The following is a 243,793-nucleotide window of genomic DNA, read 5'->3' on the forward strand; positions in this document are numbered from 1 at the left end:
GGACCTTACTAGAACAATTTGTTTGTAACCATTGCACAGAGCAGTACAACCAGTTGTTGTCAGGTTCATTCATAAGAATAATAAGTACAATCTTTACTTATGTGACATTCCTTAAAGGAGAAGGAAAGGTAAAAACTAAGTAAGCTTTATCAGAAAGGTCTATGTAAATACAGCCATAAGCACTCACAGAAACACTGCACTGAGTTCTCTGTCAAAAGAAACAGGATTTCTTTTTGTTCTTCTCTTTGTTTTCCTATGCCAGTGTGTGTGTAGTTCTCTCCCCTCTCTAGCTCCCCCCTCCCCCCCTTAGGAATTTGCCAATCAGCTTCCTCATAGTCTTACTAACTGAGCATGTACACCAGTCTTGGTCTTGGTGCAGGAGCGTGGCATTATGGGAATTTTCTTTACAGAGCTCAGCGTTTTTTTTTTCCTATGAGGCTTCTGATCATCTAAATGGGAGAAATATGGGGAGACTTAAGGGCACTATTGAGACAACTGAAGGTATGCCTGCAGCTTGAGATTAACTCTTTACTAGCCTTTCCTTCTCCTTTAAATAATTCAGGTTTCCAGGTGTCCATGCTTCTCTGCAATTACCATCAGCCTGGACCTGCAGTTCATTTCAGGGCTCTTTTATCTCAGGGCTCCCCAACCATTTTTTACTCATGAACTAGAATCAGATGTAAACAGTGTCGGTGAGCCACACAAGCATGAAAAAAAGCTCCTTGGGGATGCCAAATAAGGACTGCGATTGGCTATTTGGTAGCCCATGAGGGCTGCTGACCTGCAGGAGGCTCTGCTTGGAGTAAAACTGTATCTCTGTGCTTCCAAAAATTGTCTACAAGCCAGAGATTTAAAAATGGGCACCTACTTTGAGGCCATTGGGAGCATAAGGGGGTGGTGAGCGACCAATTGCTTATGAGTCACTGGTTGGGGATCACTCTGAGTCCACTGGGAGCACCATCATAGGAGGTGGTGAGCAATATATTGCTCACGAGCCATTGGTTGGGGATCAATGCTTTAGCTTGTCACATACACAACTGACTTGTGCCAAGTAAGGATTGTATTCCAGAAATGATGCCCTTCCAACACTATTGCAGGTGGAAAGCATGTGGTGCAACTTGTGTGTGTTTTACAAGATTTGTATGTGTATTGGTGCTTTGTGTTTAGTTGTGCAAGTGTAAGGAGTTGCAAGATTAAATTCTGAGTAGACAGAGCAGATGCTACAATTATAGCTATACAGTAGGCATCATGTCAGTAAATGGGGTCCTTAGGACATCTGCAATGACATCCTAGAAGACCATGCATGGATGTGGTCTAAGAAACAGTTGATTAGCTGAATATTTGAAGAAATCTTTGTTGCATAGATGATCCATACTGGACTATTCATAAGAAAGAGTATCTCTGCTGCCACAACTTGTGTGCCTTAGCCTTATGGCTAACAGCCTATATCATAGGGTTTAAGGGAGCTTAACATGTGTAAACATACAGCACGCCATGTTAACATGCAAGAAAGACTTGCTTCACTGGGCAATATAGACACCTCTATGAGGCAGACAGCTGAATTGTTGGCTGATATTCACAACAATCTCGATAAGGATATTGATTGAGGCATTCATGGGTTCTATCTCAAAACAGGCACCATGGTTACTGTCCAAGTGACTTGCTGCACCTTGTATACATCCAGAATAGATTTTAAATCTCATTGGGGGATATTTAAGCTGTTAACCGATTTTGATACCATTTTCTCTTCATAGTTTATGATTTTTAAAGATAAGAATGGGGTGTTGTCTAGCAGCATACAACATTACTGCTGTCCAAGCCATTAACCTAGGAAAATAAACCCTGGCAGAACAGGTAAGCAAGTATTATATCTAAATATGTATATATATAATGCATCTATAGTGCAGAACTTCTTGACTCAAACTGAGCCATAAAAACACACCGCTTATATGTAAGAATAGTATAACATTTGCCGTTGAAGATGCTTTATATGCATAATTGTTAGCAATTAAATAAAATGTCCCCTCCGTGCACAAAAATACTCAAGTTCCCTAAGGGACAGAGCTAGTGACAATGTCATCTGCTTTCATGCCGCTATTAAGAACACTAAAATAAACCGCTTTGCTTGAAGTCTATGAATGCGCAGCAGGGTAAAATACAAGATATGCTTGAGGATCTATAGGTAAAATTGATTTTATGTCTAATATAGATTGCTCAGCTGTTGATGCAGAGAATCAATAGGAACTGTTTTCTCTCCGACTCCTTGAGGCTTTAAACTACGATTGCACAGGAGAGAGAGGGACAGAGACACGGTATAACCTGTAGTCTGTTTTCTGCCAGGCAGACTGCTAATGGGGTGGGACGCAGAAAAAATATCAGTGGAAATATATATAATACTGGTTAAATGTGAGAAAGAGATGTTATGCTTCAAAAGCAGAAATGGGTGACTATATAATTATAATTATTGCCATTTCTCACTTGGAGTTGTTGATTTATTCTGTTTGGCAGTGATATAGGACTTTAATACAGTGATTTATTGTCTTGATTTAGTTGATCAAAACAGGGACAGTGCCAGTTATAATGCTAGGCACAATGCTCTGGGCTATAGATGTGTTCCCATAGGCCCAGGTGCAACAGTGGGTGTCACATGTACAACTCCCCAGGCAGTTCTATGGCAACATACGTTTTGCTGTAAATCGCATTCAGCTAATTAAAAAAACTTTTATAAAACAAAGTAGAAACAGATCATGTTTTGTTTTTACTTTATATTCTCCACAATTAGCTGTCTGGGTTAATAATGAGCTCTGTATAAACATTACCCTCCTTTCAACCTTCTGTTGTAGCTGTTTTGTCTTGCAGATAAGATGGAGTCTATTAGGCAGGGGTTTATCTGTACACTTGTAATGTAATTATCTACCTTGCGAAAACCAGGAAGTTGGAAACGGGCGGTAATGTCAGTTTCCATCTTTTCCCTTGCTCAGATTTAAAAATAACAACAACCATAGATTTATCGAGATTAAAACAACTGGCAAAAAAAAAAGTTTGTTCAATAGAAGGACTATTCATTGCACTTATGTTCAGCAAGGGATAATAATGCCCTTTTACAAACAAGTCATATATATGCTTGAAAAATTTTAATCACCATATTTGAAATAAGCTCAAGCTATTTTAACAGCAATGTTTGGTATACTGCCCATGTCACTAGGGTCTTTCAAGTCCAGGCTAATCAGGCACTGAACTGGCACTGTAATCCATCAAGCCAATTAAAACCAAATCTTTCCAGCCTGATAAATATGTATGTAAGTAATACTGGCGATTGTCTTTTACACATCTGAAGGGGAAAATCCCACTCCCCTCCCAAAATATACAGTTGTTTATCATTACTTGTCCGGCTCTACCGACCCCATTGTAGTCAGTGTGTGCCTTGGAAAATATCCACAAGTTATTTAATACCAAGTATTTAAAGGAATATTGTACATGGGAAAACATGTTTTTTTCAAAACGCATCAGTTAATAGAGCTCAAGAGAAATCCTGCATTGAAATCAAATTTTTAACATTTTTTTTATATTTAATTTTGAAATTTTACATGGGGCTAGCCATATTATTCATTTCCCAGGGTGTTACAGTCATGTGACCAAAATTGTCTATTTCCCAAATAAATGTGGCTGGGCAACATGCTAAAATTGCACCCAGGGCTGGAACTAGGTGTAGGCAAAAGAGGCACCTGCTTAGGGCGCAACAATGGGGGGGTGCCAAGCAAGTACCTTTCCTGCCTAACCCTAATAAGTGTTGTCTTCTCCCTGCAGCTTGTCTAGAGCAGCAAACCACTCTCCCCCTGTGCAATGTCTTTGCGCGACCATCCCTGCACCACTTCCCAAACACGCGCACATGTGGGGAGATTAGGGTGCAGGAGTGAGGTGGCCGGCCAGGTTGCCTAGGGTGCCCAGTCACTTGGCCCGTCCCTGAATGTGTTGCCCTAGGTCAGGGTGTTTGTGGCCTTTCCACAAATCTAGGCCTCAGTAGGAGAAACAATAGGTTACCTGAAAGCAGTTCTAATGTATAGCGTTGGCTGCTTGTGTGGACATTGTGGTTATGGGCATTCCTATAGTTTTGCCACTTGTTTTTTTCATTATTCTGTTCCTGTATTACTTCCTGTCTAAGTGCAAGTACGGGGTAGGCCTGTCTTACCTGCCATGTACCAGAAGCTATTGTGCTTCACCCATACTAACACAACAGAATCAGTGTTTATCAGTTTATCACACTGATCATCCCCACTATGAGGAAATACCTTTGCTCTGGGGCACTGATGTGTTCCCAAAGTCCCAGGTAGTGATTGTGGTTCTTGTTCCCTAGTCTATAAAGGGGAGGGAGCACATGGTTTTGGAGAGGGGGTAACTGTCCTGGGGAGTCTGAGAAAAAAGTTTTCACTAAGAAGATTTTCCCTAAGGTAACCCATGTCTTAGTGGTATTGGGTATAAGATAGTGGTAATATAACACCAATTAAAGAACTCTCCATGAGTGTAAGACAGACAGGGCTAGTTAGTAAGCAGATTTGTTCTCCAACAAGGAGCTTAGTGCAGGGTAGTTCCTAAGGTGACCTGGATGTTGGGGTCGCTGACCCAAACAACCAAAAAAACTGAATGACTATAAGAGTTTATTTTTATTGTTATTATTAGTTGTATTATTTTGAATTGATTTTCTTTATTTTTATGGGGGTTTTATTGCACCAACTGATGCAGATCATTTGATGTTAATGACTGTTGTCCTAGTTAAATAGAACTAGTTTCATGAAGCCTAAAAGAAGAAGTTAAAGCAATAGCGCATACGTGCAGATTCATAATATTACTAGAATCCTAGAAAGCCGACAAATATGCCTAATGCATATGATAGCTTGTGAAATCGTACATGATCCTCAGGCTGCTCAACTCTACCAGCAGATCCAAGGAATATACTTGAGCGATTCAAGTCCCAGGAGTTTTAGCTTGTACATTTTGTGTTCTTGCCCCCAGAAATGTTTTATGATCAGATTTTCTAGGTAAGATTTTTTTTTTACAATTTCATGGGAACTTCTCTCTCCACCAAACCAGATATTTCCCAGATGTGAAAATGAAAAGGACACAGCTAAACTTGTCATCAAGGAGAAACTGAACATAGGATTCATCCGTAACTTAAATCTTCATAGGTTAAGGCATAAATTAGTTAGTGATTTAAAGATTTTATGCAACATTTTCAGCACATTCCAATAGCAAGCAGACCATAAAAATAAATAAATAAAATAACTTCCTTTAAAAGACACCATATTCCCATCTGACGTTTTGATATTTTTATTAAAAATATAAATTAACAAGGCATATAGAATAGCTCAACTTTGTGATATTCAGGCTTTTTTTTTTTTGCTTTGTAACAGGAGGAGATGCACTTTACAAGTCTCTAAGGATACCAGCTAAGCAAAAGAGTTTAGCATTTTTATAGAACTGCAACATTGTGTAACAATGAAGAGCACAATTTTCCATGTATGGCCACCACCAACTGTATATTTCTTTCTATAAATTCTAACAGCAGTAGGTTGTTCGCTTTATTATACTATAATAGTAAATTTCTGCCAAGTGCTAGTAAATAAACTCCAGCTTTACAGTAGGGGGTGCATTATTCCTTTTTCTAAATTATGTGTGTGTATATTATATACACACACACACACTATGGGGCCCATTTATTAAAGTACGGTTAAATAAGAATGAGAACATTTTTTATTTTTTCTAATTTTTAGAACTTTTCATACTGACCAACTTTTACATATACAGGTATGGGATCCCTTATTCCCTCATCCGGAAACCCGTTATCCGGAAAGCTCCGAATTATGGAATGCCTGTCTCCCAGAGACTCCATTTTAATCAAATAATTCAGAATTTTTAAACTGATTTTAAAATCCCAAATTGTTTGAGAATTCTAAAATGAATCCAACCATCTTCATGAGTTGAGGGATCTGGCAAAGGCTTGGGGCTAAGGAATCCTCCTTGCAGTTTTTAGTGAGATACAACTAGGGGGATTACCAAAGGGTGATCTTATACACAAACGCAGCAGGCTGTCTGGGCTGAGAAACTCTGGTCTGGAATTCCTCCCTTCAGTTTCCAGCTATCTACCTCTAGTCAATCACATAGCAAGGAATAGCTAGGGGTGCAAACCATAGCAGCTTAAGAGAAAGGCAAAGCGTATAAATGAGCTACAGAGTAAAGAATGGAGGTGAGGAGAGCACCTAAAATACCGGGAGAAAAATGTAGAGAGTAAAAGAGAGAATGGGATAAAAAAAAAAAAAGTAAAGAAAGGGTGGAAGTGAATGGAGCAGTATAAGAACAAAGAGGTTTAGGAAGACAGAAGAGAAAAAGGAATGAATAGAAATGGACTGAGCAGGACACAAGCATTTAAAATCAGGAAAGGAAAGATGGAGTTATATTTCTTGGGGCAAAATCAACCATAATAACTACTCACGTGTAATGTCTAACAAATATATAAAGAGGTAAGCTGTGCACCAAACTAGTAAATTAATAGGCAAAATATCTATTATAAAACAAGATTGTATTTGCTTTTATAGATTCATATGTAGGGTTAAATTCTGTAGCAGTTGGTGTTTGAGTTTGCCTTGTATTTATTATAGAAATGGAAGTGCCATATTGCTTGTTCTGGCAGAGGCATCTTATGTGTATAGGTTCCCCATGGGCTGTCATGGCTGTGTGAGAATGGAGACTTGTGTGTTTAATGCTAAAATAAAACTAAACCTGCTGTTTTCTGATCCCCCTATTTCACTAGTCAGTGTTATTTACCCAGGGCTATAATCATTTCTAATTGGTATTCACAAATCTTGTACTTACTGCATCCGGCTGGAAAGGTGGTTGGGCTCTTTTTTCTTCCAGTTCCACCCAGTTGATGGATTTATAGACTGGGTGGCACTGGATGTTTCCTTGAGCACCAATCCCTTGTTCTGGATTTTCTTCAAGGAGGTAAAGGATCAGAGGACACATTTTAATACCGCAGATTTTATACTTACTAACCTACCTACCAACAGGTTAGATATTCACATTTCTAATGGGTTTCCTGAAAATAACATGAGAACAGTCATTCAGTCTGGGACAGGCTTTTTAGTGCATTCTAGAACTTGTCTTCTGGTGTATTGCCTGTCAGCCCTACAATTAACAATGAAGCTGATGGAAACACAAAACAAATGCTTTAAAATGGCAAATGATAAACTATGGATTTTGATTGCATTTTTAATTCAAGGTATATTTACTGTGCTGATGTTGTTGCATAGCCAAAAGGGGATGCACAGGTGATAAACTCTGATATAAACATATTTGTGTTACAATACTCTTCCTCCTCTCCCTCTGATACATCACAATGTTCCAAGTTGCTTGCTGATTGGCTGATTGCTGCTACTAACCGGCCTAAGTCCCATCTTTCCCCCCTACAGTCTATATTAAATACTGCTGCCAGAATTCTCCTCCTCTCATCCAGGAGAGTTCAGGCCCTTCCCCTGCTAAAGGCCTTATCGTGGCTTCCTATTAAACAAAGAATATCTTACAAACTCCTTCTCTTAACCTTCAAAGCCCTCCATTCCCCTGCCCCTCACTACATCTCTTCCCTTGTGTCTCTGTACGTTCCTGGCCGACTCCTTCGTTCCTCGCAGAGCAACCATTTGGTTGCATCCCCCACTACTACTGCTGTTTCCCGCCTTAAACCTTTCTGCCCCTTACATTTGGAATGCCCTCCCTGATTTCCTCCAGAGAGAATCCTCCCTCAGTCTTTTTAAAACCAAACTTAAAGACTACCTTTTGGAGCACTCGCCCAGCACCTGATCTGGGAACTAGCACTTATATTGTAATGTCACCCACTGTGACCTACAGCACTTATATTTGCCTATTTGTGTCTGTAAGTTACCCTCCCATATAGATTGTAAGCTCTACAGGGCAATGATTGCCGTCCTCTTGTTTCTTTGACTCTTAACTTATTGCAGCTGTACCTTGTATTTATCTGTATTTATTGTTATACTTTGTATTTATCTATTATTTTAATAACACCCTTTTTGTATTAATGTATTATACTGTACAGCGCTGATAAAGATATACGTACATACATACATTGGTTCCTTTTGGCAAATGCTGTTGAAATTATGGGTATGTAGTTGGATTGCTTATGAAAGCACAGAGCTAATAGAAGCACCACTACTTCACATCAAGTTAAAGGAGAAGGAAAGTCATTTTGGCATTTTACTGCCAATAGATTTGCCACATTAGTGCCACCTAGAACAATATATTTATTCTGCAGAAACCATTACCATACCTGAGTAATCCGCTTTAGACGCTTTCTCCTTTTGCTTAAGATAGCAGCTGCCATTTTAAGCAGCTTCCTTCTTGCAGTCTCTAGCCCTTATAGCTGAGATCACACATCCCTAAAATAAAATATAACTTAAACCAATTTCCATTTCTAATAAATATATATTGTAAAGTTGCTTATAGATCAGTTGCTTTTAATAGAATTCTGCTGTGGGGGGCAGTGGTCCAGCAACATCAAGGCTGGATTTTTGCTTCATAAAACTGTTCCCCAGCTTTCCAGGGCCAGTGGCCAAATGAATGGGAGGGTAGCCCTTACTGTGCACTTCCTTTTCTTTGCTCCTACAGATGAGGCTGGAAACATGTAACACAGTTTTAGCACCAATCATCTATACAGCAATTTGCCCTGCATTCTGTTGAGACCCCAATATACAACTTCAGTCCTCTGCAAGAGCCTCTTTCCATCCTCACTTCCAAACTGCACCAGCCATGTACCCCAATACAGCCCAGTTTCCTGGATTTTATGATAAAAGGCAGAGTAACAAAGCAAGGTTGGCAGCCACCAACTCTGGAAGAGATATTGTTTCCTTATGAAAGAACACAAAAATTACAACAACTTGTCAAGGACATGTCTAAGGAAAGAATCCAGACTGGGCAATAACTAACTCGGGGGCTCAGTCCTTGTGGTCTGTCCGCAGGTTAAATTTTATACTTTTTAACTAAAAATGTTCAAATTGCAGGTTGTCATGGTAATTAATAATAAGGAATTAATTATTACTGGTATTTTCTGAAAAATGCAAACTTGGGTTGCCAACCACTGAATACCAATCTTTATATACAATACGCAATATTTTAATTTAAAATACCTTTTTAACTCTTGCTATGCTGTATATGCATAACTATTTTCCTTTTCAACTGCAAAATATGCTTGCCACTTAATAGAGACAGGAAATCATACTGTATGCTGCGGCTTTCTCTTTATTATCTTACATACTGGTCGCTTCTAATATAACACTGCAGTCAAACTTCAGAACAGAGTCGTGTTGCTGTATCATTCATTTAGCAATGGGAACTAGGTAAATGCAAAAAGAAGTCTGAGAGGGGGACAGAAGTATTTATTAAGACAAGTATTGGAATGGAGTACAGGCCAAGCTTACTGAGATGGAGTGTATAGCACTGTATATGTATATATAGCACTGGAGGTATAGTATGTGGGCAGCAGAAGCTACAGTATGCTGGGTAATTACCTGTAATTGGCCAAAGAAAGGCAGAATGTGGAAAACAATGGTCCGCCCAACTGAAGATGGAGGCAGCAAGAAGAAAACAAGGTACATATGCACATGCAGAGGATCCAGTGGGAATGGGATTGTGGGCCCTGGGTATCGGCACATCCAGCATTGCCCCAGCAGGAGCTACTCTCTTCATGCTCCACATTAGCAATTTACTTTTATGGCATCCACAGGTTTTAGCTGGTTGAGCTTAAAAAAAAAAAATTTTTTTGCAATTTTGTTTTGATAAAATCTCAAAAAGTTGTGCTGAAAAAGATCAATGGCATTTTTCACGTTTTGAGTATCCACCGTATGTAATAAAAGACAATACATTTGCCCAGGTGCAGTAACCCATAGCAACAAATAAGATGTTTGCTTTTAAACAGGTGACCTGTAAATTCTACCTGCTGATTGATTGAGATCGGTTACTACACCTGGGCAAACTTAGTGTCTTTTATTACATCACCCTCCGTAAATACTGATACATTTACTAGGTGAAATTTTCCTGAATTGCAGAAAAAAAATCTCAATCTTGAATTTTAATACTTTTTCTATTTGGTCACTAGATATGTCCTGACTAAAAGCACAGATCTTGGTTCTCGGTGTTGACTTACGGTTATCTATTGTTATAAAACTGATGACTGATGTCATAGATGGTAGGTGTGGGATTGTATACTCCCCTTAAGCACAATTTGTGTATTGAGCAAATGCCCTGGGAAATGATATTCAAATGTTGACTGTGCAAAGATACCAATCCAGAACTGAAGGATCTTGACCATGAAAGCCCCACCCTGGCTCTGCCCTATTCCAACCCGGCTGCACTGAGTTATGGGTTACTGAGATTTTCAGGGAGGGGCCTCCAGTAGATTGGATAGTAATGACGAATGGCTGCCACGTGGCAGAAGAAGTACATTACATTTAACAAGAGTATAGGGGACACACGCAGGCTTTAAAGGGTTCTTTATCAATGTTCTTTTTAAGAAGAAAATACAGTTCTTACAACAGTCGGACATAAATAACATTAGGGATTATTACACATTTTTCAAAAACACAATAAAAACATTACACCAGCAATAAAATACACAACTTTGTAAAATTATTCCAAATTCATCACACACACATATATACGACTACAGCTTATGGAAAGTCAAACAGGACTGGTTTTAGGTATTTGGCTGGGCCCCCTCTATCCAAAGTCTAAGAGGGTCCCCTTTCCCAGTAAATGTCTGTAATAAAATAACTCACATATAATCACAATGATCAATTGATATTGTTGGAGGGGCTGTACAACTGAGATGTACAAAATGGTCAAATATGACACTTTCAGGACCAAGTGGCACCTGTGGCATATGTGCAATATTTTGCCCACTCCAAGTCCATTGTGTGCTGGATATGTAATACCGACTGTACATTCTGCAGAGAAATCTCTGCCACTTCTGATACGAAAGAAATGTCTCTGCACAATGACGTACAATGGCAAAGCCCCCCCTTTGTATTTATATAAATTACGCCCAACCTGTGGCCTTCCAGTTGTTTTCAACAGCAACTCCCAATAACCCACTGTGCTGGCAGTTGTATGTCAACAATTGAAGGGACACAGGGTGGATACCTCTGATTTACAGTTTTTCCCCCAGGGTAAAAAGAAGTGGACAATTCTTTCATAGGGCACAATAACATTCATTCTGTTGTGTAAGTCATACAATAATCTAGACAGCATAACATTTTTACTCACAATAATGGTGCCAATAAGAATAAGAAATGCAAAATGTGTTTAATGGCGCCATCTTGTGGGAAAGCAGAATATCATTTCTTCGAGCCAGTGATATTTTTGACAGAGACTAATGGAGACGTGAGTTTGGCACAGAGACAAGCACAGAATCTACTTCACAAGTCAGGAGAATATTAAAAACAAAAGAAAAAACACTATATTTTAGGGGAAAAAAAGGTTATTTTGTTTTTTTTTTTTATAAAAAGTGTCTGTGGGAGTGAATACAAAATGTCATCTGCTGCAGGATGTCCTTCCAAGAACAGGGACTAATATTACAAATTTAGTAAATGATGTAACTTATTCTGGGAATCAGAATATAATGTGACCAGACAGGTATTTAACCCCTGTACTTAGCGCTCCTATGGGAGGGTTTCTTTCTCCCAAACACATTATAATATAGAAGCTTTCAGCCACTGCAACACCAGCATGAGTCAGGCTGCAGCCAGTGTATCCCCACTTTTAGATTGTAAGCTCTAATAAGCACAAATCTATTTATCTCACACATATTTATGTTGTGCAGTGCTGCAGAATAAGTTGGCAATTACAATAATGCAAGGCTGTAATTCCCAACAACCCCATGGCTGGCATGCAGCACCCATGCTCATAAATAACCAAAAAAGCGGGTTCAGCGACCCTTGGGGCGTTGAAAAATGTAGGGGTCTTAATAGGGGTCATGGCTGATTCACAATTTCCATAAATATAAATAAAAAGATCATGTTCCAAAAGGTTTTGGCGATGACCCTAAAGTTCTTGATGTGGGGGCCCAGTAACCCTGAAAAACCCTAATTGCAGGGCATATGCTATGTGATAGGAGTTTCAGAAGTGAAATCATTTTTGGCAAGTAAGGGATCGCCTAGGCAGTGTTCTCATTCATACAGCGCCACCTATGTACCTAACTTGGTACACGTTTATAAGATTAACAGTGTATAAAGATTCAGCAATACATAGAGCACTGCAAACAGTAGTAGCAACAACAGGTACAATCTGGTAAAAAACTGATAAAATCCTAGATATAAATTTGCCTAAACATTAATCTCATTGCATCAAGCTGCTGTGTGCCTTCCCAAATAAATCGGCAACATGAACCAAAAGTTACAGCCCCTCTGTACATTGACCTAACTGGGCTGGACGTTTCTGTGTGTACAACCCTGTATATTGCAGCTACCATCTCTGGCACATAGGCACATCCAGAGCACAGGGAAGGCCACTACACAAAGGCCTATACGAAAAGTGGAAGAAAGTGGCGACAAACATTTTTACTGGATAAGGCATTTGCACTAAAACTAAGATAAATACATTTAAATATGGATAAATATTAATTAAAATCAAAAGAAAGTTTCCACCAATATATTGTGCATATATAAAAGAGAGGGTTAGTTATCAGAGAAATAACTTCAATAATTTAAAGCTTGGATTTGAGACACATATTGAACGTTAGGATGGCGGGTCCCTATCTGATACATAGAGCCTGTTCCATCCTGATGTCAAATAAGTGTTTGGTATTAGGAGGAGCACAAAAGTCACCTTGAAAGAGGATTTTATAGCTGAACTGGAGGTAAATACGGGGCAGAACAGTAGATCGGTAAGGTGCTCTATTGAACACAGATTACAGGTTGAATGTCCCAGGTAGGGAAACCAGGGAGCACCATGATAAAGTTAATAAGGCCAGTGTTCTGTAGTGACTTCACTTTACAAAAGGGCTGATGTAAAGCATCATATAGTAGTATAACCCTTAGATATTGGGCACAAATAGTGTCTAGTGATGACACTGATAATGCAGAAGAGAATAGGGTTGCAAGCTTGGGATGGAAAGACTTTAATATCTGTCTTTGACACGATGGGCTGCCCAGATGGACTGTAGGCAGACAGGATACTGATTGGGTGGAATTTGTAACATTATTTTTCCATGTGTGTTGGCCATTGACTGTTTGCAAACATTCCACTTGTGGGTTTTTCATTATCCTTTTAATGATACTGGTTTTTATGGCTTTAATAAAACTTACTTTTTTGGCACCTTATGCATGTTGTAGTTTCATTTTGAGTGTCCCACTTTGGTCACCCTTCTATTTTTATGGGTAATCAATATTTTAGTCATTTCTGGTCCCCTGGGTAGGCTTTTTACTATTGTCAGTAATATACTGAGCTTTAAACAACAGTTATTCAAGAAAGGATTTCATGGAGATATTTGCTAATCTAGACAGGACTGAAAGTTTAAGGCTCAGAAGAACATTTGTATAATCTGCTTAGAGTCCATAGGTGAATCCAAAGGATAAGAGGGATTGCTCAATGCAAAATATATTGAGAAATAGATCGGGAATATTGCTGATCTTGGCTAGGGAATAGAACATCAGTATCAGAGAAAGCATGATGAATATGATGGTAAGGAAGAACTTGGGCTGTTAAGAGATCAAAGGGCATATTTATATTCTAGATTTATATTCTAATACACCACCTTTTTAGGAGGAGTGTGGGGCATCTTGTGTGCACAAAGCTATTTCTTCTCTCCATGGTTCCATTAATATATCTGAATGGGAGCGGTCATATTACTCAGTACATGCAATCTCCATAGACACCAGCAGCATAAGCACCATCTCTGTGATAGCTCAAGGTACTGCTGCTCTTTCATTAGCAGAGAAATCCTTATCTAAAGGCAACACCACTATTCCCAGTGATATTGAACTTATAAATGGAAATATGTTGAGGAAGAATATTGCGTACACAGCTTTACCCCATTACTTTACCGCCTATGTAAGAGATAATACATGGAAGATAAACTCTATTCACTTAAGACAAATACGGCTGAGACCACAGAGGATGCTGCTTGAGATTGCAAAAACCTGTTATTTATGCTCAGAATAGCAAGGTTTACATGATTTGCCTATTTTGCTTCTGAAGCATAAGGTGGCTCTTTCATGGTAAAGCTGCTAATGACACACTCTTATCACAAAACTCTTCACAAATAATCATCAGGATAGACAGAAGCAGGCCTGAGAGGTTTGCACAGTACATAAACCATATTATTACTGAAACTGGACATTTAAATACACACACTGACTGGAGACAGGAGCAGTGCAACAAGCAAGTAATGCAACAACTCTGAAGGAAAACTTCTAGGCATGTGCAAAAGATTTGCTGTGAAAGCAAATAAACAAAGCTTACAGCTATGTGTGTCTCAAACAGATTTTTGGGGGTATTACTGATCTGCATTCCAGTACCCCTAGTTCCTGTATCATTAACACCTAGAAGGTTAGTTCAGGGGTAAAGTGATTCAAGGGATAATGTACCCTAGTGTGTATCAGCTTTACATGATATTTCTTAAATTAACACTGGGATCATAAAGAGCATGCAGTTTGTAAAGTGCAAAAAGAATCACTGCAATTCACCAAATTTGTACCAATCTTTACATCTTTCCCAGAATTCCAGCTGGTTACACACACTGTTTTGTATGATTTCAGTATGGGTATGCCCCCAGGCGATCTTGGCAAATATCTTTGTACCACGGATATTGGCTGATTATTGATTGGGCAAGTTTAAAAAATGTCCATGCATGGCGCATTAATAAATGGGGCAACGAAACAACAGAACGGTGTCTATTACTGTGCATGGCGCCTCGAATAGTATCTGACTGTTCAGCCACCACCAATCAATCAACTACATTAGAAAATAAGTCTGTTTATGGCCACTTGCAAATGCAAACTACTTTAAATGTAGGCACTACAACAGACCAAAGGCTGTAAATGATAAATGATTCCCATAGGGGTGTGAGGGCATAGTTTAGTTTGTACACTGAACATTCGTTCTTTGAATTACTCAACGAGTGGGAGCTTTCGGTGAGCATTTACATCAAAATCAGAAATAAATGGCCACTGAAGTGTATAATAAGTCTATGATATGTCAAAGAATTTCAAGGCTATCTTTTGTGTTGATATTGAGAGACAATATGTTACATGCATACAATAAGCTATGCTCTTATATTGTCCATCTGATATACAATAAATGAACAATGAACCCAGTTTGTACAGAGGGTAACACTTACCTCTCAGCTTTGATACTTAAGTGCCAATTGCTTAATACAGACAGGAGTGCACAGATAGGCACCATACTTCTGAGACCGAATATCCATCCAGTCTCATACCCTGGGCTTCATTATCTTATGCAAAAAAGGACAATACTAATAAACACTCCAAAAGTAAACACTTTTTCCCAATAATACAGTGTAAATATTGCAAGTATTGCCAGTAGAAACATTGATATAAAATAAGGCACAACATGACTTCTTTGGCTGTAGTTTTTCAGTACATGATAAGTATTAGATTTTGGTCCTTATAAATCCCAATTTACACACAATGTAAAGCGGTTGCTCCAAGTATACAAGACTGGACACTTATGTTCAGATAGGGTGATCCAGTTCTTCGTTGGTTGGGGTACATATTCAACAGAGCCAAGTCTACCTTTCCAACATGCAGCTAGGATTGCAGAAACACTCATTTCATATCTTGTCCTCTGCATCTTGGTTTTGTGCTGGGATTCCAAGCAGGGCCAATCGGACATTTGTCCGATTGCAAATATCAACTCAATGAGAATGGTGCCAATGATTCAGTTTGGTCTAAAAGTGCTTCTTTTTTCACTTCTGGATGTGATCTTAGATGGACAGAACATAGCAACCTGCAATTCTGCAATAAAGTGCAATCTCCCACGTCTTGCATCTCAACGCTATAAGGTGAGATGATGCAGTTAAACATAGCTCTTATTTTGCAACTGAAGAACATAGAGATGGATAAGCCAATGCTTGGTTGAGCCTTGTACACATTAAAGAAGTTTGACATTCCATAGAGCAATCTTAAGTGCACAAATGAGAGGCGTCCTCTAAGGTAAGGGGTATGCTCTCACGGTTTCAGTATCTACTACAAGTGCACTTGGAACCTTGTTGCATTGTGTTTTAGTTTGGTTCTTCTTAATGTCTCACTGCAAACATGAATGGATCCAGGATGGATGTAGCAATGTGGAAAATGGGCTAGCACTTCCATGGCTTCTTGTCCACCCCTTTGTTCTCAGGAATGTGTTTGTATCGGCATTTATCTCCAAAGCTGCAGCCACTGGATCTCCAGTAATAGCATTCACTTACTTTACTTGTCCCTTTCCTCTTGGAACTGTAGGACAGGAAAGATGCAGCATTATACTAAATAGGGAGAGGGCTGGTTTAAGTTACCTAGCACCATTACACTTATTGCTCCTGTATAGCAAACAACTAACATCACTTACATTAAATCCAAAAGAAATTCCTAAAATATAGATGAAGACGTGGAATATATAACTAACTGGTGTTGTTTGTTGTAAATCTCGTTGTTACTATGTGACAATGACAATAAAGATATATTCTATTCTATTCTATTCTAAATTGCACCATCACTCATAGATTTTTATGTTCATTTTCTTACCTGTAGTAAATTACTTGCCGCACTCAATTTTCAAACCAGCCAGATATTGGTTGAGCAGGCCAATACATTGCCAACTCAGTCTGGAGGGACAGAGTTGGCAGCTTTTATTGGTGAATGGTGTCCATTAAACAGCCAATGATCTGCTGGTTTGACATCACAGTGTAATTAGGAGTTATTCATGGACCCAGTGCAGTGTGAAAAGTGCAATTTTCAGTGGAAATCTCCATGTTTTTTTAAGCTCAATGAGGTGTTTTTTCCCCCACAATTTCAGCCACACTCATCCGCTGCAATAGTGCAGCTGTGTCTTTGTTTTTCGGCGACATAGCTGCAGGTTATGGCTAACATTTTCAAAATCATGATTGTGTCACTTGCTAACATGAAAATGGCATTAGTGTGTTCCCCGGTGTCAATGAGCGCACTTGAACACAATTCAGAAGTAATAGGAAAGACAAAAACGGTGCTCAATGCAACAATATGATGCAAGAATCCTTAATTAATAATCAGAAGGCACAATATTTTGCAGCTGCATTTGTAAATGAGCCCGATTCTATGATAAATGACTGGCAACAGAATGGAGCACCATGGGTTAAACTAGTGTTACACTGTTCTTTAACAGAATGGGCACATTACCCGCTGTAACACTTCTCAAGGCTGCTGTGGGCTTAACAGGATATTCAGCAGCAGTGGCACACTCACCTTATCAAGCCTGATTCTGAAGTGCTCACAGCAGGGGGTCGGTAAGGCTTGTCTGGGTATCGAATCAATAATTTTGTGTTCTCTATCTCCTTGCCCTGTTGGATTAGGGAAAGATTTACAATCAGAGATGCTGAGCCGTTGTTACAAATAGATCTAATAATGCACCACTGAGAGATCACATCCATTATAACCTAGCAAAGAGCTTCTATACTGACATACAGATGCTGGACTTGGCACTCTGTAAAATAGAAGATACAGGTATGAAAACGGAAAGGAGATGTATTTTTATGACTGTAGTAATTGAAAGTTAGTAGTGGCTTATTTTTAGTTTATTTTGCATGACTGCTTTTCTTCCCAGAACAGTCCTTCTCTGAGTATCTGACATCTATGCAGGTTGGTGGAAGCTGTCATAATGCTGGAACCACCATAATTCCTAGTGGTATTAGAAGGTTAACGTTATCTGCTACTAGCTATTAATTAGCATTACTCCAATGCCCAATCTCCAACTCTAGACATAGCGCCACTGGGGACTTTCCAGACTTACTTCTTTATGGAGGTGCAAGGGTTCAGCAATCCTCTATTGAAAATCATTCTGACTGCAGTAATCAACATTCCTTTTATTTCCATGTATTGCTTCTGTGGATAGTACCAACTCCTCCCCAAATAGGTTTGTTTTAGAGCATTTTAAGGCAATTAAAGAACAGATTATCTTTATCTTTGTGCTTAAATAAAAGGAGCAAAATGTGCAGAAGCAAGGAATTGAAAATTCAGGGTTGTGAATCTAGTTTGCAGATTGCTATTAAAGTTGTTTCTTCAAACATGTGGAGTGATGGTTCTGCACCAGATTTATCCACCCCCAGACATCTCTCCCATTGCGACCACATCTGGAAAGCCAAATACCACTTTTCCACATAGACAATGTATTACAATGTATTACATAGATCCAAGTGCTCCGTGCATGAAGAAGCTCTCACAAACGCTACTCATCAGACAAAACATTTGGGTGGCTCCGCATTTAAAAGACAAATTATACATCATTCACATCTAAGGTCCATATTATATACACACACTGTGGTCAATATTATCAGAAGTTGGTTAACCTGTCTGTAGATTATTGGAGTGTGGGAGAAAACCATAGTACCTAGAGCAAACCCACACAAGCAGGGAGAGAACATACATATACTTAATGTTAGTGTCCCTTTATTAGAGATTAGATTTCAACTCCCACTATCCCACTGGTATCCTAATAATTATTGAGAGGGCTCTTCTGCCTGTTCCTACACCAACAGTTGGTAGCACCTACCTGCAGAGCATCCAGGGCTTTGGCAGCAGCAGCAACACACTTAAAGTTCACAAATGCACAAAACCGTTCACCAAGAAGTCGAATACTGTGAATTTCTCCATAACTAAACAGAGAAAGAGGGTAGAAAGCATAGAAAAGGTCAGGGTCTGATCATTATATTGCCAGCTCCATAGAAGCATTTTTTTGTAACCAGCATCTGTTTCGTTGTTTTTTTAAACAATTCATTACCTGAGCAGTATTCCGCTGCTCACTCTTGCAGAGAAGGACTTCTAAGTAACTAGTGCTAATTTCATGGCTAATTATGTGAGGGGAGCAGATTTAATAACGATATAGCTATTCCACTAAAGATGTCAGGTATTCTTCTAGAGCCTCTGTGCACCATTCACACCGCACAAGCATTAATCATGCCTAGTGACATGCCAGCTGATCAGTGGCCATACCTGTGGGTACATGTGCCAATACATATACCCCTATAAACCATATCTAAGTCACATGCTATGTCATAGTGAGGCTCTTGCTATTCACCAATCAAAGCATCTAAACATTAATAATCCTTGAGAAATGTCCCAAAGTGTGGCTAAAACACTGACATGGATCACAGAAAAAGTGCTGAACCTTCAGTTATATTTTAAACCCATACTGTGAGGCATCTTGATAAACGTCAAAGTAAGTGACTGAAATGCTGATTTCACCAAAATAAAGGGATTTTTTAAGCAAGACATGTGAATGCTGAGTTTAACTGGAATAAAGAAATAAAATGGCACTTATTCCGACAAGTGAGCACATACCTTATATTTGTATAACTTAAGCCCTAGTGAACATTCAGATATATGCATGTACATCATGTTTATTTTGTATAATATTTAAAATCTAAATATACATAAAAATCCTGTGTGTGAGCTAGTACTGCATTGATGCTGAGTGGCTGCACTCAGACAGAGACAGAGAAATATGTTGCCTTTTAAATGAGAAACCTCTGAAATGTAACTAGAGAAAGCATTATCCTCCGTGCTGGAGAATGTGCTCCCATACAGAATAAAGCTAATCTATCCCCTGACTGCAGTATGGAATTCTCTCACTTTATTGCAACTCCAATACATATTGCTCCATTTATAGCCCAGAAGAATTGGTCTGTGCATTTCTTACTTTTTTTAAACTATAATTTATATATCAGATACAGTGTGATGCTCACAGCAGACTGGCGGGATGGTGCTTCAGATAATAATAATAACCCAGTGAGAGGCAAACAGCACTGATAGAGGGAATGATATTCGGCAATATGTCTGCCTGGCAGCTGAGGTCACTGGAACTGTCGGAAGAAGGGCAAAACTTTAAAGGGGACATGGGATATTTTTTAAAGTTACTCTCATGTGACAATGATAAATAATATGTTGGTACCTGATTTTAACCTTAAAATGATGCCTTTACTGGAGCTTCTCATAGATCCCCCTCCTTTTGTGAAGTGGTTATGTCTCTGCCATAACATGGGGGGAATATAAACTGTGAATAAACTGTGTCTCTGTATGAGCTTGTCTTTCCAATGACTATTTATTGCAGATTCCTTCTTGCCTTCTTATGGCTACTGCCTTATTTCCTCCTGGTCACACCCAAACAATTTAGACCGCACACCCAAGCCTTTCCAATGTGAGAATAGTATTACATTTTTGTAATTTCTTGCTCTGAACAGGTCAAAATTTGAAAATGAAATGAAAGTCATCAAACAAACCAGCAATCAACTAAAAAGTGCTCTGTATAAATAAATCCCTACCTTGCCCCAGCTACAGCTTAGCTCATTATATTGGAGCTTCTCAGCAGGTTGCTGGTTTGTTTAAATTTGCTCTTTGGGATCAGGAAGGAGATTGTGGCTTAAGTTTCATTTTGAAATGTTGCCCTTTTTAGAGCAAGAAATACCAAAAACCATAGAGCTTTCCTAATTAAAACAATAGACAAAACCTACATTCAGCACAAGCCTTATTCACACAACCAATGCTGAACAAGGGGGAGTTACTGTCACTTTAAGATAGCTGGGCTCAGAATAGCTATTGGAAATCCACTTTTCAGTGGTGCCCAGAACAAAAGTAAAATTTAAGGCCCCCCAACTGGTTGCATGGGCCCCTATAACACTTGATGGCTGCCCTTGGTGGGTTGATAAAGAGAATAAAAAGTCAAACAATGGTACAATGGTTCTTTGTTAGCAGGAAGTGCTGGAGGAAGTTTAACCTTATGAATTTAATGACCAGTAACATAAATTATATATAAATATATTACCCAGCTTACATACAAAGCCAAAACCCAGTAAGGTTTCCCGTTGATAAATAATGTCTCAGAATGCATTAACACCATAAATACAGATGGAGCTATCGGTACTTAAAATAAATATACAACTCATGCATAGGAAATGAATGGAGCTTGCAGCAGAAAAGCACAATCTTCTCTCTATGAACTTTATAATGCCAGTTCATCTGCATGTATATATACTGACAAAGGAACTTATATACCTACAAATGAATCTGAAAAGAGACCAAAAACAGCTCTAGCTCCTTTTACACATGGGTACATGCCCCCTCTTTCACCTGTAATATATACCAGCAAATGATATATTTCTGCAACTTTTTTACTAAATATATAATGCATGCAAATCCTCTTTTGAGATTTACCTTTTAAAGAGGTCTCTCAGCTGCTTCTCTGTTATCTGATCAGTGATGTTTCCCACCCACAAGGAAGCGCTCTGCGTTCTGCACAAGGAAATAAAATCCGAATTAACATCATGCTGATCATCCTTCTGTTTGTGGCACCCCATGCCCGAAGTGGGAAATTGGTTCTGTACTAAGTCCAAAGCCCCTGTGCAAGTTTGTAGTGACTTGCCTTGTACTTGGTGTATTGAGTATTAAGTCCATCTGCGTTTTCTTTTGCTTGTTTGTTTGTTCTAAAGAAAGTCAATATTCAGTGTACTATACATCTCAAATTCACAGGGGAGTAAAGAGGAGCTGAGCACAGCGATTACATCTCAAGTTCCCCAAACTTTAAAGTACTTGATAGTTTATCAACAAGGTTTATCTTTTATTTTTTTTACATAGCCAAAGTTTATAGCCATTATTATTGTCTTATATTCTACAGAAATAAAAGAAACAAGCCACTAAATTACCACAAATACATGATCAGGGCTTATTGCTATTTACTGGGGCTGAAACTGTCCACACATGGTCTAGGGATAGGAAAGGACACTCGGTCTGCCCAGTTTTCCATTTTGCCAAGGACATTGGGTCATATATACTGTACATACAATCATTTCATATAAAGCTCATTCAGAAATTGATCACACTGTATTCAAAGCCTATATGCATGTGTTGCCAACACACAGTAAACTATTAATATTTAAAGGGGAAGTAAACAAGTTTAACGCTATTTTATTCTGTGTTTTCCAGAGAAGTTAGTCTGTTCAGTTTCAGTAGATAAGCAGGTGTCAGAATATCCACATAGGAAAGTCTTAATGTTGGTGGTTTGATCTCAGAATTAATAAAACTCTTAGGCATATGGCATTTTAGGCCCTTATATCTGCCTATGAAAGATAACTCCACAAACGTCCCTTTGCCCTCAAGGGCATGTGACCTAGGGTAATTCTTGAGCATTTTGATCCAGGCGCGTAACTACTAGGAGCGCAGGGGGTGTGATTGCACCTGGACCCCTGACCCCTAGTGGCGCACCAGAGGCCATATTGCATAAGAGAGAAAATTTGCATCTAGGGAGGGAAAATGTTAAAAACTGTAGTCCAGCAATAGCTGAAGAACCATTTGTTGGGTATTCCTGTTGCCACAACTGTGTCCCTAGGATGCATTTTAAATGCTTTTAGCATGTACAGCCAATGGCTTTAATTAGTAATACATGCACATTATACTTACTCAGATAGATCACTTAAGCAGAAAGCCTCTTCTTCCACTGAGTCCTCTAAGGCCACATTCAGATTGCTGTCTAAGGCTATCCCATAAGACAAACCAAACAAAACATTGTTAATACAACTATACCCATCAAATCACTGCTACAACATGATAAAACAACCAACTGTGTCTATACCACCACTCAGGCACCTTCCATGTTACTTGTGATGATGCCTCTAAAAAGAAGGGCCTGCTAAAATGAATTTGGTTTATAAGTGTTTTGCTCTGTATTATTTTCCCACATCCTATTGTGTCAGTTGCTGTAACCATAAGCTTACCGTGAGCAGAGATGGGAGCTTCCAAAACTGCAGCCACAGATTTAAATTCTTTGAGTAAGTTAATACTTTGTTCCTTGGTAAAACCTTGTTCCTGACAAAGAAAACACAACACAAATCGGGGCTAAGATATTTAGCAAATGATAAAACCAAATTGCATGTAATTAAGTAATTGTTGATGATTCCTTACTCTATTTGAGCCTCGGCTGATTTGTTAGTCCATAGCCACCCACTGATTGCAGCTTCCAGGCCACATTTAGGGCTCTGGCACACGGGGAGATTAGTCGCCCGCGACAAATCTCCCTGGTCGCGGGCGACTAATCTCCCCGAATTGCCATCCCGGGATGGCACATGCTGCACAGGCGATTTCGGCAAATCGGCGAAGTTGCCTCGCGAGGCATTTTCGGAGATTTGCCGAAATCGCGCCGCCGTGTGTGCCATCCCACCAGCGACTTACATTTTCACCGGTGGGATGGCAACTCGGGGAGATTAGTCGCCCGCGAACAGGGAGATTTGTCGCGGGCGACTAATCTCCCTGTGTGCCAGAGCCCTTAATAGTACATTGTACATTGGAACATGGCTGGCTGCCCACACTGCACAACAGCGATATACACAAGATATAGGACAACTGCCTGCATTTGTTACATTTCCTTAATATGAGGACATTAACCAATGCATCTGATTTTTTTAAGGAACAAAAAATTCTTTTTATATGTTTCTGCAGAGAAAATGATGTCCATTTCCAGGTTACATTAATGTTATGGGGCTCATTTGCTAAGGAAGATGTCAAATTTCAGTTAGCCACAGCAACTATAGTAGTTCTGTTTAGTCTACTACAAATTAAATTATAAAATGCCTTTTACCCAATTATTATAACAAGGTACCGGTCCCGGATGAGGAAAAACAGACAGCACGAGGCTATAAATGTGATTCAACTATATTCAACTCATTTTGCAAACAGAACCACATCAAAGCACATCAGGAGTTTGCAAAAAGCACGAGAATGACTTAAAAAAAAGGTCTTGTGGTCAGATGAGATCGAGATAGAGCTTTATGCCGAAGTTCAAAGCAATATATGTGGCACAAATTCAACACTGCACACATCTTAAAAACCACTATATCTACATTTGTGTATGTACGGTAGAGGTAGCATTATGCTGTGGGGCTTTTTATCAGCAGGGACGGCCATCTTGTTCACAAACAGAATGAAAGAAAGGATTGGCAAAATACAGGTACCTGTTCGAGTCTGCTCCCAAAACTTGGGAGAAATACTATCTTTCCATGTTCTAGAGTCTTGCATTATGTCAGGTTCCTGTGGGTTCCCTTGCAATACCTGCAAAGAGATTGGGTCTCTGACAGAAAGTCCCCTTTTTCTGACTGTGCAAGCAGTCTGTGGGTATCCTGCCTGTGTACCCGCTATGGTACGGGAGTGATATCTCCCACCTTCCTTTGAGGATGTGTTAAGTTTTTTCCTCTTACCCTTCTGATCTGGCTCTGGAGGGATATCATTTCCAGTTACACAGGTCCTGGGTTGGAAGGTAACTTACTTATTTACTTCCTGGTCGGGTAGTGGGTCTGAGTAGGGGGACATTTTGGGTGGCAGGTGCGGGTAAGGTTGCAGGTGAGGGCCGGGCACGGGTCTGCCTAATCAGACCCGTGCAGGACTATGTTCCCTATGTTAGGCCAAAGTAACATTGGCCTCAACAACAAAAAGTGAATGCATAAAAATGGCCCAGTTTAAGCCCTGATCCCAATCAGATAAAGTAGGGGTGCACAAGCATCCTCTGACTAATCTGAACAATTTATACCAACATCTTATTTAACTCTGTTAAAATAAAGAGTTGTTTACCTGAAATCATTTTGGTATGATGTAGAGCAGTGAACCCCAACCAGTGCCTAGAGAATTAGTTGGGGATCCCTAACCTTTTGCATGTCCAGTGACCTCAAAGCTGGTACTTATTTTGAATTCTTCTTTGAAGGCATTTGGGTTGCATAAAAAACAGATGTACTGACAAACAGAGCCTCCTGTAGGCTGCCAGTTCACAAAGGCCATATTTGGCACCCCAGGAATTTTGTTTATGCTTGTGCTGCTCCCAAACTATTTTTACACATGAATGTAGAACATGGGTAAAAATGATGGGGGCCTCTGTTGTACAGAGTGATATTCTGAGAAAATTTTCAGTTGGTCTTCTTTTTTTATTTGTGGTTTTTAAATTATTTAATTTGTTTAGCAGCTCTCCAGTTTAGAATTTCTCAGCTATCTGGTTGCTAGGGTCCAAAATACCTTAACAAACAATCAATCAATCAAAGGCAATGGTTTGAATGAGTAACTAGAACATGAATAGGAGTGGGTCTGAATAGAAAAATAGAAAACAATAAAATTGAAGCCTTACAAAGCAGAAGTTTTTTGCCTACCCAAATAGTTCCTTCCCTAGCTCCTAGATTAAGATGCATGTTGACCATTCTCTGCACTGTTTTGAGAGTCTCTGCTGTAAATCTACTTAGCGTAAATAGCCATAGCGGAAAGAAATGGAAAGTATTACATTTATTATATTTTTAAACTTCTTTTTAAAAATGCAACTGGGTGGTATGTGTGTGTCGAGGTAGGGGCTTAGTATTACAAACCAAAGCCTTTTTAAGTTTCAAATGGTTACCATGAGCCTCATTACTTGACAGGTCTGTATCTCTCGCGAAGCCTCCTCGCAATTTTGATCCAACTGGAGGACCATTTTAAAAGCCTCTTCTGCCTCCACAATCCTCTGCAACAGAAAAAAGAAGCATTCTTTATAGCAGTGATCCCCAACCTGTGGCTCGGGGGCAACATGCTGCTCTCCCAGTGGCTCCAGAGCAGGTGCTTATTTTTAAATTCCTGGCTTGGGGGCAAGTTTTGCTTGCATACAAACCAAGTATAATGCCAAACAGAGCCTTCTGTAGGCTGCCAGCCATATAGTGGCTATTAAGTCTTATTTGCACCCCCAGGAACCTTATTCATGCTTGTGTTGCTCACTAACACTTTTTCCATTTGAACATGGCTCACGGGTATAAAAGGTTGGGGATCCCTGCTTTATAGGATGAGTAAGCCTTTTATTTTAAAACTACTCTAAACCCCACAGAAAACATAAATTTCTCCCTGCATGCAGATTTAATTGGATCCTATATGACAAGTACCTGAACAGCAGTTCTTGTAGTTATTCCTTGTCAACCATGATGCCCCGCCCCCTTTTGCTTTCTGAGCACTCCTTCTCTCTCTGATTATGAAGACCTCAAAGAGGTGCCTACTGGGCATGCTCACTGTCTCTGCTCCAATTAATCAGTCATGCTCAGTAGGCACCTCTTTGAGGTCATAATAGTCAGAGGAGTGCTCAAAAATCAAAAAGGGGAGGAACTTCATACTGGACAAGGAAGTAACTAAAAGAATATGAATTAAAGGAGAAAAGGTATGTTATTCTGGGTGTTTTATAGAGTAATTTTAAAGATTTTTAAAAAGGTTTACTTATTCTTTATAGCAAGAGATACCCTGCAACCTGCACATTAAAGCACACAGAGACCACACATGGCGTAAAAGGGCATTATTGTATTTGTACAGGCTCTGACAGATGCCATGCTTGTTCCCGTACTGAACAACTTTTTTGGAACAAGGATTCAAACTTTCTAACACTTCCTCTGGCTGCCAAATATTTCCTCTCTGCTGCTCTCTCCTTCACTCCTCCCATGTGTGCCACCAGCAGTTTGGCAGCGATTAACTACAGAAAAGTTGTCAAAGAGAAGGTAGAATGCGTCTTTAAACATTTTTTCTCCTTTTCAAGCACTTTAGCAGGCGCTTATTGCCAAATAAAACATGCCATTTTTCACAGCTTGTTAAGATTATTTTAAGAGCAGAACCAGAACTAGCTTTTCAACTGTCGGTGTGCTGCAGACCCTTAACTGTAGAAAAACACTAATAGTCGCACTTTAGGAACAGTGGGAGCGCTGGCCCCACTGCTTTATTTTTATTTCATCTGTAGTTCTCCCATGTAATAAGCAAAATGTTGCTTGTCAGTAATTATATTTCAGAAAAAGGTCTTAAAAGTTTAAACTTTGTCACACAATAGGTTAGCATTTATTAGGCACTATAATTTGTCTAGGACATACAAATATTACAGAAGGTTCCACCCTCAAAAATATGCAAAGTCTGCTCTGCAAATTCTAGGCTCTCGCCAAGGGGAACATGCACTTGTTCACTTCTGTCTGTAGCCTGAATGCTGTAACCAATTATTGGGGATATTTAGCCCTCATTTACACTACAAGATTTGGTTGCAGCAAAATAAACCACTGCAGTCTGTTGGATCGCATAGAAGAGCTGCTACTGTAGTTATTCCCACTACTCCCTCTGCCACAGTCACTAAACTTGTGTATTACATGGGCGGTGGCTTTGAGTCGCATTTAGTAGCCATAGTTTTCTGTGCAAGAAGCACCAGATAGACTATACAGGTACTACAGGCCAACCTTTGTGCTGTATAGCCAAGCAAAGCAATGAGCCAACATTCCTATAGTTGGCCATGTCAGTAATATTGTGGAACTTGAACATGAACAGTGAATGTAGTGCTTAGGCTTCTTTTCGTATAGTTCTTCCTATTATGGATATTAAAAAACACTACAGGTATGGGACATGTTATCCAGAATGCTCGGGACCTGGGGTTTTCTGCATAAGGGATTTTTCCATAATTCGGATCTCCATAATTTAAGTATGCTAAAACATTTAAATACTGAATAAACCCAATAGGATTGTTTTGCCTGCAATAAGGATTAATTATATTTTTTTCTTGCCATCCCACTGGCAAAAATGTAAATCTCAAGGCAACTTTAGGAAACCATAGCGAAGCATATGTCATCCCAACAGCAGTTTACATTCTTGCCGATGGGATGACATTGCGGGGAGATTAGTCGCCCGCTGCAACGAAGATTTGTTGCGGAGTGACCAATCTCCCCGTCTGCCACTACCCTTAAGGTGCCCATACACCTTAAGATCCGCTCGTTTGGCGATGTTGCCAAGCGAGCGGATCTTCTCCCGATATCCCCCACCTACGGGTGGGCGATATCGGGAGAATCCAGGCCCTGGGGCCAAACAATCGAATTATAATGATGGGCATAGGCAAAGTCAGTCCAGGGACCACATCAATGAGCCGATGCGGTCCCCTAATCTGACTAGATTTTCTAACCTGCCCGATCGAGATCTGGCCGATTTCAGGCCAGATATCGGTCGGGCAGGCCCGTCGGTAGTCCCCATACATGGGCCAATTAGCTGCAGAATCGGTCTAAGGGACCGGCAGCTAGAATCAGCCCATGTATGGGGACCTTTAGGGCTCTGGCACACGGGGAGATTAGTCGCCTGCGACAAATCTCCCTGTTCGCGGGCGACTAATCTCCCCGAGTTGCCATCCCACCGGCGAAAATGTAAGTCGCCGGTGGAATGGGACACGATGCGCAGGCGATTTCGGCAAATCGCCGAAGTTGCCTCGCGAGACATTTTCGGCGATTTGCCGAAATCCTGCCACCGCGTGTGCCATCCCACCGGCGACTTACATTTTCGCCGGTGGGATGGCAACGGATGGAAACTCGGGGAGATTAGTCGCCCGCGAACAGGGAGATTTGTCGCGGGATCCCCTAAGGGCTCTGGCACACGGGGGAAATTAGTCGCCCGCGATTAACTCCCTGTTCGCGGGCGACTAATCTCCCCGAGTTGCCTACCCCTGCCATCCCGCCGGCGACAAGTAGCTGCTACTAGTATCTCTGAGTGTCTTCACCCTAAGGGCTCTGGCACACGGGGGAGATTAGTCGCCCGCGATTAACTCCCTGTTCGCGGGCGACTAATCTCCCCCGTGTGCCAGAGCCCTTAGGGTGAAGACACTCAGAGATACTAGTAGCAGCTACTTGTCGTGGCTACTTAAAGAGACAATGCTGATTATTTAATGATAATTGTCTCTGTGTGTTTTAGCAAATTCTCAGTACTGTCTATGGCAGGGTATTTTCTGGGGTTAAGTAGCCTTGAAAAAGTAGCTGTTTGTAGTAACCCAGTGTGTCTTCACCCTTAATCTTGCCTATGATGTTACTGTTTCCCAGACATACTGGCCACAAGTATCCATATTGGTTCCTACAGCCCTCTGATTCAATAATCTCCTTATATATATATATATATATATATATATATATATATATATATATATATATATATATATATATAGATAGAGGGGAAAAGTACAAGGGAACAGTCAAGCAGTCAGCTGATCAGATGTCCCAACTTGCCTATGTTTTCTCAAAAAGGAAATGATAAAATGATGCCAGCTTTGAAATTCCCCAGTTTTTAACAGAATGCTGAAGGGAAGCTGGGGGTATAAGTGGCCCTGGGCAGAATAAAAAAAAAAAAAAAAATGAGGAAACAACCAAGATTAGGAAACATCTTACAATTATTTTATAATACATGAAGTTTCTTGCTACATCCTATGAACTACTGTATAAAGCCTTTAAAAACTGGAGTTTCAATTTTTTTAAAAAAATAGCTCTCACATTACCAATGGTGATCATTTAACATTGTCAGTGAGTTACAGTCAGTCCTACTTATATTTCTCAATGATTAACACCTGTATGAAGTCAGTGCTTCTCTGCTGCCAAGATAAAGCAGGGAGCCGGAATATTATCTTACATTAAAGCATATTTACTGCCTCTGGAAATACAGTCCTATATAGGCACTGATGTCACAGCAGCCTGCCAGTCTCCCCTGTGCATTAATAAAGCTGTGTAGGATGTCTATCAGTTATTTATAGAATTGTTGACATTTATGCCTCGCATTCAGAAGCGATCATGTAATCAAAACTGTGCATAATGATATCTCCCTGCACAGAGTCTCGCAGATAAAGCCTCTGCCCAATTTGCTACCCCCTGCTATTTATGTCACAGGCAGTAACAGCAATTTGTCAATGATTTGTGCATAAAGGGGATTGCAGAGCTGTCAGCTCATGTACCACACACTTGCATTGGGTAACACATGCCTCACAGGTGGCAAAGCTACATAAAGAGAACATCAGCTCAAATCTAACCTCTCGTTCGCTTCACTGAAATCGCATGTATTATTTATCAGCTTTAGAGCATTTCACAGTTAACTGCCAAAAACGTCTGGGCACATAATCCTTCAAGAGATGGATTTATGCACTTTATTCAGTACAAGTTGTTGAATTGTCATCTCCCATTATCTGTGTTCTTTTTTTTCCAATTTTCTCCCCCTTGTTCAATAAGATATTGTATAAAATATCAAGTGTGTGAACAAACAGGGAGCAGTTACAATAAGAACGATCTATTTAATCACTCATAGGTTTCCAGCCCTAAAACCCCTTCCATTGTAGCAACATTTAATACTCAGCATTCAATGGCCTCCTTCTTGAAAGTTAAATGTGTTACAATTTTTTTTCACCCAGTATATCATAACTTATTAGGGCATTTCTTCTCTGTGTTTTTGAATGTACCCATATAGAAGTATCAGCAGGTAGTATCTGCTGTTAGAAAACAATCATCCAATTGGTTGCTATGGATTTTAACTGCATTAAAAACACCTTTTTTGTTTGCATCCAAATGCTGCCTGTTGATCAGCTGCCAAGGATACTGAACCTAAAGCAAAAACTGCAGCTGTTATTACATTACCCCCACTGCGCTGTGGTGGGAGGAATTCCCAGTGCAACAATGATTTCAAATAGGCATAATTAAGTCTCCGTTAGACCCCCAGGCTACCCCTCTGATCCTGCAGTGACAAGCCACACAGTATTAGTGTAGAATTGTCCTAGTCTTCTATTTAGTTTACTTAGTCATGATTCATGTGATAGAATCCATCTCCTTTTCAACTATGACATAAATAACCCACCACCTCAAGGATTAATGCTATTGCTGGCATAAATCATTGTACTCGAGTAAAGAGACCCTAAACTGACAGTTAATTTATTAAGGCTCTAATACATGATCATTACTTAATCAGCCTTGACACAAATTTCTATTCTATAAATTCACCTAGGGAGAAGATCCTACATGTTAAAAAACAGCCAAACTGGCCTTTAAATTGTCCTGTTCAGACTCTGGGCAGCCAGTTTCTGGGCAGAAACTAGAGGGCCAGGCCCGTAGTTCGCCTGATGATTGCATTAAACTGACCGAATTAGTAAAAATCATGTTCCTTGAAGATTATAGGGCTCATTTATGTCCACAAGCGCAGCTGCGGTCTCCACACTTTCCCTGCAGTCAGTTGCGGGTAAGTATAGAGGTACTTGCGTCAAAATGTGCTCCCTGTAGCTCCTTGTAGTTGTGCTTAGCACCACTTAGTCCTTCCTGCCTTCTGAATCAAGAGCTACTATGCATATTGAAGGGGAACTGTGGAGCTACTGCCTGCTCAAGAGGTGGCGGTAGCTCCCGGTTGCCCTGCATCAAGAGGCGCTTAACTTGGAAGGCAGGAAGGACGGAGAGGCGCCGGGAGCAGCTATACAGACGTGCAAGAAGCACATTTTGACGTAAGTGCCTTAAATAAAAGTGGTTTTACATGCAACTGACAGTGGGAAATTGTGGATACTGCAACTGCACTTGTGGGTGTAACAGAGCCTTATTAAACCTCAGCAAATTACATGCAGAAATAAGGCTGATGCCACACGTGGCGTTTTTATGCTGCGTATTTTCTCAGCCTAAAAATGCCGCACAAGCCACACAGCCCCTGACTATGGCGTTTTTCAGCCTAGTACTGGTGACGTAGCAAATCCCGTTTCCATGGTGCTAATAGTGCGAAATAGTAAAAAACGCTGCGTATTTCCACTAGGTCTGGCAGCTGCCTTTGTGTATACATAGGAATAGCTTGCTGTGCAAATACTGGAGTATTTCGGCAAACACTTGAAAAATCCGTGCTAAGGCGTTTTCTAGCGTATTTACGCTTTGTGTGGTTTGCTTCGAGTCTTTTCAAGTTATTTCTATGGATGATATTGTGCGTTTTTCAGCCGCCGAGAGAATTAGAAAATACGCAGCATAAAAACGCCACGTGTGGCATCAGCCTAATGGATTGCATACATTCATCACAAAACTCTAATAAGACCATTAGCTTAGTAATGTTTAAAAAAAAAAAAATCCAGAACTTTAAAGTCACATGACTCGATGGATCCCTACTGAGGAACAATGATCTGTGCAAATGCTTTGCAATAGTGTTTTTATTTTTTCGCTGTTAATTTGTGTGCAGGGACAGATTCATCCATCTTAATTTCTGCCCTGTTTTTCCTTCATAGAGAAATGTGTCAAAAAACTCAACAAACACAGCTGCCATGTATTTGTGCCAAATTGGATCAATGTAGGTGTTTAGGTCTCTCCTTGACATTTTGCTCTGATAATAAAGATACTGACATACCTATTAGGACCCTTGTTTTTCTCTCTATCTTAGGAGAACCATGTAACAATCAAATGATGTCCAAGTCCTTTAGACTCCCTTAGTGACCTACTTCTGCTACTGTGAAAAAAGCATTAATAGAGATAGAGAAAGGGATCTTACACTGCAGCCTCTCAAAGCTCTTCCTTTTCTGAAATAGCCTTTAGGGCAGTCAGGGGATAGTTCGATAGAAACTTCAGCGTCCATGAGTGCCTCAGGATAAAGCTTTAACTGCTCGTAGCAGTAAGAACGGTTCCCAAAATATCTGCCAAAAGGGAAAATAATCACAAAGATTAATACATTAAAATGCTTTTTTTTTCTCAAAACAAAGGCTTTAATGTGTTAGAGAGAGGGAGAAAGGCATGGCTGCCATCGGAGATCATTCTGCATTTGACTGAACTGTGTAGGGAGGATTTCCGCAGCACAGAACAGCCAAAATAGAAATGTGATTTTTGTGGGTGGATTCGTGCCAGTCAGTATGGCGTATCCAGGAGATGCTTTGTATGCATAACTGCCGCAGCTCAGCCTACAGAGGGGCTATTTGCCAATTAATATATACAGATCATTTACCTGCACATGCCAGCCAAGGGAAAACACATGGTCTTCTTATTAGTGCTTATCTTCTCCATTCATTACACAGTAAATAATACCAAAGCAGTGTCCACAAAACATGTCATTTCTGCATATATGCAATTATGCATGCTAGTGAAGCTGCCATTTTACTCCCTCAGAAAAGGCATTCTTGATAGGCTTCAGTACAACCAAACTTATTTTTTTGTGCCCACTATAGATGCTATCTACTGAAAGATGTAAATAATTACTCAAGAGGGCTCAGTTATAAATTCTATTTGCAAAGCTCTGAAACGCATGGGCTGCAACTGAATGCATGGGTTAATGAGAACCCTGAAACTACTGCCAGCCTTGTAAGTCCAGAGTTCACCAAGTGATTTGCATCAATAGATGCAACCAAATTGCTCCAAGTGAACTAAACTCTAATATTGCACCCTGGGAAGTGGATATGAAAAGCTTTGCTTGCACTACCGCTTCCTCCTGTTGTATTATCCACTACTGCTGGTTTTCATGGGTGTATCAGCCCAATAATCACTCCTTCTACAGGACAAACTAGTGACTGACTAAACACAATTCTTGGTGGTGTGGGCTCTGACGTTGGTACATACTGTATACTCTGCAGATATTAACAGAACCATGCAATATATTTAACTGCTAAGTTTCATTTTCATAACTGCTTTGGAGAAAACATCTGTAGATAAAAGCAGTATGAGTGTTCCACCTCATAACTGTGCAAGTGCAAACTTACACAGAATTAATGTTTCTTGTAAAATCTTCTTACAAATATAATTGGTTAACAACTGTTCATATTGATTTGCCATTTCTATGCATGCCTTTTAACCTAAATTTACATCTACTCAGCAAATGTAATTTAATCCTCAGTGATTCAGAGTACTAGTAATGCAAATGAACTTTTCTATGCTCTGGAATTGTAGGCTCAGTGGGTGAAAAAACAAACATACCTGTAATCCTCTGGATCTAACCCGATGGCCTCACTAAACAGTTCTACTGCTTTGGTATAGTTTCCTTCTTGCACATAATTAATACCAAGTTCTAAAAAAAAATAACATAATAAAGGGGAATTAAAGATCAGCCATTACATAAGCTAATGTATATAGACAACAGAAAAACCTGGCCCCAAACATTCCCTAGTCTTGGCAGGTTACAGAGCAACTGAATGTATAGCTAATTAATTCTAGTCTAGTCAGTCTAGGCCATGGGCCTCTTTATCAGCTGACCTGTGTTATTAAAAAAAAAAAGTTTGATCCAGAAAGGATTTTGACTGATTAATTGGGTGGCTTTGGGTCATACATAGACCACTAAAAGCCAATATGTGACCTACAAAAGTCATTTAATGCTTACAAAATATCAGGAGACAGTGGTTTATGATCAATATTGTGTGCCTTTGCCCAGCAATAATAAGTTGCTTGGTAAATACTTAGCTCCCTGTATATACATTACTTTCCAGTAAGCAAGGAGCACGTTAAAACTTCAAGAGCTGATGTGCTAAGAAAGGGGCTGAATGCCCCCACCCCCCTTCAACATAGTAACCAATAAGACCTTTGCAATCATTTTCTACAGTGGCTTGCAAAAGTATTCGGCCCCCTTGAACTTTTCCACATTTTGTCACATTACAGCCACAAACATGAATCAATTTTATTGGAATTCCACGTGAAAGACCAATACAAAGTGGTGTACACGTGAGAAGTGGAATGAAAATCATACATGATTCCAAACATTTTTTACAAATAAATAACTGCAAAGTGGGGTGTGCGTAATTATTCAGCCCCCTTTGGTCTGAGTGCAGTCAGTTGCCCATAGACATTGCCTGATGAGTGCTAATGACTAAATAGAGTGCACCTGTGTGTAATCTAATGTCAGTACAAATACAGCTGCTCTGTGACGGCCTCAGAGGTTGTCTAAGAGAATATTGGGAGCAACAACACCATGAAGTCCAAAGAACACACCAGACAGGTCAGGGATAAAGTTATTGAGAAATTTAAAGCAGGCTTAGGCTACAAAAAGATTTCCAAAGCCTTGAACATCCCACGGAGCACTGTTCAAGCGATCATTTAGAAATGGAAGGAGTATGGCACAACTGTAAACCTACCAAGACAAGGCCGTCCACCTAAACTCACAGGCCGAACAAGGAGAGCGCTGATCAGAAATGCAGCCAAGAGGCCCATGGTGACTCTGGGGGAGCTGCAGAGATCTACAGCTCAGGTGGGGGAATCTGTCCATAGCACAACTATTAGTCGTGCACTGCACAAAGTTGGCCTTTATGGAAGAGTGGCAAGAAGAAAGCCATTGTTAACAGAAAACCATAAGAAGTCCCATTAGCAGTTTGCCACAAGCCATGTGGGGGACACAGCAAACATGTGGAAGAAGGTGCTCTGGTCAGATGAGACCAAAATGGAACTTTTTGGCCAAAATGCAAAACGCTATGTGTGGCGGAAAACTAACACTGCACATCACTCTGAACACACCATCCCCACTGTCACATATGGTGGTGGCAGCATCATGCTCTGGGGGGGCTTCTCTTCAGCAGGGACAGGGAAGCTGGTCAGAGTTGATGGGAAGATGGATGGAGCCAAATACAGGGCAATCTTGGAAGAAAACCTCTTGGAGTCTGCAAAAGACTTGAGACTGGGGCGGAGGTTCACCTTCCAGCAGGACAACGACCCTAAACATAAAGCCAGGGCAACAACGGAATGGTTTAAAACAAAACTTATCCATGTGTTAGAATGGCCCAGTCACAGTCCAGATCTAAATCCAATCGAGAATCTGTGGCAAGATCTGAAAACTGCTGTTCACAAACGCTGTCCATCTAATCTGACTGAGCTGGAGCTGTTTTGCAAAGAAGAATGGGCAAGGATTTCAGTCTGTAGATGTGCAAAGCTGGTAGAGACATACCCTAAAAGACTGGCAGCTGGAATTGCAGCAAAAGGTGGTTCTACAAAGTATTGACTCAGGGGGCTGAATAATTACGCACACCCCACTTTGCAGTTATTTATTTGTAAAAAATGTTTGGAATCATGTATGATTTTCGTTCCACTTCTCAGGTGTACACCACTTTGTATTGGTCTTTCACGTGGAATTCCAATAAAATTGATTCATGTTTGTGGCTGTAATGTGACAAAATGTGGAAAAGTTCAAGGGGGCCGAATACTTTTGCAAGCCACTGTAACTTGTAGTTAGTGTGGTTGCTATTGACAACTGCACTAGTGCAGTTTAAAATTTATGTTAGTAAATGGGCTCACTTGAGACCTCAGCATTGGCTAACCTTACTACCCAGCCCTGGGCATCATTTAAGCTCACAAATGCATGAATAGCTTATAACTTGGAAGATATCCATAACATAAGGTCTCACTTAGCATATCATGTCTCTTTTTACCACAGGAAAAACAGCATTGAACCTAGTGTAGTACAAAGTAATACCACAGACAGGAAACATGTCTTCTTGGGCTAACAGGATACAATACAGGTATGGGACCCATTATCCAGAATGCACGGGGACCTGGGGTTTTCCGGATAAGGGGTCTTTCCATAATTCAGATCTCCTACCTAAAGTCTGCTAAAAACATTATTTAAACAGTAATTAAACCCAATAGGATTTTTTTTTGCTCTAATAAGGATTATATCTTAATTGGGATCAAGTACAAGGTACTGTTTTATTATTACAGAGAAAAAAGGAAATCATTTTTAAAAATGTGAATAATTTGATTAAAATAGAGTCTATGGGAGATGGCCTTTCTGTAATTTGGAACTTTCTGGATAATGGGTTTCCAGATAAGGGGTCCGATATCTGTACTTTACAGATAAAGACACACTTTCATGAATGTTCTTCCAGGAAGAGTTACAGCTAACAGTAGGTGCCGTCTTCCTCAGGTAGATAAATGGGAAAAAAACCATACAGTATGTGATTGGCTGCTATGAGGTCCTAGACCTGCAAGTTCTTTTTGTGCTATGAACCACTTGCACGTGACTCCTATCACACTGAATAGCATCATCTCGGTTTCTAACAGCAGGGAACCAGCCAGGCAGCAAAGCAGACATAGAGCTTCTCACTGTATCTTTAATAGGGAAATCAGACTGAAGTTTTTTAGTATCTCACTAAGAACAGACTCCATCTTAGTTATTGATGAGGGCACCATAAATCCTGTAAATGGAAATATAACAGACAACAGTCATCTATTTTAGTTGGTTATATTGGGTGCAGGAAAGCATTTTGTTCCTTCCCCAGAGAAGCATGGCTGTTCATCTTAATCGAATGGCACATGTGCAACCTATTGCGGACTGGACACATCTATCTTAAGCACTTGGCTGACCGCTTGGGTCCTTGTGTGTTTCCCAATGCGTTAGGCAGCAAGTTGACTATGACTGGATTATATCTGTATTAAGCACAAGGCCAAGTGCTTGGAAAAAAAGATGACTGGTATCTTTAAGTCATTAGGCACAGTGTGAAGTGTCATGGGCAAAGAAACTTTTATGCAGATGGGAGTTCAAAAGAAGCAGATGGTAATTCAAGGCCAAAAAAGAGCGCAGCTCTAGGTAATTTACCGTAAAAGGAACATTTTCATTGTGTAGATACCCATGCAAAGAAACTTACGTTTGTCTCACACACTCACACATATATATATATATATATATATATATATATACACAGGGTTTATTTTATGTTTAATGCAGGGTTTCCAGTTTACAAAGATTACTAACTTTTTCCACAAATAAATGTGAGGCAAACAGGCCTGGACTGGCAATTTGTGTATTCTGTCAAAGACCAAAGGGGCAGTCACTATTTACTGAAGGAAATAATGTCTATAACCACTGGAGATCTGGTCTGTGGCAAAAAACACATTATGTAGGAGTCTGCATAATTTTGTACCGCTCCTAAAATTGCTTTATGTGCCATGTCCCTGAAAGGGATAGTATACCTGATTTTTCAAACTTTTTTTTTTGTTAGTTGTTACTCTAAAGAGAGCAAACTCAGACAGAGCAATGTCAAACATTGCTCTTTGGGACCAAAGCCCTCTGTATAGTGAAACTCATCCCTTTCCCAAGCTACAGCATGTTATCTATTTAGATAAAGAGCAGCTCATTATAAAGAAGTAGTGTAGTTTGGCAGTTTTAGGGCTCTGGTACACGGGGAGATTAGTCGCCCGCGGCAAAACTCCCTGCTCGCGGGCGACTAATCTCCCCGAGTTGCCTTCCCTCTGCCATCCCACCGGCGAACATGTAAGTCGCCGGCGGGATGGCAGACGCGGCGAGGCGATTTCGGGAAATCGCCGAAAGAGCCTCGCGAGTCTTTTTCGGCGATTTGCGCGAAATCGCGCCGCCGCGTCTGCCATCCCGCCGACGACTTACATGTTCGCCGGTGGGATGGCAGAGGGAAGGCAACTCGGGGAGATTAGTCGCCCGCGAGCAGGGAGTTTTGCCGCGGGCGACTAATCTCCCCGTGTACCAGAGCCCTAATAGGTTGTTACGAGCTCTGCAATGCTGGCACTGTTTGAGTGGTCAGAGACTGCACGGAATGTAAGAACTGATCCACATACAGTATACGACCTATGGTATAAAAAGAATCGGAATGCTTAAGGAATACTTGCCTTCTGGAATACTATTAATAGAAGTGTATACCAGTTCCATATATAGAACTCCAGGAGTTGGTGAGTAAGCTGCGGCCATTGCTTTTGCCATGGGACTGGTTTGAGTATAACCACAGTATGTCAATAACACCATGGCAAGGAATGTGTTAATTCATTGTGTATCTATGTGTACACACAACTATACTTTAATCAGCAATAACCATACGACATAGGGTCCATTAATATATGTATGTTGGCAGCCACAGTGCATCAATATTACAGTATGAAATACAGTTATGGTGCATCAGTAATGATATGTCATTAAATACATTTGCACCGGTAACAGAACGGCATGAGATAAGTTATAATGTGTGTGTTAGCAGCCACAGCACATCAATATTACAGCATCAAATATGTTAATGGTGGATCAATAACAATCACTGTCACCAATAACATAATGGCATGAGATACATACATGTTCCAATTTGAATTTTTTTCACGATATGAGTTTTTTTGCTCTAAAAAAAAACTTGAATTTGAAGTATTGGTATTTAAGTGCAAAAAAACCCCAAAACTTGGAAGTTTATGTATAAGTCAGCGGGAGTTGTCCTAGGCAAACTCAAGCCATATTTTCAATACAAGTTTGTAAACAAGTTAGAGGTATCCATGTTTTTTTAGTTGAATGAGTTTTCCTTATTAATAAATAAGCAAGCATTCGAAATGCGAGCTTATTCTAATTAATAAAAAAAATGTCAAAATTCACAAGCTCGAAGCTTGATAAATAAGCCCATTAATGTGCAGTCAGTTATGATAGCGTTTTGACAGTGAATAATTCAAATGATATAAAAGCAGAGATATTCATAGAACTAGCACTGTGGCTCAGGTGCTAGATTTGATTCTGACTAGTGATGAGCGAATCTGCCCCAAAACGTGTTTGTTGCTCGCATCTTTTTTAACGCAACTTTTTACGGAAGGTACGCACAACAATTTGCCAATGGCGAAATGCGGAAATTCGCTGCAAATCCATGCCTGACCAGTGCACTGCGGAAGGCGTTTGCATGTCTTAAGTCCAAAATCACACCAACAGGATAAGGGGGTTTTGTTAACTGACTGTGGCGCATATGTGTTGTGTGAATTCAACAGTGAAATAGATGTAAAGAACAACATAACTTTTTTGATGCTATATAAAGGAAATAAAATACTGTATAAGCCCATCGGAATACAAGCCGAGGTACCTAATTTTACCAAAGAAAACTGGAATAATGTATTGACTCGAGTATAAGCCTAGGGTGGTAGTGAGTTTTTTTGTTCTATACCGTACTGAATGTGTATAACTTTAAATTATGGTAATTAATAATAATTAACAGTATTCACGTGTATTAGCAATGCTGATCACATGATATGGATATACCTGATCTGCATTGCTAATACTGGTAAATACTGTACTTAGAAAACCAATAAAGGCATATTTCAAATAAATACTGTACTTAGTACTGTACTAATTATAGGTAATTATTGACTGACGTTAAACACACATGATATGTGTTTAACTTCAATCAATTATGATTAACTATAATTAGCACATTTTGGGTGCTGAAAAACTCTGCTTATACTCGAGTATATACGGTACTTGAAAAACAAAAATCGTTCACTGTAGTTAAAGGGGCAGCATCCTCTTTGTTTAACATGAGTGCAATAATTAGTGCTTGTTGAAAAATCTCTATTATTTCTAGAATAATTTCTATTATTTCGTGATCCAGAACAGGAAAACTGAAGCTACTCCATGTTTGGTCCTGTGAGGGACATAATTACCAATATACAGCCTTTAACCCTTCTCCCTTTGTTGAGACGTTAGGAGGATTGCATTGTGAAAGGGGTTTATGTGTGCACTGGGAATCTAATTATCTACCTCCCAAGTACCAAACATGGAGTAGCTTCCATTTCCCTGTTTAGCTCAAGACAAAACCAGAGATTTATTACGTTTAGCACAAGCCCTATTCATTGAACTCATGTAGAACAAGGCTATATGCAGACCTTTTTTAAAGGAGAAAGAAAGGTAAAAACTAAGTAAGCTTTATCAGAAAGGTCTATGTAAATACAGCCATTAGCACTCACAGAAACGCTACACTGACTTCTCTGTCCAAAGATTTGTTGTGTCTGTAATTCATGTGCCAGAGACACACAGCTCTCGGCTCTCTACCCCCCCCTGCTTCCCCCTCCCTCAAGAATGCTAAGAACTCACTCCCCCTCCTTAGGAATGTGGATCTGAGCCAATCAGCAGGAACCTTCCTCATAGTCTTACAAACTGAGCATGTACACTGGTCTGGGTCTCGGTGCAGGAGTGAGGCATTATGGGAACTTTCTTTACACAGCTCAGCATTTTTTTCTTCCTGTTTGGCTTCTGATCATCTGAACAGTTGAAATATGGGGAGACTTAAGGGCACTATTGAGAGAACTGAAGGTATGCCTGCAGCTTGAGATTAACTCTTTATTAGCCTTTCCTTCTCCTTCCGTCACTTGGGGTTAGGTACCCCCAAGTGACTTTAATCGCTTACCTTGTACCCTGGGCTGGTGCCCCTGTTAGGAGAAAACAGCACCAGCCCAGGGTACTAGTAGCGAGCACTTCCTCCTTCCTGCTTCGTTTTGCCATGACCCCACAACTGGCGCATGCGCAGTACAGTGAAAAGCCGACTCCTCTGTTAAAGCTCGGCTTTTCACTCTACTGCGCATGCGTGCGCACGGAAGCAGGAAACGCTGCAGTAAAAGGTAACATTTTGGCACCCCAAAGTGACTTGGCCTTTCCTTGTCCTTTAAGAACTAAACTTCTTTAGTTCAGTGTTACAGACTTTTTTGTTTAGGAACAAACAGGTACTTTTTTATTTTGGGGTCCTTAATCCTATCAAAACAGTATTACCAAAGTGTAACAAGACATGTTTTTTTTTTAGGGTGAAAGATTGTAACTAACAATGAAACTCCCCAGCTCTTGCTTCCTTTGTTTGCTCCTACATACACATACAGGGATCTGGCTTCACTACTGTCCTTTCAGTAAGAAATGCAGGTATCAAATACTCTTCTCATACACATGAATGGTATATGACCTGTGCATGACAGACCCTTCTGCTGGCAGGCAGGTACCAGCCATTAATGGGAAACAGTAAGTTCTTGTTATCAACAGCATTGTGCATGCCGCCCATTCCCTTACATTATGGAGTTCAAACAAACATAATTTCATAAAGCAATCAAGGACAAACTAACTTGTTTTGTGTTTTATTATGTCCTTTAAATAAAATGCAAATGTAATTTACAAAAGTTAAAACTGGAGGAATCTTTATCTAAATGTCGGCAGCAGAATAAAAAATGACTAAGTAGTTAATTGGAATGCTTGCAGCTAAAATGTCACCTTTATTAACCGACGACTCGCTGAAACTCATGTTTGTTTAAAATGTAATTGTCTCTTTCATTCCCTGCCCTGTGTTCCATACCTTTTAGAGCTAATGCACACTGCTGTCGGCTATGTACTCATGATCAAGTAGTACTTCCCTGCCTCAGTGTTCATGAATTTTTCACTATGAGTACACACAATTACACACACATATTGCTGGACATACTGTTGTTGTGGTTAGCACTATACAATGTTGGGATGGCACATGTATGTATTCATTCATAAATACAGTTCATCATTCACTTTGGTCTCTAAACCAGTGCAACATACAGTCTAAGGTCCCTAATACATTCATAAAATAACACTAATGCCAATTAACTTACTGCACATGGGAGGAACCCCACAGAGACAAAGAGTGAACATACAAAACACCTTCAGTTAGTGACCAAGTTGGAATCAAACTCAGGACACGGCAAGGTCTGATCCACTGAGCAGCCCCGGTGAAATGTTGCTTTCTCCAAGTCACCACATTATGATTATTTATAATACTTTTATTGATCTCCATTTTGCATGAGGGAGACAAAGGATATATGGTCAGCAACTCTGCGTACATAGCTACATACAATGGTGGTAAAAAGTAAATGCAATTTTAGCATTTTTAGTATATTTTTTTTACTTTTACCAAGTCACCAAAATTGTGTAAGTTGCTACCCTTGGATCCCAGGCCAATGCTCCTCTTCCCTGAAAACCGCACCATATAGTCTCTTCTATAGGCTCACCACACTCCTGTCTTGGATCAGTTGCTCAATGGTTCCTTAAGGTGTTCATGCACACTACACTTGGTTGCCATGCATCCCTTTCAGTTGTTTGGGACAAGCTCATGTTCTGTACAGTAAAATGGGTAGCTTCATCCTACTAAGCATGTGCTGGTCCTAAATCATCACAAAGAACAGTGATCCCCATCCAGTGGCTATGGGGCAACATGTTGCTCACCAACCCTTTGGATGCTGCTCTCTGTGCCCCCAAACCGGGTAGTTATTTTTGAATTCCTGACTTGGTGGCAAGTTTTGGTTGAGTAAAAACAAGATTTACTACCAAATAAAGCCCCCTGTAAGCTGATAGTGTGCATAGAGGCTGACTAATAGCCAACCTTAGCCCTTATTTGGCACCTCCATGAACTTTTATGATGCTTGTGTTGCTCTCCTAGTCTCACGAGTAAGAAAGGTTGGGGATCCCTGACAAAGAACCATCTGAAAGATATACCCTGTCAGCATCTACACTGAAGATTTAAAGCCAGTTGAACAAAGGACGCCCTATCTCAGTTAGTGAGGCTTATTTTTTCCCCGGAGACCAAGAACATTATGGAGAATCTGAGAAACCTCCATGTTCAACTGTGTGACTGCAGACCCAGCAGTATAAAGCTACTATCTTTAAGAGCTAAAACAGAGAATCAAAGACCACTCAAAGTACATTTAATTTCATGTTTCCCTTTAAATCAATATATATTTAACCGAATACAATAGAGGTATTTTTCATTATTTAGTTTTTTGCTTAACATCTAGATTAAACTGTATGTACTAATAGTAAAATGTTTTCCTAAAGGACCCCGGCGTAAAAGACAAGATCGTATTTGGAACTGTATAAGCAAGCATTCCATTAATATTTCATTCATTGAAAAGACTATAAAAAATGACTGCATCTCATGTACTCTGTCCCAGACCAATTATCGGCATTCTATTGTGATTGCTCTCCATTCTGCCTTCCAGAAATAGGCAGGTTTAAGGTATCTGGTGGGACTGGCAGAAGGTACATATGACTCTTGAGCACATTACAAGTTCTATTAAATTCTGTTCTGCAGAAATGAGTATAAATGAGTGTTTGGTACAGTTTATTAGATATCAAATTAGAAAATGTAACAGAAAAAAAATGATATTTAATCGTTTTGTATTATGCGGGCATGTGAATGGTTTTTTCATCACAATGGAAAAGAAAGAACAGTTTGTACTTAATTAAAAATAAAAAAAAATAGAACAGATCAGATCAAGCAGGTTAAAGATGCTTAGCAATTTGTTAAAGAAACGGTTACACCAAAAAATGAATATGTACAAAAGTAATTAAATTATAATGTACTGTTGCCGTGCACTGGTAAAAGTTGTTGTGTGTGTTTGCTTCAGAAAGACTACTATAGTTTATATAATTATCCTGCTGTGTAGCCACAGGGGCACTCACATTCAAATGATAAAATAGAGAAGAGGCACAGGTTCCATAGCAGATAACAGGTAAGCTCTGCAAAACACTATTGTATTCTACAGAGCTTATCTGTTATCTGCTATGGAACCTATGTCATTTAGGGCGATGGCACATGGGGAGATTTGACACCTGCAGTTAAATCTGGGCTACAAATCTTCCCTTGCGAGGAAACTTCATAAAACGAGATGTCCGTATGTTTTCCCACTGATTCACTTTATTGCTGGTGGGAAAGCATTCTGGGAAGATTTGTCACCCAAGGTAGCCCACATTTACCTTCAGGCAACAAGTCTCCCCATGAGTCATCACCCTTAGCCCTATTATAATTTGAATAGCTACACAGCAGCTTATTTATATAAACTATAGTAGGGTTTCTATAAAAAACACACAATTCTTACCAATACAGTGCAACAGTAGATTATATTTTAATTACTTTGATACAATTTAATATTTTGGTGTTACTGTTCCTTTAAAGGAAAAATAAAGTCAAAGTCACTTGGGGGTGCCAAAATGTTAGGCACCCCCAAGTGACTTTGACCGCCTACCTTTTACCCCGGGCTGGTGCCCCTGTGAGGAAGGAACAGCACCAGCCCGGGGTAGCTGCCGGCGCTTCCTTTTCCTGATTCGCTGCGCGCGCATGCGCAGTAGAGTGAAAAGCCGAACTTAAATGTTAAAGTCGGCTTTTCACTCTACTGCGCATGCGCCCACCGCTGGCACTCAGGAAAAGGAAGCCAGGAAGACGGAAGCGCTGCGCTCCAGGTGCCCCGGGCTGGTGCTGTTTTCTCCTAACAGGGGCACCAGCCCGGGGTACGAGGTAAGCGGTTAAAGTCACTTGGGGGTGCCTAACATTTTGGCACCCCCAAGTGACTTTGACTTTCGTTTCCCTTTAATGTTACAGAACAAGAGAAGGGGCAAGAAGCATGGGACACAGACAGGAAGGTGGGGTACAGGTATGGGACCCTTTATCCAGAATGCTCGGGACCTGGGATTTTTCGGATAAGGGGTCTTTCCGTAATTCGGAAAAATTATAAAACCAGTAATTAAGCCCAATAGGATTAATTATATCTTTGCTGGAATCAAGTACAAGGTTCTGTTTTATTATTATAGAGAAAAAGGAAACCATTTTTAAAAATGTGAATTATTTGATTAAAATGGAGTTTATGGGAGATGGCCTTTCCGTAACTCGGAACTTTCTGGATAATGGGTTTCTGGATAAGGGGTCTGATACCTGTATTAAATTCGGGATATTCTTCCTGAATAACTCCAGCTGCTGTAAGAATACGTCTCTTTATAAGAACAGCTAAAGAACTGTTATGCAATATAAATTGTTAAACTACATCTTGTTTCTCCCCAAGGGAAGTCATCCATGCTGACAGCTAATGTCCTTTTCTGTACTACTCTGGATACATACACAAGAGCAAATAGACAGGCTTTTTAACTCTTTATACAATCACTACACAATTTACATGAATGACATCAGTAACTGTGTGCCAGAACTACATATTCTAGATGAGAACAAGATGTCTATTCCTTATATATTTTCCGACTATTATAGAGTTTGATGTTCACTTTCAAAAAAAAAAAATAGCACCTTTTAAAAGAAATCCAAGCAATCCTGAAAATTGGTTTTAAAAGTCAGTGACCATAAGACACGCAGTGTACTTCATTTTCTATTTATTTGAATGGGAAACACACCACGTGTGAATAATGGTGGGGATATGAGTAAGGAGTTGACTGGCAACTTGCCCCCACTTGTCCCACAGCCCAGTCACCTGCCATAGGCAGCTTATTTTCCATTCAAATTAATAAAAAACATCTTCAGGTACAAAATATCGTATGAGTTCAGTGGTTTTCCCTGAGAAGATCTCAGTGGTCAAAATGTACATAGATCAAAATCCAGTTCTACAGATTAAAACCCAGGTAAGGTTTTTAAATCCACTTTCTGAGGTTTACTTACCAGCAAGTTGCCTTCCCCTTTGGATAGAAGAGTTCAAGCAGTCACCCTGTGATAGGAAAGAAACCCATCAGTGTGTGAGCCAGACTTATTATTCAGTTATTACTACATATCCAGTTTCATAAAGATACCACATTGCTTTTCACTTTTGAAAAAAGGACACTGGGATGAATTTATTTTTTACTTTGCAAAGAAAATTCTTTTTAGAAACCAGCTTCTGGATAGTTTGTGCACCCTCGCTGACACTGCTACATGAGGCATCAAAGGAGTTTGCCAGAGGAGAGACATGATTTATCTGATCAGAGAGCTTTGTATTTTAGGCAGTTTTTTTTAGACTAGACAGATCATTTATGGATACTAAACTTGTGACCCAACCAACAAAGAACAACGTGTACTCCGTATTGTTATTGCCAGCATTTCTGCCTCAGTTTTGCCAGCTTAGCTTAAAGGGTTGCAATCATCAACATTATTACTAGATGTTTTTGTGCTTTGTTACATTGTATTTATTACAATTCCTATCTTTAGACATACAGTATATTGATTAGTTTTATATATTGAAAACTATAGTTCTGTTCAGCCTTCATGAGTAGGGTATCCTCCATTTAAAGGTTACTGCTTGGTTACGCCAAGCAACCATGCTAAAATTCTGCACAACAATTTTGCACTGTTTCGCCGGAATATGCAGTCCCAGTTTCTACCTATCTTGGCATTGTAACAATATGGTAACTTAAAACACAATAATAACAGTTGAATTATGCAGATAAAAGAAATAAAGCTCTGAATAGCACAAGCAGAGTGTCATGGCACACCTGCGCCAATGCGGATATTTAGCTTGGGATAGCTTTAAAGCAAACAAATGTAGGTCTCTATAAAAATATATTGCATAAACAAGCTCATATGTAAAACCCTGCTTCGTCTAAATAAACCATTTTCATAAAAATATACTTTTTTAGTAGTATGTGATATTGGGTAATCCTAAATAGAAAATTGCCATTTTTAGAATTAAGGGCCACCCCCTGGGATCATAGGATTCACAGTGCACACAAACAAGCCAAGGCACACATACATGCTAGGCCTCATCAGCCAATTAATAGACAGAGTTCTGCCTTTTGCTTCCACACTACTTCCTGTTACAGTTAGAGCTGCATTATTTCTGGTCATGTGATCTCTGAGGGAGCACCCAGCCCATCACTAAATGGCGGTTCAAGGGAAAGGATGTAAAAGGGCAATATTCACTTACATATATTTATATTCCAGTTTGGCAAGATTCTTTAATAGGATACTTAACATAATATAAACTAATATAAATCTGTTGGCTAAATATTCATTCTGGGGGTTTAGTTTTCCTTTAAGGACCTTTAAAACAAACCCCCATTAAGATGCTGCATGGACTGAGGATCAGGCAACCTGTCTATGGAAGTTTGGCATGGTATCTGACTGATAAGCCCTCAAGCTATCCAACATGTGATATTACAGAAGGTCTCTTAGGTATCTGAATGATTAAACCATTTTAGCATGTCTGCCTGTCACGTTCACCTCAGATACACTTGTTTAGTCCACCGGCCATGCAAATGAGTTTATAGTACTTGGCTACCCATGTGAACAGTGTCAGACTGTTCAGCCGATAGTCCGATAACTGCCCATGTATGGCTGCCTCTAACCACAGCGATAAATCTGCAGACAATTTTGATCAGTCTGTTGCAGTTAAAATAGTAAAAATAAAATAGCTGAATTATTGCTATGAGACAATGCTTTTGGCAAATTTGCACCAAGTTAGAGCTTTGCATTCTGCCCTTTTGCCTTGACTGATGTTTTGCAGATTTGTGCATTTGGCATCATAATAAAGGCTGCTTCTTACTTCTGTTTTAACTGAAAGCTCAAAAGTACCTCTCGAATCTTCCCTTCATTCTCCTTGTTACTATTGTGCTTCTTGTCTGCTTTGTTCCTTGTCTTGGGCCTTAGGTGACTGGCAGCGTTGGCGACAAACGCACTATTAACATCCCACTCCGGCTCCTGGAGAGAACAGCGCAAGCCTCAGGGTTACTGATACATGGGCATGTCAGTGCACTGGTTAGAGAAGAGTAGGAGCACATTTACAATGCAGAAAGCAGTTTGGGGGTAAGATTGTGAAGTATGTTATCTGCCCCCTATGAATAAAGAGGGCTACTTTCTTCCTAGCAAATTAAATAAGAGACCTAAGAATCTATGGCACAAACCTAGCAAGAAAGACCTTTCACCACAAAAAACAGGTGCCTATTGTTATCATTATATTATATATAATTTAACTACAAAAGAGCACAGCAAAACCATTTAATCAATCCCAAAAGGTATATTAACATTAACCAAGTAATATTTGAAATTATTTTTTCCCTATTGAGATGCATTTCCCACTACTTGTTGATTCTACTTCAACACAATCCACCGCTGACAATGATGATGATCAGTGCCCAACTAATTTTAAGATGCTTACTCCAGTATAGTAAAAAAAAGTTATTAAAATAAGAGTTTAAATATCAATAAAGAACTTGAAATTGAAAGCAAATAGTCCTACTATTAATTTAATTTGCTAGCTATTTCAGCCAGTCATGTCTGAGACATTCTAGACATAAATATAGCAGTAAAACATGAAATATGAGGGTATATGTGAAATTTACACTGGCTGAATACCCACTTCTGAACTCAGGCACACAATAGATGTACTGTACACATGCTTACATTAGGCCTATTCAGTAGCGAACATGGATACAATGATTTGTAGGAAAGGATAAAGCTCTAAACAATGAGGCCCTTTCATGAGATTAACACACATTTTCAAAACATTTTTTATTTTAACAGAAAAAATATGAATTGCTCATTTATACTGGAAGTGACCTTTGGAACCAGTCCCCTCAAGATCTGCTGGAAATGAATGATAAGGCATTAGTTATCATTTACTACCCTTACTGACTGTGCAGGCGTTATGTGAATCTTTCTCCAGCTGAAGCCCCTTGGAGAGCTGAATCTATCTCCATTTGATGCCCCTTGCATAGTAGAATATAATGGTGAAGGTTATCTTCTCTGGATACGTGTGCTTTAACATAGGTGTGGTAGCGGTCATACTGTTTTTATTGACTTGACTATTGAGGCAGCATTCATGCAACAGTCGAGCAAAAAGAACAACAAAATATGGCAGCTCCAACTACTATAAAAAAGGAAATAAGCAGATGTATGAAGGGGACCTCTCACCCTAAGAAATAATTTCAATTCCTTTTCTATCATGTTAGTTGAGCAAAATAAATTTTACTTACACTATCTAAATCATTTAATTTTTTCCCCTTCAGTCTTGGAATTTACAGTCACAGCCAGCAGGCAAGCGCCATTTTGTGTATTTAGGCAAGCTTAGTATCACCCCAAAATCTTATGCATTTGCCATCTAAGTGATAACTAGAAAGTGCTGAAAGGAAAGTTAAAGTAATTGTAATTAAAATTCTGAGCTGTCAATCATTTATTGCCTGCCCTGCCTCCAGGTATGGATGATTTAATTAACAAAAGAATTTGGATTTTATGTTTTGGATTTATGTTTGGATTTTATGTTTTTTTAAAGTGTGGGTGACAGGTCCCCTTTAAAACTTTATGAGAGGTGCATGGCCTGTGGCACCTGGGAAAAAACAAAACATGCATGTTCTCTCTTTATACTCTCTATGGTGCGTCACTGCCACTGACTTAATATGTATTAGGAAAGCAGTGAGTCTCCTGTGCCCCAGAGTCAGTACACACATCAGTATCCCAGATGTGCTGGTTAATAAGGACAGTATGAAATTTTTAGTACCTGTTCGTTCTCTTCCAGATGCTTTTTCTTCTCAAGTTTTTTTCGCTCTCGTTGCCTCTGATAATAGAATAATATTAAAGATCAAAGTTCAGAGTTAGTAAAGCACTGAATAAAGTGTGTTTATAACATAAATCAAAGTTCTAATCAGGAAAAAATATATTGTGTATTGCCACTTGCTTCAACTTGGCATTCAGCGGCTGGCTAAGGTACAGTGCCCTGTACTATACAATGATATTAAATAAAATAAAAGCAATCACAGCAAAGTTAAAAATAAAAATCAATCTGGGAGCTACAAGAAGCAAGAAAGAGCATACCTAGCTTTCTGTCATCAAAAAGCTAAATGTGTAAGAGAGTGCATGCAGTATATCAGGTCTGGACACTTGTGTACAAATAAACAAACAAACATAGTAACATAAGGACAGCTGAGGCAATGAGCAGCAGGCAAAAATCAATGGCAAGGGCCACTGGTAATACAGCACAGAAGCATGGTATGAGAGAAAGGTTTAATGGGAAAGATGTAACCAAGCGAAAGCTGAAATTGAAAAATGAAAAAAATCTTAGACAAGCAGCTCTGTAATCTTTTTTAAACATATATACAACCCATTAAAGTGTCACTTCCCTGTACACTAACACAAGACATACAAAAGAACACTGTACAAATTTCCACTCAGTTGACATTATTTTAATAAAAAATGCTTGACACATAGCAGAATTCAAGTGTTTTGGAAGAGGCATTTGTGTATTAAAGGAGAACTAAAGCTTAACTAAAGAAGTAGGCTAGAAATGTTGTATATTAATACCAGCCCAAGGCAACCACAACCCCTTAGCAGGGAAGATCTGTGCCTCCAAAGATGCCCCAGTAGCCCCCCATCTTCTTTTCTGCTGATTACCTACAAATGCTCTGTGCCGCTGGCACTTACCTGAGCTTAGGGGCCCACTCACAATAAACTGTATATATAGAATATAAATGTAATGATGTAAGGATGATTAGTAACTCATTCGGGTTCACATTACATGGCAGCCCTAGAACCAGTGCAACTAGAATCAGAATTTAATGTAGCAGACATGTAGCAACAGTTTAAATGACAGGAAACCTCATTTTCTGCTTGATATTTTGCAATGATCCCTAAGCTCAGCTTCTCAACAGCTGCCCAGCGCGCAGAACAGAATGCAGAATGGGGAGCTTCTATGGAAACTTTGAAGGCCTGGATCATTACTGTTATAGAGATGATGAGCCTTTAGGCTGGTGCAATGAGTTTTGTATATAAACTATGGCATTTCTAGCCACATTTAGCTCTCCTTTAAATGGCCATTTCTAGCAATATCTGGTTCATACCCATAATGAATAATTAATACTAGAATGGTACTAAATGGGTATAAACCACTATGCATTACTGTAGAGACTGTTAGAAAACAATGAAAAATATCTTTCAGCTGATTCTGGCAATGGTAACGGAGCTAAGTCAACCTGTCTGTGGCCAAATTGTTCTCCTGAGCACTGAAAAACTATCCAAAATGCATCTAAACAGAATGTTTGTAAGGGAGTAGTAAAGTGCTTCCTAGATTTTTACTAACAGTTTTTTCCATTGGCAAGAGCAGGCAGACCTAAAGTGAACGCAACATCTGAAGACCAATATTATCCAGATCACTTCATTACAATACACAACATCATCTGCACCCAAGATTCAAAGTCAGAAAATAAAAAATGCCCTACTCCTGTTAGTAAGTGTACTGTAAAATGTACAATTAACTTTACAGTAGAAAGAAAATGAAAAAATGGGGTGTTCATAGGAAAGCCTATTAACCACTTCTTTGACAACAACAAGTGAAAACATTTAACATGGGGCAAACAACCCTGAAAAGTTAAAAAAAAAAAAGACTGTCACCAGTATCGGGGCAACGGCTGGGTGCTGACAAAAGTAATGCATCAAACTCAACAGTAGAAAGCACTCACAGCTATAGCATCAATCAAGTCAGTGATTTATTTCAGCATACCATCTACGCCTTTCGATCACCACAGGATCGTCATCAGGATGGATGATGGCGATCCTGTGGTGATCGAAACGTGTAGATGGTATGCTGAAATAAATCACTGACTTGATTGATGCTATAGCTGTGAGTGCTTTCTACTGTTGAGTTTGATATATATATATATATATATATATATATATATATATATATATATATATATATATATATATAATTACCAGTATAAAATGGCATATCTTCAAGGGAGATGCTCACATTGTACTCCCTGCTTACAAGGAGCGGACACTATGAAAAGTAGCTAGAACATTAAAGCTGAAGTCTCAATAAACAACAGGTATTGGATCAGTTGTCTAGAATCATGTTATCCAAAAGCTCTGAGATACGTAAGGCCATCTCCCATAGATTCCATTTTAATCAAATAATTCTAAGTTTTCTTTTTCCCTGTAATAATAAACCAGTACCTTGTACTTGACCCCAACTAATATATAATTAATCCTTATTGGAGGCAAAACAATCTTACTGGGTTTGATTAATGTTTAAATGACTTAGCAGAATTCAGGTATGAAGATACAAATTACGGAAAGATCCCTTATCCGGAAAAACTCAGGACCCAAGCATTCTGACTTGTTCTTGCTACATTTTATGACCCTATATATGTCTTTATAAAAGTCACTTAAATGCAAAGTTATTCTGAAAATTGAGAAATAGTTGTAGTTACAGTTGTATTCTTTATAGTTCTGTGTATGGGTGCATTCTCTCTTGTAATGCATAAATAGTAAATAAACAAAATAAATATTAATAAGAATCTATGTGACCTTTATATGACAAGTATAGTGGATGCGTCTCCTTTAGCTTTGATTCTCATATGATTCCTGCATCATAGATATATTCAGCATTTGTCCTTCTAGCTCTTATTTTGAGGTGACAATCCATCATAGATATTCATCATGCATCCCTCCAGCTCTGATTCTGAACTAACTTCTTAGATTAGCAGATATTTGGTATGAATGCCTCTAGCTGAGGTTCTGAGGTGACTCCTTATATCACAAACATTCAACCTGAGGTCTTGTAGCTGCAGCTCATTTACAAGAAAGACCCTTCGGCTTTTAGGCCAGTAAGTTATAGCTGTAGATCTGTAACATGTGGAGAACTGAAAGGTGGGATAAAGTTTTAATTGTAATAGTCGATGCATTATTCTTGTAACAAATGAAATTATAATAATGCTTTGGATTTCGTGTGATTTTGGCATCTGGAGTATAATGAAGATTGCAATTTGAACATCTGCATTTTGCCATATGCACTTATGGGGGTATATTTTCAACCTAAAACTTGCGTTTTATACTAGATAATACAGTATAAAAATCCATGGCCTGCATAAAAGTAACTGAACTCCTTAGTGACTTTGACTGGTAATAGCCTTATATTTTATATTAAAGGGTACTTTATACACTATAAACTGTGCTTAGTGATGTCACCAGTTATAATTAGTGCTTAGTGAAGTAGGGACGTCTATGGAGAAGAATAATGTAGTCATTGCTGTAAGAGTTCCATGACCTGTATAAAAGGTCTATATCAGGGATCCCCAACCAGTGGCTCGGGGGCAACATGTTGCTCACCAACCTTTTGGATATTGCTCCCAGTGGCCTCAAAGCAGGTGCTTATTTTTGAATTTCTTATTAGGAGGCAAGTTTTGGCTGCATAAAAACCCAGTGTAATTGCTAAAGGAAGCCTTCTATAGGCTACCAGTCCACATAGGGGCTATCAAATAGCCAATTATAGCTCTCATTGGCACCCCCAGGAATCTTTTTCATGCTTGTGTTGCTCCCCAAAACTTTTTCCATTTAAATGTGGCTCATGGGTATAAAAGGTTTGGGATCCTTGGTCAGGGAACTCCTCAGTGAGTTATAAAATCCTTATAAAATCCCTTATTCTCCACATACCTCTTTATTTCAGATCATTAATAATAACAATAATCATTGTTCTATAATTTAACCCCAAATACATTAAATTGGCAATAAGTGTCCCATAGCACAAAGTCTTGGAAGAGCACTGATACAGAGAAATTCAAAAAAGAAAAATCAGCAAAGAATCACAAGAAGATACAATGTTATTGGCTGTTTGTGTACTAGTCTGTGTGATTTTACAACAGCGAGACAAATTCTATTGAGCCCATTATAGCATAAGCTGAATATACAAGACAAGACAATGGTCCATTTGTACTTGTAAGGCAGCTTTGGAGAAGAAAAGAGCAGCCAACTCCTCCACTTGGGTATGGACTAATTAAAACATGAAAGGTATGTATATTTACTGTTAGCGGCAGCAAAGATCCATTGTGTGCTGTAGCAAAGTGTTTAATAGGATGTTTTCATGTTTAATGAGAAATTGGAATTCACAAGATACAGTGGAAATATGACGCCCTACCTTCTTTTTGGCTCTGCGCTTTTCCGCTTTTTGTTTGGACTGGCTGTCTTCTGACAAAAAGTCATCTGAATGTAATTCTTCCTCCTTCAGGCATATAAACATATAAAAAAATAACATTTTTATTTTTTTGTTTTTGCAAAGCTCAAAGATGCAAGGGAGGACACAAGTCTCTCTCTGTGCTCTACAAATGCCGCCGGCTGTGAACTGTCAGTCATCCCTAATCAGCAAAGGTCCAGTTCCTTAGCATTTTTGTCGTGTTTCAAAGTATTAAAATAAAAATACCTCATGTATCGAACGTGTAATCTACATGAATTGTACTTTTTTTATTAGTGATGCCGTTACACCGTTATTACAATGGCTGCCCCTCTGCAGCTTTGTTCTGCTCAGTTCTTGCACCGGGACGGATTACCATACCTGAAGATTGAGGTCCTTTCGGTGCATTATCTCATTTCTACAGCCACGGATGCCTGCAGCGGTTTCAAAGTCCATTGCATTCTCTGATGTCTCAAGGTGATGCTGTGCGGAAACAAAAGTTTGCTTTCTCAGTCTGGGAGAAAATGACTTAAGTCAACAGAGATCCAGGCGGTGAACTCTCCTATGCTTCATTATGGCTATGAAATGTAATAAATTATGAACTACTTACCCGGAACTGAAGCATCTGTTGGCTTTGGGCACCAAATTAGTCTATTCGCAACTGCTCTGGGTTCATTTAACAAAATGGAATACTAAGCAAAACTATTATAAAGGAACTTTAAAGAAAAACTAAAACTGTAAAGTGACATATTGGTTAATTACATTAAAGGCAGACAATCTGCAATTGGCCTTCATTGTGTTTTTAAATTATTTACATTTTTATCCAGCAGCACTCCAGTTTGGTATTTCAACTGGTAGCTCTTTGCTGTGTCTCAATTTACCCTAGCAACTATCTAGTGGTTTGAATAAAAGACTGGAAGATGAATAGGAGAGGGTGTGAATAGAAAGTAAAGTAAAAAAAAAAAAAAGTAACAATAAAAATTCCAGCCACAGTGATATCGAGCCTAAAGCAGGGTTTGTACCAATGTCATGTGGGACATCATCTATGCCGCACATGGGGTAGGCTGGGTGAAGTTTGAACATCCCCTTCAGCCCATTCAATCCCCATGCTGCTTTCCCGGGACCTTAACTTCAGTGACAAATGAGCTTACAGAAAGCCATGTAGTGGGAAACAACACGCAGGCACCTGCCCTCCCTGACAGCAGAGGGGGCAGCTAATCCATGTAAGTGCACCATGGCTGGTCACCCCTTAAAACCCCAAAACCCCACAGGGCCTGAGATAACTGTCCCCTCTGATGTCAGGCCTGCTCGTGCTTGCTCGCCCTGCCCCCTTTGTGACATCAGAGTTGGGGCGGGGTAGATGCCTTGCTGGGTCCATTTGGGTGGGTGCAGGTTAGGGTCAGGTTGACCCGCACATTACTAATAGGCACCACACAAAAGAGTTGGGACAAAATGTCATAATATATACAATTGCAATATAGTTGGTCTGTTCTCATTTTGTACTGGAGGCATTGGCAGGTCCAGACTTATTCGCAGAGTGAACATATCTGCCCTGCTGTTTATATATGGCATAACTGCAAATAGCAAATATTTCTGTGCACACTTTGAGTCCGAGTTACGTCACAACTTTGGTGGCTGAAAAAAATATTTTCTAAACTGATTTTGCCAATTTATATCACGCACAGAGGGCATGCTCACGCAAACTGCAATCTCATTTGCAAATGGCACAAAATGGGGAGTGGGAACAGTTGTTGGGAGAGGTAATAGAAATACCTTCCTGTGGGGTGACTTTAGCACACTGATCCATACTCCAGCCTTACTCACAGGACACGGATGCCTTTCCAGTTTAGTAAGACTGCAGGAGGTGCAAGTGATTGAACAGTGAGAATGTTAGGGGGACCGTCAATTAAACAAGGTGTTACGCCCTTGGTTGCCAAAAGCTTTGTGTACTATTCTGGAGCTGCAACTGAGACCTGCAGCCCTTAACTACAAAAATGAAGTGACCAGAACCTTAGTGATTACAAGGGAATATTGAATACACTGGAGTACAGTACACTGGAGAGAACCTTGGCTTGCATGGTTCATGTTAAAGCTCATTATCTGGGATACAACTGCAGAGACTGAAATTGTACTTGTACAATAGGTGTTGCTCATTGCTAGTACACAATGAACAGTACAAACTGAGTGCAAACAGCATAATTTTTCATAATAACAAAAATGAGCTCACCTTGCCTGTGTGAGAATGATAGGGATCTATTATATTATTATCTCTAAGGGCAGCTCCACACATGGGGTGACTTACAAATTATCCAGCTGATCAGCCCATAAACCAAATGATGTAATGCTGTATGACTTATATTTTAAAATATGAGCACACATAACTTCACAAATGTGGCACAAATGTATTCTATTGTCTCATTACAATTCTACCTCCTGTTTTGACATTTAAGTAAATAAAAAAATAATAATTCAGATCCGTAGCCCCATTAAAGAAAATATTTTTGGTACGACTTAACCACTTACTGCCTACCTCCCAGAAATACTGATTTAGTGGGGGGCAGTCTTGAATCAAGGACCCCAAAATGGTTTGGATCTTGCCAGGTAATACTGTCTATTGTGTTAATTTACGACTGCAAGTGCATTAAGCAAAGTGGAATATTGAGCGCAATTGCCAATTCCCTCCCAGAATTTCTGAGGTCACCTTTACTCTATTCTTTAGGCACAAGTACTCTGTGCTCATTGACTTGGGATGCTAAGGAACCTTAAAGCTACTGCATGGTCTGGAGGTGGCGGTGTCTTCAGGGTTCTCCTGCACTTTATCGGAACGGAAGGCAGGAAGGATTTGGCAGTGCCAAGCACATCTATACAAAAGTACAAAGAATGCATCTTGATGCCAATACCTTTAATCAATAGGGTTTTACGCACAAACTCTGCGCTGCTGTAACTGTGCTTGCAGTTGTAAATGATATATGAATGTGAACACCATGGGATAGGTTTATGTTGTCACGCTTTTTAATGTTTAAATGTTGGGTGGTGTAGGCACTTGTCCCATGTGACATGAGCTAAAAGAACTCTTTGCATGCTGACATGAAACTTGGTAGATAAATGTGTGGAGTAGAAATCTGCTTGGATATGCTGGTTACTTACTGGAATACAATATTGTACAGGTATTGGACCCCTTATACGGAAACCCGGTATCCAGAAAGTTCCAAATTACGGAAAGGCAATTTCCCATTAGACTCCATTATAATCAAATAATTCACATTTTTAAAAATGGTTTCCTTTTTCTCTGTAATAATAAAACAGTACCTTGTACTTGATCCCAACTAACATATAATTAATCCTTATTAGAGCCAAAACAATCCTATTGGGTTTAAATACTGTTTAAATATTTTTTTTAGTAGACTTAAGGTAGGCGATCCAAATTATGGAAAGACCCCTTATCTGGAAAACCCCAGGTCCCGAGCATTCTGGATAATGGGTCCCATACCTGTACAAGTACATACCTCCCAAAGATGGACAAAAGGAAATTTTTTGATCATGGTTATTTTTGCAACCACATCCCCTAAATACCACTCCCATTTTACAAAATTTGGCAGGTTTTTAAAGTTTGAACACATTTATTGGGGTTTGGGGTCTTGTTTTATGTTTTATGACAGTTTTGCGGTAAAAAAAGGTGAAAATTCCCTTAAGGCTCCAAGTCTCCGTTCCCCCAAGAGAGTTACAATTGTATCTAAGTGCAGGTGTTGAGTATTCTGGGCTCTCTGTCAAAGGATACTTATTTAATTAAGTTTAACAAACTTTGTGGGAAATGAGGGACTTTTCAATAAGAATCTGGGCTTTTAAAATCGTGACTGCCCTGCGAAAATCGGGACAGTTGGGATGTATGAGAGTATGATATACCCACTTTTACATTGTCCACTGCACTGCTGTGGCCAATTTCCCAGATAGGCAGTGCCAAATAAAGAGGCAAGTAAGAACAAACAGACTCTTCCATTCTCAGTTAGAGCACCAGTGCCTTGGGATTTCAGTGAATTACCTTGCACCATCTGCTAAACCCCGGGGCAAGGAGCAAATAACAATGCTACGAGCCATAGACAGTAAGTAGAGGGCTCAACTGCATCTTGTTCCTGTTGCCACTGCCTAGCTTGTTTGTCCAATAGGACTCTGGCCCGGATTTGTGGAGAGGCCACAAAGGCCCGAGCCTAGGGCGGCAGAAATTTAGGGGTGGCATGCCACTCCACAGCAACAGAATTTTTCAATTTTGCTCCCATACGGAGCAATGGGGACCTCTCCATTTGGGGGGGTGTTCGCATGCTCGCACATGCGCGCTGGGAAGGGGGGGGGGGGCGACCAACAGGGGCGGCCTCGGGGCGCCCAGAAGACAAATCCGATGCTATGGGGACTCCTACTTACTACCCCCCAACACAAGCATATACAAAACTGCCAAATGCAGACAGTGCTGTATTCATGGGAGAAGCGCAGTTTGCTCTCAATTATAGCACTTTGCACCCTGCCTCACACTTAGTAAATAAGGCACAGTGGAGTTTTACTAATGGAGTTTCTAAGCTTACATAAAAATCCGTACTGATTGCTAGATCACTAAAAGGCCCAGTATTCCTTTAGGCTAAAGTTCCATGTTGCGTAGAATCCAGTAGCAGACCCTACACAAAATGTGACTTTGCCCTTAAGCCTTCATAATCTGTGGCTGCATGCTGGAGCAACAATGATAAGAAATGTATGTCCTCAGGCAAGATGCTGAGTATTGTAGTTTAGATCAGATCGGTATATGTGTTTAGTATTCTGCAGCCTTTCAAATAAATGTATTTGCCTGTCAGTAGAATCAATGGAGTTGTAATTCACTAAAGCTGCAATTGTGGCATATTCCCATTAAAATGAAGTTTATAACATACTAACATGGACTGAACACAAACTCATGGCTTATCCCATCCCCTGGAAATTTTACACACATATACTTATGAATTATAATATCTTTGTGAAGTCTCATTATGTGCTAGTATAAATATGAAAACTCTCCTATTCAACATTCATTGCATAATGCAGCAGTTAAATGCCATGTGTCCCTTTCAGTCACAGTTGCAAAGAGGTTAATATGGCCACACAGCAGTTTAATAGTTTTTGTATGCATATTGTAATTATAAGCCAGCTTTAAGTTCTGTTTCGGCACTTAAAGAGCTGAGTGTTCTCCCCCACCCCCAGGATTTACTCTGCTAGTGAAGAACTTCTCTTTTCAGAACCTCACTTACACTAACCCTGGGGAGAAAGCATTTTTTCCAGCACCCCCTCATTTCCTCCTACACCTATAGCTTTCAACCAACTGTATAAGCAAGCATAGTAGTAAATAAGCCCATAGATCATTGCTGCGTATCCAAGGGATATCAGCAATGCAAAATGTGTTGGTGTTCAGCAGTATAGTTCCACCTATAACACCTGGATACATACTGTATATTAATCTATAAGATAAATACAGTATAAACCCAATTCTACATCTGCCACAGAACTGCGTCAAATTCTGGGAAGCATAAAATTCAGGAATGGAAAAATGCAGCTTGCTGTGTGGTACGGTGTCAATTTTGGGAAAACTTAATAATCCAGGGATGATTTGATTATCAAAGCTAATTGTAGCATATTTAAAAAGAATACACATATTTAACAGGTGCCTCAGTAGTAGCAAGTAGGGTCACCATTAGTAATGATGGGAAAACACATTACAGGTATCAGACCTCTTATGCAGAAACCCATTATCCAGAAAGGCCATCTCCCATGACATGAGCTAAAGAACTCTTTGCATGCTGACATGAAACTTGGTAGATAAATGTGTGGAGTAGAAATCTGCTTGGATATTCTGGTTACTTACTGGAATACAATATTGTACAGGTATTGGACCCCTTATCCGGAAACCCGTTATCCAGAAAGTTCCAAATTACGGAAAGGCCATTTCCCATTAGACTCCATTTTAATCAAATAATTCACATTTTCAAAAATGGTTTCCTTTTTCTCTGTAATAATAAAACAGTACATTGTACTTGATCCCAACTAAGATATAATCAATCCTTATTGGAGCCAAAACAACCCTACTGGGTTTAATTACTGTTTAAATAATTTTTTTGCCAGACTTAAGGTAATAGATTCCAATTACAGAAAGATCCCTTACCTGGAAAACCCCAGGCCCCAAGCATTCTGGATAATGGGTCCAATACCTGTACCAACCAATCTGCAGTTAGTTTAGACCAGTCACCCCCCCCCCCCCCCCCTACCTATTAGGGGAGACCTGGGCCTGCCAAAATACACCTCTCACCACCAACCAATTTGGTTACCTGGGACACCCTAACTATATGCCAAAATCACAACAATAGCAAATCGAAGAATCAACACTTGCCCCAAACAGGCAATTGCTGCAGGTATTAATAATATGGCACTGTTCAGACTGGTAAAATAGCAGCTAGTCTGCAACTTGGCAACACTTATGTAAACCAGTGAGCCGAACCCTAGTTAGTAAGCATGCCTGATCCTCATACAGCCGACAGACAGAAATGCAGGGAAAGGCTATTAAGTTAACATTTCCATTATTAAATTTTCACAATGGCCCTTAATTGAAAGGTAGTTCATACTTCCAATGCTGCCACCTTATCTTACTTATCGTACTGTAAAACAAAAACACAAAAGCAAAAAAGTGAAATTAGCAGCATAAGTGCTGATTTGTTATTTACTGATAACAAATAACTGACCATTTCCAGCGGCAATTTAAACAAAACACAATAAAACAAAAAATAGCTTATTTTTAGGTCTCTGCTGCTATGGTCTAGACGCAAAGCAAAACAAATACAATACCTCCACCTCTGAAGTTCTATAAAGAAATCTGTACACAGGTATGAGACTTGTTATCCAGACTTGTTTTCCACTTCTTTATTTTACTAAATCCTGGGTTGCTTTGTCTGTGTGTTTTTTGTCATTGTCCATCTGTATCATGAAATGCCGCTCAATCAATTTGACTGCATTTAGCTGGATTTGAGCAGACAGTATGTCTCTGAACACCTCAGAATTTATTCGGCTGCTTTTAATAAAGTGATATTTTTAGAAGTCATTTATTAAAAAAAAAAAAAAGCCAGGCCACGTGGAGGAAAACAGAGGGGCTCAATTAAGACACTGGTCTTTTTTCAACCCTATGTAACTATGTAACTAAGAGACCTCATTATTACTTTTTAAACTAAATATGACTATTTTCACAGTGCAAATCACAGAGGGAAACAATATAATGATCCATTAACCTTTTTTTGATAATCATATAAAATAAATATGGGTTGAAAAAAAATTAAAAACAGATTTTACATAATACCTAATTTTTTACATTTTATACATACACACACACACACACCAGTATACAGTATCTCTGGTATCAGCACAGCAATTAACACCAAATAAATTCAAGGAATCCCATCTATTGAGATACAAATGAGAATCTCAGATTATTCTGCAAAATATTTCAGCAATCCAGTCAGCATAAAAGCATATGATTATATTTGTGTATTTTAAGATAGTTCAGCAGTTCAGTTCAGCTGATTTACAAATGTTTGCATGTAACTGCAGCTGTCAATTGCAACCAATCAGGTGTTTGTTTTCATTTTGCAACTTGCAGCAGACTGCTCTAAACTAACTGCAGATTGGTTGGTACAGGTATGGGACCGGTTATCCAGAATGCCCGGGACATGGGGTTTTCCGGATAAGGGATCTTTCCGTAATATGGATCTCCATAACTTAAGGCTGCTAAAAATCATTTAAATATTGAATAAAACCAATAGGTTTGTTTTGCCTCCAATACGGATTAATTATATCTTAGTTGGGATCAAGTACAAGGTACTTTTTTATTATCATAGGAAAAAAGGAAATCATTTTTAAAAATTAAAATTATTTGCTTATAATGGAGTCTATGATAGATGGCCTTTCTGTAATTCGGAACTTTCTGGATAATGGGATCCCATACCTATACTAGCAATTAAGCACCTATGTTAGAAAATCAGCCCCTGCAAGTAAAGGTGATGCATTATGGGCAAGGAATATTTGGTATAAGGTTGCTCCAAAATGTATTTATTGATAGGTTTCTGGCTCATAAAACTTAACACTAAAAAAAAAAAAAAATCATAAAAATAATTTTCCTATTTTAGATTAAAATGTGATCTTAAACATTACTGCTTCTTAAGGTGCAGCACTGGGGAAACAAACATTTATTTACTGAGACACTGGAAAAATGTTCATCATCACCATGATAAGAGTGAGAAGTGGGAATAAGAAGGCAGCAGACCGTGCAACAATTTGTTTGCCAACTTCCATTTACAGCTGAGCTACGGCATCCCGGTGATATCATGTTTGTCAGCTGTTTGTGTGGCCAGATACTCATGCCAGATATGAGAATATGTGTGTGTGTGTGTGAGTGCCCCATATGTTGCAATGAATAGACATAGTACTCTAGCATACAATATAAGCAGGGTGCCCAAATTCCTGCTCACTTTATAGCCAAAGTTCCCAATAAACAAGAGAACAATTACCCTTCTATTAATCTATTATTTGAAATGCTTGGAAGCCAGAGTTTTCCAGATATGGGGGTTCATCCATAATTAGGATCATCATACTTGGGTCTACTAAAAACATTAAATAAACCCAATAGGATTGCTTTGTCACCAATCTGGATTCAGGCAGCTTAGTTACCATCAAGTACAAGGAAATCATTAATAATGAATTATTTGCCTGGAAGATCACCTACTTGTAATTTGGAGCTGTCTGGATATTGGGTTTCCGGATAAGAGATCCCATACCTATACAGTCAGTAGGCTTATTAGATTTAAAAGAGTAGCAGAAGTGATTTAAATAATTTAGGGCAGTGCTGTCCAACTGGCAGCATATGCCCCCACCTGTCTGGCTGCTGTGGCTGCTTACCTTTGTGTAAGCATTAAATGGTATCAGTACTGAGATTAACTGGCCTCCTGCCTTGTTCACACCTCAGATTCAGGCTGTAATCCCCCTGTATTGTATTGTTTAAACATGTAATTCCCTGTACTGTTCACACCTTTTAATCTCTGCATTGTTCACACTTTAGGCTCAGGCTGTAATCACCCACATTATTCACCTCTTCACATCTCAGACAGACTGTAGGAATCCTACAAGTCAGATGATGTTCTTTGTTCCTGCATCTACATCAGTTAACTTATTTCAAGGAGAGAGAAAAAAATTCAGACACCATCAGATTTTTATATCAGTCCCATTATTTTTTAACCCATCCTACTACATCTGTCTCCCATGTAGTTTAGCTCTAAATCTCAATTTAAGTAGTGTATAACCCATTTAAAATGTAAACGCTACTCAAGTAGCTTTGCATTGCATTCATCGGGCTGCAGCAACTGTCACTTTTTGTCACTTTGACCTTAGCTATGTGTATCATAATGCTTTATTTTCAGTTGTTAATATAAGGAAACTAGAAAAACAAGAGAAACAGGGGGCACTATGGCACAAAAGCAGAATTTCAAATAGAAAGCATTACAGAAGAGGCTGGGGTTGGCTGCAGCAAGCAAGGGAAGAAAATACCTTTTGCACCCATCACTTCCTAGTAATGTGGCTGCAGATTTGTAACAGGAAGGGATAAGGGCAAAGAAATGCTTCCCCGGATAACTATAAACACATAACATTACAGTTCCCCGTTTTTTCAAAAGCACACAGCTCTTTCCGTATTCATAACTGTTACCACTTTATCTTCAGTAGAAAAAGTCTCCATGTATTTTATAATAGCTCTGTCTCTAAAAACATTTTTTTGATTCATTAGTCAACAGATATGTCCCAGTGCCAAAGAGCCATTATTTGCTAACAAATGTTTATGGAAGCTTGTAATTAGAGTAAACACTTAAAGCAGGTTATTGAGAGAATCACAGTCCTATTTTCTAGCTAATTAAAGGGGCATAATGAACCAAAATGGATTATTAATATGTGTTATAAAATACTGTGATAATGCTGGAAGCCGCAGCTCAGTGACTTCATTGGAAAATCTGAGAAATAAGTTCACAAATGGCCAATAAAAAGCAATGAATCTTTTATCTCCTAAAACGTTAGATAATGTATAAGCCATTACAGAGTGCCGAACTTGTCTCGTGCAGTGGGTCTATCATCTGTTCTATGCTCAAATTCTATTTTATCATTGATAAAGCGTTATGCAGTCATAACCTCCCAAATTCATCCCAGGTCTGCCTAAGCCACACCCGCTTATACCCATTATTGACGCACCCAAAACTCACCCACTTGCACCCAGTTATATCTCCCAGTTTCAGAACCCAGGGCAGTATATTAAAACTGATGAAATTAACAAATTGAACTCCCATGGCCTTCAGCTTGGGCTCTCCATACATTGGTTTCACCTGCCCGCAACCACTTATGAGGTAGTAAGCCCCACAATTTGGCTACTTGAGTTGTAGAAGAAAAGCAACATTACAGCATTACAGAAAAAGCAACAGTAATACCAGAATTTTATAAAAAAAAAAAAAACCTTTGCACCTTGTGAAACAAGTAGAGCAAAAAAAAAAGTGCATTAGTATAAAAAAAAGTGCATAAGTGTGCACATGAGCCTGTTATTAGCCCTTCATGCCCCAGGTTCTCTCTCCTTGCATATCATCATATATATGATCATTCTTATTTTCAAAAAATGAATAACAAATAAATAACAATTATGTTTGTTTAGATTAAAAAAGGGAAGAAAATAGAAAATACAGTGAACTGGGAGAACTGCTTAGACACTCACCACCAAGTAATCTGGCCTTCAGTTCAGGGACATTTCAGCTCCCACTTGGAGTCTGGCAGGTTCCTAATCAAAACAAAGAGCTCTGGCCATTCCTACTGCTGCCGCAATGCCTGTTTTGAAGCAGGAAACTTCATAGTTAGAGCACTGCATACCATGGAAACATATTAGAGAAATACCAATAAGTCTATAAAATGCAAAAAGGCTAAAACAGACAATTCATACTTTTTATGCACAAAGCAGCTTTTCCAAGATTTCCAGCATCAGTGTGGGTGGCCACTCAACACAATGGACAATACATATTGGCAAACAGGGCACAATTTGCAGCACAACTTTCTGTTTGTGGGGAACGGCACTCAATTCACCTGATGCAAGTTACGGTAGTTGTATGTAGACACAACCCAATAAGGAAACTTTATATTACAAGGAGCTCAATGCAGATGTTAGTTCCAGTGTTCCCCAGTGCCTGTTGAGAAATGTAGGGAGCATATATACGGCAAGGTGCAACTGCACTAAGACTTCCCTGCACTAAGAATCCCTCTGTCATTTCTAATATCATAATATTCTAATATCTTTAAGTTCAGCAGAGATTACAAATGTTGCCCACACACACACAAACACACACACACTAGTCTCCATAGATCAATTAAATATGTCAATAAGCATACTCTATAGGCCAGGGGCATCCAAAAGGCAGATTGATGCCTCCACATCATCTGCTCGTAGATCACAACCAAGCATCCACACACATTACTCTTCTGTCCAATTGTTATTCACATCTTAACAATTGCTTGAGAAACAGAGAGAGAAAATATAGCTGCATTTAAAGGAATAATAAAGCCCCTTACTGGGCATTCTCTGTACCCCTTCCTAAGATGGAGGGGTGTTCTCTTATCTGCAATTTTACAACCTGTATTAGCATGAGATAGCAGCCACCAACTCCTTTTCAGTTACAGCAAATGGACAAGTTTATGGGGTCCCTAGCGGTGTAGTTTCAAAGGGAGGGCTTGGTAAGGAAGGGGGTAGACTAATTAAAAAACAGGCTTTAGCTCTTTGCAGGTTCTATGGCAGTGGTAGACCCCTACGCGATAACTTTATGTAAAGGAGACACTATGGGCCTGATTCACTAAAGTGCGATAAAAATTATTGCACGCTTTTTTGCGGTAAAAAGATGCGATAATTTGCGCGCAATTCACCATAGTATTATCGCGTGCGATAAATCGCCATTTTGGCATGCGGTATTTCTCGCGCTAGTTTTACCGCATTCGTTATTTTCCGCGCTGAAAAGAATACAATCGCATGATTCACTATAACTTTTGCGCGCTAAATATCACATTCGGCTATGCGAAAATTAACTCCTACTACAGGCAGGCGATAATTATAGAAAAGTACAGTAAATGAGTTTTTTGACTTTGCAGTGCTATTTATTCAAGTCTGTGTTTCCCCTAGAGTGACGCAGCCGCCAGTTTGCAGCGAAATGTTCATTTTTAATACAGTAATTTTCCGCAAGTATTGGCGTGTATGGCTAACATGGCGTGCGTTCATTTGCGCGACTATTTATATTTGGCTACAAGTGATGAAATGTTTCACCAGGCATGGATTCGCAGCGAATTTTTGGACGTGCGTTGAATTTTTTTGCGGCGGATTTTTTCATGCGTTTCGCAAAACAATCCGCCAATGGCAAAACGCATGCAAAAATTCGCCACGCAAAAATTCAACGCACATCCAAAAATGTATACAAGCGTCAAAAAATAATAGTCACGGGCAACAATTTTTTTACCCGCACAACATTTTTGCTGTTTAGTGGATCTTTCGAAAGATTTGCTAATTTTTCACTAAAGAAACCAGAACCCATTTGCTCATCACTAGTGGCTACTATTTATAAGCATCTACTATTTATATGATACCATTTATATGCTACCATTTATATGTGGCTAATATTTATATACACCATTTATATGTGGCGACAATTTTTATACACTATTTCTAAGCTACCATTCATATGCGGCGACTATTTGCGTGCGTAATTTAGCGCATGTACTGCCAAATACCGCATTGAAATAGTCTTCGCGAGTTAAATAGCGCATGCAATATTGCGCGTAAAAAAGCGCAAGTATGCTTATAGTGAATCATGCGAAAAATCGCCAAAATTAAGACGCGGTAAAATTTATAGCGCACGCTAAAAATAGCGCACATTTTATCGCACTTTAGTGAATCAGGCCCTAAATCGCTAAAGAGTGGGCACCCTGGGTATATGTTTATACCCCCACAAAATCAATGCAAGATCTTTTATGCAACAATTTGCTCCAAATCAAATTCAATATCTTGTTACATTTCAAATTAGGTAGCTGCCTTTAATGAATAAAAACAGAAAAAAAAAGAAAAAACCTGCAAGATTTGAGAAACAGAAACCTCAGAATAAATGCAACACTGTCACTAAAGTAATGTACCTTTATTAGACAGGCGGCGAGGCTGGGAGCGGGTGAATCAGCAGGCACTTACATATAAATAGCTGCACTTCGGTGGAGATCATACAAGCAGGACTAGCAACATTATCACAGCGCATTATAACAAACAGTCTGTTTAGCAGGCACAGCCTTTCTACTGATGAAATTATCTAATAAGGAAGGTTGCAGCTAAAACAGAGTTTGCAGAAATAATTCTCTTTGGAAGTGCAGCAGAATTGTTTCTTTTCCTTTTGTAAGGCTGATTGCTAGTGTATATTGTATATAAGGAATATCTGTGGTAAATCAGAAGAATATTGGTACAGCTATACAATAATTAGTAGGGGCTGATTTATCAAAGTCCGAATTTCGGACTTTTAAAAGTACGTTTAGGAAAAATTTGTATCAAATACGAAAATTTCTGATTTGCATTAATTGCGCGAAAAATTGAATCGTGGTCGTATGAAAATTTAGTGGTACGATCCGAAAGTTCCGAAATTTTCGTATCAGAACGATCGCAAACATCGCGAAAAACTTTCTGACTTTGAACCTTCAGTGCATGATTTTGGAAGCCTCCCATAGGACTCAATGGCACTCTGCAGCTCCAAACTGGCCCAAGGAAAGTCTCCCATAGGGCTCAATGGCACTCTGCAGCTCCAACCTGGCCCAAGGAAAGTCTCCCATAGGGCTCAATGGCACTCTGCAGCTCCAACCTGGCAAGGAAAGTCTCCCATAGGGCTCAATGGCACTCTGCAGCTCCAACCCGGCCCAAGGAAAGTCTCCCATAGGGCTCAATGGCACTCTGCAGCTCCAACCCGGCCCAAGGAAAGTCTCCCATAGGGCTCAATAGCACTCTGCAGCTCCAACCCGGCCCAAGGAAAGTCTCCCATAGGGCTCAATGGCACTCTGCAGCTCCAACCTGGCCCAAGGAAAGTCTCCCATAGGAATCAATGGCACTCTGCAGCTCCAACCCGGCCCAAGGAAAGTCACAATACCGAAACTTGAATTAATTCCGAAACTTTTGTATTCGTGCAACAAATACGATTTTGTCGTACAAACTGTTGCAAAGTACGAAACAGTTGAGGAAATTAACAAAAAAATCACAGAAAATGCGCACAGTTCTAAAACTTAGAAAAAATACGAATTTTTAGCATTCAGACACAATCGTACTTTAATGAATAGACCCCTTAGTGTTACTGTGGGTGTCAACTGCTGTCACTTTGTGTGCACTGTTACAGGGAGCAGCATTTGTAAAGCAAAACCCTCATGCGCACCAAGGGAAGGAGGAGAAGGAGAGTTTTAGTTGGGATTAGGGACTTTGGTACTGCTATATACAATTCCCTAAAACAGATACAGAGAGATTAGAGCAAGACTGTCCAACTGGTGGGACATTGCCCAACACTTGTTAACGGTTCAAATTACATATTTATATATCTTTATAATTTAATATGTTACATGACCCTCGAACATACAGTACAGGTATTAGATCTTATATTGAATCTAATATTTATATTGAAACCAGATATCTACAAATCTCTGAATTACAAAAAGACCACCTACCACAGAATTCATTTTAAGGAAATAATCTTTTCTTTTATGTCTTCTAATTATTCCCTTTTTGTATTTCCATTTCTGAATAATAAAACGGTACTCTCTACAGTGAATAAATGACCCACTATATAACAGCACTGGCTTAAGAGGGCTATACACGAGCCGGCAGCAGCTTATTGGTCTGTGTATGGGCCACTCTGACCAATATCTGCCCAAAAATCAGGTAGATATTGACCAGTCAAGTTAAAAAAAAATCGTGCCATTGTGATCTTATCATTTGGGAAGTGGGCCAAACTAGCCCAAACTCAAGGTGGGCATATCAGGAATAGATTCTCTCACTTGCTGCCCTTAAACGAGCAGAACATTTAATGTATGGCCAGCTTCAGACTATGGTTATGGTATCTAAAAGCCAAAAACAGCTACTTTTTAGGAGATCACTTGCTAGAAAGCCCTACCTGTAGTGCAAGCACAGCGCTCTAGAAGCTTCTGCACTAAAGCACACTATTTAAGTATAATTTGGTGCTAACTCTTAAATATTTCAGCAAGTTTCAAATAACACAGAATTTTGCCAAATCAAAAATGTTTTCAGTTCCACGTGAGGTGGGAAGCATGCCAACCAGACATAGGGTTAACACTTTCATCTTAGTGAGATGGCCATTTTGGGAAGCAGGTACATATATGCCCATGTCTTAGCAACTTTGCTACCTGCTGCAAAATGTTGCTTCTGGTTGTGCCAGGTATTATTACACTGGAATTCTGGGAAACTGTTGTAAAAATCATTGAAAATGATGCAGATTTTTGCACATTGCAATAATTCAGTAAATATATAATAATAACCTTAAAATAGTAGCAACTGCTGGAACTGACACTTTGCAAAGGAAGCATAATAAGTTGCATATAAAGTCGAAATGGAGCTTGCTAAGTATTCATCTAAGTCAGTGATCGTGTTGCTCACCAAGCCCTTGGATGTTGCTCTCAGTGCCCCCAAACCAGGTAGTTATTTTTGAATTCCTGACTTGGTGGCAAGTTTTGGTTGAATAAAAACAAGATTTCCTACCAAATAAAGCCTCCTGTAAGCTGATAGTGTGCATAGAGGCTGCCTAATAGCCAATCACAGCCCTTATTTGGCACCTCCATGAACTATTATGGTGCTTGTGTTGCTCTCCAAATCTTTTTACATTTGACTGTGGCTAACAAGTTAGAAAGAATGGGGCCCCCTGATCTAAGGATATGAAATATGCTGGATCAGACCAAAAATGCAGCAGGCAATTAAAGATCCCAATGACAGGCCATGTAAGAAAAACAGCAGAGTTTATTAAACAAATATAAGACTAAAAACAGCCTTATGCGTTTTGTGTGCCAGGGAACTCAATCATAGCCTATATTTAAGTGCCCTGGTGCACAAAACAAATAAGGATGTTTTTACACAAATACGATGATCCATCTTCTAACAACAGAATGTGATATAGGTCAGTGTTTGAAAATAAAACAAATTACCACTTAAGTTGACCTTAAAGTGGAAATGTACCTATTGTTCAACACAAGTTTAATAAATAGGGTTTGTACTCAACAAGCTTTTTGCCTACTTATTAAATCACAAAAAAATATTTCTTTTTTCATTTCTTCTGCTTAACTGTGCAGACAGCAAATGCAAAATTAATATATGTGGTCCTTGTGAGTTAGATAACTACATTACCAGTACAGGTATGGGACCTCTTATCCAGAATGCTCGGGACCTGGGGTTTTCTGGATAAGGGATCTTTCCGTAATTTGGATTTCCATAACTAAATTTGTTAAAAATCATTTAAAAATCGAATAAACCCTATAGGATTGTTTTGCCTCCAGTAAGGATTAATTATATCTTAGTTGGGATCAAGTACAATGTTATGTTTTATTATTATAGAGAAAAAGGAAATCATTTCTAAAAATTAGAATTATTTGCTTATAATGGAGCCTATGGGAGATGGCCTTTCCGTAATTCGGAACTTTCTGGATAAGGGGTCCCATACGTGTATACAACCCCTCCCTTCTCCTTTGTTGCGTCTGTTTTGTTAGCAGAAGTCCATTGCACAAGGGGATTATATGTACACTGGAAATCTAATTGTCCTTGACTGACAGAATTTTTGACTCACCTGTTGGAAAATACAAGTAATAGAAAAAACAGAGGAAATTACCTAGCAGCCAATCATTTTTTAAATAGGTGACTAATAAATGATTTCTGCTAATAGGTTGCTATGGCCGACTAGACCAGGAGCACCATTTATTGCATTATTCTGAGAGTTTAAGTTGAGCAACAGCTTCAGAGTCTCTCAGTGCTGATCCCAGCCCTCGGCCTAATGCTATTTCTTTCTCATGCTGCTGTAACCTGCCAGGCAATAAAGTTACTTGTGTGAACTGAACCTTAAGGCCATCAGTAATGGCAGGAATCTTTAGAAATCAGGTTTGGAATGGAATGATTGTTTTTCCACATTTAAAAAAAGGAAAATATTTTGCAGTGGAAAACATATACATATTTTTCCTTCCCTTTCAGAACCACAAATTCAACACAGGAGATTTGACTCGAAAAATAAAGTTTCTCCCATGGAAGACTGTACTAAATGCAATTACAGGAGGGAATCAAATAAACAGTTGTTCAGTATATTAAGTAAAAACCACATTTGCTTGGTACATTTCCTGGCAATATCCTGTCTCTTGCTTCAACCACTTTAATAATAGTAAGTCAACGCCTGTGTGTGATGTGGATTTTACCATGAAAAAGCAAATATATTGTAAATAAACAGCAAGCAGTTTGCACACATGACAAAAGCACAGACAATAATTGCAGTTATTACCACTAATTACAGCAGTTTGTGATATATCTGGCACCCCTGCGCTCACATATCATCCTCCTGCCCCATCATAAAGACACTGTACCTCCAGGGTACAGACCCCAGCAACCAAAAAGCAGATTAATCTGAAGGCAGCCATTATGAACCAAAATTTCCTGTAAATTTAAATTGCTGCTAAAAAACACAGCCTTGTGTATATATATATATCTCTATTCCAATGACGGCACTCACCAATCGCAAACCACGCGCCAGGTGCTCACCAAAAATATTCATATATATATATATATATATATATATATATATATATATATATATATATATATATATATATATATATATATATATATATATAGATAGATAGAGAGAGAGAGAGAGAGAGAGAGAGAGAGAGAATGATTTATACCTTTATACTAGCTCAGGGTATTCAAAGGATAATCTGATGTAGATGAAGAGAAGAGCAAGTTTATAAATGCAATTACACCATATAATGCCATTTATTTTAATGTGGCTCTTATTGCTGCGCGATAAAGACTTCCTTCCATGATCATTTTTAAAACCAGTAGTTATCTATAGGCAGAATGATGGAATGCTTCAAAAATACAGAATGTTACAAATCTATTTTGTTAAATGTATGCACAAAGCGACAGGATTTTCCCCATAATTTCTTTAGGCAAACCATAAGGTAGCCTAGAATGGAGATTTCAAGCTGTTAAGGACCCAAAAAAAGTGTTACCAAACTACAAATACATCAGCATCAGATTATGGGAGTTGTAGTTCAGCAACAGATTCCAGATCTGTACTGACCAACTTTTGCCATGTAATGAGGCATTTATTATTACTATTATTCTTCTAGCAAAGCAGAGAAACCAGCACCAAAAAATCCAGAGTGCTATACAATCTATAAGTGTGTACAAGGAACAAATGGATTGCCTATTCAGGGCTATAACAGAAACCCACTTGACAAAAGTTGAGGGACCCCTAAAACCCCCTCTCCCAAATCCCTGTTCAACTGTGATGCTCTACTGACCTGGCGTGAGAATGGACCAAATTTATTTGTGAAGATGTTGCACAAATAAATCTCTGCTATAAAAACAACCATGTGGATGTAAACAACTGCCCGTGGTCCTCCACTTGGTCAGCCCTGATCTAGAAAAAAACCTTAAAATATGAAGGATCTGTGCTGTTCAATTGCCCATCATGCTAGCCAATCATAAATCATTTTATTTTTTGTATTTTTTTTATACAGCTCATTTATGAACACAGTAAATTAAGTGCACTTTTTTTTTTGAAAATTTCAGCCCTACGCCTCGTGTGGCATCAGCCTTAGGGGGTCTTTCCATAACTCAGATCTCCTACCTTAAGTCTGCTAAAAAAAAATATGTTTACAGTAATTAAACCCAATAGGATTGTTTTGCCTCCAATAAGGGTTAATTATATATTAGTTGGAATCAAGTACAAGGTACAATTTTATTATTACAGAAAAAAAGGAAACCATTTTTAAAAATGTGAATTATTTGATTACAACGGAGTCTATGGGAGATGGCCTTTCCGTAATTCGGAACTTTCTGGATAATGGATTTCCGGATAAGGAGTCCAATACCTATATACCAGCCTTCAGGTTGGTAGTAGGTGGTAATGTCACATAGGACGGGGTGATGACCTCACAGGGAGGGGAAATTGGCAAGGCGCAGGCCATAATCATAAGGGGTAATCTGGCCGAGGAGAGGGATTTATAGTGCATTCCGGCCTTAGCTAGTAATTTACCGGCCGTGTTGTAACCCTAGTAGCACCTACTGTCACCACAAGAATTCTGGTTATACCACTGCAGGCATGGTGGGTACATTATTAGTCCTGGCAAGTACACACAAGTGCAATAAGCATGTAAGGGAGGAAGTACTCTATGAAGAGAGTTAATGCAGTTGCATTAGTAAATGAGCCCACTAGAGTTCCTGCAACAGGAGCTGCCAATCTAACATGTCTAACAACTTAGGTCACATCATGTATCTCTTAAATTACTCCACTATAAAAAAAAAACTACTTTTTCTGAATCCCAAATATGTGACCTTTAGAAACAAAGAAAATGAAGGAATTTAAATTTTTTGTGCGTTTACCACACTTTTCTAGGGTGTAAAGTGGGTGTCAATTTACCCTTTTCTGCATCCAAAGCAGTTATCCAGTTTCTGCTCGAAATAATAATGTGCATATAATTTATTCATATCTTAAATACTGTAGTTAACAGGTTAAATCATGGATGCGCAGCAAGCAGCCCATCCAGAACTACAGCTCCCATGATTGCTAACAGTCTTCAGAATGCAGTGGGCTGCTAGGAAGTCACCGTTTTGGACTTCAGTGGGTAAGTGTACTAATAACAAATCAAAAATAGAAATACTTTATTCTCAAACACGCACTGAAGCTTGCCATACTTGCCAGTCAGATTTCCCTGATATATGATTTTCCCCAAACCAAACACTTAATTTCACAAACCAAACATTTGATTGGCAAGCTGGACCTTTAAATGCCAGGCACTTTCACTTGTTTGCCTTTAATTAACATTTAGTATGATGTAGAGAGAGATATTCTGAAAATGCAGTTGGTCTTCATTTTTTATGTGTGGTTTTTAAACTATTTAGCTTTTTGTTGAACAACTATCCTTTTTGGAATTTTAGCAGCTATTTGGTTGCTAGGGTTCAAATTACCGTAGTTACCAAGAAGTAGTGTGAGTAGAACACTGGATTATGAATACGGGAGGTCTGAATAGAAAGAGAAGTAATAAAATAACACAATTGTAGCCTCAAAGACCAATAATATTTTGGCTTTCAGAGTCAGTAACCCCTATTTAAAAGCTGGAGAGAGTTGGAGGAAGAAGACAAATCATTTTTCTATAAAAAATGAATGCCAATTGAAAAGTTGCTAAGAACTGATCATTCTATGACATGCTAAAAGTTCATTTGAAGGTGAATTACCCCTTTAATCAGGCAGGGTGTTAATAAGAGATTGAAAAACTGCTCCTTAAATACACTTTACTCAAATTTTGCTGGACTGCAATTCCACCAGTTTTTAACATACCAGTATTCCAAAGCATTAAGTGTGTGGAGAGTTGTAGTCCAGCAACATCAGGACTGCATTTTTAAATCTCTCAACAAAATGTTTCTTCAGATTTCCAGGGGTCAGTGAGTCAACAAATGCAAGAGAGAGAATATCTAATCTGCTCCATATTTTTCATTCCTGCAGTAGTAGTTGGATTAAGTGCATCTTTTATGCACGGAACAATAAGTCCTTCATCACCATGTGTTATTACAGTGTAAATTTATGATATCTGCAGTTGTCTTTTAAAGATAATAGCAAGATGACTGACAATGTGGTTTTGCAATTCAGGTTTTGCCTTGTTAAATATCTTTTTGTTCTGGATATAATTTTGGGTGGCCTACTTAAGAGAACTAAGGGGCACCGTGGGGTTTTGATTCCCTTTAATGTAACAAACAAACAAACAAACAAACAAAACTACTTATTTTATTAGTAATGTGCAATTATCTTGAGAATCAGTATCCTTTTCTCTTGGACCTCAGATTTAAAGCATAAAACACATAGCAGCGTTTAGGTATGCAGACAAGACATTGTTCCTACTACCTACCTACATACAATAATACAGTGACTGTCCCTCCAGACTGGGTTAGAAGCTTATTGGCCTATGTGTGGGCCTTCCTGAACCCCTCCGCTAACAATGTCTGGCAGACAATTTTCCATGTATCTATCAAACAAGTTAAAATCAGACAGATGAAGACTGCATTGGTGAGCTAATGGGTGTGCATGGCCTACATCCAATCCCATTGCACTGGAGGCCAATACGGCAGATCCACTTTTTTGGCAACATCCCTAAAAAGACTGAAATTAGTGTTTATGCCTAGCTAAACTTTCCCTTTATCCTGGATATTTTAAAAGGGAGAGATAAGAAATCTGGATTTTTGTCCCCCAGTAAAGGCAATGTAATGCACTGCCTTATGTGCACACAAGGAAGAAATTACAAAAATACAAAAAGTACCGGTAAGCATTTTCACACTGAAATCGCCCCCCCCCCGTTTGTGAAATGAGATTCCTTCCCGTGCATACTAAAGATGGGCAGAAGGAAGCAGATTGTCGTAGAAAATTCCAAGTCTGATCCTGGGTTTAAGCTCGTCATGCACAAGATCTATGGGATAATCTGGGGCCTTGGCCATACTACCTGCCCTATGCTGTACACCTTGCACTGGATTTTTCAGTTGGCATATGGTGTACAGCACAGCCATTTCCCTGAACAGAAAAACTGTCTAAATAAGCAAAAAAGTGGATCTTTACTCTTTTGGTAACCCATGTGCCGTGTCTGGCTGATAACAGGAGCCCGTGGAGATGCATTGGTAGAAAACCACATTAGTGGGGCAGTCTTCGCCCCAGTCGGATTTTCAAATGTGTCCAAATAGAAAATCAGGCCAAATTGTGTCCAGATACCAGTTGGGGAGCCCACAGGTTGAAAATATGCTCGGAGCGTTCGTGTCTTAATAAATCTCCCCCTAAGGGCTCTGGCACACGGGGGAGATTAGTCGCCCGCGACAAAACTCCCTATTCGCGGGCGACTAATCTCCCCGAGTTGCCTACCCCTGCCATCCCACCGGCGACGCGGCGGCGCGATTTCGCGCAAATCTCCGAAAAAGACTTGCGAGTCTTTTCCGGCGATTTCCTGAAATCGCCCCGCCGCGTGTGCCATCCCGCCGGCGACTTACATGTTCGCCGGTGGGATGGCAGGGGTAGGCAACTCGGGGAGATTAATCGCCTGCGAATAGGGAGTTTTGTCGCGGGCGACTAATCTCCCCCGTGTGCCAGAGCCTTACGACTTACATTCTAATGATGGATGGAATATATATATGTATATAAGCATAAATTACAGCAATAAAGGCACAGTGTATAGTAAAACAGTATTCCTGACAAGACTTTTCATGGTATGCAAATCATTTAAACAGGGCCATCAATCAAAGTTCTGTCAGGAATTACTTGTGTTAAATGATACTGGGTCACTTTTCTTTGGATGTCTGACCAGCATCTAATGGGTCAAATACCTTTATGTACATTTGAATCAGATTAACAAAGATTTTGCTATACTGCTGCTATGCTCAGTTTGCACAGTCTTTGTTTGCAAACATCTTAGTGCTACTGGGAGTGTTGGGGTCATCCATGCCCAGCAGAAAAATGCACAATAATGTAGTGTTTAATAACACAGAGGTGAAGGGGAACCTATAACAGACTACTGATGCTGTAATGTACGGCTGCATATGCACCTACATAGATATAAAAGTGGTCATTTATAAAACTGGATGACAGGGCTTGCCCCCCTTAGAGCTCATTCATAAAGAATTTATTCCCCCGGTCTCATCGTGGTCTGCATGGTGTGCCAACAAAGAAATATTTAGGACAAAGTATAGAGTGCAGAACTATGTGGTGCAGGCCCCGTTGCCACCTGTGTCCCTACTTGTGGACGAGATTCAATTCAAGGAGAAAAAACTTCTCTAATTCATTTCCAGTTTTTCCCATAGACTTAAATTAAGTTTTCACTTGATAAAACGTGAGATACGTTATTCTAAGTTGAATTGCATCTCAACTTGAATCTTGTCCAGTAGTTTTAACATAATAAACTTTTTTCTCACTGAATTGAATCTGGCTCATAATGTCCATCATTTTTAGCAACTTTTAGATTGGTCTTTATTTGTTATTGTTTTTGAATATTTGCCTTTCACTTCTGCCTCTGTCTTGCAATTTAATATGCTATTTAGTCTTTAGGACACACTAAAAGGTGGCCACACACGTGGCGATTTGCGATCTTTCGTGCGACCATCCGCCACTAACCTTCAGGGCTGAAACGGCAGATAAGGAGGTAGAAACAATAGGATTTCTACCTCCTTCTGCCGATTCAGCCCTGAAGGCAGATTTTGATCAGGCGCCTTCTATTGCGCCCGATCAAAATCTTTTAACCTGGCCGATCGGCGAGTCGACCGATACCAGCAGCCTCCTTCGATATCGGTCGACTCGCCGACTTGCCATACATGCACCAAATATCGTACGAAACGGGGTTTCGTACGATATTATCGGTGCGTGTATGGCCAGCTTTAACCCCGAGCGGCTAATAAATGCTCTGTGAGAGTACAAATTTGTTGTGGTTACTTTTGCTACTTACCTTTCTGCGCAGACAAGCTCCTGTTCATATTTCAGGCCACTGCCTGGTTGCTAGGGTCAGTTAGACCCTAGCAAACAGAGATCTGCAAGAACTGGAAACTGGCTACTAAATAAAAATTGCTAAATAAAGACAAACAAATTGTCTCATAATATCAATATTCTCTACATCAAAGTTAAAGGTAACCTAACCCTTTGATTCTGTTTGGCCCAGGGCACTTGGGTGTTTCACTGATAGACTATAATGATCAAAATGTCTCCACTACCTCCATTTAATGAGAAGGGGAAATACATTGGCTCATATGATAGACTCTAGGGGGCTGATTTACTAACCCACGAACGGGTCAAAATGAGTCCGATTGCGTTTTTTTCGTAAAGATCGGTATTTTGCGATTTTTTCGTATGTTTTGCGATTTTTTCGTATGTTTTGCGATTTTTTCGGCGTCTTTACGAATTTTTCGTTACCAATACGATTTTTGCGTAAAAACGCGAGTTTTTCGTAGCCTTTACGAAAGTTGCGTAAAATCTTGCGATTTTTCCGTAGCGTTAAAACTTACGCGAAAAGTTGCGCCTTTTTCGTAGCGTTAAAACTTAAAAGGTGCGAAGTTTCGCGTAAGTTTTAACGCTACGAAAAAAGTGCAACTTTTTGCGCAAGTTTTAACGCTACGGAAAAATCGCAAGATTTTACGCAACTTTCGTAAAGGCTACGAAAAATTCGCGTTTTTACGCAAAAATCGTATTGGTAACGAAAAATTCGTAAAGACGCCGAAAAAAACGCAAAACATACGAAAAAGTCGCAAAATGTTCGTTTTCAAGTCGGAACTTTTCCAATTCGGGTCGGATTCGTGGGTTAGTAAATCAGCCCCTAGGTCTGTGGGTATTACACAGAGATAAAACTGTAATATTCCTCCCAGCACTAGGGTTCACCATGGGCAGTGCATGCACTATAAAGTAAATGGCACGCCACTATCTACCGGCACACCACCTCTGTGCCATAGGCATTATACGCTGACAATCACTATTTCAAAGAAAAGTGTCTAAATTTCATTTTGCCAAAAGCTACAAACATATCTACACTAATATCAACATACACTGGGGCTTTAGTTATAGTGTCTATTTCCTTTAGTGACAGGGAAAACATAAAATATCAACTTTCCCGCAGCACTATCATGTGGCATATTTATAAACATTAAGGCTAGGGACACATGGAGCAGATTCTCAGCCTTCGGAAAAACAAAGGCTAAGAATCTACCCCAATGCTTTAAAGCAGGGATCCCCAACCTGTTATACCCCTGAGCCACATTCAAATGGAAAAAGTGTCAGGAGCAACACAAGCATGGAAAAAGTTCCTGGGACTGCAAATAAGAGTTATAATTAGCTATTTGGTAGCCCTTATGTGGACTGGCAGCCTTTAGAAAGCTGTGTTTGGCTTTACACTGGGTTTTATGCAACCAACACTTGTCTCCAAGCCAGAAATTCAAAAATGAGCACCTACTTTGAGGCCACTGGGAGCAACATCCAAAGGGTTGGCGAGGAACATGTTGCTCATGAACCACTGGTTGGGGATCACTGCTTTAAAGACAGGGAAAGGTAAAAATCACTGGGGGGGCCAAATGTTAGACACCCCGCAGTGATTGTAATCACTTTCCTATTACCCCGGGCCTGTGCCCAAGGGAGCGATCCTCTTCCTTCTTCAGTTTTCACCACACTAGGCATGCGCAGTAGGATGAAAAGCCTAAGAGGATCCCTCCCTCGCAGTTAATGGCACCCCCAGTAAAATTTACCTTTCCTTCTCCTTTGCAAATCTGAAAGTTGTGCCTGCACCCAGAAGCACTGCTTTGGCCCAGGTGCAGGCACATACAACGCTGAATCAATACTTATCCGCAGGCCGAGAATCTGCCCTGTGTAGCATTAGCCTAAACCCTAATAACAGCTACTGTTAATATGTATTTAGTACTGTAATGCTGATGTTCATAGCAACACCTTGTTTTCTAACGGTCAGGAAACCAACGGCGCCTAAAACTGTACCTAGTTATGGTTGACAGCCACTTGCTGTTTGCTCTTCCACGCCTTTAAATATATCCTATTAGTAGTTGTTTGTTCAGCAGAATAGCCACACCTTGAAGTTATTTAATGCAAGTAGGGCATCTTATGTGACAAAAATTTCACTTCTTCAGAGTCTGCAATAAAGGGTCCTATGGCCACCATGAACTTTCTAGAGCAGCGGTTCTCAACCTGTGGCTCGGGACCCCTTTGGCTCTTTCACAGGGGTCACCTAAGACCATCGGAAAACACATATTTCCAATGGTCTTAGGAACCGAGACACCGCTCCTCTATTGGGGGTCACCACAACATGAGGAACTGTATTAAAGGGTCGCGGCATTAGGAAGGTTGAGAACCACTGCTCTAGAGGCTAGAAAGTGGAAGGTGCAGCCATGACATACCACAAAAAAAAAAACTAAAAACAATTGTAGACTGATCAAAGTAAACATTGCAGCACTATAGAGATGACTACAGACTGAAACAAGTTGTTTCTGGGACAATGAGCATACCCTGAAGCACAACTATTTGCCATAATAGTCTACAGGAAGGGCACTCCCTACCCACACACTTAAGGATGATGGCACGTGCTATGTTGCCTGTGTTTAATCGCCTCCAGTGTGGGCAACAAAATATCAGAAAATACCTTCACATTGGTGTCACTGACAATCACAAGTGGTAAAACAGTTCAACTGCGCAACAGGCAGAAAATGCAGGATCAGGTAAAAGTTTTTAATTCAACGATTTACACTGACACTAGTATAAAGGATTTTTAGATGTTTTGTCACCTCCGCTGAAGGAGATGAAAAAAGCACTGAAATGTAACGTGTCATCACTCTAAAGGGGGGGCTTACCATTAAGTTAACTTTTAGGAGGTTATTGAATGAATGGCTAATTCTAAACAACCTTTCAATTGGTCTTCATTGTTTTATTTTTTTTGTAGTTTCTAAATTAAATGACTTCTTCTCCTGACTTTCCAGCTTTCAATTGGGGGAAAAAACTATTGCTCTGTGGGGCTCCAGTTTTATTATTATTGTTACTTTTCATTACTAGTCGGGTCCTCTTCTATTCATATTTCAGTCTCTCATGTAAACCAAGCTAAGGAAATGTTTGCCCTACAATCAGCTAGCTGCTGAAATACCAAACTACAGAGCTGCTGAACAAAAAGTGAAATAATTAAAAAAACAACTAATAAAATGAAGACCAATTGCAAACTGTCTCAGAATAACAATCACTACATCATACTAAAAGTTGACTTAAAATAGTGATAAGGCATTAGTGCAAGGGCACTGCCCCTAAAAGTTAACACAATTGTGAACTAGCTATTTAAGACCTGCTTGATGGTGACTTTTTGGGAGCATATATAATGACGTTTTCAGTAAGGGGTCTCACTGCATACACTGCGTATGGGTGCAATCTATAAAATACGCAATATGTGTTTACAATGCCGAGCAAGTTGCTAAATACTTATTACAGTCCCCTATTAGAAATACATTGGCTCACATTAGGTATTTGGCGTGTATATCGAGGCACGCCTACATAACATATTTGTGAATGTTACATGTAAATACATTCAAGCAATTTTGTGTCACTGCTTCCTTTAGGGCTTGTTTTCTTGGCTCAAAATGACCCTAAAGTAGCTGATGAAGAGGATATTGTTTGCAGAGATACAAATGTGACTGTGGCACTATGTACTCTTCTGCAAGGCCAATGTTTATATTAGAATAACGTTAATGCAGTTATGTTTGTTTAATTCTATTAACTCACGAATGTCCTGTTACATACTGAAGTTCACAAGGGCTGCATTGGGGCATTATATATTACAAATGGGACATTTAAAAAGGACTTGTCACCCACACATAAAAAAACAGATTAAAAAAAAAGCCAAAACCATTTTTTTTCCTCTTTTTTCTATTAAAACCTACATTCCAGTTATAAATGTTTTTAAAAAGCTGAGCTGTCAATAATATATTGGCTGCCCCTCAGGAAATTACTTTTACTTTCCATTCAGCACTTCGATGTCATTGCATTTCTATAAAGGAGTGGTTCATCTTCAGGTTAACTTTTAGTATGTAACAGAAGAATGTTTGAAATTCTTAGCAACTTTTTAATTGGTCTTCATTTTGTATTTTGTATTTTTTATATAGTTTTTGAAGTATTTTCCTTTCTCTTCTGTCTGGAAAAAAATGATAGCTCTGTTAGGATACAATTTTATTGTTACTTTTTATTAACTATCTTTTTATTCACGTTCTCTCCTGCTCATATTCCAGTCTCTCTTTCAAACCATTGCCTGGTTGCTATTGGACCCTAGCAACCAGATAGCTGCTGAAATTCCAAACTGGAGAGCTGCTGCACAAAAAGCTAAATGATTCAAAAACTGCAAACAATAAAAAATGAAGACCAACTGTAAATTGTCTCCGAACTGCACTCTAAAAGGGTAATTTTAAAAATAACGGCGCAGTGTGCATTGAGTCAGGAGGTTTAGAGTGGTGTGGGTGCGGTAGGAGAGACTGTTTATGCCCCTCAGAAGATTTTTTTTTTTGCAGGGGGACCCAGTGTGACCAAGTTACACCACTGAAACTGTACATGGTCACAGGTATCAGATACCAGATTGTGGAGCATAAACAAGATTTTGGGATAATGATAGAGGGAAACAAGATTTATATTTATAATGTAGTATAAGTAAAGTTTATTTTGTGCAACAAACATGATATAAAAGGATTTGGAATTATTTCTTAGGGCAGTCGGAGAGATTTGCCAACTTCGGGATACTTCGGCAAACTGTCGCTACGTGTATGCCATCCCACCAACGATTTACATTCTTGCCGGTGGGATGGCATTGCGGGGAGATTAGTCGCCCGCAGTAACTAAGATTTGTCACGGGGTGACTAATCTCCCCATCTGCCACTGCCCTTAGGGTGAAGACACATTGAGCTACTAGTAGCAGCTACTTGTCGTGGCTACTAAAATAGACAATGCTGATCATTTACTGATAACTCTCTCTATGTGTGTTTTAGAAGAGGCAGTTCTCAGTATTGTCTATGGTAGGGTATTTTCTTGAGTTTAGTAGCCGTGAAAAAATTAGCTGCTACTAGTGGCAGCAATGCCATCCCACCGGCAAGAATGTAAATCGCCGGTGGGATGGCATACGTGTTGCTACGATTTGCCAAAGTCACCTGAAGTTTCCTCTAAAGGCAACTTTGGGCGACTTCGGCAAATCGTAGCGACGCGTATGCCATCCCACTGGTGCTTTACATTCTTGCCAGCGGGATGGCATTGCGGGGAGATTAGTCGCCCGCGGCAACAAAGATTTATCGTTTGACAACTGATCTCCCCGTCTGCCACTGCCTTAAGGGTGAAGACACACGTAGCTACTAGTAGCAGCTACTTATTGTGGCTACTAAAATAGACAATGCTGATCATTTACGGATAGTTGTCTCTACGTGTGTTTTAGCGGAGGCAATTCTCAGTGTTGTCTATGGCAAGGTATTTTCTGGAGTTCAGTAGCTGTGAAAAAGTAGCTGCTACTAGTAGCTCAGTGTGTCTTCACCCTAACACAAGAGGTGGTAGGCAACACAACTACCCACCTACACCTGTGATTCTTAAACTATGGATCAAGAGCCCAAAAGTATGTCCCTTAATATTAAGAATGAGTCACTGTGTTCCCCTTTAATACTGTAAAATGTCCTTCTGCTATAGACAACAGAAACTCAAAGGAGAAGGGTGACCTTTAATTACCTATGACCCCACGGGCAAACAGCGCCTGCACCCTCAATGGAGGTAAAAACTGAATTTTTCTTAAAAAAAAAAGCTCCCTATCAAGCACCCACTCCAGGATGGAGCACAACGTGCTAATATCAATATGGGGGGGGGGGGGTACGCACAATAAGCAAGTGGCCAGCTTGCTTGTTAGGTGACACGGAATCAGGGGATGTACTGACAGATCTGCATCACATGTGCAACATATCCATCCTGGTAAGGGGGTCAGAGTGTTTAAAGGGCCAGTTTAAAAATAAATAAATAAAATAACATACTAATGTTTCCCTCATCTGGAGTGTGGGCTTGTCAGCCTGCAGCTCCTCCGGCTGCTTTTACCCTGTATGTGGGATACACTGCCCCATGCTTTTCATACCTATCTGGGTCTGTGAGGCAAAACACAGTGCTCATTTTGTGCCACAGAGAAACTGTAAGGGTTAATATTTGGACAGGCCCGACCTTTCCTCAGTTGAAAAAATATCTAGTCTGTAATTTAATTTGGATTGGGGGGAGAAACTCATATGATTCTCTGTTGTGAGATTCATTACTGACTAGCGGCAGAGAATGTGACTGCTGCATATCAGAGCGTAGCATGAACAACAAGTGGGAGAAAAGGCAGATTGCAGCCATAGCTTGCAGGCCCCATGCAACAGGATCCAAACCGTGAGATTAAACCCCAGCCTCCCCCCTTCCAAACTGTCTGTGCAATAACGGTCGCCTCATTATGGTTTATTCATTTCATTGTTTATGTGCATTTCTACACGCAACAATTGCTCCAGCAGTTCTGCCCATGGTGCTACTTGCACAACATCTGGCACACTAGGGAACATGAATAGAACCGCACACACTGCTTCATGTGAAAAGGCCTTACCCCATGTACCACACCATGAACCCAGGGCAACACAGCTTAGATGTTTAATAAGCATTTCCATGGTAACCTATTATTGCTAAAAATGTGTTGGTATCTACTGCGGGTGTTACTGGTAAGCATTTTAATAACTGTGCATCTGCATATATCTACCCCAGGTGTGTGGCCATAAGGGTATTTCATTCCTGGGCCTCTGCCAATCCTACTGCTCTAAAAACTTTGCTTGTCTCTGATTTGTACATTGTTTACAATATGGAAACATGACTAGGTACCAAATCTTGCAAACCAGGAATAATGTATTTCACACATATGATGATGACCCCCATTGACCCGTTTATACCCTTGGGCCCCCAGAAGCCACTCTTTATAAGTCTTATAAGAACTTCTCTATCTGCCCAATGGGCTGAACATGTACATGGATTTACATACTGCCTTACATTCTATTGCAGGTTATAACTAAGTGCTTTATCAATACAAACCATCATTTTGTGCCCTCGGGTTCTGTCTGTTTGGTGACCAATAACAAACACTCCCAAAGTGTCACTGAGAAACTATTACTGTCAGTCATTTCAGCAATGCCACTAAATCCCCCAGCTGCCACATTCTCAAACTTTCTTCCTACACCAATGAGATCAATCTGAATCTCATCTTATAACACTGGTGCAAATGTACATTCAGAGCAGTAACCCATAGCAACCACCAGTTTGCTTTCATTATTACAAGTGCACCAGAATAGTCCAAAGCCAGTTGTTTGGTTTGGTCCAACCTGTGGCCCAGCAGCTGCTCTTGCATAAAGTGTTGCTAGGGGACTGCCAGAAGTTTGAGTTTAGCAACAGAAACACAGGCTGGACATGGCTGCTGGACATGGCTGCTGTACAGTATCCCAGGAGCAGAACTGCTGATCCAGCCCAATTACATTAAAACAAATGAGTGATCCAAGCAAAACCAACACTGGTGGCATGGCCCCAGCACCTATAATAAGATGATTTACAATAACTCCAACTATCCTGACAATCTTGGGCTACTGGTGAATGCAGAGAGTTGTAGTACTACAACAGACGAAGGGACATAGGATGTTGCTGGTAGGAGAGCAGAGAGTGCAGTAAGGTACAATGAGTGGCAAGGAAGGTTGGCATGGGCGCCCTACTAATTACAGGTGGATCATTCCAATCAGCTGATCAGGCGGATAAACTTCTGCACCTGGCCCCTGCCCCGCCTCCGAGCCGCTTTAGGCTTTCTGTCCCATCATGCTCTCCCAGCCGAAGTTTCTTACTCTTACTCACCCCTGCCATAACTACTTGGCATCATAGCCGTAGCCTCTCCCCCACCCATAAGTTTATATAGCAGTTCCCCCGATCCCCCCCTAACTGTGACCCCGACTGACACCCCACACTCACCAGTACGCAGTAAGAGCAAGATTCCAAGCTCCGTAAGCATCATCCGGCCCGAGCAGCTCTACGAACAGAAGCTCTCTCCCTCCGCCTTCCGCCCGAACCCCCTCTCCCCGCCCTGCCATTTCCAACCAGCAGATGCCGCCCAACACCTCCCAGAAGCCCCGCCCGCTACATACCAAACTTGGATCGTAACCTACAATCCACGCCCCTCGCACCCAGTCACCGCCCCCCTGTACGTATAGCCCGCCCACCATCTAATTATCCGCCCTGTTTTATTCCATGCCCACACAAGGGAAATAGGGGGGTGAGGGGCCGTGTGGCAGGGAAGAGCAACCTGTAGCTTCCCAGCTGTGGCACCGCCAGCCCTCAGCTCTGTGTATGCTGGGGTATAAGGCCTCCTGCACTGATTGCAGCCGCCAATGCGCCCATCCTTACTGTAGCTCGGCATGGATACTGCTTGCGGCTAGAGCATGACTCTACCTGGGAGGATTTTTAGGGTGTGAAATTACCAATTAAACTCAGACTCATATGAACGCTTTTGGAAAATCATTATATATAGTTATAAATATAGTAAATAAAAGGCATGACTAGCCTGTAAATTACATTTTTATAAATGTGCTTAGTGATGTCATTAGTTAATAATTGTGCTTAGTTATGTACTGGGCCCCTACACAGGGTGCTGCCAGCTGGCACAGGGTTCCAGGGCCCCTACACAGGGTGCTGCCAGCTGGCACAGGGTTCCAGGGCCCCTACACAAGGTGCTGCCAGCTGGCACAGGGTTCCAGGGCCCCTACACAAGGTGCTGCCAGCTGGCACAGGGTTCCAGGGCCCCCTACACAGGGTGCTGCCAGCTGGCACAGGGTTCCAGGGCCCCCTACACAGGGTGCTGCCAGCTGGCACAGGGTTCCAGGGCCCCTACACAAGGTGCTGCCAGCTGGCACAGGGTTCCAGGGCCCCTACACAGGGTGCTGCCAGCTGGCACAGGGTTCCAGGGCCCCTACACAAGGTGCTGCCAGCTGGCACAGGGTTCCAGGGCCCCTACACAGGGTGCTGCCAGCTGGCACAGGGTTCCAGGGCCCCTACACAGGGTGCTGCCAGCTGGCACAGGGTTCCAGGGCCCCTACACAAGGTGCTGCCAGCTGGCACAGGGTTCCAGGGCCCCTACACAGGGTGCTGCCAGCTGTCACAGGGTTCCAGGGCCCCCTACACAGGGTGCTGCCAGCTGGCACAGGGTTCCAGGGCCCCCTACACAAAGTGCTGCCAGCTGGCACAGGGTTCCAGGGCCCCTACACAGGGTACTGCCAGCTGGCACAGGGTTCCAGGGCCCCCTACACAAGGTGCTGCCAGCTGGCACAGGGTTCCAGGGCCCCCTACACAAGGTGCTGCCAGCTGGCACAGGGTTCCAGGGCCCCCTACACAAGGTGCTGCCAGCTGGCACAGGGTTCCAGGGCCCCCTACACAAGGTGCTGCCAGCTGGCACAGGGTTCCAGGGCCGGGTAGGCAAATAGTCCCTGCCTCTTGCTCTGTGACTGATGTAACCCTGCCTTTTCACCTTTCTCTCTTGTTCCATCAGCCCCCAACATATGGCACAAAGTGGCCCCCAAATACTGGGCACTGACACACCACGTATACCATATGCAGTGTGATTATTGGACTCTCAGTTGCACTATACACAGTGTGATTATTGGACTCTCAGTTGCACTATACACAGTGTGATTATTGGACTCTCAGTTGCACTATACACAGTGTGATTATTGGACTCTCAATTGCACTATGCACAGTGTGATTATTGCACTCTCAGTTGCACTATACACAGTGTGATTATTGCACTCTCAGTTGCACTATACACAGTGTGATTATTGGACTCTCAAGCACACTACACAATGAAAGACCTGTACCAGTGTATACCCTGGGGTAGCAGTATGAATGCAGTGCCCACTTTGCGTTTAATGTCCCAGAACACATAGCAGCATCATCAGGCAATCGTTGGGGACGGGCTGGACAGCTCTATGTGCTTATTCCTGCTGGTGCGTTGCCCCTATGGCTGCCTTGGCCGCAAATTGCATCTGATTTTAGAAAACATGAATGTGCAATAGCTTTATTTTGTGTGCAACTGCAACATACACCACCTGGTGTGCGTTGGAATTTTGTGTAAATAAACTGCAATATGGGAAAAAGTATGCACTTGGCCTCAACAATTTAATTCTGAACTGCGGTCATAAACAACAATGAATGTGTTTGAACACAAATGGCGTTAGCTTCCTGTAAACATGGCCACTTTATGGACCTTACAAGCCTACAGCAATGATGTCAGTCTACTGTGGCCCAACGAATTTGGCGCTGTACTAACCCCAAGCAGGTGAACCTGAATGTAATAAGGCAAGTGATAAAGAAACAACCCAACACAAGTCCTTAAGAAATTAAAGTGTTGATACTGTAGAATTTTTTTCAGTTGATTACAAAGAGGGGGCTGCTATTTCTGAAAAATTGTTCAAGCAAATGTTATATATAAATATATTCTTGGATGTATTTGGCCCGTCTACAGTATTGCCATCCTACTAGTTTGGGTAAAGCTGCACATGTCATTAGAAAATATAACTGACTTGAAAAGTGGATCTATTAATTAATTCAGTATGACAGCTTACAACCCCCAAAGATCCCACTGGAGAGTGGAGACGGCTTCAGGCAGATGTATGCAACTACTGGGAGCTAATGCCATATGTATCATTTTTAACTGAGCCCAACAGTCATTTTGCTTCCTGTTATAATATATTGAATATTGCACGCACTAAAACAGTAAGTCACTTGATTGTAGCTCATCAGATTTTACATTATAGCATTATAGCAAGTAGGATCAGATTTTGTAGCATGCCAGCACGTTGCATGTTACATTACAAGGTTATGAGACAAATCTATCCAAGTCTGCTTCCTAGGAAGGAGGGCCAGAGTTAACAATATAACCCCTAAGCCCTAATGGTCCTCAAATCTGTAATAAAAATCAGCAATGTTCCAAAAGAGTTGGATATTGCTATTGACACACAGGAACATCAATTACATTTGTTATATGACAGTTTAACTGGAAGAGAATGATGGGAAATTCCCAAGTAGGTTTCTAAATGTTTGTAGAATCTGACAGAATGTTATATACATGCTACAAAGTGTGAGTGTTACTGTCTTCTTATATAAGAGGAACAGGGCAATGAGCACAGCAACATGCACACAATTAGATCAGGGACGGGACTAGGGGTAGGCAGAGTAGGTTACTGAGTAAAGCACAATCATTGGGGGGGGGGTGCACTTTTAAGGGGAAAATATTTGGGGGTTTTTTTCTTCCTTTTTACTCTTGGTTTGCTTGGCCTTTAATGGTCTTTTGCATTAATAAACCGTCTAGCCAGCCAGCAAAATAACAGCAAAGGCAAGGACAGCTTTCACTACTTTGCCATATATTTACCATGGATAAATATAGGTACTACAGCTGGTATAATTTGTCAGTTTGTCACACTCTCTTCTTTCTCCTTCAATTTTTTGAGCATAGAAAGATAAAATCTGACACTACCTCCACTGCTGTGGCATCTATTTGCAATGGATTAACATAGGTGCTGCAGCAGATACAATTTGTCACACTCTCTTCTTTCACCTTCAACAAGAGATTTCCTACTTTTTCTTTACAGTCAGAGTGGTGCCACCCTTCTATTGTAGTTGTTGCTGTTCCATCTAGCAATTTTCATTCCAGCTTTCGTTTCTTCTAGACCTAACGTCACCAGTTTTATGAACCATGGGGGTCACACATATGTAGAAATAGGTGGGGTGCCACATAAGCATGAACAATGTTACCAAGGATTTATCCTATATAAAATCCCAGGCTGAAATAGCACCTGATTGTGTCTGTGTACCCTGCTGTGCTCATGGTGCATCAACCACCTGCTGTAAGGTGTTTGGGGGCAAAGTGAAATGAGATGGCAGGCTATTTGTTGCTTATAGCCACTGGGTGGGGATCATTGTTCTAGGGCAGGGATCCCCAACCTTTTTTACTTTTGAGCCACACTCAAAAAAAGTGTAAAAAGTGTGAGTAAGTCACACAAGCATGACAGAAATTCTTTTGTGTCTTTGGTAGCCCTATGTGGGCAGGAGGCTCTGCTTCCAAAACTTGCCTCCAAGCCAGAAATGTAAAAATGGGCACCTACTCTTTGGCCATTGGGAGCAGCATCAAAGGGGGTGGGGATCAACATGTTGCTCATGAGCCACTGGTTGGGGATCACTGCTCTAGAGTTACATTTCTCATGTGCGTGTGAGGTGAATAAAAAACTGACACTATACAACCTTGGTACACCCAACACCCAATAGCAAATTGCTCAGTAATTCCATATACATATCTTCTTGGTCATCCTAATCTTTTTTTAGATAGTAGATATGGTGCCCTAGGTCACAATATCACATTATATGCAATTAATTTTGTCCAGTAAATAGCCTTAGAATCACACTTATGAACTGGTGAAGAGAATATTTTTTTGAACCCCAATAAATTCTCAGTTGGATTACTACAGACTATTCCCCTGCAAATGAAAAAAACAGATGGCAATTTTCAGTGATTTTATTATGTGCAAGGCCACTACACTGTATAAGTAATGGTACTCATCCAGTGCTCTTACCCCCATATGTAATAAAAGGCACTAAGTTTGCCCAGGAGCAGTAACCCATAGCAACCAATAAGATGTTGGCTTTTAAACAGGTGACCAATAAATGCTTCCAGCTGATGGACTGCTCCTGGACCAACTTAGTGCCTTTTATTACATAACCCCCTTAGAGTGCTTGGTGCCCAAACCAGTGTCATTTTCCTAAATAGAGCCAAACCAACACTGAGTTCTCACCTCTATTACTCATGCTGACTGGTCCACCATCATAATTTATAGGACCATATACTATTTTGTTGGCAAGGCTCCCCGCCACCTGGGGAATGGACCCTGCCAACTTATTAAAATGGGTTTTCAAATTAAAAAATGGTATTGTAATTAGACATATCCCTGATGCACCTCATCCATGTCCTATTTGCCCTGTGTTAGTAAATAGCCCGAACTATTTTTACAGACCTCAGTATTAGCAATATTCTGTCTAGTCTGAGTTTTTTCTACTAATACTGTAATAATAATAATAACACTGTATAAAGATATACTCACTGCACCCTCTTATGTTGCCAGCTTGGGGTGGGACTGATAGTGGGAGTTGGGTGGTTTTCTAACATATAACCATATAACACTTCCAGTGTATTATGTACAATTCTGTGTAACCCATGAAATATTTTGACATGAGCAACACAGAAAAACAAGAAAACAATACATAACTTGATAAATATGTATTGCTTTCTATAAAGACAACAGTTGTTGAAATTCAACATATTGAAAAGAAAGCAAAAAATCCCCAGAAACCTTATATGAGTCATTTGGAAATTTGCTTAAAACTATGCACATTTTAAGTAACCTCAGTCTACAGTACATGAGAATACAAATGAGCTGATTTATCTGTTCTCATAGGCTTATATGCTCCAGGGCAGGGCAAGCTTGCCAACTCATCCCCTTTATATCCTGACATTTATGAGAATTACAATGCACTGCTTAGGGAATTAATGAAAAACAAAACACTTCATACAGCTTACTGGGCTTTCTAATAAGAACATTTGCAATGTTAGGCTAATCATTTAATACTGTAGGGCAGAAATAGGCAGCCAATGGCATCCCAGATGTTGCACTGTAACATTCAGCACAATTCCATCATTTAATCCAACGACTACTCTGTCTAGAAGAACGTAGTGGGGCTCATTTATTAACAGTGGGTAAATGTTCCCAGTAACCCATGGCAACAATTACAATTCTTGATTTCATTATTCTTGAGGCAGCAGGCTGGACATATCTGTTAAAATAATGCAATATCTTTTTATACATGCAGCATTTACAGTCTGCTGTACTAAAGAAAGACAAAATGATGGCCATGGTTATACATTTGAAAGCTATGTAGGGATTTAATAGCACACCCTATGGAATGCATTATAGGGACAGATTTATCAATATATGAGTTTAGAGCTTAATACATAAAAACTCACCGACATTCTATTCATTCCTATGGGATTTTAAGAAGCTTATTTATCAATTGGTGAACGCTAACTTTCACCCAATGATAAATGTGCTAGTACAAATCCCATAGGAATGAATAGAATGTGGATGAGTTTTTATGTATTAAGCTTTAAGCACACACTTTGATAAAGCCCCATAGTGTTATAGGCTTCCTGCCCCTTTTGCATCCACAAATCATCAATAATAAATGCCTTGAGAAAGTCTAATAATGTTGTAATGTATGTTGGCAAGTGTGGCTTGGAAGGTTAGGAATGCAATAGTGTGAAGTGGTGCAACCAGAGCTCCATGGAATGTAAGGAGCAGTAAAGTATGATACAGCATGGCACAGAGTACCGTATATACTCAAGTATAAGCCGATCCGAATATAAGCCGAGGTACCTAATTTTACCTAAGAAAACTGGAAAAACTTATTGACTCGAGTATAAGCCTAGGGTGGGAAATGCAGCAGCTACTGCTAAGTTTTAATAATCAAAATAAATACCAATACAATTACATTAATTGAGGCATCAGTGGGGTATAGGTTTTTAAATATTTATTTCAAAGAAAAACCATAAACTAGCTCTGAGAAGAAGAGGGTCAACAAAAACAATATTGTATCAACAATGATACCTTAAGGGTACTACCCCCTTAGCTCAATCAGCAACCAAGGGGTGGCCTAATTTGCACACAAAGGAGAGAGGGTGCTAGTCTGGAGGGACCCATGGCACCCAACTCGAGTATAAGCCGAGGGTGACTTTCTCAGCACACTTTGGGTGCTAAAAAACTAGGCTTATACTCGAGTATATACAGTAAGTGAATGGCAATAATGTGTTGTGATTATAAGGTAAAGTGCACTTCAGGAGTGAGGATCCAGTATGTTATCTAAAAATGTCTAAGGACAAATGCTACAATAAGTGAGCCCACCAAATTCGTATCATGCGCTCAATCAGATTCTATGCCAGCTGCATAGGTTTGATTCAGCACAAGGCCAGATCTTTATTTTTGACACTTTGATACTACAATTGTCCGGAGGATTTTCCTATGTGGCCATTGATGAATTATGCAATACAGGAATAGGAAAACGTATGACACTTATGTCTATACCTAAAGGAGAAATCTGGGAAAATCCAAAAAGTGTTTTCATAACCTTTAGAACTGGTTGGATGCAAAGGGGCAGATTTATTATGCTGTGTAAAAAACGGCGACAAAATTTGCCACACATTGCCAGCCTTCACCGCCTAAATAACGGGGTCAAATCAGCATCATTTTTTACACATTTTCCCTTCTGCCGGAACTTACATAAAATACGTAAAACTGGCGGTCAGATGGCAAACCTCTCCATTTATTTTACACAGCTTTTTACTGTTTTTTTCGGCGAATTTCATTTTATACAGTATAATAAATAGCCATATTTATTTGCATATGCAAATTAGGATAAGGAATGGTTATTCGTCCATTATTATGTACGTTATGTGAAATGCATGCACCCATCACAAAACAACGCACACTGCTATGGTTGAGAAGGTTGACCCAGGACATTAGTAGCAATATACAGTACTTCCGATAAACTTGTATTGAAACTGTTTTTAGTATTTATTTTGAGGTTATATGAAAGTTGTAATTGTTGGAGACTAAACTTTTGTACTTTTGACTGTCACATGTATGAATGGCATGATATTTTGTTTAATTATAATATGCTGATAAATTAATGGTGCCATCCTGTTAAAAGTATTTTTGCTTAATAGACAAGAGCGCACATATAAGTATAAACTAGAGCCCAAATATAGGTATAGACTGGAGCGCACATATAAGTATAGACTAGAGCGCACATATAAGTATAGACTAGAGCGCACATGTAAGTATAGACTAGAGCGGACATATAAGTATAGACTAGAGCACACATATAAGTATAGACTGGAGCGCACATATAAGTATAGACTGGAGCGCACATATAAGTATAGACTAGAGCGCACATATAAGTATAGACTAGAGCGCACATATAAGTATAGACTAGAGCGCACATATAAGTATAGACTAGAGCGCACATATAAGTATAGACTAGAGCGCACATATAAGTATAGACTAGAGCGCACATATAAGTATAGACTAGAGCGCACATATAAGTATAGACTAGAGCGCACATATAAGTATAGACTAGAGCGCACATATAAGTATAGACTAGAGCGCACATATAAGTATAGACTAGAGCGCACATATAAGTATAGACTAGAGCGCACATATAAGTATAGACTAGAGCGCACATATAAGTATAGACTGGAGCGCACATATAAGTATAGACTAGAGCGCACATATAAGTATAGACTAGAGCGCACATATAAGTATAGACTAGAGCGCACATATAAGTATAGACTAGAGCGCACATATAAGTATAGACTGGAGCGCACATATAAGTATAGACTGGAGCGCACATATAAGTATAGACTGGAGCGCACATATAAGTATAGACTGGAGCGCACATATAAGTATAGACTAGAGCGCACATATAAGTATAGACTAGAGCACACATATAAGTATAGACTAGAGCACACATGTAAGTATAGACTGGAGCGCACATATAAGTATAGACTAGAGCGCACATATAAGTATAGACTGGAGCGCACATATAAGTATAGACTGGAGCGCACATATAAGTATAGACTGGAGCGCACATATAAGTATAGACTGGAGCGCACATATAAGTATAGACTAGAGCGCACATATAAGTATAGACTGGAGCGCACATATAAGTATAGACTAGAGCGCACATATAAGTATAGACTAGAGCGCACATATAAGTATAGACTGGAGCGCACATATAAGTATAGACTAGCACGCACATATAAGTATAGACTAGAGCGCACATATAAGTATAGACTAGAGCGCACAAATAAGTATAGACTGGAGAGCACATATAAGTATAGGCTGGAGCGCACATATAAGTATAGACTAGAGCGCACATATAAGTATAGACTAGAGCGCACATATAAGTATAGACTAGAGCGCACATATAAGTAGAAACTGGAGCGCACATATAAGTATAGACTAGAGCGCACATATAAGTATAGACTGGAGCGCACATATAAGTATAGACTAGAGCGCACATATAAGTATAGACTGGAGCGCACAAATAAGTATAGACTGGAGAGCACATATAAGTATAGACTGGAGCGCACATATAAGTATAGACTAGAGCGCACATATAAGTATAGACTAGAGCGCACATATAAGTATAGACTAGAGCACACATATAAGTAGAAACTGGAGCGCACATATAAGTATAGACTAGAGCGCACATATAAGTATAGACTGGAGCGCACATATAAGTATAGACTAGAGCGCACATATAAGTATAGACTAGAGTGCACATATAAGTATAGACTGGAGCGCACATATAAGTATAGACTGGAGCGCACATATAAGTATAGACTAGAGCGCACATATAAGTAGAAACTGGAGCGCACATATAAGTATAGACTAGAGCGCACATATAAGTATAGACTGGAGCGCACATATAAGTATAGACTAGAGCGCACATATAAGTATAGACTGGAGCGCACATATAAGTATAGACTGGAGCGCACATATAAGTATAGACTGGAGCGCACATATAAGTATAGACTAGAGCGCACATATAAGTATAGACTAGAGCGCACATATAAGTATAGACTAGAGCGCACATATAAGTATAGACTAGAGCAGCGTTTTTCAACCACTGTTCCGCGGCACACTAGTGTGCCGCGAGATGTTGCCTGGTGTGCCGTAGGCAGGGCACCAATGTACTAGGGGGGCACTGCTCTTGGCACCAATGTACTAGGGGGCACTGCTGCTGGGCACCAATGTACTAGGGGGGCACTGCTGCTGGGCACAGAGTTAAATTTTTTAACATTTTCTAATGGTGGTGTGCCTCGTGATTTTTTTCATGAAACAAGTGTGCCTTTGCCCAAAAAAGGTTGAAAAACACTGGACTAGAGCGCACATATAAGTATAGACTAGAGCGCACATATAAGTATAGACTAGAGCGCACATATATGTATAGACTAGAGCGCACATATAAGTATAGACTAGAGCGCACATATATGTATAGACTAGAGCGCACATATAAGTATAGACTAGAGCGCACAGTCTCTGTTGCTGAAGAGACTTGAAGCTAAAGCAAGGCAAAAGCTTAAATTGTATATATGAAGATAAATAGCACAACTATGACAATATCCCTTTTTTTAACTAAATTACAAGGAAAAAATAGCATAAATAACATACAATTAAGGAGTTTGGGTGGGCTGCCGTCTCTTCTGGATGCTGTTGCAGTGGCAGTAATGCGCTCCTTTTATAGGCCTTTGCGCCTGTAGGATTAAAGAGCAAGCTGACCAATGGGAAGCTAGCATTTAGCCCGCATCACTAAATTAAAGGGGGGGTCAAGGGTGGGTTATACCATTAACTGGAAATTGCCATAGCAACAAGCCAAAGCTGCCTAAAAGAAAAAAGAGGGAGGGGCCAACACTCTCCCATGTCTCATGGGGGTTAACAAACCCCCATAGCTCATTCTGTTTGTTCAGTGCTTGCTTGGTGCAAGATTCATGATCTGAAGCATACGTCTAAGCTTTGGGGAAGATACAGGAAACCAGAGTGATGGCTGGCTCACCAGACCTCAACCCTGTGCAGCTCTTGTGAAAAGACTTTTAACAATTAGCTTATTATCCCTGGGAATCAGAGGAACGGCAAGAGGTAGTTGGGAGGCTTATTATTTACGCCAGCTAATTGTTATTCAGCAATTGGCTCAGAACAAACCACCAATTCCTAACGTGCACAATTACTATATTCAATATAAGGCACAACTTTATTATTACACATAATCTTCTTGCCTTGCATAAAACTACCTTTTCATATTAAAACCAATGCGCATAAACAGTCCTGGGTATGTGAATTAGTAAATACGCTCATGAATAAAATAATAGCAAGCAATAAAATGGAATCCGTTCTCCCAGAAATGGCAGATGCCCCCACCATATTAACATCGAACACTTTTAACCTAAAAAAGCCAATTATACTACTGTTTGTTTATTTACAGCAAATATAATCTCTTTAATATAGATATGTGCCTACTTTATACACCTTCCATAACTGTATGTATATTATATGCAGAGGTTACTTGACAATATTCCATTGGAGCCGAGCAATGGACTGGGAATTTCTCGATTGCTTTCCTTTCCATGGCTGTATAACTTTTACACTTCAAAAATGTACTTTTTTTAACCAAGACATTTTTCACTGAATTTGTCAGCAAAACAGGCAGTCAGCAGAGTATAACTATCACGTGGAAGGCAGTGCTAATGTTGTAGTTCTTCAAGGACAAAGTCTGAAAATGGAAACTTGAGTTTCATGTTCTCTCAGCTGAACCTCTGTGGAAATGTTTTCTAGCAAAAGTTTCTTTTCTAACCAAAGGCAGCAGATCCGTGTTGCTCTGCAAAAGACACTCCATGTTATTAAAATATAGCCCATATTCAAGCAATTTATATAGGACAGGATGGAGATAATGCTGGGCAGAAACAAAGCAATTTGTTCCACATTATATGACCGTGCACTTTCTGGATGTTTGCATAAAGGCGACCAACTAGATCATTTACACACATGCAATATAGAGGAAAATTACACTGCATTATAGACTGTTCCTGCAGTATTGGTGTTTACTAACCTTGTTCTTAGGGGATACAAAATAATTTGCAAAATACATTTTGGTTTATTAAAGGGGTTTATTAATACACAACTAACACAGCACTGGGACTCATTTGGACCCAATCCTTAAGCCAGCCATATATGCAGGGTTAGATAGGATGTCGGGCGGGGGGGGGTAAGGGGGATGCGGCCAGCGGGGCACCTTGGGGGGTGAGGGGACCCTGGGGCGGCAGCTGGGCCCTGCACCCCCCAGTCCGACCCTGCATACATGCCCACATATGGGCAGGCAATTTGGTTAGTGTTGACCATACTGCCCAAGTATAGGCCATTTATGCCACTGTAAAGGTCAGTTTAATAATCATACTGCAATTAAACTCCAATCCTACCGCAACCAAACTGCAGTCAGTCTGTTTAGCAGAAGGGAAAGTAAGATTAACAATACAAACTCCTCACCTCCAGGGAAGAATACTGTTTAGTCATCCACATCCTTTCCAGTAAATGTAGTGATGCTGAACTCTGTAATAGCGATGAGCGATTTTTTTTGCCAGGCATGGATTTGCAGCGAATTTCCACATTTTGGCATTGGAGAATTGTTTTGCAGAACTTCCGTGAGGAAAAATTTGTCGTGTGGAAAAAAATTTCACAGTGTGTCAAATTGCCCGCAGTCGCGTCAAAATTGGGGGCAGTCACATAAAAAAAAACCAAGAAAAAAATTGCATTTGTCACAAAGTTTTCGCCATTTCGAAAATTTTCTTGCCGTTTTGTGAATTTTATGGTGAATCGAAATGGGACAGATTCGCTCATTACTACTCTCTACCTCTAAACCGTTTTGAGGGCCAATTTTTGCCTAATTTGTAAATTCTCATTTTCCAAGGCCATTGAGGGAATGGACTATAGGGGTAACTATGCTATTAGACTCTGTGCCAACCATTCTTTATAACAGGCACTACATCACCCATGCATTACAGAAACTGTCAGGACTATTTTTCTAAAGAAAGTTGCCCAGGGTCCATTGTGAAAGATTTACACCCCCCTTCAAGCAAAATCCCTAATTTTAATTTACTGGAAAAGCTTTATAACAAAAAAAAATAATTTTCTTTTATTGAATTTGTAGTAGAACAAATGATCATGAGTATTGTTTCTAATAAAAATTAACAACAATTACATCTTTAAAAAGATTTATTAATTGCTAAAAAAAATTCTAATAAAAACATTTGCCAGCTATAAGCTGAATTCAAGCTATTTTTCAATTCCAGTTTTTGATTTGGCAATTGGAATTTGCAATTGATAGATAGAACATGATTTCACTGTGTTGCTTTTTCATGCTTTTTTCCAATCGAGTTTTCGAAAAGCACACATTCAAGATGTTCAAGTTTTTTCCAGCTGGACAAAAAAACCAAGAAAATTACATTTTTGATAAATCAGGTTCCCCATGGGACCTTATGGCGTTTTATATAGAACTGGTTGTGAGATTCTGCTTGTTTGTTTTCCAGAAATTAGCAAAAATAGCTTTTTGTTTGCTTTCCTTATTGTCTGTCTTACATTCAAGTTCCCCTGTTTGAGCAGATGTGCAGGCCCACCAATGAGATCTTTTCCCCAAGCCAAACGGTACCTTAAAGTGGCCATGCATAGGATACCTCAGTACTGATGAGTACAAATCCCAAAATATTATCAAAGGTATGCTAGGAACTTTGGTACTGCCACATCAGGCTAAAAAAACATATGTCCAGCTCTTCAGGGTCAATGGCCTTCATCATAAGAGGATCCGCCACTAATAATGATGCCTTTTCTGTGTATCCCAAGCTCCTCTTTCTCTGTGCAGTTGGCTCTAGAGATATTAAGCAAACTACATGGAAAAAAGACAAGGCTGATTAAATGTAATATCAGCAAGCCAAAACTGCACAGAAAAATGGCAAAAGGTTGTTGCCCTATCAAGTAGAACTTGAAAACAGGAGCCATACAGCTTGCAGTCAGCAAAGTGACTCTTAAAGATCAAAAACATAAAGGAACATGGTGCACGAGATGTGAGAAGAGATGTATGGTTGGCTCTAAATCTCTCGTTTTGTAAGGGAATACACCAAACCAATTAAAGAGCAATGATTTGTGTTGCACCATATCCACTTTGCAGTAAATCTTCAAATTTATGGCATAAGAAAATTATTGTAGTCGATATAGAAATTTAATTCGGCACCAAACCATTTACCACAAAACCTGATTGGCAGTAGTTGCATCATTACTGATTCTATTTTATACAGCAAAATGGATAGATTTTAATTTTGTGATACAATATCCATTTTATTATACAAAACTAGATGAATATAGAAGAATAATTATACTCATAATATTTCACTGTGCAGCATTGTTTGTGTGTTTCAGCAGATAATAATAATACAGTACAATTGTATAAACAGAAGATAAAGAAATAACAGCCCAAGGTCTAACGTTGCTCTATTATCACTGTAAGTAAGAATGTTACAGTTATTCTTTGGGAATTACGGAGATGCAGATAAGGGAAGATTATCCTGCAGACAACAGTGTATAACAGGTCCCTCCACAGTCTGTTTATATACAAACAGGTTCAGTCACAAAAAAACTCATAACTTCAGACACACAGCAGTCAGCTCTTTTGATTATTCCATGAGTATTTGTGTTTGTGTGCTATAAGTGCAGTCTTGCCCTGTGTGTGTGTGTTGATAGGTGTGTGTCAGTGGCTATCTAACAAAGGAAGAATAATGTGTGATTCGACCCTTATATCCAAGAACTAACTTTTAAGGCAACGGCGCATAGGAGATTTTAGGCATTTGTGATTCACACCTTTAAATACACCAGCCCAAAATACCCCACATTTTCCCCCTTTTAGCTTCTAGGAAACTTGTATAAAGATTTTAAAAACGCTCTTTTTATCTTTAGCCTACAGATGCACCTTTGTAATGATGTTACACCTCTCACCATGTATGCTCCTCACTTTGGGGAACACGGTACATTTTCTCCTTTAGCAATTTGCTGTCTTTGTCTGCACACCGGCATACTTTCACAAATCTGCCCCCATGAGTGCACATATGACAGCAGAGAGAATGCACCACGTATCTCTGGCCTTAACATGCTGAGGACAGTTAATGTGTAAATCAATAGTGTGTCCTGGCCTAACACTTATTACAAAGCTGCCACTCCTATACTTGCCTTTTTCACAGCTGATTAAAATCTGTACCACTGTATTTTTTCCATCTCGCTCTCACACTACAAAGCCAAAGGTGCCGAGATGCACAACAAAACTGTTTGGGAGATGGAATATTTAAACTATGAAGAAAGACTGTCAAGTTTGGGTTTTTTCTCTGGAAAAAAGTTTCTTGTAAGGGGCAGAGGCGTTTTGGCCCCTAGTGCTGCCCTGAGGTGGCCTAAAGCATGTCGCCCCCACTCTGAGTTTAGGTTTTCTGCATTGGTGTATATAGTTTATATGCGAGTATATTGTATATATGTGAGTGAATAGATAGGTGGGTATAAGTTGCACTAAAATTAATTTGGAACGGTTGAATTTGATGGACTTTGGTTCTTTTAACTGTAACTATGCATGTAGACTGGACAAAGTCAGCAGTCCATGGGCTTATGGGGCCCACATTTCTAACAGCAACCTTGCCAAACCAACCAAACACATGATTAGAAGAGATTCATCTTGGCTTGCTACCAGAACTACTTCATTTGATGCTCAGTTGTAGGTTTTTTTAAAGGACGTGTAAAGTCTATATTTTCCTTATAATGTCTTATAATGTAGAAAAATCAACGGAAATACAGTACACACTTGAAATTTCCTTAGGCAAATGTTAATATCCAAAGCTACTAAATACACACAGACACACACGTATTTATATGCTGCTCATTGCAAGAGTATGGACTTTTCCAAAATATTATGAAAGTAGCATGAAAGAAAATGACCCGACCAACACTCTCTTTTGGGAAAAAAACATGAATTTATTCCATGACATTATAGGTATGGGGCCTGTTATCCAGAATGCTCAGGACCTGGGGTTTTCTGGAGAAGGGGTCTTTCTGTAATTTGGATTTCCATAACTTTAGTTTGTTAAAAATCATTTAAATATTGAAAAAACCCAATAGGCTTGTTTTGCTTCCGATAAGGGGTAATTATATGTTAGTTGGGATCAAGTACAAGATACTGTTTTATTATTACAGAGAAAAAGGAAACCATTTTTAAAAATGTGAATAATTTGAATAAAATGGAGTCTTATGGGGGATGGCCTTCCCGTAATTTGGAACTTTCTGGATAATTTTAGCTGAATTCAGCACTTGGAAAGCCTTTGTGTCCTCCCAAGGGTTTGTTTAAAGCTGGTTTTAAGCATAAATATCAGCAGCTGTATTGCGTATTGCTATTTTTTTTTCAAATCAAGCATTTTATCTTTTAAATTGCTTGTTCTTTTTCACTTTCATGAGGCTCATCATTCAGTTACTCAGTAATAGAAACCATACTGTATCCAAGGTCAGGAGGAAATAGGCTACTAACTGAAAAAAAAATCACATTGTAGCGCCAAATATGTTGAAGCATTGGACTTTGTATTGTTTTATTTAAATAGGCATTGTTTATATGTGAATCAAATGGCTTATTTAATGCTAATGATATATTTGTGTCTTTATTCTAGTTATGCACTACAATTAGCTATTCAGTTTACTAATTTATAAGACATATTTATTTTTATATTTATTATTAATTCTTTTTGCTTATTGCAAGTAATAATATGTAGAGATTGTTTTTTTTTCCTTGCAGGCAGCGCCAGATTTGTCCCGAGGCCACCCCTGTTGGTCGCCCCCCCGTGTGCACAAATGTGCAAACTTTAACACCGCCCTGCCCCCCTGCGCCCATGAGAGCGCATGTGCAAGCATTTAAACTCCCATATGGAGCAGTGGGGAGAGGTCCCCTTTGCTCCGTATGGGAGCCAATTTTTAAAATTTTGTTGCGGCGGGCAGCTTGCCGCCCCTAAAATTGTGCCGCCCTAGGCCCGGGCGTTTGTGGCCTCATCACAAATCCGGGCCTGCTTACAGGCACATTATACATCCCAAAGTATGTGGGCACCCCTTTAGAATTGGGTTCATCCACTATTGCTGACAGGTAGCACTACTTCATACTTTATATAACATGGGGGCAGGAAGTTTCCTTCTTCAGCAGGTTAACAACCCCATGCATCAGTTAATACAGTTTGTCCAGAAGAATCCTGCATTGAAATCCATTTTTCAATGATGGAAACAGATTTTTTTATATTTCATATTGAAATTTCACATGGGGCTAGCTATATTCTTTATTTCCCAGGGAACCACAGCCATATGACTTGTGCTCTGATAAACTTCAGTCACACTTTACTGCTGAGCTGCAAGTTGAAGTGATATCAACCCCCTCTTTCCCAGCAACCGATCAGTAGAGCAATGGGAAGGTAGCAAGATAGCAGCTCCCTGACACCTGTATTTCTAAAAGGGATAGATATCAGAATAGCAAATACCAAAATAGTAAGATATCCAAATCCGGCTTGGGACTCCTCCGGTTACATGGGAGTTACAATAGGTTATCTGAAAGCAGTTCTAATGTGTAGCGCTGGCTCCTTCTGAAAGCTCAGACTCAGGCACAATGCACTGAGATGCCGCCTACGCACCAATATAACAACTAAAAAAATACATTTGTTGGTTCAAGAATAAAATGTTAAATGGTAGAGTGAATTATTTACTGTAAACAGTGTAATTTAGAAATAAAAAGTATGCCACAGAAATCATGACAGAATCCCTTTAAGGTAAAGTCTATACAGAATTGGTTGGTAAGGATGAGAGTGAGATTACTTAACCAGCCTGCACTGAGCTTGACTTCAGCCCATCCAAACACCTATGGAATAAATTAGAATGCCAATATGGGCTGGGCCTGACCAACATCAGGGCCTAATCTCTTATGCAGCAAATCCTGCCAATGCGTTCCAGCATCAAGTGGAAAGCCTTTGCAGAAACGTAGAGGGTAAAAGCACTTTTAGCAGCAAAGAGAGGACCAACTTCATAATAATACCCTCGGATATCTAGATTTAGACAGACAGGTGTCCACATACTTTTGGCCATATGTTGTACTTGCCCATTTAGGCTGAGGGCACACAGAGCTGAGCGGGGATTGGCGTGAATACGTGAAAAAATTGCATTTTCTGCTCAATTCCCTCTCAGCTGCTTTTCATGTAGCCGAGCAGAGGCGGAAGCAGTACTTATCAATGCAGTTCCTGCAGGAGGAAACGTTGTGCGACTTCAGAAAACAAAGCAATGCAAATGCCTTCCCACTGGCGATTCACTTTCTTGCTGGGATGAAGGCATTTCAAGGAGATTAGTTGCCCAAGATAATGCAGATATCAAATTAGCACGTTAAAATCTCATAAAAATAAAAGGAATATTCCATCACATTGAAATAGACTACAACTCTTTGTGTCAATGACAGTTTGTAGTATAATCTGGCCTCTGCTATACTGTATGTCCAGATGCCACCTAAGATTGTAAAAGCCCAAAAAATAAGATGAACTGATGCCTGTTATATTGGGATACCGTGCCAGATTCACAATAATATAAGTAACTGAATCAACAGTGGTATTTCTCTATTCAGTGTGCAACACGATAATCCATCTTTTCCATAACGCATTGTCTATTAGTTCGATCAATAAGTGGATAGCGCATTCAATATCTCTTTGACATTTTAAAGTCTCTGCATTGCAAACATGCGCTTGTACTTATCTTCCAAAATGGTATCTGCAGGTACAGATCCAAAGCAATCGATACAGCACCCAACTTATATGTAGTGTCTTTGTAGCCAATGTGCTTACTAGTGTGTATATAAAGTCTGCACCTGGAGCAGCATCTTTTCTCAGTAATGCACCATTTTTTTTACCTACAATGCAGCAACAAAACTTGCACTTGATTAAGTAACTCAGAAAATAGCTGCATTGGTAAATTTTGCTACTTACATTGGTAAATTTCAGGAAATTTGTGGCCTTGTTTGACCTGGGTGTGAGTTGCATCAGGGTGTTATTCATAAGTAGTTGCTTCTGTTGGTGCAACATGCAAGTAAGCCCTAGAAGTAATACCTCCTCAAAGTATTAATTCAATTATATTACTCTGGGTGCTTGCATCCCATAACTGGCACCTGTGGAAAACGTGAACAATCATGCAAATCTTGTGCAAGGTCATCTATAAGCTGTGAGTCTCCAGCTCTCAAGCAGCAAGAGAAATGGGGAGGGTTCTGACAAATGGACAGTAAGATGAGGGACCTCACTAAAAGAATATATAGCTTTGTGAAGCAAGAGCTTGATAATGCACTTTGCCCTAAGGAACATATACACACGTTACCAGAAGACTGGTGGGTTGGGTAATTCCTCCTAATGAACATTTAGGCATATAAGGGCCACACGTTCAAGTACTACCATTTAATGAATATTTAGATTTGTAACCTGAAGACCAAATGATCAGGTACTTACCTTAATGAATATCTATGACAAGACTAGATCAACACATGAACAGAAACTTCTCCCAAACTATTATATGTGAAATGCAAACTTGCCAGGGATGCTGTGCCAGGCCCTTCTGGTGTCTTTGCTCCCCTGCCAAAACTTGTGCTACTTACATATAGCTCATAGGGATTTTTATTCAAATGCCCAGGGATTTCTGAAAATTCTTTCCATTTAGGCTGACATTTTATTTGACTGCTATTGTTCTGTACAACCTGGTTTTGACCCCGCCCCCTGGCATAGGTAAGGACTCTAATGATTGCAGCCTGCCCGGGATATATACTTCACTTTTTGCTTGCTCAGCCTCCTTCCAGTTCTGCGCTGGCTCTTCTAGTTCCATTGCATACACCATTGCCAACTCCTCTTCATTATGACAGAGATCAGCAGGATTGAGGTGGATATTTCAATCAATAATCTATCCAGTTTCAACTATAGCCCTTGCAGGAAAGATTCAAAGGTGCCTTACATTAAACACTCTTGACAGACAAGGCCCTAGAATGGCTGCTTCCATCTGACAATCTAAAAAAAGACCTCCCTGAAGACGATGCCTTTAGCACTACTTTCAGGAAAGTCTTCGATGCTCATAGTTATGTATTTTACACCTTATATGTATACACCAAGGTGCATGATAGAATAACACCTGGCACCAGAGACTGGATGGAATAATAAGCCTTTGGTTGCAGCCTTCTGGCAGGGCTTTCTGGGCTACTCATTGATAATGCCCAACATTTACCCATGGCTTATGATGATCCAGTGGCCCTTTGCATCAGGGAGATGCACCTTGGGAGGAATCTACTCATAACCCTGCTCCTATTCTGTCTTTATCAGTCACTCTGATGGCGTGCACATTTCCTTCCACTGAGGAAATTATCCTCTAGTTGGTAATGTATGAGAAGTGCTTGTACAGGTATGCATGTTTTTTGGACTAGTCTATTCAGGTAGTTTTCAGGGTACTTTCATGTGTTGTGGGTTTTGCCAACTATTACTGCTCTAGCCTTATTGGGGTGAAACTGGAGTCCTGATCCACAATCTACCTAAAGAGTCAATTTCCTATGTATGCATTGTACCCATAACAGGTACAGTTACTCATAGCAACCAGTAAGACACATTGATCCTTTGGCCATCAACAGTCTTGCCCTTCAAATCTTGTGTGTGTAGAGGGATCTTTATATGGGCCCAAAAAGTCTTTTATGATGAGCCAGAGTAATCTTCCAATACTTACCAGCAAGTAACAGTACTTACATCACTAGGGCAGGATTATCCTGTACTCCCTCCTATTGAATTTCTTGGTATGTGACTAGATGACCTGATATGTTGGTGCTCCCTAGAGGCAGTAGAGTCTCACTGCCTCACAATCTGCTCTCCTGCTCCTAGTGGAATGGGACCAGTTGTGTAAAGCTATTTGCCACCCCAGCAGCAGTGTCGTCTCAAGCTAGAATCTCAGGTGCTTCTATTGGCCTCAATATTCAAAGCAAAGAGAGGACAAACACTATTACAGAAGGTGTCTTAACTCCCACTTGCACATATCATGAACAAATGCATTTGGTTCTAGTCAGAAAACACAGTAGTACAAAATGTACTGTTGCTTTAGATTAACACAGGTAGCAGACAAAAAACAAGAATGAAGACTCAACTTTATTGACGTTGAGCTGAAAAAAAAATCCATTGCAGAGTCTTCCAATAAATATCAATCTTCAGCTAAGACTATTTAAGATCCTGTAATGCTACTAAAGCTGCATTGCGTCCTGGTGCTCCCATGACACCCCCTCCTGGAATCAACAAAAAGAAAAACAAAAAAAAATTTAGAATTCACAAGTCTTTACAGATGCTACTGTGTATGTGATTGCACAGAGTGTGTGTGCATATTATTGCGTGTGTGAGTGCATATTATTGTGTGTGTGAGTGCATATTATTGCGTGTGAGTCCATATTATTGCGTGTGTAAGTGCATATTATTGCGTGTGTGAGTGCATATTATTGCGTGTGTGAGTGCATATTATTGCGTGTGTGAGTGCATACCATATTATTGCGTGTGTGAGTGCATATTATTGCGTGTGTAAGTGCATATTATTGCGTGTGTGAGTGCATATTATTGCGTGTGTGAGTGCATATTATTGCGTGTGTGAGTGCATACCATATTATTGCGTGTGTGGGTGCATACCATATTATTGCGTGTGTGAGTGCATATTATTGCGTGTGTAAGTGCATATTATTGCGTATGTGATTGCATATTATTGCGTGTGTGAGTCCATATTATTGCGTGTGTGAGTGCATATTATTGCGTGTGTGAGTGCATATTATTGCGTGTGTGAGTGCATATTATTGCGTGTGTGAGTGCATATTATTGCGTATGTGAGTGCATATTATTGCGTGTGTGAGTGCATATTATTGCGTATGTGAGTGCATATTATTGCGTATGTGAGTGCATATTATTGCGTATGTGAGTGCATATTATTGCGTGTGTGAGTGCATATTATTGCGTGTGTAAGTGCATATTATTGCGTGTGTGAGTGCATACCATTTTATTGCGTGTGTGAGTGCATATTATTGCGTGTGTAAGTGCATATTATTGCGTATGTGAGTGCATATTATTGCGTGTGTGAGTGCATATTATTGCGTGTGTGATTGCATATTATTGCGTGTGTAAGTGCATATTATTGCGTATGTGAGTGCATATTATTGCGTGTGTGAGTGCATATTATTGCGTATGTGAGTGCATATTATTGCGTGTGTGAGTGCATATTATTGCGTGTGTGAGTGCATATTATTGCGTGTGTAAGTGCATCGTGTGTGTCTGTGTGAGTGCATTCTCTAAGAGCACCAATGCATATTTTCATCTAGAGGAATTTCACCAAGTTTAGGCTGGCAAGCTACCATTATAAAGATACAGAATTGTCTTTAGGATTTCATTATCTATATCATATCCTTGATGCTAATATCCCACACTCATTATTACTTTATGGGAAAATACGCTAAATGTTGACAGAGTTAAATAAGGAAAACTGCAGCTCTCACAAGCATGCTGTGTCTTCTTATCCCAGATGCCGGGTGTCGTAATTACAGATTACCGTATGTACAAGTCAGAATACTATGCACAGTGTCGGACTGGGGTGTTTGGAGGCCACTGGGGCTACCACTTCAAGAGCCCCCCATGGCTGTAGCAAACTCCTCCACCCCCTGCCAGTCTACCCTCCCGCGTACACACCACATACGCCGCATTACACTCTTTTTACTTGCAGCCACTCCCTGTGCGCACACTGCACTGTGTTCCTTTTACTTGCAGGGAGCCAACCGGGTTTTTTCTTGGCGTCCCACTGGCCCGACCCAGATCATGTTGCTAGCTCTCAGGAGCATGGGTAAAAGTTATTTGAGCAGTATTGCTTTAAGAGTACAATCCTGATGTTCTTGGACTACAAGTGCCTTTGACAATAATTGACAATAATTTGAAATATACTAGGACTTGTAGTCCAGGAAATGTATGGAATAAGCAAACGTGTTTATATTTCCTTTTAAAAACCATGAAGCTCCCTCTGCAGAATAATTATCTATCCCAGTATGTTTTACTATGTACATATACAGTATAAAGAGTAAATACAGTATAAAAAAATGAATGTTTTGCTTTTTGAAATAAGACATAAGTAAAATATTCCAATGTGATGGTTTGTACTGTTTGCTTATTTAGTCATCTAAATACAAAACATCCAGGGAATGCATGAAAACACTCAATGCACAAATGTTAAAAGGGGACATCAAACTTCCAGCCAAATGATGCAGACTATAACAACATATTGTCATGGGTTTGGCATGCTGGGAGCTGTGGCTCGGCAATATTAGCGCTGTTTAGTTAAAGAAATAATTCTAAAAAATATGAATTCAAATAGGCAAAAGGTATGTATACTGGGGCCACCAGATTGGACTTTCTTTAGGTCTCTAGGTGAAACTCATTATGACGACCAGTTAATTTGGTGTGAAGTGTGAGTTTAACTTATTGTATTTGTAGTGTTTTTAGTATAGTTATATATTATGTGTTTACAAATTACCTATCTTGCCATTTTAGCCACCAATAGGTACACCAGCAAACTGGCTAAAGATAGACTTAAATACAGTTGCTACCTTTTTTGTGGCCCCTTACAGGCCGATGACGTGGAAGCGGGGGCAGGATATAAAATGGGCAGGTCTATAGAACAGAAGGGGGCAGGGCTATGACGCAGAGGGGGGCAAAGCTGCTAAACTGTCATGAAAACCAGAGGGAGCAGTAGGGTGAAAAAGGTAATTGGCAGGATGGAGGGAGTTGGGGTGCAATTGGGGCAAGCCAAACGCAGAACATTAGGGATTGGCCAGTTCTAAAGTATATAAGCTAAAGCACACACGTGGGTCTTTCCTTCCTGGATTTTTCAATAGGCAGGAAGGAAAGAAGATTTGCGCCTATGCAAAAGTAGGCCTGGTTGAGAGGTTATTCTCTGTTATAGATGACTTGATGAATGGCAGTAATACATTATCTAGTGAGCAGTCTGAGCTCCACCAAGGAGATTTAGTAAGTCTAGGACTTAGTCCTGAGTATACTGCACAAGAGTAGGGACCTAAGTGTACACTTAAGGGTAGAAGTTTTCCTGCCTAGGTTCCACTCAGAAGGCCTGGAAGCTTGACACTTGCAAGTCAATTACCTAATGTGCTGTGATTGACCCCTGAGGGGCATTAATCCCTGAAGAGTGTTTGTGAATATGTATGCTAACACCTTAACTGTGTTAACTCCAAGTCATCTGAAAATGTACTTGTCAATATAGAAGTTATTAACCACTGGCATCCATTTAAATGTCTCTGCCTGAGAGATATAGTTTTACAACACCCTTCCTTATGGATATGGCTAATGAAAATTTTAAGAGTTGGCAATATACTTATTCCTCAAGTTTCTGTGAAGGGTTTCTTGCTCATCCCAGCTCCATATCAGCTTACAGGGCTTCTATTGTTTTTATTATCCCATTACGGGAAGACAGAATGGGGCATGGGCAAGCACTCAAATGGTTAAAGAGGGCCGAAGACTTGTAGTGCACATCGCATAAAATATTATGTGCATCTATGGCAAGTCCTGCAAGCCTTGCTTGGCTCTCCACCCATCAGTTTTTTGATTTACTATTTTTATAATTATACACCCCCGCATACAGAATTCTAAAAAACAAATTTCTACTAATTAATCTAGTAATGACAAGTCATTAAACCACTGACTGCCAAGCTAGTAGAATCATAATGTGGTTAAATGAGCCATTTGCATTGAATGTTTGCAGCCTGAGGAGATTTAGTAAGGACCTGCAGATGTATTTGGTGATGCTTTCTAATGGACAAATGTAATAGAGTCAGTTAGAAATACGGCTCAGAAGAAGAGCAAACCGATTAATATAATTCACCAGTTGCCCAGAGAATAGAGAAAACTGCCCGAACCCCCAGTTCTTCTCCCCATCTTTTTTACATAACATTTGCTTTTTAAGGGGAAAATGTTACTCAGTAGTGCCCCTTTCAAATATACAATAAATCTTACTGGATTTATACAAAAAAGAAACAGAAAACAAACAGAGCCTTCACTCACCACTCAGCTGTTGGTTACTGCCATGCTTGGCTGCACTACATCCATTGGTGATGTGTATTTCCCAACCTGCCCCCAGCCCTGATCCACCCTCTCTTCATCCCATGCCCAACCTGGCTCGAGATTGGGAAGGGGTTGCAGAGGTAGGACAGGTTGCAAGTAATTCTTGTGACTAGTTTTGCCCAAAAACTGCCTTTGACCCACCCTTGGAGCCGGAATGTCAGGTAAGCCCACATATCTTGTGGATTTCGGGCTAAATCAATGCCCCCACACTCATTTCCAACCAGTGCACCTCCTGTCTGCCTCTTCACTAACCACATAATCAGGATGCCTCATATCTAAATAACAGATAATAATACTTCAGGTGCTTACCTCTTGGCTTGGCTGCATCACATCTAGACGGCAATGTGCAGTTCTGCAAATAACAAACCAGCGGCTTGTCCTAACCCACCCCATCTCAACCTAGGCCCAACTTAGCACAAGACTGAGAAGGGTCTTCTGATCCCACACCAACCTGTCTATCCGATGAAGGCTGCATTGGGAGGGGAGGTTGCAACTGGTGAGGACCTTACGATTAGTTTGGCCCCCAACCTGTCTGTGACTCCAAGTGCTAGGTTGCCAGCCCGAACCTGCCTGCTACATCATTAAACCCACAATCTATGATTTTTATAGGTTTTGGCCCAATATCTGTCTTCTAGGCTCCGTAGATCAGTGATCACCCACCAGAACCATGCACAGTGGCAACAAACCATTCGCCACATCATAACCCTGCCCCTGATGTCATCCACCTCTCCCCCCACCATCCCGCCCCTGCCCGGGTTTCCCCTTGGAGGAAGGTGGCAATCCTACATGTGATTAGTTTGAAATCTTTGTGTCAAACATTTGCCCAGTCCTCCATTTGCAACTAAAAATTAACAGCAAATATGGTTGGACCAATCATACTACCTTTACTCAATATTTGATACACCAAATATGTACTCGCCCTATATCTTACCCTAATCGCCACCCTGCCTGGGTTTCTCTACCCCTTTCACAGTTTGCAAATTTTCACTTTAGAATGTGCAAAGCATAATAAACAGATTGCGTTAATAAATTCAAATAAATACCTGGGTGTGAGCCACTGCCACATAAATAAAGACTGGTGATGGGGGTCCTATAATTTGAAAATGTGGGCACTGGACGTGAAAAGTATAACTGATCTAATGACATGCTTCCATGGAATATATTCTGTAAGAAAACAAGGAAAGAAAAGAGACATCTAAGCATATATGTCAGGCTTGCTGGCCCATAGTTTGCTGGCAGTGATCGCTTTCTTTCTATGGCTTTGCTAAGTCTCCTCAAACATCCAATAAAACCTTTGTTTTGAAGTCTTATTTCAATCTCCATTAGTAAAACATTTAAATAGGGTAATCACATGAAAATGTAAGAGAAGGCAGTTTCACACAATTACACGGTTCTAATGTTTTACCAGTCGAGATTCAGACAGACTTCAGTACAAAAGTATTTTGGATGTTTTGTTGCCCAGGAGACTTTGTACAGCAACGAAACATCCTTAATTCACCTTAAAAGTAACATGTTTTATCTGTGGTTCAAACAGCAGCCTGTGCCCATAGGACTCCTGTTTGACTGCAAACCAATTTGTTTTCTATTTCTATGAACTACGCCCAAAATTCAACATATTCATCTAGTTAATAGGAACGTAACTGCAATTCTTCATTCTAATTTGTACTATTAAAAATACAATTTTGTTTGTGATGAAACCATTCTGCTGATGACTGCTGTTTAGAGCCTTTATATAGCAGCCTTTGCTAATGTTTACTACTGTACTTTAAATGTGATTTCTGCTGCAGAGGCAATCTTATTCTGATTATATAGCTGACCTCCATACTAGGCAGCTTTGACCTTTCTGAACATAGTCAAATACTATATAAGCCAAATCTTTTCTACTGTACTTACTCCTCCGGGAAGTCCAAATATTCTTTCCAGATCCGGTGGGGTAAGAATGTCCCTTCCTATTACAGAAGACTTGAAACCAGGAGCATATTTCTCTATCCAATCAAATACTGCAAAAGAACAGAACTCACATAAATAACAAATTTAAAGGAGAAATCACTGATGGATTGACCCAACAGAAAGGTTGCCATTTTAGCTTGTTTGGAACGTTTGGATCAAATGTTAGGCACCCCCCAGTGATTGTAATCACTTATCGGATACACAGGGCCGGTGCTCCTGTTAGCAGAAAACTGCACCGGCTCAGGGTATTTTCAGTGAGCACCACGGAGCGATCTTCTTTTTGCTTTTTCTTTCTTCAGTATCCTTGGGCCAACCTATGTGCAGTAGTGTGAAAAAAGAAGAACAGGATCGCTCACTGGTGCTTGCTGAAAAGTACTCCTGCCCAATACAGGAACACCAGGTCAGGGTATCAGGTAAGTGTGGGGGATGCCTGACATTTGGCACCCTGCAGTGATTTAGACTTTCCATCTTCTTTAATGTATGAAAATGTATGCACTAAACACTATGAACTATGAATCTGCCATACATTTGATGATCCACTCAATTGCCAAGTTCACCAAACAGGCACATTTTGGTCCATTATGACCTTGGTTAATCCCTCAGGCCAACAATCGCATCATAACAGAGGCCAAAGCAGGACTTTAGGGATAGGATTGCATCAGGCTTATAGAGGTGAATTCATAAGGCTATAGAGGTGAATTCATAAAGGTGCTTTTGCTGTTGATGGGGTCTTTCATTTTTTCATGATGCACTTCAGCCAGAAAAAAAACATCATGGCATAGACCCAGAACCATAAATTCAAGTCATGGTTTGCAAATGTGCCCTATTTTAATTAACCATATCACAAAAACTGGACAGGCAGTACCAACAATGATGGTTCATCTGAAGTAAAAACATATATTTATTAGGTATTACATGTCCATAAAAAGCCTGACGTGTTTCATGCTGCAAGGCAGTTAGTCATAGGCCATTTCATTAGCACCAATAGTTAGAAAGCATGACTTATGCTCTTTTAATGGCTGATCACCATAGAATAATGTATTCTCCCTATTGTAGATAACAGCAAAATGAAGGACTCTCTAAAAGGGATGTACATTTCCTCTAAAACTGACTCTTTTGCACCCCACAGCTTTCCAAAGTTAATTACAGAAATAAGTTCCCAGGCAAAACCCTTGTCTGCTCTAGGTCAGCCATCGCCAGGGGCACCATCAGTTGGACACAGAGTGTATTGCTGTCAGGGTCCCCAAGGCAGAGGGGGTCCAGAGATAGAAAGTTGTGATTCGTAGGTTGCAACATGATTGGGATTTGTAGTGTCAGTAAATCTTTAAAAACCTAAAAAAAGCTGCTGTGTAATTTCTGGGTGATGAGTAATTATATGTTATGAGAAACAACAGACAAGGGATGGTCACAGCTTGCTTAGACCCGGTACATTTACCTGTGTCAGCGTAGCGGTTTCTCTCTGCCTCATTCCACTGGCAGCCTCCAGAAAGGGTGTAGGGCGTATACTGGGTGAAGAGAGAAATAACGTGGCATCCTGGTGGGGCAAGTGTGGGGTCCAGTACGGAAGGAATACAGAGTTCTATCATGGGTCTGTGTTTCAAAACCACAAAAAAACATGATTTGCCTAAAAAGGCTAATGCATATATTTTCCAAGTATATAGACTTATGTAAGAGAGCACTTATGACTGGGCACATGGCAGCTCTGAAAGAGAGCACACAGTTAGCTACTATAAAAGGTCTGGGCCTGGGATAAAATCTTAATTATATAAGCTTAATAAATTGACACCCTCATAGTGTTTGTTATTTTCATCTTCTTTAAATTGTATATATTTCAGCTTAAAACTCCAAGTACCTGGTAGAAGGAATTCCTCTACTGGCTTCCTCATAGGCATCATTGAGTAGCTGCATGTCCTCGCTGTTCAGATGAATGGAACACTGATGGTGTGGCATTGCTTCGCCATTGTTCCTGTTTGGTGCAGCCAAAAAGTTTGGCAGTCGGTCCACAGCCACTGCCATTGGAAGCCATAGGGAGACCAGCATTATAGGTTATTATCATGCTGCTCAGCATAGCATATTTTATTTGTACGCTTGCATATGTGAGCCTCCATTCATAAATCAAAAATAATTGCTTCTTACTAGACACAGATTCGGAAAACCTTCCATGATGCTTTGGGGAGGAAAAGCAGATATACTGACATAAAAAAGCTAATCTTTTAGGCATTGGTACTCTAGTGTATTCAACTCATGATGCAAAAGCCTGCACTAAACAAAATATATGCTCTTCTGGAGACATTATGAATATTGATGGAACAAAAATAGTTTTATGATGCAATATTTCATTCCCTTTCCTGGCATCAGACGAATCTGAATTAACTACATACAATTGCTTACAGTGTGACTTTTACAGCTCATTCAGTGTTTAGAGCTGAGCGATATGATATTCATTTTACAACGGTAAGAAATCAATCTGAGGAGAGGGTGAAAAGACCATTGGCTTCAGCACATTTGTAATGCTGAAAAATACATTTGTCTCCTTTCTAACCTAGAGAAATACAAGGTGGTTTGTTTATTAAAGGAGATGCAAACCTTCCATAAAATTGTCTCTATGCACTCCAAAAATTGCAAGAAATCCAGGTTTAGGGTGGCCACATATATGTATCATCCAATCGTGTGGCTCTCAAGCCAATGATTGGATCATAATTGCTACCAATGCAGGTTGTTGGGAGAGGACACATCAACATGACAATGCAATCCTCACCCCGATGATAAAATCAAGCTTGTGTGATGGATTTCTGCCTAAATTTTTGAACAATAAATCGGTTGGACAGGCCTGTCGACTGGAAGGACCAGTTTTGATTGGAGACAGAGTTGGCAGCTTATTAGCTTGTGTATGGCAACTTTTAGGCTGAAATATTTAGGACACGGACTTCAGGTTTTTACCTGGGAAATTGTGAACTGAAGTTTCCCAAACCCAAATTTTTGAGAATTATTAAGCACAAGAAACTCAAAAACTCGAAGAAAAAATTTGGCACCACAAAGCGGGCGAGTTCATGTAGAAGTCAATGGAAGTTGTATATTACAATTTTAGTCTATTTTTCACATTGATTGTTTATTTTTTCACTTTGAAGATTCGTTTGAGGTTTGAAGTTGTTGTTTATCATTTATAAGTTTCGAGTTCTTCTTAAATAAATGCACATTTCAGATTTTTAAGTTTTATTGAATTAAAAAAAAATTCAAAAATTTAAACTTTGATAAATCTGCTCTTAAAGGTGGCCATACACCATAAGACTCATTAGGCGAGGTCGTCAAACAAGAGGATCTTTCCCCCAATCCTAGGGCCAAATGATCACATTACAATGAAGTGGATATGAGAAGTAGCAAGGACTACATCAATGAGCCGATGCAGTCCTTGATCCGGCTGAAAAATCAAGCCTGCCCAATCAATACGAGCCTGATTTTTGGTCAGATATCGATTGGGGAGGCCTGTCAGTGGGCCCTATACACAGATAAGCTGACAAATTGGTCTGAAGGACTCAAATTGGCAGCTTAAATCTGCATGTATATGGCCACCTTAAGTGTTCAGCAGAACTGCATTTTAAAGTTATTTGTTTAAAAAAGACGGGATAAGTGTAAGCAACAAACTGTTTAGATCATTTAGATGACATTGTTGGAACTGTTCATTATATCTACAGCCTGCTGCAGTGTACAAATGCAGGCTGATTAGAAAGTACATGTTCTATCAACACTGCTACTGCTACTACTTCATTGGCCTTTATTCAACCTAAGATAATATGGGTAATTTACAAAGCAATGAGTGCAGGTAGCAATGTATTCATGGCATTATTCTATTCATGAGGAAGGGGAAGGCATGTTCGTGTCCCCACCCCGTAGTGCCACCCTTGGAGGGTATAGGGGGTACTGCCCTGTGGCACTGGGGGTCCATGAGATGGAAAGGTATGATTCATGATTCATGAAATGGGCAGGGCTTGTTGGTGAGCTGGTGTTGTTTGGATGGTTTTGCCATAAATGAGTAGTGGTTGGGTGTGCAAGGGGCATTCTTTTTCATTGGGTCACATTTTAATTGTTGGCAGGGCTTATGGCTCACAACTCACTGGGCCCAGGTAACTAGTGGCCTAGTATTTGGGGCCCTTATGGGAAGAGCCCTGTATTATTGGCCCCTTGATTACCCTGCCACCCCCTGCCCCCAAACTGCATGTTTAGACAAACAAGTTAAGGAGTGCTGGCAGACGCAAACCACAACAGAGCCCTGTACGTAGGGCAAGCAGTAAGGAAAGGGCTGCCTTACACCTGCTGGCACTGCTATCTGCATCTAGAGAAGGGCTCCCAATTCAGCGTTAGGTACAGAGTGCAATCAGACTCTAGGGTTCTAGTAAATAGCCCCTAATTTGTACTTTTAAGCAAGGAGGTTATAGATGATCACAAAACAGGTCAGATAAGCCAAGAGTTCTGGGAAACGGAAACCAAAGCAGGTCTCATTGGATATCTATTACCTCTATAAATAGGAACATCTGTTAGTGTGTTGTCTTTGTATTGCACAGTTAAATATGGAGCATATTTTTACCCTTCATAAAAACATGATGGCAATTAAGTCTCAATTAACCTACCGTTAATTTTGGTAACTGGAGATTTTGCATTAAACTGTGAAATCATTGTCATAAAATCCGCTGGCAATTGTTCCTGAGGATATAAAAAACGCAGAGAGCATAACAGTACCATCTTTCATCCGCGCCATGGAAACAGTAGGTACTTGTACAGTTATAGGAGGAATAATTACGCTGTCATTGTACAGTAATGACAAGTCAGATTGGAATCTATTAGAGATCACCAACGCAGCAATATGACTCATATTTGGCTACATCCTCCAGTAAGAGCTCCGAGAAAGCTTTGGCTGCCAGAACCAGCATTTGACTGGGAGCCAACTAAAAAGAAAAATGTCCCTGTAACACATAATACTCTCATTATCCATTAGATCAGGTTGTAACACAATTACCAAGATGCCCTGAGGGGAAGACAATAATATTAGCTGAATATAAGGTTCCCTGAAGGAGATTGTAGTATATATTATTTCTAATAAATATACACTTATAGGAACACTAATGGAAAAATATAAATTGTATCTGTATGCTAACATGCCAGTTGTAACATACATGCATTCATACATAGAAATGATGAGTTACACTTCCATATATAATTGTCTCTTTTTGTTTTTAGCATAAGGAAGTTATTTATATTTGACTGATCACTTCCTGCTGTTCCCTAGCAACGATGATTACAGCTTCCTGGCTCAGCTGTGCAGTCTAAATTAAAGGAAGATGCCTAAAGGGGAACCTATGCACCTGATAAGGGCTCTGCAGGCTGATGGCATTCAAGGAGAAAAATTGTCTTCCAATAAAATAAATATTTTATTTGCTCAGCTTCAAAAACATCAGAGCCCTAATGGCATTTAAGGACTTGACTGGGGTAACGATCAAAGCAGAATGGGGGAAATTAATAGAATGGGCTGAAAATATACATATAGCGGGGTAATTGCAAAAATAATCAAGATTTTTTCTAGCCTGCAAAAGTTTTAGTGAAAAAAACACCCTTTAGGTTCCATTAATGTAGTTACTTTGGCCATTTTTTCTGAAAATAAAAATATAGCTGGTTAATTGTAAAAATAATCAAGTTGTTGCAAAAAAAACCATACTTTAGGTTCCAATTTAAAGTTATATTAAAATAATGTTATTCTAAGCCTATGGGGGAAGCGTAGGGCCATAACTCTTTCTTGCAAAGCCAGGTCTGTTGACATCCGTTTGGACAGCTATGGTTTAGTGCAGTGCTGTCCAATTTATTACATTTACTAGGCCAATGATATCTCGTACAGCATATTACAGGGCCAGACTTAAAATAATGATGTTATATAGTGAAGTCTATGGAGCAGACTGAGGGCCTTAAAAATCTTTGCACCCTATGAAATAGAACAACTATCACATAATACCTGGCTTATATGCATGTTCCTTTATAGCCATTTGGTGCTATAAATTAATTTGGACAGGCATGAGCTTACACACAGTTATATTAATATGGCTTGTAGCAACTCAAAAATGTCATTATAAATGTATGTACAGGTATGGGATTCATTATCCGGAAACTCAGATCAAAATTACAGAAAGATTCCTTTTCTGGAAAACCCCAGGTCCCGAGCATTCTGGATAATAGGTCCCTTACCTGTATTAGAAAAATAAAACTCTACAGAGTTTCATCGATTTGACTGACACCACAATAAGTTCAGCAGATGGCCAACAGGAGCAACATATTCGTAAATAACTTGCTAGTACCTTACTTACCTTTGGAATTAGATTTGAAAATGTGTGGTGTGGTGATGCATTAGACAGTACCAGTCGGCTCTGCACCTCGGTCCCATCCTGTAGAACTACACCACTAGCCTTCCCACTTTGGTCCACAAGAATCTGTTCCACCACCTTAAAACAAATAAATATAAAACAAACATGTAGTTTGCTTATATGCTTAATGGTGATGTGATAATGAATGGCTCAGGAGTACTTGATCCATCTAAAGTTTTTGTCCCTTTTACGGATAAAACTGCTGGGTCCAAGATTATTAAAGGAGAAGGAAAAGAAAAAACTAAGTAAGCTTTACCAGAAAGGTCAATGTAAATACAGCCATAAGCACTCACAGAAAAGCTGCACTCATCTATCAAAAGAAACACAGGATTTCTTGTTTCCTTTTTTTGTAAACATGTTCTTCAGTATCTGACATCCTCTCTTGGAAAAATCCTTCATTCTAGGGACAGAGTCTGTGCTGCTCTCTCCCTTCTCCTGCCCCCCACCTATAAGAATTTATAAGAACTCACTCCCCCCTCCCAACAGAATGTGTGAACTGAGCTACCAAGGCTAGAGCTGCAGCAGGAAGCTACAGAGACCAAGCTAAAATGGCAGCTGCAATCTTAAACAAACTGAGGGAAATTCTAGCGTTTTGCAGAATATGACTAAAGGTCACTTATGGATGCAGTATTGATAGTCCATGATTAAAGCAAGGGGCACAGTTTGCTGTAACCCATAGCAATTAATGAGATACTTACTTTTAAAAAGGTCATTAATAAATGCTACCTGCTGATTGGTTGGTATAGGAAACTAGACCTATAGGAAAGTTTGAACTTTTTATTACAATATCCCCAGTATCTATTCCTGACTGCGTTCCAAGTCCAGCCTTTGCACTTAAAGCAGCAGATAGAAGAACAGGTCCGTTCCCCCAATTCTTTCAAATTATCTGGGAACCTGAAGCTGTGCACATCCCTGCCAATTTACTCCTCAAATCCCCTCTTTTCATCCAGGTCCAAGTATTGGTCACCTCTGTGACTGAACTTATAATCACTGTAGGTCAGACAAGTCTATGCATTGTTCTTGTGTAATTATTAGTTGTGCAACCACTAAGCCCAGGGATCCATTAGTGTTCCGTGCCCATATGCAAATTATCTTGAATCTACTGAACATGGGAGGTGAAAGTGGACAATGCTTATGTAACACCCACACTGGCACCTTTGCACTTTGCACGCAATTTACATTGGGATAAATAAGCAGCAGTACTGATGTTTCTTTGCCTTTAGCGGGGGTGCAGAATTTGGCAGTAAATGCTAAAATCCTGGGGTTCTGTGAAAGAAATCAGTGTGGGTAAAACATGGCAAATTACACAAATTAGTTTTTGCACATTTCAGGTTTAGCAAGAGAGACCCATAAATTATATCTGAAATCAACTTTAAATTGAAGTGAATCAAACATAACCCATGTGGTTTCACCCCTATAAGTTTCCTCTTTGTACTATGGATTTATGCGCCACGGCCCTCCCTCTACTGATGGCTACAACCTCTACCATCAATATGTAAATAAAAATATTAATTTAGATTTATTACCAGTTGTAATTTTACCAAAGATACTAGCCAAGGGGCTACTTCTGAGTTTGGGGTCTGGAAAGGGGACTTAAAGCTTCCCTACCACTACATATTGTGCACCACCATGCTCTCCTAAATTTCAAATTACAAATTTCAGTACACTCCATTTAGATCTATAGTATATCGTATTGCACTATTCTCCAGTTAGAAACATACCTATTAGTGCTCATCATTAGATATCCAACATATTGAGATTACTGTGTGATTTGTTTTTAATTGCCAATATGAAACTGTAATTAAATCGGCCAACCCTAATTGCAAAAATATCTGAGAATGCTTCGTAACAATGAACATGTGGGGGTGTATGGGTGAGAATACTTTATAGAGTATTGGGTGGCATTCAGGGACAAATGTGTGAGTGAGTGAAAGAACAAGTGAGTGGAAAAAAGAACCGGTATAGAAAGGTTTACTGGTTGCTCTGCTTTTACATTACAAATAGAACTAGAGGCTGGAATTACTAAACAGGACCCTGTCACCTGAGGCACTTTATCGCCTGGCAGGAAATCTCCTCTAGCACCGACAATGAAGCACCCAACAATACCTGCCCCTTCACTTTAGTTGGAAAACACATTACATGTGGCAATCCTGGGTAATGCGAAAGGAGGTATTTTTGACCTGGGATTACTGCATGTCAAGCACATTACATTCCTACTAAAGTAAAGAAGCAGGTTTTGTTGGGAACTTTACCACCCATGGGAGAGGAGATTTCCCACACTATTGCGCTGAGTGTCTATTCATTTGAAATGAAGAATTGTGCACAACTGACACAAAGCAAACCTGGAGCTGCCACCACAGTAATTCCAGGGTTCCCACAGCAGACCAATAGGTGCCACAGGTGCACCCAAAGAACCACATGCTAATAATACATTTTGGCAAGGAACACCAGAAATGACATCAAGCACTACAAACAATATTCACATTAAGCCCTTGCCTAGGACTGTCTTACAGCAGAGCCTGCATTAGGGGAAATCAAGGCAAAAGAGTAAAATCATGTGCACATACCTTCTCTGTATAGATCTCAGCCCCAGATGCTGCTGCAGATTTGGCAATGGCTTGGGAAACCATCCCCATCCCTCCTTCTACGTATCCCCAACAGCCTTTCTTCCCTTCCAACTCTCCCATGACATGATGCAAGAGCACATACCTAGGACAATTCACACTGTATATTCACTATGTGATCTTTTTAAGGTGATATTATTGTATGCTCATTTCTAATGATGTTTACTGTTTAATTGAGGGATTGCATACATTAAATTATTTCCTTCCACTAAGAGGAACCCAGTTAAGTGGCATCTAAGTCACTGACCCATGAATGCTGTTAGTGCTGTTTTCCTATTACATCAGCTTACTGCTACACTGCTATAGCATTCAGCTGCCCAAAGAACATAATTAAAAACTGTAATTTACATGCACCCAACATGTAGGAGAGTGGCACCCATATTCCCCTCAGCTTCCCCAGTACATACCGATGGTAGTGTCCGGCACTGGGTGGAAACATATTGTATAAAAATGATGCCTTAGGTATTGGACCACATGCCCAGACTGGCAATATGTGGGTTCTGGCAAATACCAGAGAAGCTGCTGTAAGATGTGACAGTTACTATGTATTGTACCGGTGGGGGGCTGAGGGGGGGTGGACATCTGTGTACTTGAAATGCCAGGGCTAATTTTGAATCCCAGTCTGGGCCTGTTGGACCATGATGCCCTATTTCCTGTGACTCCTTGGAGAGTGAGTCTCTGGCCTGTCTGCCTACCACCAGTCTCTGTTCGGTGCAGCTTGCTCCTAATAGCAGCAAGTTACATCAAACAGGTTGACACAGTCATTGTGTGTCAATTTATTATTTAAATAGGGTAATAATACATTTATTATAAGATGCAGTTTCATACACAATCCTATATGTCTGGTTTGTGATATTGTTAATTTCTTTGTTGATATATCAAAATCTACCAAGAAAATGTTCAGAAAAAATAAGGCTTATATTATTGCACTGAAGTCCTTTTAAAGTCAAATAGAGCATTCAAAGACATGACAAAAGCTAAAGTCAAAGTGAATTAGTGCCTTTAATAGCTCTTGTCTGGGCCTGACATATCTTTTCAGAGTGGACCAATAGCTGACCCGCATGTGACACTTACTTATGGCTCCAGTATAAAGTCACTTCAGAAGGAGAGTAAATAAATCAGAGTGCATTTCTGCTGTGCATTGCTGTATAACTAAAATGAATATCGATTCTGCTTAGATTTAGAACAGCTTGGTACTGACCAGGAGAAGAGAATAATATAAAACAATCTGGATGGTTAGATGTCGGAAAATGCTCTTCACATACCCACTTCCAGGGGTCTCCGGACTTGCCATGGCTCCAATTACAGCATCTGTAGCCAGTGTACATTTCAAAGGCTCCGACTCGAACCACTGATCAAGGATCTGAGACAGAAAAATACAGAGATTGTAAGTGATTTGTTATGGAGAAACCATGGCCCTGCAGCTACCTGAGTGATTGCTGGGGAGGCCGACTGCTGAGCTGCCTGGGATGGCCAAGATGCTTTACAATTTATAGATTAATAAGAGTTTATGGCCTTCATATGGGCTCTGGCTTAAACTGTTTAAAGAATTACATTTTCCCCTACTTCAAAAAATTATATATATATATATATATATATATATATATATATATATATTCACACACAGTACATACTTTTATATGTACTATTTATGACGATGGTAGATGAGTAACTTAATTCTTGCTAAGGAGCAGCAGAGCAGGAGTGCAGTGAAAGGCTACCCTTTGTCTGCCATTCCAAGTAGACCAACTGCACCATTCCCATGCAACACCCTTGTACTATACTTGCACTAATACTTAAACAGAGATTCATTAAAATTGAACTTTAATTTTTTTGACCTGGAATTACCTCATGTAAAACACATTACATTCCTGCTAAAGTAAAGAAGCAGGTATTGGAAACTTTACCACCCATGGGAGAGGAGATTTCCCACACTGTTGCATTGAGTGTCTGTTCATTTAAAATGAAGAATTGTGCACAACTGACACAAAGCAAACCTGGAGCTGCCACCACAGTAATTCCAGGGTTCCCACAGCAGACTGGGTCAGTAGGTGCCACAGGTGCACCCAAAGAACTACATGCTAAGTCTATTTTGTCAAGGAACACTTCCAACTCTCTGAGGTTTGCCCTTTGGCACAGCCAGGGGAGGTTAAAATCCACTTCTGGTAACTTTAAGAGCTGAATTTCTGGTTCATAGACCAGAAATGTGCAGAGAATGCAATCGCACTAGTGATGCTGGGTGGCGAGGGGGGGGGGTGGGGTGGCTCCAGGTGAGAATTGCCCCTGTCTACGTTTTACTAAAAGTTAATTAAAAGGTGAACCACCCCATTAACTCACTTGTATTTATTTTTTAAGTTCCCCTTTGTACTGCATTGTATAGCTGTTAACTGTGCTGCATTAGCACCTGTAATTGACATACACTATGTACCAAACACCAGATGGTTCTGGAAGAGGACAAGCTGAAATACAGAATCTCTCCTGGATTCTCTTGCTGATAGAAGAGAAATGGCAAGCAGTAGCACACCTGTTATACAGCACCGTGCTGAGGCTCAGTAACACTCCTTTCTAACTGAGAACTCTAATTGAGGGGAAGCATTATGCTATATATCAGTGATAGTTAATGGATGTCAAACCAGTAGGCAGGATTGAAGCCTTAGCCTTCACAGGAAAAATTGCTGCTAGAATCATTATACCTGCTAAAGGATCACACTTGCAATTTGCCAGGAGTCACAAAACATCCATTATGGGTGTCTGGAACTCAATTCAAACAATTCAGCCTACTGGCTTTGCCCAGTCTCTGATATTGTAGCTTTTAAAGACAAGTGCCTACTTGCTGTCCTGACCTGGATAAAATCTGACTTCAAGAATATTTGATAGACTAGATTTAGAATAATTTGTAATTAAAATATCATATTTAAAACGTATTTGGACAATGTTACATTGTAACTAAAGATTGTGGATTATTAGTGCACTTAAAGAATTGCCTTTACATCAGTCACTCATATTTCCAATGTCAGGAACCAAATAATCATGCAGTGTGACTGACAGATGGAACAGATCGAATAAAATAATAGCAAATTGAACATCGTGGGTTAGGCTGGATTATTTAATTCCATAGTTCACTGTTGGTCAGCAATGGGCTTACCCAAGCATTGGACTACAATTCAAAAACTTCAAAGACACTAAACAAATGAATTTTACAGAAACAAAGAGGATCATCTTAACTGCAAGTCCCAGGCGCCCAGGCGCCATTACAGATACTAACCCACAAGAAGTTAACTTTAGAATAGGAAATTAGTAAATATTACCTGCTTTTTAGTTGCTATTGTCAAGTAGACCTGTAGCAAAATTTTCTCCTTTTATTACATAACCCCAATATTTCATAAATTTGCTGTGGACATTTTCATAGAATTGTGCCTTTGTATAATCAGGGGGAAAAGTATGCCACATACCTTACATATAGGGGCAGTGAGAACTTCATAATACTTAGGAAATTGACTTCCGATTGTCAGTCCTAGATGAGAAAAAAGCAGTGTAAACAAAGACTGATTAAGGTTAATACAAACTGACCTGTTTTATTAAATATTTTATCCCGGCCTATCCCAACTGATGCTTAACTCTTGGTATCCCAAAACGCAGAACTAATACCAAGCCACCTTTCACTTCGGGAGGAGCCCACTGCTACTTTGATGCTGCCAGGTTTTGAGAGAACCAGGGCAGAAGTTCTGGGAAGGCGAGGAAACCGGTGTGTGTTGCAGGAGTAATGGAGAAGAGCAAACCATAGTCAAGTAAAGTGGACAAGGTTAATAACTGAACTTAGAGCGCAGCACAGAATTGGAATCCAGAAATGTTGTCAGTAACAGGCAATAGGTCGGTCGGTACACGTAGTGAAATGGCAACGGTCAAAGAACAGGCAAAGGTCAAGAACACAAGATCAGATAGGAAGTGCACCCAGGAACTATACAGGATAGACCAATGTTGGCAGTGTCGGACTGATTCCAGGGCCCACCAGAAAACCTTTGACCATAGGACCACTTTCTAAACTATTAATTCTCCTCCTTGCTCAACCTCTTTTCCCTCAACCCCTTTATTATTCAAGTCTCTTTTCTCTATCCTTACATCTCTTTATCCCATACAGCAGTTGGGAATGACCATGCAACTGGCCAAATATTTAGAAGCAAGAAGGCCAACTGACACCAGGGCCTACGAGTTTTCCTGGTATTCTGGTGGGCCAGTCTGACACTGAATGTTGGGCAAATGAAAATAGCAAAAAGGCCCTTTAAATATTCAAATTTACTGCTAGGATGATGTCATTGCACAGTACGTCAAAACCTGCATTGAAATCAAAAGACATGCACATCTGCTGTGTGCGCCAGGAACCACAACGCGTGTGCGGTGTGCGTCGAAGGCTATGAAGTGAGCAGTGGCCATCCCTGCTGGTGAGTTGGCAGATGTCCCTGCTCCCTCTCCGTAACATGGTGTCACTCCATTCAAGCTAATACTAATTCACCTGACAATAAAAGCTTATACTGGTAATACTTCATCTCTGCCAACTTGGCCTTGTTTGCATGTGTTGCACAATAACCTCTGCCCATTCCCAAAAAAACATGAAAGGCAACAACAACAAAAATCATGAAACACAAAAAAACCTCCTGCCCACAGTGCTACTGACCTGCTTTAAGCAATGGCTGGAGAGTTTTGAGTGATTTCAATCTGTTTAGAAGTGGCCCTTCCAAAATGGCTTTTGTGTCTAAGGGGGGAGCATCCAGAAGGGGATCTATAGCCAGCACCAGGCGATTCATAAAGCTCTCGTATTCTGGATATGCCTTGAAAGAAATGAGAAACGGGAAAAGCCTGGTTACATCAGTGGGACAGAAAACAAATAACATTGTGGGAAATTGCTTTCTCCTGAATTTTACAGTCTTACACGATTGTAGTGTTTTACCACCATTAATTCACACTGACACCAATACAAAGGTATTTTTTAATATTCACTGCCCACACAGACAACAAAATGGAGAGTTTGCCTTTGCAGTAAGAGTATAAATTGGACAGGATGTAGAACACAACAGTCTAATGGATGCCTATGGCCTGTTTGGGGGCCTCAGAGGGATATTTATAACCCCTGTTCTATTCTTACCCAGCCCTACCTGCCCCTTACTACTTGCAGGGCAGGGTGCAAAAAACCAGGCACAATCCACCCTGACTTGCATGTAGATACTGTAAATTGCAGCAAATCTCTGCACTCCTAGTTATAGTGCAGACAGCTGCATTTCAGCAGTATTGCCTTAAGGTGGCCACACACGTGGCGATCTGCGATCTTTCGTGCGACCATCGGTCGAACGAAAGATCGTCAGATCCGCCACTAACCTTCAGGGCTGAAACAGGCAGATAAGGAGGTAGAAACAATAGGATTTCTACCTCCTTCTGCTGATTCAGCACTGAAGGCAGATTTTGGTCAGGTGCCTTCTATAGCGCCCAATCAAAATCTTTTAACTGGCCCGATCGGCGAGTCGACCGATATCAGCAGCTTCCTGCGATATCGGTCGACTCGCCGACTTGCCATACACGCACCGAACATCATACGAAACAAGGTTTCGTACGATATTATCGGTGCGTGTATGGCCAGCTTAAGTAAGTGCTTTTGTGCATCCACCTAGGCTCTAGGTTAATGACCCTTACAGAGCGGTAACTGCATTTCTAAATCACCTCATATCCTTGTTTTGGGTCATTCTGTGCTGAATATATAAACAATTTCCTTAGATAAGAAGCCAGAAGTGTTAATTAGTGAGTAGGTGGTTGATCCTGACACCTCTAACTGTCATGTAAATGTCGTGTAAATATCCAAAAATTATGCAGTGCCAATGTGTCCCTTGCACAGAGGTGACAACTTTTTGGTGAGTCATGTTTCTTGTAACGGTTTGTTTTTATACTAAAGAGATTGTATTTCCATACATGTGCATACATACACACACACGCATACATACACACACGCATACATACACACGCATACATACACACACACACGCATACATACACACACACACACGCATACATACATACACACACACACATATATACACACACTCATATACACACACACGCATACATACACACACGCATATACACACACACATACATACACACACGCATACATACACACACGCATATATACACACACACGCATACATACACACACACATACATACACACACACGCATATATACACACACACACGCATATATACACACACGCATACATACACACACACATACATACACACACACGCATATATACACACACACGCATATATACACACACACGCATACATATACACACACATACATACACACACACGCATACATACACACACACACGCATACATACACACACACACATACATACACACACACGCATATATACACACACACGCATACATATACACACACATACATACACACACACACACGCATACATACACACACACACGCATACATACACACACACACACGCATACATACACACACGCATACATACACACACACGCATTCATACACACACACACGCATACATACATACACACACACACATATATACACACACTCATATACACACACACGCATACATACACACACGCATATACACACACACATACATACACACACGCATATATACACACACACGCATACATACACACACACACATACATACACACACACGCATATATACACACACACGCATACATATACACACACATACACACACACACACACACGCATACATACACACACATACATACACACACGCATACAAACACACACGCGCATACATACACACACATACATACACACACACGCATACATACATACACACACACACGCATACATACACACACACGCATACATACATATACACACACTCATATACACACACACGCATACATACACACACGCATATACACACACACATACATACACACACACATGCATACATACACGCATACATACACACACGCACATACATACACACATACATACACACACACACGCATACATACACACACACATACATACACACACATACATACACACACGCATACAAACACACACGCGCATACACACACGCGCATACATACATACACACACACGCATACATACACACACACGCATACATACACACACACGCATACATACACACACACGCATACATACACACACACGCATACATACACACACACACACGCATACATACACACACACACACATACACACACACACATACACACACACGCATACATACATACACACACGCATACATACATACACACACACACATACATACACACACGCATACATACATACACACACACACACATATATATATATTATGGTGTTTATGGACTTCCCACCTTTGCATCTCTCTCAGAAAACTTAGCTATCTGCCTTTGGTTTTCCGCCATATCTCCACCCAGAAGGAGTGACCTTGGCTCGTGTCCATTGCTGGTTTCCAGTATAGGAGTAAAGGAATGGGGGTCTCGAAAATAAACTTTTAGTCCATGTTTCTGAAATAAATTAAACAACAGAAAGTGATTTATTGAAGTACAGTGTGTGCACAGGTATGGGACATGTTATCCAGAATGTCTGACACTTAAAGGGGCAGATTGATTCAAATGTAAAATTAGAGTTTGCCGCAGAAAAATTCACCCACTTTCTTTTCATTCCTATGGGATTTTTAGAAGCATGTTTATCCATGGGTGAAATTCAGAGCTTGATAAATATGCTCCCATAGGAGTAATTAGAAAGTGGGTGAGTTTTTTGTTTTAAACTCTAATCACACATTTTGATAAATCTTATGGTTTTCCAGATAAGGGATCTTTCCATAATTTGTTTACCATACTTTGTCTATTCTATTCAGGTCCTATGCTATTCATATTCCAGTCTTTCATTTAAACCACTGCCTGGTTGTTAGGGTAAACAAGACCCTAGCAACCAGATAGCTGCTGAAATTCCAAACTGAAGAGCTGCTGAACAAAAATCTGAAAACTCACAAATAAGAAAAAAATAAATCCAGTAGCAAATTGGCTCAGAATACTGTACAAACTAACATGTCCAAATGAATCTGATTGTGATGTGTAAGAGGACCAGGCTAAGTTGGTACCACATTGCTCCAAAGGGTATATTGTGGATGTGGGTACAGGTTGGGTGGGGTACTTTGTAAGCCAGTAATTATACATATAAATGTATGGGACCCATTTTCTGGAAACTCATTATCCAGAAAGCTTCAAATTATGCGAAGGCCATCTCTCATACTCCATTATAACCAAATATGTTTAATTTTTATAATAAAACAGTATTTTGTACTTGAACTCAACTAAGATATAATTAATCCTTATTGGAGGCAAAACAATCCTATTGGGTTTAATTAACGTTTTGTTTTTTTTTAGTATACTTAAGGTATGGAGTTCCGGAATATAATTGGTCCCGAGCATTCTGGATAATGGGTCCTATACCTGTATTATAAATCAGAATTTTTTGTTTTACAGCTAAAAGAAACATAATTAGCATTTGCTGTGCCTTGGATGAAAAATCCTGGACGTTTCCTTAACATTCTGTGAAACTAGATCCTTCGGAATGGAAGGCCTGGAAAGCAATAATTCATACATATTTATTGAACAGTTGGAGGGAGAAAGGATATTTTTTCCCTCAAAACAGATTAAGTTTATTAGGATTTTTCTGATATTCTGAGTCAGTGCTAGGGGAATTATTAGTTTAATTTTTAGTCAATAAAGATGAACTTGACAGGCACTTATGGTTTCTATGCATCTCCAGTGAAACCCTAGCACTTGATGTAATTTGAATAGTGAAGTTTAATCCTGTGGCCAAGGGGGTTGCCATAGAAATGTGTTTACTTTCTGTGTGAGATGCAGTACCTTGTACTTGATCCCAACTAAGATATAATTACCCCTTATTGGGGGCAGAACAATCCTATTGGGTTATTTAATGTTTACATTTTTATTAGATTTAAAATATAGAGATCCAAATTAGATCCCTTATCAAAAAATCTTTGGGCCTGATCTTTCTGGATAACAGGTCCCATACCTGTATATGTAACATTATTTCTAGGCTATAAAAATCATGTTTTATACTGTTTTATATATGACCCTATTTAAATTCAAGGTTGTGTCCTACCACATCTCCTTGTTTCTCAGGTCCACTATTAGGAAATGTTCCCACTTATCCCCAGGGTTATAGCATAGATAGTTCCCAGAATTACACCACAGGGAAGGGTAAGAAGCCATCATTCCAAATTGGCAGCCTCTTCCAGAAGCTTCCCTTTATCTTATCTAACAATTGCCTGAAAGCCCCCAAACACCAACCCATTCTCCTGCCTACTCATGCCCCTTTGTCTATATTAATCTCCTTTTTTATCCCTCAACACCTGTCACGTTACACATGCATTGTTGTTTCATCCTTTGCCTTTCGTTTAATTTGTTCCCATCTCTCCCCCCGTAGTTTCCTCAGTTTTCTGTCTGTGTGGTTAACTCCACCCCCCTAGCAGTATCTCTAGGCTCCATTTTAGCACACACATATATTTGCTGGAGTGGATCATATTATGATCTTTTGACCTATCTTGAGTGTTCACTGTTGTCAAGATCTTCACAGTTTGTAAGTTATTGCTATTATAAGACAACTTGATAAGTTATAGAGATCACACTTGCAATGCTTAGAATGGAGAGGCAGAACAGCACCTGTTACTGATATGGTTATATTATAATGTCAAAATAAGTACATATTATACAGCCTGCTAATGTCTAAGGTATCATTTCTGCATTCTAATTTTTGTTTAGTATTTTTTATTTTACATGAACATGAAAACATGATCCTTAAATCCTTCAGTACTGCACACATGGTCAGGGCCGCCGCTCCCTATAAGCAGAGTACTCAGTCTGCATAGGGCACCAACTCCCAGGGGGGCACCATCCCAGCTGTTTAAAAAAATATTTTTTTTGATATATTATAACATACCCCCCAACACCGGTTTTTATAGCGCATCCCACTGTCCCAGATAGTTAAATCAATCTATGGGGGCATTGTCTATGGGGGCTATTGGGGGCACTGTGTGGGTGGGGCCCTTTAGTAGGTGTTTTTTTTTATTATTTTATTTTTACTTCCGTAATATTTGGGGGAGGGGGCACAAAAGTAAATTTCTGCTTAGGGCACCCATTTGGCCAGCAGCGGCCCTGCACATGGTTATAGGGCAACACTGCATTAAAGTTTTAAAACCCTTTATTATACATCTAGGGCCTGCAATGAGCCTATCCTGGCTGGAATCCTTTAATCCTACACTATTAACAGATTTGTCAACCTGGAGACAAGTAAACCCAGGGACCCTGCGATGTGAGTTTCCTCGTACTTGTACGTGACGCCATGTGCATACGTGTGCTTCCGTGATGTCACACATGCACAAATGCCCAGTTGATGCTGAATAACTGCTACCTGAGCAAATGCTTTGGATGCTGTGACTGATTGCTTATCGTGCATTTGTGCGTGAAATTTGATGCAACTTCGGGGGCAGCCATTCAAGCTGGAAAAAGGAGAAAAGGCACAGGTTACATAGCAGATAACGGATAAGCTCTGTAGAATACAATAGTGTTTTATCTGTTATCTGCTAAGTGCCTGTGTCTTTTCTCCTTTGAATGGCTGCCCCCATGGCTACACAGCTGCATTCTTTATATAAACTATAGTAGTGTTTCTGAGTCAAACACACCAGTTGTAGCAATGCAGGGCAACAGTACATTATATTGTAATTTCTTTTATACACTTGAATTTTTTGGTGTTACTGTTCCTTTAAGGACCAAGATTCTTAAATCGTTTATGGAATGGTGAGGGCTGTTAAAATGGTTCCCTACTGGTGCATCCAGTTTTTTATTTGTTATAGTAAAGCAGTGATATGTATTTCTCTTTCTCAGGCTTTGACCAGTCTCTCCTATATACAGTCCTCCTGTTGGGCATCTAGCGCACTGTATTAAGTACACCACGCTGGAAGAAGAACAGTTGTACTGGCCATGGATGCTGTATCTCAGTGGTCCAAGAGTATTATCTTACACTGCCTTTCCTATAGGCTAGTTGGTAAGTTTAACTTTTATCAGCTACTTTTGACTCATGAACTGTTCAGCTAACACTGATTGCTGCCATTCAGTCCTACATGGATTCCAGGTTCTACAAACTAGAACTTGTATAGCAATCAGGAAGAGTTCCTTATTATAATAGAGACAAATTGGACTGTCCGTGAGTGGTTGGGATATGATAGTACAGTCATATAATGGAGCCAGAGGACATTTAATGTGCAGTCTGCACTTCAGCAGCCTTTAGGAACCATCACATAAGAGTATATAGGTGTGCAGCAAGGCTTGGCATTTGTAAAATTCTGCCTGTGCCTCAATGAAATTAGCCATTGCTGAAAACTCATTTGATACTGCTGTTGATACTGTATTTAACCCAGTAGAGTAAAACTCACCTTGAGTTCTAGGTCCTTGTAGATCTGAGGTCTAAGCAGACTGAGAAGGTAAGATGCTCTTGAGAATTTAAAACCTTAAAAAAAAAAAAAAAAAAATTATATATATATATATATATATATACACATATATATATATATATATATATATATATATAAAAGGTAAAAAAAAAGTTTTAAACAGATGTAAAATAATCAACCTACCCTTTGTCTTAAATTGGCAACATTTATTAATGCCCTAGCAAACATGATTCATAGTAATACCCATTAACATTAAAATCCATTTAGCTCATAATGGAGTATTTGCCATCTGCATCATCACCTGGCAGTAAGTGCTGGGTGGCCAAAAGTCTGGTAAATGAAGTCATTATTAACCCTGCCCCTCATTATTCAAGGCTACTGGACCTCAAAGCCAAATTTTACAACCCAGGCTCTTAGAGAAGAGGGTGGCCATAAGTAGGTATTACTAGAAATAAAACCTGTTTGTTATATTAGTGCATAATAGGCAATATCTTAGTGCTTATATCCTAACCTATATAATGGTTGAATAACTGATTTGATAGGAACAGAAAATTATTTTAGGGGTAAAGCCCCTAAGTGGTTTTTCCATGCTGAAAAAGTGACAGCAAAATGCCCCAAATCACCTCTCAACTCCCACTGCTGACTATTGAAATCCTTGCCATTCAATATATAATAACCATACAAAAAGCAATTGGAAATAAACCTTGAATGATTTCCTCTGTAACCGCAGCTCCACCAATCACATGCCGCCTCTCCAGAACCACAGTATTTACTCCAGATCTCTGCAAATATGCAGCCTGAAAGCCACAGACACAAAATGTAGTATCAACAATGAAAAACATTTTGCCATAATACAAAGCCCGATTTTCCCTTTCAGAACACAAGCTCCTACAGGTTTTAGCCTATATATATATATATATATATATATATATATATATAAATAATATGGAGTAATATATTTCTACTGTTATATTGTAATTATGATTTTGTGTGTTTTTTTTTTTTATAGAAAAGGGGAATCTAGAGCAAAGGGCTGTATTCTAATTAAATAGCGATGTACAAGACATTTGCAGGCTTGCAGACCATAGAAAAGGATAAGTAGTAACTAAAAGGAAGGGCAAATGACATACACTAGGCCAGGGGCTAACAAAGAGCTGCAGTTCCAGAGAAAAGATGGGATGCTGGGAACATTGATACGAACATTGATAAATCTGCCTCTAAGTTCGAGGCCTAGAATGGTATCCTGCTAGGGTGTTATGGCTAGTACAGTGTTCATGCAATGCGTTAAATTTAATCGATTTTAATATTGGAGGACAATCTTTTTCTCTGGAATTGAAACATCCTTACTTATTACACATATACAGAAACTCAATGGGGCAGGAGTGTTTTTGGTTTCAGGTCAGTATAGGGAGCACTGGCTGTATGCAGAGTCTTGGGTTGAAAGTATAGGGTGAATGGGAAGGCGTTGTGTGCATCAGTTGTTAGTACCTTCATGGTAAAGGGATCAGCTATTATTGGCGGCATGGTGATGGGAGGGCTTAATAGTAGGGAGAATGACTGATGTTACTGGTTGCTGCTATAGTTACATCTGCAAGTATAGTCCTGCTGCTGCTGCTATATGGATTGTTCCTTTTCTTTTGGTGGGTTTAGCTTAACCAGTGACCTTTTGTCTTTAGATTAGCAGGTTATCATTTTACCATCCCACGACATAGAGTGTATAAGGCAGTTCTTAGATGCGAATACACTTACTGCCACAAGCCCATTGTGTCCTATAAAAGAATAAAATAATGGATTTAGAAAACAATTTCAACATTGTATCTTCTATCCCAATTAAACAAGGGTTCATGAGATGTATTATACTAGCCACGTGTATAGTAAGTGGAGTTAACTGAGTGGGTTGTAGTAACCAGGCCTCTAAGGATCAGATTGCCCCTAGGTAGGTGCCTTACAAGGACTATGGGGGTGGAACTGGGGTACACCAATATGAAGATTTTGTGGCACCCTGTTTAGTGGCATCTACAAATGATATTTTTCACAATTCCTGTGTCCTTCTTTGTATTAACAGTTTTGCAGTGGCCTTTTTCACAGCAATAATATCCTTTTGCAGAGGATAAGCTTTGCTAAAATGGTATTAGAAAAACTGCCTATATGCTTGGCCTCAACCCAATAGAACACCTGTCAGATGGTTGGGAATACCAGCTGAGTCCAGTCACTCACCCTCAGTACCCAACCTCACTAATGCTTCTTCTAGCTAAATGGGGGCAAAAACAACCAACCAAAATCATTTAGTGGTGAAGCCTTCACAGAAGAGCAAAGACTGTAACAGCAGCAAAGGGAGGAAGAACTTCATATCAACACCCTAGTCTGATTTTTTAAGCTGCTGGAATACTGTTTTGCTGTGCCAGTCAAACACTCCAATGGAAATCACTGGACTCTCAGCCTGAAAATGCACATACGTGCCTAAGCATAAGAGATCCCCCAGAGACTGTGGTGTTTTCCACTGTTTCTAGCATTTTTCCACCACCTCAGAGAGAATGTCTATGTGCTGTGAGACTTTTATTTGCACGGTTTTGATGTGCTGTAGGCCAGGATAAAACACCTAGGCCCTTATACCTGGATGAGCTTAGAGGGGCCAAGTTGATGACCTTCTTTTACTTGTGATTTGTTGATGATTCCACCTATGTCTGTAGTGAGGACACAGCACAGGACAACCCCTCTCTGCCTATTATAGTATATATATGAGAGCTGCCATACAATGTTAAGACTGTACCCGTACCAAGAACACCTCTAGCAGTGTCACTGCAGGGACAGGGAGTTGCATGTCACAAGCAATAATGCTATGTACCCATAACCCACTGTGCATGCCCTGCAAGCAGGAGTATTTCTTTTTCTCAGTAAAAATAGTTTCCAATGTGAATGCGGGTAATTGAAATAAAAGAAGGGGTCCAGTCTACATGTACATGAAATATCATTTCTCAACAGACATACATGGAAAGGGGTGCAGATACTAATATAAGTGCTCCCTTAGAATGCCTGTTGTCTTTCTGCTGCAGTTTGTAGCTTTCCAGGCAGGAAGTATAGAGTGCAAGGGGAAACAGCTCCCCCCCAGTTAGCTGGAAAACAGCACAGATATCAATAGTTTTTCCATTTTCTTCCAGAATTCAACAGAGCTATATTTTAGCAGCATTGTCCCTTCAGAACATTTTGAAAATATTTCTACAGTAAAACGTGACAATTGTCAAACATAAAAGCGCAAACATAGCCGATGGAATTTACCTCCTCCAATGATCACAGCATCATATTTCAGCTTTAGCCGGCCCGGTATTTTGGAGTAAGAGTGTCTGCCCTGCCAGAGAGTTTGTTTAAAGCAATGCAAGCCACAGCCAGGCATATTTACCCTTCAGTGCACTCACTACAGACTGATTTCTGCTTTATAACTTTGGCCTGTGGACTTTGGTTAGCTATTCTCACCTACTGTGCATCGGCCTAGAAAGCAATGGAGGCTCTATACATGTTCCAAGGAATCCAGGGGCGGGACAGGGCTCTAAAAAATGCAGTGCAGATTAAACAGTTTAGCTGTAAGCTGAGTACTTGGTTTATGTGCCGGACAAGTTCTGCAGCATTGCATATACACTGCTTAAAGGGGCAGTGTAGTGTGGTATTTTAAGACAATTAAGAGCTTTTTTATAACCTTTTCTGCCTGAATTCTGCAGAAGCTTACCTGCCCATATATGGGGCCTTATTGCCAGCCAGATATCTTTGCAGGTTTGAATATCCCATGATGTGTTCCTCTCCTGATGGCTCTGCTTTGGCTTTTTTGTAATCCAGTTGTTGATGTAGGGGCCAAACAATATTATGAGTCTGGTTAGGCCCTCCACGTGGCAGACATGTTCATGTGGGGACCTTCTGCTGTATTTCAGTATATGGTTAGCTTTAGTCTGCCCTTTGGATAGCAGTGGCATTGGCCCTCTATACTTCATATGTTCCTATAATAAATTCTACTACACCCAGTCTTGTATCTCTGAGTGCCTGCCCATTCTCCTAGAGACTCGTTAAATCGCCAATAATCCTCAGTGGAGGCCACACACTCCATGCTGACCCAACCACGCCCAGTAATGTCAATTCTGGGAGGCAGAAAAGTTTTTCTGTGTTCCTTAGGGGCAGTGGTTATACGAACATGGGTCTCTGCCCCAATTGGGCACCAGTGTCATACTGAGTGTGTGCAGAGTTTATTATTAGTTGCTGGGAATCAGCAGAGGAGCTTTAGGAAGCAGAAGGATGAACATATCAGCACAGTGTGTTCTCTGTGCTTTGCTGTCTGTACAGATTTGTTGATTTTTATTTTTTTAGGCAAATCTCTGAACACTGTTTGTTTGTATAAATACGCACAAATTATTCATTCAGTGAACAAAACTGAGAATTTGTAGCCACATAAAAAAAGCAGAGCAAGGCAAACATAATGTATAATCATGTTATTTTATTCCAAAGTATTTGTTAAAACTTACAGAATTTGTCGTACCAAATGGATATTTTCTATACAGATTTCTTTCTATCTACACTTTGTTGCAGGTTACAAAAATACAGCCTGGGGTCTGTGCCAGGTATATTCTGTGGTTGTTTTCAACTTGGCATATGAAGGCAGTCTGATAGTTATGCACTGATTCCTCACTTACAGCCATGAAGGATCCAGACACATTATGGCAAAGGGAGGGAGAAAGCAAAATCTCACAGTTGCAAGATTGGGGTATCAGCTACCAAGTCCATTAAAGGCGTAGGTCACCATCAAATAAACTTTTAGTATCTTCCAGAATATCCTATTGGCAACTAATTGATCTTTAGTGCTTTATAATTGTTGAATTGTTTGCCACTTTCCAAAATAACATCTGTTTTTTGGGGTCACTGACACCAGCAACAAAAAAATAATGCTCTGTGAGCGGTGACTGTCAAATGTATTATTTTATTGTAAATAAAAAGGGAGCAAAAGGCCTCTCTGCCCTGCCCCAAGTATGCTTTTTTCAAACTGCTTGTTTATAAGGTATTGCAGGCTAAGACTAAAGCTTTGTTCATAGTAGTAACTACACTTGGCCAACTTTGTATATACATTATTAAACCCCATTGATGTCCTAGGGTCAGATGGTGCATGGACACACTATAACTATTATGGAGCAAGATTGCAGGAGATTACAGCAGTCACTCCCATGCATCTGTACTGTGCCACAAGGCAACTAAGGGAATGTTTGGCTTCAGTGCAGTTCAGTGCAATCCGAACATTAATAACATCAGTCACCTGATTATATTTAATACTACAGAATGTCTCTAGGAGCAGCATTGCTCATGTAAATAGGCACAGTTAGGTGGGAATGATCTGGTGAATTTACAATACTGGTGGCTCCTCCTGTTCCTCTATAGAAGAGGGATCCGGGATGGTTCCCATAGCTTGCGGGCTAGATCATGGCACTGCTGGATCACAAACTCTGGAGGGATGATGCCCAAGTGCAGGGTGAGCAGTTCATAGCATTTAACCAGCTCTGTCTGGTGGTTTTTGCTGTAGTAGCGAAGCAGTTTCCTAAACAGACAAGAAAGGATGGGTGGAGGATCATTGTGAAACACAGAATTACACACACTATTGTGTATACCAAAGCTACTTGTGCCTACACACATTCAGTACATCTAGTGCCATTGTGCCAGCTCAGCATACTTTAATGAATTGCTTGCTAGGTGTAAAGTACAAAATGCAAAGAAAAAAATAAACCCCCTGTCTTGAAGCAGCAAAGTACCTTATGTATATACACAACTTACTACAAATGCAGCAGAGTGCCAGAAGCTGCTCCACAGGGTGACTGACACGTGTATTTGTAGACAGTATTAACCCTTGTGGGTTTTAGCTTACATCCTTTAGACACACAAGCAACAAAACCCAAGACGACATCTGTCTGCAGCACCCACCTAGCCATAAATCCTAACTGGCTCAAGTAAGCATTGTGGCTGGATCATATTTCCGAGTAGCGTGGAGAGTTGCACATACCGGGGAAGGAAGCAGGTAATGTAGCACAAGAGGTCAGTTCTAAACAGATGGAAAATCAACATCCAGAGAGGCACTGCTCAAATTGAAGGATTGTTATTGCACGTCACAGACAATTACCTGTAATATTCGCCTGCCAGCATTCCTATAGGAGCAGAATCATCTCCTAAAACAGGAACCTCAATGATTTCAAGTTTATCACCCTGTTTTAAAAAAAAAATACATAGAGATAAATGTTGGAAAGGAGAGCAAAGAACAGCGTGAAATGGACTCTGTCTGTTCCCTGCTAGGTATGAGATGCACAACATGAAAGGCCTCCTTTAATCCCTGTAATGAATACACCACTACACAGTCAGTGCATTCTAGGAGCTGGTGTACATTGCGCAGGCACAGAGTCATTCAGCAGAACACATTGGCACACAGCTTTGGAATGGTACCAGCTTTACTTGGCAACCCCCACGGCCTTCTCTAAATGTTTTAGAAAGCAACATGCAAAGCACCTGGTGGGGTAGGAAATGCTGCCCTAGGATTGGGTCAGCCACAAGCCAAGCCTCGGTCACAGTAAATAGGTGCAACCTCTGCTCCCACTGGCCACTTGTAACTAGAAACAGTTCAACTTCCCAGCTCACATTCTTTAGGAGGCAGATCCCCTTACCCCAGAGCCTGGTCACTCCGCTCCACCATAAAAGCAGCAGAATGACCCAGATTTCTAATTTTTGCAATAGTTTTTTTATTTACCTTCCTTTTTTACTCTTTCCAGTTTTCAAATAGGGGTCACTGACCCCTTCAGCCAAAAAACTATTGCTCTGTGAGGCTGCGATTTTATTGTTACTTTGTATTACTTATCCTTCTATCCAGGCCCTCCTCTAGCCATATTCCAGTCTCTAATTTAAACCACTTCCTGGTTGCTAGGTTAATTGGACCCTGGCAACCAGACAGTGCTGAAATACCAAACTGGAGAGCTGCTGAACAAAAAGTTAAGTGACTGAAAAACCGAAAATATTAAAACATGAAGATCAATTGCAAACTGTCTCAGATTAGCATTTTCTACATCACACTAAAAGTGAATTTAAAGATGAACAATTCCTTTAAGGCCGGGGCACGTGGGGCAGTAGAATTAATGGACACTCACTGCTTCATTCTCAAACCAGAGGAAGTAGCAGCAATAATAGTCCCCATCTCGCAGAGTTAGCGTTGTGTATCCTTTCTGAAGGTATCTCCGTGACAAACCAATGAAGGACCAAACCTAGAAAATGTTTCAATGAAAGAGAGGGTAAAAGCTTTTGGTTCAGCCAATGTCCCATTTTTAAGCACGCCGAGCTGTTGCACTGGCAAACACTCCATACTGTACAACACACAGAAAATGCATGTGTATACACACCAAGAGAAATGTGCAACAAGTGGACTGATCTGCAGGGACTACATGTGTGTGGCACTGTACAGCGGCTCTAGGTATAAATATCAACACAAAGATCTCTGCTTAGGACTTACATTTCCAGTATCTAGCTTGCAAGTGGGAATATGTAAGTCCTGCTGCTGGCGACGTGTCATAGGATTGTACAAAATGAACATATCTACAAATGCTGAAAAGGTTTTCAGATGAATTAAAAGCTGTGAAGCAAACTGCAACTGTGTTGTGACCCATATGTCGTGATCCATATGTTGTGGTTATTTGTATTTCGGATAGTTCATAGGAAACACTGAGAGAATTGCAGTACAAAAGGTTTCTCATTCTAGCATTTTCCAGCCCAACTGGCACCCACTAAGCAAAGGATATAAATACCTTATTTTTAATAAAACTGGCCAACAATCCAGTTCCCAGCTCGGAAGATGTTTTGCTATCAGTATTTATAGAGGGGGCCACCATTTGGCCTACAGTCCGATCCACGTAGATAAAATGTATCAAGCCTGGAAAATCTTCCAAGTAAGTAGACCCTCAGGTTAAGGAAACAAAGATGAAAATGCAATGTATCTGTGTATCTCTCTGTTTATTCTACATTACTATCTAGCTTTATAGGGTTTTGGTCTTTCTCATCTGTTCAGATTGACCCAAACCGTTTGATAATCATAAGATCTGGCCACACATGTGGAAAAGCAAATTGTATTGATCTGACCAGGTCTGGACTAGGATTCAAAATAAGTCCTAGCATTTTAAGTAAACAGAGGGCTATACATTCTACCACCAGGCCAATTAAAAGTGGCATCTTACAGCAGCCCCTCTGGCATTTGCCAGAATGCACAGATTGCCAGTTTAGGTCTAGACCTAGCTGACTGATTGGTTGGTTACATTACTGTACAGAAAAGCTGTAAGTGGGGCTATCAGGTAGGCCATATACAAATATAAAATATGGAAAAATATATATCCCTGAACAAATGTAACAATATAGCTCTCTACAGTAGGTGCTGAAGAAACTGAACTAGGAGAAGGCAAAATGCTTGTTTGCCCCCCTTCCCAACGTAATCCCTTTGCCACCTTAATAAAAATCCAATAGAAAGGATATTTAACCATCGTAGTGTTTCTTTTACTCTTCACCAGCAGAAACTCCTGCCAGTCAGTCAGCTTCCCCCTGTAAAATATTAAACACAGCAAGGTGCAAATATCCGTCCAACAATTCTTCTTTGTGTTAAGGTTTATCTTATACATGCCTATTATCTGACAAGGTCAGAAATGGTTCAGTCTTAAGGTGGCCATACACGCACCGATATTATCGTACGAAACCTCGTTTCGTACGATAATCGGTGCGTGTATGGCATGTCAGCGAGCCGACCGATATCGCAGGAAGCTGCTGATATCGGTCGACTCGCCGATCGGCCAAGTTAGAAAATTTTGATCGGGCGCCATAGAAGGCGCCAGACCAAAATTCTCCCTTCAGAGCTGAATCGGCAGAAGGAGGTAGAAATCCTATTGTTTCTGCCTCCTTACCTGCCGATTCAGCCCTGAATGGTGTGTGGCGGATCTGACGATGTTTCGTGCGACCGACGGTCGTACGAAACATCGTGAGATCGCCACGTGTATGGCCAGCTTTAAGGTGGCCACACACCGTCGGTCGCATGAAAGATCGTCAGATCCGCCACTAACCTTCAGGGCTGAAATAGGCAGATAAGGAGGTAGAAACAATAGGATTTCTACCTCCTTCTGCCGATTCAGCGCTGAAGGCAGATTTTGGTCAGGTGCCTTCAATGGTGCCCAATCAAAATCTTTTAACTGGCCCAATCAGCGAGTCAACCGATATCAGCAGCTTCCTGCGATATTGGTCGACTCGCCGACTTGCCATACACGCACCGAATATCGTACGAAACGAGGTTTCGTACGATATTATCGGTGCTTGTATGGCCAGCTTTATGCAGCATTGGAGATCTGGGATTTGCAGTTTAACACAAGCTGAAGATCTATCGACAAAAGAATATGCTGAAAGTCATACAGACATTTCTGCACTAGCAGCCATTTAATGTTCAATTAAGTAATATATGGAGCCAGAAAACCAAAGATTCCAAAGTCAGTGGTTCATTCCAGCTAAAGTTCATGATATATACAGGAGATCTACTTACTGGACCAGTTTCCGGACCTTGGACTGCATATTTAAGGAGAGGGAATGTGTTCCACTCATCAGAGACACTAGAAATAGCTGCCGATACACAGAGCACAGCTGTCGGTTCATGTTCCTACAAGCATGAAGGAGCCTGCAAAGAGAATATATGAAAAGCAACGCAAGGAATCAGGATTCCAGATTTGGATTTAACGGGTATAACAAGAAAATTGGATCTAAACTGCGACCCTAGTACCATAAATTTCATGTGTTTATGAGGTGCACTGGGCTAGCAAGGGCCTGGAATGAATTTTTACGACTACTACTCATGGGCACCAAAATGGCTACTGTTGCTTGAAGACCACGCCGGCTATGTTATATTGAATTGACTCCACTCTGCCACACAAACATTGATGTTTGGTCTCATTTGATTGTGTATCTAGACAGGAAAACCAGCATGCTGCTGAAATTTTACCCCAACTGGCATTCAGGCTTAGCCAGGCTGCCACCCCGCAAGTGACTCTGAGTCCCACTGGGGATGGGGGGCACCCTTACATAGCAGTGTTCCCAATCCAGGTATTTCTAGGATATTACAACCATTTTATTGGGGAGGCAAAACAAATGGAAACTCAGATAAAGATAAAAGAAATTCACTTTAGGGTAATGGCACATGCAGGTGACACAAAGCAATGCGTATGTTTTCCACCTGTGGTTTGCATTTTGGCCAATAGGAAGGAAATCTGGGCCCTTATGTTGCCAACTGTAGCAAAGATTTATGGCCGCCAACAAAACATCCAGTATGCCATTACCCTTAAGAACACAAATGTTATCCCCCACTAGGAACAGATCTACACTGTACCACTATGTGGTTTCCCAAAACCCCTTGCTCCCCTAGTATTATCAGTCACATGATCAGATGCTTACTCTGGTACAGTCCCTGTGTCTTGCCTTGAGAATGCTTTGCTCTTGAATTCCAGCCAGCAATTCTGTAACTAGATTAACAGAACACAAGGGGTACAGTCAGTTATTAGTGACGGCAGAATGTGTATCATTAATACTGTGCAAAGGAAATGATGTACAAAAGGACAAGCAGGATTTACTACATGTATGGAACTTGTTATCCAGAATGCTCAGATATAATAATTTAAACATTAAATAAATCCAACAGGATTGTTTTGCCAACAATAAAGATTAACTATATCTTAGTTGGGATCAAGTACAAGCTACTATATTATTATTATTACAGAGGAAAAGAAAGTACATTTTAAACATCTGAATTATTTGATTGAAATTGAGTCTATGGGAGATGGCCCTTCCGAAATTCTGAGCTTTCTGGATAAAGGGTTTCCGGATTACGGATTATTTACCTGTATAAAAAATTAACAACAAGACGCCCACCTCCATGTAATATTGGGTTTAATTCCAATTGTGGGGGTCCTTAGAGAAGGGCAAAAAGGGGAACTGGAACTCAAAGGTCGTTCCCTGTCAGAAAGCCTGTTATAAACAACCATTAAAATGCATGGATTCCATAACTCAGCAGCAAGTAGGGTAATACCTGTCCTTGGCAGAATGTTTGAGTTCTGGCTTACTGGGGGTACCTAACAAATTGGCACCCCCCCCCCCCCCATTAAGTTAGCTTTTGACTGAAGTTCTATTTCATTTTTATCATAAAAATACCCTAAAGGAAAGCAAGAACAGGGGGATCTGGATGTGTCCTGTGCTATATAGGATCTGTAATTTCAGTGAACTAGACAGACACTAGACTAGACACAGATTACTTTTTTTTTCTATTTAATAGGGTTTAATGCCCTGAAATGATCTTTTAGTCTGATGATCTGCAACTGGCCTTCATTATTTTATTATTTGAATAATTCAGCCTTTTGTTCAGCTCTCCAGTTTGGAATTTGAGCAGCTATCCTGTTGCTAGGGTACAATTCAACCTAGCAACCAGGCAGTGGTTTGCAAAAGGGAAAGGAATAGAAGAGAGACTAAATAAAAAGCTAAGTAATAAAAAGTAACAATAACAATAAAACTGTAGCTTCACAGTTTGGCTGCTGGGTCAGTGACCCACATTTGAAAGATGGAAAGAATCAGAAGAGCTGGGCAAATAATTCAAAAACTATAAAAATGAAGACCAATTGCAAAGTTATTAAGAATAGGCAATTCTGTAACATACTAAAAGTTAATCTGTAGGTGAACCACCCCTTTAATCATCACATGAATGTCTCATTTGTGCCTGCTGGGCCCAAGGTAGAAAAGCTGCATATGCCTCTTCTTGCAATATCGCATATACAAAATGATTGCTTTCCAGGACACACAAGTTTCCTTGAGTCAAAATGACATCACTAAGCTCTGATTGTAACTGATCACTAATCACCATTTATAAGGATATAATTTACAGTTTTGTCCCATAGGGAAATGACCAAACTGTAGATTATATACATATATAATCATATGCTATTGTATATCCAGAGGAAGCCTCCACCCTCATTCCATGCTTCCCTCTGACCTGCAGTGGTATTCCCCATCTCCCCTGACCAGAAGTGGGATACGCTTGTATACAGTTTTTTACAAAACTTTATCAGTAATCAACTTTATTGTCCCTGAAAAACTGAATATTGACTGGCCCCAAGTCGATGCATTCTCAAGTGGAGACATAATTATGACTTATTAGGAACAGTTCTGATATGACAAAGTAAGATCCAAATGACATCTGCCTTTAGCACATATGATTTACAGGCGTCCTATATAAAAGTGTCTTTAAAAACATCACTTTGTTTTGTCATATGCAAGATAAGCTTTAGAATTGAGCTGAAACAGGTATCTCTTTCTATCTGTAGAAGGAGAAAAGAAGGAGTGAAAAGAAATAACCAGTTCTTCAAACTCCTAATGAAACCCTGGGTAGAGAGTGCGCTATAAAAATAACACTTGATTCAAGGTCCTCAAATTGACTGCTGGCAAGTGGTTTTCAGGTGGCCTTGGCTGGTATGAGAACATCATTACTTCTATTACGTGAGATCATTCTTTGGCTGTGGGCCACCAGCATGTAAGTCAAAAAAATATTACTAAGTCAGCAGATGCATTCATCTTATTTGATGCTGTGGATTTGTTAAAATTGGGGACAACAATGAATTAAGTGTTTTAAAGGGGTTGTTCACCTTTAAATTAACCTTTTTTATGACACAGCTATGGATATTCTGAGTCAATTAGCAGTTGGTTTTCTTTTTGTATTTTTTGTGTTTTTTCAGTTATTTAGCTTTTTGTTCAGCAGCTCTCCAGGTTGCCAGGGTCTTGTTTACCTTAGCAACCAAGCAGTGGTTTGAATGAGAGACTGGAATATGCAAAGGAGAGGGTCTGAATAGAAAGATAAGCAATTAAAAGTAACAATAATAATAAAATTGTAGCCTCACAGAGGAATAGGTTTTGGCTGCCGGGGTCAGTGACCCCCATTTGAAAGCGGGAAAGCAATGCAAATTAAATACTATAGAACATAAATAATAAAGACCAATTGTAAAGTTGCTAGAAATACGACATTCTATAACATACTAAAAGTTAACTTAAAGGTGAGCCATCCCTTTAGGGCTCTGGTACACGGGGAGATTAGTCGCCCGCGGCAAAACTCCCTGCTCGCGGCGGGAAATCGCCGAAAAAGCCTCGCGAGTCTTTTTCGGCGATTTGCGCGAAATCGCGCCGCCGCGTCTGCCATCCCGCCGGCGACTTACATGTTCGTCGGTGGGATGGCAGGGGTAAGGCAAGTCGGGGAGATTAGTCGCCCGCGAGCAGGGAGTTTTGCCGCGGGCGACTAATCTCCCCGTGTACCAGAGCCCTAAAATCCATAGCCCTTTAAAGCTCTACATATTTTACTCACCTGTGAGTCGCGACCACCAAGACTCTTTACAAATCGGTCTGTTCTTTGTTTTAAGTCAGCAGCAATCGGGTGTGATCGTAAAATTTGGTGGATATCCCCTCCCTCTGTAAGCTTCTTTTCCAGCATGCTGAACCCATCTAGGAGCTGATACAGAGAGAGGGCAATATGGCTGCCTGACAACTGCAGTAAGGGAAGGAGAAAAGAAGTGCACAGCCCAATTAGTCATTTCAAGAATGATGGGCCATATGGCACTATGCATATCACACATACACACACTGAGTGAAATCTTCTTATATAGAGAATATTTTATAAAGATTGTACAAACAGATTACCTTAGTCAGCAGGACCAGGGATATTCCCGGCCAAAGTGGTAAGCAGTACATGGAATGTGGCATCATGGGACAATAGCCTTCTTTTAGGGTTGCATCCAAAAAAACTCTTCTTGTGTTAGTAGATTCAGGGATGTCTCCCACAAGGGTTTTCAAACTGTCTTCAGCAATCTTGAAATAAATGAAAGAAGTATATTATGCAGGACAAACACATCATCTCTGTGTAATGGACTTATTGGAATTCATCTATGAGGGTTAATAAAGAATGGTGATGGTATGCTAGGATACACAATGTCAGTGGGCATTGGGAGGGGGCAGCAGAATGTTTAAGGACCAATAGCAATTTTCCACTACCTGGATTTCAGGATCAACATAACTAAGTGCAGGGGAATCATCATCCACCCAGCTGCCACCACCTACACAATACAAAGAAATAGGAAAGTGAGAAGAGTGCCTAACGGCTCTGGCACACGAGGAGATTTGTCGCCTGCGTTTTTTCCCCCTGGCGCTTTGGCGACAAGTCGCCACTACGATACCCACAAAGAGATTTCATGCGAGTTGAGCTCCAGGCGATCTGCTACCCATGGTACACTCAACAGTTACTCCTCCCACATGTTTACTCAAGTCGCTCAGAAAAGGGTCTGTGTGCGATTTGAAACAGCAGGCAATTTGAAGTAGCCTCGTATGTTTTGACGCTGGCGATTTCCATTGATTTAGCATTGGCGTCTTGTCGCTCGTCTTGTCGCCAAATCGCTCTTTTAAAAATCGCCGGCAACAAATCTCCTCGTGTGCCAGAGCCCTAATATAGGCAAAACGCACAACATCATTTCCTTATGTGAATGTACCTCCAATGCATTCATCTTAACGACCTGAAACATATATACATAAATGAACAGTAGTATATCGACCTGTATATGACCTGCCATTTCTCATTTGGTATCTGCCATGTTGCACTGGTGTTGAAAACCTTTTGCTCCTTAAAAGCACACGGGGGACTAGGTACTGTAGCTGATTTTTTGCCAGACATATGGGTATGCTGGCTGTATGTCAGTGTGTGCCTCATCTGTAGTGGGGAGATAGGAAGAGCCCTATTTGGACTGGATCAGATATTCATTAACATATGTCTCGAGAGACAGGAAACAGAGAGAGGTCTGTGGCACATAAATCAGAAACCAGCCGTGCCAGACTTTACACCTGAGATATGGCTATTCCAGTGCAGTAGATTAATCTTTATCTCCAGCCCGAGGCAGGTGGGTGCGCGGGTTCATCTAGGGACAGCGCTTGGCCTTTGCAAACATCAGACTATTGATTACAGAGAAGACTGGCAGCAATCTGGCCCATTTGGCACATAGATTGGTCTTGCTTGCCAGATTCAGGGAAGAGGTGTACAGTAAATAAAGCAAATTAAGGAACAATGCAGTATATTCACAATAAAAAAATGCAGCTTCCATTGACCACAAGTGACCATATCATTGCTTCTGTGTCACAGTTTGTTCAGCCTCCTTCTTCAGCTTGTTATGGAAGGGTAAAGTTTGCCTTAAACATCCCAAAGTACTACCACTGGCTATGCCTGCACCAGTATATCCTGCATCTGCTTTTTGCATATTGTCTCAAAGGGAAAGTATACCCTCCTATTTGACTTTTCAGTTAGGTGAATAAACACAGTTTGAACTGCGAAAGTTAAGATGAATGTCATTTATTTATACCCGATTCCACCGATTGAAAGGAAACCATGATACCCGTACATACTATTTCCCAACCCCCCTTAGGCTAACAGTGTAATTTTCTTTCTGCTGTGATGTGATGGATTCTGGGACTTTGAAGTCCCTCTGCTTTCCAGAGGGGGTGGTGGACAGCTTCTTTGTAAAGAAAAGGGACTTCATGTCCAAATTTTTGAGAGTCATATGTACTGTCTATTCCATGCCTGCAATTATGCACCTTACTTTCCCAAATGTCCAAATAAATTCTCATGTATTATGAGATGCCTATAATTTATATTTATTAGTCCAGTGTATTGTCTTTAGAACCCTGATACACCGTCACTATCTATTGAAGACTGGGGGCCTCGGTTACAAAGGCCAAGTCAGGGGGTGGATAGGGAGTGAGATGGTGAACACGTATGAACTTTCACATCTGACCCCTCACAAATACAGCATAATACTTATAAATATTAAGAACTTACTTAAACTCCTGTTATTGGGCGATGGATCTGGGGTGTAATACTCCTCTGAAGGCGCATTGTCTTCATTCTCCTGTCATATCAAAAACAGTTATTTTACCTCCAGAATGAACAATCATCAAAGCTTGATGCCAGACTACAGGCTGGATTTTTCTTTTTATATTTTATAACTGTCTTTTGGTTTTGATATAACTGTGCCTGCAGTGACCTCATGTGGCCACCAATAATTCAACATAAATGTGAATGAGATGCCTGATATAACTGTATATACTCTGCTATTGGCAGGACCAAGCAGCAAACACTATATAGAACACAGGCATATGAATTAAATTACCCCAATAAACAACATTTAAAACTGGACAGACTTGGTCTGTAAAATTGGCTTTTTTCTGTAGACTCCCTTAACTTTTAGCCTGCAGTATTTCTGTCACACCATTATGTGATCTCTGTCAGACATATTTAACAACAGCCTGAGGATCACACACAATTACCTTGCCCCTTCTATTATAGATATTTTTACTGATAACCTGACAACAAAGACATTGCTATTTTTTTTCTATTATTTTGAAAGCAAATACTTTGAGTTAGATTAGAGGATCTTCAGTACAAGCCAAAATGATCAGGGCTGCCATCAGAAACAGTGGGGCCCCATACATGTTATCTATATGGGGCCCCCCATGAATTAATGTGCAGTACCTCAATTTTGGCCACAATATTATTTCTGTTGGGTGTTAAATGCATTACCCAATGGATTAGATATATTTCTGAAAAAGAATGGGTGTTATGTTTAGGGCCGTGACACACAGGGAGATTAGTCGCCCCGCCCATACGCGGCACAGCGATTTGCCATCCCAACGGCGATTTACATTCTAGCCAGTGGGATAGCATTGCAGGGAGATTAGTCGCCCATGAAAACAGAGATTTGTTGCGCCGCGACTAATCTCCCCGTGTGTCATGGCCCTAAATGAATACAATGACCTTCTATGTGGCATGTTACTATGAATAAGTAATAAAAATAGTTAGTAAATTAGCTATGATGTTGATTTTCACGAAAATACTTCTGAAAATTGTGCTTTTAATGCAAGTTGAACATCTATGGGACAGAGCAGAACATCCACACGGCCTGCCCAAGGCTTAATGTGCAAAGGCTAATTACAACAGGCCTATAACTACTGCTGTGCCTAGGCTGCATAAAGTCCATTACACAATGCAGCAAAATTATCTGCAAGAAATACAACAGGATCAGATAGTGGGGTCCCTAATGTCGTGTGAATAATCATATTTTCCTGCTCAGCTTAGATTTCATTTAATATTTGACCTTTAACTTTAAGAGATAAAATGGGGTCTTTAATAATTTTGGAAATCTAAAACTTTCAGTGTAAAAAGCAATACATACAACTGGCATAAACAGGAACAAAATTTTCTAATTTCTAGGGATGCACCGAATCCAGAATTTGGTTCGGTATTCGGGCTTTTTCTAAGAAATTCTGTCCCCCCCCAACACAAAAAGGTGGGGGGGACAGAATTTTTCTAGAACAGACATGCTCTGCTATAGGAGGAGAAAATGGAGGGAGGCGCTAACTAGAAGGGGAAGTTTGAGAACAAAATTCATGTTTGTTTGAAAAACATGTGACGTCACCAAATTAAATCTGATGGTTGGTGGCTCTGCCCACTTTTTTCTAACCTTGAACTGCAGTCCACTAGTGGCTAACTCTGCAGTGTGAGGACCCTGCCATTAATGCTGCGAGAAAGGCAGCAGTTTAAATATAAACCAGTGACATTAAGTTGGTAAAATCTCATTGGCTGATGATGGCTCTGCCTGCTTTTTCTAACCATTAATCTTAGACCCCTAGTGACCAACTCAAGCCTTAAATTATTGTTACCCTGTGACTAACTGTAAAGTTTGTGGTCCCTGGCGTAAAATTCAATAGGTGACCTCTGACTGGCTGTTGGTGGCTCTGCTCACTTTTTCAAACCTAAAACTGCAGTCCCCTAGTCAGGGCCGCCATTAGAAATGCCGGGGCCCCGCACAGGTTATTTATATGGGGCCCCCCCCATTAACACAAGTGCACTACCAAAATTTTGACCTTGCCCCTTCTGTGTGCAATATAAACAGCTGATGTTACTCTATAACAGTGGTTCTCAACCTCCCTAATACCGCAACCCTTTAATACAGTTCCTCATGCTGTGGTGACCCCAACCATAAAATTAATCCTAAGACAATTGGAAATATGTTTTCTCCGATGGTCTTAGGAGGCCCCTGTGAAAGGGTTTGACCCCCAATGGGTTCCCAACCCACAGGTTGAGAACCGCTGCTCTATAATAAGCAGTTCATATAAGGCTAATGCCACATGTAGCGTATAGCGCATATTTTCGGCAAGCCGAAAAATGCTTGCCAAGAATACGCTCCATACGCTTAAAACTCCCCCCCCTGTGCCTGCACCTGAATGAACTGAATACACTCGGGTGCAGGCACAATGTAGACAATATCTGGCTAAAAACGTGAGACTTTGCATTTTCTCGCTTTTTTAAGCAGATGTCGGTTACATGGACCTGCACCCGAGCAGATTCAGTTCATTTGGGTGCAGGCACAGGTAGGGGGAGCTTTAAGCTTATGGAGCGTATTCTTGGCAAGCATTTTTCTGCTTGCGGAAAATATGCGCTACAAGCTACGTGTGGCATTAGCATAAAGAGCTCCGTTAATTAATGTGCCAATAAGTCATTTAGTTTATTGGGGGTCAGTGGAGTTTGCCCAAAGTTTAACCCCTTCCCATCTACCTGCCCCTGCTCTGTGCTGTCATTGCTTGATATGGAGGTTACGTAATACATACCTCTCCCTTTCCGTTTCTCTTCACTCTCCCCATTCATCTATTTTTCTCCCCAACACTTTTTCTTACCTGTGCCTTGGTTTTTCCATCCTGTTCTCTATGGGGGAGGGCTGGGCCAATCCAGGCTGGAGGAAGCATGCAGGCCAATCTGGGCTAGGGACAATCTAGGCCAATCAGGTTGGGGGAAGGCTGGGCCAGTCTGGGTGGGGGAAGCATGCAGGCCAATCTGGGCTGGCTGGGCCAATTGGGTTGGGGGCTGGCTGGGCCAATCGGGTTGGGGGCGGGCTGGGCCATCCGGGCTTGAGGTGTGCTTGGCCAATCAAGGCTGGGGGCGGGCTGGCCATTTCAGGCTGGGCCAATCTGGGCTGGGGCTGGCTGGGCCAATTGGGTTGAAGGTGGGCTGGGCCACTCGGGAACGGGGCAGCAGCACAGAGAGAGTAATGTTAAAGCTCTCTGCCTTAGGTGCTGACAGCAGGGGGGCCCAGCTAATATAAGTAAGGGCAGCACGGCCGGGCCCCCCTTAAGAGAAAAAAAAATCACCGGGCCCGGGACGATTGTCCCCCCTGTACCCCCCTGATGGCGGCCCTGCCCCTAGTGTCCAAACGTGAAGAGTTTGGAGATCCTGGCATTAAGACTGTGAGAAAGGCAGCAGGTTTAATTTCCCCATTGAAAGTCAATATGTAAAATCTGATTGGCTGTTGGTGGCTCTGCCCTCTTCTACCCGCGGTTACCTGGTGACTGACAAAATTTAGGTTCCCTGGTATTAGTTTTTAAAGAGTGGAAGCAGTTTAAACTTATATAGGTAAAATCTGATTGGCTGTTGTTGGGGGAACCTGACGTTTAAAGTGAGAATGGCAGCAGATACAGTAGGGACAAACAAAGTTTGAGGACCCTGACGTGTGAGAATGGCAGTAGTTAAAATTTCCCAACTGAAATCATTTAAATAAATGTGATTGGCTGTTGGTGGATCCTCCAACTTTTTCTAACCCTGAATACCTAGTCACCCAGTGACTGTGCAGAAATTTGGGGATCATGGTGTAAATAGTGTGAGAATGGGAGTGTTTTAAATGTAAAACATGAAAATATGGTTGGCTGTTAGTGGCTCTATACGCTTTTACTAACCTTGACCTGTAGTCCACCAGTGACTAACCGTAAAGAGTTTGGGGACCCTAGCGTTAATACTGCGAGAATGGCAGTAAGTTAAATTCCCCTATTAAAAGTTATTAGGTAAAGTTTAATTGGTTATCTATAGCTCTGCCCATTTTTGGGCATCAAACAAATATCATCTTTGCATTCAGGCTGACCCCATGACTATGTGATTCAAGTTTGGTGTGTGCAGCCTCAAAGATTGGCAGCAGTGTCAATTTCCCCATTAAAAGTCAATGGGTGATAGTTGATTGGATGTTGTTGGCTCCTTCCACCTTTGGGCGCCAAACAAATATCGCCTTTTCATTTGGCTGACACCATGACTATGGTGTTTTATTATTTTTAGTTTTTTAGTTATTTAATTTTCAGTTAAGGAGCTCTCCAGTCTGGAGTTTCAGCAGTTGTTTGGTTGCTAGGGTCCAAATTACCTCAGCAACCAGGGAGTGGTTTGGATGAGAGACTGTAAAATGAATAGGAGAGGAACTGAATAGAAAATAAATTTACAATAAGTAACAATAACAATAAAACTGTAGCCTCACAGAGCAATAGTTTTTTGTTTTTTTTACAGCCCAGGGATTTCGCCGCAGAAGTAACAGGAAGAAGGAAGCGCTCGCTGCAGGTACCCCGGGCTGGTGCGAGTTTCTCGTAACAGGGGCACCAGCCTGGGGTAAGGTAAGTGATTTAAGTCACTTGGGGGTGCCTAACATTTTGGCACCCCCGAGTGACTTGGCCTTTCCTTGTCCTTTAATCCCCGTCAATCAATATTACAGCTAAAAATAAATTTTTTGGTTAATAAATAAGGGTTTAAATAGTAAAGTGAATTATTTGCAAAGAACACAGTGTCATTTAGTAAAAAACCTACAGCATAACAATCATGGCAGAATCCCTTTAAATTTATCTATTTATCATCACTGCCTTGCCTTTTCCCTTTACAATTTATAGTGTTAATTACATTCTATGTGTCAGTTCTTTGCATATGATTGAGGCATAACAGCTCTGTTTAAAAATTTATTTTCATGTTTAAAATGAAATAACGACTGCTCTGCATGACTTTCTAGTCAAATAACCCCAAGATACTGAGAATGCCTTATGCTATTGTTCCACATCCATCTCTCATCCTATTGTATTGAAATTAACTGTAGCAACACAATGGATGTTTAGCTAAAGGGCAAGTAATGTCAAAAATATTAATTTTAACATTTCTGTGTCTGTTGATCGAGAACCTAGAAATAAACTTTATAAACTACAAATAAACTTCTTTGCAACAATCGCTCTATTTTATATTGGAAAGGTTTTCAGTCTGTAGCCTGTAGAGAGCTAGGAATGGCATTCCTAAACTTCTGTTAATGTTCTTGTGAAAGAAAAAACTTCTGCAGAGATTATCTGTTATCTGCTGTGCAGCCTGCGTTTTTCTACTTTTTCAGCTTTACTGGCTAACCCCCATGGCTACACAGCAGCTTTTGTATATAAACTATAGTAGTGCTTCTGAAACAGTACATTATACTTTAGTTACTTTAAAACACTTTCATTTTGGTGTTACTGTTCCTTTAAGTGTGACATCACAGTGGATGTTTTGTTAACTAAGAGATGCCAGTGAGTGTGTGACATCACAATGCATGTTTGGTTCAGTCAGGAGAGAATCCAGACTTTGCCTCACTTGCATTTAGACTTCCGTTAGAGACAGACAGTAGAACCTTTTGGATTTTACTGTTTATCTATAGCGGTAGTTCTTTTTGGAATTATTATTTTTTTAAACATGACCAGGGGAACTAAAACCTTTTGGTATTTTTTACTATTTATCTTATTAATACACCTTTGCAGAGGATCAGGTATGTATTTTTTAAGTTTTTTTCCAGTAATTAATTTATTTAATCTATTTTTCTCTGTATTATTATAAAGGTTTCTTGCATTTTTGTCTAACTTTTGTGGAGATATCTGTATAATTTTACAAAAAATATATAGAAAAGTATATATATGCAGTGCTATATATATATATAGACATATGCGTATATACGCACAGACACATTTGATAGTAAACAAATTACTATGGATTTAGTTGCAATAATATAAGTGTAACTGTCAAGTTGGTTACTGTGAGTTAGTGAAACAGTGTTGCCTGTGTTTCTACATCTATGTATGTGTTTGTATAGCTCTATTTATATGTATTAGCACTACTTGTATACTTTTCTCTCTCTCACTCACACACACACACATATATATAAATTAGTGATGCTCAAAACTGTCCCATTTTGCTTTGCCGAAAAATTTAGCAAATGTGCACCATTTTTTTTAAACGCGAAATACTTTAAAGTCAATGGGTGTATTTTTTGTGGTTACTGCACAACTTTTTTTTTATGCAAACACTCAAATGTTACCAGTGCAGGGCAACAGTACATTACACTTAAGTTACTTTAATAACTATTTGGTGTTACTGTTCCTTTAAGTGTGACATCACAATGGAAGTTTTGTTAACTAAGAGATGCCAGTGAGTGTGTGACATCACAATGCATGTTTGTTTCGGTCAGGAGAGAATCCAGACTTTACCATTTACATTTAGACTTCCGTTAGATACAGACAGTAGAACCTTTTGGGTTTTACTGTTTATCTATAGCGGTAGTTCTTTTTGGAATTATATTTTTTTCAACATGACCAGGGGAACTAAAACCTTTTGGTATTTTTTACTATTTATCTTATTTATACACCTTTGTAGAGGATCAGGTATGTATTTTAAAAGTTTTATTCCAGTAATTAATTTATTTAATCTATTTTGCTTTGGCAAATGACATTTCATAGTGTCAGTTCTATTACATTTGAATTCTGATAATTACATTTCATATACTGTACATACATTACTTGCATTTTGGCTAACCTTTGTAGGGAAATCGGTATCATTTTACTACAGGTATGGGACCTGCTATCCAGAATGCTCGGGATCTAGAATTTTCTGTATCTTTCTGTAATCTGATCTACATACCTTAAGTCTAAAAAAATATTTAAACACTAATTAAACCCAATATGATTGTTTGCCTCCATTAAGGATTAGTTATATCTCATTTAAGATTAAGTACAAGATACTCTTTTATTATTTCAAAGAAAACCGTTATTAAAAATTTGAATTATTTTACTAAAATGGAGTCTTTGCTAGTTGGCCTTCCCGTAATTCAGAGCTTTCTAGATAACAGGTTTCCAGATAATGGATCCCACATTATGCTACCATATATTTTATGTAGACAGTATTTGTTTTTACTTTCCAGAACTTTCTTCATAACAGGTTTCCAGATAATAGATCCCATACCTGTATTATGCTGCCATATAAAATAAAAAAATAGTTTTGCTTTATTTCGCAGCTCCTTTAAAGTGATATGTTCATCATAAATCTGATACATCATAAAACCGACTCAAATTAATAATGTAGATTAATATACACTTCCCACTAGTTGTGTTATCACTCATTTGTATCTTGTAGTCTATCTTCTACTCTAACACCCAAAGGTATATATGTGGCATTCATTGATTTTTATTTTTTCATTCAGCTGAAATAAAAGATCCTAAAGATGAGACAAGTGCTGAAGAAATCAATGAAGACATAGAGAGTAAGTTTTATAAAAAAAAAATTTTCATTTGATTTCTTAAATTCTTCATCTTTTCCTATATAAATATATATGCAGTGCTATATATATATATATACGTATATACACACAGACACATTTGATAGTAAACAAATTACTATTGATTTAGTTGCAATAATATAAGTGTAACTGTCAAGTTGGTTACTGTGAGTTAGTGAAACAGTGTTGCCTGTGTTTCTACATCTATGTATGTGTTTGTATAGCTCTATTTATATGTATTAGCGCTACTTGTATACTTTTCTCTCTCTCTATATATATATTTGTATATATACATATTAGTGATTCACGAAACTGTCCCATTTTGCCGAAAATTTTGCAAATCTGCACCATTTTTTTTTTAACGCAAAATACTTTAAAGTCAATGGGCCTATTTTTCGTGGCTACTGCACAACTTTTTTTTAATGCAAAATAAATTACAGTCAATGTGCTTTTTTTCTCACTCCAAATGCATTAAGTGGGCGTTTTTTCTCATTCCAAATGTGTTGAAGTAAAAAGACTTTCTTGCAATGTTTTTCTAATTTTTTGTACAAATTTTTGCCAGTTTTGTGAAATAATTCACCAATTCCTAATAAATAGAGCTATACATACTGACCAGATCAATCACATGACAGTTAATTCACTTGCAATAATATAACTGCAACTATTGAGCTGGTTACTGTTGATTACACATAACTGTAAATGTGATGAAATAAATTTGTGAGTGTATATATATATATTCTGTGTGCTTGTGCGTGCATGGATATATAAAGGACATATGCAGGTTTGCTGTATGGAGAGTCAGTTTTTGTAATTGTGGGGGTGGTTCACGTTCAGGTTAACATTTAGTATGTTATAGAATGGGCTGTTCTAATTGGTCTAAATTTTTAGTTTGTTTAATTACTTGCCTTCATCTTCCGATTCCAGCTTTTAAATGGTGGTCACTGACCCCAGAAGCCAAAAACTATTGTTCTGTTGGCTAGAATTTTATTGTTACTTCTACTTTTTATTACTTATATTTCTACTTAGGCCCTCCTTTATTTATATTTCAGTCTCTCTTTCAAACCACGTTAAACCTACGTTAAATTAACCCCTAGCAACCAGACAGCTGCTCAAATTCCAAACTAGAGAGATGCTGCACAAAAAGCTAAATAATTAAAAAACCACAAATAAAAAACAAAGACCGACTGAAAAAAGTTTTAGAACAGCATTCTCAACAGAATACTAAAAATTAAAGACAACCACTTTAATGTCATAAAATTAACCTTTATAGAAGTCCATTTGTCACAATCAGTGATTTTATCTATATAATAATTATATTTGCAAATGTACTTGTTTACACCATCTTGTGGTTCAGTACCTAAGAATGCTTGATAAATATGGAGATATGAATACCATTTTTAATTTTCAAAATAGACTGTGGCACTGTTATTTTGTATTTGATTATTTTAAAGCCACTTCTTATTCAAGGATCTCAAATGGGTTAATCACAATTGCATTAAGTCAATGTGAAAAGCTCCATTGCGATCCCCATTTTTCTATTCATTGTCAAGCAAGTTAAAAATCGTGAATGGGCTGGGGCAACATTTCCATAATGTTACCAACATTGCATCAGATGTTGTAACCAAACACACATCAGATATTCTTGAGGTATAACATAAGATTCATTTTTTCTTACATCAGGAATGATCAACGACTATAGGAAACAGTTTGAAGATGTTACTGGGAAAACCACATCTGTGCAAAGTAAGATTTAAGTGATGTTTTATATTTTCACTTTTGATTGGAAGAGATTTTATCAGTAACATACCCAGCAACACAGGAAGGGGTAGTGTTATAATATGAGCAGATTCCTCCCTTCTAATAACCAAGTGCAACCAGAGAGAATATTACATTCCTTCATTCATGGTTGCAGTTGAATTAACCAGAGCAAAAATATTTTTGCTTTATTTCGCAGCTCCTTTAAAGTGATATGTTCATCATAAATCTGATAAATCATAAAACTGACTCAAATTAATAATGTAGATAAATATACACTTCCCACTAGTTGTGTTATCACTCATTTGTATCTTGTAGTCTATCTTCTACTCTAACACCCAAAGGTATATATGTGGCATTCATTGATTTGTATTTTTTAATTTAGCTGCAATAAAAGATCCTAAAAATGAAGAAAGCAATGAAGACATAGAGAGTAAGTTTTATAAAAAAAAAATTTCACTTGATTTCTTAAATTCTTCTTTTCTTATATAAATATATATGCAATGCTATATATATATATATATATATATATCTCATCAGATATTCTTGAGGTATAACATAAGATTCATTTTTTCTTACATCAGGAATGATCAACGACTATAATAAACAGTTTGAAGATGTTACTGGGAAAACCACATCTGTACAAAGTAAGATTTAAGTGATGTTTTATATTTTCACTTTTGATTGGAGGAGATTTTATCAGTAACATACCCAGCAACACAGGAAGGGGTAGTGTTATAATATGAGCAGATTCCTCCCTTCTAATAACCAAGTGCAACCAGAGAGAATATTACATTCCTTCATTCATGGTTACAGTTGAATGAACCAGAGCAAAAATAGTTTTGCTTTATTTTGCAGCTCCTTTAAAGTGATATGTTCATAACAAATCTGATAAATCATAAAACCGACTCAAATTAATAATGTAGATAAATATACACTTCCCACTAGTTGTGTTATCACTCATTTGTATCTTGTAGTCTATCTTCTAGTATAACACCCAAAGGTATATATGTGGCATTCACCGATTTTTATTTTTTAATTTAGCTGCAATAAAAGATGCTAAAAATGAAGAAAGCAATGAAGACATAGAGAGTAAGTTTTATAAAAAAAAAAAATTCATTTGATATCTTAAATTCTTCTTTTCTTATATAAATATATATGCAGTGCTATATATTATATATATATATATATATATACAGAAACAGAAAGGAGCACACCCATCAGGCAAACGAATGCCCTTGGTGCTGGTCAAAAAAATTTTGATAAACAAACAGAGTACCGTGGTTTGTCCCTGAGGAAGAGCACAGTTTGGTGCTCGAAACGTCGGATCTCTTTCAATAAACCTTTTTGTTTTTTCATAAAGTCCCTATGTGTGCGGTACTCTGTTTGTTTATATATATATATATATATATATATATCTCATCAGATATTATTGAGGTATAACATAAGATTCATTTTTTCTTACATCAGGAATGATCAACGACTATAATAAACAGTTTGAAGATGTTACTGGGAAAACCACATCTGTGCAAAGTAAGATTTAAGAGATGTTTTATATTTTCACTTTTGATTGGAGGAGATTTTATCAGTAACATACCCAGCAACACAGGAAGGGGTAGTGTTATAATATGAGCAGATTCCTCCCTTCTAATAACCAAGTGCAACCAGAGAGAATATTACATTCCTTCATTCATGGTTACAGTTGAATGAACAAGAGCAAAAATAGTTTTGCTTTATTTCGCAGCTCCTTTAAAGTGATATGTTCATCACAAATCTGATAAATCATAAAACCGACTCAAATTAATAATGTAGATAAATATACACTTCCCACTAGTTGTGTTATCACTCATTTGTATCTTGTAGTGTATCTTCTACTCTAACACCCAAAGGTATATATGTGGAATTTATTGATTTTTATTTTTTAATTTAGCTGCAATAAAAGATGCTAAAAATGAAGAAAGCAATGAAGACATAGAGAGTAAGTTTAATAAAAAAAATTTCATTTGATTTCTTAAATTCTTCTTCTTATCTTATATAAATATATATGCTGTGCTATATATATATCTCATCAGATATTCTTGAGGTATAACATAAGATTCATTTTTTTTTTACATCAGGAATGATCAACGACTATATGAAACAGTTTGACGATGTTACTGGGAAAACCACATCTGTACAAAGTAAGATTTAAGCGATGTTTTATATTTTCACTTGTGATTGGCGGATATTTTATCAGTAACATGCCCAGCAACACAGGAAGGGGTAGTGTTATAATATGAGCAGATTCCTCCCTTCTAATAACCAAGTGCAACCAGAGAGAATATTACATTCCTTCATTCATGGTTGCAGTTGAATGAACCAGAGCAAACTGAGTACCACATTGCTGCACACAATATGTGCTTTCTATGCTTTTAGCCCCACAATTATCATTATCAGTATTGCCTGTTTAACTCTTATGTATATATTGTATGTGCATAAACATTTTAAACAAACCATTTTGATTTTTAAAACTTATTTCCTATATCCCTGTAATAATAAAGCAGTACCTTGTACTTGATCATAACTAAGCTGCATGAATCCAAAATTGTGCAAAACAATCTTATTGGGTTTACTCCATGTTTAAATGTTTTTGTACCTGAAATAAATTATAATAAACCAAATTACAGGATGATCCCTTATCCTAAAAACCCCAGGTCCAAACCAGCATTCGGGATTATAGATCCTATACCGATACTATATCTCCCATTGTACACTGCAAACCAATTTAGCTTTTCTACATTTTAGTTAAGCTCAGTCAAATCAGGTGAACTCTATGTACCCATCTATTTGGCTTTCTCCTATATAGTAATGATATCACTAATTAATCATTTCATGTGGCAGGATAGTGATCATTTGCCCTGGTCTAATAACACACAGCGAGATTTGTACCGTGTCACTATATATATTGCAGGATAGAGACATTCTCAAGTTAAAAATATGTTTTATTATTTTTCAGTTTCAGAAGATGACAGTAACACAAATTTCGATGAAACTAAAAAAAGCATAACTGAAGAAAGTAGGATTCAAGGTATGTGTTTAATTTTTTTTTTTAATTTCAATGGATAAGATTTTTTTCATCATTACACCCAACATTACACCTAACAATACATGATCAGTGCCCTGGTCTAGTAACTCACAGCAATAGACTGGAGGATTATATATTCATGAAGGAAAGTACATCAGTTGGCTAAAAGGAACCTACTCATTGGTTTCTGTGGTTTATTACAATGGAGCAAACAGTTATCTAAGAAGCCTAAGAGTGATTTCTATTTATATGAATTTTTCATGCATACATTTCTAATCTTCATATTTATGTAAATTACATCGACTTAAGGCTAACAAAATAAGTAAAAAAATCAGAAATTGCAGCTCAACAGGCCGCACTGAATTTTATTGGAAGCCTTCCTGAGTATTGATTTTAACTGGTAACCTTCCATTGGCTGTGCTATTACTCAGTCTGAATGGAATTCAGAAAAATTAAACTCATTTCCAATATAATAAGAGTAGTCTCTTAAAAGCAGTAAGATTTCTTTCCTATATGGGAACTATAACAAAGACCAATAACAAAGGCCAAAAACAATGACTCTTGAAATATAATTTAATTACATAGCGCTTTTATTTCTTCCCAATTTAGCAACAGATAAACAAGAGGAGGATGTAGAAGTAGCAACTAGTGGAGTTGAGAGACGTAAGCGTTTTGCAATTCTACTTTCTTATACACATTACCATTTTAATTGATCAGTAAGCGATCCTTTACTTTAGCTGAGTTCATTTCTATTAACAACAAACCAAGCAACTGGATGAGTTGCAGTATACAGTACCCAAAAGTTTCCTAAAGTAGTTGAACAATGTTTCCAACCATAGGTGGAAGCTCTATAAACACAGGTGCTATTAACCCTGTTAAAAACATTTAAAATGTTTGTTTGCAATAAGTTTTACATGTGTCTCTGGAATATTTTTTAATGAAACTAAATATTTTTTTCTTTTCTCAAACCAGAAATCGCTAACCAGATGAGATCAACAATGACAACTACAACAAATACAAATGGTAAACAAACCTTGTTTAATTCAACATACACCTAAACTCGGCATTTGTTTTATAACAGTAGATTGAGCATGCTTTCACCATACTCCTATTTCGCAGATTATGCTAAAAATGAATATGTGGGTCTGTCTGTGTGTGTGGGTCTGTCTGTCTTTGTGACAAGTGCCATAGAGAACAGACTGTAGACATTCTAGAAAGAGGAAATGCAAAAATAGTGTTAATATATTAGAGAGATGAGCAGAAAGCATTAGTAAATGAATCTATAATATTAATGTTGTACATATGCTGATTTGTAGAGCTGTTTATGGATTTGGCCAGATAGGGGTGCGGAACAGGGTAAATGGGTTTAACTTTCATTCTCTGTAAAGGTTCCATGGGTAGCATATAATTCTAATTATAATGTGTGCAATTATTAACATCTCCTTAAATGTTCGGAGATTAAACTGCAAGTATAAAAATGTTTAAAAACCTAATTATATTAAAAAATATAAGCAGTAATTTATGACCACAAGTGCAGCTACATTCACACAAATTTTCCCAAACTCAGCTGCACATGAGACCTTATTCATTAAAAGTACTTGCATCAAAATGTGCACTTTGCACTTTCATATAGTTGTACTTGTACTGGATCCCAACTAAGATATAACAATACTATTGGGTTTAAATCATTTTCTTGGTAGACTTATGGTAGGAGATCCGAATTACGGAAAGACCCTTTATCTGGAAAACCCCTGGTCCCAAGCATTCTGGATAGCGGGTCCCATACCTGTACAAATGCTTTGTATTAAGGATTTACCTAATAATATTATTTCTATGCAGATAAAATCCGAATGATGGTTAAAAGCTTGGAGAACAACAATCAAATGAATCTGATTATCATTTGTTCAGTCCTGGGAAGTGGATTTTTAATGGTGATTGCCATATTGCTGTGCATAGCAAGGTCCCTTTCAAAATTAACCAGGTATTATTTTAAGTGTTTTCTTAATTTGCTGTAGTTGAGAAGCTTGCTCTGGTACTAATATGCTTTTGTTTTTTTCTTGATAATTCTAGAGAAAAGGACCAACTGTCTGAGGCAGAACAAGGTAAATGAAATTAGCAAATATATAAATTTATTGTACAAGTATGGAATCTATTATTTTGAATACATAAGGGTATTTTTAGAATACAGAATACCATACCTTTAAATGACATTTTAAAAAATGGGATTTTTTTTATCCTTATTTAAGTGCAAATTACTTCCTTGTTATTAAAGAATTGGTTTTAGCTCTATAATTCTAAGCAATGTTTAAGAGCTGTGAAATATACAGATATAAATACCCGTGTTGTTTGCTCTTACAGGAAATTTATAATGACTTTATTATGGAACATCACTTCAGAAATTAAAATCCACAGAAATGCATTTTATGTTTAAAAACCCTCCATTACCCCCCTCAGTCTAGTGTAACAATGTGAGGGGTGGTGGTGCAATGCAACAGTAAGATCAAATATAAAAATAATACTCTAGCCTATTGTTGCATTGCAATGACCCCAAATCCCAGACTAGGACATGTATAACATCTGACCTAAATCCGAATGTACTGCTGGGTGAGGGGGTGGGTATGTGGGCGGGGGAGGGTTTTAAAAATGCTCCTCTGATGGATATTAATATCTGATACTGACACGACACTTCTAATGAAAATCACATCGAATCTTTGAATGCTATCAAAGTTCATAAGCTTCTGGAATCGGTAAGTTTTTATTATTATTTTTAATATTTTACAAGTAGAAAGTTGTCTGATAGAGGATTGTGGGTAGAAAAACAAATTAATTGGTCAATGCACTATAAAAGAAGGGCAAAGAAAAGTGAATGCGCATAGCAATTAAATTTTTAAATCGAGCCCCCTTAGGGTGGCCATACACGTTAAGATCCGCTTGCTTGGCGAGTTCGCCAAGCGAGCGTATCTTCTCCCGATATCCCCACCTACGGGTTGGCGATATCGGGCGAATTAAGGCTAATTTGGTCGTTTGGCCAAACGATTAAATTATAACGACAGTAATGGGTGCAGTCAGTTCGGGGACCGCATCAATGAGTCGATGTGGTCCCCGATCCGACTGAATTTGTTAACTTGCCCGATCGATATCTGGACGATTTCATTATTAGACTTTTTGACCTTGAAATCTGAAATATGCAGATTTCTGGATGTTGCTATAAAAATTTGGTAGTGTACTGCTGGGAGTTTTTGTCAGAAATCATAAAACTATAAATATTTGCCATGTTAGAGAAGCAAGGAACTTTCTGAATCAGTTGTATTTTCACATATAAAATAAATTATGCTTCTGATATACATCATCATGTCTTTATTGGCACACACGGGCAGATCAAGCCAATCATCCTGTTAAGCAAATCTGCAACCACTTTTGAGAGCTGAAATAAATGTACAACCCTCATTCCGACATCCTGACATGTTCCTGCATAAACGGTTCTTTATTTGTTCTTCCACAGATCACTACAAAAGACTTCACCAACTGCTTGTATGGGCAGTATTATAGGATGAAGGCACCAAGATTCCAAGATCTAGAAAGGAACTGTATTAGTGTGAGTGATCACACAGCGACTATACCAGCGATAATGCTGGTGCCAATTTTATGAAGTTACTTGTTATTTCTTCCAGGAAATAAATAAAATGAACTTTTGTTCAGTATGCATTGTGGTGTATTCAAAGCATTTTAGGGTATCTGAGAATAGGGTGTGTGAATTCCTTTTTAACTCACAACAAAATCATATTGTATATTCTTTTCCAAATTTACAGCAATGCATATTACTTTCCTGTGTGCTTTATCCAACTGCAGTTTCTTTAAATATACATTTGCATTGCATTAACTGATGATCCATTATCTGAAAACCCTTTATCCAAAAAGATCCTAATTATGGTAACGCCATGTCCCTGTCTCTCCCATTTTAATCAAATAACGGACATTGGTAAAACTAATTTATATTTTCTTTGTAATAATAAAACAGCACCTTATACTACTTCATTTTAAAATGTAATTAACCCTTGTCGGAGACATAACAATCCTACTGGGTTTAATTAATACTTAAGGGATTTTTTTTAGTAGACATTATATAGAGATCCAAATTACAGAAAGACCCCTTATGCGGAAAATCCCAGGCTCCAAGCATTGGGAGTCCCATACCTGTATATCAAATTCATGTTCGATTTATGTTGTTTTTTTAACACCCTATTGGCATTAATAACAATAGAAATGATTTGTTTTATTTTCACACTTAGAGAGCCTTCAGTACAAGCAAAAATGATCAGGACCACCACCACAAACACTGGGGCCCCATACAAGTTATTTATATGAGGCCCCCCCATGAACCCAAGTGCAGTACACAAACTTGGCCACACTCTTTATGTGTGTAATATAAATGTAAGCGTGGGGGCCAAATTATGTTGCAACAGTGGGAAGGATTTTCGGGCACAACATCAAGTTCATGTAGGAGAAGCTCATATAATTCGGTAAACAGATCCCAATACTAACAGCTGACATTACACTGTAATAAGAAGTTCATAATATATTAGTTAATAAAATGGTTAATTAATGTACTCCGTTCACTGGGGGGCAGTGTCATTTACCTTTTAAGTTTTGAATTGATCGGTGGGTGGTCAGTGAAGTTGCCCCGCCAAGCTTCTTAGCATTTATCTTTTGCTTGATACACAAGTAAAATCAATTCTATCTATTGTTTTATCTATCTCTTCTCTACTGTTATATTTCAACAGATCCTTCCTATTCAACTTCATAGCTTTTTCTTTTGCTTTCCCAACTTCTCTATCTCTTTATATATCTGCCTGTATTATAAAATCTAGTTCCTTGCTACGATTCTTCTTAATCCTAAAGAACTGGCCATATGGAATGTTTATAAAAAAAACTCCAAGTCCAAATAGCTAATACTTTCCAGACTAAATATTAGATAGAATACTACATTTATGTCATTTAAATTAAGTTGGAAAACACTTCTTCTTCAGTTCCTTTCCAAATAATAACATTGTCTATGTAGTATCACCATAGGGAGAGGTTTGTGTCCCAGCCTTTTAGGTTGTTCTCTTCCCACAGACCAAAAGAGATTGGCGTAGCTGGGCGCAAACCATGTCCCCATGGTGGTGCCACATATCTGCAAATAAAAGTTATTTTAAACCAAAAATAGTTGTGATGTAAAATAAACTCTATTCCACTTACAATAAATTCCTTCAATGTTGGCTCCATTGCTTCATCTCTCATTAAATAATGTCTTATTGCAGTTAATACTTGATCATGCCTAATAGATGTGCATAAGCTTTTTACATCTAAAGTCGCTAGCAACATACCCTCTCGTTAAACTTCTTTCTACAATATATTTATTTTAATCTGGTAAATAAGATGGTAAATCCTGGCAAACTTGCTGTGTAAGTACAGCTACTGTATAACCTCTCTCGTTAAACTCTTCTGTTTGGGGTATAGACAATCTATGTTCTGGAGATGTGTAGAGTGGGTTAGGAGTTCAACTTTGTTTTTGTTTATTCACATTGTTCTATAAACGACGGGTCTCCCTTATATGACACAATACCTCAGCTATGCTTCTTTAAAGACTGGCCAATATATTGGGCACTCTTATACATGTATACGAACAATAGGTGAGGTAACTATACTGGGAATAACTCTCTATCCTGTATTGATATGGTCCTTCCCCCCCCCCAATTTTACATAATGGGTAAACGAGGTTAAATACCTTCCAAGAGCACTATCAGATCATGCTCCGCTACTATTGGTGATTTGTACAACACCCCTTCCCAAACATTCCCTTTGCAGGCTCTCCCCTATCTGACAGCATAACTATGAGGTAATGGAAGTCTGCAAGGTGGATTATGACACATACTTGGACACTAACCATGACACTTCACAACCAAATGTAATCTGGAAAGTATCTAAGGCCATAGCAGGGGGACTCTGATATGACCAATCACAAGCCATAACAGAAGCTGAAGCCAGGGTCCAAAGAGCTGAGAAAGAGTTCTGTGATAGGGATGATGAACCTATCCACCAAGCACTGGTATCGGCTCAGAGAAATCTAGAATTAGCCCAAATTGCCTCCACTTGCAAAAAACTATTGTATGAAAGTCAACAATCTTTTGACTAATGGAATAAAAGTGGGAAGGTCCTAAAATTTCTAGCCAAAACCAACTGTCCCTCCAAGTTCCCAGAATAAAAATCGCCCCTGATGCACACGTCACCTGACGTTAAACGTGAGAATGGCAGCAGATAAAATTTCCCCACTGAAATCAATGAAAGAAATGTGATTGGCTGTTGAGGGTCTGCCAACTTTTTCCTTGAATATGAAGTCACCCAGTTACTGTGCAAAGTTTGGGAGCCCTGGCATTAAATCAATAAAATTCAACAGACGAACTTTGATTGGTTGTAGGTGGCTCCGCCCAATATAAATACAGGGCAGAAGCCGGCCGGGTAGGGTTTTGTTTAGGAGCAGGCGGGTTAGGGTTGGGTGCAGGTCGAGTTTTTCTCGACCCACACATCACTATTGCAGTCCCCTAGTGACCAACTACGAAGAGTTTGGGGATATCATTTTGCCTCTTGATAGGTCCCTGGTAAGGTCTCACCTTGAGTATGCAGTGCAGTTTTGGGCTCCAGTCCTTAAGAAGGATATTAATGAGCTGGAGAGAGTGCAGAGACTGCAACTAAACTGGTTAAGGGGATGGAAGATTTAAACTATGAGGTTAGACTGTCGAGGTTGGGGTTGTTTTCTCTGGAAAAGAGGCGCTTGCGAGGGGACATGATTACTCTGTACAAGTACATTAGAGGGGATTATAGGCAGATAGGGGATGTTCTTTTTTCCCATAAAAACAACCAGCGCACCAGAGGCCCCCCTTTAGATTAGGGGAACGGAACTTTCACTTGAAGCAGCGTAGGTGGTTTTTCACGGTGAGGGCAGTGAGGTTGGGGAATGCCCTTCCTAGTGATGTGGTAATGGCAGATTCTGTTAATGCCTATAAGAGGGGCCTGGATGAGTTCTTGAACAAACATAATATCCAAGGCTATTGTGCTACTAATATCTACAGTTAGTATTGATGTTAGTATATATGGTTTATGTATGTGAGTGTATAGATAGGTCAGTATGGGTTTGTGTGTGCTGGGGGCCACTTTAAAGGGTTGAACTTAATGGACTCTTTTTTTTCAACTATATGTTACTATGTGACCCTGGTGTTAACACTATGAGAAGGGCAGCAAGTTGAATTTCCCATTGAAACTGAATTGGTAAAATCTTATTGGCTGTTGGTGGCTCCCCTCACTTTTTCTAATCTTTAACCTTAGCCCCACAGTGACCAACTGTGATGTTTGGGGAATGGCCTTGAACCACAGTTATCTGGTGACTAACTCTGCAAAGTTTGGGGACCCTGGTGTTAATATTTAAAGAATGGCAGCATTTTAAATTGAAACCTATTGGTTGCTATTGGCTCCACCCACTTTTCTAAACTTAAAATGTAGACACCCAGTGGGTGACTATAAAGTATGGACAAACAAAGTTTGAGGACCCTAACGTGTGAGAATGGCAGTAGTAAAAATTTCCCAACTGAAATCATTGAAAGAAATGTGACTGGCTGATGGCGGACCCTCCCACTTTTTCTAACCCTGAATACCTAGTCACCCAGTGACTGACTGTGCAGAAATGTGGGGACCCTGGTGTAAATAGTGTGAGAATGGGAGTGTTTTAAATGTAAAACAGGAAAATGTGGTTGCCTGTTAGTGGCTCCATACGCTTTTACTAACCTTGACCTGTAGTCCACCAGTGACTAACCGTAAAGAGTTTGGGGACCCTGGCGTTAATACTGCGAGAATGGCAGTAAGTTAAATTCCCCTATTGAAATTTAACAGGTAAAATCTAATTTGTTATCCATAGCTCCGCCCACTTTTGGGCATCCAACAAATATCATCTTTGCATTCAGGGTGACTATGTGATTCAAGTTTGGTGTGTGCAGCCTCAAAGATTGGCAGCAGTTTCAAATTCCCCATTAAAAGTCAATGGGTGATAGTTGATTGGATGTTGTTGGCTCCTTCCACCATTGGGCGTCCAAGAAATATTGCCTTTTCATTTTGGCTGACACCATGACTATGTAATTCAAGTTTGGGGAAAGTGCCTGCAAAGCTCTAACATTGGCAGCAGTTTAAATTACCCCATTAAAGTTAAAAGACATTGGTTGTTGTTGGCTCCTCCCACTTTATGTCATCCAACAAACGTCGCTTCATTTCATTCGGGGTGAGGCCATGATTATGTTATTCAAGTTTGGGGGTGTAGATTCAAAGCTGTAAGTGTGGCAGCAGTTTGAAAATCTTTCCAGTCAATAGAATAATTGGGGGGTTCGGAGCGGCGCCACAAAAATACGGGGGGCGGGATCGCTTAGAAAAGCACAAGCAACCTGCTCCACTAAAACTGTAGGAGAAAAAGCATTTCGAAAATGGAGGGAGCTAAGAATAATAAAAAGCAGAAGAATAAGTCGAAGTCAAAGAACAGTAGGTTGATTTTTCAACCCAACATAATAAAATTCTAGCCTCACAGAACAATAGTGTTTAGTGACCCCCCAATTAAAAACAGGGAAGAACTTGCACCATAGCTGGTTGGCATTCAGAGTACCAATGTAATGCAAAAAGCTCTGGCAAAGAATTGGGAACAGAATACCCAGTATAAAAGGGCTCACTGAATGGAATAACCAGTCAAATACATGTCTGAATTAATTAATCTAATATCAAAAGTGCAGGAAAAGTATATCTTTATTAGGATGAATACTTGGCCAGCAGATAATTTATATCATATTTAGTGGCCTATTAAAGGTTCACCTTTGAGTTAACGTTCAGTATCATGTAGAGCATAATATTCTGAGACAATTTGCAATTGGTCTTCATTTTTTATTATTTTTAGGTTTTTAGTTATTTCATCTTCAGTTAAGGAGCTCTCCAGTCTGGAGTTTCAGAAGTTGTTTGGTTGCTAGGGTCCAAATTACCTCAGCAACCAGGGAGTGGTTTGGATGAGAGACTGTTAAATGAATAGGAGAGGAACCGAATAGAAAATAAATTTACAATAAGTATCAATAACAATAAAACTGTAGCAATAGCAATAGTTTTTTGGCTGCCGGGATAAATGATCCCCATTTGAAAACTGCAAAGAGTTGGAAGAAGGTAAATAATTCAAAATCTACAAATAAATAATAATGACCAATTGAAAAGTTACTTAGAATAAGTCATTCAATAATATACTAAAAGTTACCTGAAAGAAGGTGGGCCACCCCTTTAAAGAATCTTACCATATTGACACACAATAGTAGTAAGAAGTAGCAAAAAAGAGTAATATCTTATGTTAAGGTCAACCGTTGAATATGAAGCCAAAGGATTGTCAGCTGTAGGGTAAAATGTATTGCATGCAAGAGAACAGACGCAGACATGTAGCCTAGTTGTTCTGTCCTACCTGATTGGTGGGCAGATCTTTATTTATATATTAATTGTTCTCACACAATGAGGACATAGGGTGGTCTTATAATTTCACCAATCAGATTGAAGCATGTCCTGATTACGTGTGGTCTTTTAGGACTACTCATTATGAGACCAAATTTGACTTATCCCCTAATTACAAGTTTTGGCAGTACATCTTAAATCAATAGTTAATTCAAACAAAGTTATTTGCTTAACTTTGGATGACATTTTAAGTGACATTATTTTGTGGACCCTGTGATGGTCCAGTTAATATTGATTTTCCCCAAATACACAGTTTAGGTAATATCATGCTACTAGATTTTTATGATTCTTTAGTATACTATATGCAGTTTAATTAATATACATCTATATAACCTTAACATTTCCCCTCTTTTGGTCATTCTACTGACCACACTAAATTATGTAACCTACAGCCCTAAGCTTGTGCCTAAATGCAATTAACTTTATTGCAGCTCCTTTGTCGTGAAGAGGGACTAAGACCGTCTTCAAAACCAAAAATTCATTCTTGACCAGCAGAATTTGACCATAACTCATGCTGGAGAATTCTCGATCCACCACAATCCAATTAATTGCCTAAAAATAACCAATTTCCCCTCTTTAGTCTAAGATACCGAACATGTAACATAACATAATAAACTCAATCCCCATAAGGTTCCATTCCATATGCTTGGTTATATTCTTTTTGGTAAAAGGTAACCTTTTAATCCAACCTCCAGTGTTATTGTAGAAGGTTGGAAGATACATAGTCTTAGCTTTACTGTTGGCTTCAGTGTTGTCCCAAGTACCATTTACTGATGTAGAAAGATGTTTAGTATAAGCACAAGACCAGTTGTATATGTCCTAATAGTTGAAGCAGGTTCCTGACAGGAACCGTTTTGATGTACGTCTTATGGAGATATGGAATATGCCACCATAGTTAAATTGCAGATTGAAGCAAGAATGATTTGATTCCGGTAGAAAATTTTCATTGTCAACAAAAATTGTTCCTTTCATGTCATTAGCTGAGCAAACGGACATCATGAGGATTGCAGATATTCTCCTCATCATGAAAGGAAATAACTCCAACTAGGAGAAACTAAAAGAATATTCATAATTCTGTGTCATTTAAAGTATTGGAATCAAAGTTATCAACATTAACATGATAAATGTGCTGATGCCTAGCCCTAGGGGCTGATTTACTAACCCACGAATCCGAATGGGAAAAATTCCGATTGGAAAACGAACATTATGCGATTTTTTCGTCGCCGTTACGACTTTTCGTAAATTGTCGCAACTTTTTTGTAGCCTTTACGACTTGTGCGAATTGTCGCGACTTTTTCATAGCCGTTACGATTTGCTCGTATCTTGTCGCGATTTTTAGTATTGAGCGCTCGTAAACTGCGGGCAAAACTTTTAGACTTAGCATGATTTTGGAAGCCTCCCATAGGACTCAATGGCCCCCTAGTGTAACGATTTAGAAAGCACAGAGTTAATTTGTAAAACATATATAGCATAAGCATTATTACTAGTAACAATATTAATAATGCTCCTACTTGTTTGAAAAAACTTCCAATAGTTCAAAAAATGTCGCCAATTTTGAATCCCTTCATAGGATTCCATCCCTCATGACCTATTTCTCTAGCCATATCTTGTAATTGTTTAACCTTATTTAAATGACCTTGTACTATATCTTCATTACTACAGTCTTCCTTATGGATGACTTGACACATCCCTCCTTCTGAAGCTAAATGCTAATTTTCCATGGAGGGCTAGTTTTCTCATCTGAGCTATTTCAACCGAATTAGTAGTAATTGCAGCAGCAGTTTCATTGGACATTTTGTCAACAATACGAGAGAAATTATTTAACTTCATCATTACTTGTATGCCCCACCTTATCCATGAAGGAAACCATGCCCAAGCATAATCGTCAATTGTGAATAATTCCCTCCTGAACAAATAGTTATGCGGTAACATAAATTTCTTTGAATTTACCTCCTTATCTTCTATAATTGTAATGGCTGGTGCTAGTGTAGCAATGGTACAAGTTCCGTAACTATTTTCTGGCAGCCAAGTATATGCACATGATGCACAGACAAAATAATAAGGTGGTTTGAGTGTTATCAAACCATCACTAAACATTGCTTTAGATATTGATTTATTAATCCCTGCATCAATCACGGCTAATGCAATCTTAAATAGATTCCAACATTCAACTTTTGTCAAGGATTCTGGCTGCATAAAATTACACTCTGTTTTGTTAATACCTTCCTCATACGGATGATTCATCCACTCACTTTCTTGTTGTCTGGCCTGTAGAAATATACTAAGGCCAATCATTAGCTTCCATATATCACCCAAACTATTCATTGCTTCTTCTGAACTATTTTCCATGTCATTTTAAAAGTATAATTTCTGCCGTTTTGAGTAGGTTTCAGTTGGCCTAGATGTAACTGATTCCATTTTTCTGTTTTATTAATACTTATGAATATTGGCAGGGTCTTATTAGTGATTAGTTTATCAATTGGAAGTCTCCAGGCTTTTTTTCCTTTCCCTAAAGTTATATTGTTGTAAGTAATATTTTCAGTTTGTAATACATACAAAGAAATTGGCAATGCTATCATAGTAAGACTTTTTGAATCAGTAAGCCTATTCCCACAAATCCAATAATTAGTACGGTTAGCTTCTTCAGCTATCCTCCTTTGTAAATTCATATTTAAATTAGGCTCTTCGTAAAAACAATGTTTGCTTGAGACTTAAGTAATAATCCCCAAAAGTAAAAACAAAAAAACTAATGAATACCTGCACATCCCCTCAGAAAATATTGTCTTTGCAGTAGGGTTTTTTTTTTCCAGTGGCTTTGGCAACTAGCCAGGCTTCTGGCCATCCTGAAAACATATCAATACATACCAAAACATATGTCCCCACTCTGGGTAGCTAGATGTAGTACATTTGTAGTCTTTGGAGGTGTAGCCTGTGATGGTCCAGTTAATATTGATTATCCCCAAATACAGAGTTTAGGTAATATCATGCTACTAGATTTTTATGATTCTTTAGTATACTATATGCAGTTTAATTAATATACATCTATATAACCTTAACACTTACAAGGTTTTTTATTGATCCGACGTTTCAGTTCCTTCCTGGAACTTTCATCAGGGAGTATGATACAGTATATATAAAAAATCTTGAAGGAAGGAACCGCTCACGCAGGACTTAGTAATCCATTTAAGTACTTTACTTAAAGAGGCACGACAACTGACGTTTCGGCTGTAACACCAGCCTTTGTCAAAGTTACACTAAGGTATATACACACACCTTATAAACTGTGCTTGGCGGGAAAACAAACGGACAGTAACATCATCAAGTGAATGCCCACATCACTGCAAACGTGATGACATCAAAACCCACCCCGTGCAAACCCACCAATCCCGATCAAATAATAAAAACATTATGGGAAAACCTAAATGTAACAGTGTGAATAAATGAAAATAAACGTAAAACATGCTAAGAAAAATTTTTTACAAACGAAATAATCAAAAAAGAACAGGTTGCATAGAGTTAAGTCGATCCAAATCAGCTGCAGGAAATAAAAATATGGCAGATGTGTGGGTCGTTTGTAAAAATGTTTTCTTAGCATGTTTTACGTTTATTTTCATTTATTCACACTGTTACATTTAGGTTTTCCCATGTTTTTATTGTTTGACCGGGATTGGTGGGTTTGCACGGGGTGGGTTTTGATGTTATAACGTTTGTAGTGATGTGGGCGTTCACTTGATGATGTTACTGTCCGTTTGTTTTCCTGCCAAGCACAGTTTATAAGGTGTTTGTATATACCTTAGTGTAACTTTGACAAAGGCTGGTGTTACAGCCGAAACGTCAGTTGTGGTGCCTCTTTAAATAAAGTACTTAAATAGATTACTAAGTCCTGCGTGAGTGGTTCCTTCCTTCAAGATTTTGTATACACCTTACATCGGGACTGCACCCAGGCATGATATTTCAACCTAAACGTGAGTGCCGGCTTCTCTTGTATATAGCATATTATATATATATATATATATGTAATATACAGTTTGGTCCTATAAGGAAATGACCTAACTGTATATTACATATATATATATATATATATATATATATATAATTATTTCCTTATAAATAGAGGTATGGGATCCCTTATCTGGGAACCCATTATCCAGAAAGCTCCGAATTATGGAAAGTCCATCTCTCCATTTTAATCAAATAATACAGGATTTTAAAACTGATTCTCTTTTTCTCTGTAGTAATAAAACAGTACCTTGTAATTGATCCCAACTAAGATATAAATAATCCTTATTGGAGGCAAAACAATCCTATTGGGTTAAATTAATGTTTTATTGATTTTTAAGTAGACGTAAGGTATGGAGATCCAAATTACAGAAAGACCCCTTATCCGGAATACCCTTGGTCCCGAGGATTCTGGATAATGGGTCCTATACCGGTACTGCTAAGTGCTGTCATCAGTTGTAATCGGAGCTTAGTGATGTAATATTTGTTATGACTCACATGAAACTTGTACATTATACTAAATAAAGTACCCCCTGTTGTAAAATATGACGATATCAGAAGTCACTGAGGAGTTCCATGACCATATAACAGCACTAGGCCAAAGGCCTATATTCACTATAGATTGCCCTTTTATAACCTTTCTTTGAGCCACCATTTAGTGATGGTCAGTGTGTTCCCTCAGAGATCAGCTGTAAATACCTACAATGTTCAGCGTATAGATTCCCTTTATTCTATTCATCTGAAAGGTATCGGTAAGCTTTTTTTTTTCCGAATTTTGAAAATCAATCATTTATTCAAAAATTAGATTATAAAAGCATAAAACCATGATTAAAAACTCAAATACCTTGAATTTGTGGCTTTCTCATTATTTTGTATGGGTTGAAAAGCTTAAATAAAATGAGAAAAACTTGAAAAGTTTGAAAGAAATCTAATTTTGAAAAATAATTAAAATTAAGTTTTTTTTTGCACATAATAAATATTAAAAAATAGTTTTTGAAACCATTATTTAAATTCCCGATTTCAAAAGCAAAAAAACTTAACAAAACGAATGTTGATAAATATAAACCCCCTTATATGCCACATACAGCTAAACGTACCTAAGGGATAAGTAACGTGCATTAATAGATGTTAAAAAACACAAATACAACATGTAAGAGATTCTGGTTTCCTTGTGCATCCGACCTCACTGCCAATCTACTTTATATTTCTGTGTCTTTGCCTCCATTTCCTGTGTCTTTGATCAAGACCCCCCCCCCCAATGTTTTAGTACAGAGGTCCTAGAACTTTTTAAACATGGGGCCAGTTCATGGTTCCTTAGACTGTTGGGGGCCGCCCCCTGCATCTTTAAACTACAGCCCTGCCCCCTGCATCTTTAAACTACAGCCCCGCCCCCTGCATCTTTAAACTACTCCCCCGCCCCCTGCATCTTTAAACTACAGCCTACTCCCTGCTGCGCCGTCCTGCTCCCTGCTGCATCTGAAGATAGGCAGTAGCCAGGGGTGAGGACACAGCGGGGGCCAGGTAAATTACCTTGAGGGCCAGATCCGACCCGCAGGCCGTAGTTTGAGGATCCCGGTTTTAGGAGATCGAAAAGCATTTTGTTGTACAGGTATGGGACTTGTTATCTTGAATGCTTGGGGCCTGGGGTTTTCCAGATAAAGTACGATTCTGTAATTTGGATCACTATGACTTGAGTCACCTAAAAAGTCATTTAAACATTAATTAAACCAATAGGCTTGTTTTGCCTCCAATAAGGATTCATTATATCTTAGTTGGGATCAAGTACAGGTACTGTTTTATTATTACAGAGAAAAGGGAATCATTTAACCATTAAATAAACCCAATAGGATTGTTCTGCCCCCAATAAGGGGTAATTATATCTTAGTTGGGATCAAGTACAAGGTACTGTTTTATTATTACAAAGAAAATATACATCATTTCAAAACATTTAAATTATTTGATTATAATGGAGTCTATGGGAGATGGCCTTCCAGTAATTCGCAGTTTTCTGGATAACAGGTATCCGGATAACGGGTTCACAACCTGTACTAGAGTGCCCTGCTATCGCCTAGGGGCAGATTTACCAATGATTTCACATTCTTTCACATTAATCAAAGCAAATGTTTAACCATTTATTATGCAGCAAAACCGCAAAAAATATGGATGTAAAAATACACCATCTAAAAGCTGTAGATGTCATGTAGGAGTCAGTGGAAGCTCCTGGGCGACTCTTTAGTCATCCTTTAATTTAGATGAATTTGATTTTTTTGTATTTTTTGGGGAGCAATTCTTCCTATTTAAGTGATGTAAAGTTCATGATTTGGGGTATTCACACTTTTTTCATGCATTCTGGAAACTGATTTTTTTTTTTTGCTGTATTTATTAATAAATAAGGAAGCATTTGTGCTTTATTTTTCACTTGTACATTAAGGGGTATATTTTAAAAGAGGTGTGAAATTAGATTTCAACAGTTAAACGAGAAGGAAAGGCTAAGTCACTTGGGGGTACCAAAATGTTAGGCACCCCCAAGTGTCTTTAATCACTTACCTTGTACCCCGGGCTGGTGCAGCTGTTAGGAGAAAACAGCACCAGCCCAGGGTACCTGCAGCGAGCGCTTCCTCCTTCTGCGTTGGCGCGCGTGCACATGCGCATTAGAGCGGAAATTTAACAAGAAAGTCGGCTTTTCACTCTAATGTGCATGCCCCGGCCCAGGGATTTCGCCGCAGAAGTAACAGGAAGAAGGAAGCGCTTGCTGCAGGTACCCCGGGCTGGTGCGGGTTTCTCCTAGCAGGGGCACCAGCCCGGGGTACAAGGTAAGTGATTAAAGTCACTTGGGGGTGCCTAACATTTTGGCACCCCCGAGTGACTTGGCCTTTCCTTGTCCTTTAATCCCTGTCAGTCAATATTACAGCTACAAATACATTTTTTGGTTAATAAATAACGGTTTAAATAGTAAAGTGAATTATTTGCAAAGAACACAGTGTCATTTAGTAAAAAACCTACAGCATAACAATCATGGCAGAATCCCTTTAAATTCATCTATTTATCATCACTGCCTTGCCTTTTCCCTTTACAATTTATAGTGTTAATTACATTCTATGTGTCAGTTCTTTGCATATGATTGAGGCATAACAGCTCTGTTTAAAAATTTATTTTCATGTTTAAAATGAAATAACGACTGCTCTGCATCACTTTCTAGTCAAATAACCCCAAGATACTGAGAATGCCTTATGCTATTGTTCCACATCCATCTCTCATCCTATTGTATTGAAATTAACTGTAGCAACACAATGGATGTTTAGCTAAAGGGCAAGTAATGTCAAAAAGTGAAAATATTAATTTTAACATGCGTGTGTCTGTTGATCGAGAACCTAGAAATAAACTTTATAAACTACAAATAAACTTCTTTGCAACAATCGCTCTATTTTATATTGGAAAGGTTTTCAGTCTGTAGCCTGTAGAGAGCTAGGAATGGCATTCCTAAACTTCTGTTAATATTCTTGTGAAAGAAAAAACTTCTGCAGAGATTATCTGTTATCTGCTGTGCAGCCTGCGTTTTTCTCCTTTTTCAACTTTACTGGCTAACCCCCATGGCTACACAGCAGCTTTTGTATATAAACTATAGTAGTGCTTCTGTAACAAACACTCAAATGTTACCAGTGCAGGGCAACAGTATATTATGATACTTTAGTTACTTTAAAACACTTTCATTTTGGTGTTACTGTTCCTTTAAGTGTGACATCACAGTGGATGTTTTGTTAACTAAGAGATGCCAGTGAGTGTGTGACATCACAATGCATGTTTGGTTCAGTCAGGAGAGAATCCAGACTTTGCCTCACTTGCATTTAGACTTCCGTTAGAGACAGACAGTAGAACCTTTTGGGTTTTACTGTTTATCTATAGCGGTAGTTCTTTTTGGAATTATTATTTTTTTAAACATGACCAGGGGAACTAAAACCTTTTGGTATTTTTTACTATTTATCTTATTAATACACCTTTGCAGAGGATCAGGTATGTATTTTTTAAGTTTTATTCCAGTAATTAATTTATTTAATCTATTTTTCTCTGTATTATTATAAAGGTTTCTTGCATTTTTGTCTAACTTTTGTGGAGAAATCTGTATAATTTTACAAAAAATATATAGAAAAATATATATATGCTGTGCTATATATATATATATACACATGCGTATATATGCACAGACACATTTGATAGTAAAATAATTACTATTGATTTAGTTGCAATAATATAAGTGTAACTGTCAAGTTGGTTACTGTGAGTTAGTGAAACAGTGTTGCCTGTGTTTCTACATCTATGTATGTGTTTGTATAGCTCTATTTCTATGTATTTAGCACTACTTGTATACCTTTTCTCACTCACTCACTCACACACACACATATATATAAATTAGTGATGCTCAAAACTGTCCTATTTTGTTTTGCCGAAAAATTTTGCAAATCTACACCATTTTTTTTTAACACAAAATACTTTAAAGTCAATGGGTGTATTTTTTGTGGCTACTGCACAACTTTTTTTTTATGCCAACACTCAAATGTTACCAGTGCAGGGCAACAGTACATTATACTTAAGTTACTTTAAAAACTATTAAATTTGGTGTTACTGTTCCTTTAAGTGTGACATCACAATGAAAGTTTTGTTAACTAAGAGATGCCAGTGAGTGTGACATCACAATGCATGTTTGGTTCAGTCAGGAGAGAATCCAGACTTTACCATTTACATTGAGACTTCCGTTAGAGACAGACAGTAGAACCTTTTGGATTTTACTGTTTATCTATAGCGGTAGTTCTTTTTGGAATTATTTTTTTTTCAACATGACCAGGGGAACTAAAACCTTTTGGTATTTTTTACTATTTATCTTATTAATAAACCTTTGTAGAGGATCAGGTATGTATTTTAAAAGTTTTATTCCAGTAATTAATTTATTTAATCTATTTTGCTTTGGCAAATGACATTTCATAGTGTCAGTTCTATTACATTTGAATTCTGATAATTACATTTCATATACTGTACATACATTACTTGCATTTTTGGCTAACCTTTGTAGGGAAATCGGTATCATTTTACTACAGGTATGGGACCTGCTATCCAGAATGCTCGGGATCTAGAATTTTCTGTATCTTTCTGTAATCTGATCTACATACCTTAAGTCTAAAAAATTATTTAAACACTAATTAAACCCAATATGATTGTTTGCCTCCATTAAGGATTAGTTATATCTCATTTAAGATTAAGTACAAGATACTCTTTTATTATTTCAAAGAAAACCGTTATTAAAAATGTGAATTATTTTACTAAAATGGAGTCTTTGCTAGTTGGCCTTCCACTAATTCAGAGCTTTCTAGATAACAGGTTTCCAGATAATGGATCCCACATTATGCTACCATATATTTTATGTAGACAGTTTTTGTTTTTACTTTCCAGAACTTTCTTCATAACAGGTTTCCAGATAATAGATCCCATACCTGTATTATGCTGCCATATAAAATAAAAAAATATTTTTGCTTTATTTCGCAGCTCCTTTAAAGTGATATGTTCATCATAAATCTGATTCATCATAAAACCGACTCAAATTAATAATGTAGATTAATATACACTTCCCACTAGTTGTGTTATCACTCATTTGTATCTTGTAGTCTATCTTCTACTCTAACACCCAAAGGTATATATGTGGCATTCATTGATTTTTATTTTTTCATTCAGCTGAAATAAAAGATCCTAAAGATGAGACAAGTGCTGAAGAAATCAATGAAGACATAGAGAGTAAGTTTTATAAAAAAAAAATTTTCATTTGATTTCTTAAATTCTTCATCTTTTCCTATATAAATATATATGCAGTGCTATATATATATGCGTATATACGCACAGACACATTTGATAGTAAACAAATTACTATTGATTTAGTTGCAATAATATAAGTGTAACTGTCAAGTTGGTTACTGTGAGTTAGTGAAACAGTGTTGCCTGTGTTTCTACATCTATGTATGTGTTTGTATAGCTCTATTTATATGTATTAGCGCTACTTGTATACTTTTCTCTCTCTCTCTCTCTCTATATATATATAATATATATAGTGATTCACGAAACTGTCCCATTTTGCCGAAAATTTTGCAAATCTGCACCATTTTTTTTTTAACGCAAAATACTTTAAAGTCAATGGGCCTATTTTTCGTGGCTACTGCACAACTTTTTTTTAATGCAAAATAAATTACAGTCAATGTGCTTTTTTTCTCACTCCAAATGCATTAAGTGGGCGTTTTTTCTCATTTCAAATGTGTTGAACTAAAAAGACTTTCTTGCAATGTTTTTCTAATTTTTTGTACAAATTTTTGCCAGTTTTGTAAAATAATTCACCAATTCCTAATAAATAGAGCTATACATACTGACCAGATCAATCACATGACAGTTAATTCACTTGCAATAATATAACTGCAACTATTGAGCTGGTTACTGTTGATTACACATAATTGTAAATGTGATGAAATAAATTTGTGTGTATATATATATATATATATATATATATTCTGTGTGCTTGTGCGTGCATGGATATATAAAGGACATATGCAGGTTTGCTGTATGGAGAGTCAGTTTTTGCAATTGTGGGGGTGGTTCACGTTCAGGTTAACATTTAGTATGTTATAGAATGGGCTGTTCTAATTGGTCTAAATTTTTAGTTTGTTTAATTACTTGCCTTCATCTTCCGATTCCAGCTTTTAAATGGTGGTCACTGACCCCAGAAGCCAAAAACTATTGTTCTGTTGGCTAGAATTTTATTGTTATTTCTACTTTTTATTACTTATATTTCTACTTAGACCCTCCTTTATTTATATTTCAGTCTCTCTTTCAAACACGTTAAACCTACGTTAAAATAACCCCTAGCAACCAGACAGCTGCTCAACCAGATGCTGCACAAAAAGCTAAATAATTAAAAAACCACAAATAAAAAACAAAGACCGACTGAAAAAAGTTTTAGAACAGCATTCTCAACAGAATACTAAAAATTAAAGACAACCACTTTAATGTCATAAAATTAACCTTTATAGAAGTCCATTTGTCGCAATCAGTGATTTTATCTATATAATAATTATATTTGCAAATGTACTTGTTTACACCATCTTGTGGTTCAGTACCTAAGAATGCTTGATAAATATGGAGATATGAATACCATTTTTAATTTTCAAAATAGACTGTGGCACTGTTATTTTGTATTTGATTATTTTAAAGCCACTTCTTATTCAAGGATCTCAAATGGGTTAATCACAATTGCATTAAGTCAATGTGAAAAGCTCCATTGTGATCCCCATTTTTCTATTCATTGTCAAGCAAGTTAAAAATCGTGAATGGGCTGGGGCAACATTTCCATAATGTTACCAACATTGCATCAGATGTTGTAACCAAACACACATCAGATATTCTTGAGGTATAACATAAGATTCATTTTTTCTTACATTAGGAATGATCAACGACTATAGGAAACAGTTTGAAGATGTTACTGGGAAAACCACATCTGTACAAAGTAAGATTTAAGCAATGTTTTATATTTTCACTTTTGATTGGAGGAGATTTTATCAGTAACATACCCAGCAACACAGGAAGGGGTAGTGTTATAATATGAGCAGATTCCTCCCTTCTAATAACCAAGGTATATATGTGGCACTCACCGATTTTTATTTTTTAATTTAGCTGCAATAAAGGATGCTAAAAATGAAGAAAGTAATGAAGACATAGAGAGTAAGTTTTATAAAAAAAAAATTTCATTTAATTTCTTAAATTATTTTTTTCTTATATAAATATATATGCAATGCTATATATATATATATATATATCTCATCAGATATTCTTGAGGTATAACATGAGATTCATTTTTTCTTACATCAGGAATGATCAACGACTATAATAAACAGTTTGAAGATGTTACTGGGAAAACCACATCTGTGCAAAGTAAGATTTAAGTGATGTTTTATATTTTCACTTTTGATTGGAGGAGATTTTATCAGTAACATACCCAGCAACACAGGAAGGGGTAGTGTTATAATATGAGCAGATTCCTCCCTTCTAATAACCAAGTGCAACCAGAGAGAATATTACATTCCTTCATTCATGGTTGCAGTTGAATTAACCAGAGCAAAAATAGTTTTGCTTTATTTCGCAGCTCCTTTAAAGTGATATGTTCATCACAAATCTGATAAATCATAAAACTGACTCAAATAAATAATGTAGATAAATATACACTTCCCACTAGTTGTGTTATCACTCATTTGTATCTTGTAGTGTATCTTCTACTTGAACACTCAAAGGTATATATGTGGCATTCATTGATTTTTATTTTTTAATTTAGCTGCAATAAAAGATGCTAAAAATGAAGAAAGCAATGAAGACATAGAGAGTAAGTTTTATAAAAAAAATAATTTCATTTGATTTCTTAAATTAATCTTTTCTTATATAAATATATATGCTGTGCTATATATATATATCATCAGATATTCTTGAGGTATAACATAAGATTCATTTTCTCTTACATTAGGAATGATCAACGACTATAGGAAACAGTTTGACGATGTTACTGGGAAAACCACATCTGTGCAAAGTAAGATTTAAGCGATGTTTTATAGTTTCACTTTTGATTGGAGGAGATTTTATCAGTAACATGCCCAGCAACACAGGAAGGGGTAGTGTTATAATATGAGCAGATTCCTCCCTTCTAATAACCAAGGTATATATGTGGCACTCACCGATTTTTATTTTTTAATTTAGCTGCAATAAAAGATGCTACAAATGAAGAAAGTAATGAAGACATAGAGAGTAAGTTTTATAAAAAAAATTTCATTTCATTTCTTAAATTCTTCTTTTCTTACATAAATATATATGCAGTGCTATTTATATATATATATATATATATATATATATATATATATCTCATCAGATATTCTTGAGGTATAACATAAGATTCATTTTTTCTTACATCAGGAATGATCAACGACTATAGGAAACAGTTTGAAGATGTTACTGGGAAAACCACATCTGTGCAAAGTAAGATTTAAGCGATGTTTTATATTTTCACTTTTGATTGGAGGAGATTTTATCAGTAACATACCCAGCAACACAGGAAGGGGTAGTGTTATAATATGAGCAGATTCCTCCCTTCTAATAACCAAGTGCAACCAGAGAGAATATTACATTTCTTCATTCATGGTTGCAGTTGAATGAACCAGAGCAAAAATAGTTTTGCTTTATTTTGCAGCTCCTTTAAAGTGATATGTTCATCACAAATATACACTTCCCACTAGTTGTGTTATCACTCATTTGTATCTTGTAGTGTATCTTCTACTTTAACACTCAAAGGTATATATGTGGCATTCATTGATTTTTATTTTTTAAATTAGCTGCAATAAAAGATGCTAAAAATGAAGAAAGCAATGAAGACATAGAGAGTAAGTTTTATAAAAAAAATAATTTCATTTGATTTCTTAAATTCTTCTTTTCTTATATAAATATATATGCTGTGCTATATATATATATCATCAGATATTCTTGAGGTATAACATAAGATTCATTTTTTCTTACATCAGGAATGATCAACGACTATAATAAACAGTTTGAAGATGTTACTGGGAAAACCACATCTGTGCAAAGTAAGATTTAAGCGATGTTTTATATTTTCATTTTTGATTGGAGGAGATTTTATCAGTAACATGCCCAGCAACACAGGAAGGGGTAGTGTTATAATATGAGCAGATTCCTCCCTTCTAATAACCAAGTGCAACCAGAGAGAATATTACATTCCTTCATTCATGGTTGCAGTTGAATGAACCAGAGCAAACCGAGTACCACATTGCTGCACACAATATGTGCTTTCTATGCTTTTAGCCCCACAATTATCATTATCAGTATTGCCTGTTTAACTCTTATGTATATATTGTATGTGCATAAACATTTTAAACAAACCATTTTGATTTTTAAAACTTATTTCCTATATCCCTGTAATAATAAAGCAGTACCTTGTACTTGATCATAACTAAGCTGCATGAATCCAAAATTGTACAAAACAATCTTATTGGGTTTACTCCATGTTTAAATGTTTTTGTACCTGAAATAAATTATAATAAACCAAATTACAGGATAATCCCTTATCCTAAAAACCCCAGGTCCAAACCAGCATTCAGGATTATAGATCCTATACCGATACTATACCTGCCATTGTAGTCTGCAAACCAATTTAGCTTTTCTACATTTTAGTTAAGCTGAGTCAAATCAGGTGAACTCTATGTACCCATCTATTTGGCTTTCCTCTATATAGTAATGATATCACTAATTAATCATTTCATGTGGCAGGATAGTGATCATTTGCCCTGGTCTAATAACACACAGCGAGATTTGTACCGTGTCACTATATATATTGCAGGATAGAGATACTCAAGTTAAAAATATGTTTTATTATTTTTCAGTTTCAGAAGATGACAGTAACACAAATTTCGATGAAACTAAAAAAAGCATAACTGAAGAAAGCAGGATTCAAGGTATGTGTTTAATTTTTTTTTTTAATTTCAATGGATAAGATTTTTTTCATCATTACACCCAACATTACACCTAACAATACATGATCAGTGCCCTGGTCTAGTAACTCACAGCAATAGACTGGAGGATTATATATTCATGAAGGAAAGTACATCAGTTGGCTAAAAGGAACCTACTCATTGGTTTCTGTGGTTTATTACAATGGAGCAAACAGTTATCTAAGAAGCTTAAGAGTGATTTCTATTTATATGAATTTTTCATGCATACATTTCTAATCTTCATATTTATGTAAATTACATTGACATAAGGCTAAAAAAATAAGTAAAAAAATCAGAAATTGCAGCTCAACAGGCCGCACTGAATTTTATTGGAAGCCTTCCTGAGTATTCATTTTAACTGGTAACCTTCCATTGGCTGTGCTATTACTCAGTCTGAATGGAATTCAGAAAAATTAAACTCATTTCCAATATAATAAGAGTAGTCTCTTAAAAGCAGTAAGATTTCTTTCCTATATGGGAACTATAACAAAGACCAATAACAAAGGCCAAAAACAATGACTCTTGAAATATAATTTAATTACATAGTGCTTTTATTTCTTCCCAATTTAGCAACACATAAACAAGAGGAGGATGTAGAAGAAATAACTAGTGGAGTTGAGAGACGTAAGAGTTTTGCAATTCTACTTTCTTATACACATTACCATTTTAATTGATCAGTAAGCGATCCTTTACTTTAGTTGAGTTCATTTCTATTAACAACAAACCAAGCAACTGGATGAGTTGCAGTATACAGTACCCAAAAGTTTCCTTAAGTAGTTGAACAATGTTTCCAACCATAGGTGGAAGCTCTATAAATTGTGCCCTCACTTCCATAGATATCCAAAACCAGTATCATCACCTTATGTAAATGTGCAACAATAGAAAAAACACAGGTGCTATTAACCCTGTTAAAAAACATTTAAAATGTTTGTTTGCAATAAATTTTACATGTGTCTCTGGAATATTTTTTAATGAAACTAAATATTTTTTTCTTTTCTCAAACCAGAAATCGCTAACCAGATGAGATCAACAATGACAACTACAACAAATACAAATGGTAAACAAACCTTGTTTAATTCAACATAAACCTAAACTCGGCATTTGTTTTATATCAGTAGATTGAGCATGCTTTCACCATACTCCTATTTTCGCAGATTATGCTAAAAATGAATATGTGGGTCTGTCTGTGTGTGTGGGTCTGTCTGTCTTTGTGACAAGTGCCATAGAGAACAGACTGTAGACATTCTAGAAAGAGGAAATGCAAAAATAGTGTTAATATATTAGAGAGATGAGCAGAAAGCATTAGTAAATGAATCTATAATATTAATGTTGTACATATGCTGATTTGTAGAGCTGTTTATGGATTTGGCCAGATAGGGGTGCGGAACAGGGTAAATGGGTTTAAGTTTCATTCTCTGGAAAGGTTCCATGGGTAGCATATAATTCTAATTATAATGTGTGCAATTATCAACATCTCCTTAAATGTTCAGAGATTAAACTGCAAACTGTATAAAAATGTTTAAAAACCTAATTATATTAAAAAATATAAGCAGTAATTTATGACCACAAGTGCAGCTACATTCACACAAATATTCCCAAACTCAGCTGCACATGAGACCTTATTCATTAAAAGTACTTGCATCAAAATGTGCACTTTGCACTTTCATATAGTTGTACTTGTACTGGATCCCAACTAAGATATAATTAATCCTTATTGAAGCCAAAACAATACTATTGGGTTTAAATAATTTTCTTGGTAGACTTGGGGGCTGATTTACTAAGACACGAATTCGAATCCGAATTGGAAAAATTCCGATTGGAAAACGAACATTTTGCGACTTTTTCGTATTTTTTGCGATTTTTTCGGCGCCTTTACGACTTTTCGGAAATTATAGCGAATATTGCGCGAAAAAACGCGAGTTTTTCGTAGCCATTCCGAAAGTTGCGCAAAATCTGGCGATTTTTTCGTAGCGTTAAAACTTGCGCGAAAAGTTGCAATTTTTTCGTAGAGTTTAAACTTGCACAAAACGTTGCGCCTTTTAAGTTTTAACGCTACGAAAAAGGCGCGACTTTTCGCGCAAGTTTTAACGCAATGAAAAAATCGCCAGATTTTGCGCAACTTTCGGAATGGCTACGAAAAACTCGCGTTTTTTTGCGCAAATCGTATTGGTAACGAAAAAGTCGCGATAATTTCCGAAAAAATTGCAAAATACCAATCATTACGAAAAAAACGCATTCGGCCCGTTCGTGGGTTAGTAAATGTGCCACTGAAGGTAGGAGATCCGAATTACGGAAAGACCCTTTATCTGGAAAACCCCTGGTCCCAAGCATTCTGGATAGCGGGTCCCATACCTGTACAAATGCTTTGTTGTAAGGATTTACCTAATAATATTATTTCTATGCAGATAAAATCCGAATGATGGTTAAAAGCTTGGAGAACAACAATCAAATGAATCTGATTATCATTTGTTCAGTCCTGGGAAGTGGATTTTTAATGGTGATTGCCATATTGCTGTGCATAGCAAGGTCCCTTTCAAAATTATCCAGGTATTATTTTAAGTGTTTTCTTAATTTGCTGTAGTTGAGAAGCTTGCTCTGGTACTAATATGCTCCTGTTTTTTCTTGTTAATTCTAGAGAAAAGGACCAACTGTCTGAGGCAGAACAAGGTAAATGAAATTATCAAATATATAAATTTATTGTACAAGTATGGAATCTATGATTTTGAGTACATAAGAGGTATTTTTAGAATACAGAATACCATACCTTTAAATGACATTTTTAAAAAATGGGATTTCTTTTATCCTTATTTAAGTGCAAATTACTTCCTTGTTATTAAAGAATTGGTTTTAGCTCTATAATTCTAAGCAATGCTTAAGAGCTGTGAAATATACAGATATAAATACCCATGTTGTTTGTTCTTACAGGAAATTTATAATGACTTTATTATGGAACATCACATCAGAAATGAAAATCCACAGAAATGCATTTTATGTTTAAAAACCCTCCATTACCCCCCTCAGTCTAGTGTAACAATGTGAGGGGTGGTGGTGCAATGCAACAATAGGATCAAATATAAAAATAATACTCTAGCCTATTGTTGCATTGCAATGACCCCAAATCCCAGACTAGGACATGAATAACATCTGACCTAAATCCGAATGTACTACTGGGTGAGGGGGTGGGTATGTGGGCGGGGGAGGGTTTTAAAAATGCTCCTCTGATGGATATTAATATCTGATATTGACACGACACTTCTAATGAAAATCACATCGAATCTTTGAATGCTATCAAAGTTCATAAGCTTCTGGAATCGGTAAGTTTTTATTATTATTTTTAATATTTTACAAGTAGAAAGTTGTCTGATAGAGGACTGTGGGTAGAAAAACAAATTAATTGGTCAATGCACTATAAAACAAAGGCAAGGAAAAGTGAATGCGCATAGCAATTTAATTTTTATGGTGGCCATACACGTTAAGATCCGCTTGCTTGGCGAGGTCGCCAAGCGAGCGTATCTTCTCCCGATATCCCCACCTACGGGTGGGCGATATCGGGCGAATTTAGGCTAATTCGGTCGTTTGGCCCTGGGACCAAACGATCAAATTATAACGACAGTAATGGGTGCAGTCAGTTGGGGGACCGCATCAATGAGCCGATGCGGTTCCCGATCCGACTGAATTTTTTAACCTGCCGATCGATATCTGGATGATTTCAGGCCAGATATCGGTCAGGCAGGCCCGTTGCTGCCTCTACACGGGCCGATAAGCTGCCGAATCGGTCTAAGAGACCGATATCAGCAGCTACAATCGGCCTGTGTATGGGGACCTTTAGTTTTTTCCCACAACCGGTGCTCCCTTGGTTCCCCTTAGACTTTACACATGTGCAGCACAGTAAAAGTTTGGGAATATACTGTGCGTGCGTGGAGTCTGACTTGTTAATTTTACCCATATCTTTTGTTTACACCTAAAAACTGTGTATTTGCTGATGAGATTATTGAACGAAATACTTTGAGCTTCAGTGTTGTGGTTGGATCACATATTTTATTTAATGAATTTGTACATTTTTCTTTGATTTTTGAGATTTCACTAAATTTTAGGTAATTTTCCAAAATGTTACCAAAACCATTAACTTTAGGAAAGCTTTATCTGCAGCTTGGCAGTTCAGAGCAGAAATTTTGAACTTTTAAAAAATGTATGGTTGCGTGGGGGTAAACGTAGCATTAGTGGACTTTTTGACCTTGAAATCTGAAATATGCAGATTTCTGGATGTTGCTTTAGAAATTTGGTAGTGTACTGCTGGGAGTTTTTGTCAGAAATCATAAAACTATAAATATTTGCCATGTTCAAGAGGCAAGGAACTTTCTGAATCAGTTGTATTTTCCCATATAAAATAAATTATGCTTCTGATATACATCATGTCTTTATTGGCACACATGGGCACACACGGGCAGATCAAGCCAATCATCCCGTTAACCAAATCTGCAACCACTTTTGAGAGCTGAAATAAATGAACAATCCTCATTCCGACATCCTGACATGTTCCTGCATAAACGGTTCTTTATTTGTTCTTACACAGATCAATACAAAAGACTTCACCAACTGCTTGTATGGGCAGTGCTATAGGATGAAGGCACCAAGATTCCAAGATCTAGAAAGGAACTGTATTAGTGTGAGTGATCACACAGCGACTATACAGGCGATAATGCTGGTGCCAATTTCATGAAGTTACTTGTTATTCCTTCCAGGAAATAAATAAAATGAACTTTTGTTCAGTATGCATTGTGGTGTATTCAAATCATTTTAGGGTATCTGAGAACAGGAGGTGTGAATTCCTTTTTAACTCACAACAAAATCATATTGTATATTTTTTTCCAAATTTACAGCAATGCATATTACTTTTCTGTGTGCTTTATCCAACTGCATTTGAACCAGTCATTTGAACTGAAAAAGCCACTCGGATGAGTGGTGAAACGTTTTCAAGAAAAACTCAGAAAAGTCCAGTTGTTTTAGACTTAATTCTACTAGATACTGTATATCATGACCTGGATAAATGAGAATCTTCATAGACTTATCCAACTGCAGTTTCTTCAAATATACATTTGCATTGTATTAACTGATGATCCATTATCTGAAAACCCTTTATCCAAAAAGATCCTAATTATGGTAACACTATCTCCCTGTCTCTCCCTTTTTAATCAAATAACTGACATTGGTAAAAATGATTTATATTTTCTTTGAAATAATAAAATAGCACCTTAACCCTTGTTGGAGACATAACAATCCTACTAGGTTTAATTAATACTTAAGGGATTTTTTTAGTAGACATTATATAGAGATCCAAATTACAGAAAGACCCCTTATGCGGAAAATCCCAGGATCCAAGCATTGGGAGTAACAGGTCCCATACCTGTATATCAAATTCATGTTCAATTTATGTTGTTTTTTTAACACCCTATTGGCCTTAATAACAATAGAAATGATTTGTTTTATTTTCAAACTTACAGAGCCTTCAGTACAAGCCAAAATGATCAGGACCACCATCACAAACACTGGGGCCCCATACAAGTTATTTATATGAGGCCCCCCCATGAACCCAAGTGCAGTACACAAACTTGGCCACACTCTTTATGTGTGTAATATAAATGTAAGCGTGGGGGCCAAATTATGTTGCAACAGTGGGAAGGATTTTCCCACAACATCAAGTTCATGTAGGAGAAGCTCATATAATTCGGTAAACAGATCCCAATACTAACAGCTGACATTACACTGTAATAAGAAGTTCATAATATATTAGTTAATAAAATGGTTAATTAATGTACTCCGTTCACTGGGGGGCAGCGTCATTTACCTTTTACGTTTTGAATTGATCGGTGGGTGGTCAGTGAAGTTGCCCCGCCAAGCTTCTTAGCATTTATCTTTTGCTTGATACACAAGTAAAATCAATTCTATCTATTGTTTTATCTATCTCTTCTCTACAGTTATATTTCAACAGATCCTTTCTATTCAACTTCATAGCTTTTTCTTTTGCTTTCTCTATCTCGTAATATATCTGCCTGTATTATAAAATCTAGTTCCTTGCTACAATTCTTCTTAATCCTAAAGAACTGGCCATATGGAATGTTTTTCAACCACACTGGGTCATGGTTGCTAGAGGCCATCACATAATTATTAACATCTACTGACCTGAAGATGGTTTTAGAACATATTCTGGTCTCTTTTATAAAAAAATAAAACCTCCAAGTCCAAATAGTCCAAATACTTTCCGGACTAAATATTAGATAGAATACTACATTTATGTCATTTAAATTAAGTTGGAAAACACTTCTTCTTCAGTTCCTTTCCAAATAATTACATTGTCTATGTAGTATCGCCATAGGGAGAGGTTTGTGTCCCAGCCTTTTAGGTTGTTCTCTTCCCCCAGACCAAAAGAGATTGGCGTAGCTGGGCGCAAACCATGTCCCCATGGTGGTGCCACATATCTGCAAATAAAAGTTATTTTAAACCAAAAATAGTTGTCATGTAAAATAAACTCTATTCCACTTACAATAAATTCCTTCAATGTTGGCTCCATTGCTTCATCTCTCATTAAATAATGTCTTATTGCAGTTAATCCTTGATCATGCCTAATAGATGTGCATAAGCTTTTTACATCTAAAGTCGCTAGCAACATACCCTCTCGCCAAACTTCTTTCTACAATGTATTTATTTTAATCTGGTAAATAAGATGGTAAATCCTGGCAAACTTGCTGTGTAAGTACAGCTGCTGTATAACCTCTCTCGTTAAACTCTTCTGTTTGGGGTATAGACAATCTATGTTCTGGAGATGTGCAGAGTGGGTTAGGAGTTCAGCTTTGTTTTTGTTTATTCACATTGTTCTATAAACGACGGGTCTCCCTTATATGACACAATACCTCAGCTATGCTTCTTTAAAGACTGGCCAATATATTGGGCGCTCTTATACATGTATACGAACAATAGGTGAGGTAACTATACTGGGAATAACTCTCTATCCTGTATTGATATGGTCCTGCCCCCCCCCCCCCAATTTTACATAATGGGTAAACGAGGTTAAATACCTTCCAAGAGCACTATCAGATCATGCTCCGCTACTACTGGTGATTTGTACAACACCCCTTCCCAAACATTCCCTTTGCAGGCTCTCCCCTATCTGACAGCATAACTATGAGGTAATGGAAGTCTGCAAGGTGGATTATGACACATACTGGGACACTAACCATGACACTTCACAACCAAATGTAATCTGGAAAGTATCTAAGGCCATAGCAGGGGGATTCTGATATGACCAATCACAAGCCATAACAGAAGCTGAAGCCAGGGTCCAAAGAGCTGAGAAAGAGTTCTGTGATAGGGATGATGAACCTATCCACCAAGCACTGGTATCGACTCTAGAAATCTAGAATTAGCCCAAATTGCCTCCACTTACAAAAAACGATTGTACGCAAGTCAACAATCTTTTGACTAATGGAATAAAAGTGGGAAGGTCCTAAAATTTCTAGCCAAAACCAACTGTCCCTCCAAGTTCCCAGAATAAATAATCGCCCCTGATGCACACGTCACCTGACGTTAAACGTGAGAATGGCAGCAGATAAAATTTCCCCACTGAAATCAATGAAAGAAATGTGATTGGCTGTTGAGGGTCTGCCAACTTTTTCCTTGAATATGAAGTCACCCAGTTACTGTGCAAAGTTTGGGAGCCCTGGCATTAAATCAATAAAATTCAACAGACGAAATTTGATTGGTTGTAGGTGGCTCCGCCCAATATAAATACAGGGCAGAAGCCGGCCGGGTAGGGTTTTGTTTAGGAGCAGGCGGGTTAGGGTTGGGTGCAGGTCGAGTTTTTCTCGACCCACACATCACTATTGCAGTCCCCTAGTGACCAACTACGAAGAGTTTGGGGATATCATTTTGCCTCTTGATAGGTCCCTGGTAAGGTCTCACCTTGAGTATGCAGTGCAGTTTTGGGCTCCAGTCCTTAAGAAGGATATTAATGAGCTGGAGAGAGTGCAGAGACTGCAACTAAACTGGTAAAGGGGATGGAAGATTTAAGCTATGAGGTTAGACTGTCGAGGTTGGGGTTGTTTTCTATGGAAAAAAGGCGCTTGCGAGGGGACATGATTACTCTGTACAGGTACATTAGAGGGGATTATAGGCAGAATATGTTCTTATTTCCCATATAAACAACCAGCGCACCAGAGGCCCCCCTTTAGATTAGGGGAACAGAACTTTCACTTGAAGCAGCATAGGGGGGGTTTTCACGGTGAGGGCAGTGAGGTTGGGGAATGCCCTTCCTAGTGATGGGGTAATGGCAGATTCTGTTAATGCCTATAAGAGGGGCCTGGATGAGTTTTTGAACAAACAATATCCAAAGCTATTGTGCTACTAATATCTACAGTTAGTATTGATGTTAGTATAAATGGTTTATGTATGTGAGTGTATAGATAGGTCAGTATGGGTTTGTGTGTGCTGGGGGTCACTTGAAAGGGCTGAACTTAATGGACTCTTTTTTTCAACTATATGTTACTATGTGACCCTGGTGTTAACACTATGAGAAGGGCAGCAAGTTGAATTTCCCATTGAAAATGAATTAGTAAAATCTTATTGGCTGTTGGTGGCTCCCCTCATCTTTAACCTTAGCCCCACAGTGACCAACTGTGATGTTTGGGGAATAGCCTTGAACCACAGTTATCTGGTGACTAACTCTGCAAAGTTTGGGGACCCTGGTGTTAATATTTAAAGAATGGCAGCATTTTAAATTGAAACCTACTGGTTTCTGTTGGCTCCACCCACTTTTCTAAACTTCAATTGTAGACACCCAGTGGGTGACTATAAAGTATGGACAAACAAAGTTTGAGGACCCTAACGTGTGATGGCAGTAGTAAAAATTTCCCAACTGAAATCATTGAAAGAAATGTGATTGGCTGATGGCGGATTCTCCCACTTTTTCTAACCCTGAAAACCTAATCACCCAGTGACTGTGCAAAAATTTGGGGATCATGGTGTAAATAGTGTGAGAATGGGAGTGTTTTAAATGTAAAACATGAAAATATGGTTGGCTGTTAGTGGCTCTATACGCTTTTACTAACCTTGACCTGTAGTCCACCAGTGACTAACCGTAAAGAGTTTGGGGACCCTGGCGTTAATACTGCGAGAATGGCAGTAAGTTAAATTCCCCTATTGAAAGTTAACAGGTAAAATCTAATTTGTTATCCGTAGAAGTCCATATTAGAAGTCACCGAGGAGTTCCATGACCATATAACAGCACTAGGCCAAAGGCCTATATTCACTATAGATTACCGTTTTATAACCTTTTCTTTAAGCCACCATTTAGTGATGGTCAGTGTGTTCCCTCAGAGATCAGCTGTAAATACCTACAATGTTCAGCGTATAGATTCCCTTTATTCTATTCATCTGAAAGGTATCGTAAGCTTTTTTTATTTTACGAATTTTGAAAATCACCAGTGTTACTTTAATTATTCAAAAATTAGATTATAAAAGCATAAAACCATGATTAAAAAACTCAAATACCTTGAATTTGTGGCTTTCTCATTATTTTGTATGGGTTGAAAAGCTTAAATAAAATGAGAAAAACTTGAAAAGTTTGAAAGAAATCATAATTTGACTACATAATTAAAATTGAGGTTTTTTTGCACATAATAAATATTAAAAAATAGTTGAAACCATTATTTAAATTCACGATTTCAAAAGCAAAAAAACTTGACGAAACGAATGTTGATAAATATAAACCCCCCTTATATGCCACATACAGCTAAACGTACCTAAGGGATAAGTAACGTGCATTAATAGATGTTAAACAACACAAATACAACATGTAAGAGATTCTGGTTTCCTTGTGCATCCGACCTCACTGCCAATCTACTTTATATTTCTGTGTCTTTGCCTCCATTTCCTGTGTCTTTGACCAAGACCCCCCCCCCCCCAATGTTTTAGTACAGAGGTCCTCAAACTTTTTAAACATGGGGCCAGTTCATGGTCCCTTAGACTGTTGGGGGCCGGACTGTAGGCCTAAAACTATGCCCCCGCCCCTGCATCTTTAAACTATGCCCCCACCCCCTGCATTTTTAAACTACGCCCCCGACCCCTGCATCTTTAAACTACGGCCCCGCCCTGCATCTTTAAACTACTCCCCAGCCCCCTGTATCTTTAAACTACGCCCCCGCCCCCTGCATCTTTAAACTACGCCCCCGACCCCTGCATCTTTAAACTACGCCCCCGACCCCTGCATCTTTAAACTACGCCCCCGACCCCTGCATCTTTAAACTACGGCCCGCCCCCTGCATCTTTAAACTACGCCCCCGCCCCCTGCATCTTTAAACTACGCCCCCAACCCCTGCATCTTTAAACTACGGCCCGCCCCCTGCATCTTTAAACTACGGCCCCACCCCCATCATCTTTAAACTACGGCCCCGCCCCCTGCATCTTTAAACTACGCCCCCAACCCCTGCATCTTTAAACTACGCCCCCAACCCCTGCATCTTTAAACTACGCCCCCAACCCCTGCATCTTTAAACTACGGCCCGCCCCCTGCATCTTTAAACTACGGCCCCACCCCCTTCATCTTTAAACTACTCCCCCACACCCTGCATCTTTAAACTACGGCCCGCTCCCTGCTGCGCCGTCCTGCTCCCTGCTGTGTCTGCAGACAGGTAGTAGCCAGGGGTGAGGACACAGCGGGGGCCAGGTAAATTACCTTGGGGGCCGTATCCGACCCGCAGGCCGTAGTTTGAGGATCATGGTTTTAGGAGATCGAAACGTATTTTGTTGTACAGGTATGGGACTTTTTATCTTGAATGCTCGGGGCCTGGGGTTTTCCAGATAAAGGACCTTTCTGTAATTTGGATCACTATGACTTGAGTCACCTAAAAAGTCATTTTAACTTAATTAAACCAATAGGCTTGTTTTGCCTCCAATAAGGATTAATTATATCTTAGTTGGGGTCAAGTACAAGGTCCTGTTTTATTATTACAGAGAAAATATACATCATTTTTAAACATTTAAATTATTTGATTATAATGGAGTCTATGGGAGATGGCCTTCCAGTAATTTGCAGTTTTCTGGATAACAGGTATCCGGATAATGTGTTCACAACCTGTACTAGAGTGCCCTGCTATCGCCTAGGGGCAGATTTACCAATGGTTGTATTTTTTCTTTTTTTTTTTTCTTTCAGCAATTCACATTCTTTCACATTAATCAAAGCAAATGTTTAACCATTTATTATGCAGCAAAACCGCAAAAAATATGGATGTAAAAATAAACCATCTAAAAGCTGTAGATGTCATGTAGGAGTCAGCGGAAGCTCCTGGGCGACTCTTTAGTCATCCTTTAATTTAGATGAATTTGATTTTTTCGTATTTTTTGGGGAGCAATTCTTCCTATTTAAGTGATGTAAAGTTCATGACTTGGGGTATTCACACTTTTTTCATGCATTCTGGAAACTGATTTTTTTTTTTGCTGTATTTATTAATAAATAAGGAAGCATTTGTGCTTTATTTTTCATTTGTACATTAAGGGGTATATTTTAAAAGAGGTGTGAAATTAGATTTCAACAGTTAAACGAGAAGGAAACTTGGGGTACCAAAATGTTAGGCACCCCCAAGTGACTTTAATCACTTACCTTGTACCCCGGGCTGGTGCCGCTGTTAGGAGAAAACAGCACCAGCCCGGGGCACCTGCAGCGAGCGCTTCCTCCTTCTGCGTTGGCGCGCGTGCGCATGCACATTAGAGCGTAACTTTAACAACAAAGTCAGCTTTTCACTCTAATGTGCATGCCCCGGCCCAGGGAATTCGCCGACAGAAGAAAAAGGAAGGAGGAAGCGCTTGCTGCAGGTACCCCGGGGTGGTGCGAGTTTCTCCTAACAGGGACACCAGCGGGGTACAAGGTAAGTGATTTAAGTCACTTGGGGGTGCCTAACATTTTGGCACCCCCGAGTGACTTGGCCTTTCCTTGTCCTTTAATCCCCGTCAATCAATATTACAGCTACAAATACATTTTTTGGTTAATAAATAAGGTTTTAAATAGTAAAGTGAATTATTTGCAAAGCAGTTTATAGGGTGGTGTCCCCAATACTCAGCGCTTCTTAGTGGAGATCTTTGAAACCAAGTCTTCAGTGTAGTAGAAACTGTGTAATTGTGTGCTGCCTCCTTATAAGAACAACCCTCCCTTTTTAGATGGGTCTCAGATGTGTACAATCGTGTTGATGGAAGCGCATGGAATTAAAAGAAAAAATAAAACTAGTGCAACACGTACAAAATTTGCTTTGTGACACAAATGTTAAAGATGCTTTAGCATCCAAATTTAGTGCAAAACATACAGGTTTGCTGAGTGAATCGAACATCAAAAGTGCTTATGCATCAGCCCAATGCAGTGTATCACACCCACTCAATGTGTCCAACATAAATGCTCACCAGATATGATTGGAATAAAAATATGTATAAAAATTAATTCGGCTATTGATTGCAGTGAATCCTTAATCCTCAGAGTATATGGAATGGAGAGGAAACGAAAATAGTGTAAAATCATTTAATGTATAAAATAATGCCCCTACTTACAGTATACAGCAGTATATCAGAAACAACACATTGCCCAACGCGTTTCACATACTAACGGCACGCTTCCTCAGGAGCCAATAAACCCACCATCAATCCCCCCCTGGCTATTTATACCCCTCCCCCAATTTAAAAAAGTAAAAGAAAAAAACGTGCATAGTAACAAAGCCTCACTATGTGGAGATTGGCTGTAGTCATAGCAACCCGTCTCAATGCGATATGTAAGGAAGTGAAACAGAGCCATAATTAATATGGGCAAGTAAACATATCCAAAGCGTTAGTGCAGACCAACGCTCAAAAGCTGCAAACCCTTCTCTCACCACGCAAACCTGGAAATGCGACCTGTCATGCACACCACATGGAAGACCCGGCTTTGTATGGAGTATGGTCGTTGCTATGGCAACCTGCCACCAGCCGTCATGCGCACCACATGGAAGATCCGGCTTAGTATAGATTGTAAGCTCTACGGGGCAGGGACCTCCTTCCTCTTGTGTCCTCGACTCTTAACTTATTGCTGCTGTATTTATCTGTATTTATTATTATACTTTGTATTTATCTATTATCTTATTAACACCCTGTTTGTATTAATGTATTCTACTGTACAGCGCTGCGTACATAAGTAGCGCTTTATAAATAAAGATATACATACATACATACAGTATGGAGTATAGCCATTGCTATGGCAACCAGCCGTCAGCATGAAATGATAAAATAAAGTTTTTATGGTTACATATAAATGTAGGAGAGCAGTGAGTATCAATGTGCCTATCTCTAAATAGTCCATATCATTCAGGGTTTGTTAGCACAGTAAAGTGTGGACAGATACTTGTAATGGTAACCCATGACAATGGTAACACAGTGTCATTTAGTAAAAAACCTACAGCATAACAATCATGGCAGAATCCCTTTAAATGTATCTATTTATCATCACTGCCTTGCCTTTTCCCTTTACAATTTATAGTGTTATTTACATTCTATGTGTCAGTTCTTTGCATATGATTGAGGCATAACAGCTCTGTAAAAATTATTTTCATGTTTAAAATGAAATAACGACTGCTCTGCATCACTTTCTAGTCAAATAACCCCAAGATACTGAGAATGCCTTATGCTATTGTTCCACATCCATCTCTCATCCTATTGTATTGAAATTAACTGTAGCAACACAATGGATGTTTAGCTAAAGGGCAAGTAATGTCAAAAAGTGAAAATTTTAATTTTAACATGCGTGTGTCTGTTGATCGAGAACCTAGAAATGAACTTTATAAACTACAAATAAACTTCTTTGCAACAATTGTTCTATTTTATATTGGAAAGGTTTTCAGTCTGTAGCCTGTAGAGAGCTAGGAATGGCATTCCTAAACTTCTGTTAATGTTCTTGTATAAGAACAAACTTCTGTTATCTGCTGTGCAACCTGTGTTTTTCTACTTTTTCAGCTTTACCGGCTAACCACCATGGCTACACAGCAGCTTTTGTATATAAACTATAGTAGTGCTTCTGTAACAAACACTCAAATGTTATCAGTGCAGGGCAACAGTATATTATACTTTAGTTACTTTAAAACACTTTCATTTTGGTGTTACTGTTCCTTTAAGTGTGACATCACAATGGATGTTTTGTTAACTGAGAGATGCCAGTGAGTGTGTGACATCACAATGCATGTTTGGTTCAGTCAGGAGAGAATCCAGACTTTGCCTCACTTGCATTTAGACTTCCGTTAGAGACAGACAGTAGAACCTTTTGGGTTTTACTGTTTATCTATAGCGGTAGTTCTTTTTGGAATTATTATTTTTTTAAACATGACCAGGGGAACTAAAACCTTTTGGTATTTTTTACTATTTATCTTATTTATACACCTTTGTAGAGGATCAGGTATGTATTTTTAAAGTTTTATTCCAGTAATTAATTTGTTTAATCTATTTTTCTCTGTATTATTATAAAGGTCTTGAGTTTGCTTTGGCAAATGATATTTCATAGTGTCAGTTCTATTACATTTGAATTCTCATAATTACATTTCATATACTGTACATACATTTCTTGCATTTTGGCTAACTTTTGTAGGGAAAGCGGTATAATTTTACTACAGGTATGGGACCTGCTATCCAGAATGCTCGGGATCTAGAATTTTCTGTATCTTTCTGTAATCTGATCTACATACCTTAAGTCTAAAAAATTATTTAAACACTAATTAAACCCAATTTGATTGTTTGCCTCCATTAAGGATTAGTTATATCACATTTAAGATTAAGATACTCTTTTATTATTTCAAAGAAAACCGTTATTAAAAATTTGAATTATTTTACTAAAATGGAGTCCTTTCTAGTTGGCCTTCCTGTAATTCAGAGCTTTCTAGATAACAGGTTTCAAGATAATGGATTCCACATTATGCTACCATATATTTTATGTAGACAGTATTTGTTTTTACTTTCCAGAACTTTCTTCATAACAGGTTTCCAGATAATAGATCCCATACCTGTATTATGCTGCCATATAAAATAAAAAAATATTTTTGCTTTATTTCGCAGCTCCTTTAAAGTGATATGTTCATCATAAATCTGATACATCATAAAACCGACTCAAATTAATAATGTAGATAAATATACACTTCCCACTAGTTGTGTTATCACTCATTTGTATCTTGTAGTCTATCTTCTACTCTAACACCCAAAGGTATATATGTGGCATTCATTGATTTTTATTTTTTAATTCAGCTGAAATAAAAGATCCTAAAAATGAGACAAGTGCTGAAGATATCAATGAAGACATAGAGAGTAAGTTTTATAAAAAAAAAAAATTTTCATTTGATTTCTTAAATTCTTGTTTTCTTATATAAATATATATGCAGTGCTATTATATATATATATATATATATATATATATATATATATATATATATATATATATATATATATATATATATATACATACATACAGTGAGAGCTGGCACTCACAGGATTTTTACTAAGTTAAAATAGAATGAAAAAAAACTAATCTCAAAAGGTGTCCTTACATGGTGATTTATTAGTCCAACGTTTCAGTTCCCCACAGGAACTTTCATAAGGGAGTTCCTGTGGGGAACTGAAACGTTGGTCTAATAAATCACCATGTAAGGACACCTTTTGAGATTAGTTTTTTTTCATTCTATTTTAACTTAGTAAAAATCCTGTGAGTACCAGCTCTCACTGTATGTACATTTATTTTTTCTGCTGCAGCACCCAGGTCTCAACTCCTTGTTAGTAGCGTGCTATCTATACTGGAAACTATATAAATATATATATATATATATATGTGTATATATATATGTGTATATATATATATGTGTATATATATGCACAGATGCATTTGATAGTAAACGAATTACTATTGATTTAGTTGCAATAATATAAGTGTAACTGTCAAGTTGGTTACTGTGAGTTAGTGAAACAGTGTTGCCTGTGTTTCTACATCTATGTATGTGTTTGTATAGCTCTATATGTATTTAGCACTACTTGTATACTTTTCTCTCTCTATCTCTCAAAATTTTATATATATATATATATATATATATATATATATATATACACATATTAATGATTTACGAAACTGTCCCATTTTGCTGAAAATTTTGCAAATCTGCACCATTTTTTTTTTACCGCAAAATACTTTAAAGTCAATGGGCCTATTTTTCGTGGCTACTGCACAACTTTTTTTATACGCAAAATAAATTACAGTCAATGTGCTTTTTTCTCACTCCAAATGCATTAAAATCAGTGGGTGTTTTGTGAAATAATTCACCAATTCCTAATAAATAGAGCTATACATACTGACCAGATCAATCACATGACAGTTAATTCACTTGCAATAATATAACTGCAACTATTGAGCTGGTTACTGTAGATTACACATAATTGTAAATGTGATGAAATAAATTTGTGTGTGTATATATATATATTCTGTGTGCTTGTGCGTGCATGGATATATAAAGGACATATGCAGGTTTGCTGTATGGAGAGTCAGTTTTTGTAATTGTGGGGGTGGTTCACATTCAGGTTAACATTTAGTATGTTATAGAATGGGCTGTTCTAATTGGTCTAAATTTTTAGTTTAATTACTTGCCTTCATCATCCGATTCCAGCTTTTAAATGGTGGTCACTGACCCCAGAAGCCAAAAACTATTGTTCTGTTGGCTAGAATTTTATTGTTATTTCTACTTTTTATTACTTATATTTCTACTTAGACCCTCCTTTATTTATATTTCAGTCTCTCTTTTAAACCACGTTAAACCTACGTTAAATTAACCCCTAGCAACCAGACAGCTGCTCAACCAGATGCTGCACAAAAAGCTAAATGATTAAAAAACCACAAATAAAAAACAAAGCCTGATTGAAAAAAGTTTTAGAACAGCATTCTCAACAGAATACTAAAAATTAAAGACAACCACTTTAATGTCATAAAATTAACCTTTATAGAAGTCCATTTGTCGCAATCAGTGATTTTATCTATATAATAATTATATTTGCAAATGTACTTGTTTACACCATCTTGTGGGTCAGTACCTAAGAATGCTTGATAAATATGGAGATATGAATACCATTTTTAATTTTCAAAATAGACTGTGGCACTGTTATTTTGTATTTGATTATTTTAAAGCCACTTCTTATTCAAGGATCTCAAATGGGTTAATCACAATTGCATTAAGTCAATGTGAAAAGCTCCATTGCGATCTCCATTTTTCTATTCATTGTCAAGCAAGTTAAAAATCGTGAATGGGCTGGGGCAACATTTCCATAATGTTGCCAACATTGCATCAGATGTTGTAACCAAACACACATCACATATTCTTGAGGTATAACATAAGATCCATTTTTTCTTACATCAGGAATGATCAACGACTATAGGAAACAGTTTGAAGATGTTACTGGGAAAACCACATCTGTGCAAAGTAAGATTTAAGCGATGTTTTATATTTTCACTTTTGATTGGAGGAGATTTTATTAGTAACACACCCAGCAACACAGGAAGGGGTAGTGTTATAATTTGAGCAGATTCCTCCCTTCTAATAACCAAGTGCAACCAGAGAGAATATTACATTCCTTCATTCATGGTTACAGTTGAATGAACCAGAGCAAAAATAGTTTTGCTTTATTTCGCAGCTCCTTTAAAGTGATATGTTCATCACAAATCTGCTAAATCATAAAACTGACTCAAATTAATAATGTAGATAAATATACACTTCCCACTAGTTGTGTTATCACTCATTTGTATCTTGTAGTCTATCTTCTACTCTAACACCCAAAGGTATATATGTGGCATTCATTGATTTGTATTTTTTAATTTAGCTGCAATAAAAGATGCTAAAAAGGAGACAAGCACTGAAGAAAGCAATGAAGACATAGAGAGTAAGTTTTATAAAAAAAAATTTCATTTGATTTTTTAAATTCTTCTTTTCTTAAATAAATATATATGCAGTGCTATATATATATATATATATATATATATCATCAGATATTCTTGAGGTATAACATAAGATTCATTTTTCCTTACATCAGGAATGATCAACGACTATAATAAACAGTTTGACGATGTTACTGGGAAAACCACATCTGTGCAAAGTAAGATTTAAGTGATGTTTTATATTTTCACTTTTGATTGGAGGAGATTTTATCAGTAACATACCCAGCAACACAGGAAGGGGTAGTGTTATAATATGAGCAGATTCCTCCCTTCTAATAACCAAGTGCAACCAGAGAGAATATTACATTCCTTCATTCATGGTTGCAGTTGCTTAATGAGCCAGAGCAAAAATAGTTTTGCTTTATTTCGCCTTTAAAGTGATATGTTCATCACAAATCTGATAAATCATAAAACCAACTCAAATTAAAAATGTAGATAAATATACACTTCCCACTAGTTGTGTTATCACTCATTTGTATCTTGTAGTCTATCTTCTAGTCTAACACCCAAAGGTATATTTGTGGCATTCATTTATTTTTATTTTTTAATTCAGCTGCAATAAAAGATCCTAAAAATGAAGAAAGTAATGAAGACATAGAGAGTAAGTTTTAAAAAAAAAAAATTTCATTTGATTTCTTAAATTCTTCTGTTCTTATATAAATATATATGCAGTGCTATAAATATATATATATATATATATATATATATATATATATCTCATCAGATATTCTTGAGGTATAACATAAGATTCATTTTTTCTTACATCAGGAATGATCAACGACTATAGGAAACAGTTTGAAGATGTTACTGGGAAAACCACATCTGTGCAAAGTAAGATTTAAGTGATGTTTTATATTTTCACTTTTGATTGGAGGAGATTTTATCAGTAACACACCCAGCAACACAGGAAGGGGTAGTGTTATAATATGAACAGATTCCTCCCTTCTAATAACCAAGTGCAACCAGAGAGAATATTACATTCCTTCATTCATGGTTACAGTTGAATGAAACAGAGCAAAAATAGTTTTGCTTTATTTCGTAGCTCCTTTAAAGTGATATGTTCATAACAAATCTGATAACTCCGACTCAAATTAAGAATGTAAATAAATATACACTTCCCACTAGTTGTGTTATCACTCATTTGTATCTTCTAGTCTATCTTCTAGTCTAACACCCAAAAGTATATATGTGGCATTCATTGATTTTTATTTTTTAATTTAGCTGCAATAAAAGATGCTAAAAATGAAGAAAGCAATGAAGACATAGAGAGTAAGTTTTATAAAAAAAAAAAAAATTTCATTTGATTTCTAAAATTCTTCTTTTCTTATATAAATATATATGCAGTGCTATATATATATATATATATATATATATATATATATATATATATATATATATATATATATCTCTCATCAGATATTCTTGAGGTATAACATAAGATTAATTTTTTCTTACATCAGGAATGATCAACGACTATAATAAACAGTTTGACGATGTTACTGGGAAAACCACATCTGTGCAAAGTAAGATTTAAGCGATGTTTTATATTTTCACTTTTGATTGGAGGAAATTTTATCAGTAACATACCCAGCAACACAGGAAGGGGTAGTGTTATAATATGAGCAGATTCCTCCCTTCTAATAACCAAGTGCAACCAGAGAGAATATTACATTCCTTCATTCATGGCTGCTGTTGAATGAACCAGAGCAAAAATATTTTTGCTTTATTTCGCAGCTCCTTTAAAGTGATATGTTCATCACAAATATGATAAATCATAAACCCCACTCAAATTAATAATGTAGATAAATATACACTTCCCACTAGTTGTGTTATCACTCATTTGTATCTTGTAGTCTATCTTCTAGTCTAACACCCAAAGGTATATTTGTGGCATTCATTTATTTTTATTTTTTAATTCAGCTGCAATAAAAGATCCTAAAAATGAAGAAAGTAATGAAGACATAGAGAGTAAGTTTTTTTAAAAAAAAATTTCATTTGATTTCTTAAATTCTTCTGTTCTTATATAAATATATATGCAGTGCTATAAATATATATATATATATATATATCTCATCAGATATTCTTGAGGTATAACATAAGATTCATTTTTTCTTACATCAGGAATGATCAACGACTATAGGAAACAGTTTGAAGATGTTACTGGGAAAACCACATCTGTGCAAAGTAAGATTTAAGTGATGTTTTATATTTTCACTTTTGATTGGAGGAGATTTTATCAGTAACACACCCAGCAACACAGGAAGGGGTAGTGTTATAATATGAGCAGATTCCTCCCTTCTAATAACCAAGTGCAACCAGAGAGAATATTACATTCCTTCATTCATGGTTACAGTTGAATGAAACAGAGCAAAAATAGTTTTGCTTTATTTCGTAGCTCTTTTAAAGTGATATGTTCATAACAAATCTGATAAATCCGACTCAAATTAAGAATGTAAATAAATATACACTTCCCACTAGTTGTGTTATCACTCATTTGTATCTTCTAGTCTATCTTCTAGTCTAACACCCAAAAGTATATATGTGGCATTCATTGATTTTTATTTTTTAATTTAGCTGCAATAAAAGATGCTAAAAATGAAGAAAGCAATGAAGACATAGAGAGTAAGTTTTATAAAAAAAAAAAAATTTCATTTGATTTCTAAAATTCTTCTTTTCTTATATAAATATATATATATATATATATATATATATATATCTCTCTCATCAGATATTCTTGAGGTATAACATAAGATTAATTTTTTCTTACATCAGGAATGATCAACGACTATAATAAACAGTTTGACGATGTTACTGGGAAAACCACATCTGTGCAAAGTAAGATTTAAGCGATGTTTTATATTTTCACTTTTGATTGGAGGAAATTTTATCAGTAACACACCCAGCAACACAGGAAGGGGTAGTGTAATAATATGAGCAGATTCCTCCCTTCTAATAACCAAGTGCAACCAGAGAGAATATTACATTCCTTCATTCATGGCTGCTGTTGAATGAACCAGAGCAAAAATATTTTTGCTTTATTTCGCAGCTCCTTTAAAGTGATATGTTCATCACAAATATGATAAATCATAAACCCCACTCAAATTAATAATGTAGATAAATATACACTTCCCACTAGTTGTGTTTTCACTCATTTGTATCTTGTAGTCTATCTTCTAGTCTAACACCCAAAGGTATATATGTGGCATTCATTGATTTTTTTTTTTTAATTTAGCTGCAATAAAAGATGCTAAAAATGAAGAAAGCAATGAAGACATAGAGAGTAAGTTTTATAAAAAAAAAAATTTCATTTGATTTCTTAAATTCTTTTCTTATATAAATATATATGCAGTGCTATATATATAAATATATATATATATATATATATATATATATATATTATACATATATATATATATATATATATACAGAGAGAGAGAGAGAGAGAGAGAGAGAGAGAGAGATATCTCATCAGATATTCTTGAGGTATAACATAAGATTCATTTTTTCTTACATCAGGAATGATCAACGACTATATGAAACAGTTTGAAGATGTTACTGGGAAAACCACATCTGTGCAAAGTAAGATTTAAGCGATGTTTTATATTTTCATTTTTGATTGGAGGAGATTTTATCAGTAACATGCCCAGCAACACAGGAAGGGGTAGTGTAATAATATGAGCAGATTCCTCCCTTCTAATAACCAAGTGCAACCAGAGAGAATATTACATTCCTTCATTCATGGTTGCAGTTGAATGAACCAGAGCAAACTGTGTACCACATTGCTGCACACAATATGTGCTTTCTATGCTTTTAGCCCCACAATTATCATTATCAGTATTGCCTGTTTAACTCTCATGTATATATTGTATGTGCATAAACATTTTAAACAAACCATTTTGATTTTTAAAACTTATCCCTGTAATAATAAAGCAGTACCTTGTACTTGATCATAACTAAGCTGCATGAATCCAAAATTGTGCAAAACAATCTTATTGGGTTTACTCCATGTTTAAATGTTTTTGTAGCTGAAATAAATTATAATAAACCAAATTACAGGATGATCCCTTATCCTAAAAACCCCGGGTCCCAAGCAGCATTCGGGATTATAGATCCTATACCGATACTATACCTGCCATTGTAGTCTGCAAACCAATTTAGCTTTTCTATATTTTAGTTAAGCTGAGTCAAATCAGGTGAACTCTATGTACCCATCTATTTGGCTTTCCTCTATATAGTAATGATATCACTAATTAATCATTTCATGTGGCAGGATAGTGATCATTTGCCCTGGTCTAATAACACACAGCAAGAGATTTGTACCGTATCACTATATTTATTGCAGGATAAAGATATTCTCCAGTTAAAAATATGTTTTATTATTTTTTCAGAAGATGACAGTAACACAAATTTCAATGGATAAGATTTTTTTCATCATTACACCCAACATTACATAGTTACATAGGGTTGAAAAAAGACCTTTGTCCATCAAGTTCAACCCATCCGAGTAAACCCAGCACACAACCTATACTAAACAATCTATACACTCACATACATAAACTATATATATATATACAACCAGTAATACTAACTGTAGATATTAGTATCACAATTACACCTAACAATACATGATCAGTGCCCTGGTCTAGTAACTCACAGCAATAGACTGGAGGATTATATATTCATGAAGGAAAGTACATCAGTTGGCTAAAAGGAACCTACTCATTGGTTTCTGTGGTTTATTACAATGGAGCAAACAGTTATCTAAGAAGCCTAAGAGTGATTTCTATTTATATGAATTTTTCATGCATACATTTCTAATCTTCATATTTATGTAAATTACATCGACTTAAGGCTAAAAAATAAGTTAAAAAATCAGAAATTGCAGCTCAACAGGCCGCACTGAATTTTATTGGAAGCCTTCCTGAGTATTCATTTTAACTGGTAACCTTCCATTGGCTGTGCTACTACTCAGTCTGAAATTAAATTCATTTCCAATATAATAAGAGTAGTCTCTTAAAAGCAGTAAGATTTCTTTCCTATATGGGAACTATAACAAAGACCAATAACAAAGGCCAAAAACAATGACTCTTGAAATATAATTTAATTACATAGCGCTTTTATTTCTTCCCAATTTAGCAACAGATAAACAAGAGGAGGATGTAGAAGAAACAACTAGTGGAGTTGAGAGACGTAAGAGTTTTGCAATTCTACTTTCTTATACACATTACCATTTTAATTGATCAGTAAGCGATCCTTTACTTTAGCTGAGTTCATTTCTATTAACAACAAACCAAGCAACTGGATGAGTTGCAGAATACAGTACCCAAAAGTTTCCTAAAGTAGTTGAACAATGTTTCCAACCATAGGTGGAAGCTCTATAAATTGTGCCCTCACTTCCATCGATGTCCAAAACCAGTATCATCACCTTATATAAATGTGCAACAATAGAAAAAACACAGGTGCTATTAACCCTGTTTAAAATGTTTGTTTGCAATAAGTTTTACATGTGTCTCTGAAATATTTTTTAATGAAACTAAATATTTTTTTCTTTTCTCAAACCAGAAATCGCTAACCAGATGAGATCAACTATGACAACTACAACAAATACAAATGGTAAACAAACCTTGTTTAATTCAACATACACCTAAACTCTGCATTTGTTTTATAACAGTAGATTGAGCATGCTTTCACCATACTCCTATTTTCGCAGATTATGCTAAAAATGAATATGTGGGTCTGTCTGTGTGTGTGGGTCTGTCTGTCTTTGTGACAAGTGCCATAGAGAACAGACTGTAGACATTCTAGAAAGAGGAAATGCAAAAATAGTGTTAATATATTAGAGAGATGAGCAGAAAGCATTAGTAAATGAATCTATAATATTAATGTTGTACATATGCCGATTTGTAGAGCTGTTTATGGATTTGGCCAGATAGGGGTGCGGAACAGGGTAAATGGGTTTAACTTTCATTCTCTGTAAAGGTTCCATGGGTAGCATATAATTCTAATTATAATGTGTGCAATTATCAACATCTCCTTAAATGTTCGGAGATTAAACTGCAAGTATAAAAATGTTTAAAAACCTAATTATATTAAAAAATATAAGCAGTAATTTATGACCACAAGTGCAGCTGCATTCACACAAATATTCCCAAAGTCAGCTGCACATGAGACCTTATTCATTAAAAGTACTTGCATCAAAATATGCACTTTGCACTTTCATATAGTTGTACTTGTACTGGATCCCAACTAAGATATAATTAATCCTTATTGAAGCCAAAACAATACTACTGGGTTTAAATAATTTTCTTGGTAGATTTAAGTTAGGAGATACGAATTACGGAAAGACCCTTTATCCGGAAAACCCCTGGTCCCAACCATTCTGGATAGCGGGTCCCATACCTGTACAAATGCTTTGTTGTAAGGATTTACCTAATAATATTATTTCTATGCAGATAAATTCCGAATGATGGTTAAAAGCTTGGAGAACAACAATCAAATGAATCTGATTATCATTTGTTCAGTCCTGGGAAGTGGATTTTTAATGGTGATTGCCATATTGCTGTGCATAGCAAGGTCCCTTTCAAAATTATCCAGGTATTATTTTAAGTGTTTTCTTAATTTGCTGTAGTTGAGAAGCTTGCTCTGGTACTAATATGCTTCTGCTTTTTCTTGTTAATTCTAGAGAAAAGGACCAACTGTCTGAGGCAGAACAAGGTAAATGAAATTAGCAAATATATAAATATATTGTACAAGTATGGAATCTATTATTTTAAATACATAAGAGGTATTTTTAGAATACAGAATACCATACCTTTAAATGACATTTTTAAAAAAATATTTTTTTTATCCTTATTTAAGTGCGAGTTACTTCCTTGTTATTAAAGAATTGGTTTTAGCTCTATAATTCTAAGCAATGTTTAAGAGCTGTGAAATATTCAGATATAAATACCCGTGTTGTTTGCTCTTACAGGAAATTTATAATGACTTTATTATGGAACATCACTTCAGAAATTAAAATCCACAGAAATGCATTTTATGTTTAAAAACCCTCCATTACCCCCCTCAGTCTAGTGTAACACCAATTGAGGGGTGGTGGTGCAATGCAACAATAGGATCAAATATAAAAATAATACTCTAGCCTATTGTTGCATTGCAATGACCCCAAATCCCAGACTAGGACATGAATAACATCTGACCTAAATCCGAATGTACTGCTGGGTGAGGGGGTGGGTATGTGGGCGGGGGAGGGTTTTAAAAATGCTCCTCTGATGGATATTAATATCGGATACTGACAAGACACTTCTAATGAAAGTCACATCAAATCTTTGAATGCTATCAAACTTCATAAGCTTCTGGAATCGGTAAGTTTTTATTATTATTAAGTTGTCTGATAGAGGACTGTGGGTAGAAAAACAAATTAATTGGTCAATGCACCATAAAACAAGGGCAAGGAAAAGTGAATGAGCATAGCAATTTAATTTTGAAATCGAGCCCTCTTAAGGTGGCCATACACGTTAGCGAGCGTATCTTCTCCTGATATCCCGGGGTTGGCGATATCAGGCGAATTTAGGCTAATTCGGTCATTTGGCCCTGGGGCCAAACGATCAAATTATAACGACAATAATGGCTGATTTTTTTAACCTGCCGATCGATATCTGGATGATTTCAGGCCAGATATCGGTCGGGCAGGCCCGTTGCTGCCTCTACACGGGCCGATAAGCTGCCGATATCAGCAGCTACAATCGGCCTGTGTATGGGGACCTTTAGTTTTTTCCCACAACCGGTGCTCCCTTGGTGCCCCTTAGACTTTACGCATGTGCAGCACAGTAAGGGCTTTGGCACACGGGGGAGATTAGTCGCCCGCGATTAACTCCCTGTTCGCGGGCGACTAATCTCCCCGAGTTGCCTACCCCTGCCATCCCACCGGCGACTTACATTTTTGCCCCGTGTGCCAGAGCCCTAAAAGTTTGGGAATATACTGTGCGTGCGTGGAGTCTGACTTGTTAATTTTACCCTTATCTTTTGTTTACACCTACAAACTGTGTATTTGCTGATGTGATTATTGAATCAGGTACTGTGAGCTTCAGTGTTGTAGTTGGATCACATATTTTGTTATTTAATGAATTTGTACATTTTTCTTTGATTTTTGAGATTTCATTAGATTTTAGGTAATTTTCCAAAATGTTACCAAAACCATTAACTTTAGGAAAGCTTTCTCTGCAGTTTGGCAGTTCAGAGCAGAAAAACTTATTTACTTATTTTGGATTGGTCAGAATGTGTACTTTTCAAAAATGTATGGTTGCGTGGGGGTAAACGTAGCATTATTGGACTTTTTGACCTTGAAATCTGAAATATGCAGATTTCTGGATGTTGCTTTAGAAATTTGATAGTGTGATTTTTTGTCAGAAATCATAAAACTATAAATATTTGCCATGTTCTAGAGGCAAGGAACTTTCTCAATCAGTTGTATTTTCGCATATAAAATAAATTATGCTTCTGATATACATCATGTCTTTATTGGCACACACGGGCAGATCAAGCCAATCATCCCGTTAACCAAATCTGCAACCACTTTTGAGAGCTGAAATAAATGTACAACCCTCATTCCGACATCCTGACATGTTCCTGCATAAATGGTTCTTTATTTGTTCTTACACAGATCACTACAAAAGACTTCACCAACTGCTTGTATGGGCAGTGCTGTAGGATGAAGGCACCAAGATTCCAAGATCTAGAAAGGAACTGTATTAGTGTGAGTGATCACACAGCGACTATACCAGCGATAATGCTGGTGCCAATTTCATGAAGTTACTTGTTATTCCTTCCAGGAAATAAATAAAATGAACTTTTGTTCAGTATGCATTGTGGTGTATTCAAATCATTTTAGGGTATCTGAGAATAGGGTGTGTGAATTCCTTTTTAACTCACAACAATCATCATATTGTATATTCTTTTCCAAATTTACAGCAATGCATATTACTTTTCTGTGCTTTATCCAACTGCAGTTTCTTCAAATATACATTTGCATTGTATTAACTGATGATCTGAAAACCCTTTATCCAAAAAGATCCTAATTATGGTAACACCATCTCCCTGTCTCTCCCATTTTAATCAAATAACTGACATTGTTAAAAATGATTTTATATTTTCTTTGAAATAATAAAACAGCACCTTATATTACTCGATTTTAAAATGTAATTAACCCTTGTTGGAGTCAGAACAAATCCTATTGGGTTTAATTAATACTTACGGGATTTTCTTAGTAGACATGATATAGAGATCCAAATTACAAATTTGCGGAAAATCCCAGGCCCCAAGCACTCGGAATAACAGGTCCCATACCTGTCAATCATTCCCACTGTTGCAAGTTCATATAGGAGAAGCTCATATAATTCACTAAACAGATCCCAATACTAACAGCTGACATTACACTGTAATAAGAAGTTCATAATATATTAGTTAATAAAATGGTTAATTAATGTACTCCGTTCACTGGGGGGCAGTGTCATTTACCTTTTAAGTTTTTAATTGATCGGTGGGTGGTCAGTGAAGTTGCCCCGCCAAGCTTCTTAGCATTTATCTTTTGCTTGATACACAAGTAAAATCAATTCTATCTATTGTTTTATCTATCTCTTCTCTACAGTTATATTTCAACAGATCCTTCCTATTCAACTTCATAGCTTTTTCTTTTGCTTTCCCAACTTCTCTATCTCTTAATATATCTGCCTGTATTATAAAATCTAGTTCCTTGCTACAATTCTTCTTAATCCTAAAGAACTGGCCATATGGAATGTTTTTCAACCACACTGGGTCATGGTTGCTAGAGGCCATTACATAATTATTAACATCTACTGACTTGGAGATGGTTTTAGAACATTTTCTGGTCTCTTTTATAAAAAAAAAAAAAAACTCCAAGTCCAAATAGCCAATACTTTCCTGACTATATATTAGATAGAATAGTAAATTTATGTCATTTAAATTACATGGGAAAACACTTCTTCTTTAGTTCCTTTTCAAATAATGACATTGTCTATGTAGTGTCACCATAGGGAGAGGTTTGCGCCCCAGGCTTTTAGGTTGTTCTCTTCCAACAGTCCAATAAAGAGATTGGCGTAGCTGGGATCAAACCATGTCCCCATGGTGGTGCCACATATTATTATTATAAACATTTATTTATAAAGCGCCAACATATTCCACAGCGCTGTACAATAAATGGGTTTCATACATTGGACATACAGAGTAACATATAAAGCAACCAATAACCGATACAAGAGGTGAAGAAAGCCCTGCCCAAAAGAGCTTACAATCTACAAATAAAAGTCATTTTAACCCAAAAATAGTTGTGATGTAAAATAAACTCTTTGGATAAATTCCTTCAATGTTGGCTCCATTGCTTCATCTCTCATTAAGTAATGTCTTATTGCAGCTAATCCTTGATCGTGCCTAATAGATGTGTGTAAGATTTTTATGTAAGATGCAAGAGCTTAAATGTAGGAGCTTAAATACTCAATGTATTCAAGTAAGTGGGAGCCAAAGTATTTATTGCTGCCTTGCATAGTATTTATTGCTGCCTAGTCATCATTAAAATACTGACAACCTTTTCAACTTACTGAATGTGTCTCCTATTTCAATCCAAATGACAGTCCTAATTCTATGTATAAATATAGACTAAGGAATATTATGGGCCTGATTTATTAATATTTTGACTAAAGGGTTCAGGCATATTAATGTTAAAAACACTGTCATCTTCTTTATAAGGAGCAAATGTTTTGCACAGTTTGGGCTTTTTCCCACATATTAATTTTTTAAAAATTGACATACCTGATCCCCTTAGGAGGTAACTAACTGGTCGAAAATCCATTAGGCTGATGCCACACGCGGCGTAGGGCTGCTACTTGTGCCTGCACCCGAATAAATGGGATACGCTCGGGTGCAGGCACAAGTAGGAGGCGTAGGGCTGAATTTTCGGCAAGTGTTTATCCACTTGCCGAAAATTTCAGCCCTACGCCTCGTGTGGCATTAGCCTTATCGCTTCCAGTGAAAAACACTTATTACAAAAAATTGGTATTGCATTGGTATTGCACATAATTTTACATAGTTACATAAGGTTGAAAGAAGACCAGAGTCCATCAAGTTCAACCCTTCCAAGTAAACCCAGCACCCACAAACGTATACTTACCTATCTATTACTAACACATACATAAACTATATATACAAATATTAATACTAACTGTAGATATTAGTATCACAATAGCCTTGGATACTATGCTTGTTCAAGAACTCATCCAGGCCCCTCTTAAAGGCATTAACAGAATCTGCCATTACCACATCTCTAGGAAGGGCGTTCCCCAACCTCACTGCCCTCACCGTGAAAACCCCCCTACGCTGCTTCAAATGGAAGCTCTGTTCCTCTAATCTAAAGGGGTGGGCCTCTGGTGCGTTGATTGTTTTTATTGGAAAAAAGAACACCCCTTATGTGCAGTCTCTGCACTCTCTCCAGCTCATTAATATCCTGCTTAAGGACTGGAGCCCAAAACTGCACTGCATACTCAAGGTGAGGCCTTACCAGGGACCTATAAAATTACAAAATTATGTTTTCATCCCTTGAGTCAATGCTCTTTTTTATACAAGACAGCACTTTATTTGCTTTAGTAGCCACAGCATGTCATTGCCAGGAATTAGACAACTTGTTATCTACAAAAAACCCCTAGATCCTTCTCCATTAAGGATCCCCCAACACACTACCATTCAGTAGATAGTTTGCGTTTATATTATTTCTACCAAAGTGCATAACTTTGCACTTGTCCACATTAAACCTCATTTTCTAGTTTGCTGCCCAGTTTTCCAATTTTGTCAAATCTCTCTGTAAAGCGGCAGCATCCTGCATGGAACTTATAGTTTTGCACAATTTAGTGTCATCAGCAAAAATAGAAACAGTACTGGCAACACTAGCATAGGAACGGTCTAAATAAATAAAATATCTCAGATAAGTTGCCTGTGCTTAATGAGATAACCTCACTCCCTAGACTGACATTGCTGTCCAGTTATACAGTACATATCTCTGACTTTGCCTGTCCAACTGATGCATGGGCACCATGACTAATGTGCAAAACCCTTATAGGAACTGTATAACAATATAAAATATATAATAATTAGCAATTCAGTCTAGGAAAGTCATGCATTACATCACGTTACCAACACTTATGTATTTATTTATCAATTTTTGAGTTTGTAAATTTGAAAGTTTTGTTCACAAATGTTTGCTAATTTATTTTAAAAAAAATAAAATATCATATGAATAAAAAAAAAACTCAAATACCTTGGAATCTGTGAGTTTACAAACTTAAAAAATTTAAAAAGTGGCTTAATTTTTGCCTAGGACAACTCCCATTGACTACTACATAAACTCGCAAGCGTTTTTACATTCAAATTTTTTTTATTTGCACTTAATAAATATCGAACATTCAAGATGGGAGTTATACCGCAAAAAAATTTGACCATTGATAAATCATCTCTATATGTGTTATCCAGGATGAGGCATCAGGGCACGTTTACTAAGGTGCAAATTTTTGTAGATTAGTTTGGATCAATTTATAGGAGCAGATTAGATTTTAGACTTCTGCTTGCTATAGCACAATGCTGAATTAAAAGGGGAATCAAGAGTTGATAAATGTCGTCTTGATTCTGCTTAATAGTAAAATAGCTGGCAATTAGAACTGCATAAATCTAAGGTGACAGATTCAGCAAGGAGATACTGAAAATGCTTATAGGCACTTTCCCTGTTCTGAATATTAACTAAGCAATGTCCATCCTATCCTGATCAGCCACCTTACTGCAAATCCCAGATAAAAATACTGATGCATCTTGGCATGAAGTCAGCTAGGTTTGGGAATGTCTAAAGAACTTTTATCTAGGTTTTGATACAGCTACTGTGTATGATACTTTATGGGTAAGACTTTGCGAACAGCAACTGCCTATTTGCGAGACTTTTATTGGACAGATAGGGAAAGTCTCTGGGATGTCACTACTAAGGGCCCATGAGGTTCAAAGTAACTGGATGCTTGCACGGGTACCATTCCACACAAGACATAATTGTCTATCCCTCATTCTGCACATACAACAGACCAACAGGAAGAGTGACAGAGTTATAAATAACACTGCTTTCCCCCTAATCCTCTAAGGAGGTGGTTACTGGTCTGGGGCTAACTTTTGCCCTAGTAACTACCTAACTACACATAGGAGACCAGCCAAAAACACCCTTGGGTACTTCACCACATATCAACAAATGACAGAATTTCTCATGGGAGTATGTATAAGCTTTGCACTAAGTGGCTTGCAGAATATATATTATTAGGCATTAATCTGTGGCTCATAGACACCCAGCACTTATTAAGAGGAACTGGAGGGAATACCATACAGTAAAGTAACCTTGCAAGGAAGTTACTGAAATCTTCACCTGAACAGACATAACATAGTAAAAGTCTTCTTATTCTAGCACTGAAGCAAGTAGTACATAAGGAGCTCATTTTGCTCCAGTTGTGGGGTGCAGGAAATTATACTTCACCAAAATCTGGTGAGAGCGCAGAGAGCCCAGAGTAACACATTTTTACCTGGAAAAGAACAGGATAGTCCCAACAGCTGGTATTGCTTGTATTAGGGCTTTATAAATATTATAAACTGTGCAGGACTGTAAACACTGGGCCACAAACATTACATTCACCAAAAAGGCAAACAAGTACACTGGCTCCTTCATCGTTGCATTGCAAACAAGTGGTAGGCCTGACGATATACTGGTACATCTGGTTCCTGACTGAATGTTTTGAATGGGAACAACCTCTTATATTCATTTTCAGGTCTTACTCAAATATTTATAAAAAACACACAAGAGAACAAATATGTAGTGACTTCTTGCACTCCTAATTCATACAAAAGCAAAATTGAATGGCCTGTGCTGTTTGCTTGCTGCCCTTGTCTAAAGTAACGAGATGTTTCCTACAGATATTCTCAGCTTTCCAAACATTCAACCAACAATTACTTGTGTTCCATGAACTAATCTACAGGTATCCTCCTCACTCTACCCACAGTCAAGTTAATACTTGCTGTCATTGATAATACCCTTAATACGAATGAAGCAAAGAACTGCAAATAAAGAATACATATTTTGAGTGAACAGGAATATTCCCTATATATACAGTTTAAAAACAGATATTACAGGCTCATATGGAAAAGCATGTCCCTTCCCTCTCCCAAGTAACTGATTATGTTTCATAGAACTCCCTGCAGATTGAAGCTGTGCTCAGGGAGTCATATACATTCTGTTACGGACCACACTGAGAGGGCATGAAGCACAGCTCAAAACTGCTGAGGTCTCTCTTTATTAAAAAGATGGAGTTCACACCTTGAGTTTTCAAATGACTCTGACTGCTCTACAATATAGTTATTGGGGCAGAGTAGCAATTTTTAACCCCCTCCCAGCTTTTTTTGATCAGCGTTTCCCAAACTCTACGTGCACACAGCCATAAGGAGGTTTACTGGTGCATTGGGAAGTATACACTGCCAATTCATCGGGGGGCACTTCAAAAGAAACAGTGACGTGCATAAAATAGCTATACATGCTCATTAGCCTAGTCACTGCATATGGCTGCCAATGGCAAGCAATGGAGTGTTTGGTCTCCCAGTGTGGAAATGCTTCAATATTTGTAACCGGCTTAATGTAATGAATTAATCAGTTCAATGAGTAATGAGTTCAGCATCAGATGCTGAGACATTATAAGCACACAGGGGAAAAATATGGCAGAAAAAAGAAAGCTGAATGGTGATGGGGAAGATACGGGGAAGAAATAGGAAATAGAACGGAGCAAAAGAGATAAAAAGAAGAGAAATATGGTAAAAATGATTGGGGGAGTGAAAAATCAGGAGACAAAGTATAGAATATGGAGAACAAATTAACAAAGGGGACAGAAGAGTATAAGGATGTCAACAAAAGAGTTTAATAGTTCAAAAATAGTTTTTAGGCTAAGAGCACACTCGCATCATATTTATAGACATACACACAAAGATATATTTATACATACCCACACATAGGTATGTTTATACATAAAGGGTATAAATAGAATTATTTTGGCTTCCATAACAATATTGTGATGCTAAGTGTCAAAGGGAGAAGCAGCCTACATATGAATTATTATCCCTGTCCTGGCACTACATCTGCTCATGGAAAATCACTGTTCACAGATACATAAAAATAACCTCTCTGATCCCACTAGTGATAAGTCTCCCTTGTATGTTCAGTGCGCAGTCCTCTTTGCACTGATATCTAATTGCACAATAAAGTTAATACTTATGATAAGTTAGTATCTATTAAATACTATAAGTGTCTTTTAACAACTACAAATATTCAAAAAAAAGATGATTTACAATGAGGAAAAAAATCAAAGTAATTCCTAAGTTTGGAAAACAATAATAGTATGTGCCTGCTACAGGAGACCTAGATTTTGCTGGAGACTTGTATAGTGTTATTAACCTTGTGAATATTTCATGATAAATAAGAGTATGTAAGTATGTCAAGTATGTCAAATATGAGCTAAAATGTATTACAGGAGGTTAAACAATCTTACAATCCCGGGCACCAACTCAATGGTGACTTTACAGCATTTCTAAGAACATATCTTTCAGCAGAAGCTCCTATGTTAAAGGGGTGGTTCAACTTTGATTTAACTTTTAGTATTTTATAGAATGAACAATTCTACGAAACTTTTTAATTCGTTTTCATTTATTTCTTATAGTTTTTTAATAATTTACCTTCTTCTTCAAGCGCTTTGTAGCTTTCAAATGGGGGCCAGAAACTTTTGCTCTGTGAGGCTAAAGTTTTATTGTTATATGTTAATTACTTTTTAAAACTTTTTTTCTATTCAGTCCCTCTCCTATTCATGTATTAGAGTCTCATTCAAACCACTCCCTGGTTGCTAAAGTAATTTGGACCCTAGCAACCAGACAGCTGTTATAGCCCCAAACTAGTCTTCATTTTTTTATTAATTGTAGTTAATTTTTGTTCAGTGGCTCTCTAAATTGCAGTTTCAGCAGCTATATGGCTGCTAGGGTCCAAATTACCTTAGCAACCAGGAAGTGGCTTGAATGAGAGACTAGTATATATATATATATATATATATATATATATATATATATATATATAATAGGAGAGGACTTGAATAGAAAAATAAGTTATGAAAGGTAACGATAGCAATTAAACTGTAGCCTCACAGAGCAATTGTTTTTTGGCTGCCGGGGTCAGTAACCATCATTGAAAGCTGCAAAGAGTTATAAGAAGAAAAATAATTCAAAATCTAAACAAAATAAATTATAAAGACCAGTTGCAAAGCTGCTTAGAAATGGCCATTCAATAATATAATAAAAGTTAACTTTAAGGTCGCAAAAGTTCCCTCATATAAGAGCCCTGTATAAAATTGGTTAATTCAGACTTGGGAAAAGTTTGCCCATTATGGGAGTTGGACTGCCAGATATGGGTGCAGCCTACTGCTGGAGTGGACTCCCTGAATGTAGGAGCATTCTGGATACTGCAACACCATTATATATCAATGAAAATAAATGGCCTACTTTACCTCCACATTTCGCTCTTGAGTACTGAAGTTGGGATACAAATCCTGAACTATGAGAATTAAGGAGAGTAGATCTGCAGGTCTCAAAGAACTGGCGTTTCGACTGAATGCAATAAAATAAAATAATGCATAAACAGCAAAACATACACATATACAGACAGGACCACCAGCCTTGCTAAAATGCAAAAGAATTGTCCAGTGGGAATCCCTCCAGACCTATGTAAATCCAACTTTGTGGTTTTTATTCTGCAATAATCTAATACCAGTGCTGTAGATTGTATGGTTCTGTGCACATGTAAGGATTATATTACACCTCAAAAAAATCAATAAGCATTTAGGCTGCCTTCATTTACAAAAAATTAGAGCAAAAAGTTATATGAAATAAAATGAAAAATGATTTTCTGTCCAGGTCGCAGGCAATAGCCAATCCAATAACAAATAGAGTGAGAAAATTAAAAATATCATAACAGCAGCAAAATTTAATTTAAAATTGTACATTTTATAAGAACATATTACCTGACGCGTTTTGTGCCTGGAGGGCCTGGAGTTCCCCTTCAGGCACGAAACGCTTCGGGTAATTTGTACTAATAAAATGAACAATTTTTTATTTTATTTTGCTGTTTTTTTTTATTTTTGATTTTTCTCACTGTTACTTTATTACACCTCTGCATCTTCCACCATGAAAAGAAGGAGTGTGCTGACTGCCAAACTACACAAGAGGGTAGTATGACAGGTATGTCTTCTTTATTCAGCTATTACTGAAGAATATTATTGTATAGTCATTAAGGCAATGATAACAACCCTTATTTTATTGGTGGTTAGTACAGGGGTATTTTTTAGTCTAGTCTATTTTTATTTGCTATATTGATTATCTTTGTTTTTAGGCCTAAAAGAGAGAAAAAAAATAAACACAAAAAGAATAAATCATATTAACAGACTGTCTTATATCACTGTCTACATCATTCTAATAACTGGAAAAAAAGATGATTTATCCCTATGAATTACAGGGTAAATATATAATATTTTATATGATGAGGACAGAGGGGTTGAAGAGCTACTATACATATCTGAATAACTTATTTTATGAGCTACAAAGCATTCAAAACTATAAACATATTATATGGGAAAGCAACAAGGAGTGATTTTCATCTCACCTTGAGAAAAGAGCCAGAAGTTTTGTGTTGACCAGTACAAAAGCATGCAGGACCTCCTCTGCCCCCCGCTCACTGCTGCTGTTAATGAAATGGACAATCTGTTTCTCCAGGAACTCGATGCACTGCTCACAGAGCTTTGGGTGAATCAGGCGCTCCACTGCCTAGACAGAGCGAGATTAAAGGACTAGTTATCGGATTCCTAGGGTCACATACTGTATGCATTACAAACAAGAAGCAGACATGGCTTTAGGCTAAATGAAATGGGTCCTAGTGTAGAGGCTTCCAACCTTGACAAACTGTACCCCAATTAGGTGTAGCCCTGCTCAGGAGACAAAATTCTGTTAGTTCTTATCTCTTGCTGGAACTGAATTTGACAATGGGCAAAATCTCATTCTCAACCTTTTTACATATCCTTCTTCTTTCTTAATAGTGACCGGCAACTTTTTATTATTATAATTATGGGATAGCCAGTATTCTAATTGTGCCATACACTTGTCTCAGATGTATATTAATGCCTTGGACACACATAATCATAGGCAGTAAGCAGATGTATGGGGCTATAAACAATTATGTATATTTGCAGTCTGGCAGTCTCATTATTTCAGTAATCCTTGCCCTCACCCTAAAGGATCAGTGCTAAGCATGTAATGCCAACAGACAAATCAGTGGGTTTTAACTTTTGAGAAGAACTGTAAGCCAATAATTAACTGGAAGTAATAGTGTCGGCGGAAGCATTATGACACTGGCATAAAGTTAAAGGAAAGCTAAAAGGATGCCCTTATAAAAAATGGATACAGTACAACAATCAGTGCTACTGTGTCATACTTTTACTTTAGATATATAACCATTGGATAGGCCTCTAGAAGTAGACAAGGCAGCTGTGAGCAGACACTTCTTGAGTCACTTGGTAGACTGATTAGACCTCTTTTACAAATTCTACCCTTTTAGATGAAAGGAAAAGTAAAATTTAGAGATCACCTCAACAGCAAAGCTCTGGTCCTCATTTCGCAGTCGACTGTATGTCAGAAGCAAGCTCTGAAAGGTCTTCCATACTAGATTGCGCTGTTCAGAATCTGCAGGGCGCAGTCTGCAAAAAGGATGGGATACAAGAGGAACATGTGCAAGATGTTTTTTTTACTAATTAAGTTTAGAAACTTCATGACTAATAGTCTAGTGCATATTCCCCTTTTATTTTTTGTTATGTATTCATGTACAATTCACATCTCTAATATAGAGAAGAATTTGCAAATACTGTATATAAGGACCTAACGGAGGCCAGGAGTGAAATTTAAACTTACTCCTTCTTAATCAAATGGCTGTCAAACGTGACCAGACCAAAATGCACCTCACAGAGTCTCTTAAGGACATACAATTTCCTGCGCAGGTCGTCCTCGTTTTCAGTTTCATCACCATTTACTGCAATGTAGAGGCATTCTCCAAACTGCAAGTTAACGAAAAGGCAATGACCATTAGATGGAGTGGAAAAGAATCAGTATTACTGTTCTACCAAGAACTGCAAAGGAATTATTGGTGATTTTGCTGAACACAGAACCAAATCCGGATCTGTATATTTAAATTTGAGAAAAACAAAAATGCATTGTGTGTGAACAAAAGAGTCCATGTTCCGCTGTCCAATCACGTGACTTTGCTTGGATTTGATTCAGTCCAAATACAAAAAATTTTTATTGGTTCGTACTGTGCATATTTTCTGCTTTTTCGTACTTTGCGCAACTTTTTCATACTTTGCAACAAAATCGTATTGTCATCAGAAATAATCGTATCTAATCCGAACTTTACCCATTTCGGGATTCAAACTCGTACTTTGATGAATGTGCCCCTAAGTGACACATTTATCAAAAAACACATTAAACTGCTCAATCGCAAGGGAAAAAAAATGCAACTTTTCCTGCAACAATGTTTTTACAAAACAATTAAAAAAAAAAAAAATCATAAATGTCCTGCATTTTCAATAACATTAAAAAATTACAACAGCCAAAAAATCACTGTGAAAAATGGGATATGTTTAACTTTAGTCGCTGACATCTATGCTACTATTTACGTTTTTGCAGGAAAATATCACAAATCACTACTTTCCCTGATTTCATAAATGAAGGTGTCTCTTAGGTTTGGCAAATCTGGATCTTGCAAACAGTGCTAAGATTTGGTCAATGTTGTATGAATGTTGGATTTGGTGCATCCCTACTAATGTATGCTATTTTTTGTGCTTTATTAAGCATTAACATATTACTTGGAGTTTTATACAGTTTCTGTTTAGTTATTTTCTGCATTAATGGCTTTTTTATTATAGCTCTGTGGTAAATTCCTTTTTCCCTTCCTATTATTCCTACTGCTGTGATTTACCTCTAGAGGGAGCTCAAAGCAAAGATTTTTAAAGACTTTTAAAGGCTTTTTTATCAGTTTTTTCGAGTTTGTTTCCAATTCAAATAAACTTACATTTTAAAAAAACTTGATTGCTTGCTTATTTATTAATATGGAAAACTCGTTTGAATAAAAAAAGAATTTTTGAGTTTTCAAAAAAACTCTAAAATCTCTAAATTAAAATACGGCTTGAATTTGCCTACTTCAATTGACTTCTACATGAACTTGCAAGCTTTAAGCTACTAAATTTTTTAGTCTCATAGGGATGCCACATTTATCTTACATATTTATTGGCAATGGCTTTACTTCTTCACTTTGGTTAGGTTTTATCTGAAGATCAAGTATGAATAGACCAGGGTGCAATGCTAGCAGCACCCAGAGATGAATATTCAGGTTCCACTGAAGTAAAATACTGTCAGTATAATGATTATAATAATAAAAGAATAAAAAAAGATCTTTGAAAAGGTGTTAAAACTATATTACGCCATATATAGAGTACAAGGGAGGGGCTGCCACCCTGCTTGGCAAATACATGGCCCACATATATCGATATAGCAAGTCACAAATGATCGTAAGCAGATGGAGCTAGTCTAATGCAAGCAATAATAAGAAAAGCATGTTTTCTGAAAAAGAAAGATTTCAGCAATTTTGCTTATGGGGTAAAAGCAGTAGTATTGTGCAACTATGCCAGGCTGTATAGAAACACATAGAAACACATAGCACAGCAACCCTAGGCACTAGGGACATACCATGTGAAGGACGCAGAGGTGACCTTTTTCAGTGGTGAAACATGTATAGGTATCATTAATCTTCTCCATTATTGTAACACAAGAGATGATTAAAGGAGCGAAAAGAGTATTAATGCTGTCTCCATAGTTTGGTGGCTATAAATAAAGTAAAAAAAAAAAAAAGATAAATGGATAGCAAATGATAAAAATGTTAATATGAGACAAAAAGGTAATTTATTATTATTATTATTATATTTAAAAATATATTGTAAAACACATTAATACAAGATTTTGTGCAAGAAATGCATAAAAGGGAGCAGATGCTATTATAAAAACCCATCAAAGTGTAGTAGATGTTTAATAAATCTGTTTTGCAAATAGTTCTTATTATATGTTATAGTTATAGTTATATATATATTTAACTTTTTGACTGGGTTTTTCTATAGTGGTTTTACACAGGGTGTGTTTCATCTTTAAAGTTCTATTACAGGTATGGGATCCCTTATCCGGAAACCCATTATCCAGAAAGCGCCGAATTACGGAAAGCCTGTTTCCCATAGACTCCATTTTAATCAAATAATTCAGAATTTTAAAATTGATTTCCTTTTTCTCTGTAGTAATAAAACAGTACCATGTAATTGATCCCAACTAAGATAGAATTACCCCTTATTGGGGGCAAAACAATCATATTGGGTTTAATTAATGGTTTAATAATTTTTTAGTAGACTTAAGGTATGGAGATCCAAATTACAGAAAGACCCCTTATCCGGAATACCCTTGGTTCCAAGCATTCTGGATAACAGGTCCTATACCTGTATTACAAAGAGAACTCCATGATGTGTCACTTTATTTTAACCTTAAAACCTTTACATTATGGAACTGAACACATGTGCCATGTGGGTTGGGATTTCATAATACATTCATTCATACCTGCTGTTCCTCAGTATAATCATATTTGCTCTGCAGGTTCTTCTCAAACTCTTCATCTGCCCAGTAGAACAGGACTTCAGCTCCCTCGGAGGCAATAAGTACACATTTCATCTGTCATTGAACAAAATAATGCATTGTCAGTGGTGGGCAAGTTTTCTACTAAGGCTGATGCCACACAGGCTAAATCTTGCTTGAGGAAAAATACAGGCCGAGAATCAGCCCCTCTGCTGGCATCAGCCTTCTACGTGGCACCATTGTGTTGGCCCAGGTACAGGCACACATGGCAGATATTGGCTCTGAAATACAAACTCTCACGTTTCCATGACTATATGTGCCGCATATGCCTGCACCTGGGCCAAGACAATGGCTCTGGGTGCAGGCAAGTTAGAAGTCAGATGCCAGTGTATCAGTGTACACTGGCATTAGCCTAAGGGCTCTATCAACATTCAAGGCTTTCACATTTTATCTGGACAAAAGGCTATTGCTTTACTAATGATCTACATTATAAGTCACTCCCTACAGAAGGCTGATAAAGAACCTTGATATATACATCATCCTAGTGATCACTCAGCTCTTCTCGGTTTCTGTCTGTATTCACGTTGGTTCTCAAGATGTTGCTGGATGACAAAAACTAGAATCCAACATATCATGTTTTTAGGTGTTGCAGCAACATTAAGAGACTTTAGGTTTGGAAACTGGGCCCTACAGTGTGCATTTCAAAGCCAGCATTTACAGCAGTGTATCATCCACAGACTATTTATTCCTCCCTCTCACTTACTTTTATGCAGTTCTTAGTGTCCCAGATATTGCAGAATAATGTGGCCCTCTAGAGGTAATCAGTAGGAAAGGTCCCTTGATTTGTAGCTCATTTTCATGCACTCATCTTCATCTCTGCTTAGAAATGAGGAAGGTTCCAGTTGGCATTTATGAATGCCCAAAGGTGCTTGAAGAGAGATTATACAAGAATATTAGCAATTTTATCACATAAACATTCCTAAGCCGTCTATCCTTACACCCAGAGAGGGGCAATCTGAGCCACTGATTGGCTGATGTACCTCTGGGTGGGACTGTAACTCCAGTGAATAAGTTAAAGCAGTAAAGCAGTAAAAGTACTACTTTGTTAAGTTTCAGTTATCCATTAAGATTATTCCAACCAATCCAGGATACTGAATTTGTCATGGTGTTACACATGCTACATGGACTTGGACAGCACCACTAACAGAGAAAGCCACACTGGCTACTTTCTGTATATACTGGCCAAAGCCCCTAGTAATCAATAAGATATTTGCACTTATTATTATAACTGTATTTGATCAGATAAAGCAAACAACTTACTGGTTGCTAGTGAGTAAGGGCTCAGTTGGTGCATAATTCCTGTAATATTAAATGTACAACCAATGTACAGAAAATATTACTGGAGGCATAAACCAAAGCTGAAACACTTGGAAAGTGTTGGATTATACATGTTTTCTTGGCATGTGATTTTGTTTGGCCACTGATTTCCTATGGCACTGCGTTGGGCAAAGCTTTACCTTGCATAATCATATAACATTAAAGGAGACATTTTGGATAAATGGGAAAAAACCTAGTTTTGTAGGCAATTATGAATAATATACGGTGCTGGTTTCCCTTTGGGCTAAACATTAATCCTATCTGTAACAATGGCCCCTTTATTGGAGCTCCCTATAGATCCTATCACTTCTCTGTCCAGTGTGAAATGAAGAGGTGGGCGTGTCCTAACGGTCCCTGCCAGAAGCACAGTAGGAGGGGGAGAGCCAATCACAGCCCTGAACTCACACAAGCACAGACAGGCTTCAGTTCCCTATCAGGTCAGCCTAGCAGCTGATTGGTTCCTATCCTACAGTGCAGTGTACTGAGTGCCACCGGCTCCCCAGCTCATCCAGAGAATTCAGCCAGCAGGAAGTGGCACAGATGGGCGGGGCTAGTGGGGTTTTGGGGGAATTTCTCAATAAATCAGTCTGACATACAACTTTTTTAGCACAATCCTTCTATATCTAGAGGAGTATAATTCACTGGTACATTGTTACGTTTTATAGGATATGTCTCCTTTAATAATGATGAGAGGCCCGAGGCAGGCCATCCATTAGCTGCAAACTACAACTCCCAGAATTCCCAAACAGACAAGCAGGCTGGCTGCTGCGAATGTGAACGATTCATTTACATAACAAGTTTTTGTTCTTAAATTATGTAAGATATATGTAATTGTCACCCAGATATTGCAACACTATTATTTTCATATTAAATCGACCCAGGGGGGCAGGTCAATGGTCTAAAGGTAAAATGATGTTTAAAGGAACAGTAACACCAAAAAATTTAAGTGTATAAAAGAAATTCCAATATAATGTACTGTTGCTCTGCACTGGGGTGTTTGCCTCAGAAACGCTACTATGGTTTATATAAAGAATACAGCTGTGTAGCCATGGAGGCAGACATTCAAAGGAGAAAAGGCACAGGCACTTAGCAGATAACAGATAAAACACTATTGTATTCTACAGAACTTATCTGTTATCTGCTATGTAACCTGTGCCTTTTCTCCTTTTTACCAGCTTGAATGGCTGCCCCGGGGCTACACAGCAGCTTATTATATATAAACTATAGTAGTGTTACTGTAGCAAACACACAACTTTTACCAGTGCAGGGCAACAGTACATTATATTTCATTTACTTTAAAACTTTTTAATTTTTTGGTGTTACTGTTCCTTTAAGTTAACCCCACGGGTTCTTGAAGGGTTCACTAAAATAATATGGCATGGATTGAGTTAAATGATAATGCAAAAAGGCAGTTTTTTTTTTATATGTTCCTTGCTTGTCGGCCTCAAACATACATAGGGAAGGAGAACATGGCTGGTCCAGTGATGCCCCTTTGGAACTGGCTTGGCCCACATTTAAAGGAACAGTAACACCAAAAAATGAAAGAGCTTTAAAGTAATAAAAATATAATGCACTGTTGCCCTGCACTGGTAAAACTGGTGTGTTTGCTACAGTAACACTACTATAGTTTATATAATAAGCTGCTGTGTAGCCATGGGGGCAGCCATTCAAGCTGGAAAAAAGGCACAGGTTACATAGCAGATAACAGATAAGTTCTGTAGAATACAATAGTGTTTTATCTGTTATCTGCTATGTGCCTGTGCCTTTTCTCCTTTGAATGGCTGCCTCCATGGCTACATAGCAGCTTATTTATATAAATTATAGTAGATTTTCTGAAGTAAACACACAACTTTTACCAGTGCAGGGCAGCAGCACATTATATTTTAGTTACTTTTATACACTTTCATTTTTTGGTGTTACTGTTCCTTTAACATCAACAAAGAACAAATCAGAAAAAGTATAATGTACTTCCACCCCCACCCATAGGTTTCACCTGTGGAACATAAGCACCCTCCCCCCCCCCCCCCATACGTCTGCAACGGTTCTCCCCTTCTATGTGCGCAATACAATGTATGCGTGCAATGTACCCTCTGTATTTTATGCATGGTATATGTGCGCAACAGAGAGAAGCAGCCTCCCAGGCTTGCCTGGCCCAAGCTACAAGTGGTTCGTACCTGGCAGAGCACAGGCATATACTTTACCTACCCACCTCCTCCTCACAACTCGGACTGAGTCCCGCAACTACTTCTATCAGGGAACAGTTCCTGCACAGGGCATGTGACCAGCGAGCCATGTGACCAATGAACCATGTGACCAGACGCATCTGACAGAGAGAGAGAGAGAGGCAGAAATACGGAAGAGAGGAACGAATTCTATTGGCCGGCTTGGTACTGAGTGAATTCCAAATTCCAGAAATGCTGTTTCCATCTTGCTGTTTGACTTATTACTTCTAGACTCTCTTTTCCAGTAACATTTTTCTCCCCATTTGAAGTATTACCCAGAACAAGTTATGATCTATAATTTCACTCGCTGGATAAAGCGCATGTGTAATTATGGGATCCATTATCTGGAAAATTATTATCCAGAAAATTGAATCAAAGAAAGGCCGTTTCCTATAGAGTCAATTTAAACAAATAATCCGTATTTTTAATAGTAACCTATTCTCTGTAATAATAAAACAGTTCTTTGTACGCAGTGGTAAATATGCTGCCTACATTCATATTGGTGGCAAAACAATTGAATTTTTACATTAGTAGTGCCTGGATGTGTCACTTTAGAAAATATAACTTACTATACACATTAAATTAACATTATTGTAAATGGAACTTTATACTTTCTGCACTGCTGGATCTGAGACTACAAAAATAATAAATATTTCTTTCATTTGCCACTACATTTACCAACAGAAATGAATACAGTTTAAACAAATAACTGTTGCCCCCGCACCTGATTCATATCAATAGGAGCCCTGCCCCATATATTAGAATTGTATAGGGTCTCGGGAGAAAAAGAGGGGTTTGATAGCTGTTCTGTGTGAGAGTAATAATGATTTACTCATATATTTAAAGAGAGATACACATATATAGATTAGTCTTAACAAAGCATACATGAAAATCCCCCAAATCGTGTTGGTAATAATGAATACTATATGGTGCCAGATTCATTCTCGGCTAAAAATCATTAACCTGAAAAGTGTCCCCCATAGATACATGCATACAGACCTCATGTATTACTCCTTATTTCATACCCTCCCATACATACTGTAATCATAGGCAGTTGGCTGCTGTATCACTGCAATACTTGTGTAGCTACTCAGCTAGAAATTGGTGGATGCAATCAGGCAATAAAGATTGATTTCTGTCTGTGGGTCCATTAAATGCTTCTCTGCAGTTGGTTACTATGAACTGGCCATAGGGCTATACAGTCACATGAGCTGCACTGACCTCTAATTCTTTGTATACGAAGCAGCAGGAATCCTGGGTTTGAGTGCTTAAAAAGTGTTTAAAAATGCTGTTGGAGAATACATACCATGGCAAATGAGAGTGGGTCCTATATTTCAGGTTCTCTCGTGGCCTTAGGAGGCCCAGACCAACATTGTAAGAAGAACTACAATTTACACCTGCAAACATTAAATAAAGTTTATTTAGGTAGAATTCAGTTTGTATAGTAGAATCAGTTCTGCATGATTTACGCAGTCTTAATAGTAGGAGCCAACACCATCAGAACACCAGCTCAGTCTTTAAGGCCTGACCCACTTAGTCCATCCAGTTACACTTTTTACTCTATGCTGGGAAAAGGTGAGTGATTGATTCCCATTAGGAGCAGCTCTTTTATGTAGGTTCTAAATCCTAAATGTGGTGGGAAGCAAAAGGAATAAGCTCTGGGGAATATGATCTAAATCCACAGTCCCTCTTCACAGCCCTCCCCACGCACACACTTGCTGCCTGCCGCTAGTTTTTTGCAAGTGCAAAGTTTAAGATGTAGGAGAGGCTGGTTGCTAGGGTCCATTGTACCCTAGCAACCAGCCAATGACTTAAAGAACAAAGAACAAATTATAGTGCAATATTGTAATGCAAATCAGGGATCAGGAGGAATAACTACCGAATCCCAAAAAAAGTGTGTGAAAGGCTAATTTGCTTAATGTATTACCATGTGCTGTAATGTTAAATGCTCACCAGATAGCAATATTGAATAGGCAAATAGAAATTTCTGATTCAACTTGTAGCCGCTACAGCACGTGGTGATACATTAAGCAAATTAGCCTTTCACACACTTTTTTTGGGATTCGGTAGTTATTCCTCCTGATCCCTGATTTGCATTACAATATTGCACTATTATTTGTTCTTTGTTCTTTACTTCCACATGCGCTCCTGCCATAATTCTTTGTATGCGTTTGGGACCCAGTCAAAGGGGTGACTTGAGGAGGAGCAGCAGGATCACACGGAGTTTTCATCACTTTATTCACTGACTCTATTTCATTGAATATAATTAACCACAAAGCGCTGAGGACATGGTATTGTATTTACCACACTAGACTTTTTGACAGCCAATGACTTGAATGAGAGACTCAGCAGAGGGCCTGAAAGATTAGTAGTAAAAATTAATAATAACCATAAAATTGTAACCTCACAGAGCAACAGTTTTATTGGCTGTTGGGGATTGGCCTAAGCTGAGCTTCTTTGGGGAAAAAACATTTGCAGAGTGTAAATGGGAGTGCAAAAGTAAACAGATTATCCAAAACAACCATATATTCTGGTCTGTAAACAGCACAGGGATAGAGAGGTTTGGCCTGCACACTGTCAGTCTGTCTGTGTTATCTAGTGCAGTCTGTCTGTGTATATCCGCTGCTGTGCTTTGAGCTCTCACACATCTTGTACTTGGTATCAGATTAGGGCACCACTAGGGAACCTGATATTGTGCTCAGTAATCATTAGGGAGCCCTAAAAATGTTCTTCTGGCTGAGAAAAACACTGGTATCCCCAAGGTTGAACTATTTATTGTAGTAAGTAGCGGAATACAGAAACTGAGGTCAATCATTATTTATAGAGCACCCACATCTATAAAAATAAGGAGTGGCACTCTTGGGTAGGGATAGGGGGTGCATATGTGCACAGTTAAGAGCTATAAATGAGTGAGGGCATTGGTAGAGATGGGGCCCAACTTGGATCAGTGTAGGATGTACCCTTTACCCTGCTACTGGGCTATTAATGTCACTAAATCATTGGCAAATGAGTAAAGTGTCAGGCATCAGTACTGTTCCATACTTTATATATACACAAACGGGGATAAATCCAATAACAGAACACAACTAAATACAATATATAGAATAATATTTAAAATTGAGTGTTAAGAGGCACAAGAGTCAGAGAACTGGTGGTCTGTTCTGTACCTAGAAGCTGAATATACTATGAATATGCTATTTATCTTTTGTGATAAAAGAAGTCTGCTGGATATCTGTGTATTTTTTTTATTACTATTATTTTGCATTCTTTGAAGATTACCACACATTTGCCAGTAGATGGCACACAAAACCCAGAGATTAGTGGAGCTGTGTGTTCACCCCCATGGAAGGACACACTTATTATAAGCAGCTTCCCTGCGTTTATTTATCTTGGTTATTACATTAGTGGCACTGAGGAAGTTAAGGTAATGCCTTTGTTGTCTTTAATTTCAGTGCAACTTGGAATCAAATGGAAGACAATAGAAAACAAATGCACAAAGTATGTTTTTTGTAAAAATCCAATTTCCTTGTATCAGCTTGTTCCTAACAAGAATCTTTTCCAGACAAAATCCCCCCTACATGCACCAGGTCCTGTCCTGGGGGGTACTTGGCCCTCGGCAACAAGCGCTCTCAAGCAGAATATCTGCAAACGAGATGAAATCATAGTGACTCTGAGCCTGTAGTGCCGCCTAATTGTCAAGGAACAGAGCAAAGTCACAGTCCCTTTATATTGTTTCTGATTGTATGTATTATTAGTGTTAAGAAAAGAAATTGCTGACATTTTTTTTGACCATATGTAGGACCCTACGGAGATTTATAGAATCCTAACTTAGCAGCCCCATCAGGCACTCTCCTCTGCAGTTCTAGGGAAGGGGCACACACACACTAACGTTTACCCAATTCATTTATAAATGCCATGAAGAGCTATACTAATTCTCACATACGCCAGCATTATGCAACATTAGCAGAATGAAATGGTATAGGGGATCTATTTCGCTCTAGACAGCCTAAAACAGTGATAAGCCCATGCACGTGCCCATATTGGAATAATATTAGCTTGCACCCCTAGTTAGGTAGCACATTGGGTGCAAGGGGTGGAGTGGGCAGAACAGCTGGGATCTGCACAAATAGGCAAGGGGAAGAGCTTTTGCCACGGAAAGGGGCACTAACTAGCTCCACAGAATTGTTTATTGATCAAATGTTTAAGTGGGGCTTTGGATTATATTTAGGAATAGGCTGCTGCTGACAACACAGTGTAGTAAGAAGAATACACAAATATTAAATGTGGTTTAACTGCTATACACTACTGCTGTCTGCATTCCAGGACCTGGCCTTAAGATGACAGTATATGTAGTGCACATAGAAGGTCTGAGCAGTATATAGTACAGGTATGAGATCCAGATACCAATTATCCTGAAAGCTCCAAATTATGGGAAGGCCACCTCCCATAGATTCAGGTTTAATCAAATAATTCTATGATTTCCTTTTTCTCTGTAATAATAAAACAGTACCATGTGCTTGATCCCAACTAAGATATAATTAATCCTTATCAGAGGCAAAACAATCCTTTTGGGGTTTATTTAAATGTTTAATTGTTTTTTAAGTAGACTTAGGATATCAAGATTCAAATTACCAGAAAACCCCAGGTCCCTAGCAGGTCCCATACCTGTATACCAGCCCCGGAAAACCCCAGATCCCAAGCAGGTCCCATACCTGTATACCAGCCCCGGAAAATCCCAGATCCCAAGCAGGTCCCATAGCTGTATACCACCCCCGGAAAACCCCAGATCCCAAGCAGGTCCCATACCTGTATACCATCCCCGGAAACCCCCAGGTCCCATACCTGTATACCAGCCCCGGAAACCCCCAGGTCCCAAGCAGGTCCCATACCTGTATACCAGCCCCGGAAAACCCCAGGTTCCAAGCAGGTCCCATACCTGTATACCAGCCCCAGAAAAACCCAGGTCCCAAGCAGGTCCCATACCTGTATACTGTATATAGACCCAACCAGTGGGTCTCCAGCACATGAATGACACACCAGTTCACTGGACAGATTATTATATAGCAGGGCAAGGCTTATGACTATGGGATGGCAAGTTGTTTAGCACTCCTCTGTGACTGTATTTGCTAACCTTGGACCCCAGTCCTGAGCTGAGCTCCTCTTCTCTGGTGAGCCTTATATTTTTTGAATGTGGAAATCAAAATCCGCTCGTGTAAAACTTATGTTTTCTGACATCGTTTCACTGAAACTGAAGCTTGGCTACTAGGGGCAGATTCCTTAATCTTCTGATTTTCGTGGTTTAGAGGTTCTTGAAATGAAAAGAACACAAGAACCACACATTTTTTGTGTTTTTTCCTTAAACCTTCGTGGACTTTTAAATAAAAAAAAAAAACTAAAAACCTTTAAAAGTAAGAATGAAATAAAGATTGTTATGATTGCCTAGGACACCTCCCATTGACTTGTTTATGATCTCAACAGATTTTTGTGGTTTTTACTCTGTATATATCACAAAAAATGAATGTTTCTTTTTTACATTAAAAATTGAAGTATTAGCACAAAAAACCTGAAAAAAAATTAAATATGAACATTAGTAAATGCCCCCCGCAGTGTCTGCTTTACCAAAGGCAGCAATAGTTGGTTGGTATTATACAGGTTTACATTCACATGTAAATATTTCCACAAATTGTTGCTCACATGGTATTCCCAATTCAGAAGTGCTTCTCCTTGGACCCTCTGCTCACACTCTAGTTACCATAATAACATTTGAACCCCATTGCTGGACCCATGATGTGGTCCCATTGGCCAGGGACACTGGGGCAGGACATAACTGGACTTATTGGCGCAAGTATAAATGGCTGTGTATGTGATGAGAGATTCAAAATGTAGAAAAAGGCTTTGTCCAATCTTATCAGCATTAAAACACCAGACCATGGGCAGTTTGATACTATAACTGGCAATATACACACATCCTGCACAATGTGTAAGTCAGCATAAATATGTTCTGCACCAGACTGGCAGTTTGAAAAGCTACAAATTGGCTGGGGGTGGCTTTGGGGGACTTTTCACCAGAAAGATGTAGATTCCTTAAATATTTAGTAATTCCAACATGCTCCTCTGTATTTTCACCCTTCAGTGTTTCACATTGCAAGCACCAGCCCCAAGGCAGCCAATGAGCAAACCTAACAGAATCTGTGACTACTTGGCATTCTTTCACATCCAATCTCAAGCTTTCTCTACAGCCTTTGCACACGTTAATAGTTGCCTCAAACTCAAACTATTGTAAGGACATGGTTCCAGCTTAGAGAATCTGGGATTCTACTAGTGGTGCTGCTCATATAGTTGAGGAGCTGTCACTGTCTTTGGATAATAATGCTTTGTAGAAAGTAGCACGGCAACTTGAATTAATTTTAGAACAGGGCAAGTTCTCCAATGGCCACTTCTCATTGGTATATCCAACTGCAGAACAATCTGAACAGCACTGGTTTTATTCTTTTAAAATGCCTTTATTGCACACTCCTTACAGCATTACAGCAATGTTTCAGGTCCTGTATGGCCTTTTATCAAGTTGAGAAGCTTAAAAGCGGTGCAGATTGTTCTGCATATGGGTAATAATGCTCCACGGACTTGGTTTGTCCTTAGGCTGGGAACTTATCCACTATGATTCCTGCAAAGACCAGACTGCTCCTTATAGGAGAACAAAAGCCTACATCACTGGGGGGTGGCAAAATGTTAGGCACCCAGTGACTTACCTGAAACCCCCGGCCGGTGCTCCTGTTAGGAGAAAACCAGTCGAGGTGTATGTGGGTGAGTGTTCTTTCTTCCGTCTTTGATCATCATGCATGCACAGGAGAGTGAAAAGTCAACTTAACAAAAAAGGCGGATTTTATGCTCAACTGCGCATGCGTCGGCGCTGGGATTCTGAAGGAAGAAGACAGAAGGAAGGGGAACACTGGCTCGCATATACCCCAGGTCGGTGCAGTTTTCTCCTAACTAGAGCATTGACCAGGGGTATCAGGTAAGCAATTACAATTGCTAGGGGTGCACCCCCCCAGACATTTTGCCAATTCTTCTCCTTTAACTAACTTGTCATTAATTCATTTACTTATGTGCCCATTCACTGGCACTCAGTTGGCCTTACCTTACTGTGGGGATAAAAAGAGTTTTGTCCACCATAGCACATGGTTTTGTGACCACCCTATGTTCTCCAACTATACGTATTCCCAGAATAAGCTAACTCAAGGCAGAAAGGTTCCTTCCCTGTTGGGAACTATATGGGGATACACACATTTTAGAGGTCCCTTAACACATGTCAACCAATTGCTTAGAACATTTTTCATTTTAGATAAAGAACATGTTCCAGTGATTGGTTGTCCAGTATGGCAGACTGGACTTCCACTAACAAACTTGCCATTGGACCTAGTTTCTGTTCAGTTCTGTATAATTTGAACCATAATTTGCTTTCTGTTAACCTCTTTTAAAGCGATCGCTTTACATTTATTGTACCTGAGAAAGAACTCACTGACTTTCTTTAAAAACATGAAAGCCTTTAGCAAGAATTTCCGCCCATAACAGAAGAGTGGAACGTGTTAATACATCAAAAGAGGTATGACCAATTGTTATATGGCCTAGGTAACATCCATTGCCCTCACTTGATGAATCAAAAAATAAGTTCTACGTTCTACATTATAGATACATTTTTTTCTCAGGCCTGGTGACGCTTTCATCTCGGTCCAGCCATTCATTGCAACTTCTGAAGCCTGTTCCGTTCCCCCCCTTTGGCAAACTAGCATTGCTCTCAGGTCGCTGTCAAGTAATGTGCGTTTTCACACACGTGATTTTCCTGATGTTACGCAGAACGCGATTTTAATAAGTTCCATCTGCCATGATTTCATGTGATTCCATAGGGACAGTTTCTCACGGGGCATTGAATGATGAGTTTTAAGAGACGGAAAAAAAAATGAAAAGAAACATAATAACTAGTCAACTTCATACGCCGTGAAATATATCTACTTTGGGGTGCAACTGGAACGAGGCTCCGAGGAGCTGTGGAATTTTCTGTTATTTTTCCAGAAGGCAAAGCTCAACTGATCTTGCTTAACACCTTCAATTGGACAGGTCCTTTAAGACACTTCAAAGCACAAGGCTCATGCATTACCCATAAGAACGTCGAGTAATTTATAATATTCTCTGGCACATGAAGAGAAGTATGTTGGCATCTCCCACAATCAGATTAACTTCGTTTGTCTGGTTCTTATATTACCCCCCCCCCCATGCATGCATCTTTCAGAGATCGGGTTCAAAGAAGACCGTTAGCTCACAAATCACATCCTTGCAAAAGAGAATAAAAATATGAAATATAGAAGGAACATTTATTTTATTTTCTATGTTGTTCCTCTTAAACCAATAAATTTTATTATATAATTATGGTTTCAGTGAAAAATAAACCACAAGCCTGTAGGGCTTTTTTCTCCCAAAAGAAAAGTGCAAAATATCATCATCAAATGGATTCTGTTTTTACCCATAATGCAGCATTCTTTCCCATAATTCCATCATTCTGAATGGGGGGTGGCACCCAGGAGGGACATCATTGTGCGCTGATAACGGGCGCAACACAACAGGAGCCCCTGTACTTGCTCATAAGGACAGCAAGTGGGATGGACTTTACTTTAAGTTTTCTATTTTGCCTTGTGGGACATTCACAGGGACATTCCCAGATTACAGTTCTTTCCCTAGAGACCAAAGGACTGAACCATAGAGAGTAATTGTGGGCCTAATCATGTTCTACCAAAGGGTGGCCTTGGCACACAGTACCTTTTAAGGATAATTGCTTATATAAATATACATATAATGCATAACAGCAGGTTAAATGATTCCATGATGGAAAAGAGAGTCTAAAATAACGGTACTTTTTTTTCTTAATTTTAAGAACATTTTTTTACATTCCAAATATACTCTGATTTACCAGTTAATAAAATCAAGTGAATGATTATTTACAGGGAAAATGGTACAGGTATGGGATCTATTCACCAGAATCCTTGGGACCTGGGGTATTCTGGAAAAGGGGTCTTTCTGTAATTTAAACATTAATTAAACTCAATAGGATAGTTCTGCCCCCAATAAGGGGTAATTATATCTTAGTTGGGATCAAGTACAGGTACTGTTTTATTATTACAGAGAAAAGGGAATCATTTAACCATTAAATAAACCCAATAGGACTGTTCTGCCCCCAATAAGGGGTAATTATATCTTAGTTGGGATCAAGTACAGGTACTGTTTTATTATTACAGAGAAAAGGGAATCATTTAACCATTAAATAAACCCAATAGGGCTGTTCTGCCCCCAATAAGGGGTAATTATATCTTAGTTGGGATCAAGTACAGGTACTGTTTTATTATTACAGAGAAAAAGGGAAAAAATAACAAATGTGAATTTTGCCTATTGTTTTAATCACGCAAAATCTGTGGTTTTTGTTCATTCTTGAGAAAAACAGAACATATAGGGAAACAGAAACTGCTCCTTGCAAGGTAAATAATTAGATACTATCTCTTTAATGTTACTTTACATTTAAATCAGATTTTATTTGATGTCTTGTACAGTACAGTGGCTTAATGATCCTTCAATGGGACACTCCTAAAATAAAATGACGGCACCCCCTTCTCACCGTGGGAAATATATAAGCACTTAGTGTACATCTTTGTTTATCAATATAAATACAGCTATGGTATCTGGAAACCCATTATCCACAAAGCTCCTAATTAAGAGAAGGCCATCTTCCATAGACTCCATTTTAATCAAATAATTCAAATAAAAAAAAAAATGATTTCCTTTTTCTCTGTAATAATAAAACAATACCTTGTACTTGATCCCAACTAAGATATAATTAATCCTTATTGGAGGCAAAATAATCCTATTGGGTTTAATTACTATTTAGGGGCACTTATCACCCTGAAATTATTTCCCCCACCAGAGGTGCAGGCTAATAAAGTCTGGTTAGGCTGCCCATACTGGGAGGGAGCTCACGGTCATTATGTGCATGTGGTCTAGGGACGGCAGCGGCTGTTTTCTTTAAAAAAACAAACTATTGTTTTCCCCAACTGGCGTGTGGGCTATATAAGCCGCACCTTTGGTGGGGGAAGTAATTTCAGAGTGGTGCCCTTAAAAGTATGAAGATCCAAGTTATGGAAAGATCCCTTATCCAGAAAACCCTAGGTCCCAAGCATTCTGGATAACAGATCCCATACCTGTATTTCATTTGGCAGCTAATAGGTGGCAACACACCAGAGGCCCCCCTTTAGATTAGAGGAACGGAGTTTCCATTTGAAGCAGCGTAGGTGGTTTTTCACGGTGAGGGCAGTGAGGCTGTGGAATGCCCTTCCTAGTGATGTGGTAATGGCAGATTCTGTTAATGCCTATAAGAGGGGCCTGGATGAGTTCTTGATCAATCAGAATATCCAAGGCTATTGTGATACTAATATCTACAGTTAGTATTAGTGGTTGTGTATATAGTTTATGTATGTGAGTGTATAGATTGGTAGGTGTGGGTTGTGTGCTGGGTTTACTTGGATGGGTTGAACTTGAACTATGTAACTATGACTGTTATCCAAAGCTTTTGCTTTATCGGCCGTCTCTTTGATCCGCCATATACTCACCGAATATCATACAAAACAAGGTGCATGTATAACCAGCTTTACTGTGTGCTGTCATGGTGTCCCCCTGTATAATATAAATACTGACCAGCAGCTTCTGTGATTCTACACACAGGTATAATGCTGCTCATAGTACTGATAGCAGCCGATACTGTTTAACCCACAGAAGCAGAGATAAAAGCAACTATTAATATTTTTATTTTAATAACTCGTTTACTGATGCTTTTTGGCCATGATGAAGTTAAAGTGTTGCTAACATTTTCAGCAGCAATTGCTCCATATTTCCCACCCCTCCCCTTTTTTGTCCCATTTGTATATACTTAAACCTGGAGGCCCTGCCTATGTATAAAATAGCAGCCCCTGCATTACATATGTTGTCCCTAGCCCTCCCCAGTCTGGGAATAGAATAATAAATGTGACCTTTATCCAGCAGCACAGGAACAAGAAGCTGAAGGAGATCCTCTTACATTGGGCAGAAAGAATCAGCTTGGGCTCCTGTTTGTTTTTCTCTGTAACAAGATCGATCTGTTAGTGACACAAGTAGTTAGTCCTGTGGAGATGCCAATAGTCTGTGACCCTGAAATATCCTGGGGTTTCCTGCATGAGAATGGTGTCTGGGAGTCTGTACACGCTAACACATATGTTCATGGAATCCTCCATAGGCCCCAGTAAATGCCTCATGATTCACTGCTTCTCAGCATGTGCCCTTCATTGTAACCAGAAGATACATAAGAATAGTCATTCCATTTCTATTTGACCATTACATGTTCTAGTATCTATCTATCGATCTATCTATCTATCTATCTATCATTTATCTATCAACTATCTATCCATCTATCTCTACCTGTATCTATATTTGTCTATCTATTTGTCTATTATCTGTCTGTCTCTCTATCTATCTATCTATCTATCTATCTATCTATCTATCTATCTATTTTTCTATCCATCCACCTATCTATCTATCTATCTATCTATCATCTATCTATCTATCTATCTATCTATCTATCTATCTATCTTTATATCATCTATCTATCTATCTATCATCTATCAATCTCTACCTACTTATACCTATATCTGTCTACCTATCTATCTATCTATCTATCTATCTATCTATCTATCTATCTATCATCATCTATCATCTATCTATCTATCATCTATCTATCTATCTATCTATCTATCTATCTATCTATCTATCTATCTATCATCTATCTATATTTGTCTATCTATTTGTCTATTATCTGTCTATCTATCTATCAACTATCTATCCATCTATCTCTACCTGTATCTATATTTGTCTATCTATTTGTCTATTATCTGTCTGTCTCTCTATCTATCTATCTATCTATTTTTCTATCCATCCACCTATCTATCTATCTATCTATCTATCTATCTATCTATCTATCATCTATCTATCTATCTATCTATCTATCTATCTATCTATCTTTATATCATCTATCTATCTATCTATCATCTATCAATCTCTACCTACTTATACCTATATCTGTCTATATATCTATTTGTCTATTATCTGTCTGTCTAACTATCTATCTATCATCATCTATCATCTATCTATCTATCTATCATCTATCTATCTATCTATCTATCTATCTATCTATCTATCTATCATCTATCTATATTTGTCTATCTATTTGTCTATTATCTGTCTATCTATCTATCTATCTATCATCATCTATCATCTATCTATCATCTATCTATCATCATCTATCATCTATCTATCTATCATCTATCTATCAATCATCTATCTATCATCTATCTATCTATCTATCTATCTATCTATCTATCTATCTATCTATCTATCTATCTATCTATCTATCTATCATCTATCTATATTTGTCTATCTATTTGTCTATTATCTATCTATCTATCTATCTATCTATCTATCTATCTATCTATCTATCTATCTATCATCTATCTATCTATCTATCTATCTATCTATCTTTTCCATGTATTTTTTTTTGCATGCTTATTAAAAGAAAAAGAAATCCCATGCAAGCATTTGCATATTGTTTACAGGGTCGGACTGGGCCACCGGGAAAGGGGGGGGGTTAGGGGGGCCCCTGCGGGGGGGGAGGGCAGTGCGGTGCGGGCACCTGCAGGGCCTCTGGGGCCGGAGCCCCGGTGGGCCCTTCACCCCCCAGTCCGACCCTGATTGTTTATTTATTTGGGCCTCACTGTGGAGGCCCAGAAGCAGAGGAATAAAAATCATTAAACATACTTGAAATGCAATAACTTTCAATGCAATATTGAGATTGCAGTTGGATTATATTATAACTGCAGTTGGCGTGGGTTAGTTGACAGAATCTTGTGAGTGGAACAAACACCTTAATGTACATATGCTCCTTAATCAGTGGTTTTACCCATAGGGCCTGCCAATGTGGGATATAGGAGAGTATCGCCCAACTCAGCCTTTCAGTAGAGACAGCCAGGACAGCTGCCCAAACAGTGGGCTTTTCTATGTCATTACAACCCAAGCCAACTTGTAGCCTGACCCCACGCCATTTCTATCCATTCAGTTCAAAAACCATTTTCATTCGAAGTCTCCTGAAGTGTCATGTTGCCCCTGAACAGAAACCATGCAGGGTCTTTCTCCAACATTCCACTTTAAGAAAATGACTGCTTCTGTTTTGTTTTACTATGACTTGTAGCGGCCTGTTTCCAGCAACTCTCAGATCCATTTGCATCATCTGAAGAGCGGAAGGCGTTTATGAAGATTTCTCACGAGGAAGAGTTTCAGCCTCAGGATCCACTAAAGCTGTGTTAATAAGAAGCGTATGACCCGTCTGTCTGGATAGATGCCCGGTACGTTTTGCTTCTCTCTGTTACCCACTCACAGCCTTTTCAGAGCAAAGTGCCAAGAGTGCACTTGTTCCTGGTTTGTGAGCAAAGATCTGCAAAGTAATTAAAGCTGACAGGCAATGCAGCAATGTGGCTTTAGTTTGAACCCATTTTGGGAATCATGATAGATAACCTGACAACATGGTGGCAGCACATTTCCATGTAGCTTTTGTCTAAGGGCTGCCGTGGGGTTTGGGAATCACTCAAAGGTCTTTTGCCCGTTTTTCAGAACTCCTCGAAGGACCGAGGGCGGCATTTAATGTGAAGCTCAATCTGAAGGCAGAGCCGAGGGAGAGAAGTAAATAAAAGGAAACAGAACCCAGAGTCTTGTGGAAAGGAATGCATAAGATATTCACCAGATTATAAAGGTTCCCCTTATGGTTAATTCCACTAATTAAATGCACAACTCAAGGATCAGAGGTCATTCTCAATGTTAAAATGTTGTTTGTGTTTCAGGGAGAATACACTGCTGTCTATTCTGTTTTCACTTTGTTCTGCCCCACCAGGTTCACTTCTCCAGGCACTTTTCATTGAAGAAACTGTGAGCATTTGGTTACAGTCCCAAAGGGCATCATCTGAAATGAAGGAACACTTGACATCTTGCACCGAAGAGGAATATTGGGCTCACCTGTTCCTCAGAACATTCCAACAAATAATAAACCAATCTAAATAGATACCA

General features: G+C 38.6%; 5 protein-coding genes and 3 long non-coding RNA genes across 19 annotated transcripts; 5 read left to right on the forward strand and 3 right to left on the reverse strand.

The window, feature by feature from the left end:
- Positions 1 to 10,533: 10,533 nt before the first annotated feature.
- On the reverse strand, positions 10,534 to 86,396 carry ttc31 (tetratricopeptide repeat domain 31). Of its 4 annotated transcripts, none has more exons than XM_004915868.4 (16): positions 86,281 to 86,396; positions 65,205 to 65,314; positions 54,788 to 54,889; positions 54,374 to 54,457; positions 49,964 to 50,020; positions 48,043 to 48,168; positions 46,159 to 46,204; positions 33,953 to 34,043; positions 32,544 to 32,685; positions 25,675 to 25,764; positions 23,009 to 23,099; positions 22,695 to 22,770; positions 21,453 to 21,530; positions 18,796 to 18,898; positions 17,493 to 17,587; positions 10,534 to 16,508 (listed from the first exon to the last, which is right to left on the reverse strand). In XM_004915868.4, the coding sequence occupies exons 3-16, from the start codon at positions 54,860 to 54,862 to the stop codon at positions 16,373 to 16,375; spliced, it is 1,290 nt and encodes a 429-aa protein (XP_004915925.1). In that variant the 5' UTR covers positions 54,863 to 54,889; positions 65,205 to 65,314; positions 86,281 to 86,396; the 3' UTR covers positions 10,534 to 16,372. The 4 variants fall into 4 exon arrangements, with proteins under 4 accessions (XP_004915925.1, XP_002936487.1, XP_031761379.1 ...); XM_002936441.5 differs by having other exon boundaries at positions 25,660 to 25,764; positions 86,281 to 86,395; XM_031905519.1 differs by lacking the exon at positions 54,374 to 54,457 and having other exon boundaries at positions 25,660 to 25,764.
- A 20,794-nt stretch (positions 86,397 to 107,190) lies between these two features.
- Positions 107,191 to 137,260, reverse strand: pyroxd2 (pyridine nucleotide-disulphide oxidoreductase domain 2). 2 transcript variants are annotated; one of them, XM_002936442.4, is made up of 16 exons: positions 137,004 to 137,260; positions 135,477 to 135,496; positions 134,431 to 134,524; positions 133,710 to 133,783; positions 129,601 to 129,753; positions 126,865 to 127,018; positions 125,645 to 125,706; positions 123,458 to 123,555; positions 122,136 to 122,277; positions 119,512 to 119,646; positions 117,790 to 117,862; positions 115,017 to 115,173; positions 114,600 to 114,754; positions 113,108 to 113,214; positions 112,258 to 112,378; positions 107,191 to 107,343 (listed from the first exon to the last, which is right to left on the reverse strand). In XM_002936442.4, the coding sequence occupies exons 1-16, from the start codon at positions 137,116 to 137,118 to the stop codon at positions 107,279 to 107,281; spliced, it is 1,725 nt and encodes a 574-aa protein (XP_002936488.3). In that variant the 5' UTR covers positions 137,119 to 137,260; the 3' UTR covers positions 107,191 to 107,278. The 2 variants fall into 2 exon arrangements, with proteins under 2 accessions (XP_002936488.3, XP_031761914.1); XM_031906054.1 differs by lacking the exons at positions 134,431 to 134,524; positions 135,477 to 135,496; positions 137,004 to 137,260 and adding an exon at positions 132,689 to 132,776 and having other exon boundaries at positions 133,710 to 133,789.
- A 924-nt stretch (positions 137,261 to 138,184) lies between these two features.
- Positions 138,185 to 229,699, reverse strand: hps1 (HPS1, biogenesis of lysosomal organelles complex 3 subunit 1). 4 transcript variants are annotated; one of them, XM_012966452.3, is made up of 19 exons: positions 229,596 to 229,699; positions 226,777 to 226,941; positions 225,999 to 226,109; positions 225,090 to 225,224; positions 223,260 to 223,402; positions 222,940 to 223,048; positions 221,962 to 222,122; positions 220,811 to 220,910; positions 149,656 to 149,725; positions 147,828 to 147,889; positions 147,477 to 147,644; positions 147,145 to 147,324; positions 144,201 to 144,268; positions 143,299 to 143,430; positions 142,251 to 142,316; positions 141,533 to 141,677; positions 140,882 to 140,995; positions 139,870 to 139,952; positions 138,185 to 139,293 (listed from the first exon to the last, which is right to left on the reverse strand). In XM_012966452.3, exons 3-19 carry the CDS (start codon positions 226,107 to 226,109, stop codon positions 139,131 to 139,133), a joined length of 2,010 nt encoding a protein of 669 aa, XP_012821906.1. In that variant the 5' UTR covers positions 226,777 to 226,941; positions 229,596 to 229,699; the 3' UTR covers positions 138,185 to 139,130.
- LOC108648123 (protein CASP-like) lies at positions 155,116 to 189,344 on the forward strand. Of its 3 annotated transcripts, XM_031905230.1 has the most exons (19): positions 155,116 to 155,455; positions 157,160 to 157,219; positions 158,915 to 158,977; positions 160,034 to 160,081; positions 160,460 to 160,522; positions 160,920 to 160,967; positions 183,504 to 183,566; positions 183,964 to 184,011; positions 184,150 to 184,212; positions 184,380 to 184,427; positions 184,593 to 184,655; positions 185,009 to 185,056; positions 185,195 to 185,257; positions 186,071 to 186,142; positions 186,749 to 186,802; positions 187,185 to 187,235; positions 188,584 to 188,725; positions 188,814 to 188,845; positions 189,104 to 189,344. In XM_031905230.1, the coding sequence occupies exons 1-19, from the start codon at positions 155,383 to 155,385 to the stop codon at positions 189,112 to 189,114; spliced, it is 1,113 nt and encodes a 370-aa protein (XP_031761090.1). In that variant the 5' UTR covers positions 155,116 to 155,382; the 3' UTR covers positions 189,115 to 189,344. The 3 variants fall into 3 exon arrangements, with proteins under 3 accessions (XP_031761090.1, XP_031761092.1, XP_031761091.1); XM_031905232.1 differs by lacking the exons at positions 155,116 to 155,455; positions 157,160 to 157,219; positions 158,915 to 158,977; ... (1 more) ...; positions 160,460 to 160,522; positions 160,920 to 160,967 and adding exons at positions 179,289 to 179,618; positions 181,329 to 181,388; positions 183,079 to 183,141; positions 183,309 to 183,356; XM_031905231.1 differs by lacking the exons at positions 155,116 to 155,455; positions 157,160 to 157,219; positions 158,915 to 158,977; ... (1 more) ...; positions 160,460 to 160,522; positions 160,920 to 160,967 and adding exons at positions 180,355 to 180,512; positions 181,329 to 181,388; positions 183,079 to 183,141; positions 183,309 to 183,356.
- Positions 164,708 to 165,754, forward strand: LOC116412026. Its single transcript, XR_004223479.1, has 2 exons — positions 164,708 to 164,800; positions 165,556 to 165,754. It is a non-coding gene; the product is annotated as an uncharacterized LOC116412026 (long non-coding RNA).
- LOC116412025 lies at positions 189,393 to 190,952 on the forward strand. The gene is made up of 2 exons (XR_004223478.1): positions 189,393 to 189,492; positions 190,752 to 190,952. It is a non-coding gene; the product is annotated as an uncharacterized LOC116412025 (long non-coding RNA).
- LOC108648125 (DNA repair protein RAD50-like) lies at positions 200,172 to 211,421 on the forward strand. Of its 3 annotated transcripts, XM_031905227.1 has the most exons (20): positions 200,172 to 200,630; positions 201,470 to 201,529; positions 203,617 to 203,679; positions 204,077 to 204,136; positions 204,287 to 204,349; positions 204,745 to 204,792; positions 204,960 to 205,022; positions 205,413 to 205,460; positions 205,652 to 205,714; positions 206,112 to 206,159; positions 206,313 to 206,375; positions 206,766 to 206,813; positions 206,964 to 207,026; positions 207,424 to 207,471; positions 207,708 to 207,770; positions 209,328 to 209,381; positions 209,754 to 209,804; positions 210,644 to 210,785; positions 210,874 to 210,905; positions 211,162 to 211,421. In XM_031905227.1, exons 1-20 carry the CDS (start codon positions 200,558 to 200,560, stop codon positions 211,170 to 211,172), a joined length of 1,164 nt encoding a protein of 387 aa, XP_031761087.1. In that variant the 5' UTR covers positions 200,172 to 200,557; the 3' UTR covers positions 211,173 to 211,421. The 3 variants fall into 3 exon arrangements, with proteins under 3 accessions (XP_031761087.1, XP_031761089.1, XP_031761088.1); XM_031905229.1 differs by lacking the exons at positions 206,112 to 206,159; positions 206,313 to 206,375; XM_031905228.1 differs by lacking the exons at positions 204,745 to 204,792; positions 204,960 to 205,022.
- LOC116412027 lies at positions 211,463 to 213,049 on the forward strand. The gene is made up of 2 exons (XR_004223480.1): positions 211,463 to 211,552; positions 212,851 to 213,049. It is a non-coding gene; the product is annotated as an uncharacterized LOC116412027 (long non-coding RNA).
- Positions 229,700 to 243,793: the final 14,094 nt, after the last annotated feature.

Source organism: Xenopus tropicalis, chromosome 7 (assembly GCF_000004195.4).
Source record: "Xenopus tropicalis strain Nigerian chromosome 7, UCB_Xtro_10.0, whole genome shotgun sequence".
Taxonomy (NCBI): Eukaryota; Metazoa; Chordata; class Amphibia; order Anura; family Pipidae; genus Xenopus; species Xenopus tropicalis.

Bases quoted from the DNA above. Each gene is read 5' to 3' on its own strand.
- ttc31 (XM_004915867.4), bottom strand. From the start codon at position 54,862: ATGGACTTTGAAACCGCTGCAGGCATCCGTGGCTGTAGAAATGAGATA. The intron at 17,588-18,795 runs GTAGGTGCTACC...CTAATCCAACAG, and splicing joins AAGCCCTGGATGCTCTGCAG to GGCAAGGAGATAGAGAACAC. The intron at 16,509-17,492 runs GTGAGTGTGCCA...CCTGTCCTACAG, and splicing joins TCAGAATCAGGCTTGATAAG to TTCCAAGAGGAAAGGGACAA.
- pyroxd2 (XM_002936442.4), bottom strand. From the start codon at position 137,118: ATGCCTGGCTGTGGCTTGCATTGCTTTAAACAAACTCTCTGGCAGGGC. The intron at 135,497-137,003 runs GTAAATTCCATC...ATTCTTTTATAG, and splicing joins TGCTGTGATCATTGGAGGAG to GACACAATGGGCTTGTGGCA. The intron at 107,344-112,257 runs GTATTTATTTGA...TGTTGATTCCAG, and splicing joins TGGCAGTGGCTCACACCCAG to GAGGGGGTGTCATGGGAGCA.
- LOC108648123 (XM_031905230.1), top strand. From the start codon at position 155,383: ATGACCAGGGGAACTAAAACCTTTTGGTATTTTTTACTATTTATCTTA. The intron at 160,523-160,919 runs GTAAGATTTAAG...TTTTTAATTTAG, and splicing joins GAAAACCACATCTGTGCAAA to CTGCAATAAAAGATGCTAAA. The intron at 184,428-184,592 runs GTAAGTTTTATA...TTCTTACATCAG, and splicing joins AAGTAATGAAGACATAGAGA to GAATGATCAACGACTATAGG.
- LOC108648125 (XM_031905227.1), top strand. From the start codon at position 200,558: ATGACCAGGGGAACTAAAACCTTTTGGTATTTTTTACTATTTATCTTA. The intron at 205,715-206,111 runs GTAAGATTTAAG...TTTTTAATTCAG, and splicing joins GAAAACCACATCTGTGCAAA to CTGCAATAAAAGATCCTAAA. The intron at 210,786-210,873 runs GTATTATTTTAA...TGTTAATTCTAG, and splicing joins TCCCTTTCAAAATTATCCAG to AGAAAAGGACCAACTGTCTG.
- hps1 (XM_012966452.3), bottom strand. From the start codon at position 226,109: ATGAAATGTGTACTTATTGCCTCCGAGGGAGCTGAAGTCCTGTTCTAC. The intron at 147,645-147,827 runs GTAGTGGAAAAT...ATTTATTTCAAG, and splicing joins ATGTTGATCCTGAAATCCAG to ATTGCTGAAGACAGTTTGAA. The intron at 139,953-140,881 runs GTGAGTGTCCAT...TTTTTAAAACAG, and splicing joins TCTGGTTTGAGAATGAAGCA to GGTGATAAACTTGAAATCAT.